The sequence below is a fragment of the Staurois parvus genome, unplaced genomic scaffold, assembly GCF_062004578.1.
Source record: "Staurois parvus isolate SC_StPar_1 unplaced genomic scaffold, SC_StPar_1.0 ptg001418l, whole genome shotgun sequence".
Taxonomy (NCBI): domain Eukaryota; kingdom Metazoa; phylum Chordata; class Amphibia; order Anura; family Ranidae; genus Staurois; species Staurois parvus.
Window position 1 is genome coordinate 2,885,001 of NW_028319214.1, and position 267,500 is coordinate 3,152,500.

General features: G+C 42.0%; 4 protein-coding genes across 4 annotated transcripts in view; 1 reads left to right on the top strand and 3 right to left on the bottom strand.

The window, feature by feature from the left end:
- Positions 1-6,538: 6,538 nt before the first annotated feature.
- CFAP251 (cilia and flagella associated protein 251) lies at positions 6,539-122,006 on the bottom strand. Its single transcript, XM_089662048.1, has 23 exons — positions 121,966-122,006; positions 116,806-117,063; positions 114,267-114,401; positions 108,129-108,416; positions 101,251-101,391; positions 99,104-99,213; positions 96,171-96,279; positions 95,422-95,502; positions 93,830-93,907; positions 90,886-90,930; positions 89,106-89,323; positions 87,189-87,383; positions 74,683-74,933; positions 64,419-64,570; positions 42,928-43,101; positions 42,489-42,673; positions 33,919-34,030; positions 30,649-30,812; positions 29,314-29,404; positions 24,719-24,862; positions 18,551-18,779; positions 14,121-14,222; positions 6,539-7,850 (listed from the first exon to the last, which is right to left on the bottom strand). The coding sequence occupies exons 2-23, from the start codon at positions 117,055-117,057 to the stop codon at positions 7,714-7,716; spliced, it is 3,393 nt and encodes a 1,130-aa protein (XP_089518174.1). The 5' UTR covers positions 117,058-117,063; positions 121,966-122,006; the 3' UTR covers positions 6,539-7,713.
- Positions 122,007-127,547: 5,541 nt separating this feature from the next.
- PSMD9 (proteasome 26S subunit, non-ATPase 9) lies at positions 127,548-158,245 on the bottom strand. The gene is made up of 6 exons (XM_089662049.1): positions 158,040-158,245; positions 151,154-151,256; positions 149,003-149,196; positions 134,318-134,419; positions 132,128-132,216; positions 127,548-127,762 (listed from the first exon to the last, which is right to left on the bottom strand). The coding sequence occupies exons 1-6, from the start codon at positions 158,154-158,156 to the stop codon at positions 127,735-127,737; spliced, it is 633 nt and encodes a 210-aa protein (XP_089518175.1). The 5' UTR covers positions 158,157-158,245; the 3' UTR covers positions 127,548-127,734.
- A 22,968-nt stretch (positions 158,246-181,213) lies between these two features.
- HPD (4-hydroxyphenylpyruvate dioxygenase) lies at positions 181,214-221,510 on the top strand. Its single transcript, XM_089662050.1, has 14 exons — positions 181,214-181,315; positions 181,405-181,431; positions 182,155-182,217; positions 184,609-184,713; positions 184,809-184,851; positions 186,260-186,342; positions 188,307-188,396; positions 196,289-196,392; positions 200,386-200,463; positions 206,213-206,375; positions 206,591-206,662; positions 206,754-206,876; positions 212,870-212,986; positions 218,457-221,510. The coding sequence occupies exons 1-14, from the start codon at positions 181,229-181,231 to the stop codon at positions 218,565-218,567; spliced, it is 1,266 nt and encodes a 421-aa protein (XP_089518176.1). The 5' UTR covers positions 181,214-181,228; the 3' UTR covers positions 218,568-221,510.
- A 2,995-nt stretch (positions 221,511-224,505) lies between these two features.
- Positions 224,506-267,500, bottom strand: part of SETD1B (SET domain containing 1B, histone lysine methyltransferase) — an 85,490-nt gene continuing 42,495 nt past the window's right edge. Inside the window, exons 7-18 of the mRNA XM_089662051.1 lie at positions 265,811-266,587; positions 260,190-260,366; positions 259,334-259,421; positions 248,960-249,180; positions 245,275-245,380; positions 243,497-243,961; positions 241,211-242,740; positions 237,925-238,091; positions 237,200-237,331; positions 235,825-235,944; positions 235,585-235,722; positions 224,506-232,173 (exon numbers count right to left, since the gene is read on the bottom strand). Coding sequence (XP_089518177.1) covers positions 232,000-232,173; positions 235,585-235,722; positions 235,825-235,944; positions 237,200-237,331; positions 237,925-238,091; positions 241,211-242,740; positions 243,497-243,961; positions 245,275-245,380; positions 248,960-249,180; positions 259,334-259,421; positions 260,190-260,366; positions 265,811-266,587 — 4,095 coding nt within the window. The 3' untranslated portion in view covers positions 224,506-231,999. The remainder of the gene's footprint in view (positions 232,174-235,584; positions 235,723-235,824; positions 235,945-237,199; positions 237,332-237,924; positions 238,092-241,210; positions 242,741-243,496; positions 243,962-245,274; positions 245,381-248,959; positions 249,181-259,333; positions 259,422-260,189; positions 260,367-265,810; positions 266,588-267,500) is intronic.

The window sequence follows — 267,500 nt, forward strand, 5'->3', positions numbered from 1 at the left end:
TATTGTGTGAGTGTATGCATGAATTCCAGTATTTTTCTTTCCACAACCACTTTTGTATTTTCTATTTATTTATTTATACTTATTTATTATTCTCCCACATTTTGTCACTTTTCACCTTATGTGTGTGTTTTTTTCTCACAGGATGGAGGGTGTGGGTCCTCGGGCCTGCCCTGAAGTCTAGAGGGAGGATGTGTGGCCTTTTGGTTCCTTCCTCCCCGGTCCCTAGGGGGTTTTCTCTTCGGGAGAACCCCCTGGCCAAGTACTGAGTGGCTGGCTTTGGCTGGCCACAAGGAACGGTGGTCCGCCAGGCCTTTTGGCTAGGTGGACCAAATGGGAACCTTGTCCCTGTCAGGAGCTTCGTGCCCTGGGGGATCAGGGTAGAGGTCCATCCCCTTTGGGGGAAGGACAAAGCACACCCCTAAGTGCACTTTTTCGTGTGGTGTTTTGCACTTGCACTTTTTTTGTGAACACTTACGGGTTTTTTCGTTATTCGCACGTTTGCGGACTAAAAAAAGTAGAAAAAAAAATATTTCTTTCCTCGCCGAGATAAATACATATATCTAGGACTTGTAAATAAAGAACCCTTGTGCTCTGTGGCTAGAGGCTGTATTGATGTGAATATGACCAAGTAGGTGAAAGTAAACCACATTAAAAAAATGCAAGGAGCAGACACATCTCCAGCAGTGGTACTGCTTGGCAAAGGCCTCCTGTGCTTTGGCACATCCAGCTCTTAATCCAAAATATGTAACTAATTTACATATTAATTCATATCTATTACTGCCATTTTTGGTGACGCTCAAAAAAATAAGTAAAAATGTTATGTTTGGTAGGCAACCCAACTCGAACATTACTGTCTTTCTATCCCACTTCGATCAGCCCCCCTCACTACTACTGCTTTCAAGCACAGGCGTGCTTCCGCCCAGCCTCTTAGACATAGCCTTTCTATGGCATATGCCATGTGGATCACTCCTTTAGAAAATGGAGTAAGAGAAAGACTTGGCTATGACCCTGTCTGTCGATCAAAGGAAATTCATTTTTATTCATTTTTTACACCAAAATTCTCCAATTCATCAAGGCTGCAGGAATTTGGCTACATGCTCCTCACTAAGTGGTGCAGGGTCTCGGAGACACTACACTTTATGTTCCCTGATGTTGAACCTTCCTATTGGAGATGCGGTATAGCCTCGGGCACTCTCTTGCATATCTTCTGGACTTGCCTACGGATACAGCCCTTTGGGCAAGATGTCTCTGCCCTGATTCAGAAACGCAAGGATCTTTCCCATGAGCTGGACCTGACCAACCGCCTATTACGCTCTCCAAGTGTAAATATCATCACTCACTGGTGAGACCTCTCCTCAACACAGCCAGGGCCTGCATCTCAGCAAAATGGAACGCTTCTCTCTTTCCACAGCGTAACAATGGATCAAGACTGTAAATGATATCATGTGCATGAAGGAAATCACAGCCTATAAGAAAACAGCAGGAAGCATGCTTTCACAAAATGCAAGAACTTCTGGGGGGCATTGGCTTCACCTCTGCTAACAATTTACAATCTCATAGCCACACATATTTCTTATAAATCTTCTGGCAGCTTTGCTGTCCGTGGTCCTGCTCTGAGAAAATTTTTCAGATTACATGTAAGTATTTCAGACCTCCTTAGGGATGTAATTCATTATACTGTAACTCTCCGTGTTATACGCTGATCACTGACTCTGGACCTATTTGGTTGATCCGGCTGTAACTCTTGTTTATTATGTCACTCTAAATAAAGAATTTTAGAAAAATATATGTTTATTTTATGTATGTTTAATCCCAATGCTCTCTTCTTTTCCCTTGAGTGGAAAGGTATTGGAAGAAGTGCTGATCAAGCTGTGTATGTACATTACAGCTTTGTCTAAAGAATGCTGGGTCTGCCTGAGTTGTGTACCATTTGTACATTTCATTGACAAGCAGCCTACAACATCTTTCCTGTTTTTGGCACCATTTGATGTGCACAAGGAGACAGTGTGTTTATTACGCAAGCCTTTGCGTGGTAAAGTGGGATTATCCAGACAACGTATCCAGTGCACTTCAGGACACAATCTGTGTTTGTGAAGACAACAACCAAACAAGTTTGCAATGTTTTCACACTAGGCATATAAATTAATGATGCATACAGTGTGGAAAAACAATTGATAAGCTGCTTAATATTTATGGCACAGCTGTGGAACTGTAAAAAAAAGAATCTTTAACCACTTCCCATCCGGCCCATGTACATAAATGGCCAGATGGGAGCAGTGCCGAAGTGGGTTGCCACTCATAAACAGCCCCTGCATTAACTGCCTGTGCGTGCTCCCTGGGAGCACGCAGCACTGTGATCAGGTGCCCGCTGTGTCCGGAGGAACACCGATCGCTCTACAGGACCTCTGTGTGAGGTCCCGATTCATGTGATCCATGATTGGCCAAACAGTGATCACATGAATAGTAGTAAGCAAGATGTCACTTCCTGACATCATTGCTTACTACTAGTGAAATCTGTGAATGATCACAGAGGTCACATGGTACAAGGCTATTCACAACAGCCTTGTACCATGTGACAAGTTGTGACCAATCACAGTTCTCACAGTATTTCTCAATGGCTGCAAAAATGCAGCCAGAGAGAAGGAGAAATTATTACTTTTACACCCTTTATGGGTGTAAAAACAGTCAGTTTAAAAAAAAAATTAAAAAAATCTTCATCACCCCCCACAAGTAGTACAGCTAGGGTGACGGTATGTTAAAAATAAATAATTGAAAAAAAATAAAATAACAATGTAAACATTTTTTAAAAATTATTTTTGGTTATAAACTAATTTGGGTTATTTTTTTTTTTACTGAAAAGATAGCTGAATATATTTTGGCCAAGATTTATGAAAAAAGATTATTTATTTGCAAAATGTTATAAGAAAACACTTTTTTTTCAAAATGTTTGGACTTTTTCATTTATAGCAAAAAAAATAAAAATTCCAGTGGTGAATAAATACCACCAAAATAAATTTTATCTGTCTCAAACAAATGGTAAAAAATTCATCTGGGTACAGTGTTGCATGACCGCGCAATTGTCATTCAAAGTGTGATAGTGCTGAAAGCTGAAAATTGGCCTGGACAGGAAGGGGGTAAAAGTGTCCGGACTTGAAGTGGTTAATACAGAATTTAACTAGAAGAAGAAGCATCCCTTCCTCCCTTTGTCGCGGTCCTTTATTATGTGGCCTTGTCCCTTTTGTTAAGGGGGACTGTTGCTTTTATTTGTTGAAAATCCTAGTTTAAGCTTTAATGGTTGAACTATTTTGTATGTAGTTATTTGTTGGTGCAGTTATAGTATTGAAACAATGGTCATAAACAAATAAATTATTACTGGTGAATTGTATTTATTATACCAATAATAAAGGGACATGGCCCTTTTAATCCACAATACTGGTCTGTTTGTATTTATTATTCATTAATGAGTATTTGTGTTCGGTCTCTGGTCCCATTAAACTTGCCCCTACATTTCTACCCTTCCTTCCTTCCTCACTTATCTGTTATGTTGGGCTAAATTCAAAATACACACTCACCCACCTGTCCAGTGGACCCAGCATTGCCCTGCAGTGATCTCATTGTTCAGCGCTTTGTGTTTGTGTTCTGCTCTCCCATCTTGGTCTTCTTCAGTTGATTGCCTCTTCTGGGTTCAGACAGCCCGGCCCCTGATGGCGCAGCAGTTAATCAATCTGCCCTAAGCCAGAATGGAGATGGGGCCACCAAAAAAAAAGGGAAAAGCCTCACAAAAATAATATTCCCATTATTGGTGGATGGTTGGAGGCATGGACCCAAATTTTATTCACATAGGGAAGTTTTCTTTTAAGATCTAGATAAAACAATTTAAAGTATAACTAAAGGCAAAACTTTTTTTTTTAGTTTTTGATAGATTGGAGATGAATTTGAACACGTCAGTTTTTATTGCTGTCTGTACCTCTAGGGAGATTCACCCTCTACATTTGTCCTGTTTACTATCATCATTGAAAGATAAATAAAATCCCCAAATTTGGGTTCATTCACAGAAAAGTAATAGAGGGCAAGTCTTCCAATGGGGACACTAGTTCTGGTGACCTGAGGGTCTCCAAGGGATTCTCTTAATTTGCAGGGATTTCCTTTCACCTCCTGTTTTGATTTTGGGACAAGAAATGAAGGGAATTCTCTGCAATAGGACACAGAGGGCAAAAAAATAACGGACGGGCTATGACCCTCCCTTATTCCAAACTGAAAAACAAATTGCCTATAGTTCTACTTTAATTATAAACACCATTTGTGGCAAGTCCTCTGGGCTGAAATTTTAAATTGTTTTTACATTTTTGAAAGTCCTACTAAAAGTTTGATACAAGGATGATAGGATGAATAAGGGTGTTTTAAAATGCATTTTTCCTTTTGCGGTATGTAAAAAGAGGTAGAATTTGTAATGGAGTAAATACTCCTGTGTATAGTAATTATATAACTGACACCTGCACACAGGTTCTATTAAAAAATTGTTTTATATATTAGGTTTAAGGCACTTTGTCAGTCTCCAACAAAACTGAACCAACAGTACCTGACATAAGAAGAGCCATTATGCTCACCTCTCTCATGGCCAGCGTCACCTATCTCCCCTACATTCTAGCAATTAAGCCTATGGAATGCTCTTTTCCATTCAACACTTCTGGGAGTGTTGGATACTTGTGTCCCCTGCAACATATTGTTTTTTTCTGACCCCTAACTCACGACATGACTCAGTCCTGAGGGACAGGGGGCTGATCACCTGCATACAGCAGCTGACACAGTCTCAGAAGTGTTGCATGCCAAAGACATTGCCAGAGGTTACCTCTCTAGGCAGGAGGGGAGGTAGGACACACAGGTTGCTGGAAAGGTAACTATAATGGTTCTTTCCTTGCAGGAGACTTATTTATTCAATTTTTTTAGAGACTGGTGGTAACCCTTTAAAAAGGTATGGTAGATTTTTACATCCAGCATGGACCAATGTAACTATACATATACCATGCCTGGTTGATGCCCCTGGAAATGCTTCTCCAGTGATCTCCACTTGCTTCCAGGCCCCATGCCGAGCAAACTGTTGGAGTATACACAGAGTTATAGACTCCTTTCCTAGACCCAGCTGACATCTCTGGTCCCATCATTGCACCTAAAATGTAACACTGGAGAGGGAGAGTAAGTCACATGCTAACCCATGCCCCAAAAAGCCTGGTGTTTTAAATCACCACTTGAAGTGGAATGGAGCAACGTAAAGGTCAGGGAAAGGTAAGAGTATGCTGCTTGGATGGATGGGGGTTAGAGTTGCGTGACCCTTTTTCTTTGTCCTGCTTTAAAAGGACAATGTATAGCCCAGGCCTTAGCTTCTAAATCAGTACCCCTAATCTGTTTGCTCATGGATGACACTGTCTCAGAGGATCCCAGAACACGTTAACCCTTCTCAGCTTATTTACTAAAAAGGGTTGTAATATGCCTTTTGTTGCAAATGCTCCTTTTCAAAAACACAAGCTTAAAATATGACATGATATGAATAGATTGAATTCAGTATGCTAAAGAAAAATAGTAATGGCACAATGTAATAGTTCAATATTCACCAGGAAATTTGCCAAGAACAAATGTACAAAATCTGGAATTGTAACTCTTATATCATGGTAACATTTGGTAACATGGCATCATTCAAGCATACAGGTATACCAAATACTTACTAGTGTTACTAGAGCTAGTAACAAAATGTGGTTTTAAAAATATTATACTGAGTTTATTTCACCAGAGTGTGATATTTTTGATAAAGGTGGTGCCTGATGGTCTTATAATGTCTTAGCAACTCCAGCAGACTTCTCTCCCATACCGCAAAAAATGGATCATCAGATCAGGTCCATCTGAAAAACTGACAAGTGGACCTGATCTGACCATTCATGTGAAAGGGACCTAAATCTCAACTCTGTTCCTTTCTACCTGGGGGTCTTGGGTGTTTCTGTCAACCATTAAATTGACATTTCATTTTCCCTCAGGTGTAAAGACCCAGGAATGGAATTTCCTGATGGAGAAAGGAATCCTTTTGGGGAATATAACTTACTAGAACTATCAAAACTATAAATAACAGTTTTGAGTTGACTAACTCTTTAAAAGTGCATCGTGTTTTTTTTATAAAATGAGGATGATCTTCCCCTTCACCCATACCTCACCTCACCCTTCTCCCTGCCCCAGTTCTATATGGTTGTGACTTTGAAAGTATCAATCACCACCAATGGCGAAAGCCACCACTATACCAGTTAGACCAACATCAACGCTATTTGATTTTTAGTCTACCTAATAAATAATATGTGGTGTTAGTTTTCATATGAATACTCTATCCAATGTCTGTTTCTTCCTGTATCTCTTCTGTACTCAATAAAATACCTGAAAAGGTAAATCAGATTGATCAGCCAGTAAAATATACCATCACTTACATTTTAGCTTTGGAGTGTTTGTATAAATCCATCTCCAGATTTAAGATTGTTCTAATTGAAACAGACATCTAAAGTGCCAGTATCTTTTTTTATTGACGTTTTCCCAGGAAAAACATAAATGAAACATTTAAACAACAACATTGTAATTCTATTCTAAAATATATCAAAAATAAAATTGCAGAATATTTAAACATAAACAAAACATTGACTAAAGAAATGTTATGCAGCGAAACCTTAGGTGAGTGGTTCTGCAAAATATTATTAGTTTTAGTCTGGCTTTACCCTAACCTGCATTTTATGGTGTGTTTCTACAACACATGGTAATGTGCTGCCATTTTATTTGAAAGGCATTCAAACACACCTTGGAAGTACTCTGCGCTGTACATGTGTTGCAACAATTCATGTGCTGTGGTGCACTGACAGCACATTCAGAATGAATGGTCTGCCATAATTGCAGCGCACATTACCACACAAAATACCTCGAGTTTATGTGTGTGCAGTAATGAAACACAATGAATCAGTGTAAGGGGGACCTTAAAGTGTTAGTTCTCCTTTACAGAACAAATATAAAGGTGAACTAACACTGGACACCCGCCCCACTGTACTTACTCCAGGGCTATTAAGTTATCTACATCCCTGAAGCTGGTCTAGTGGTCCAGGGATTTGAAATCTCCATTCTTCCCCTCTTCTCCAGGGACGAACCAGATCAATTCTGATTGGTCAGGGCCATCACAATGAATTGCTCTGGTCCATCCAAGAAGCCGCTGCACGTAAAAGAGAGGGAAGAGTGTGGATTTCACATCCCTGGACCAGCTGTAGGGACGCTGACTGTTTAGTAACCACAGAGACTAGTATGGCAGGGACTGGGGGGAGGGGAGGGTATCCAGTGTTATTTCATCTCTACATTTTTTCCTGTAAAAGTGAAATAACACCTTAAAATAAATGCCAAGACAGAATTTTTTTTTTTTTGTCTTGGATAAAGTAGGGAAATCCAACTTTTAAGACCGTCTTTGGAACGACAAGGGGAAATATTTTAATGGGCACAACGGTTCTGTTCACAACTGTTCAAGAAATAATTTAATCTCACTTTGGAGGTATTGCCTCTCATTTCCTGTTGTGTATCTCTAAACAGAAATCTCCCCCCAAAAATGCCCACAACTGACTGACGTTTAAACAATTCCCTACTTTATCTAAAATATTTTGGCACTTTAATACACGAAGGACCATCAAAAGTGGTCATCAACTGCTATCATGAGGCACCCTCTGGAATTTGAGAGTGCTCTTCATTCTTGTCAGCTGTATGGATCGGTAAACCAAGAATCTCCACAGTGAATTGATCTGCTGTAATTTCCTCTGGGATTTCATGTTCAAGCAATTCCGCTGCACCTGTAACATACAGTAATAGGAAGATGTCCAATTTAGTTCAGGTCCTTCTAAAATTTTACAAGATTTCTGAAGTCTCAGTAAATCACCACATACTCAGAAAGCTCCATATATATTCCTTAATTAGTATTATAGAATTAAAGCCCAATTGACCCATCAACTCATATTAAGCTAAATACATTCCAGGTGCATCAAAACAAAAGGTGTCCAATGTTTTACAGTTTGTTTTCTTTTTTTAAGCACTTGCATACCCTCGCACAGTAAATGTACTGCAAGTGGGCGGCAAGTGCAGCTAGACCTGTGAGTAAAATGCAGCACACATTGCACACATTAGGCACACAGTTAACTCCTTGATTGCTTCTAGATGTTAACCCGTTCCCAGCCAGTGTCATTAGTACAGTGTACAGTATTATCACTGATCACTGTGTTAGTGTCACTAGCAACAGCAGTGTCAGTTAGTGTCCCTCCCAGCCAAAGTCTGTTAGCGCTAGATTGCCCACTACACTAGCACAGTCCCACTGATCACCACCATTACTGGTCTATAGCTGTGTAAATTCCAGTACATGTACCATAGTTTGTACACACCATAACTTTCATGCAAACCAATTAATATACACTTCTTTTTTTACCAAAGACATGAAGAAGAATACATTTATGAAGACATTTTATTTATTTTTTATTGGATATGTTTTATAAACAGAAAGTAGAAAAAATATTTTTTTTGTTTATATAATAAAAAAATCCCAGTGGGATCAAACACCAACCAAAGAAAGCTCTATTTATGTGAACCAAAATTATATAAATTTCATTTGGGTACAGTGTTGCATGACCGAGCAATTGCCAGTTAGGCTACGTTCTCACTAGCTTTGTCAGCAGGTGTCAGACAGGCGTTTGGGAAGTGTTTTTAACGCTTCTCAAATGCCTATGAAAATTCTGCACGTGGCAGCACACAGTGCTGTTCACACTGAAGCGTTAGCGTTGCGGCAAAACTGATGCCTCATGTCGAGTCAGGAGAAGTTGAAGCCTCCCATTCAAGTCTATGGTGCGGCTCTTCAAACGTCTGGCAGGCATTTCGTGGTGCGGTTGCAATGCGCTTGCAGAGCGTTAATACCATTTAACTGCATTATAGGCGTTTGTGGTGCGGTTTAAACGCTTGGCAAATGCCTCAAAACCGCGCATAGGGCATTTGAGGAGCTTTAAAAACCTTTCCCAAATGCCTGTCTAACGCCTGTCAAACGCTATAGGGGCGTTTGGCAAGAGTTAGAAATAGAGTCGTGTGAATGAGCCCTAAAAGTAGCACAGTGCTGAATAGCAAAAACTGCTCTGGTCATGAAGGGGTTAAAAACCTTCAAGAGGTCAAGTGGTTAAAGTAGTTACAGCCTGAGAAGAAAAGCCTGTCTACTGCCAGTAACTGCAGAGTGAGAACTTTGTTCTTTTTAGGTAAGTAAAGGTCTTATTGCAGAGGTCAGTCAAACTGATTGGAAATTTCTGGCTGTGACTCAGCAGGGGGAGTGTTGAACTTCTGTAGAGAGATCACTCCTTCCACACAGTGAGCAAGGGTACTAGTCTGCACCATGCTGTCAGTGGACAGACTTTAGGACCAAATCTGTGGCTGATTTTTAACCTCCCTAGCGGTATGATTATTTCATATTTTTGGTGCTGAAAGCGGTACCATTATTTTGCATGGAAATATGTAGTTTTTTTTATTGTAGGCTGTAATTTTTAGGAATAACTCACTGAAATCTGTCTGAACAAGATTCTAAATCATACATTTAATTCAATAATATAATCAAACCAAAAACACTGAAATTTGAAATATAGCGCCAAGTTCGCACATCACTGAGCAAAGTCGCAAAATTGTTTTCAGTGTCTGATGATGAATTTCCCCACGAATCATTATCACTCAATTCTGCAAGTTGTTCTGATTTATTATCGCTGTTCTCTAGCTAGTCTAAAACCGCTTTTGACCTAAAGGGACACTTTTTGGACGCCATGGACTTTTCCAAGTTTCCAGGCAGAAAGAACAATCAAAATGCAGACAGGGGACAGGACAAAGCACTAGGGACAAAATGTATGTGAAATGGGTTGAAACAGCAATGTTTTACTATGTAAAATCGTTTTGAAAAAAATTACATTTTTTTAAAAGTTTCAAATTTCCCGCCGCCGGCGGCGCCTGTATGTCCGGACGTCACAGGGACCGGAACACAGGAGCCGGATGCTGGCATCAGCCGGAGGAGATGGCTGGGGACGCTGCAGGGGACACATCGCAGGAGCGAAGGACAAGGTAAGTGCTGCAGGGACTCCCTATGCAGCACCTCATGGTAAGCCCGAGTGTAGCTCGGGGTTACCGCTTTTGGTACTGACATTTTACCCCGAGCTACACTCGGGAATACCGTTAGGGAGGTTAAAGAATGTAAACTGTATTACTTTGCACACTTGTTTTGGGGCACATTGAATGAATTACTGTAGGTTGATTTAAACTAAAGTTCATTTGGGCTTTAAACGTCTATAAGTGAACTGTGACTTCTAGAAAGAATCACACATACGAACCCATCTTATATCATGGAATTTATCTTCGGTGGTCTGTTGGAGATTTCTGATGTATTCTGAATCTGATCATGGAGTTTCCTTGCCCGGCTTTCTTTCGCTCTTGGAGTGTGGGTAGGCTGCTAGTGGGAAGAATAGTAGTGCACTTCTAAAATATTCTCCTCAGGTTTTGTCTCACTAGCAACTGAACCGTAGACCTTACTTTGCTCATATTAGCTTTAGGTCAAACTTTCTATTAAGGCACCCCAGCTATCCTGTATAGAATTTCAGGGCCTCACATTTATTTTTCATTAAAGGGGACCTTCACCCTCTTCAATGACTTTAATTGTTCTCCTCTGCACTGGCACACCACCTCTTGGTCACATCTGGTACTAGAATGGCTATATATTTTTAGATTGCTCTTCCCTGTAGATTTGCTCAGATACCACACAGTTAACATTGCAATAGGATGGAATTTGTATCAGGCCTTCATTTGTGTTCATTATATTTTTTGTGTTTACCATGAAACACACTAAGACACATTATTAAAATAATGTTTATGCTGCTTTGGTATCTGAGCAAATCTACAGGGAAGAGCAATCTAAAAATATATAGCAATTCTAGTACCAGATGTGACCAAGAGGTGGTGTGCCAGTGCAGAGGAGAACAATTACAGTCATTGAAGAGGGTGAAGGTCCCCTTTAAAGAAAAATAAATGTGAGGCCCTGAAATTCTATACAGGATAGCTAGGATAATTCTTCTGTCAGTTATGGCTACAATCTTTCTTGGTCTACCTGTACTTGGCTTGGTATCAAGAGATCCCTGAACTTTCCACTTCTTAATAGGTGATTTAACAGTACTGATTGGCATATTCAAGGCTTTGGACATCTTTTTATGTCCTTTTCCATCTTTATAAAGTTCCATTACCTTGTTACGCAGGACTTCTGACAGTTCTTTTCTGATCCCCATGGCTCAGTATCTAGCCTAGTCAGTGCTTCCAAGTAAGAGCTAACAAACTCCTTGACTATTTATACACTGACACTAATTGCAATTTAAAAAGCCACAGATGTGGGACATTAACCTCTAATTGGCATTTTAACCCATGTGTGTGTCACCTTGTGTGTCTGTACCAAGGCCAAACATTCCAGGGGATGTAAACTTTTGATCGTGGCCATTTGGGTGATTTCTGTGATCATTATGATTTAAAAAGGAGCCAAACTACTATTTGATAATAAATGGCTTCATATGATCATCATCCTTCAATAAAAGAGCATTTTTTGGCATGATCAGTCATATTTTCAATATCAATGCCAAAACTTCACAACTTCTGCCAGGATATGCAAACTTTTGAGCACAACTGTATATATATGGGACTGACCATATCATTTTTCACAATAAAGCACTGCAGAAGACCATCCAACATGACCCTCAACATAATGGTACAAAATACTCTGCTTCTGAACTTAACTCAATAAACTGTAGCAAATCATTGGTTAAAGTTCACCTTTTAACAAAAAATAATAAATGCACACTTTTTTTGCAGGTAAAAAAATGTGCATTTACTATTTTTTTGTTTCTGGAGTCTGGAAAACATTGCACCAGCGATCAGCAGATAAGTTGTAGGGGGGTGCCGGGGCCACTCCCACGGTAACATGTTACACCCTGCCTGAATATGGGTATAAAATGTACCATGTTACGAAAAGTGAACTTATCCTTTAACACTGGATCTAAACTCTGACTGCATGACATCTATTTTGTTAATGCATTGTATTTAGCTGTTTGCCTGAAGTTCATCTTTAGGGCCAGTTCACACTATAGAAATGCAGTCCAGATGCATTTCTGCATGTGCGTTTTGGATGCGTTCTAGTGCGCTTTGGATGCTTTCCAGTTAATTTTTTTCCCCTTTCTTTTTCTTCAATTGAAATGGGGACATGTGCATTTCAGTGCGTTCCAGTGCATTTTTGATGTGTTTTATCACAGTCCTGTGCAGGAAAAATGTGGCCTGCTCTACTTTTTTTCTGCATCCGGAACACACTGGAACTACAAGCACTGAAGTGAACTATGACACTGACAACCATATAATCTACTTTTTGTGCGTTTTGGATGCAGAAAAAAAGCACAGTGAAATGCGTGTAGTATGAACTGGCCCTTAAAGGGAAACTTTAATATTTTGGGGTCAATTTTTTCTTTTAACTGATGTTTTAGTTGTTTTTACTATATATTCTGTTTTTACTATACACACACACACTTACAGTATGTACTTATTGTCTCTTTTAGGACCTTGCGTCATTGCTGTCTTTGACGTCTGAAGTATCAGACTGAGCCCTCTGATAAGGAATACGTAATTTGGTTATATTTGTAAATTACAACCAGAGACATGGAGGTCACTCAACCACAGGCTTTTTGCAACACACTGCCAAGTAATCTCTGGAGAATACATGAAAATAAGACAAAAGCTCCACTCACTCTACAAATTCTGAATAATAATATTCAATATTCCAGATTTACCTAACAAAAGATATTTTTTCCTGGCCATATTTAATGTATAAAAAAATATGTACAAAATAGCTACACATTCCCGTAAAATTATAAAGATAGATCTGTAAGCTCAAAAAGCTAAAAGAGAATCCCAGGGTGGAATGCTGTGCCTTATGGTGTGGATCATGTTGGAGAGCACATATTAAAAAAAACACCAAAGAAAACTAGTAATCAAGCTACTATTGCTATCCAGGAAATACAGCAAATGTGCTGAAGTCAGAAAGTCATTATACCTTCAATTCATGACTGCCTCTCTTCATTTGAGTCAATGCTATATACAGTACCTGCCCTCTGTAATAACTACAGAAGGCAGTACTGGGAATCTGGAAACACTGGCTGTGCATTTTCAAAGGTGAACACTTGGAGCCATTCAGAAAATAAAGATGCAGTTAACCGCAGGATGTTGAGAGAATTACAGTTGACTACACATTATACGGTTGATTTACTAAAACTGGAGAGTGCAAAATCTGGTGCAGCTCTGCACAGAAAGCAACAGCTTCCAGATTTTTTTTTTGTCAAAGTTTAATTGAACAAGCTGAAGTTAGGAGCTGATTGGATACCATGCACTGCTGTACCAGATTTTGCATTCTCCAGTTTTAGGAAGTCAACCCTAATGAATCCTAGAATAGAACCCCACAATATGTATACTGTATTTCCTTTTAAAAGTGAAACTATCATTCCAAATAACAAAAGCAATCATCCAAGAAACCCAGTGATTCCATGAAATATTATATACAGCCTTCAATTTGTGCTTTGACTTGGCACTCTGGCACACTTGATGCCATTTAAAACTATAACACAAGTGCATCAGTACTCAACAGATGAGCTCACTTTAAATTGGAGTAAGATGGAATAAAAGCTGAAGGATCTATATCAGGGGCGGACTGACCATTTGGGAACTCGGGCACTGCCCGAGGGCCCGGGGTCAGTAGGGGGCCTCATGAGATGCCCCTGGTACCTTTCATAGGCTTTTTTTGGGTGTGGTTTGAGTGTGGGTGAGTACACAGGGGCCCCATGATCCCCTATTGCCTGGGGGCCCCATGAGTTGTCAGTCTGCCCCTGATCTATATACTTTGCGTTGGGGACTCAAGGGGCTCCTTGATTGCTCAGAAAACTTTGCTGCACGTAATGAGTAGTGTTCCTTTGTTTAACCTTTTTAACCTAGCAGGTAAGTTTTAAAATTATAAAATGTTTAATTTTGTTACAAACCTGTAGAATTATAGATGCCCAACTCTGAACTTCCACCTTCAGGATTTAATCCCAACAAGGTTGTAAGATATTCTGCAAGCTCTTCTTCTGTCATATGCTCACCTGCGTGCAACATGTTCACATCAGAGTGATTTAGGTGAAAATGATAAAACTCAATTACTTACATCAGCCTTTCTCAACAGTTTCAGCAGGTTTAAGCCCTGCTTGTGACAGTTTACAATCTAATACGTATGTCATGGACATTGATGGTCAGTTGGAAGAATGTCCCTTATATTCGTGGTCAGTGGGAAGAATGCCTCCCTTAAAGTGGTGGTCAGAATTATACACAGTTAAAAAGATCACTGGTGTCTTGCTGCTGGTTCGGCCAAGTGGCAGTAGACCCAAAACTATGTAGACACCATCAGAAAAAAAGACAGACAATCAACCACAGCTCAAGGAATTCCTAGCAACCTGTGGAGGAACTGTATGGTTCCAAGGAACCCTGAGAATGGCTGACTTACATGAAAAGTGTGCTTTACAATCAGCTGTTATTTAAATATATTCAGGGGAATCAGGGAACATTAAGCTACTACCTCTGCCCTTTTTTTCTAACTTGTGTTATATTAAGATAAAGAATGAAACTAAATTATTATTACAGTGTGAAATATTGAAATATTGAAGTATTGAAGAACCTATAGCCCCAATAACAACTGAAATGTTATAACCAATACAGCACAAAATTCTAGAATTCATGTAAATAACAGAGGCAGAAACTCTAAAGCACAGAAAAACTACAGGTCTTCCATCGGTTTATAAAAGGTTTTTTACCTTAATGCATTCTATGCATTAGGAACAATGAGGGTCTTAGGGACAACACAGTTTATAAATAGTATGTCCCTATTATTTATTTTTTAGTATATCTAGAAAGAAAAAAATCCAATAAACAAACATCCGATGGCCACACATCCAGTAAAATCATCTTTATTTCTTCTTATAGCATCTTCCATAAACCGGACAAGGATACAGGACTCCATCTAACACGTTTCAAGCTCCACTAGCACTTTGTCATAGCTCATAATGTATATATGTGGTGAAATAAACGGTGTATATGTTGAAGCCTAAAAAGGGACATATGACTTTTAAGAAAAGAGTCAGCTTTTCTGATCCAGAGAATGACCTTTTGGATGACACCTTGGCAGTGACAGCTTCTGATTCATCACCTGATCCTAGTGGCTGTTCTAATATTGAAAATTGCCCCTCTGTTTCACTGCATTTAAAAGGTAAGTCCCACAAACAGAACAGAAAGAAACAGCAGGGTATACCAAAACAAGGAGGGGAGGCAAGAAACATAAATACAAATGGAAGCATTCGTTACCAGCTTCAGGGTCAGACAGAGAAATTACTCATAGGGTTCCTTCACACGAACGTTCCTGCCAAGCCCATAATATTTTGAATTGGTCTTGTAGGAGGTTGTCTAACGATGAGATCTCTCTTCTTTCAAAGGGTTTGCATTTTTGTCCTAACAGGCATTTTAATTTATTTGAAACTATTTTGGATGTCAAGAAATTTGTTCGTACATTGACCCTTAAGAAATATTTTTATAATGAATCTAGTGAGGTTGGGATGGAAACATCATAGTGTTGATTCCCAGAGTCTCATCTTCAGTGAATTGTGTGCAGTGTAATCTTGAAGATCTGGCCTCAGTCTGGTCCAACACCTGCTGATCATTTTAGTACCACCACTATACCTTTCAGGCTTAGATCTGATTTGTATCCAATTTCTTCCAGAGGTAAGGATATGGACCAGTTTCAGAGACTGGTTGAGAAAGATCTTACACGTCTAGCCTTGAAGGTTTCTAGTTTGGATCATGATTTTTTTGACAATCTTTCAGTGGAGGAGAGATTGGCTTTGAAAACACTTAGAGATGATCCCAACATCCATATTAGAAACTCCGACAAAGGAGGTCTTATAGTGGTGTTGGATGTGGCTGTATATAAGGAGGAGGCTTTGTGTCAGCTGTCAGATGTACGTACTCATATGAGACTCAAGAGCAATCCTACAGCTTCTTTTACACAGGATTTGAAATCTTTGATTTCAAGGGCAATAAGAGCTGGTATCTTTTCACAGGATAAAGGTGAGATGTTGATTCCGCAAGCACCTGTGATGCCTGTGTTTCACCACTTGCCCAAGGGTTAAATCCCCTGAAGGGCAGACCTATAGTTGCAGGCATAGGTTCTCAGCCTGTGGGTGGATCATCAGCTGCAACCACTAGTGATCAAATTACCCAGCTATCTTAGAGATAGTAAGCAGCTACTAGCGAGGTTACAGGATTTTGAATGGCAATCTGACTATGTATGGGTCACGTGCGATGTTACCAGCCTGTATTCTTCCACTCCTCATAGTCTGGGTTTACAGGCTGTTTCTAATAAGGAGCTATGACTAAATGCTAGTGGAGCATGAAATGTGTTAGCTGGAGTCCTGTATCCCTGTCATGTTTGTGGAATATGCTATAAGAAAAAATAAAGGTGATTTTACTGGATGTGCAGACATGAGATGTATGTTTGTATATTGGAGTGTTCTGCAGACAGGGCCAGCACCTGGGATTTAGTGTATGTATGGTAGCGGAAGAGGGAAACGCCCTTGAGCAGTGTATTTTGTTCTTTAAAATGAAGAAAAAATGGGAAAAGAGATGGAAAAAGGAAAGAAGGATGGAGGACAGTTTGAGTACTTCTGAGATATCAGGGAGACCAAACTATATCAACATAACAAAGAAGAAGAGTGGACTGGTACATTTTGTATCTTAAGGCTTAAAAGATAAGTTCACCTGGTGGTCATGCCCAAGACTGTTTCGTTTTTGGTCTCGTGTGTTTGGCCTCCTTTTCACTTTGTTCCATCTCTCTATACGCCGGGATGCTCAGTATGCTTTGCTTCATTGCCCCATACCGGGCCTCTTGGCTCACCAGCAGACGTTGGCTTCCTATCTGTTTTTATCGGCCACTAGAACAATTGCTCAGGCCTGGAAGAGCCCGTTTGTCCCTCTTCAGGGGGTGCGGGATCGTATGACCACTATGATGCTCAACGAACAGATGTCGAGTATCCGCAACGACTCCCAACGTAAATTTTTGAAAATATGGGAGCCGTGGTTGCAATATGCCTTTCCTTCACTCCCCCGGCTAGCCTGGGGATGTAATGGCGTTTGGTATTGGCGCTCTTGGACCCCTGCTCTTTGCCCTCTTTTTTTTTTTTTTTCCTCTCTTCCTTTTTCTCTCTCTCTCTGTTTTTGGTGTGACTGGACAGCTGCATTTAGTTGTTATAGTCAGTTACATTAATGTTTTGTAACTTATGTGCCATTGATAGCCCCTGCGTGGGTGTACCTTTTGCCCTGTTGGCGTTAGAGCACTGTTTTTCCTTTTTTTTATTTTGCTTTTTTTTTTTATCCGTGCAATTGATAGCCCCTGCGTGGGCGTGTTTTATTGCCTCTGTTTTATACGGTTTAAAAAATTAATAAAAACCATTGAAATAGAAAAGATAAGTTCACCTTTGAGAACATGTTACAAGTTCCACCCTTTTTAAGGGTGGAACATGTAAAATGTTCCTATAGCCATAGCTGCACCCACCGCGCCCCCTCCCTCTGACAGATAGTACGGGGAGAAGTTTGCCTGTACTGTGAGATTTGAAAACAGCGTAGCCATGCGGGGCTCTGCCCACACGACTGCATCACTCATTCACAGTGTTCTGTGAATGACTGCCTACAAGTCCCAACAGCCTTAGGGGCTGTTGGCTTGTAGTTTTCAATGAACTATTACAGCGCTGTGGAGCACCGTGGTAGTTCAATGAAGCTTCCTGTCAGTATATCTGCTTGCTCGTACACCCCGGGGCAAGCAGATATTCTAACAGGTCTGAAGGAGACCCGCATTGCATCAGTGATCTACTGATCGCTGGGGCAATGCTTTACAGGCTTCTTTGGACACAAATAATAAATGCACATTTTTTTCCCTGCAAAAATGTGCGTTTATTATTTTTGTCCAAAAGGTGAACTTATCCTTTCATTTTTAATTTTGACTGAAAGTAATCTTTAACACCTGAAGCCAGGTAACTTCAAGAGATAAATTCTTCTGTCGGAACAGTGAACACAATGATGACGAAGTGAAGCAGGCTGTCCTAGGATGGTTCAGGCGTACTGACAAATCTTCCTATGCTGATGCCTTCGAGGCATTAGATAAACACTGGGATAAGTGTATAAATGGAGCAGGGGAGTATGTCAAGAAATAAATGCAGTTTCCACTCTTTGAAATTTGTTCATTTATTATATAAACTCAAAAGTCCCAGTTCGACTTGAACGCCCTCATATAAATACATTTCAAAAATCATTTTTCCCATCAGTATTTTGCATTGTATTGTAGGAAGATATAACCTTGTTAATAATACATTTTAGTGTTCTGGTTACTCACCTCTTGTCTGCAGAAGTTGCAGTAAATCTCCTCTGTTTACAGCCAGTTCCCCTTTCTCGTTAGTGAAACCAAGAACTTGAAATGCCTGTTGTAGCTCATTTAAGCATAATCCAAATGCAGGTCTGTGATTTATGTAGAGCTTTACGAAGTCCCCAAGGTCTATGTGGTTAACTTGTTTTCCAGTGTTTACATACTCACTAAATTTTATTTCATTTAGTATATTTTCTACCTAAACACAGAAGATGACAAAATATTATATTTTGCTATAATGTGTTTGTTCTTACATTTCAGTGTTTTTAAAGATAAGCAGTCAGCATGTATTTTTTACGAAGGTCTCTCTTGGCTTAAAACAACAACAAAGGCAGAATAGTGTGTAAATATTAACTCATCTTCTTATTAATAATATAATAAATGGAAACCATAAAATCCTTAAAAAATATCTCATTCCACTGCTGCTTCTGATGCTTCTGCTTCTCATATTTGACCTCAGCTGGAAATTCTTTGCATGCTCAGAGGCAGCAGATGCATATGAAGGGGATGAGATCATTGGAGTAATTTAGCACCAAGTAAACAGGATGGTTTTGCAAAGTTTAGTGACATTTTGGTGGGTCTGTTGCCATTACATTCCACCCATAATAAAATGAGTCTTTACTGTATTGTCTGACTCTTTGTTGGTCCACTGCTATTGCAGTACCAGTGAGAGTACTTTTATTGCATAAAAGGGGTTGAATCGGGCTCCTTCATGGTACTAAATGGAAGTGTTCTACTAAGATGGGGTTTTTACATTCAATTGGGCACCCTTTTAGGTTGTCTAAGAATTGAGTTTATTATGGGATGCTTCCTGCCCACTGTTCTTTGCCTATCTGTCCCTTGCTGTCCTTACTGAAGGTGAATTAACAGATGTTTCTAAGATCAAACTACAGCAAGTCAATAAAACCTATAAACTGTGGTAGAAACAATTTATACAACAGTAGTGCCTACATTTTATTTTTAGATACTTATCTAGCGCCCTCAATTTATGCAGCACTTTACATATATAAACTGTACATTCACATCAATCCCTAACCCTCAAGGGGTGTACAATATAAGATCCATAACTCATATTAGTACATACACATACTAGGACCAATTTAGACAGGAGTGAATTAACCTACCAGCATGGTTTTGGAGTGTGGGAGGAAATCGGAGTACCCAGAGGAAACGCATGCAGGCACAGGGAGAACATGCAGGCAGGTGGTGCTATGGTTGGGATTCAAACTAATGACCCTACTACTGCCAGGTGGAAGTGCTAACCATTTACTTGATTCTAAACTTGGTCACGTGGTGAGCTAATTCAGTTGTCTCTAGGAGTGGTGAGCTAGCATATATAGAAAAAAAGAGCAAATAGCTTTTACATAAAAATGGGAAATGGCACTGCTGATAATGTACAGTTGTGTTCAAAATAATAGCAGTGTGTTGAAAAAAGTGAAAAAAGCTCAAAATCCTTCTAATAGCTTTTATTTCCATACACACAAATGCATTGGGAACACTACACATTCTATTCCAAATAAAAATATGAAGAAAAATATACAAAATTTATGTTGTTCCTCTAAAAGAATTGAAGAAAAGTGAATATTAGACTGTTCAAAAAAAAAAAAGCAGTGTTTGTATTGTTCTTTACAAACTCAAACATTCACTATATAAACTGAAAAATGTTTGAAGATATTGCTTTCCTTTGAATCACTTAATGAATATTTTGTTGTATAAGCACTGTTTCTGAGAACTGCTGTACATCTGTGTTGCATGGAGTCAACCAACTTCTGGCACCTGTGAACAGGTATTCCAGCCCAGGATGATTGGACTACATTCCACAGTTCTTCTCTATTTCTTGGTTTTGCCTCAGAAACTGCATTTTTGATGTCACCCCACAAGTTTTCTATTGGATTAAGATCCGGGGATTGGGCTGGCCACTCCAGAACGTCAATCTTGTTGGTCTGGAACCAAGATGTTGCACGTTTACTGGTGTGTTTGGAGTCATTGTCTTGTTGGAACACCCATTTCAAGGGCGTTTCCTCTTCAGCATAAGGCAGCATGACCTCTTCAAGTATTCTGATGTATTCAAACTGATCCATGATCCCTGGTATGCGATAAATAGGCCCAACACCGTAGTATGAAAAACATCCCCATATCATGATGCTTGTGCAACCATGCTTCACTGTCTTCACAGTGTACTGTGGCTTGAATTCAGTGTTTGGGGGTCGTCTGACAAACTGTCTCCGGCCACTAGACCCAAAAAGAACAATCTTACTTTCATCCGTATACAAAATGTTGCGCCATTTCTCTTTAGGACAGTCAGTGTGCTCTTTGGCAAATTGTAACCTCTTCAGCACGTCTTTTTTTCAACAGTGGGACTTTGCGGGGGCTTCTTGCAGATAGCTTGGCTTCACATAGGCGTCTTCTAATTGTAACAGTACTCACAGGTAACTTTAGACCTTCTTTGATCTCCCTGGAGCTGATTGTTGGCTGAGTCCTTGCCATTTTGGCTATTCTATCCATTCGAATGGTAGTTTTTCGCTTTCTTCCAGGTTTTGGTTGCCATTTTAAAGCATTTGCGATCATAGCTGAGCAACCTATCATTTTCTGCACTTATTTATATGTTTTCCCCTCTCCAATCAACTTTTTAATCAAGGTACGCTGTTCTTCTGAACAATGTCTGGAACGACCCATTTTCCTCAGAGAGAAATGCACTGTAACTAGCATGTACAACATTTGCTGCCTTCCTTCCTTAAATAAGGGCAATAATTGCCACCGGTTTTTCAAAGAATGAATGACCTCACTAATAGAATTCCACACTGCTATTATTTTGAACATGCCCCTTTCAATTAGTGATTAAATTACACAGAATCAGCAGCATGCATGTCATGACTGTTGGGTCTGTTCGATTTCTATTACTCTACTACACCTGCTAGTAAATTATTTGCCATGTAGAAATATAATTTCTACCAAAAACAGTGATTGATCAGGTTAGTGATGTCTGACTGCTATTATTTTGAACACAACTGTACATGGTCAAGGTATGTCATATTTATTGTTCTTCCTTTACTACTTGGAAGTGAAACAAGATAAGAATAACACCATGAAACATGCACCTTCAAAACCGTCAGCAGTGGCAGCTTCTGTGTTTCTATGCTGAAAGGTTTCCTTTACATACAGTGAAGGAAATAAGTATTTGACCTCCTGCTGATGAATGTTTGAATGTTTGCCCACTCACAAAGCATTGATCCATCTAAAAATCGAATGGTAGGTGTATTGTAACACTGAGAGACAGAATAGCAACAAAAAATTCAAAAGAAATGCATGTCTAACAAATGATGCACTGATTTGCATTTTCATGAGGGAAATAAGTATTTGATCCCCTTCACAAAACATGACTTAGTACTTGGTGGCAAATCCCTTGCTGACAATCACAGAGGTCAGACGTTTCCTGTAGTTGGACACCAGGTTTGCACACATCTCAGGAGGGATTTTGACCCACTCCTCTTGGCAGATCCTCTCCAAGTCATTAAGGTTTGGCGGCTGAGGTTTGGCAACTCAAACTTTCAGCTCCCTCCACAGATTTTCATTCAGATTAAGGTCTGGAGATTGGCTAGGCCACTCCAGGACCTTAATGTGCTTCTTCTTGAGCCACTCCTTTGTTGCCTTGGCCGTGTGTTTTGGGTCATTGTCATGCTGGAACACCCATCCACGACCCATTTTCAATGCCCTGGCTGAGGGAAGAAGATTCTCACCCAAGATTTGACGGTACATTGCCCCGTCCATCATCCCTTTGATGCAGTGCAGTTGTCCTTTCCCTTTAGCAGAAAAACAAACCCAAAGCAGAATGTTTCCACCACCATGTTTGACAGTTGGGATGGTGTTCTTGGGGTCAGCATTCCTCCTCCTCCAAACATGGCGAGTTGGGTTGATGCCAAAGAGCTCGATTTTGGTCTCATCTGACCACAACACTTTCAACCAGTCCTCCCCTGCATCATTCAGATGTTCAGTGGCAAACTTCAGATGGGCCTGGATATGTGCTTTCTTGAGCAGAGGGACCTTGCGGGTACTGCGGGATTTCAATCCTTGTCAATGTAGTGTGTTACCAATTGTTTTCTTGGTGACTGTGGTCCCAGCTGCCTGGAGATCATTCACAAGATCCTCACGTGGAGTTCTGGGATGATTCCTCACTGTTCTCATGATCACTTACACTCCACGAGGTGAGATCTTGCATGGTGCACCAGACCTAAGGAAACTGACAGTTGTTTTGTGTTTCTTCCATTTGTGAATGATTGCACCAACTGTTGTCACCTTCTCACCAAGCTGCTTGGTGATAGTTTGGTAGCCCAGTCCAGCCTTGTGTAGGTCTACAATCTTGTCCCTGACATCCTTGGACAGCTCTTTGGTCTTTGCCATGGTGAAGAGTTTGGAATCTGATTGTTTGATTGCTCCTGTGGACAGGTATCTTTTATACAGGTAACACAATGACATTAGCATTAGTCTCCCTTTAAGAGACTGCTTCTAATCTCAGCTTGTTACTATTTCCCTCATGAACATGCAAATTAGTGCATCATTTGTTAGGCATGCATTTCTTTTGAATTTTTTGTTGCTATTCTGCCTCTCCGTGTTACAATACACCTACCATTCAAATTTTAGACTGATCATTTCTTTGTGAGTGAGAAAACATTCAAAATCAGCAGGGGATCAAATATTATTTCCTTCACTGTACCTGAAGTCTCACGAATGTTGCAACACACCAGTGGTATGTCCAGGGGCGGACTGACCATTTGGAAACTCGGGCACTGCCCAAGGGCCCGGGGTCAGTAGGCGGCCCCATGAGATGCCCCTGGTACCTTTTTCATAGGCTTTTTTGATTTTGGGCAAGGACACAGGGGCCCCATGATCCCCTATTGCCCGGGGGCCCCATGAGTTGTCAGTCCGCCCCTGGATATTTCATAACGGCCATCTACCAGAGCCTTCAAGTCAGTCCAGTTTTGTGAGCCTTAGGAACCTTGAAACCCAGGGCAATCTCATGTGCAAACTAAGTTTTTCTAAAACTGAACTGATATGCAGGTACCTGTAGATAACTGTTATAGAATTACACTGACAATTTTTTATCACATACAATTGCATAGATTCATGCTTATGGGAAGTGCATAATACAGCAGGTGTTTTATACTGAGCAACTGCTAAAAAGCTGCTGTAAGAATCATCAAAGGTAGATAAGAAGCATATAAGGCCTCATGTACACTGTAGGCGTAAAGATGTTTTTCTCCTACCAGAGTTAAGCAGTGTTTTTAGGGAAGGTTAAAAATAAGTTTTTATTTTCTACCTGTAAACTCCCTTGCCACTAAATTCCTGAAAACACCTATAGTGTGTATGGACACATAGGCTATCATGGAGGGGAGTTAACAGGCAGAGAAAAGTAAAAGCTGAAACACCTGTAGGAGCAGTTTCTTTGAGCTGCAATGTGCACGAGGCCAAAGTCCTCATGCACACGGGACGTTTTGATAACACTGCTAACGTTAGCTGTGTAAAGTCACAATAAAAACATTCGTTTTTTAGCATTTTTGCATTAGCGTTTAGCGGGAATTTTCCCGCGTTTGCGGTTTTTAGCATTTTTTAGCGGGTTTTTTTGGTCAAAAAGAATCAAAAAATGCCGGTTTCTGGCATTTTACTGCGTTTTGCCATGACTTTCAGCTTTAGAGCATTTTTACAGCTGAAAAACTCCTCTAGAAACCCACTAGTCCTGTTTTTTTTTTTCCAGCCCGAAAACGTCCCAGCCAAAAAACGTTGATTACAGTCTATGTGTGCATGGGCACATAGGATAACATGCTGGGGGGTTTACTAGCTGTAGAAAAAAATGTCAAGAGCCAAAAACAGCAGCTGTATAAAACATCAAGCGTGCATGAGGACTAGAGCTCCCATATCTACCTTAGATTGTACGCCCCTTGAGGGTTAGGGACCGATGTGAATGTACAATATATATGTAAAGTGCTGCGTAAATTGACGGTGCTATAGAAGTACCTGAAATAAATATCAATGGCTGAGGACCACTGATTTAAAATATTTATTTTTCTTATTTAGTAATAATTTAAATCCATTCATTATTTACAAATTCTATAGTTCCAAGCTTTATACACACATTTTAAATACCTCTTGTTCTGTTGGATAATATCCCAGTGCTCGCATGATGAAAGGAACTTCTTTCAAGGGAATATCTGTTGAAACTTGTCTGGTCTCCATTGTATCAATACCCTGGTTACGCATTTGAGCATAGTAAAAGTAATCTTCCAGCTCCTACACAAAACACAAGCAAATGTGAACAAGTACTACAATCATCCATTTATTTATCAATTGTGATGCTGTCCTATTGAATACAATCTCTTTAAAGAGTTAGTATGCAAAAAAAACATCAATAACGCATTACAGGGAACTCAGTACATTAATATGCAGCCCTCTGTTTAGTAAAAGAATGGTTACCTTTCAAGATGCGTTATCTATTGCCCTTACATGTATGGCTGGGCAACCACAAACAGTCACTCTTACATTTAGGCCAGAGAATCTCCCATCTGACAGCTGAATGGGGCTGGAGATACAGTACTGTGCAGGATGTTGTCACATACATGACAGCATAGACATGCCCCATAAGAGATAATATTACTGCTATACCTCTGTAAGGTAGCTCTGAGCTGGCCCTAATTACCTCCAATTTCCTAATCTGAGAACTGGTGCTAATTATTTAAAGAATATGTAAACCCAGTATTTAATATTCTTGATATGTGCCTGCTGTACCATATACTTGTATGAAAAGGTATTCTGTTCTCTATGTATTGCTTTCTTTATGTGAAATACCTGGTGTTCCTGCCAGTCCCTCTGTTTTCCTATTACAAACTGACCACACTAGGCAGGAGAGCACACTGTGTTCAGTTCTCTAGGTATGCCAGGAACTCAGTTTGCTCCCCTCTAATGATCAGACTTGTCCTAATACCCCCTTCCCCTACACACACACCCCTGCACAGCCATTCACTGGGCATTGGCAGATAATATAACCTCAGGTTCCATGTCTTATTAAATTTAGTTTGGGTATTATTAAGGGAACATGAGAGTTTATCATTAATCATGATCCAATTCAGTTTCTGTTTGACATATTGGAAGACCGCAACTGACCGCTTTCAGTTCAGTGCAATCGCAATTGTAGTTGCAAGAAATGTGTAGGAGACCAATCGTTTCCAATGTTTAGGAAGCTCAATCCCCTCAATATCTAACTTTTAAAGAGGGCAACTTAAGGTATCCTAGGTATGTTCACCCCATCACCTAACGGATCAGGTTTACCAGTCCAATCCAAAACCTATCCACCTTAGGGCACTGCCACCAAACATGAAACATAGTGCCTGCCTGACTGTAAAGAAGACCTTGTGGTGACACTCCAAACTGGGAAGAAAAAAAAGAGTAACCCCGCCAGTATGTGGAGAGATGAGCAGCATCCCAAAGTGCTTCCAGTAGCTCCAATGCAATGAGGGGATGGACACCGCTCAAACCAACCCAAAGATGGTTTGGACAGTCGCTTCGGCCACGCCCTCTGACGTGTTTAGCAAACCCCACCAGGGCTTGGTCACAGAGGTGGGCGGGGCATGTAACCAAACCCCCAGTGGGTGGGCAAAATGTGTCAGAGTGCATGGCTGGAGTGGATTCTGAGGCCATCTTGCACACATCAGACTCTTTGGATTATTTAGAACGGTGCCCGTCTTATATAGTGCCTACCTGGCCATATTGTTGGAAACAGGACAAAGACACTTGTGGGCACATCTTGGCTACCCTTATTGGGGACCATGTATACCATCTAAGTAAAGATTTTAAATTTGATTCAACTAGGGTTGTATTAATGGATATTTTGGATAAATTATTGGCTATATAAAAAATTCAGAAAGATCTAATGTCTTATTAACCGGTTCCCGCCCGGCCTATGGCCGAATGGCAGTCAGCAAAAACCCTTGTCCCTCTGGGTAGACGCTAATATGGCGTCCTTTCAGGCATGCGCAGTTTGCATGCCAGCAGAGCCGCGCAGCGGCGCGATCTGTCACCAGCCGTGTACCTCAGACACGGCCGATGACAGATCTGTGTACCGGCCCCGTTGCCAGTACCACGTGACCTGCTGTGACCAATCACAGCAGGTCACATGACAGTTGTATACAATGGATAGCTTCCTATCATGCCATCCATTGTATACAAGTGTGGCTAGCTGTGAATGGTCACAGCAATCACATGCACAAGCTGGGCCAATCACAGCCCAGCGGTGTCATGTGATTACCTGTGGCCAATTCACAGTTAAGAAAAAAAAAAATCCTGAATGAATTGATTTCATTCAGGTAAATGCTTGCTTATAGCAAAGTAATACTTTGCTATAAGCAAATTGTGTAAAAAAAAAAATATAGCTCACTTCCCCAAAGTAGTACAATGTTACAATGGTCATAGTGAAATCTGAAAAAAAATCTTAAAAAAGGAAAAAATGTAATAAAAAATAATACAAAAATAAAAAAAAATGTAAAAAAATTATCAATTTTTTTTTTTCCTACTGTCACCAGTCAGTGTCCCTGATCACCGCCATGCCAGTTATATGATGATGCTGTACTGCACTGGTGACAGTATGTAAAAAAAAAAATAGTGAAAATCATTTTTTTTATTTCTTCATTTCCGAAAAATTATGACAAAAAAATTTCAACTTCAATAAACTCGCCATGCCTCTTATGAAGTACGTTGGACTGTCTACTTTGCAAAAAGGGGTCATTTGGGGGATATCTGTACTGTTCTGACATTCTTGGACCTCAAGAAATTTGATTGGCTGTCAGAACTTCAGGATTGATCAATATTCAGATATACCATAATTTATGAACTCTATAATTTTCCTACAGACTAAATAATAAATACTAATTTGGGGTTTTTTTCACCAAAGACATGAAGCAGAATACATTTTGGCCTAAATTTAGGAAGAACAATTATTTATTTGCAAACTTTTATAACAGAAACAAAGAAAAATGTGGGTTTTTTTCCAAAATGTTTGGTCTTTTTTTGTTAATTTAGCAAAAAATATAAACCCCAGTGGTGATTAAATACCACCAAAAGAAAGCTCTAGTTGTGTGAAGAAAAAAATTAAATTTTAGTTTGGGTACAATGTTGTATGACCGCACAATTGTCATTCAAAGTGCGACAGCGCTGAAACCTGAAAATTGGCCTGGGCAGGAAGGGGGTAAATGTGCCCGGTATGGAAGTGGTTAAGATCACACTCCCATAGTTCTATAAAAGGAAGTTTATGGGTTGCGCTCCATTAAAAGATTATAAAGTATAGGAATACGGCCCTTTGTGAAATCTCTAGCTTTACAAGAAGTCCTCATGCACACGGGGTGTTTTGATAACGCTGGTAACGGTAGCTGTGTAAAGTCACGTTAAAAACATGAGTTTTTCAGCTTTTTTTTAGTGTTTTTGCATTAGCGTTTAGAAGTGTTTTCCCATGTTTTTCCGTGTTTGCGGTTTTAAGCGTTTCTTTTACCAGAAAAACATTTTTTTGGGGTAAAAAAAACATCCAAAGACGCCGGTTTTACCACATTTTTCAGCATTAGAATGTTTTTACAGCTAAATAACTCCTCTAGAAACCCACTAGTTCTGGGGGGTTTTTTTTCCAGCCAAAAAACGTTGATTACAGTCTATGTGTGCATGGACACATAGGATAACATGCTGGGGGGCTTACTGGCTGTAGAAAAAAACGTAAAAAGCCAAAAACAGCCGCTGTAAAAACGTCCACTGTGCATGAGGACGAAAGATCAAGCGGTGTTAGTGAAAATGGGTGAGGGGCATGTTTCATTGTTTCAACTTAGCTCCAAGGTAAGAAATGATTTGGTGGTATATAAACACTTCAGAAGAAGCAATTGCAGGTCCAGACTTCAGATGTCATTTCCAAACAGAAAGTCTCCAATCCTTAGGAGGCCTTTATTTTCCCAACATTTAAATAAGTGAGACTGTAGTCCAGGAGGAAAGTCAGGATTATTTAATAAGGGGCCAGAACTAAATAAAATGGACCTCTACCCAGATATAACAATTATTGTATATATGCCAAGTGCAAGTTAGTATAGCATATATTTGGCAGAAAATCACAAACAGATGCTGACAGATATCATACAAGTCTCATTTATTATATATATAAAAAAGAAAAAACACATAAACTATATATAACTACACCCACTAAAGCAAGAGATGTCATGTCTAAGGACTAAATGAAGTATCTCTACTCTATCACTGTATATCTACCGTGCACCGTATTGTTATATAGCCATATCATTCAAACTGATGAGAGCTCTCAAGAAAGATAGGAACAGCAAGATAAAGAAAGATGTGGCCACAAAAGGGGATAGTAGCATGCTTGATACTCAATCCTCATAGAGTCCACCTCTAATATTTAGTGTTGACACAGGAAACAACGAACTAATGTCACAGATCTGATGGTGTATTGTAGACAGAAAATAGACTGGATAAACCTCAGTGTTCCTCACACTCTGAGCTCCAGATACACACATATATATTGGGAATCAAGATCTTTTTTAAAAATAAGGTTCCTTATGGCCTTTACTGTAGCTAAAGGACTGCTCTCTAAGTTATTTATCATTTTGTAAAAAAAAAAAAAGAACTAATAATAAATGAATGGAAACAAACAAACAATGTCGTAGAGAATTACATGTTTCATATGACTAAATATTAACCTTGAATAATGCTCCATCTCTTCCCCCAGGCAGCATCCCATAGAAAGGTATTAAGTCATTACCCCCAAGGGAAGCAACAGCCTCCAAAGACCTGTAACAAAACAGAAATGTAATATATACAGATTAGTGTTACAATAAATAAATAACAAACAAAAAGATATTTTTATTCAAAGTTTTTGTTTTGTTTTGTTTTTAGAGTAAAAATATAATATTATTAATACACAGTACAGTCATGTGACCTATCCCAACAACAAATAGTCTGGCACTCTATAAATGTCTATGGCACCACCACCTAATGAAGAGCAAAACCAGACACTCCTAACAAGCAGCTGCCATATGATGACTTTAATGACTTTCCCTAGCTTTGTTTATACCTGCTTGATAGTATAGCTTGTAAGCTAGTAAAACTTGAAATTCTCCTCTGTATCCTTAGAGGTATCATCTCCTCCTATATCTCTGGTGTTCTAGGTGAGCATAAAACTATAAATTAATTTTCTTTTACCCACAGTACCACCTGCTGGAGAAAGTTGGCATTTCAACACAACCATGAAATACAGTGATTCCATATAGAAATCACTGTGCTTTTATAGTCAGACTTCAATCCTGAAGCATACTGCTAAATTGCCAAACTCTGTCTATGTTACTATGAGGGTGGCATGGAATTAGGGAATTTTTTAATCCCTTGATATTATTGCAAGTCTCTCTGCTACCACCTACATCTCAATATAAAGTATTATCCTACCTAGAATTTATAACAGAATAAACTCTCCAGCGCCCCAGGGATCAAATGCCAAAGGAAAACCAAGGGAACCAGGACCAAAATCGCCTATGGATAGCCTTTTGGAGATGCTGCCCTCCTTAGATAGGGAAATCAACAACTGAAAAAAGAGCAAACAGGTTGACCAGTTGACCAGCTGTGAGGAAAGGGACTCGTCCCCAAAACACGTCAGCTAGCCGACCACACTGACAGTTGGACACCCCGCCATTGCTATGGCCATCTCTACCGTTCTACTGAGCTTTACATTTATGCCATGTTTGTATGTTTTCAGCCCTTTTTACTTTTACTAAACCTTGGATAATGCACTAACGGTGTGCGCCTCCTGTTTGCTCTTTTTACCTAGAATTTATACTTTACTTATCAGGATTGTGGTTTTCAAATTACACCATAGCAGAGAGTCTATTCACCTTTTCACTGCTATGCTTCTATTCATTTTGATGGTATTATTTATATAAATAATATCCTGCCCATATATGTTTATTTTTAATCATTTTAAACATGGTAAATGACTAACATACAGTATGTTATATTTTATGAGGAATGCATTTTGTACTTACTGAAAGTTTGTTTTCCACATAAAAACTGTGTAATCATTTCCTCCAGCAGTAAACACATATTGCCCATCAGGTGAGCAGACAACATTGGCTACCCCATTGGGATGGCAAATGAGAGCCACAGACTTGTGTGGGTTTCCATCAATAGGTAGGATGTGAAGTCCGACCTAGATTAAATAGACATTGGTCTTACAGGAATTTGTTGTTATTAAACACATTTTATTAATAACAATATGTCTATTTCCACTTTATATGCTAATTTGTACCGTAATAGGACAATGCAGAGGCCAAACGTTATACTCGTAATGCACAGTAGATGAACTCTCAACCACTGTCGTAAGTATAGGAACTTGAATTAATGATGCTACGACTAGGGCCTGACAGCCGAAGCATGTCAGGGTCCTTGCACAGCCTATGACCACACAGCCAATAAAGTCCTTCACATTTGGATGTTACAAAGCTGCTGCCTTGATGTTATATTTGAGGGTTATATAAATGTGGAGTCACTGAAGCCTGGTCACAGTTGAGCGATGCTACTTTACTTTTTGTAACTTTTTTTCTGGTTTAAAGAAAAGACTAATCTAAAGTTATCTGTAGATAAGCTGAAGTCTCCCTAAAGTGGATGTGGAGATATTGTTTGTGATGCAGGGACCTGCCATTGCTTCCCAAGTCAGGTGCCCTATGGACAGATCTAACATTCTGTGGGTGTGGTCAAGACCTTCTTCTGAACTTGTCGGTCACAACAGGGATGGAAGGATCAGCCAAGTTTTGAAATGTTTTTTTCCAAATGTAAAAAAAAAATCTTATTATATAATATCATAAATACTGCAAGCATTATAAGCACTTATTACCTCCTAGGGTAGCTAAAAATAACCCAATTTTTGCCCAAGCACAACTCTGGAACACTTCTTTGGGCAAGAATTTCAATTTCAAGCCCTATGGAAAACTGGCTGTGTGACATCAATTTACACTTTTACCTACTTTTCTTGAAGTGGGTGTAGGAATGCACCAAGAGTAAAAAGCAGCATTTGTATCCAAAACATCTTAGATCACATTTGCATACATGATCCATAATGTACCAAATCTGGTAGAATAATGATGAAATATGGTATTTTCACATCAAACCAGTACTGATGCAAGGTAAGCACATAATTTGAGAATTTTGATTAAATACATCATTTAATTTGCATAATGTATAGTGAACAGAGCTAAAGCAGCTCTCAGGGGTTCATGTGTACCCTACAGTGCCTTGAAAAAGTATTCATACCCCTTGACATTTTTCCACATTTTGTCATGTTACAACCAAAAATGTAAATGTATTTTATTGGGATTTTATGTGATAGACCAACACAAAGTGGCACATAATTGTAAAGTGGAAGGAAATTGATAAATGGTTTTCAAAAGTTTTTACAATATGGCTTGCATGTATTCAGTCTCCTTTACTCTGATACACCTAACCAAAATCTAGTGGAACTAATTGCCTTCAGAAGTCACCTAATTAGTAAACCGAGTCCACCTGTATGTAATTTAATCTCAGTATATATACAGCTGTTCTGTGAAGCACTCAGAGGTTTGTTAGAGAATATTAGTGAACAAACAGCATCATGATGGCCAAGGATCACACCAGACAGGTCAGGGATAAAGTTGTGGAGAAGTTTAAAGTAGGGTTAGGTTATAAAACAATATCCTAAGTTTTGAACATCTCATGGAGCACTATTCAAGCCATCATCCGAAAATGGAAAGAGTATGGCACAACTGCAAACCTACCAAGACATGGCCGTCCACCTAAACTGACAGGCCGGGCAAGGAGAGTATCAATCAGAGAAGCAGCCAGGAGGCCAATGATAACTCTGCAGGAACTGCAGAGATCCACAGCTCAGGTGGGAGAATCTGTCAACAGGACAACTATTAGTCGTGCACTCCACAAATCTGGCCTTTATGGAAGAGTGACAAGAAGAAAGCCATTGTTGAAAGAAAGCCATAAGAAGTCTTGTTTGCAGTTTGCAAGAAGTCATGTGGAGGACACAGCAAACATGTGGAAGAAGGTGATCTAATCAGATGACATTGAACTTTTTGGCCTAAAAGCAAAACACTATCTGTGGCGGACAAAAAACACTGCACATCACTTTGAACACACCATACCCACCATGAACCATGGTGGCAGCAACATGTTGTGGGGATGCTTTTCTTCAGCAGGGACAGGAGCTGGTCAGAGTTGATGGGAAGATGGATGGAGCCAAGAAAAGGGCAATCTTAGAAGAAACCTGTTAGAGTCTGCAAAAGAGTTGAGACTGGGGCACAGGTTCACCTTCCAGCAGGACAAGGACCCTAAACATACAGCCAGAGCTACAATGGAATGGTTTAGATCAAAGCATATTCATGTGTTAGAATGGCCCAGTCAAAATCCAGACCTAAATCCTATTGTGAATCTGTGGCAAGACTTGAAAATTGCTGTTCACAGACGCTCCTCATCCAATCTGACAGAGCTTGAGCTAAATTGCAAAGAAGAACGGGCAAAAATTTCACTCTCTAGCTGTGCAAAGCTGGTAGAGACATCCCCAAAAAGACTTGCAGCTGTAATTGCAGCAAAAGGAGGCTCTAAAAAATATTGATACCAGGGGACTGAATACAAATGCACGCCACACTTTTCACATATTTGTAAAACTTTTTAAAACCATTTATCACTTTCCTTCCGCTTCACAATTAAATGCCACTTTGTCTTGGTCTATCACATAAAATCCCAATAAATTACATTTACGTTTTTGATTGTAACATGACAAAATGTGGAAAATTTCCAGGGGTATGAATACTTTCTCAAGGCACTGTACTCTCACATAGACCTGCACCTCTGGCAACTGCTTGGATGTAAAAGGATCTAGTCTGTAGACTGGATATCACATACTGTAAATGGTTTCTTGTGTTTCTTTCTACCCCTCCACTTTATTATGCTGACAGCATAGCTTCAAGCAACAAGAATGGGATGGAAAGATGGCAATGTAGTATAATATGAGGAACATGAAACCTGTGGACCTGGAAACATCCAGCCTTATTTGCGCCTCCTCAAACACATTTATTTAAATCCATCAGTACATCTTTATGACAGAAATAGAACTATAATGTGTAGATATAGTATTTTCTCATCCACCACACAACACTATTTATCAGGCAATCACTAGATAAATGTATAACTAAAACAGAACATGCAACTCCTTATTAATGTATGGTTTGTGAGCATAATCAATAAACTATCATAATTAGAGAAGGAAAACATACCTTATCATCTGTGATATATGCCATATATCCTTTACTTGCATATTGATCATTTGAAGGGAACAATTCCATTTTCCTTACAGGAGATCCAAATGTTGGACCCAAGAGGGTCTTTCTAACATAGGGAAACAAATGAACATATATATAATCTAGGTACAATATCTGATACATCTTAGCCAAGCATTCACTCCTGCCTGCTATGCTATGAAACAAGTCTAGTGCACCCCCGAAGCAGCAGATAGCAAATTTGGTCCTGTTTCCCCCATATAGCGGTCACAGCCAGCATTTTCTTCACTTTTCTACTGGCTCACAAAACAGTACAGGGGTTCTATTTAAAATTTTTAATGGGAACAATGAATTGAGAAGGTAGCATGAGACACCCCCAGACTGAAAAACTGAATAAACTGAGGACTCCTCAACTTCTCAGAATGGTTGACTGCACTGCACACACTGCTTGCTGAACTACAGAAACTGCTAAATGTCGCACAGGATCTCTTAAACCGTATGTGACCTGTACACCTTTCAAATTTAAAAAGCTACACACAGTCACTTTTCCTCCAGCACTGAGGGTCAACTACAGCCACAAGATCATCGGTTGCCTCCACTGGGCTCTTCCTAGTGAGGAAGTTGTAGACTTACACCACAATAGGACAGCTGGACTCTTTTCCACCAACTTCCTCCTGGCTCTATCCTGTGAGCTTCTCCAGACACAGCTTGATCCCTGGACTTGAATATGCGAATAGGCCCTAGAGCTAAATCTAGCTGGGACCTCAATGTCTTCCCCAGGGATTGGTTGGAGTCCCATAAACATTCAGGCTGCCCTCAATGTCTTTCCTCCCACTATGTCTCTAGAATCCTTTAGAACAGGGGTCTCCAAACTTTCTAAACAAAGGGCCAGTTTAGTGTCCTTCAGACTTTACGGGGGCCAGACTGTGGTCAATGGGAGTAAGTGGGAGCAAACAATGCCCCATTGTTGGTGTCAGTGGGAGGAATAATCCCCTCTGGTTGGTGTCACTGGGAGGAATAGTGCCCCATTATTGGTTTCATTGGGAAGACTTGTGTCCCATCATTGGTGTCAGTGGAAGAAATAGTGCCCCATCGTTGGTATCAATGGGAAGAATTGTGCCTCATCATTGGTGTTATTGGTAGAAATTGTGCCTCATTGTTGTAATCATTCAGAATAATTGTGTCCATTTGCTGGGGTCAGTGGATGAAATAGTGCCCCAAGCAGGGACATATGTACCACGAAGCAAACAAGGTGTTTGCCTTGGGTGGCATTTTTCAGGGGGGCAGCGCAGCCCCCCAGGCCAGTGGCATATCATCTATTGATGCAGGGTGTTCATCGGCCTTCGACATACACTGCACCCATGGATGATACTGTCAGGCGCTACAGTTGTCGCGGGATAAAGTGTCCCCGTATACAGTGTCCCCTCTGCTGGCCACAACCCCTTCCACACCAGCCCTTTCCCCTCCCATGCTGTCCCTTCCCCCTTAGATTAGTCGGAGTCTCTTCCTGGCAACCTGCTGTTCCCCACCCCAGGGCAGCTGCATGGTGATTCTGAATAGTGTGTCCTGGAGCCAAGGTGTCCTGGCCTGAGCCAGGCTACCCCTCCCCCCATCTCTAATACTTTCCCAGGGTGTCTCAGCTGCTGCAGAATTACTTGGAGGGGGGGATGGTGGGTCTGCTGGGTATTGTAGTGCAGGGCAGTGATCGGCAGCTGTGGAGTTCCTACACCCCAAATACTCCCCTTCTTCCTCCCTACCTCTCCACCCTAAACAATAACCCCCCCCAACCTCTACACCCTAAACAATAACTCCCCTCCCCACCTCTCCACCCTAAACAATAATCCCCCTCTCCACCCTAAACAATAACCCCCTCCCCGCCTCTCCACCCTAAACAATATCCACCTATCCCAACCACTCCACTCTAAACAATAACCCCCTCCTCTGAAGAGGTGGGGCTCTAATAGGAAGAGATGGAGACTAAAGAGGATGGGGTGGAGTTTACAGATGAAGGAGTGGATCTTAAACAGGAAAGGGTGGGACAAATTTACATGGGGGCACCTGATTTTAGTTTTGCCTAGGGCATCACAAAACCAAAATACACCACTGGCCCCAAGGGCTGGATAAAAGAAAGCAAAGGGACACATCTGGCCCCAAGGTCGCAGTTTGGAGACCACTGTCCTAGAAGAGAGGGGGAAGAAACAGCAGCAGCCTGTGAAGCACTGAGCAGCCCTAACCAGTCAATCCCCACTCCTCTTATTACAGGGGAGCAAAACTAAATTTTCCTAGCAGCCTTCTCTGTACTAGAAGAGTGCTACATAAGCTAATCAATCATACTGTTATACCACTACAATTTAAATGGCTTGCTTCAAAAATACACTGTATCCACCAAGATCAGATTCTCATCACTGAAACCTGTAGGCATGTAGTTTTGCCACCCTAAGTAATACCCTCCGCTAAGGTCACCTAGTTTACAAAGGGCATTGACTTGACTTCTTTGTCCTAACCTGGCTTAGGATATTGTGATAATGTGTAAATAACTTTATATGTAATGTGTATGCTTTCTGAGGATGGAAAAAACTGACCAGTAATTATACAGGGAAAAGCCACTTCTTTGCCTTTGCCACCTATAGGCACTTAACTAACTATTGGTACATCTGGCCGTTCATCCACCACTACTTCTGGCCAGCTCAGTAAATTGCTTTAAAAAAGGCCTGGATTCTTTCTTAGATACACAGAATATAACTGGATACTAACTTTTATAGGTAAAGTTGATCCAGGGAATATCCGATTGCCTCTCGGGGATCAGGAAGGAATTTTTTTCCCAGCAGGAGCAAATTGGATCATGCTCTGCTGGGTTTTTTTTTTGCCTTCTTCTGGATCAACTGTAGATGTAGGATTATAACTTTTCTTTTTTTAATGGTTGAACTGGATGGACTTTTGTCTTTTTTCAGCCAGACCAACTATGGAACTACTATAAACATGCTATGAAATGCCCCTTTTTATTAATAATCCATCAAAATCACATTGGCAAAAGTCAATTTAGAAATCTGACACAAAAACTAATTAAAAAGCACACACTGGGATTACACCTCATCCACTGTGATACAAATTCAAACACTACAAAGCTGATACATCACATTCTTACATTTAAATTTAGTTACATTTGTTAAATGTAGCATGTCTAAATGTTAGTATCACTTGAAACAACCAGTGTGATATGTCACATAGTAATACTACAAACAAGTTGACAATATGTTACCTGAACCAATCCACCCAGATTAATTTCTCAATTGTGAAATTGGAACGGACAATCATAGTAAATAAGTATTCATTTACTATGATCATCAGCTACATCTAGAGGCCATAATGCGGTATTTTCTGGTTTTCACTATTCTTACAAATGAAGGACATCCAACTTGAAGAGAAAATAGCCTAGTAATATTCGATTTTGCTGGTTTTCAACAGAACAAATGTACATGCAGTTTGCAGGATAAACATCTTTGCAAATGTATTATAAATAACAGTGTAATCAAAGGCATATTGCAAAAGGAGTTTTGAAATACTCATTTGTGAGGCATCCATGTGTTAATCTAATGATTTAATTGAATGTGCTGTGCAGCTCACTGAGTTTCACAAATAATTTCTGTACCTGTCCATTTAACTAGTATCTAATTAGCATTCAGCACCAGAAGCACTGGTGGCAGAATTCCTTCTAAACATTTATATATAACAAGGAGAATTGTTTTCTATAATAAGTACTCTGTCTGTATTAAACATTCCACAAATATGAAAAGATCTGGGCAGAATGTTTGTATGCACTGCATTACTCATCCTCCTACACACTTCCAAGTGCCACATCAAAGAGCAGCCAAATATCAAACACTTTATTTCTTAGGAGAAAGCATATAATACGTCTTCATTTATTTACAATGGGCGTATGATTAAAATTCACACTTCACACGAATCAACAGAACATATGTCAGTATTGCTTAGCTTCATTGTTATTTTTAGGAAAAATTTACCGGTATATCTTTCTTGCCATGAATGAAAAAATTGTGCTCTAGATGTCTCCTCCTATGAGAACCAGAAGTTCACTTGCCTCTTTCAACCATAAGCATTGTGGGTGTTTCTCCAATTAGAGACTGCAGTGAGTCAATTGTTCATTCAGTCAGTGAGAGCCCATCTGCTAGGTTTGCAGTGGTATAACAGGATCAGCAATTCACAATTACTGTAAAGCACTACTGAACCAATAAAATAGATCCTGCATATGTTTTGAGCAAATATAACGGCCCTATGTGAATATAGATTTACAATCTACTATATACTGAACACACTGAGCAGATCACATGCATCAGGCTAAAGCAAGCCATAGATGATGCATTTTTTTTGGGTGCAGGAAACAAAATCACTCAATTCCCCCATCAACACAGGGATTATTCCCACAGCACTTTTGTGCTCTGCTGGCAGGGAGCCTTCCCTGTCGGCAGAACACAATCATTAAGGGCCAGTTCATACTACATGCGTTTCATTTGCTTTTTTTCTGCATCCAAAATGCACAGAAGGTAGGTTGTATGGTTGTCAATGTCATAGTTCACATCAGTGTTTGCAGTTCCAGTGCGTTCTGGATGCAGAAAAAAAAGTAGAACATGCTGCATCTTTCCAGCACAGAAGTAGTGTTTAGAGGAAGTTGCTTCCCCTACAAGTGGAGGATGAATTTAATGCTTGATAAGTGGGCCATAAAGGTCTTGGTGATGTTTTTTTACTTTTTTTTTCTGCTTCTTACCTGCCCAGTTAGTAAAGCCATACAGGCTGTTATTATTCAGTAGAAAGCATATATCTGATTTAGGGAGATGTGTCCTGTTCTTGTTTTTGTTTATGTTTCCAGTTTATTGAATACTGTATGTATTTATTTATTTTTTGTATTTTTGTATAAAATGAAAGCTGGTTGCAAGATTTTATTTCAATAAAATATTTCCAGCACAGAAGTAGTGGTACACGGTAAAACACATAAAAAATGCACTGGAATGCACCAAAATGCACTGGAACACGCATATTCCTATTTAAATTGAAGAAAAGAGTCCATCTAGACTGTGTTTCTATAGTGTGAACCGACCCTAAATAATCCCATTCAAAAAAAATCCGACATGGTGGTAGTATTGATGTCAATCAATGGATTGACCTCAGTAAGACCAGACTGCCCATAGGTGAATCAAATCTTGACCAGTTGAGCCGGCTGAGATTATTATTATTATAGGTACTTATATAGCGCCCTCAATATATGCAGTGCTTTACATATATATTGTACATTCACATCAGTCCCTAACCCTCAAGGGGTGTAAAAACTATGGTCCCTAACTTACATTCATACATACACATACTAGGGACAATTTAGACAGGACCCAATTAACCTACCTTCATGTCTTTGGAGTGTGGGAGGAAACCGGAGTGCCCGGAGGCTATCAGCCTGCTCAAATTTCCTGTACAGCAGTACTCAGTATGGCAGAGGGAGGGGCAATACTTGGGGCCAATCAGGTGTCCTGAATTTACATGTTCCAGCAAGGAATATACTTACAAGAGGAAAGGGCAAAGGATGCCCTGAATACTCTGTTGCTGCTCGTTCAATGTCGAGTCAAAGGCTGGGGGACAAGACGATACCTAGATGTGTCACTTAAAGCGGTATTAAAGTATAACTTAAGACAAAACTTTTTTTTTTAGTTTTGGATAGAGTAGAGATGATTAGAAAAACTATTAGGTTTTTATTGCAGTCTGTGACCCCATTAGGGAGATTCACTCCCTCTATTTGTCCTGTTACCATAATCATTGAAAGTGAAAGTAAAGAACATCCCAAATTTTGAGTTGTCCCCAGAAAAGTAATAGAGGGGAAATTTTCCAATGGGGACACTAGTTCTAGTGACCTGGAGGTTCCCAAGGATTTCCCCTCATTTGGGGGCATCATCTCTCACTTCCTGGCTATGGGACAGGAAGTGAAGGTAAATCTTCCCAATGGGACACAGACAGCAAAAAGTAAACTGTCAGGGGTTATAACCCTCCCTTACCCTATCCAAAATGAGAAAAATGTTTTGCGTATAGTTCTACTTTAAACCCAAAAGCAAACATTTATTATATTGCAGCTTTAGTGCAATTAGATTTCTTTTTTAGGTCTTCTTTCTTTTATTTTCATCTGGTGATTGAGCCATTATGTCAGTTTTTCAACAGAAACAAGCTGTCAACAGAACAAGTGGTCTTGCAGATACAGCAGTTAGAGGATGGTACAAACTGTTTCTTCATCAGTTTTTATTTATTTATGTAAAACCTTTTCCCCTAAAAGAAACAAACTGTTTGCTAAAACTGCCTAAAAAGTGTTAATGGAGTTTGGCTTCAATTTGTTAGTGTGTCTAAACCTGCTAGTATACCTATCACTCCCCTCCCCCTAGAATGACAATGCTGCTTTCCAAGGGTATCTCTGTTCCTTCATTCAGAGTGGGGGTAGTCGTATACAGGAAGTGTGTTACTGGTCAGATCACAAGGTAAAAAAAAAAAAAAGAAAATGAATGCACCCACCACATCTAATGATCGGTAAACTGGCATATACAGTACATATTACATTTTTGGTTTTGGGTTTAATATCACTTTAACTGCAAAAAAAAGCTTGGTCACCATGCTAGCTTTGGTATCTGGCAGGGCTATATAGATCTTAAGACTGGTAGGACAGAAATGCAAATCTTTTGACAGGCAAACAGTTCCCATATGTGTATGCCAACTGTTCATTTAGCTATTTGATTGAAGTTTAACTTTAATCTGTTCCAGGTGAAAATCATATGATGTCCTTCCAGGCCACACTGCAGCACAATCTGTCACCGGTGGACACAGAGGATGGCTAATCCATACACTGGCTGCTGCAGGTACATGTGACCAATCACAGCAGATCACAATAGATGGCTTTCATTCATGCCATCCATTGTGTACTATGATTTTGATCTCTGTGATTAGTGACAGTGATCACATGGTACAGACACTGCCAACCACAGCCCATCTGTACCATGTGATTAGCTGTGGCCAATCACAGCTAGCAACAATAGTAAACACTAAATGAATCAATTTCATTCAGTAAAAATGGTTGCTTGTAACAGTGAAATTCACAGGTATAAGCCATAATAATGTGTAAAAAAAAAAAAAAAACAATCCTGATCACTTCCCCAGAGCAGCACAATGTTAACAATATATTGCTCTGGTCACAGTGTGTTAAAAAAATCATAAAAAAGCAACAAAAAAGAATATGTATATAAAAGCTTTGTTTACATTGACGGCGCTATGTAAGTACCTGTAAAAAAAATAAAGAAAACATTTAAAAATTGAAAAAATAATTAAATGTTATTTGTTTTTTTTTAACATACTGTCACCAGTCAGTGTCTCTGATCACTGCCACACCAGTTATATGATGATGCTACACTGCACTGGTGAAAAAAATGTGAAAGGAAAATATTTTTGCAATCTCTTCATCTTCCAAAACATTGTGACAAAAAATTACAACTTCAAAAAACTTGCAATGACTCTTACTAAATACCTTGAACTGTCTACTTTCCAAAAAGGGGTCATTTGGAGGATATTAGTACTGACCTGGAGTTTTCGGGCCTTAAGAAATTAGTTAGACAGTCAGACAGTCAGTACATCAGGATTGATATATACTGTGTGTATATATATATATATATATATATATATATATATATATATATATATATATATATATATATCATAGTTTGTGGACTCTATAACTGTCCTACAGAGTAAATGATAAACACTGATTTGGGTTATTTTCACCAAAGAAATGTAGCAGAATACATTTTTGGCCTAAATATATGAAGAAAATAAATTTTTTTTTTTCACAATTTTTTCGGTCTTTTTTCATTTATTTAGCCAAAAATAAAAAAAACCCAGTGGTGATTAAATACCACCAAAGGAAAGCTTTATTTGTGTGAAAAAAATGTAATATGGGTACAGTGTTGCATGACCACGCAATTGTTGTTCACAGTGCTGAAAGCGGTCCACTGGCCTGGGTAGGAAGGGGGTGAAAGTGCCTGGTACTGAAGTAGTTAAATATAGAGATGTGAAGATTAGCTACTAGAGTTATCTCTGCCTTCACTCAAATTTAAAGGAGAAGTACAGAGAATCTAGTCGATCACAGGAGTGCAGTTCGTTCTGCATTTCTGTGACCCGATTTCAGCCGACAGCAGGCTGAAGGATTTTTTATTTGGCACTCTCTTTGACCTGTTACATTTAGGTATTGTATTCTGACAGTCAGAACCTGTGGCTATCAGAATACCTGAACTGTGTGTGCATTTGATGATTTTCCATCTGGCTCTCTTGATTTTCAGAACAAATTGTGTTGGAAATGGAGGGTGCTGAGAAGATCATCCATGGCTGGAATTTTGCTATGTGTATGGCCATTGCAGAATAAATACAACTGACTCCAAACACCTAAGAAGTATTTTGGTTTTCTTTAGCCATAATGAAGGGAACATGTAGAAGATATGCATTTTGATTTTTCTATATATAGTGCTTCTACTCACCTGCACATTTTGGTAGTTGTGTTGTAAAGTTTCATTTTATACTGATCATCGGCAACAAGAATAAAGTTTTCTTTTGTTAAAGGAGGGTACCATAGTAAACACTGTGGAATCGCACTCTGGTCAATGCGGTCACTACTTTCAATGACTAGATTGTCTTTACTGCTCTTGATAAGATTATACTCCACCTATTGGAAAGAAAACCATCATAGTATCAGTAACAAGCAGTTTGGGAAACATTAAAAAAACAGGACAGCTTGAAAACCTGTCCTTCTCTGCATGCTAGAAACAACTTGTTGCTAAATTGTGCAACTGTGAATAAAAAGAAATTAAATTTTCATTTCAGAAAAAAACACACATTAAGACAAATGTTCAGCAATAGTTGGGTTTATATATATGCATCACTGTACTCTACCTAGCAGTACATAGAATTAATACCAACCAACATCCGATCCTTTCCAAGAGATACAAGTCTGGGTTCATTGCTATCCAGGTGAATGCCAAACATTATACTCTGTATTGGTCCATAGTGACTTCGATTCCTGGCAAGGTATTCCCAAGATGTATATCCATTTTGTTTAGTCACTTGAAACACTGTCATTGTGAACTCTGCATCCTGAAACAAGAGAACACATTTCCTTTATGAGATACATGTATGAACTACAGAATGTATGAGACTCTGTTGTTAAATAGAAGTGATGGCTGGTATTAATGATTTCATTTTACTATTATCACTAAACTGCTGGAGGAATCTTAAAATGGAGCTAAACTCTGTGATACTTCTCCTTCAATGGTCTGACATCCCTAGCCAGCATTTTCTACCTGGCTTCTTCTTGGTGACCGGCAGCTGCCATCTTCTTTGGCCAGCATAGGATGACATGACTCCAGCACATGCACGGGAGGACAGCCATCCCAGCACAAAGGCTCTGTGCCAGTATGCAAACTGAGCTGTGCTGGTGCAGCTCAGTGTACCTTCCAAAGAAGAACGTGAGTAGGCAGGTAGGTTTGCATGTCTCTTCTGAAGTACAGAGCCCGTTTGCTCATAGGACTTTAATTCTGCTTTAAAGTGGAAGTAAACTTTGTTTTTTAAAAAATTGCTGACAGACAGGATACTTATGACAGAAGAGACCCTATCGGTCTCTTCTGTCATAAATGCTTCCTCCTGCCTGTCAGTCATCATGTACACTGAGCCGTGCATGCGCAGGTATGTGAACATTCACGACCCCGATATGTGCCGCTTCGATGTGACTCCACTGAGCATGATCCGGCCAATCAAGCAGCTGAAGGCACGAAACCCAAGATCCGCCTGATTGTTTACAGCACAGCATTAGAAGGCTCGGTTTGACAGGTAAGTCTCTCATAATGTGCTGATATACATTATAGCATAACCCACCTGGGCTCCCCCCAAAAAAGAAATTACTGCGGACTTTACTAGCGCTTAAGATGTCAGATTTAAATAATATCCTGTTTGTCTACCACCAAAATTCCTAAACAGGCAGCTTCCCTACTGAGGAACTAGAAATGATAACTAGGCCTATCATTAATATTCACTCTAGGGACAAAATGTAAAATCATATATTCACATTGTACAGGTGTACCTCGGTTTACAAACGCCTCGGTTAACATAATTTTCGGTTTACAAATTAAAATTCATTGAAAATAATGCCTTGGTTTATGTATTTTTTTGAAATACGAAGTGTATGATGGTGACGATTTTTAAATGCAATTACTGGCTTTTTTTTTCCTTCACTATAGCTCACAGAATTAGCTGTCACTTTCCCCGGAGTTAAAGGAAGCTTTGTTTCTTTTAAGACACTAAAAGGAAACATTTTTTCTTTTAACATGGGGAAATAAACTAAAAGGAAACTTTCTTTCTTTTAGCTGGGGGGGAAAGTAACAGCTGAATCTCTGATCAATAGTGAAGAAAAAAAAAAAAGCGGTAATTACATTTAAAAACTGGCACCATAATAAATAAACGGCGTGGGGTCCCCCCTCCCATCCATACCAGACCCTTATCCGAGTATGCAGCTCGGCAGGTCAGGAAAGGGGGGGGGATGAGCAAGAGGCCCACCCTCCTGAAGCATGCCAGACCACATGCCCTCAACATGGGGGGGTGCTTTGGGGCAGGGGGGCTACCCCACAAAGCACCTTGTCCCCATGTTGATGGGGACAAGGGCCTCTTCCCCACAGCCCTGGCCGGTGGTTGTGGAGGTCTGCGAGCAGGGAGCTTATCGGAATCTGGAAGCCCCCTTTAACAAAAGTGAAGTGTGAAAAAAGACACCACACGGTCTTTAACAAGTCCTTTATTAAAAGAAAAAACTAAAAGAATGTCCCCCACAGCAGATCCAATGTCAATCACGATGCCCGCCGCCACCGACCCAAAAAAAAAGAATTTTAAAAAAAGGTTCCACTTCCGATGATGACTCCCGCCGTCTACCTGCTCTGGTGGTTTGACAGTTCTTAAATAGGTAAGGGGCAGAGCCACCCGGGGACATCACATATGTGACTCCACCCCAGGTGACATCAAGGGCGGGGTAACTCGCACAGGTTTTAATTTTTTATTGGATATGTTTTATAGCAGAAAGTAGAAAATATTTTTCTCAAATTTTCTTTTTTTGTTTACATAAAAAAATAACAAAACACTGTGGTGATCAAATACCAAATAGAGAAAGCTCTATTTGTGTGAAAAATAAATCATATAAATGTCATCTGCATACAGTGTTGCATGACCATGCAATTGCCAGTTAAAGTAGCACAGTACCGAATAGCAAAAAATGGCCTGGTCATGAAGGGGGTAAAACCTTCCTGAGCTCAAGTGGTGAATCTGAACAATCTTGAAGTTTATAAACATCCCAGCACACGTCCCTAAATTCTGTGACATTTATTCACTATGCCCTGTGAGTAGGCACTGCTGTGTCACACATTTCACAGAGCCTGCCTTCTGAACTACAGAGGTGCTGAGAGGAGCAGTTTCAGGAGTCAGTACAGGAATCACTGCTTGCAGATGGTGAGGTACCATGGGATACTTAGTGGAAATGGAAAGTAAAGAGCAGAGGAAAAGCTGGAAAGTATGCAGGGAATCCAGATAGTTGTGGAAATAGATAGCCAGCAGATAAATAGCAATCACAACATGAAAGGAGATTATTCAAGTAAGCTTATATTGGACTGTCAAATAGAACTATTGTTTGTATTGTTATTACAACGCTGATGTTATACAATAAAAGTGTTTGCTGTGACCATAGAAATCCTTTATTGAATGAGGAGTGAGCATTCAGCATCACATTACATTATTACCGCGAGAAAAATGCTTGCCCTTTCTGTTCCTGTTCTCCTTGATGTGATCAAAAGCCTAGAGCAGTTTCTTAACCTTCTTTCAGTCAAGGCACCCTTTCAAATTCTGCACAATCTTGAGGCACCCTTTAAAATTCTGCACAATCTTGAGGCACCCTTTAAAATTCTGCACAATCTTGAGTCACCCTTTAAAATTCTGTACAATCTTGAGGCACCCTTTAAAATTCTGCACAATCTTGAGGCACCCTTTAAAATTCTGCACAATCTTGAGGCACCCTTTAAAATTCTGCACAATCTTGAGGCACCCTTTAAAATTCTGCACAATCTTGAGGCACCCTTTAAAATTCTGCACAATCTTGAGGCACCCTTTAAAATTCTGCACAATCTTGTGGCACCCATTACAAAATGTAAAAAACTAAACTAATAGTTTTACAGAACACAGCAACATCTACACACGTCGGACACCCAACTTCAGAAGTGATTTATTCTTCCAAAGCAAACACACCTTTGCACAATGGTACTGACTAGTATTCCATTGTTTCTTTTCTCCCTCTCACTCAGCTAATGTGACCCCAGTGCTGACACAGAGGGGCAGGGGAGCGGCAAACAAGGATGGTGTGTAGGGGCCCAATGTCCTCCATGTCAACTGATGACATCATTGGTATTTTATGTTGTCGGTGACTAGAAAGTTGTAATGGTGCACAATGAAAACCTGTGACTTTGTGTAACTAACAGGCAGGCTTGATCCACCTGCTGGCTTGTATACAATTTGTGGGCAATTTATAGGCATTTTGCCAAGGTACCCCTGAAGATACGTGAAGGCACCCTGGTTGAAAAAGGATACTGAGAGCCTTGTGGTTTTTCTGGAGACTGCAGAGAGTGTATTGTTTCAATCTGACTACATCTAGCAGCCCAGCAGTGCGATTAGAAAATCAGCAAGGCACAATCACTGTGCATGGCTACAAAGCAGAGAGCAAAGTCTGCTTATGTAATAATGAGCAAAACTATACATAGGTTTTCAGCAGAAAAGTAAAAAAGTGAGTCCTACAATGCATACTAGCATTTTTTTTAACCTAAAAAAAACGCTGGTAATAGCGTAGTGCTTTAGCAGCATTTAGAAGCATTTAAGAGCGTTTGGGAGCATTAACAATTTATTAGCGTTTTTACAGTACATGTAGGAAAAAAAGCTGTTAGGAGCATTTTAGTAGCATTTAGTAGTGTTTAGCCGCATTTAACACATTCTGTTGGAAAAACGCTCCAGAAAAACTCAACAAAAACATTTTTTTCTGCTCCTAGACACTGAAGCTCAAAAAACGGTAATAGCCTAAAATAGTGGCCATGAACACATAGTATAACACTATTTAGCTTCTAAGTGCAGAAAAAAATGCTGATAACATCTTCTAGGAGCTTACAAAAAATGCTAGTGTGCATGGAGCCTAAAGGATAAAAAAAAACAAAACATCATTGCATCAACCACACTGAATTGGATCAATCTCCAGATATAAAATGCCAAAATAGTATGAATCAATGCTTGCTCGAAGCAAAAGTAGCTTTCAGTTGTATCCACCTGTGGACTACCTATATAACAATGTATCTAACATCCATCACATGAATGTGTATCCACAGTAGCTGTCACTGCTGTAAGTGTATCTACTCATATATGCTGTTTTTCCTATTCATACGTATGCCCAGTACTCTGCTCCAGTTGGTGGGGTTTCAGCTGTGTTGCTCACCTGCAGTTTACAACAGATACAAAAACCCAGCCATGAAGTAGCGTTCAGAATGTAGATGATCAGAGGGAGAGTGTGATGTCTTCACCTGTCAGGGCTCCAGGCGGTGGCACAGTGACAGGGGTGCGGTACTGTTGGAAAAGCCGCAGACAATTTAAAAGCTGCTGTGCTTGGTGAAGTCACGCTGTGCCTCAGTGTTACTTCTGATGCATTTCGATAGAAGCCTCTATCTTTGTCAAGGTATGCTCAGGGCATTGCTTTTCATGTATTTCTCCCACTGTTAACCCCGGTTTTGCTGGTTTATTTCATATCCTTATAGCTTCATTACTAATCAGTCTCTTAGTTGCCCTGTTAAAACTTGTGATTCAATAGCAGTTATATAAAAATTCAGTGTCTTATAAATAAAATAAAAACACTTTATTGTCTTCTTAAAACTCTGAAACTAATAAATACAAATTTAAAAATTATACCCATAATTCTCAATTAAAGGCAAACAATTCAATATCATGAACTGTCAAACTCCATATGTACTTTTATTCAGCCCGTGACATTTTTCATATGAAATTACCTCCTCACCAGTCATGTTTTATCCATTATATCCCTGAAAGAGGCTCTTACAAAGATATCCCTTGTAATGTGCAGCCAGACTCATCCACCTTACCAACAGCTCCACTTCTGCCACCCCCCTCTGTCATTCCCTCCACTGGCTTCCGATTGCCCAACGCATTAAATTCAAACTACTAACACTGACATACAAAGCCATTCATAACGCTGCCCCAAACTACCTCACCGACCTGATACCCAAATACCACCCTACCCGTACTCTTCGCTCCTCACAAGACCTCCTACTTTCTAGCTCCCTGGTCTCCTCCTCCCACGTCCGACTGCAGGACTTCTCCAGGACTTCCCCCATCCTCTGGAACTCACTACCCCAATCCATCAGACTGTCACCTACCCTCCTCACCTTTAGGCGCACCCTGAAAACCCATCTCTTCAGGGAAGCCTACCCCACCCTCACTTAATAGCTGATCTACTCCACTCCTCCTACCACTCCATCCCCCCCAGCCACTTCCTCCGGTACCACTATCCCCTCCCTCCTAGATTGTAAGCTCGAGAGAGCAGGGCCCTCGAACCCCTCGTGTATTGTTTTGTTACTGTATTGTCTCATTTTCTGTCCCCCACTATAATGTACAGCGCTGAGCAAACCTTTTGGCGCTATATAAATACTGTATAATAATAATAATAATGTTTAGGGAATGGATGTTAATGTATTTCTTTGTCCTTCTGTTGCCAGAATGTTATCCTCCCTCAATAGATTCCAATGTCAAAAAATTATTGTTTTTACAGTAAGGCAGACCACGGGTTGCAGGAAGAAAAAATTGCTCAATTCCTCCATCAACACAGTCAGTGACAGTGTTAAAGGGGAAATCCCCTTCCATGGTGCTACCGTGTTCTCCTGGCAAGGCGGGGGGGGGGGGGGGGGGGGCATGGAAAGCCGTCCCTGCCAGGAGAACACAGTGATTATTGCTAGCAGCTACAGTCACTGGCAATAATCACAGGTACTAATCCAACATGCTGGCTGTACCCAAGTTGATCGATGGATCGATTTGGGTACAATCAGCCTGCTTATACATGGTTCAAATCTTGACCAGTCCCTGCTGAACCGGCCGAGATTCGAAAAATCTATGGCTGGCATTGCAGGCGACAACAACTAATATTGAGGATCTTACTATTGCAGCCCACTTGTTTCTAAAGGTCCTGGTCAAAATTTGATTTTTTTTTAAATTCTTTTATTTATGTTAGCAAAGCTTCGAGAATACAAACAATCATTGCAATATCAAAGGCATAACAAAGTGTCAAGTATTACAGCCATCACACCTTAAATAAGTGTCAAATATACAGGATAAACAAGGCAAAACCAGCATTATATAATAAGTGCGTTTCCTATACCACTTTGTATAGATTGTAAGAGATGCAATCAGAAAAAGTGTCTGCAAAGCCCAGGTGAGCATGAAAAACATTAATTCTGACAAAACTACACAGAAATAACGATAAACAGTTGCCAGGTGCCCACCAACAATACAAAACTACAGAGTCTCCTCATTTTTCATAGCAAAAGACAGAAGAGTGAAAGAAAGGAAGGTAGCGTAAAGGTGTTAAAAGAGGGGGAAAAAAGGGGGGGAGAGGGACTTCCAATAAAGAAGTGGAATGGAACAAGCCAGTCAGTCACCCTCCCACAAAGTGAGCCCGCAAAGTTGCAAAGGACCTAGCGGGCAAATGTGGAGGCCTCTCCCCGGCGCCAGAAGGAGAGGACTCTTCCTAGGCCACTTCCTGCAAGTGGGCATCTGTACACATGAAATAACTCCAGGGTCTCCATTTGTCCTGACACTGTTCCTCCGTATTATGCAGAGTTGCAGTTAATTCTTCCATGTGATGGATATCCTCAATTTTAGCATACCACAGGACTCTGGTTGATGGTTGAACTTGTCTCCATAAGGCAGGAATACATGCCTTTGCTGCATTGAGTAATTACACTGTTAGGGTTTTCTTATATTTCCGGAAGAGCCTCTCGGTTAAGTGCAATAAACATGCGGCCAATTATCTTTCAAATAAACAGAGGTAAAATGTTTAATGGTGGATGTCCCCTCTTCCCAAAAAGGGGTGATAGCAGGACATGACCAAAAGTTATGGAATATAGTGCCCACATCTGCACTACATCGTCAACAGACATCTGGGACCACCCTATTCATTTTGTGAAGAACGTACTGTACTCTGTACTACCTAGAGAGAATTTTGTACCCCATTTCCTGGTATTGATTGACAATGGAGGCTTTGTGAGCTAACAAGAGGATTTTTTTCTACCTGTGGAGGCGTCAGGTGTAGATCTAAGTCAGCCTCCAGGTAACTATATAATAAGGATAATGTGTGTCTCGAGGGTTCCCCATTACTGCACAACTCTTCAAAGGGAGTAAGGGTACGAGGTGAGTAGCGCGCTTTTTGAAACATCTGCAAAAATGTTTCAGCTGGAAAGAACTTAAGTCGGTAAGAGGTGAGTCTGAGAGCCAGGAAAGCCCAGAAAGAGAGGGGAGTTTGCCTGGTGGCCAGACGTCCACCAGCCGGGATTTCTCCTGTTGTGCCAGTCTCTGTAGGTGTCTGCTGGTCAGGCCAGGGGTATAATTGGGGTTCCTAGCGATTGGAGTCATTAGTGAGGTTTGTGGCACAAGGACGTCATCTGAAAGACCGACCTCACTACCTCTAGGGTGGCCCCAATCAGGGGGTAGGTCCACATGTCTTTAGGAAATTAAGCAGCAATCCAAGGTGATGACAAAAGGGGAATGGAGGTGTCCTCAATCTCCATTGCTACCCATTGTTTGAGATCCGCATTGCAGTGTAAATCCACAACCCTCAAAAGGTGTACATCTCTATATTATCCGAGGACAGTGGGAAAGCCAATGCCCCCTCTCGCCTTGGGCAGAGAGAGAAGCTTCAGGCTTATCCTCGGAGATTTATGAAACCATACCAAGTCCCTGAATAGGGAACATAGTTTCTGGAAAAAAACGATGTTAATACAAACAAGCATGGCTTCTAAAATATAGAGGATCTGCAGAAGCACCATCATTTTCAAGGCATTGCATCCCCTAACCAAGATAAAGCCAGGGAATGTCAATTTTGAAGGTCAATCTGCAGACCGCAAAGTCATGCTAGCAGGTTTGCCGAATATAAAGAAGCAAGATCAGGAGTGACGTTTAAGCCCAGATATCATATGGATTTGTCCGCTCACTGAAAGGTGAAGGAGGAGCAAAGGCTACGGGCCTCGGAATCTGCAATTGTTACATTCAACTGTGTACCTCCCTGCCAAACATTTTGGAAGCATTGGTGTATATTGGGAGCTGTCCTACTTCAAGATCAATCTCACTAAATCAGCCACTGATTTAGTGAGATTGATCTTGAAGTAGGACAACTTCCCATATACACCAATGCTGTCAGGGCTCCCAGGTGTGACCAGAGGTGTGTGACTGACGCAGGGAAACGCAGACCTCAGATATGTTATAAACAATATAATTTATTAACACTAACAATACAAACATAAACGCAGTGCAATACTAAAACATAATACAGTGCAACCAAACCAAACCAAACCAACCACCCACAGATAACAGTACATACAAGCAAGCGTCGTCAGGCAGGCCGGGTCAATATCAATAGGGCAGGTAGGTACAGGGGGAGCAAGCGGAGATTGGTCGGGGTCACAGGCCAGGTTCAGCAGGTAGCAAGCAGCGTAGTACAGAGGGTAAGGCAGAGGGATGGTCAGGGTCACAAGCCAGGGATCAGAACAGGTAGCAAGCAGCGTAGTACAGAGGGTCAGGCAGAGGGATGGTCAGGGTCACAAGCCAGGGATCAGAACAGGTAGCGGGCAGCGTAGTACAGAGGGTCAGGCAGAGGGATGGTCAGACAAGCCAGGGATCAGAGCAGGGTCAGCAGAGAATCAGACAGGAACAGAGAGCAGGAACAGGATACAGGGCCCAAGAGAAACACAACACCAAGGCAGAGTCTGCAAGTCTGGCCATCCCTTAAATACCCCAGCATAATCAGTTCCAGGTGTTAGCTGGCTGCAAAGTTGAGTCTCTGATTGCTGGGAGCACCCGCTGGCCAGCCCTGGTACTGCAGATCAAAAGGCAGGTGAGTCCCACCATTGCTGGCTAGTCCATTCCTGACAGTACCCCCCCCTCAAGGAGCGGCCTCAGGACGCTCCAAACAGTCCTAGCTGGGCAAAATGTTCCACCGCCCGGGTCTGGTAACTGGCGGGATATCAAAGACTGGCACACCGGGCAGGACTCCGGGCAGCGGCACACCGGGCAGGGGCACACCGGGCAGAGGCACATTGGGCAAAGGCACACCGGGCAGAGGCACATCGGGCAGGACTCCGGGCAGAGGCACATCGGGCTGGACTCCGGGCAGAGGCACATCGGGCTGGACTCCGGGCAGAGGCACATCGGGCTGGACTCCGGGCAGAGGCACATCGGGCTGGACTCCGGGCAGAGGCACATCGGGCTGGACTCCGGGCAGAGGCACATCGGGCTGGACTCCGGGCAGAGGCACATCGGGCAGGACTCCGGGCAGAGGCACATCGGGCAGGACTCCGGGCAGAGGCACATCGGGCAGGACTCCGGGCAGAGGCACATCGGATTACCAGGCGAAGCAGCAGGCAGCGGGCCACCAGGCGGAGCAGCAGGCACCGGGCCCCCGGGCGGGGCAGCAGGCACCGGGCCCCCGGGCGGGGCAGCAGGCACCGGGCCCCCGGGCGGAGCAGCAGGCAGCGGGCCCCCGGGCGGAGCAGCAGGCAGCGGGCCCCCGGGCGGAGCAGCAGGCAGCGGGCCCCCGGGCGGAGCAGCAGGCAGCGGGCCCCCGGGCGGGGCGACAGGCAGCGGGCCCCCGGGCGGGGCGACAGGCAGCGGGCCCCCGGGCGGGGCGACAGGCACCGGGCCCCCGGGCGGGGCGACAGGCACCGGGGCGACAGGCATCGGGCCCCCAGGCGGGGCGACAGGCATCGGGCCCCCAGGCGGGGCGACAGGCATCGGGCCCCCAGGCGGGGCGACAGGCATCGGGCCCCCAGGCGGAGCGGCGGGTGCCGGACCCCCAGATGGAGCGACAGGTCTCGGGCCCTCAGGCGGAGCGGCGGGCGCCGGACCCCCAGATGGAGCGACAGGTCTCGGGCCCTCAGGCGGAGCGGCGGGCGCCGGACCCCCAGATGGAGCGACAGGTCTCGGGCCCTCAGGCGGAGCAACAGGTCTCGGGCCCCCAGGCGAAGCGGCGGGCACCGAGTCACCAGGCACGACAGTGGGCACCGAGTCGTCTGGCAAGACTACGGGCACCGAGTCAACTGGCGGAACAGCGGGCATCGAGTCAACTGGCGGAACTGCGGGCACCGAGTCGTCTGGCAAGACTGCGGGCATCGAGTCAACTGGCGGAACTGCGGGCACCGAGTCGTCTGGCAAGACTGCGGGCACCGAGTCGTCTGGCAAGACTGCGGGCATCGAGTCGTCTGGCAAGACTGCGGGCATCGAGTCGTCTGGCAAGACTGCGGGCATCGAGTCGTCTGGCAAGACTGCGGGCACCGAGTCGTCTGGCAAGACTGCGGGCACCGAGTCGTCTGGCAAGACTGCGGGCACCGAGTCAACTGTCGGAACAGCGGGCATCGAGTCAACTGGCGGAACTGCGGGCACCGAGTCGTCTGGCAAGACTGCGGGCACCGAGTCGTCTGGCAAGACTGCAGGCACCGAGTCGTCTGGCAAGACTGCGGGCACCGAGTCGTCTGGCAAGACTGCGGGCACCGAGTCGTCTGGCAAGACTGCGGGCACCGAGTCAACTGGCGGGACTGCGGGCATCGAGTCAACTGGCGGGACTGCAGGCATCGAGTCAACTGGCGGGACTGCGGGCAGCGAGTCGTCTGGCAAGACTGCGGGCACCGAGTCGTCTGGCAAGACTGCGGGCACCGAGTCGTCTGGCAAGACTGCGGGCACCGAGTCGTCTGGCAAGACTGCGGGCACCGAGTCGTCTGGCAAGACTGCGGGCATCGAGTCGTCTGGCAAGACTGCGGGCACCGAGTCGTCTGGCAAGACTGCGGGCACCGAGTCGTCTGGCAAGACTGCGGGCACCGAGTCGACTGGCGGAACAGCGGGCACCGAGTCGTCTGGCAAGACAGTGGGCTCCGAGTCAACAGGCACGACAGTGGGCACCGGGTCATCAGGTATCGGATTGTCTGGCTCGACAGCGGGCATCGGGTCACCAGGTATGACAGCGGGCACTGGGTCACCAGGCATCAGGTCATTTGGCTTGCCAGCGGGCACCGCGTCATCTGGCAAGGCAGTGGGCACCGGGTCACCAGGTATGACAGCGGGCTCTGAGTCAATTGGCACGACAGCGGGCACTGGATCAGGTACCGGATCATCTGGATCAACAGCGGGCATCGAGTCAACTGGCCTAATAGGATCGTCGGGCTGGATCAGTTCATCATGCTGAGTAGCGGCATCAGGCTGAATGCAGGCATCAGGCTGAGTAGAGGCTTCAGGCTGAGTAGAGGCTTCAGGCTGAGTAGAGGATTCAGGCTGAGTAGAGGATTCAGGCTGAGTAGAGGATTCAGGCTGAGTAGAGGATTCAGGCTGAGTAGAGGCATCAGGCTGAGTAGAGGCATCAGGCTGAGTAGAGGCATCAGGCTGAAGAGAGGCATCAGGCTGAAGAGAGGCATCAGGCTGAAGAGAGGCATCAGGCTGAAGAGAGGCATCCGGCTGAAGAGAGGCATCCGGCTGAAGAGAGGCATCCGGCTGAAGAGAGGCTTCAGGCTGAAGAGAGGCTTCAGGCTGAAGAGAGGCTTCAGGCTGAGGAGAGGCATCAGGCTGAGGAGAGGCATCAGGCTGAGGAGAGGCATCAGGCTGAGTAGAGGCCTCAGGCTGAGTAGAGGCTTCAGGCTGAGTACAGGCTTCAGGCTGAGTACAGGCATCAGGCTGAGTAGAGGCTTCAGGCTGAGTAGAGGCTTCAGGCTGAGTCACGGAAAACAGGTTCACCGGTTTGGATACTGGCAGGATGGTATTGGTTGGAAAGAATTTTCGCTTTTTTCTGGTTTTAACTACTGGAGCACTGCAAGTAAACGCAGGTCTGCAAACGAATGGAGCAGCTGAAGACAGAGAAGAACTGGAGGATGGAACAGGAGAGGGAGCAGTTGCTACAGAGGGCTTTTTTACAGGGTTAAAGGCAGGATAGGTGCAGCGAGTGGGAACAGGGTACTGACATGCGGTAGATAGCCAAGTATACTGGGCTGTAACTGGAGGAGCTGGTGGGAATACAGGAGTAGAGTTAGAAGCAGGACTGGGTTTTTGTAAGCTGACTGAGGCTGGGTGCAACAAGTCTGTCCATGTCTGCAGTATGGGTTGAACAAAGCTGAGCTTACACAAAGCCTGTCTGGTCAATGACTGCACTGCGTTTATACAATCTCTTAGTGTCTGTGGTGAACATGTGGAATAACGCTCCAGAAAGTAACCCACATCATCCTCTAATAACCACACCAGGGACTCTACCTGGTCTGCACTAAATGGTGGCAAAAATTCATCCCTGCATGCGGGGGAACCAGATGAAACCAACTCAGCACAAACCTCAATCAAAGGCTGCACCTCAGAGAACTCTGTGCCCTGATCTACTAGAACATGAGCGATCCGTATACATTCTAGTAGTTGATCCCGGGGATACTCCTTCAGAGTTTGATAAGCATACTCCCTGTCATCAAACACTAGCAGATATAAATACACAACCTCATCCAGATCCATCCTTCCCAGCAACAAGCCAAGATGGCCTCCCTGTGCAGCCACTTCTGGTCAGGAATGGCCTTGGTGTAATGTCAGGGCTCCCAGGTGTGACCAGAGGTGTGTGACTGACGCAGGGAAACGCAGACCTCAGATATGTTATAAACAATATAATTTATTAACACTAACAATACAAACATAAACGCAGTGCAATACTAAAACATAATACAGTGCAACCAAACCAAACCAACCACCCACAGATAACAGTACATACAAGCAAGCGTCGTCAGGCAGGCCGGGTCAATATCAATAGGGCAGGTAGGTACAGGGGGAGCAAGCGGAGATTGGTCGGGGTCACAGGCCAGGTTCAGCAGGTAGCAAGCAGCGTAGTACAGAGGGTAAGGCAGAGGGATGGTCAGGGTCACAAGCCAGGGATCAGAACAGGTAGCAAGCAGCGTAGTACAGAGGGTCAGGCAGAGGGATGGTCAGGGTCACAAGCCAGGGATCAGAACAGGTAGCGGGCAGCGTAGTACAGAGGGTCAGGCAGAGGGATGGTCAGACAAGCCAGGGATCAGAGCAGGGTCAGCAGAGAATCAGACAGGAACAGAGAGCAGGAACAGGATACAGGGCCCAAGAGAAACACAACACCAAGGCAGAGTCTGCAAGTCTGGCCATCCCTTAAATACCCCAGCATAATCAGTTCCAGGTGTTAGCTGGCTGCAAAGTTGAGTCTCTGATTGCTGGGAGCACCCGCTGGCCAGCCCTGGTACTGCAGATCAAAAGGCAGGTGAGTCCCACCATTGCTGGCTAGTCCATTCCTGACAAATGCCTCCAAGATGTTTGGCAGGGAGGTACACGGACTGGAGACAAAAAAGATCAGGTCGTCCACATAGGCTACAATTTTATGATGTCCTGATGTCTTCTGTGTGCCTGCAATATTAACGTCTGGCCAGACAGCGCAGAGTAGGGGCTCCAATGTCAAGATAAATTTGAGCAGCAAGAGGGGGACTGTTTTGTACCGTTTCCTATATTAAAAAAGTCAGAGCGCCATTCATTTACCTGCACTACTGTCAAATGGGCTTGAGGCTTTCATGAAGACTAGGAAAAAGAGATTCCGATGAAGAGCGTTTATGAAGAAGCTCGAAGGGGCGCACTTGGGAGATAAGTTCATCTATTCTCTGCATCTGGTCTCGCTTCTTTTGAGCTCCCCTTTGGATCAACAGCACCTGTGCAACACATTTGTGGGCTTCCCACTCCATCGCAGGATTCAAGGTGAAACAACGTTTTCCAAGGAGTTGTCAGATAGCAGTTAATTCTAGTCAGATGTTGGGGTCCTGCAATAAGGACTAATTAGGTATCCATATCGGAGGTCTGCTAGGGACTGTTTCGCAGGCAAGAATCAAGTGAGTTGGCACATTACCAGAAAAAGAGATAATATGGATTTGAGCGAAAGTCACTAAGGGTAAGTCTTTATGTTGAATGAGAAAGAAATTGATCCTAGAGTACGTATTATTATCTAGAACCCCAGGCCGTAACTACAGCACGGCACAGACCCCCTGGGAGGAGAATAATAAACATACTCACCACAGAGGGGATGTGCAGCTCGGCAACCCCCCGGCAACTATACAGGAATGCACCAGAGTCCATGTATATAACAAAAGAGCGTAAACATCAAAACTTATACATTAACATGGTGAAGTGGGCAGAATAAGGCCAGTGGTCCAGCTGTACACAGGGGAGGCATACCAACAACGACCCCGTAGGAGCATGCAGGCTCTGTGTCCCCCGTAAACAGCTGATGACTGCACCTGAAAATGAGAAGTATCCTAGAGATACCAGCTGAACAGTGGACCAACGGGGTCATCCTCTCAATGTCCTGTCAGGTTGAACAGTTTAAGTAGTATAGCTAGAAACAACATTCCCCTAAATGAGGATAAGAGATGGTTACATTAGTCCAACCTTGGTATTCTTGCGGGACTAGTCATGGTTCCAGAAATCGTGGAACGTCAAATGGTGCCGGACACGCTGAGGGCTCGGTAATGTGGGGCAAGAGTTCCTGAAAGTAGTCGGCAGATCCAGCCAGTCCAGTACAGGAACCTTCTGGGCCTCCAGGAAAGCAGAAAGCTCCAGGAGCTGTTCTGGCCAGCGCAATGTGAAAGAGTCATTACCCTTAACCTCCCTAGCGGTCTGATTATGTCCATATTTCAGTGCTCAAAGCGGTAAATTTTTTTGCATGGAAATATGTATTTTTTTTATTGTAGGCCTGTAATTTTTAGGAATAACTCACTGAAATCTGTCCAAACAAGAGTCTAGTAAACATCCCGGGTAGGATAAAACTTGAAACACGAAATCATAAATTATAATTTAATAAATAATCATAAAAAAATAATAATATAATAATAATAATAAATTGAATTCAATAATATAATCAAACCAAAAACACTGAAATTTGAAAAATAGCACCAAGTTCGCACATCGCTGAGCAAAGTCGCAAAATTGTTTTCAGTGTCTGATGACGAATTTCCCCACGAGTCATTATAACTCAATTCTGCAAGTGGTTCTGATTTACTATCTCTGTTCTCTAGCTGGTCTAAAACCGCTTTTGACCTAAAGGGACGCTTTTTGGACGCCATGGACGTTTCTCAGTTTCCAGGCAGAAAGAACAGTAAAAATGCAGGCAGGGCACAGGACAAAGCACTAGGGACAAAATGTATGTGAAATGCTTTGATACAGTAATGTTTTACTATGTGATTTTAGTGAATGTCACTTTTTGTCATTTTCAAATTTCCCGCCGTTCGCAGGGGACAGAACCCAGATGACAGATGCCGGCATCTGCCGGATTACATTGCCGGGGACACTGCAGGAGGGACAGCGCGGGAGCGCAGGACAAGGTAAGTGATCGAGGGATCGCGGAGCAGCGCCGCATGGTAAGCCCGAGTGTAGCTCGGGGTTACCACTTGTGGTACTAAAACTTTACCCCGAGCTACACTCGGGAATACCGCCAGGGAGGTTAAGAACTGCGAGGTGAAACAGATGTCCACACCGATAGGTAGCCCTGGAATTCCACAAAATCTCCAGTAGTGGTCGGAGGGCACCTCTCATCCAGAGGGTGAGACGGGAGAGATCCAGAAAGAGGTGGACTGTCACTCCATCCAAGTCCACTGGGCCTCTGGTCCAGGCTCATCTCATGATCTCTTCTTCAATGGTGTAAAAATGGACTCTGTCAAGAACATCACATGGGTATGGGCATCGGGTACTCTGTACTCTGTGTACCTGGTCCAGCTCTGTAGGAGGTTTGTCTAGGAGTCGGTTAAAGGCAGTGACCATGGCCCTTAGATCACCCCCCCTTCCCCCCGGTGTTGCCCTCCGGGATACCCCGTAGGCAAATGTTGTTCCTGTGGTTTCTGTTTTCACAGTCATCTATCAGCAACTGCAACATAGTAACAGGAGTGTGAGTCCTCCAAGGAGGCCACTCTGGTCTCTAACTCATGGGAGGCTGTTTCGGTGAGGCCTGAGAGGTCGCCGAGGCTGCGGAGTAGTCTGGCCCATGGATCTCCGGAGACAGGATCGGGGAGCCCTGGTGTTGAGAGGGATACAGGTGTGCCGAAGGGATGGCCTGTTGCGTCTTGTCCCCTTTCCTCTGTGCCGCGAGGCAGCGGGATGGGGGCAGGAGTGGAAGAATTGTGCAGGAAATAGGCTGAAGTGTTGGTTCCGCTCTGAGCTGCTGGTGTCCCAGGAGCCCTGTCTCTTTCAGACATGTGAAGTGGTGGAGGTCTGCAGGCTGCAATAGGTTCTCTCCCTGGTCTTAGCACAGAGCTCCCAAACTCGTGTCTTTACAGTGCCATTGCCTAGCCGCGACCCTCAAAATTTGATTTGACAAGGAAAATGTCAAGGTCTGGGAAGTCTCTCCTGGCATATGACATAAACTGCAGGTTGTAATCATTCTTGTTGGCATGTTCAATAAATACATCTAGTTCTTCCTTAGACCCTCTCCAGAGGAAGATAATATAATCTATAAGTCTTTTCCACAGAACTAGGTTTGTACCTAATACCGAAAGGACAGTTAGGGGGAGGAATGTGTGAAAAGGTATGTTCAGTATGCCCTCAGCACAACTTGACAAAGGTAGAGGCTTCTATCAATACAACAGAAGTAACACTGAAATTTCTGGATGAAGCAACATATAGGCACAGAATGACATCACAAAAAAATGGCAGTTGACTAGTGCAAAACCCCCTGGGAAGTGGTTAATCAAATCCTATGCAAAGTAATATATTACTACAAATATAAATGCGATATTGTATTTATTCGATCACTTAGATCATGAAAAAGGTTGACATTGACAGAGTGAACATGTTGCAATCACATTAAAATCAAAGAATTAAAATAAAGAATCGTTCGACGTCTTCAAAAATGGCTGTATAGGCAAAAAATGACCAATATGACGCAATGGAGTTTCCTTTTTGTATTCATCAGTGAAGTTCCATATATAGTAGCATAGTGGAATAATTTCCTTCTTTAAATGTTCCTTCATGAACACCACAGTAAAAATGAATGGACTCTTAGGAATTGAATAATGGATAATGATGAATACAAAGGAGACAGGGGATAATAATCTTGACATCAGCCTAATAGGATGCACATATTCAGATTAATTGAGTATACAGTATATCTCTCTTTACCTTCTCAATGACTGTGCCATACTGTGTGCATAGTGGGTATACACCTTCATGGATAGCCAACATAGGTGGAAATGTATCCACAGTAAGAAGTGACTCTAAACGTGAATAAATATTAAATAATGAGAAGTAAATACCAATGGTGCTATAGTGCCATGAGATAAGTTAATGGGAATTACCATGAGGAAGTTCAAAAAACAATTTTTCACTGCAGATGTGAAAAAACATTGGTGTATTGGTAATTCACATTAACTTATCTCATGGTACTATAGCACCATTGGTATTTACTTCTCATTATTTAATATTTATTCACGTTTAGAGTCACTTCTTACTGTGGATACATTTCCACCTATGTTGGCTATCCATGAAGGTGTATACCCACTATGCACACAGTATGGCACAGTCATTGAGAAGGTAAAGAGAGATATACTGTATACTCAATTAATCTGAATATGTGCATCCTATTAGGCTGATGTCAAGATTATTATCCCCTGTCTCCTTTGTATTCATCATTATCCATTATTCAATTCCTAGGAGCCCATTCATTTTACTGTGGTGTTCATGAAGGAACATTTAAAGAAGGAAATGATTCCACTAGGCTACTATATATGGAACTTCACTGATGAATACAAAAAGGAAACTCCATTGCCTCATATTGGTCATTTTGTGCCTATACAGTCGTTTTTGAAGACGTCGAACGGTTCTTTATTTTAATTCTTTGATTTTAATGTGATTGCAACATGTTCATTCTGTCAATGTCAACCTTTTCATGATCTAAGTCGGGTGTCGGCAACCCGCGGCTCCAGAGCCGCATGCGGCTCTTTTTCACCTTTGCTGCGGCTCCGGAGCACACTGCCCACCAGGTGACAGGCAATAGGGTTGCCGTAGCTCAGTGGTCGGCAAGCCGCGGCTCTTTTAACCTCCCTGGCGGTTTTCCCGAGTGTAGCTCGTGGTAGAATTTCTATACCACGAGCTACAGTCAGGCTTACCATGCGGCGCTGCTCTGGGGGTCCCTGCAGCACTTACCTTGTCCTTCGTTCCCGCGATGTGTCCCCTGCAGCGTCCCCGGCCATCTCCTCCGGCCGATGCCGGCATCCGGCTTCTGTGTTCCGGTCCCCGTGACGTCGGGACGTACGGGCGCCGCCGGCGGCGGGAAATTTAAAAAATGTCTTTTGTTTGTTTTTTTTCAATTTTCAATAGTAAAACATTGCTGTTTCATCCCATTTCACATACATATTGTCCCTAGTGCTTTGTCCGGCGCCCTGCCTGCATTTTGTCTGTTCTTTCTGCCTGGAAACTTAGAAAAGTCCATGGCGTCCAAAAAGCGTCCCTTTAGGTCAAAAGCGGTTTTAGACCGGCTAGAGAACAGCGATAGTAAATCAGAACCACTTGCAGAATTGAGTGATAATGATTTGTGGGGAAATTTTCCTAAAAATTACAGCCTACAATAAAAAACTATTTCCATGCGAAAAAATGGTACCGCTTTCAGCACAAAAAATCGGAAGGAATCATACCGCCAGGGAGGTTAATGCAGCTCTTCTGTGTGCCGGGCGCCCGCTCCCCTCCCTCCTCTCGGGCGGCCGCCCCAAAAGTCAGGACTCTGCAGCTAGCCTAGCAATGGGCAAACTACGGCCCGGCGGACCTTATAATCCGGCCCGCGGAGCGTGGCAAACATTGGCTGTCAGGATGTAGGCGGGGCAGCGTGACGAACTCCTCTCCTCTCACAGTCCGCCCTGAAGACCAGAACTGCGCGGGAACACGGCGAGAGGAACGCGCGGAGTACAGGTAAGTGAATTGACACAATATGGGAATGAATTACTATAGGGGGGATGAATTACTATAGGGGGGATGAATTACTATAGGGGGGATGAATTACTATATGGGGGATGAATTACTATATGGGGGATGAATTACTATAGGGGGGATGAATTACTATGGGGGATGAATTACTATATGGGGGATGAATTACTATAGGGGATGAATTACTATAGGGGGGATGAATTACTATAGGGGGGATGAATTACTATGGGGGATGAATTACTATATGGGGGATGTATTTTCAGTTTTAAAAATGTGGCTCTCAAAATAAATTTTAATCGTGGTTTTGGCGAGATTTGGCTCAGTTGAAAAAAAAGGTTGCCCACCACTGACCTAAGGCTATGATTGTGATTATGATGATACACTGTGGCCCTGATTAACCCTTTGCTTACTGGGCCCTTAAACCCCCTTCATGACCAGAGCGCTTTTTGCAATATATGCAGTGTCGGATTTGTTTTAAATGTTGCAATGGTTTTGCGGCTCCCAGTCTTTTTTTCCCTCTCGGAAACGGGTCCAAGTGGCTCTTTATGTCTTAAAGGTTGCAGACCCCTGATCTAAGTGATCAAATAAATACAATATTGCATTTATATTTGTAGTAATATATTACTCCGCATAGGATTTGATTAACCACTTGCCAGGCGATTTTGCACTAGTCAACTGCCATTTTTTTGCGTGTTCTAGTATTTTTAGGTTTATAATCCACACTTTTATACAAGTATTTTTAGGTTTATAATCCACACTTTATACAAGTGAGTCGGAGATACTATTAAGATACGATTATCGTACCAGTTTGGATGGCACTTTTTCTTTTCTGACTGAATGACATCACCTAACAGAGCGGCTTTTAAATTGTCTGTGGCTTCTCCAATGATACTGCACCTCTGTCACTGTGACACTATTCGAAACCCTGACAGGTGAAGACTCTGTACTCCCCCTCTGATAGACTACCATATTACTACTATTTCATGGCTGGAATTTATTTCCTGTCTCCCTGAAGCAGAGCAGTTGTAAACTGAGGGTGAGCAGCAAAGCTGAAACTCCACCAGCTGGCGCAGTGTATCGGGCATATGTATGAATGAGATCAGCATATGTGAGTGGAAACATTCTTTGATGTAATTGGAAACAACAGTAGCATATACGGTATGCTTATAGCAGTGACAGCTACTGTGGATATACTTTGATGTGGTGGATGTTGGATACATTGTTATATACAGTAAGTAGTCTACAGGTGAATATAACTGGAGAGCTACTTTTGCTTTATGCAAGCACTGACTGACTCTATAGTGGCAGGTTTGTAATAGATTGACAAGATTATTTAGAAGATGAGCTCTTCTGTATCTAATAATCATGTTGTCTATTTCTATTATTGCTGTTGAGTTATTATAGTACAGTAAACAGTCACATGACCACACTATTCCATTATTCCTTCTCCTGATTATGCATTGCACGGATCCATTAGAAAACAATTTATATATAAAAAGGACATACACATTTCATCAACCAGTGCAAGAAAATGAAAATATAATTACAACTTCAGTAATGTACAAACATTTTGAATCCTAATACATTTTTAAAAAGCCTGTCAATCAGCTTCAATATCTTTCCTCCATTAAACCCCCATTAAAGTGCTTCCAAAGGCAATTTTAAGTAAAATAAAAAATAGGTTATACTTACCTGTTCTGTGTAACAATATTGCACACAGTGGACCCTTAGCTCTTCTTTGGTGGTCCCCTACCGTCAAACTCCCCTCCTTCCTAGGCTTTCCCCCCATAGCAAGTAGTGTGGTATGGGGCCACCCATGAGGACACACTCCCAAGCTGGCCTGTGTATGTCTATAGACACTCATAGCACAGCACAGCCCCCCACTCCCAATCCCTCCTCACAGGATTTGACTGACAGCAGCAAGTATGGAGCCTGTGGTGTTCCATGGAATGTTTTAGGATTGGAGGAGAGCCTTTGCCATGTCACATAGCTGGACTTTTCACTTCCTGCTCCACCTAGCAATTTTTTCTATTCATTGAAATAAATAGAGCCTTGCTTCCTTCAGGAGTCCTTTCGTGACAGGTTTCCATTACCATACTTTCTACATATGAAGGTAAAAATGCAGCTTTATTGATACTTACTGCTGTAGCAAGATAGTGTGAATCATGAGAGAAACAGATATGAGTTATTGATCCTCTGGCATACTTGAAAGGTTCTTCAGTTCCATCTTCCAGAGTCACAGCATCCAGTATATGTACGGTTCCATCTGTAAAGCCAGCTGCTAAATAGAACCCTGTAATTTCAAAACAAGAAAAGTCAAGACCAAAGACCCTGTACATGCTGTCTGGGATAACATATGATACATTACGTTTTCATAAAAATTAAATAAAGGCAACTGTACTCTTCATAGTAACCTACAACCACACCAGTACCCTGAATCAGCATACATCATCTGAATGCCAACCAATTCTCTTCTGCCCAACAGGAGCATACCCATGTACACGGATAATACTTAAGCAGACAAGTGTATGCAGTAAGAACCAGCCTCAACCTATTTGGTTTAACAGCTACTCCACCCTTTGGAAACAGTCATATAGGGGTGGTTGCTATCACCTGGGAAATATTTTTTTCATCTGTATCAACCCTTCTCCCTAATCATTGTGCTATGCCTTTAATACACTGTTCAAAAAAATTAAAGGAACATTTTGAAAACACATCAGATCTCAATGGGGAAAAACATCATGCTGAATACCTATACTGATATGGACTGGGTAATAGTGTTAGGAACGTAAGGATGCCCCATCATTTGATGGAAATGAAAATGATCAACCTACAGAGGACTGAATTCAAAGACACCCTGAAAATCAAAGTGAAAAAATGATGCAGTAGGCTAGTCCATTTTGCTGAAATTTCAGTGCAGCAACTCAAAATAGTATTCAGTAGTTTGTATGGCCCCCACGGGCTTGTATGCATGCCTGACAATGTCGGGGCAAGCTCCTAATGAGATGACAGATGGTGTTCTGGGGTATTTCCTCCCAGATCTGGACCAGGGCATCACTGAGCTCCTGGGCAGTCTGAGGTGCGACCTGGTGGTGTTGGATGGACCGAAACATGATATCCCTGAGGTGTTCTATTGGATTTAGGTCAGGCGAGCGTGGGGACCATTCAATGGTATCAATTCCTTCATCTTCCAGGAACTGCCTGCATGCTCTCACCACATAAGACTGGGCATCGTTGTGCTCCAGGAAGAACCCAGGACTCACTGCACCAGTGTAGGGTCTGACAATGAGTCCAAGGATTACATCCTGATACCTAATGGCAGTCAGGGTGCCATTTTCTAGCTTGTAGAGGTCTGTACATCCCTCCATGGATATGCCTCCCCAGACCATCACTGACCCACCACCAAAACGTTTATGCTGAATGATGTTAAAGGCAGCATAACATTCTCCACGGCTTCTCCAGACCATTTCACGTCTATCACATGATCTCAGGGTAAACCTGCTCTCATCTGTGAAAAGCACAGGGCGCCTGTCAGGGATCCCGGGTCCTCGGCGGCGCGCGCATGCGCAGACCGCCGATCCGTCCCAGCCGGCGAGCGCAGAGTCCTCGGCGATCGCGGCGGCCGCGCATGCACAGTAGCGATCACGGCTGCACCAATGGGAGAGCAGGGCGCTCTATTTAAAGCTGCCCTGTGCATCTCCAAGTTGCCGCAAGGTCTTGTTCCTGTCCTGTAAGTACGCTTCCTTGTTGCCAAACTCTGCCTGTTCTGTGTATGCTGACCTTCTCCTGCTCTGACCCCGGCTCGTCCCTGACCATCCTTCTGCCCGACCCTCTGTACCGCGCTGCCCGCTACCTGCTGAACCTGGCTTGTGACCCCGACCATTCTCCGCTTACTCCCCCTGTACCACGCTGCCCGCAGAATACCGACCCGGCTAGTCTGACCTCGCCTACTCCTGATAGTTGCCCATCCATCCCGCTCGGATCGGGATCTGTCATCCCATCCATCCCGCTCGGATCGGGATCTGTCATCCCATCCATCCCGCTCGGATCGGGATCTGTCGTCCCCTTCACAGCAGGCTCAACCCGGGCACATACCCTCAGCGGGACCCCTCTGCCGCCGCCGGGGGTGCCCAGGGACGCGACCTGGTTTCAGTCTTGCACCAAGTCCATCCCCACCATCAGGGGCCCTGGTGAAAAGGCAGCCTGGGACTTAGACTCCGCATCCTGGGAAACCCCGTTCCGTGGACCACTAGAGATCCCGTTGGGCGGAGCCTGAGAGTACCTTGCGGCCATGACTGAGCCTGGAAGGGGAACTTCCCCTCTGGACGACATCTGCCAACAGATGGAGACCCTTACACTGGGAATTAGGGGCCTACAGGAAGGTTATACGGTATTGGACAGACACATGCAGACCTTAGCTACCTCTACCAGGGGGTCTGGGGAACCCATTAGGGAGACTCCGGGGTTGTTACCCGCACCAGAACCCCGTGTCCCCACACCGGAACGTTTTTCCGGAGACCGAAGTAGATTCAGGGCCTTTCGTAACTCCTGTCAGCTATACTTTGACCTCCAGCCTCAGACCTTTTCCTCCGAATCGGTGAGGGTAGGGTTCATTATTTCCCTACTACAGGGGGGACCCCAAGACTGGGCCCACCGGCTCCGAGAGAAGCGAGACCCACTGTTGCAGTCAGTGACGGTATTTTTTGAGGCTATGGCCCTCTTGTATGATGACTCGCTGCGCACCGCAACGGCCGAGAGGGCCCTATATACACTCAGGCAGGGTCATCGGACAGTGGGGGACTATGCCGCCGAATTCAGGCGTTGGCATAGTGACTGCCAATGGAACGAGGCGGCTCTGCACCACCAGTTCCGCGTAGGGTTAGCTGAATCCCTGAAGGACGAATTGGCCCGAATAGACATACCTAGCACTTTGGAGGCCTTGATAGCTTTGACTATTCGAATTGACCGCCGGTTGCGGGAGCGCAGGCAGGAAAGATGCAACCAAGGACAAGGATCAACTGGAACACCCCCTCAGGCCTCAACCCAGTTACAGCCGGCAAGCCAGAATCAGGATGTCATGGATACACCCGAGACCGGGCCATCGGGAAGGATCCGGCCGACACTTACGCCTGAGGAACGCCAGAGGCGTCTTACCAACCATCTCTGCCTCTACTGTGGGGGAGCACGCCATGTGGTACGTACCTGTCCAGCCAAGAGGGGTAAGTGTTCCGCTGTTTTCTCTACAGTCACTTCTAACAGTGTGGGCAACACTAGTTATCTAGCGGTACCTGTGTCACTTCAGCTGCCGGGGAGAACAGTGGTGACCACGGCTATTGTGGATTCTGGGGCGTGTAGTTGCTTCATAGATTTAGACTTTGCAGTTCAGCAACAAATTCCCCTACAAACCAAGGAGGTGGGATTGAATATTTTTCTAGCAGATGGATCACGTATTAAGTCAGGGGTGGTGGACCACGAGACCCCACCTATCCGTACTACCGTATCGACCCATCATGAAGAACTCCTTCGGTTGGACGCCATAGCACCCCCACTATTTCCAATTATTTTGGGGCTCCCGTGGTTACGAGCCCATAATCCCCAGGTGGACTGGAAGGCAGGTTCTATGCAGTTCCTCTCCCCATACTGCCAGCAGCATTGCCTCCCTAAGATCTCCCCGATTCCACCGACTTTGTTGTGTCTAGAGACAGATGCGGAGCTGGCGCAAGTCATTCCGTCAGTCTACCATAGTTTTCTGGATGTGTTTAGCAAGCGGGGGGCGGACACTCTCCCCCCACACCGAGCTTATGACTGCCCAATTGATCTCCTCCCAGGGTCGGAAATCCCATTTGGGCGGATATTCCCCTTATCCGAGCGGGAGTTAGGGGTACTAAAAGAATATATAGATGAAAACCTCCATAAGGGGTTTATTAGACCCTCCACGTCACCAGCCGGGGCGGGCATTTTCTTTGTGGAGAAAAAGGACAAGTCCCTCCGGCCCTGCGTAGATTACCGGGACTTGAATAAGGTCACAGTAAAGAACCGTTACCCGCTACCACTAGTCCCCGAGCTGTTTCAGAGGCTGAAGTCAGCATCTGTCTTCACTAAACTAGACTTGAGAGGTGCCTATAATTTAGTTCGTATCAGAGAGGGGGACGAGTGGAAGACAGCATTCCGTACCAGATTCGGACACTTTGAATATTTGGTTATGCCCTTCGGCCTATGCAACGCCCCTGCCACCTTCCAACATTTCATAAACGATGTGTTCAGGGACTACCTAGATATCTTCGTCATTGTATACCTGGATGATATCCTTGTCTTTTCCCCAACCTTGGAGGACCATAGAGGTCACGTAAGGCGCGTGTTAGAACGGCTCCGCCAACACAGCTTATATGCCAAGGCAGACAAGTGCTGCTTTGAACAGAGTAGCATTTCGTTTCTGGGTCTAACCATCTCTCCCACGGGAATAGCCATGGATCCCCAAAAGGTTTCGGCCATTTTAGATTGGCCAGCCCCCACCGATAAGAAAGCGGTCCAACGCTTCATCGACTTCGCGAACTTCTACAGAAAGTTCATTAAGAACTTTTCGGGCCTAGTGTCCCCTATCACCCAGCTGACCAGGCAGGGGGTTCGCTTCCAATGGACACCTGAGGCACAGAGGGCTTTCGAAGCCTTAAAGGAATTGTTTACGGCAGCTCCTATTCTGAGCCACCCTGATTCGTCCTTGCCATATATCTTGGAGGTGGACGCATCCGAGAATGCGGTCGGGGCGATCCTGTCCCAGAGGAAGGGCATCAAAGAACTCATGCACCCAGTGGCTTTCTTCTCCAGGAAACTAACTCCTGCGGAAAGGAATTATGATATCGGGGATCGGGAGCTCTTGGCGATTAAGGTGGCACTAGAGGAATGGAGATACTTGTTACAAGGGGCGGTACACCCAATATTGATTTTTACGGATCATAAGAACCTAGAATATCTGAGGACAGCTAAACGTCTGAGGCCACGTCAAGCCAGGTGGGCGCTGTTCTTTTCACGGTTCTTTTTCCATATAACCTATAGGCCAGGGTCTAAGAACACAAAACCAGATGCGCTCTCCCGCATGTTTGGGGATCCCGAAGAGAATCCCAAGCCAGACACTATCCTGTCCCCAGGAAATTTCTTAGTTCTCCAATCGGAGCTCCATTCTCAGCTGCAGACCGCGTCCGTAGGAATGCAAGGTCCACCTGGTGTCCCCTTACTAAATAGGGAAGGACTCTTTTGGAAGGAGGATCAGATTGTGGTCCCTGAGGAGGCCCGTACATTGGTATTAGGATACTGCCACGATCACCCACTGGCTGGGCACTTTGGGGTACGTAAGACATTGGAGCTGCTGCAGCGTACTTTCTGGTGGCCTAATATGGCCAGGGAGTGCGAAACCTACATAAAGACCTGTCCCGTTTGTCAGAGAAACAAACCCACTAGGAATAAAGCTTGGGGTCTCTTGCGCCCATTACCCATACCCGACAGGCCATGGACCATGATTTCCATTGACTTTATCGTGGAACTTCCACCCTCTCAGGACCACACAGCAATCTTCGTGATTGTAGACCGCCTGTCCAAGATGGCCCATTTTGTACCTCTAAAGGACACACCTACAGCCCTTGAGACAGCACGTGTGTTTATTAAGGAAGTGGTAAGACTCCACGGAATTCCCAGGGACATTGTATCTGTCAGAGGGGTTCAGTTTACGTCCAGGTTCTGGAAAGCTCTATGTGAAACCCTGGGAATTAAGTTATCGTTCTCTTCAGCTTATCACCCACAGACCAATGGCCAGACGGAGCGTACAAACCAGACCCTAGAGCAGTACCTCAGGTGCTATACCACCTTCCTCCAAAATGACTGGGTTACTCTCCTGCCGCTTGCGGAATTCGCATATAATAATGCAAGTCACTCTGCTACTAGACAGTCCCCGTTTTTCGCAAACTATGGGTTCCACCCTGTATTCCTGCCAGATCTAATCCCGGAGGTCGCAGTCCCAGCCACGCAGGATATGTTGACCTTTCTGTCAACCAATAGCAAGGTATTGCAGGAAGCAATGGCAAAGGCCCAGGATGACAATAAGAGGGCGTTTGATAGGAAAAGAAGAGGGGAATTGAGTTTGCGGCCAGAGGACCAGGTTTGGTTGTCCACCGCAAATTTAAAAATGTCCTGCCCTTCGAAGAAATTGGCTCCCAAGTTCTTGGGGCCTTTCCGGGTCAAACGTAAGATCAACGAGGTGGCATATGAACTGGCACTGCCCGAGTCTATGAAGGTTCATCCGGTCTTCCATGTGTCCCTGTTGAAACCAGCAACTCCAGACCCCTTCCCGGATCGAAGGTCTAAGCCACCGGAGGCAGTAGACGTGGATGGGGAGGAGGAATTTGAAGTTGAAGCTATCTTAGATTGCAGGAGGAGGGGAGGCCAAACTCAGTTTCTGGTTAAATGGAAAGGATATGGGGCGGAGGAAAATTCATGGGAGCCGTCCCAAAATGTGCACGCCCCAAGGCTTGTGCGGGAATTTTTTCGGAACCGGCCGTTGAGTAGAGGTTGGTTGGGCATCCAGAGGTTGCCCGTAGGGGGGGGGGCAATGTCAGGGATCCCGGGTCCTCGGCGGCGCGCGCATGCGCAGACCGCCGATCCGTCCCAGCCGGCGAGCGCAGAGTCCTCGGCGATCGCGGCGGCCGCGCATGCACAGTAGCGATCGCGGCCGCACCGATGGGAGAGCAGGGCGCTCTATTTAAAGCTGCCCTGTGCATCTCCAAGTTGCCGCAAGGTCTTGTTCCTGTCCTGTAAGTTTGCTTCCTTGTTGCCAAACTCTGCCTGTTCTGTGTATGCTGACCTTCTCCTGCTCTGACCCCGGCTCGTCCCTGACCATCCTTCTGCCCGACCCTCTGTACCGCGCTGCCCGCTACCTGCTGAACCTGGCTTGTGACCCCGACCATTCTCCGCTTACTCCCCCTGTACCACGCTGCCCGCAGAATACCGACCCGGCTAGTCTGACCTCGCCTACTCCTGATAGTTGCCCATCCATCCCGCTCGGATCGGGATCTGTCATCCCATCCATCCCGCTCGGATTGGGATCTGTCATCCCATCCATCCCGCTCGGATCGGGATCTGTCGTCCCCTTCACAGCAGGCTCAACCCGGGCACATACCTTCAGCGGGACCCCTCTGCCGCCGCCGGGGGTGCCCAGGGACGCGACCTGGTTTCAGTCTTGCACCAAGTCCATCCCCACCATCAGGGGCCCTGGTGAAAAGGCAGACTGGGACTTAGACTCCGCGTCCTGGGAAACCCCGTGCCGTGGACCACTAGAGATCCCGTTGGGCGGAGCCTGACAGCGCCAGTGGCGGACCTGACAATTCTGGTGTTCAATGGCGAATGCCAATCGAGCTCTATGGTGCCGGGCAGTGAGCACAGGGCCCACTAGAGAACATCAGGTCCTCAGGCCACCCTCATGAAGTCTGTTTCTAACTGTTTGGTCAGAGACATTCATACCAGTGGCCTGCTGGAGGTCATTCTGTAGGGCTCTGGCAGTGCTCATTCTGTTCCTCCTTGCACAAAGAAGCAGATACCGGTCCTGCTGATGGGTTAAGGACCTTCTATGGCCCTGTCCAGCTCTCCTAGAGTAACTGCCTGTCTCCTGGAATCTCCTCCATGATCTTGGGAGACACAGCAAACCTTCTGGCAATGGCACGTATTGATGTGCCATCCTGAAGGAGTTGGACTGCCTGTGCAACCTCTGTAGGGTCCAGGTATTGCCTCATGCTACTGGTAGTAACACTGACCCTAGCCAAATGCAAAACTAGTGAAAAACAGTCAGAAAACATGAGTAGGGAAAAAAATGTCAGTGGCCTCCACCTGTAAAACTATTCCTGTTTTGGGGGTCGTCTCATTTTTGCCCATGTAGTGCACCTGTTGTTAATTTCATTAATACCAAAGCAGCCAAAACTGATTAACAACCCCCTCTGCTACTTCACTGACCGGATCAATATCCCAGCAGTTTAATTGGCTTAATTTTTTGAGCAGTATATTATTTCTCTGCAGCCAGCATTTTTGAGATATCAGACTTTAACCAAGTCAACTCTTGCACCTGTATACCCCTTATAGACCAGGATAGTTTTTAAATTTCTTCTATAGACCTGTTTATTTGGTAATAACTGTAATATTATTTAAATCAAAGGTGAAGTCTTTTCTTTAGAAAAGTACAGGTAAGTTTTTCTTTTATGACAGAAAAGACTGTGCATGTATCTTCCTATCACCACTTTTATTTCTGTAAGTGTACACTGAGCTGCACATACACAGCTCAGTGTACAGTCTCAGCACAATTCTGTGCTGTGACAAAATAACTCCTGTGCACATGCATGGAACCAAGGAACAAAAGGTATACCGCTCAGGCAAACAATCCAGATCAATCCACGACAGGTGCAGGCTCTGGCCCCAGGTTATGATTAAGCACGAGATCGTGTGAAACGCGTTAGGAAGTCCTGTATTTATGTCCTGGTGTTCTGTGTGTCCTATGGACCAATAAATACACACTATATTCATCTATCCTCTGGTGTGCGGCTGACCCTTCTTCCCGTCACATGCATGGAAGTTATGTCATTCAGACCCAGCCAGTTAAGAGGATTAAAGTGTTACTAAACCCACAACAGTATATGCAGTAAAGCATGCTTGCTATACTCACTGTGGAACCTAAGGGGTTAATCCTCTGCATTGTGTAAAAAGGCTGTTTGATCCTGTCTTCTCTGATCCTCCCCTTCTTCTACTGTCTCCAATTCATCTGCTGATAGAACAGTCTTGGGGGCAAGCTACACATGCTCAGTTTGGTGTGTATTGCTAGAGAGTTTGATTTTCTTTCTTGGGAAAGTGCATGTGATCAGCACAGGGCCAATCAGCTCTGTCCAGTCAGAGGGTCAGGAGTTCTGCAGCCTCATAGTACAATCAGGGAGAATGAAAACTTCTCCTACAAGCTTTATCTAGTGCTCTGCTGGACACTGACAGAAGTCACAAGACTGCTCTAACCGCTCATGAGAAAAGGTATTTAGCAGTTTATATTTACTAAAATAACTGCATTTCCATGTTCTGTGTACTGTGGGAGACCAAGATACAGTGAATGCAGAGTCCTGGGTTTAGTAACACTTTAAGATTCAGAACCCGTGAGATGACCAGCAAAAGATGGAAGTGCTGTCAACAGATGGGAGTGCTGACATTGCAGCTCTGGAGATGATCTTTTTCATTTATTTTCTTATAGACAACACAACAAAGAAACAGTCAAAAGCAAGATCACTGACACAAAAGAATAAGTTATACAATTCTTCTGATGAGGGACATAACAAATGCACTGAAGTATTGACAAGGAGAGAAACGGAGTACATAAACACAATACATAAAAGGATGGAATGAAACCTTATACATTGCGTAAATAGCAAACAAGTAATGACCAATGAGCTAGTAGGCGAAGGCCAAAGATAATCACAAAAATCGCATACAGAGGGTAGGAAAAGCTGAGCACGGAGCCTCACTGGAGATGATCTAATTCTGCCATAGTTTGCAAATATGTTGTGCACATTATGGCAAACACCTTCTGGGGGCCAAAATTTTTAATTTACTCTGGTGGTTTAAGATAATTATGTAATACATATAACAGACAGATCACATAGTCAGATTTTAGTTTTATGGCACCATTTATGATACTATCCCAACGAAGGTTTTAAATGTAGGTACTGAGGGTATGTCTATTGAACTAATTTTTCCTTTCTGTGCCTCAGTGTCAACTTTAGGGCATCATTCACATAAACATTACCCAAGCAACCTAAATACAACTGGATCATGCAACAATCCTGCTGTTTTATACTCTATTTTTACCATTTGGCAAGTAGATGTTATCTATGGATGTTGATTGTCACCCTTATCAAATATCATGGTCTAAAGCCTTGTAAACACGATTAGAAAATCGTACAAAAGATACTGCTTTCAAAGTGATCGTACGATAATCTGATTGTTAGTCCACAGCTTTTACCTGCAATTTTTTGAAGGGACAAGCAAGAAAATGTTTTTTGCACGATACCAGATCGTATGATTTTCATTTAATTAGTACAGTTTTCATCTGAAAATACAATATAAATACAATACATTACATCACTTCCGAATGTTTATTCTGTCGAACGAGAATTTTTGTAACATTAGTAACCTCATCACTTTCAATATGAGACTAGCATGCAAACAAAAAACAAAAAAAAAAAACGGACCATCATTCGTCCGATATTCTCATCATGTGTACGGATCTTTAAACCTAGGCTTAAAAGAACTATATAATTAGAAAACCTGCCAATATATTTTTCTGGATTTCAGCTATATATAAGAGAGAGGGTAAAAATGGACGAGAGAGCTCACCTTTAGGGTCATATGACAGGCATTGTAAAGATTTGTCTTTGTCAAAAATTCTGCTGATGAAACAGTCTTGGTCTTTGTAGTCCCAGACTTTCAAGATTCCATTGTAACTTCCAATGGCAATTTGTGTCTTGCCAGGATGACACGTAAGCGCATGGACAGCTTCACTGGGCTCTTGTAACGCCATTTTCAGAATTGTACCATCTGTAATCATATGCAGCACCTGACCATCTGATGTGGATGCAATAAAATTGCTGAAAGATAAAATAGACATGCTTAATATGAACAGAAACATTGAAACAGAAGAGTGAAAGCAAGAAAAAGACCAAGTGGTCCATAGAGACTGCCCCATTTTTTTCTGTTAACTCTTTTGTCCAAATATAGATTTATGTTTGTTCTAAACAAGTTTGAATCCACTTACTGTTGACTGACTCACTACCTCTGATGGAAGTCTATTCCAAGGATATTTGGTAAATTCTCCTGAGCTGCTATGCCTATAAAAAACACACACAGCTGCTAACATCCAATCCTCCCCTTAAAATGGACAAAAATATTGTAATATAAAAGTGATGTAGCGCTATACGTAAAACTGTTACCTTTAGTGCAAGTTGTTATAGTAATACAAGATATTATAGTAATACAAGATAACACCCAAATCTATTCACGTGACATTTGTAAGTAGTGCAATCCATGTCAAATTAGAATATTCAAGTGATAATTCCAAGATAAAGTGGCACACAGTGATTCCCTATACAGGGAAAAAACACAAGTTACGCCACACCCCTCGCCCCCCTGACGAAGCTACGAGGGGCGTGGTGTAATGCGTAGAAGCGACGTGGTGACGCACTTCCGGTCCAGCGCCATCTTGCTACTCCAGAGTGCTTTCAGTACACCCTAGAGAGGTGATACACACTGCGAACTGTCTTTCCTGCAAATTGTGAGTCTGTACTTGGCGGCTTTATCTATATTAAACCTGTTATGCAGTTTTACACTATGGAGAATCTTTTTGTTTCTGTTGCATGAACTCAATACCACAAGTTTATAAGGGTATATACAGTACCGTCTGTCTATGAGAAACAACTGAAGGTGGAGTTAAGGCTACTGAGATTGGTGGAGCTATCTGTATCCTGAAAGGAGTGTGCAGGATCCTGGGTGATTCATAAGGCGTTGTGGCCCCTGTTGGTCGCAGGGGGAAGGTGAGCGGGCATGCCTGCCATTTAGGATATCTCTCACCACCTGCATCAACACAAGAGCATGTTTTAGAAGAATTATGTGTGCCATTTATATGTGAAATCACTGGTTGCTGTGGACATTAGCTATAATATCGCCTATTATGGTGTTTTTTTTCCTTGTATAGAGAATCACTGTGTGCCACTTTATCTTGGAACTATCACTTGAATATTCTAATTTGACATGGATTGCACTAATTACTTATAAATGTCACTTGAATAGATTTGGGTGTTATCTTGTATCACTAAAATATCTTGTATTACTATAACAACTTGCACTAAAGGTAACAGTTTTACGTATAGCGCTATTCCAAGGATAAATTACCCTAAAATAATACTTTCTAAGATTCGTATTGAAGTTTCCTCCTGCTAGTTTGATGTTATGTCCTCGTGTTAATGATCTTGGCTTCATATTGAAAATACCCCCCTTCTTAACCTTATCTGACCCCATGATATATTTAAAGGTTTCAATCATGTCTCCCCTCTACCTTCTTTCCTCCAGACCAGGGGTCTTCAAACTTTCTAAACAAAGGGCCAGTTTACTGTCCTTCAGACTTTAGAAGGGCCAGATTGTGGCCAGTAGGAGTAGAACATGTCCTGGCATTGGTAACAATGCCCAATTATTGGTATTCATGAGAGGAATAGTACTCTATTATTAGTGACAGTGGGAGGAATAGTGCCCCACTGTTGGTGTCAGTGGCAGGAATTATACCCCATTTTGGTGTCAATGGGAGGAATAGTGCCCCAAGGGCCAGATAAAGGCAAGCAAAAGGCCACATTCATTTGGAGACTACTGCTCCAGACTGTCATAGTAAGTTCCTGAAGCCACTCTTGATATGTTTTATCCCCCGGACCTTTCAACATTTTTGTTACCCATCTCTGGACAAATCCTATAATATCAATATCTTTTTGTAACTTAGGTCTCCAGAACTGGGCACAGTATTCTAACTGTGGTTTAAGGTTCCTTTCACACTGCCGGACTTGTGCGATTGCTGGATTTTTGCAGGTTATGCAATCAGCAGCAGGCCAAATGTCTGATTGCATCCAGGCTAGGACATCTGTCCCTATCCGCAGCTAACTGCTCTTCCCAGGTGAACAGCAGAGTCCACTGTCAGCCTGCCATTATTTTAAATGGGCTGCTGCTGATTACATAACCTGGTCATTCCAGCAGCAAGAATCCACAGATTCTTGGCGCAGGAATCCGTAGGCCACACCAATCCATGTGAAAGGGGCCTAACTAAAGATAAAGATACAGGGGAATCAGGACCTCCATTCCCCTATATAAATAAAACAAAAGGTATAGCGCTTCTGGCATAAACACTGTGTCTAATAACATATGCCACCATGAGTTTTTTTAATTTACCAATTTCAATAAAAAGTCTCTTAAAATAACAGTAAACCTTAATTTTTTTAATTTAAATAACAAACATGTTATACTTACTTGCTCTGTGCAATAGTTTTGCACAGAGCAGCCCATTCCTCTTCTTCTGGAGTCCCCCGCTGGCACTCCTTTTCGGTGCGTGCCCCCATGGAAAGTAACTTTCCATGGGGACAACCATGTGGGCTCGTTCCTGAGCCACCCTGTCTGTATATATTGACACAGAGTGGGTGGTTTGGCCCCAACCCGTTTCCTTATCACAGCATTTGATTGACAGTAGTGGAAGCCAACGGCTCCCTTTGTTATCAATCTTCCCAGCGAAGAGTTTGCCAGCGGCAAGAGCCGCTGCTCTTTAACACATCGCTGGATTGGATTTGGCTAAGGTAAGAATAAGGAGGGGGGACTGGGGGCCACCTGCAGCACCAAAGATTTTTTCCCTTAGTGTATAGAATGCATTCTATGCATTCATCTATCTTTTTCCATTCTTCAGGAACGACCTCTTTTAGAGCCTGGATGCTGGATGGAGAGTGATGCTTAACATGTCTCTTCAGAATTCCCCATAGATGTGCGACTGGGTTCAGTTTAGGAGACATACTTGGCCACTGAATCACTTTCACCCTGTTATTCTACAGAAATGCAACAGTGGCCTTAGATGTGTGTTTTGGATCATTGTCATGTTGGAAAAGTCCATGAAGACCAAGGGCACGGAGTGATGGTAGCATCTTCTCTTTCAATATAGAGCAGTACATCTGTGAATGCATGATATCATCAATGAAATGCAGCTACCTGACACCAGCAGCACTCATGCAGCCCCACAGATGGACACTGCTACCACCATGTTTCACTGTAGGAATCATGCACTTTTCCTTAAGCTAATTACCTTTGTGATGCCATACAGTTTTGAAGCCATCAGTTCCAAAAACATTTATCTTGGGCTCATCACTCCAGAGTACAGAGTCCCAGTATTATTATTATTATACAGGATTTATATAGTGCTAACAGTTTGCGCAGCGCTTTACAAAATGAAGGTAGACATTACAGTTACAATACAATTTGGTACAAGAGGAAACAAGTAGTCTTCTTTTTCAGCATGGGCCATGGCATATTCTAGGCAGGCTTTTTTGTGCATGGGCTTTAGGAGGGGATTCCTTCATGGATGACACCCATGCATGCCATTCCTCTGCTGTGAATGCCGTATTGTGTCACGGGAAACAATCAACCCAATTTAGGCTTTCTACTTCTTTAGCTAACTGCAGTGAACTTGCATGGTGATTTTCTTCAACCCTTCTCATCAGAAGACGCTCCTGTTGAGGTGTTAACTTTCCTGGACAGCCTGGACGTCTCTGTGAGATGGTTCCATCTTTGTTACATTTTTGTATTACTTTTGCAAAAGTATTCTGATTGATAAGTAATGCTTTGCTGATCCTCTTGTAGCCTTCACCTTTCTTGTGTAAAGAAATTATTTTCTTTTATAGGCCTTGTGACATTTCTCTTCCATGTGGTGCCATTGCTGACAGCATGAAATGGGAAGGGGTTTCTTTATTATATAATGCCCTTTTATAATCAACTGTCTTCTAGACACCTGTTTAATGAATTAGACTCATCTGTAGTTGAATTCTTGTTAATTAGGATGTTGTTGTCTAAAATTTGCTCCGAAGACTTTCATTAGGGTGTATTCATTTTTGCAACATGGTCTTGAATGAATTTGTTAGAAAAAATACTTTTTTATGTGTGCAAATTAACAAATCTTATTTGCAATCAATGGCCTGCATTTGTGGAGTATTTTGTAGTATAGTGTCCCATAGAAAATGTTGATTATGAAAAAAAAATAAAGGTTTTCTGACAAATCTGTTGGGGTTTACTCATTTATGCTGAGCACTGTATACAGGGAGGAACAGAAATATTTGAACACCCTGCGATTTTGCAAGTTCTCCCACTTAGAAATCATTCAGGGGTCTGATATTCACATTGTAGGTGCATTCCCACTCTGAGAAACAGAATTTAAAAAAAAAATCAGGAAATCACATTGTATGATTTTTAAAGAATTTGTTTGTCTTGCACTGCTGAACATAAGTATTTGAACACCTAAGAAACAGCAAGAATTCTGACTCTCAAAGACCTGTTACTGTGCATTTAAAATGTCCACCTCTACTCCACTCATTAATCTAACTTAGTAGCACCTGTCCACCCCACAGTCAGTCAGACGCCAACTACTACCATGGCAAGACCAAAGAGCTGTCAAAAGACACCAGAGACAAAATTGTGGACCTCCACAAGGCTGGAAAGGGTACGGGGCAATTGCCAAGCAGCTTGGTGTAAATAGATCAACTGTTGGAGCAATTGTTAGAAAATGGAAGAGGCTAAAGACAACTGTCAGTCTCCCTCGGACTGGGGCTCCATGCAAGATTTCACCTCGTGGGGTATCACTGATAAGAAAGGTGAGGAATCATCCCAGAACTACAAGGGAGGAGCTGGTCAATGACATGAAGAGAGCTGGGACCACAGTTTCAATGGTCACTGTCGGTAGAACAATGCGCCGTCATGGTTTCAAATCATGTATTGCACGGAAGGTTCCCCTGCTCAAGTCATCACATGTCCAGGCCTGTCTGAAGTTTGCCAATGACCATCTGGATGATCCAGAGGAGGCATGGAAGAAAGTCATGTGGTCAGATGAAACCAAAGTAGAACTTTTTGGTCTAAACTTCACTCGTCGTGTTTGGAGGAAAAAGAAGGATAAGTTGCATCCCAAGAACACCATCCCTACTGTGAAGCATGGGGGTAGTAACATCATACTTTGGGGGTGCTTTTCTGCAAAGGGGACAGGACGACTGCACTGTATTAAGGAGAGGGCCATTTATTGTGAGATTTTGAGCAACAACCTCCTTCCCTTAGTCAGAGCATTGAAGATGGGTCGTGGCTGGGTCTTCCAACATGACAACGACCTGAAGCACACAGCCAGGATAACCAAGGAGTGGCTCCTTAAGAAGCATATCAAGGTTCTGGAGTGGCCTAGCCAGTCTCCAGATCTAAATCCAATAGAACATCTTTGGAGGGAGCTGAAACTCCGTGTTGCTCAGCAACAGCCCTGAAACCTGACAGATCTAGAGGAGATCTGTGTGGAGGAGTGGGCCAAAATCCCTGTTGCAGTGTGTGCAAACCTGGTCAAGAACTACAGGAAACGTTTGACCTCTGTAATTGCAAACAAAGGCTTCTGTACCAAATATTAACACTAATTTTCTCAGGTGTTCAAATACTTATGTTCAGCAGTGCAAGACAAATTAATTCTTTAAAAATCATGCAATGTGATTTTCTGAATTTGTTTTTTAAATTCTGTCTCTCAGATTGGGAATGCACCAACAATGTGAATTTCAGACCCCTCCATGATTTCTAAGTAGGAGAACTTGCAAAATCGCAGGGTGTTCAAATACTTCTGTTCCTCACTGTATATCTCCTTTAACTGCTGGTGACCCCTCTAGTGATGCATCCTAGAATTCTATTCGCTTCTGACCACATTGTTTGCTCATACTGCAGTCATCTGAAATAAGTATTTTCAAATCTTTTTAATCTGTACTGCTGGCCAACACTGTATCCCCAATATTTTACCCTCTCAAGTGCATTTTTTCCCCTAGGTGCATTATCTTACATCTAGAGACATTGAACTGCAGATTACAATCTTCCAGCAGTGCCAAATCATGTCCATGTTCCAGACATCTCCAAGGATATCAACTCTATTGCACACCTTTGTGTCATCAACAAAAAGACAATCTTTTAGTTTTAATACTTACATATACATTAAATAAAACAGGACCTGGTACAGAGCCTTATTGCCTGGTCATTGGTTAGGAATGAACCCCATTTATGACCACACTCTGGTATCTATCCTTTAGCTAACTGTATATCTGAGGGTTACGTTCTAACTTGTACAGTTAGAATCTGTTAGAAGTTAAAGTGGTATTAAATCCAAAACAAAAAATGTACCAATCATTAGATGTAATGGCTGCATTAGTTTTCTTTTTTTAGGATGCCCCCCTCCTTTTCACCTGGAGAACTGGCCAGTAACACACCTCCTATATTAGAGTGCATCCACTATGGATGAACAACAGAGACACCATTGGTCAGCAGCATTGTCAGTTTGGGTGAAGTGTAGTGTTAGATGGGGTCTCACTCCATCGCCTCATCCCAATTCAGATCTCAGGCGCTACGTTTCATGGGATGGCACGCTGGAATGGAAGGCATCCCCTCCAGAAGACGGGAAAAAAAATAGAGAGAAAGTAATATAGATGGAGATAAGGAAAAAAATGAAAGCCAAGAAACAATCCGTTCTCTAATAAAGGTGGCGATAGCATTAGACATTTACCAAAAGATAGGAAATCCATGGATCTCAAACCTTTTTAAACTATTTCATTTTGTCATTAAGAAATGCATAGACTCTTTCATTTATCATGATCCAAAATAGCTTTGACCATATCAAGCGGAATAATAGCCGACTTCCGGGATCATGCAATGGTATTTTGTGCCACTATAAATATAAAAGAAATCAACATCCTCACATGTCTAGGCATCTCTAGCATATGATAACCCAATAGAGCTTGTTGTGGAGATTTTTAATACAGGTGCATCTCGATAAATTAGCATATCATTACAAAGTTAATTTATTTCAGTAATTAAATTCAAAAACCAAAACTCATATATTATATAGATTCATTACACACCGAGTGATATATTTCAAGCATTTTTTTCTTTTAATTTTGATGATTATAGCTTACAGCTAGTAAAGCCCAAATTTCAGTATCTCAGAAAATTAGAATATTACACAAGACCAATTATAAAAAAAGGATTTTTAATATACAAATGTTGGCTTACTGAAAAGTATTAGTTGTAATCAATAGCGGCCCACATATAATTCAAATTCCAAACACACAAAATGTCCAACAAATGCAGGCTATAGACGGTTCGTTTATCGGCCGAATTTTCGCCTGAAAGAATAATCGGCCGATATTCGCACCGTTAGTGGGACAATGTCATCGACCGCTGTTCCTCTTCGTTTTTTTTATCGGTCATGCCGGAAAATTTACGAAAAACGGCCGATTTTTGTAAGCATTGGTGGCAACAGAACGACTGATTTTTTGTTTTTCGGCTGATAAACGAACCGTCTATGGCCTGCAAAAAAGTCCCAAAAATTCTCAAGGTTTTTCCCATATATACAGGTGATTTCTTTGTATTGTCCACCAATTCCCAGTTTTCCTCAAACTGATTTCTCCTCTTCCACTCTTCAAAGAAATAGATAAACTACACATAGTGCATTATCCTTAAAATATAACGCAAATACTGGTGATGTGCTCACATCAAAGTGTTAAAAACTTGTGCTCTCAGTGATCATGTGTTCATCCAGTGACTGTAATTCCTACCCTTACCCTGGGTAGGTAGATAACTTGCTTAATAAGCTCAAGTGATTACAGGATCCTTCATATACTGTGAATCAGTGTCACGTCACACACCACAGGGTAATTAACACCAGGTAACATTCTATAGAGGGAAGATAGTGGTATTTGGACGTCTTCCTGAGTCAACAATAGGGTCTTCCTGGAGGATATGTGGTTGCAGGAACTGGGCCCTGGTCGCATATCGCAGTTGAAGATACTGAAAGAACATCTTCAGTAGGAAATGGAATTTCTGGGAAAGCTGAGAGAATGGTAATAGCACCCCAGAGTGCATAACATCAGCCAGGGTTCTAACACCATATCTCGCCCAAAGGTGTGGGTTGGGGATCGGATGGAATGAAAATGAGGGAGTGCAGGATTCCCCCAAAGTGGTTGTGCTGGAGAGATATGGTCAGGTTGAAGAAATCGTCATTTAGCCGAAGCCCATATTCGTAAACTAGCCTGCGTGGGTTCAGGGATAGTGTCTTAAGCCCTACGTTCCCGATAAGGAATATTATGGAGATCTGTTAGAGATCTCAGACAGGCTGTTTCCAAGCAGACAGCATTATTGGACCTAAATATCCCAAACCACCAATAAAACGACACCAGCATCGCCACTCAATAGTAAGTTTGAAAGTTTGGGAGGGCCAAACCCCCCATATCAGCCGAAAGTTGCAGGGTGGATTTCGCAAGGCGGGATAGGGCACTCTTCCAGTGGAAGGGGGTCACACAGGAATCTATCTCCTTAAAGAAAGACACAGGGATCCAAATTGGGCAGTTTTGAAAGAGAAAATTGAACTTAGGCAGGATCCTTTTTCACAATATTCTAATTTTCTGAGATACTGAATTTTGGGTTTTTACTAGCTATAAGCCATAATCATCAAAATCAAAGAAAAAAATGCCTGAAATATATCACCCTGTGTGTAATGAATCTATATAATATATAAGTTTCACTTTTGAATTGAATTACTGAAATAAATTAACTTTTTGCTAATATTTCTAATTTATTAAGATGCACCTGTAGATGAAATGATAGATACCACACCAGACATCGTAAAGTGTGCCCTCCTGACCGCAACCTCGGAAGCATAATGTAATAATTATAATAAAGTATTTTATAGTTAGATTCGATGATAAACGTATTTATATAAGATTTTGAAGTGCAGATTGATATCTTGTACCATTTATCCTGTTCCATTTCCAAGTTTAAGCCACTTTCAATAATTGTTGGGATTACCCAGACACACATCTGCAACCCTGAAAAGCCATTAATACACCACCATTTAAATACTAAAGGGGTGAGAACCATTAAAAACTGTGGGTTAAGAAATAAGGAAGCTGGGGGAGTGTGAGCGAATTTGAGTTTATGTGAGACACACAATCTGTCCCACAAGCTCAGTGAGAAGGATAAAGTACGGCATAATATTGGAGGCCAATTCATATCTGCTATTAATTGCTTACAGGTAGGGGGATAGTTTTTTTCATAGATAGTTGACAGGGAAGAGGTTAGGCAGATACCCAAATAGGGCAGAGAACCAGATTGCCAAATAAAATAAAAGTTTCTCTACATGGCTTGAATGGTCTGTTTGTCTAGAGAAAAATGTAAGGCCTGAGATTTCGCATGGTTCACCTTCAGTTCTGACATAGGATGGGAGATAAGGGACATCCCTGCCTAGTGCTTCCATGTATGTGCAAGGTTTGGGATCTATATCTTTTTAATGACAAGGAAGCTAAGAGGTTCTCATACAACATCTTTATTGTCAAAAGAAAGTGAAGGCCAAAACCATATCTCTGTAAAAGTGTAAAATAGATAGTTCCATGATAAGGTATCAAACGCCTTTTGCAGGTCCAAGGATAAGAGCATACATTGTCTCATACCACTATTGTCCCAGTTAGCATGAATGGCAAAGGTGATCTTGATAATATGCCGAGTTTGGTCTGAAACCTGCCTTTGTGGAACAAAGCCCACCTGAATGTATTGGGCAAGGAAGGAGCTGAGTCTGCTAGCTAAACTTTTGGTCTTTATATTTAGATCCGCATTGTGCAAATTACTGCCCTATTTAATTAAGCAATCTCCAAGATCTTTTCCTTGCTGTGAGAGAATATGTAGTATATAGGCAATTTTTTCTATGGGGTAATTCTTCCCTTTGTATGCTATAAAAAATTTTGCATAGATGGGGGCCAACAGTTCAGAATTTTTCCTTTAGTAGAGACAGGAAAATCCATGAGATCTCTATGTTCCCCCTAAAGGCGGGGCAAGGGAAGGTCCACTTATTTGTGTGGAAATATAATGGGTAATGGGTGTGGCATATAGTCTAGATAAAAATTGAAAGAAACAATTCTCAAATGAGTTGCGGATTTTGAATAGGAAATCATTACTGAGACGTAATTTGGGGAGGGCCAGGTTATAGCATAGTGGGTTCAATTTCCTTTCCAGAAGTGTGCTAGGTTTGTCTACTCAAGTGTAACACTTATGCCTGGACCAACAGAGGTATTTATTCACCTTCATAGTAAGGCTAGTGTTAAGAGTGGTGTGGGCCATTGCAATCTGGTTTCGTAGGTCTTTGTTTGCATCCCTTTTCTATCTCTCGTAAAATTCACCAACTCTCTCTCCTTTCCTTTTTCTAGTGGCCTCCCTGTTATGTTTAACTACCGATGCCTGTTGAATAAGTTTGCTCCCTAATCGTGACCTTGTGGGCTGCCCAATTGGTAGCAGGAGACATGAAGAAAGAGAAGGGCCTGGGCCCCAGGAAACCCTGAGATCATGTACTAAACCGGCTAGCAAAGTTCAGCAAAGTGTCCATGGTCGAGCAAGCCAGAGTGCCCCCAACTGTTCCTCAAAAAAGAGCTGGAAGAAAGAAATTCTGAAGGACAGCCCCTTATTCAAGTGTCAGGCGGAGCACTTCTAGGAGTGGATTTCTTTTGCTGCTGCCACAGCGGAGACAGCCAATTAGAGTCCATCTGAGTAGACTGTCAGTGAGCTGAATCTTTTTGGATGATGCCAAAACTTAAAAGGATCTCTTCACCTTCCTGTATGGTGGAAAAGAAAAGTAGCTTGTGTGAAGAGCAGCCTGAATGAAAGTGCTCACTAATATTTTGATTCTTCAGCTGCATGAGTAGATGTTTCAAAGATCTCTTCTGTATTGTAGGAGGTGCAAGGTCTGCAAATAATTGAACAATGTGGCTCATTAAGGTGATATCGGGCCTGGATCTAGCAACTGCTATGAGTTTTTCCTTAAATTTGTAGAAAAGAGGTTTGATGATAACGTCTCTCGATAAGCCACCAGATCTGGGGGCCATCGGCACTTGGTGGACCCTATTTACCTCTAAGTGATGCGGTGAGATGTCCGGTATGAGATCTTCATCAGGGGATGCACAGTATCTTTTACTGTATATAGTTCTGGAAGACCTCCTATGCTAACATTATATCATCTCTATCAGGTTTCCAAATCTTGGATTTTAGCGTTAGCTTGGTCAAGTTGAGACTGCAGATCGATGATAACATTAGAGTTCTGATTAACTCTCGAGATCATACTATTTTGTATTCTATAGCATCCAGCCTCTCTCCTATGGATTGCAGATCATGTTTCACTTCTATGGTATTAATCTTGCAGGCTTTTGAAAGTTCCTGTTTTATAAGTGCTGAGAATCTGGCTATTAAAACAGCATCTCCACTGTATGTTGGCTGCTGGGGTGGCACAGAGCCTTGTATGGAGCTGGATTGTCTGATGGCTACTTCAGCCATGGTTCGATATATGGAGGAAGCAGAAAAGAATTCAAAGCCCAGAGTCTCTCTAGGGAAGATGGATCTGTGTATGCCGATCCTCTGCTTTGCAGGGCTGGGCCACCACTCCATAAGGGTTATAAATGTGGACTGCTGTGTGTTCCTTCTCCCTGCTGCTGCGCCATCTTGAGACACTGTTGTTGAGGAGGAAGCGCTGAGCAGGTCTGTCGAGCAGAGCTTGCAGCCTTCTTCTTCGGGAAGCCCACTGCCCGCTTCTGTGTTGTAATCTGCACCTCTGCCCACCGCTGGTGAGCTGCTCTCTTTAAGCAGCTCCTTAGCCAGGGGAAAACCAACTCCTGCCAATCAATTTTCAAGCAATAAAGAGAGCTCTGCAAATTGTATGTGTACTGATCCAGAGTGGTTGTGTCAAAATAGCCAAGTACATCTATGAAGTGGTCAGATTCAAGAGAGACACCAAAGATAGTGTTTAGTGTAGGGATCACATCATTCCAATAACTAAACAATTTCAAACATTGGACTGTGTTTAACCAGCAGCTGAAGTTTTTACTGTGCAAATTTGCCATATGTACTCTTACAGCAGAAGAGATAAGCTTTGATTCATACAGCCATGTATGGGAGAGAGACTGCTGAAGAAGGCTGAGGCTGAGGAAGGAAATTTCTGTGCCATCACATTGAGAGAACTGAACAACCTAGGATATAATCAACCCCTTCAGTATAAACAAGGCATACAGACTTACCTTACCGCAAACTGATCACCCGTAATAGAGCAATCTTCAGGATATTTTGTCTTGTCACTCGCTGGTAAAGGGGAGCTTTTTGAGAAAGAAATGGACTGGATTGGCGTCAGATTAAGATGGCTGTAACAGTTTAGAAGATGTAGTTGTTGGTCATAAAATTTCACATGTCCACGAGAACCACCAGTGACATAATATCTGAAAAAAGAAACTTCATAATATCAATGTGTGCTGCAGAGGAATTTAAGGGGAATAAGAACATTCACAATAAATGGGAAGAGTACTGCAGAAAGCACTGATCCCAGTCATGATTCTTATTAGCTCCGACTGAGCTTTCTGGTGCAGGAAATGTTTTCAAAGATATTGATGTCAGCAAAGGTACAACTGTTGCTTATGGGGCACTAAGTAGCAGGAAGTGGCAAAGAAAAGACGTAATATGGAGAGTTGGACTAAAATGCCCCATGCCAAGATGGCCTCCTGGAATAAACAAAAAAAGAATGATGCATAACTGTGATAGGGGTTGACAAGGGCCCACCTGTAGTTTATATACAACTTTAAATAATAGCTAGGCCTGTATTATAGCGCTCAGAATGGCATCTTCTTATCACCAAAATACTGTGTTGTATGGCAGGCATAATGCAAGAATCGGTATGCAAAATGCTAACATTGCACACGATATTATTACTATTATCATTATTATTATTAATCATAATAAATGACCTACGACTTGATGTGAGTGCGCAAGGAAGCAAGGTTTTGCCGCAGTTGTTTTATTTCTACTTAAAGTGGAGCTCCACCCAAAAGGGGAAGTTCCGCTTTAAGGACTGGTCCCCTGCTCCCTGTTAATGATTGGCACCTTTGGGGAGCAGGTACCACGAAATTGACAGGTACCCACTCCCACTTCTGTTTGCAATTACCTAGGCGATCGAAAGCGGAAGTCCCCCCCCCATAGTCTTCTGGGACACGTGACAGGTCCCAGAAGACTATGGACCATTCACAAAGCGCAGCACTGCTCACGCATGCGCAGTGAGCACCCGGTTGTGAAGCCGCAACCTGTCACAGCCAAGTGCCCACACTGAAAATGCCAGCACTGGGAACACAGGGCGGCCGGTGAAACTGACTGTGGGGAGGACACCATGGGATCGAGGGACAGGTAAGTGTCCATTTTTTAAAAGTCAGCAGCTACAGTTTTTATTTTTTCTTTATTTTCACTGTAACTCTGCTTTAACTGTGTTATTAAGTGAGCCAGAGTATGCCCAATTGGCTCTGTTTTGTACTTTTATACACGATAAAAGTTAATAAAAAAGAAGTTTGGAAAAAAAAATGACCTATAGCACACAACCACAGATAAACAGTAGGACCAAACTGATGATCTCATCTGTCACTCTGTTCTCTATCATGCTCCTTTCACTGCAGTACATATAATTGGCTCATTGTGCTGCTTTTTCTTACCCCAGTCTGAGCTCTGCTGTACATGGGACTGCAACGACAAGTAAAATTAGTTACTTACACTGCTTGCTTTTAAAAATACATTTAATGCTGCATTAGTCTTGCCTTGGGGTTTGGGTTTCAATTTTGTGATCAATTGCTGTGCTGTTAATACATAGCACGAGGGAGCTTTGACTCTAAAATCTGACTACACTTAAACCTTTTTGTTTCATTTTGAGCCTTTTCTGCAAATCTATATTTTTTTTCTTAAAAAAAAACCTTTATTGGAAAAGCTGATCTTGATAAGCTGCTGTACCTTACATTGCATTATTGTTCTGGGTGCTAAATTAATAAACATACTTTATTGTGTAGTTACTTTTGTGGGAGGTATATATTTAGTTTGCATACCAAAATATATCTCATTGGAATTACCACTTAAAATGTTAACTGTTTTTGGCCTTCTTAATTACAATGTCTGGTTGTTGTCATTACCTGTCATGGGTAGTGAGCACAGTAATTGCATCTTTCTGCAGATGCATCAGCTTTAATGCTTTCTTATTATGTGGCTTTATGAAAGCTCTTTCTCTGATCGAAGGGGGATTGATGGTCTCCCAGACAACCAATTTTCCTGCAGATGTAGCTGTCAAGGCTCTTACATTAACAGAATGGAAAACCGATTGGCTAAAGGTTCCCACAACTTTGTTAAAGGTCTGCAAAAAAAATAACACAATAATAGAGAAATTGAATTAATTATTAATAAAGATACTGTGATCAGGTTAAATACTTGGAGGTAAGGAATTTCGCTTATACTGCATATACTGCATACTATCTCATTTCAGTGGGTTGATATATTGAGACTAATTTACAGAAGAAAATCTCAATAATGAACTACTATGAGTATACAAGTAAGGAAAACTGAAATAAAAGGTTTTCATGTGACTATAAACATTTACTGGTAGCAGTAGTTGAGCAGATTATTCCAAGTAAAGGACTTTTATAGCCAAGTAACTAGAGGTGTTCATACACTGTAAAGCTAGCCATAAACTGAGAGAATGTCAGCTGACTCCTGATGAACCAGATGAATCAGGGCCGGTTCTAGACTATTTTGCACTCCAGGCAAGCCCAGCTACTTGCACCCACCTCAGACAGTGGTGGTGGGGGGATGGGGGAGCCATAGGTTGGTCGGTTTGTGTGTAGGGGGAGGGCAGTAGGTTGGTCGGTATACCTGTTGGTTCCTCGCTCAGGGTCATAAGGATGTTGGGATTGGTAGAGGAAGTTGTTGTTTTGGTTTTTAAGGTGACAGCGGTCCCCTCTCCTCTCTGTGCATGCGTTTTGATCTCTTGGAAGAGAAGAGGCAGGAACACAATGTTCAGGCCGCCATATTTATTTTTGGAAGGACTGGCCAATTGATTAGTTAATGAGTGGAAGGAGTCCAAGTCTATGAAGGGATAGTTGGTTCTCTGCCCCTTTTCCTGTCATCGCACAATCCTAATTATACAACAACGGAGAGCCAATCCCTGATCCGTCACTCCTCCAAAATCTTTGGTCATGTGATTTCAAGTCCAGTGCTCTCTTGACTCCTCCCACCTTACATTCTACCATGCCCCTCCCGGTTCATCCAACCTATAGAATGATGTGATGATTATCAGTGTTTGGAGGAGTTTTGTTATCGAGGGAGCTGTTCGGAGTGGTGGGAGGAGCTTTTCTGGGGGGAGGAGAGATGGGTGTGTACAAAGTAGAGTACAGATGATTGGAGTCTGGCCTTATTATTCATCTCTCCTCTATGGACTCCTTTAGGTTTCCATCACACCTGAGCTCACCTCTCCAACCAGTAAAGTTACACTCCCTGCTTATTAGAGAGTTCTGGCTCTGACTTATCAGGGGACATGTCAAACCTTGGCAGAGAGACCACTGCTTGCACACAGAGAGCATGGGTTTTTTATACTGCATGCTGGCAGGGATAGGCATTTCTACTCAGGTTGTAGCTGCTTTCTAAAGAAAACACATTGCAAGACATTTATCACTCCTCTCTTTGTTTTTGCACCTGGAAAGTATTTAGGAGACTTAACTTGAACATTCAGTTGGGCTTTAACAACTGAAGTGTGCAAAGATAGTAGCAGATATTGCTGGGGGGGGGGGGGGGGGGGTTATATATAGAGTAAATAATTTGCTGTGCAATGCAAGTTCACAAAACTGGTCACCTGTGTGAGCAGAACCAAACGTATTTTGTTGCTGCACTGTTCTGTGCATAAAGTTAAGAAAATGTACTTACGCTATTATTCAGCAGAGGAGCTGCATATTCCAGAGTAGAGTTATCCTGTGCGTGGGAAAAATGAAGTAGAATAACAATGATTTTAAAGTGCATGTTTTGTTTCATGATCAGTTAAAGGAAAAATTAAAGTGTTACTAAACCCACAACAGTGAAATCAGTCTGTATATGCAGTAAAGCATGCTTGTTATACTCACTGCGTAACCTAAGGGGTTAATCCTCTGCATTGTGTAAAAAGGCTGTTTGAGCCTGACTTCTTTGATCCTCCCCTTCTTCCAGTGTCTCCCTCTTATCTCCTGATAAGACATATGGTGTGGAGTCACTCTGCACATGCTCAGTTTGGTGTGTATTGCTAGAGAGGGTTTTTTTTTTTTTTGTTCTTAAGAGAGTGCATGTGATCAGCACAGGGCAGGGCCAATCAGCACTGTCCAGACAGAGGGCAGGGGTTCTTTATCCTCCTAGAGCAAAATGAAAATGCCTCCTACAATCTTTAACCAGTGCATGGCTTGACACTGATAGAAGTCACAAGACTGTTCTAACTGCTGATGAGAAAATATATTTAGCAGTTTATATTTACTAAAATAATTGCACTTCAATGTCCTGTGTACTGTGGGAGACCAGATATAGTGAATGCAGGGTCCTGGGTGTAGTAACACTTTAAGGTTCCTGGCACACATTGTATATGTAAATGGGTAATTTAGGTGGATAGGAGCCTAAAGTTAAAAACCAAAATAGGTCAGTCATCCCCTTTAAAAACAGAAAAAATTAAGCTCTGTTGAATCAGACTTTTATTAAATATAAAAAACACAAACTGGAAGACAAGTGTTGTGTGCCTTTAGTGACACTGATCTTACTGTCTGCAGCATAACTTACTTAGTCTGCACATATAGGAAATTCTGCTCAAAGTTTACGTCTGCTAAATAGAAATGCAGTAATTGGACAGGGGTGTTTTACCAATACTAACCTTATTTGTGGACCATAATTGGATATCCAGCGGTGCTAAGGTTCTAGGTCACGGACCTTAACCAGATCACAAGTTATATGATCCATAATTTGCCGAATCTCATTATTACTAAAAATAGGTTTGTAGTTATTCTAATATCCCTTCGGATCTCCCTGTTTGTTTAAAGCAAATCTAAATTTTGACTTTAAGGTCTATGTAAACATGCTGGCATAGGAATTGATGCCAATGAGGTGCACAGCTCAAGCATATCTGAGAGTTAATATCAGATGAAAAATCAGCAGTTGACTTTAGAAATTCTGTGAATACCTCCTGAAGACATAGTGTGGCCAGGTGGCACAATCACGAAAGGGTATGCATATACATGGAGCATTGGGGTTTTATATGACCATTTTGTACTGGGACCCTCTACCATTTCTGCTTGCCATTGAACAGGAGATATATGCAGAAAATAAGTGCTGTAAAATGGTGCATAAATTAATATAAATAAATTAATATTGTAATGTATGCTAACCTCCCTGGCAGTATGATTATTTCAGATTTTTGGTGCTGAAAGCGGTACCATTATTTTGCATGGAAATATGTATTTTTTTTATTGTAGGCTGTAATTTTTAGGAATAACTCACTGAAATCTGTCCGAACAAGAGTCTAGTAAACATCCCGGGTATGATAAAACTTGAAACACAAAATCATAAATTATAATTTAATAAATAATCATAAAAAATAATAATATAATAATAAATTTAATTCAATAATATAATCAAACCAAAAACACTGAAATTTGAAATATAGCGCCAAGTTTGCACATTGCTGAGCAAAGTCGCAGAATCGTTTTCAGTGTCTGATGACGAATTTCCCCACGAATCATTATCACTCAATTCTGCAAGTGGTTCTGATTTACTATCACTGTTCTCTAGCTGGTCTAAAACCGCTTTTGACCTAAAGGGACGCTTTTTGGACGCCATGGACTTGTCTAAGTTTCCAGGCAGAAAGAACAATCAAAATGCAGGCAGGGCACAGGACAAAGCACTTGGGACAAAATGTATGTGAAATGCTATGAAACAGCAATGTTTTACTATGTAATATTCGTTTACAAAAAAATGACATTTTTTTAAATTTTTAAATTTGCCGCCGGGCGTACGTCCCGACGTCACAGGGACCGGAACACGGATGCTGACATCAGCCGGAGGAGATGGCCGGGGACGCTGCAAGGGACACATCGCGGGAGAGAATGACAAGGTAAGCGCTGCAGGGACTCCCTGAGCAACGCCGCATGGTAAGCCCAAGTGTAGGTCGGGGTTACCGCTCTTGGTACTGAAATTTTACCCCGAGCTACACTTGGAATACCGCCAGGGAGGTTAAAGGATAAGTTCACCATTGGAAACATGTTACATGTTCTCAGGGTGGAACATGTAACATGTTTCCGATCCTGCAGCCACCGGCCAAATCCCCCCCTAACTTGATAGCAGTACGGAAAGAGGCTCCCTGTACTAGCTGTCACTTTTTAAAAATAGCTAAGCCGTGCGGGGCTTCACCTACATGGCCGCGTCATTTATTCATATTGTTCTGTGAATGAATGCACTACAAGTTCCGTTATCGGCTTGTAGTTCTCAATGAACTACCATGGCGCTGTGAGCGCCGTGGTAGTTCCTTGAGTCTTCCTGTCAGAAGTATTGGCTTGCATGTACAGGATGTATGAGCAAGCAGATACACTGACAGTCTGCAGAAGACCTGCATGGCATCAGTAATCTGCTGATCGCTGGTGCAATGCTTTTTAGGCTCCTACTACAAAAAATAAAAAATGCACATTTTTTTTTTACATGCAAAAAAAATTTGCATTTATTATTTTTTGTAGAAAGGTGAACTTATCCTTTAATATAGTAATGTTCTTTTTGCAAGATACATATCAATCATTGCAGTGTGACACTATTGAAAAAAAGTAAATGACAAAGACAAATATGTGGTAGTTTTAGATGTGCTACTTACCCATGAGTAAAATATCACTTGTGTATCACTGTTCGTAATTATTTGTGTGTGATCTTGAGGATTAAATATAATATATTTCTGAAATGTGAACAGATATTGACAACGTATAAAAATTTGGACAGACCTACATTACTGACCTCAGGAAAGTAAAGTTGAAAGCTGTAATATTGCTGACTATAATCCCCCCTTTCCTTATATACTTTAGCTATCTCACAAGTAATGCAATGGCAAAGACCTATTATTGTGCATGTGATCATCTATAACCATTTATATGTCTGCAGTGCATGCTGAGTTAGTCAGCAAATGTATATCTCTGTACCTAAGTAATAGCAATCTCATACAGAAATGTAAAATGTTAATACAAATAAAGTGATAGCTATTAGTTGGGTCTCTTCATGTTTTACAATTTATTAATCTAATTCATTTACTGCATATAGTGCCCACAAATTGTATAAAACTTTACAGAGTGTACCGGTCAATCACATTAATCTCCACCCCCAAAGAACGTTGCACCATAGGTGAGAACCCTGGTTTAAGGTGGAGGTAAACTCTTGCATATACTCAGTAAAGTACCTAGCCTCAGGTGATGCACAGAAATAAAACATATCCACCTATATAAGTTGTACCTGCTTATCTGCAGTATTTTGTTATCTACAGCTGTTCAAAGTCCAGAATTTTTACAGCTTATCTGAGCTTCAGAAGGGAGCTCTGAGAGCTGATTGGAGGGAAGATACACCCCCCACACACACACACACATACACACACACACTTTCACACAGCACATAGGAAGCTGGGGCTGTCAATCACAGGCTGTGTGCTGGGGCTCCCTCCCCTGTCACCTTTTTACCTCTTGGTTTCAGAAACATTTCTCAGAATTGACTCATGCAGATAGCAGAGGAATGAGGCAGTATAAAGAAATGCCACTTAGTCCTCATGCACACTGGATATTTTTACAGTTGCTGTTTTTAGCTTTTGGAGTTTTTTTCTACAGCCAGTAAACTCTCCAGCATGTTATCCTATGTGTCCATTCACCCCTAGGCTTTAATCAGCGTTCATCAGCAGGGGTGTTTTTGGCTGGAAAAAACACAGAACTAGTGGGTTTCTATAGGAGTTTTTTTTAGCTATAAAAACGCTTGAATGCTGAAAAACGTGGAAAAATGTGGCAAACCAGCGTTTTGGGGCATTTTTTTTTAACAAAAATATAATTTTTATGTGCAAAAAAAAAGGCAAACATGGAACAACGTGGAAAAACGTGGCTCAATGGTAATGCAAAAATGCTAAAAACTAGAGAAAAACAGTCCACCTGTAAAACCATTCCTGTTTTGGGGGTCGTCTCATTGTTGCCCATGTAGTGCACCTGTTAATTTTTTAACACCAAAGCAGCTTAAACTGATTAACAACCCCCTCTGCTACTTAACTAACAAGATCAATATCCCAGGAGTTTAACTGACTTGATGCTATACTATGATTAAAAAGTGTTTCTTTAATTTTTTTGAGCAGTGCACTTTAACACTTAACATTTTCTGTAGGGTTACTGGGACAATGTAGACCAGATCTAAGTCAGCAGCATACATAGCAATTTATGTTGTTACCTGAAGTCCAAATTCTCCTTTAAGCTCAGCAGCACAGACTGGTGTTTCAGACCCTGTGGTCCAGTCCCAAATACAGACTTTCTGCGGGAAAGAATATTAGGATAAAATATAATCTACATCATTAAAGGGAATCTGTCACAAAGTACCTGTATGAAAAGCATGAGATGGAAGAGGCACAGAGAGGATACTCATTGTAAAATTATGCTTAACCCACACTGAGCAAAACAGCTGCTGGGGGCAATGAAAATGTTGTGTAGGCTATGCGTTTTCAAAGTCAAACTGACACAGGGCTATAGACTCCCAATGTGACACCACTGAAGTTTAGTGCTGTCACATGGAGTAAATGATATACTCATTCATATTCAGAATCACCTGAAGAGAGCAGAGGGGGCAAAGGAAAGGTAATTGCTGGGCAGGGGTGGGCAATTAAGGTGAATCTGTCACATACAAAGAAAAGGTCAATATAAGGTAGCACAGTGCATGACTTTTTGCATGATCCTAATAAGGGCAATGGGATCATCATAATACGCAGCATTTATAACCTATATTAAATAAAAAAAGATGAACACCCAATGAACCCAAGTAAGTGTAGGGAATAGTACCCAAGAACAATCTAGAAAGCAAAAGTGAATAAATAACGGGACCTCTTTAACAATGAATGGTTTGATTGGTTATTTTGAGTGTTTTTTTTTTTTAAATAATAAAATGCTCTGTGCATGAAAAACTGATGATGAAAAACCAACAATTACCTGAACTGTTTCTCCTCCAATAGTAGCCAGGTACTTAGCATTCTGAGACATAGCTATGGCAACTACTCCCCCTTCTGGATGACTCTGGAATATCGTATGAACAGGAACGCTAAAGGACACAAGATAGAAATGATGATAATAATAATGAAATTTAAGGCTCAATTTACTAAACTATAGAGATCATTATTGGCAATAACGTCCATTATTTTAAACAACGAGAGTCAACAAGAGCTGCAACTAAAAGTCACATGGCTGAAAATAATCATTATTGCAAACACACGTTATAACTTTGTGAATAAAGTCTTTTAGTTCACAAGCGTGTCATACCCAATTTTTATGTATCAAGTATATTAAATAGAAGTAAGACAAAGAAACCTGGTGATGAATAGCAGAACAGGATGAATTTTAATTCAACAAACTGGATATAGAATAAAATGCTTTTGTTTGCTGAAAAGGGTTAAAATTGGTATCACATCACTGGTCTGAGTCACGTTTCAGCATCTTACTATATCTTTGAGGCTCCAGCTGTGAATGTTCTGCAGATTAGTTCCTACTTATCATACCTACCACATTTGTTGAATTAGAACCTTTTTTTCCTGTATGATTTGGATTTGTTTTACATGACAGATTGCAGTAATAAACAAGAGATCCTATTCAGGTCAAGGTAGGTTACATCCAAGACTTCTGGTGTTGAGGCCTTTACTATGGAACCCTCAAGCAAGTGGGTGTTCAGCCCAACTATACCTGAAATAAATAACCTAAAGTGATCTGAAATACTGCTTCTTGATGGATTGACCACTTAATGGTATGCATGTTAAAAAACAAACATATGATCTAGTGAATAGTATAGCAGTGTATATAGTAGTCCAATAGTGTATGCTGTTACAGGATGCAATTACAGGAATCATTTGGCTTACTGGGGAGGACAACCTAACTTAGTCCTTGGATTACATGATAGGGACATTTGATGGTGTCACTGTACATTAGGCTAATCTCTGTACATCATTCTGTTTTAAGGGCAGACATCTAGTGACCCCGGTTGTGTGGTAAGTAGTAAATTCTACAACAAGGTGTATAGACAGCCAGATCTCAATCAGTGTTAGCAGAAGTAGTTTGGGAGCTTTCGGTGCCTGTTTATAACTGTACCAATGGCATGGCATAGCAGTTCAACCACTAAACCTAATGGAGGCTGTACAGGCAGGGACGTATTTACCACAAGGCAAACAAGGCACTTGCCTAGGGCGGCATTTTTCAGGGGGGCAGTACCTTCCCCCAGAAGAAGGGATGAAAGAAGGGACACGCACACCATGGGAACCAGATGGGATCCGAGAGAGGTTGCGGGCTGCTTGATGGTGTATGTAGAGCCTGGCTCACGTTCCCGGGGATGTCCAGAGCTGTGAAGATGAGTGTCTCTCTATTGCCGCTTGGGGTGGGGGGGGGGGTAGTAGAAGGCTCTCCCGGGTGGGGGGCAGGAGTGTTGTTGGTCAATGTCAGGCTCTCTCCGCGGGAGGGGGAAGGGGGGGTTGTGTTGGTCGGTGTCCGTGGGGGCAGACAATTTTTGTGTTGCCTAGGGCAGCACAAAACCTAAATACACCACTGAGTACAGGAAAAACAAGCATTGTATCACTGTATGTTTTACAGACCAACAAAATTTGCCAAATATACATACATTTCCCAATATCAAACAGTCCCCAAAGTTTAATCATTTTAGTGCAAATGGTATAGTGGGTATGCTTTGGTAACATACAAAATATATACTATTGCTCTGTGGAAGGCATGAAAGAATATTTTGAATATTAATTGCCTGTAACCTTCATTTATTGGAACCAGATAATTTATGGTCTAAATCAATATTCATCTTAGCAATACACTATATGTCTCATGAAACAGTAATGCCCCTGGTAAACAGTGAGAGTCTGCTTTGTTAATATTGGTTTGTTCCAGAATATGGTAATGTCTGATGTGAGAAGGTAATGGATATGGTTTATCACAGTTATAAGCTGCTAACTTCAAAGCTAACAATACAATAAGTTGATTTATTAAAAAAGAACTCCAGGATGCAAATGTTTTCCTAAACTGTCCCCTTGAAGCCCCACTGCAATTTCAGAAGAATATCAGCCGTCGCTGTCCAAGAACAAGTAATGTATTGAGATCCACATAACTCCTACAGGTACTGAGATATAGCACTACAACACAATCCAGCATTCCTGTGTGTAAACTGTATCCTCTTCCACCCCCACAATTTAAACTGCCCATACGTACCAATTCAGATATTATTATTATATTATTATTATTACAGTTCGTTCAGTGCTGTACATTACAAAGGGAGACAGAATATACGACAGTACAATAAGAATACAATGCGATACACGAGGGGTTCGAGGGCCCTGCTCCTTTGAGCTTTCAATCTAGGAATAGTCTATCTACATATTAGATGTTGCTATGCATAAAGCAATTTTCAACCAGCAGCACTAACTGAAGAATTTTTGCTAACAGAGATGCTGAGGATGCTCAAGTTTTCGTAACTTTTTTGTTTTTCCTGGAGACAATCATGAGCCAAGGGAAATCCTTTTTACATATTTAGGATTTGAGCAGATTTCATTGGCTATGGAAAACTGCACTTGCATGTATTTACAGCACGATCTTGCAAATGTATACTGAATGCTGGGCTGAATCTGGAGTTCTTCTTTAAGGATATCCACAAACCATATAATAGTACTAAAGTAAAAATACCAGATTTAAGATTTGTCACATACTTTCTTTCAAATCAAAAGAAGAATCCCACTTGGTCTCTGTTTTTGATCATGCAACTGCATTTATGTGAAATAGTCTTGTCCCAGTAACAAGTGATGCCAGAGAATATGCTGATACTTCACGATCAAACCACGTTGGAGGTTATAATATTAATGATTTCAGCATATTGCTGACCTTACCAAGAAAATGAATCCCATACAATGATAAGACTCTCTGGTCCATGGTCAGCTGTAGCAACCCATCTTCCGTCTTCACTCACACACATGCAGGAAATGCAACTACAGTGCCCCTGTAGGAGTATAGTGATGTTATTAAATCACTAGTAATACTAGACGCTCATTCAGAAAATCTGTAAAATCTGGAGAAGCATGTTAAATACAACTCTCAGGCTAGGAAGTATAGCTAGAGAGCTGATTTACATACACTCAAGCATTTCAGTTTGGAGGTGTGGGTACCACAGGGGTGAGGCTATGAGACATGACTGGTTGGCATTCTCTCACATATGTTTATCAATGCATTACTTGATTGCCTATGAAATTTCACAGCCCTTCAGAGGTCAATATAAGTTTTACATATATGACGTAACAACCCTATCCATCTTTAACTGTATCAAAACCTAAGAATAAAAATGTAATATATTAAAGCTTACTCGTCCCCAGGGGCGGACTGACAACTTATGGGGCCCCCGGGCAATAGGGGATCATGGGGCCCCTGTGTCCTTGCCCAAACTCAAAAAAGCCTATGAAAAAGGTACCAGGGGCATCTCATGGGGCCCCCTACTGACCCCCGGGCCCTTGGGCAGTGCCCGAGTTTCCAAATGGTCAGTCCACCCCTGCTCGTCCCTAGATATGGTGGCTGCATTCGTTTTCTTTTCTCAGACTCTTTTTCCATTATTTTCACTTGGCGATTTATACTTCCTGTCCTATGAACACTCACTCACTGTACTGTATGTATGGGGAAGGAATATTGTCACCCTAGGCTGTTCTGATCTGGAATACAGACTACAAGCTCCTTCCTCTCTCCTAATCTCCGTAACATAGGTGGAAGTTGTTCTGGCAGAACTGGGAAAGCTGATAATATAGTTTGAGATCTCAGGTCAGTACACAGAAAGTTACAAGCACATTGGATTTATAGCAGGATCAACAAGTATTTTACTTAAGTGTTACTAAACCCACAACAGTAAAATCAGTCTGTGTATGCAGTAAAGCATGCTTGTTATACTCACTGTGGAACCTAAGGAACTAATCCTCTGTATTGTGCAAAAAGGCCGTTCGATCCTGACTTCTCTGTTCCTCCACTTGTTCAAATGTTTAGATCCAATCTCCTAATAAGACAGACTGAATCGTAGTCGTTCTGCACATGCTCAGTTTAGTGTGTATTGCTATAGAGTTTTTTTTTCTTTGGAGAGTGCATGTGATCAGCACAGGGCCAATCAACACTGTCCAGACAGAGGTTAGGGGTTTTGCTTCCTCCTAGAGCAGAAAGAAAACTCATCCCACAAGCTTTAACATGTGCTCTGCTAAACACTGACAGAAGTCACAAGACTGCTCAAACTGCTGATGAGAAAAGGTATTTAGCAGTTTATATTTACTAAAAGAATTGCACTTCCATGTTCTGTGTACTGTGGGAGACCAGATATAGTGAATGCAGGGTCCTGGGTTTAGTAACACTTTAGTCTAAAGAAATAAAATGAATGCAGCCACCGCATCAACTGGACTGTTAAACTACAATATATGACACTTTTGCTTTTGGGTTTGGGTATATCTTTTTAATACTACTTGTTGGTAAAATACTATTTAAAGAAGATGTTATATTCCTGATATGTGCCTGCTGTACCATGTGCTTGTATGAAAAAGTATCCTGTTCTCTTTGTATTGCTTCCTTTGTGTGAAATCCCTGGTTTTCCTGCTAGTCCCTCTGCTTTTCTATTAAAAAACTAACCACACTAAGCAGGAGAACACACTGTGGTTAGTTCTCTAGCTGTGCTTAGGAACTCAGCTTGCTGCCCTCCAATAATCAGACTTATGCTGACACCCCCCCTCCCTTCCCTGAACAGCAATTCACTGGGAAGCTCAGTGTACTACTGTTTCTCCCCCTCCAGCTATTATGCAGCTGAGGGTATGTGGTCTCTTATAAAAAAAAAAGGGGGGGGAGTGTTTTTTTATATTTATACACAAATGTTTTATATTTATTTTAAACTGAATGGGTTGTTTCATAAGGTGAGGGTTCACAGCCACTTTAAATGAAAGGTTGAAGAAAAGGGTTCTATTTTGTACACAACAATGCAACATACCACATAAATGTAACTGATATATCCAATCCTTACCTGTAGGTGGCGCTGGTGGTTATGCGTCAAATCGTGAATGACAGCTGTGTGAGCACACACATAGAGAAGCACTTGATGCTCTTTATCTTCAAGATTATAAACTGGGATATTATTGTTCATACCAAATGACCATACTAAGTTCTGCACAAAGAAAACACATTTTATTCTTATTATGTGATCTATGCAAATAAGCAAGTAACAAATTGGTTGGATGGTGACCCATAAAATAAAATGAGTATGCCCAGGGGCGGACTGACAACTCATGGGGCCCCCGGGCAATAGGGAATCACGGGGCCCCTGTGTCCTCGCCCACACCCAAAAAAGCCTATGAAAGGTACCAGGGTCATCTCATGGGGCCCCTTACTGACCCCGGGCCCTCAGGCAGTGCCCGAGTTTCCGAATGGTCAGTCCGCCCCTGAGTATGCCTAAAGCTGACACATACGTGTTTGCAGCTGCTGGGGGTTAAATTTTAAATTGGCTTTCAACTTCTATAGACACAGAATAGTGGTCAGGCATTTAGGTACAATTCAATCACCCAGCTGCTCCTGTGATACCCAGTGCAAACATATTTATTATTTTTTTATTTCAGGTGTTTATATAGCGCCATCAATTTATGCAGCACTTTTACATATATATTGTGCATTAACATCAGTCCCTAACCCTCGAGGGGCGTACAATCTAAGGTCCTTAACTCACATTCATACAAACACATACTAGGGACAATTTAGACAGGATCCAATTCACCTACCAGCATGTCTTTGGAGTGTGGGAGGAAACCGGAGTACCCGGAGGAAACCCACTCAGGCACAGGGAGAACATACAAACTCCAGGCAAGTGGTGCTGTGGTTGGGACATGAATGTTCAGCTAGACTGAATCAGTCAACTCTTTGCTCATGTATGTGAGCTGCTTTAGTTACCAGGTCTGCTTCAGAAGTTATAAGGGTGTAACATTTTCCCTGTCCTGTTAATTTTATATTACATACAACATGAGTAAAGGCTGTCATATATCGTCTGAATTCAAGCTGTAGGTGCCTCTGTTGTTTAATCAACTTTTGTTAGCTTGGGTGGGGAAGTGTTGGCTGAACACTCGCTGTATCCAATCAGATGTAGCCACTGTTCAGGGATTCTGAGAGCCACTGGAGCCAGCTGTCAAAACCCAACAACCAGCAGGGAATATTCCTTCATCCGTGCTGTCTAACCACTTGCCCTCCTGAAGATTTACCTCCCTTCCTGACAAGGCCATTTTTTGCAATACGGCGCTGTGTTACTTTGACAATTGCGCAATCATGCAAAGCTGCACCCAAATTAAATTTACGTCCTTTTTTAGTAGTAACTTATAGTAGGGAGTCTATTTCACATTTTCACAGTTTTCACTGTGAAGAAACCTTTCCGTGTTTGGAGATTACATTTCTTTTCCTCCAGAAATAAAGAGTGCCGCCTTGTCCTCTGTGATGACCTCAGGGTGAATAGCTCTACACCGAGTTCACTATATGAACCATTGATGTACAGTTGTGTCCAAAATTATTCAACCCCCAATGCTGTAAAGGGGTTTAGGGACTATAGTGTACATTTGGAATTGTATTCAGAATCAAATCCTACAAGGACGTTGTAACTACCCAAATGCAACTAAAATGACATCAATTGTTTATGTAATACAGTAGTAAATGGTTCTTATGTGGTTTCTTCATTGCCACAATTATTCAACCCCTTAAAGACTACCACTCTGAAGAACAGAGGTTCATACAGGTGCTTTCCATCAGGTATTGAAAACACCTGTGGATGTCACCGAGCAGCAATCAAGCATAATAAGCACCAATTAGGCAGCTTTAAAATGACTGTGATACTCAGCTCCTTCTAGACATTTACTGGTGTGGTTACAAACATGGTGAAGGCAAGAGAATGGTCCAGGAAGACAAGAGAAGAGGTGATTTCTCTTCACAGGAAGGGCAATGGCTATAAGAAGATTGCAAAGATGTTAAACATACCAAGAGACACCTTAGGAAGCATCATTCGCAAATTCAAGGCAAAGGGCACTGTTGAAACGCTACCTGGTCGTGGCAGAAAGAAGATGCTGACTTCGACTGCTGTGCGCTACCTGAAGCGTAGAGTGGAGAGAAGTCCCCGTGTGACTGCTGAGGAACTGAGAAAAGATTTGTCAGATGTGGGTACAGAAGTTTCAGCCCAGACAATAAGACGCACACTGCGTAATGAAGGCCTCCGTGCCAGAACTCCCAGGCGTACCCCCTTGCTGTCTCCAAAGAATAAGAAGAGTCGACTGCAGTATGCCAAAAGCCATGTGGACAAACCACAAAAGTTGTGGGATAGTGTTCTGTGGACTGATGAAACAAAATTAGAACTGTTTGGGCCCATGGATCAACGCTATGTTTGGAGGAGGAAGAACAAGGCCTATGATGAAAAGAACACCTTGCCTACTGTGAAGCATGGTGGAGGGTCAATCATGCTTTGGGGCTGTTTTGCTTCTGCAGGTACAGGGAAGCTTCAGCGTGTGCAAGGTACCATGAATTCTCTTCAGTACCAGGAGATATTGGATGGAAACGTGATGCAGTCCGTCACACACCTGAGGCTTGGGAGACGTTGGACCTTTCAACAGGACAATGATCCCAAGCATACCTCCAAGTCCACTAGAGCATGGTTGCAGAGGAAAGGCTGGAACATTTTGGAGTGGCCATCGCAGTCACCAGACTTAAATCCGATTGAGAACCTCTGGTGGGACTTAAAGAAAGCAGTTGCAGTGCGCAAGCCTAAGAATGTGACTGAACTGGAGGCCTTTGCCCATGAAGAATGGGCGAAGATACCCGTAGATCGCTGCAAGACACTTGTGTCAAGCTATGCTTCACGTTTAAAAGCTGTTATAACTGTAAAAGGATGCTGTACTAAGTACTAAGATTGAATGTCACTTGGGGGTTGAATAAAACTGATAATGCTGTGAGCACAGAAAAGACATTTGTGGTTATTTCATTATAACTGTTATGTTATATTTGTCTGACCTACAAGTGCCTCTTTAATGTAAATGTAAGCAAGATGACTGAATGATCAAAAGCAATGTCAAACTGGCCAAAACACTCAATTTCAGTGGGGGTTGAATAATTTTGGACACAACTGTATTTATACATGTTGATCATATCCCCCCTTAATCTCCTCTTCTCAAGAGAGAATACATTCAGTTCCTCTAATCTTTCCTCATAGCTGAGCTCCTCCATGCCTCTTATCAGTTTAGTTGCCCTTCTCTGTACTTTCTCTAGTTCCCCAATGTTCTTTTTGTGAATTGGTGCCCAAAACTGAACTGCATATTCCAGATGAGGTGTTACTAATGATTTGTACCGGGGTAATATGATATCTCTCTCTGGAGTCTAAACCTGTTTTAATACAAGAGAGGATTTTGCTCGCATTAGAAACCGCAGCTTGGCATTGCATCCCATTATTAAGCTTGTGATCTACCAGAACTCCCAGATCCTTCTCCACCATTGATTCCCCCAGTTGTACCCCCCCAGTATGTATGATGCATGCATATTCTTAGCCTCCAAGTGCATAACCTTACATTTATCAACATCAAACCTCATTTGCCACATAGTTGCCCAATTAAACAATGAATTGAGGTTGGCTTGTAAGTTGAAGACATCCTGTAAGGACGTAATTCCACTGCACAGCTTGGTTTCATATGCAAAGACTGAAATGGGATTTATAATCGCAGACCCTATATTGTTTATAAATATATTAAAAAGTAAGGGTCCCAACACTGAACCTTGGGGTACACCACTGACAACCCTAGACCATTCAGAGTATGAATCATTAACCATTACTCTCTGAATACGATCTTTTAGCCAGTTTTCTATCCATTTACATACGGATTTTTACAAACCTGCAGACTTTACCTTACACATTAGCCCTGTGTGGGGAACTGTGCCAAATGCTTTTGCAAAATACAAGTATACCACATCCACTGCCACCCCTCTGTCCAAGGTTTTGCTCACCTCCTCATAAAAAGAAATCAGATTGGTTTGACTTTCATGTATCCATGCTGTCTGTTGCTTAAAATATTTTTTTCCAGCAAGAACTCATCTATGTGGTCTTTTATTAAACTCTCCAGTATCTTCCCAAACATAGAAGTTAAACTAACAGGTCTATAATTACTTGGTAAAGATTTTGACCCCTTTTTAAATATTGGCACCACATTGGCCTTACGCCAATCCAGTGGTACTATGCCAGTCATTAAAGAGTCCCTAAAATGAGAAACAATGGCTTTGAAATGTCAGAGCTCAATTCTTTAAGGACCTGTGGGTGTATGCCATCTGGTCCAGGTGCTTTATTCACCATTATTCTGTCTAAATATTTTTGGATCATATCAATTGTGAGCCAATGTGGATTATCTGGAGCTGTGTCAATACCATACCCATTATGGACAAGAGCTCCCCATGCTCCTTTGTATGCACAGAGCTGAAGAAGGTATTTAATAAATTTTCCTTCTCTTTGTCCCCAGTCACCCACTCTAGATTATTTTATAAAGGGCCTACATGCTCGGACCGGACCTTTTTACTATTAATATATTTGAAGAATTTGTTGGGGTTGGTCCTGCTATCTTTTGCAATCTGTTGTTCTTCAAATATAAGCAGATTATAACCAATGGGGTACAACCATCATGGAGGTATAATGGTTCAAACTATTAAGGATTCCATACAATCCAATGCCAATGTATCATACAAGCATGATATTCCTCAGATTCTTTGATTCCTAGTGAATGTGGGTCAAATAAAGCTTAATCCTAAAACAACTACTGTGTCTTCTCTTTCATTTATTCTCTATCACAATATGAAATTGAACGTAAAGATGGCCTTCATTAAATAGTCATGGACTGCTTAGCAACCAGCAACAGATAGTGCTGTCATGTCTGTAACCTGTAATTTAATTCCTTTAGGATCGAGTGCTTCCACTTGGATAGAAAAAGTGAACCTAGAGATTGAACTCTTCATAAGATGTCATTGATTGTACAACACTAGGCAAACAAATAAATGTTTGGCAGCTCCCAAAGGTTGGCTTCTTGTTCACCAGACCATCCCTGCCTCAAGCTTTCCTTCTGTTGCTGGTTGCTAAGCAGTCCATGACTATTTAATGAAGGTCGTCTTTAAGGACAATTTCATATGTCAACTGGTGGACGCCCCAACTAGAAATAATGAACTGCTGGACCTACTACTCACAAACAACACAGAACAGATTGCAGATGTGGACGTAAGGGATAATTTGGAAAACGGTGTTCACAAGGTAAATTGTGATAGAGAATAAATGAAAGAGAAGACACAGTAGTTGTTTTGGGATTAAGCTTTATTTGACGCACATTCACTAGGAGTCAAATAATCTGAGGAATATCATGCTTGTATGATACATAAGCATTGGAATGTATGGAATCCTTAATAGTTTGAACCATTATACCTCCATGATGGTTGTACCCCATTGGTTATAATCTGCTTATATTTGGAGAATTATTCTTTGAAGCCTGTTTTGCCAACCACGAAAGTGGGAGGCAACAACTATTGGTGAGTGCACATCCGTGTGGGGGACACTTTGAGGCACCTGGTTATTATTAGACAGCACGTGTGGATTCCAAAGAAGGAGGAACAATTTCTGTGGATTAATATACATAATTTTTGTATTCACAGTAATTAACTGATATCATTTTATTGATTTATTCACATTTTATTGTGTTGTACTCACTATATCACCCCATCACTATTAATTTAGAGCCACTATAACACTTTCTGTTTTATTCACTCATTTATTATGGTTTATTTAAAGTGGCAGCTGTTTTTTGATTAATATATATATTTGTTGAATATATTTGATACACTAAGCGCAATTTAGTAGGTGTTGATAAGTATCACATACATGTTTATTTAACACACTTATCTAATAAATCTGTCATTCGTTTTCAATTTTTGCGGCCTTTATTTCCCTTTTGCATATTCTGTTATATTCTTTATAATGTTTAAACGATGATAGCATTCCTTCATTTTTATATTTAATAAAAGCTCTTTTCTTATTATCTATAGCTTTTTTAACTTTAGCGATAAGCCACATAGGTTTGATTTTTAGCCTTTTAAACTTTTTGCCTATGGGAATATATTTTGCAGTGTGTTCACATACAGTCTTTTTGAAGAATTCCCATTTCTGTGTTGTGTTCATTGATGCCAATATTCCCTCCCAGTCTAAGTCTTAGAGAGCAGCTCTCAGCCTTGGAAAATTAGCTCTCTTAAAATTGAGCGTTTTTATTTTTCTTGCTGTTTACAGCTAACAATAAATGAAATCATGTTATGGTCACTGCTACCCAGATGTTCTTTTATATGGACAGTCGTAATAAGCTCTGCATGATTTGAGGTTACCAGGTCCATCAGAGCATCATTCATAGTTTGGGCCTCTATGAACTGTACCACAAATCTGTCTTGTAGTAGGTTTAAAAATGTTTGCCCTTTAACTGTTTCTGCAGTACCATTACTCCAGTCAATTTCTGGGTAGTTAAAATCCCCCATTATTATCATTGTCCCAGCCCTTGCAATCTGTACCAGGAGCTGAGTATCCACCTCCTCATTAACACTGGGAGACCTGTAACAAACTCAAATGATTACCTTTGTAGTTTGCACCCCCATGTGCAATTCCACCCATAATGCTTCAGCCTCATCACACTCTCCATCAACTAGGTCCTCTTTTACACTCGCTCTGAGATCACTTCTCACATAGAGATAGACACCACCACCTTTCCTATTTACCCTGTCTCTCCGAAACAGAACATAGCCAGGAATATTAAGTAATATTTACTTTTTGTATGGTATGTGTTTCACTCTGTATACTGTAACCCTGATAATACTCACAAGAGGCTTATCTGTTGGAGGTGTGTTCTCCTTTTCAAACGCAGTCCTAGGGGTTGCAGTGTAAATTATTGAGTCTTCGTCTATTGGAGTTTCTTCCTTTGAATCAGTCTTTTCATTTATGTCCTCAGGAACTGGGTCTCCTGTGTTACTAGTATCTGCTGTCTGACTTTCAACAACATACACTTGTGAGATTTCTTTATGGACAACAATATCTGACTGCTGTGGAAGATTTATATCCTCCAATTCATTGCTGTCATTTTTCAAAGGCTCTTCATCTGTAACATTCTCCTAGTAACAGAGTAAAACAACAAATGATTTAAAAAAAATACAAAGCATGTTCATTGCTGCAGTTTTAAAAGATTTGTATTTGTTTTTAGTGAGTACTTTTTACTCACTTTCTTCACCCCATTACAGGCTGTAAAATCCCTGGCCAGAACAAATTAACCCACACAGAACACTTGAAACCACTATTGTCTACAGTCATATTCCAGCACTGAGACATTCTTGCTGCCCTGGAAGGGATACAATATGATGAAATTCACAACTTAACATTCCCCTCCCCCCTTCCCATTTGATGCCTAGGCGGCATACCATCTCCTCCATCTTTTATAGGCTAACTTGGACAGAGACTCACTCAGCACACCCACTATCTCATTTGAGGACTTATGCTAAGGTACTCTCCCGGCCTCCCACCTATTGTCTTACCTATACAAACTCTTCACCACTATTGGGTCACCTGCCTTTATATACACATGAACTTTAATGGCATTGCAGTCTTAGTCAGTAGGGTTTAAGAGTTGGCCCACTCTTTGCAGCTATAACAGCTTCCACTCTTCTGGGAAGGCTGTCCACAAGGTTTAGGAGTGTGCCTATGGGAATGTTTGACCATTCTTCCAGAAGCAAATTTGTGAGGTCAAACACTGATGTCAGACGAGAAGGCCTGGCTTGCAATCTCTGCTCTAATTCACCCCAAAGGTGTTCTATCAGGTTGAGGTCAGGACTCTGTGCAGGCTAGTCAAGGTCTTTGTGGACCTTGCTTTGTGCACTGGTGCTCAGTCATGTTGGAACAGGTTGGGGCCATCCCCAAACAGTTCCCACAAAGTTGGGAGCATGAAATTGTCCAAAATGTCTTGGTATGCTGACATCTTAAAAGTTCCTTTCATTAGAACTAAGGGGCCAAGCACAACCCCTGGAAAATGACCCCACACCACAAACCCCCCTCCACCAAACATTACACTTGGTACAATGCAGTCAGGTAAGTACCGTTCTCTAAACTCAATCATGTCCATCGGATTGCCAGACAGAGAAGAATGATTTGTAACTTCAGAGAACACATCTCTACTCCTCTAGAGTCCAATGGTGACCAGCTTTACACCATGGCATCTGAAGCTTTGCATCACACTCAGTGATGCAAGGCTTGGATGCAGCTGCTCGGCCATAGAAACCCATTCAACTCTCTGCGCACTGTTGTTGTGCTAATTTGAAGGCCACACAAAGTATGGCCTTCAAATTAGCTATTGACTCTGCAGACAGTTGGCGACTTCTAAGCACTGTGCGCTTCAGTGTGCGCTAACCCCACTCTGCCTTTTTTACGTGGCCTACCACTTCATAGCTGAGTTTCTGTTCTCAGTTGCTTCCATTTTGTTATAATACCACTAACATCTGACCATGGAATATTTAGTAGCAAGGACATTTCATGGATGGACTTATTGCACAGGTGGCAATCTGTCACGGTATCACGCTTGAATTCACTGAGCCCCTGAGAGCGACCCATTCTTTCACAAATGTTTGTAGAAGCAGTCTGCATGCTTGTGTGCTTGATTTTATACACCTGTGGCTATGGAGGTGATTGGAGCATCTGAATCCAATGATTTGGAGCAGTGTCCCAATACTTTTGGCAATATAGTGTATATGTATCCCCTTACATAAGTAAGTGGGAAGCAGATTTACAAATTTTGCTCAATGAACCACCAATTGACAGTGAAATCTATTTGGTCCATAAATCCTCTACAGTGAACCAGATCCAAAAACAAGTCTTAAAAATTTGTCTTGCTGGTATCGGATTCCAACTTTACTCTATACATAATATACAAACACCCCTTCTACCTGCTGCCATAGCCAAACTGAGCAAGGTACACTGGTACACTTCTTCACATCTTCTGGAATTGTACTCTAGATTGGTCTTTCTGGGCAGAGGTCAGAACACTAATCTTGTGCCTCACTTCAGTGGATCAGGGCAGAATCCATGTCAGGATTTGACTTGAACCTACAATCTCTGCAGGAATTGGCTATGGCTTTTCACAGTCTGCCATCTGGGATGCTGGACATCTCTCTACCTGATTCTTTGGATAAACTTGCTTTGTGTCTTGTTTCTGGTGAACCTTGAACCCTTTGCTCCTCTCATGAACTTCTAGATTTAAGCCATGTCTATACACTTCCTGTTTCCTAGATTATTGTGCACTCTCCAGCCGATATCATGCTCCATGCGTATCTGCTACTGACCTTATTTATTGACCATTGGCTTGTTCATTGACTACGCTTCTCTCTGATCCCATCCAGCTACTACTCATTACTGACCCTTGGCAGATGAAACAGATAAGGTACAAGCACTATGCTATTGAATTCCGTACTCTGGCAGTAGAGGTTGGTTGGAACAATGAGGCTCTTGTGGCCACTTTTTCCCATGGCCTCTCTGACAACATTAAGGATGAGATTGGAGCTCGAGATATACTTAAGAATCTTGAGGAGTTGATCTCGTTTGCCATTCTCATTGATACCAGGCTCCAAGAAAGACCTTCCTTTAAGGAGCACTTGCAGAAGCCTTCTGTACGTTTGGCTCCGAACTTTGCAATCCCACCCATGCCTCCCTCACCTCCCATGCCTCCTGGACCTGAGTCCTCCAGTGAAGTAGAGCCCATGCAGCTGGGCTTCACACATCTCTCTGCAAAGGGAGGGCCTTTAGGAGAAGGCAGAGATTTTGCTTCACTGTGACCAAGCAGGTTACTTATTGAAGCCTTGTCCAACCTGTCTGGGAAATACTTGCAATTGAGTCCCTGTTGGGGACAGACCTTAGGTGGCATTTTTTTTGTCCTCAGCTATCTTTAAAGATAAGCCTCTAGTTCCAGTTACCCTTGCCTGGTCATAGTTTTCCATCGATACCCAGGCACTAATCTATTCTGGGGCTGCAATCTTCTTATAGCCCAGGCCATCTTTATTTAGAGAAACAATTCTTTTTTTTCAGATCCTCAGAGAGTTCTTTGCCATGAGGTGCCATGTTGAACTTCCAGTGATCAGTATGAGAGAGTGAGAGCAATAACACCAAATTTAACACACCTTCTCCCCATTCACCCCTGAGACCTTGTAACACTAACGAGTCACATGACATCGGGGAGGGAAAATGGCTAATTGGGCCCAATTTGGACATTTTCACTTAGGGGTGTACTCACTTTTGTTGTCAGCGGTTTAGACATTAATGGCTGTGTGTTGAGTTATTTTGAGGGGACAGCAAATTTACACTGTTATACAAGCTGTACACTCACTACTTTACATTGTGTCATTTCTTCAGTGTTGTCACATGAAAAGATAGAATAAAATATTTACAAAAATGTGAGAGGTGTACTCACTTCTGGGATATACTGTATATTTAACAATGTAGTATATTAATGTTTATAAAGCTGCATTACATTGTGACATTGATATTTGCCTTGAGTTCAACGTTAAGGCTGAATTCACACTATGTGCAGTGACCAGCGTTTTACTGCATTGTAAAATGCAAGCTCTCTTTTACCTGTACCATTCATATGAATGCATGTCTATGTACTTCCTTGTTACAGTCTAACCTGCCAATGTTCAATATTGGAACTGTCCAATGTGCCTTTTCTATTTTTCCCCATCTTGCTCTTCCTTTAGTTTTGTTATACAGTAAAGTGGAATTCCATGCTTATTGCTAACTATGCTTAAAGTAGTTGGAAAGCCTAAACATTTCTTAGCTTAATGAATTGTAAGGTAAAAAATGTTTCGGTTAAATTATCACCCCCCTTACCTGAGCCCTCACTCGATCCAGCGCAGTGCCCGTCTCCAGTATTTGGTTGAGAGAGCAGCGGGAGCCATCGATTCTTGCTGCTGTCAGTCAAATTCTGTGATGAGGAAGCCGGGGGCACGGGGATGAGCCTCGCTGTTTGTGTCAGTGGATACAGACAGCGGGGCTCGGGATCTAGCATGCCAAGAAGAGGAGCCAGGAGTGCAGGGGTGAGACCTGAAAACAAAAGGTTTGAGGCCATCCTGTGCAATTCCACTGCACAGAGCAGGTGAGTATAAACCTGTATGTTATTGAAAGAAAATTACATTTTAGACTTTACAATCACTTTAAGCCTGCTCCCACCCCCCTTCAAAATCTTATTCTAACTACCCTGTGAAAGATAGCTGCTAATACCTACCTATTCTGAGAGTGTTATGATTTGGTCACATAATCTCTCCAGCTGCTGGCTTCAGGGGAGAGGAGAGAGCGCCAACAATTGCTGAAATGCCTGGACAGTAAAGTCACCCTTAGGCTTACAGTGGGGCATCAATTTTTGGCTGTCCCTCCTCTCCCCTGAAGCTGCCAGTGGGAGCCAATCACGTGACTGGAGTACCATGAGAATAGGTAGTACAGTATAAACATGTTCCTTTTACAAGGTAGATAGAATAGCATTTAGAAGATGTGGGAGCAGGATTAAGCTTAGTTAGCGATTGCCTGGAATCATTTTAATGGTTCTGTTTATATTTTTATATTTATATATGCTTCACATAATATAGCAGATAAAGAGATAAATACTGTATACTTTTTTGAGTTAAAATTCATGCGGTATTTATCTCAAAAATAGTCAGTTCATTAAACAAAATGCGTTATTTACCGAATGCGTTAAATATTTATGTTTTGCGATATTTATCACTTAAATTTAGAGCTATTTTTGGAATTTCATAGTAATTTTTTTTCACACTATCTTCACCAGAGGAATATAGTTCTGTAAATAAAGAAATATGAAACTGAAAACATTCTTGAGTATTTCATTCACAGAACAATCTCCCCCAGGTGAAATGTTACAATTTATTTTCATTCCTGAGCTCAGAGCAGAACATTTCCATACTAATACATTGTATACTTTTAATTTACTGGCCAGTGCAGAGTTCCCCTCATTGTTGTTTTGTACATTGCTAAAATACTGGCCACCTACTGGGAGGTGATAAATAACAAATGCTTGTGTTCTTCAGTGAATTGACTTTAACCCTACGTTCACATCTGTGAGGGGTGGTGCAGCTGTGGATCAACATGAAAATCCGTGCAGCCGCACCACTCGCACAGAGAAATGTGGACCTGCGGGCGGGTGCCATTAGTTCTAATGGCACGCCGCCCGCACTGGAAAATGCAACCGTACTGGGAACCGAGGTTCCCATGCGGGCTGTGCTTTCACAAGAAGTTCAGGGACTTCTTCCCTGCGTGTCACGGGCATGGAAGTCCATTCAAATAAATGGGCTCTCGTGCCCGTGCAAAACGCGGCCCACATGGCTGCATATATGTGAATCAGGGGTAATAATCATGAAATCTTTTTATCATTTTACTTTGATGAATTGACTCTTTCGAGTCAATTTGCGATATTTCAGAAAAATTAGTCACGTGACCTACATACTGCATGCTGAATCCTTTAGTGAACCGAGCCCAATATCCAATATATTCACTAGAATGGTCCATAGTAATCCCCACATGGGATCCCTTCTATCTCTGGTGGGTTTCTTGTAGAAAGAGAGAGATAGAAACCTAAAAGGTGATATAACAAGATTCTGAGTAGCTATGACGTGAGAATTGGGAAATCTGTGGTTATAATGTGCTATGAGAATTCTAATGAAGCATTCTTTAGCTGGAATGAAAGCTGGCACAGAGAAATGCTATATGTTTGCCATTTGGAAACCGAGTCATTTGTAAAATGCCACTTTAAGATCAGGGACTTGAATATGCTGTTTGGCAAGGCCACAAGGATCATAGAATTGCAGATCTTTACACAGGCAGATAATAAAATTGTTGACTTACATGTAATTTGCCTGGCTGGTGTTCTGCTTTAAGACATTATTACTGTGCTGCAAAACAAAAAATAATAACTTTACCTGTACATGTGTAGGATCAGTCTGCTTTTCTTCGATATCATGGTTTAATGGTGACACCCTTCCATCAAGCACCTGTTCTTCTGTGTCTGTCTCATAGAGAGTGTCTGGCATACTGTCCCTTGCACTATTTGATTCCTAGTTGCAAATAAATATCATAAGGTTTAATATTGTGTAACAAAATTGGTTATAGAACATTTAGATCTTGTTCATACTAGATGCATGTATTTTCAAAAATTGTAAGATGTTTTTATAAAGAAAACTTAAAGGCCCCTGTATGCCAATTTAACAAGTATGACATCTAGATATTATGTGATGCATAAGCCACATAAAGTAGGCAAAAAACTACCTTTACTTCCTCTGAATGAGCCAAATCCTCCATTTATGCCTCACATGCTCCCTTTCCCAGGCACTGCAGCTCACAGTGGGAGGGTTTCAGCTGTACAATCATTGCTGCCAATTCAGAAAGCAGTGGGCAGGACAATGTGTGGTTTGGTACTGATTGACAGGCTGATTGACTTAGCAGTGACAAAGCTGATATCTCTGCTCCCTGCAACAGTTTGCCATTCAGCTCTGAATTCAGGAGCAGTGCAGCATTGTTGCCACATCATTACCGGAAGCTGCATTAGGTGGACGTCACTGGCAGGAACAGCAAATATTTGTGGGACTTTGCACTCGGACTAAGCGAAAACTGTGCAGGTGCATTTATAAAGCTCTGATGATTAAGTGCTGCAGCACTTAATTTATAGGGAAGTCATAATTCTATTTTAAATATATTTTGCAAAAACGGGTAACAGCCACTCAGTCATTTTACAATTAGCAAAATAAAGGTGCATGGCTGTGACGTTCTGAGTTTGCTGTATTTTGGTACAGAAACACAAAAAGGCTCTTCTTCAGGGAAACTAAACTTCTTGTGTGTTTCCTCCATGAAAGATTACTATACAACAGGGGTCTCCAAACTTTCCAAGCAAAGGGCCAGTTTAATGTCCTACAGGCTTTAGGGGGGAAGACCGTGGTCAGTGGGAGTAGAAAATGACCTGGTATCAGTGCCCCATCAATTGGTTTTAATAGAAGAAATTGTGCCCCATTGTTGGTATCAATGGGAAGTATAGTACCCCATTGATGGTGTCAGTAAGTGGAATGGTACACCATCATTGGTGTCAGTTGGTGGAATAGTGCCCCATGGGAAAGATGAAGGCAAGCAATAGGCCAAATCTGGCCCCTGGGCCACTGCTATACATTATATATGACCCAGTTTTGGAGCTCACGTGAATTATTGTTGGGCTAAATTGTACTTTTACTTTACAATGGTTTGGACATTTTTTTATTTAGACATAACATATTTTATATTCTTTTTTGCTATATGTATACAAATTTTGTTTTGCAAAATGAATGTACACAGACATTGCTTTTCTACATTTGACATGAGTTTGAAAACAGCTCGGTTAATTCAATGCTGTACAATTCCAAGACTGCATTTCACTTGCTTTACATTGCAATTCTTCAGACACAGATGTCCTTTTCTGATGCATTTGAATTGCATAAAAAGCAACTCAAATGCAGCCTTTGCCAGTATTTTGCTTTTGAAAGCATGCTTTTGACCTGCGTTTGAAAAGCAGAAGGCAGAGTTTGACAACACCTGTCTACACAAGCCCTTATCATGTTTTTTTTTAGTTTTGGCCACAAGAATGAAACTATGTATCAACCCTTGCAACCTTTCATTTATTTTTGGGAAGCAGATTATAATTACCTTAGTTTTTCTGGCTGCAAACATTGAGTGATGGGGGGAATTTGTATTGTAGATGATTTTTTTGGGGAAAAAATGTCATCGTAACAAAAATGCAGAATATAGGACTTTAGCCAAACACACCCAGACGATATAGAAATCTACAGGATGATGCACCTATTATAAAAATTATTATTTTAAAGAGGTAGTAAACCCAAAACCTAAAATGTAATATATTGCAGTTGACCAATAATTTGATGTGGTGGCTGCATTAGTTTTCTTTTTGAAGGCTTTTTCCCCTCTGTTTTCACCTGGTGATCTGGCTAGTAATACACTTAGTAGTATTAGAGTACCTACACTCTGTATGAAGAAGCAACATATACACCTTTGGAGAGCAGCATTGGCAGTCTTTGTAGATGGAAGTGTTAGATGTACCAGAAGATTTAAATACTGCAACAAATTGAAGCCACGCTCCAACTAACATTTTTTAAGTAGATAAAGCAACTATTTTTTTCCTTTTGGGATAAAGCTTTACATAAATAAAAACTGATCATTGTAAGCAACCCTGTCAGTGTAAAATAGTTTGTCTCAACCCTCTAACTGCTACATCTACATGATTTCTTTCATGGTGCAAAACAACAGACTTGCTGGCAGGATCACCAGGTGAAAATAAAAGAAAGAAAACTACTGTAGCGACCGCATCTAAGAACTGGTAAGCTGCATCACAATAAATGCTTGTTTTTAGGTTTAACACTGCTTTAATTAAAATTCCATTTGCAATGCACAAAAATGGTAATTAACTCTCCATGCTCTTACATTTATAAGTACTTCTTCATCAGTGGGACTACGGGGGCTTTGATTGTGTGGCACATGGTCATTGTCTTGCTCCACCTCATCTTCACTTGCAGTCTCAGGGTGGTCCTCTAGGGAGGGATGGCTGGGTGGAAGCATTGTGTGCTCTTCATTGTTTTCAGCAGCATTGGATTCACTGACTTCCATAGGGATATCTTGGCCAACAGCTTCATAGAGTAATGTGTCTTCTTGAGATTCGGGATTCACTTCAGACATTTTACACTGGAGTAAGCAACACCAGAATAGTCAGAATTAAATGATTGTCACACATATACTGTATATATAAAGTATCTCGCTCTCGCTCTCTCTCTCTATATATATAGGTGAGCTCCCAGCACAAAGACCGCGGTGTCACTGAGAGCCCTGGGTCCCGTTCTAATAATCGGAACCCGGGACTCCTGATTCTGGGTCACATGATCGCTGTGACAGCCTCTGATTGGCTATCACAGTGATCAGTCACTGTGCAGCCCGGCCCCCTTGTTTTTTCTCTCTCTATGAATGGAGAAGAGAGATACAATGTATCTCTCTAACTCCTGGCATAGAGAGGAAAAAAATGTTTGTAAAAAAATAAAAGATAAAAAAATATTAAAAAATAAAGAAAAATACCTAGATCAAGGTTTGATCTAGTTCAGTGCCACGGTTAGTGTTTGGATCAAGGTCAGGGTCAAGGTCAAAGGTCAGGGTTTGAAAGAAATTGGTATTAGTGTCAGTTAGTGTTAATGTCAGTGTCAGTGTGTTTTAGGTAAAAAAAAAAAAATGACAAAAACAAAATGCGCATTATTGTTTCTGGGCTGCACTATGGGTACAAACAACAAATAACATACACATATATGGTATCACTGCGATCATCAAGAGCTGGAGAATTTATTTTGGGGTGTTCTTTGGTGGTAGGTTATGGTCATAACAAGAAACAGCTAAATAAAAAAAAAAAAAAGATTTTTTTTTTTACTATTTTGGGCCAGTTTTCCTTTGATAATAAAAAAAAAATCAGGAGCTATCCATTACCATTTACCACCCAATGAAAGCCCAATTTGTCCTGAAACAAAATCAGGGTATAACCCACCTGGATGTACAAAGTAGTTGTGATGATATGGACGGTTTTACTAACACATGTCAACGTTGCAGAGTTGTGCTTAGGCATTTAGATTTGTTTTACCCTTAGGCGTGAAGGGGTTAATCGGCAAGTACAAGTACCGATACTTTCGGTCAAGTACTCGCCAATACCGAGTACTGATACTTTGCAGTGCGAGTTGCGTTAATGCACGCAAATTGCACCGCAGAGAATAGCATGCGATTTGAACAGGAATGCGAATCCTGTCCAAATCACATGCGGTTTCCCCACTGCTCTTGGTGAACCCAGGTTTGTCATAGCCCGAGTTCACACAGGAGCGGTGCGGGAAACCTTCCTGTAGGCATCCCACGCTGAGTGTCAGTGGTAGGAGAGGGGAGAAAGCGAAGATTTGAAATCCCCGCCGCTTTTATTCCTCTCCTTGCAGCGATGACAGTTTAGGCTAAACAGCATCTGAGTGGTCAGCAGCTTTCTCTCCTCTCCTACCACTGACAGTTAGTGTGGGAGGTTTCCCCGCACCGCTCCTGTGTGAACTCGGGCTATGACAAAAAATAATAAAACGGTGAACACTAAATAAATAAAAGCAGCTAGCACCTGAGACAGTGACAATGAGGCTCCATGCACACCGGGAGTTTTAATAACGCTGGTAACATTAGCTGTGTAAAGTCACATTAAAAACATGAGGTTTTCAGAGTTTTTGCATTAGCGTTTAGCCACTTTTTTAGCATTTTTTAGTAAAAAAAAGTCCAAAAACGCTGGTTTGACATGATTTACCACGTTTTTCAGCATCAGAGCATTTTTACAGCTAAAAAACTCCTCTAGAAACCCACTAGTTCTGGGGGGTTTTTCCAGCCAAAAAATGTTCATTACAGTGTATGTGTGCATGGACACATAGGATAACATGCTGGGGTGTTTACTAGCTGTAGAAAAAAACATCAAAAGCCAAAAACAGCCGCTGTAAAAATGTCCCGTGTGCATGAGGACTAAATCTCAATGAACAAATATATACAAAGAGTGCAGCGCAAAACAAATACAATGAATATGTCACAAGTATAAATGACAATATTATTATTATTATACAGTATTTATATAGCGCCAAAAGGTTTGCTCAGCGCTGTACATTATAGTGGGGGACAGTACATGAGACAGTACAGTAACAAAACAAAACACGAGGGGTTCGAGGGCCCTGCTCTTTCGAGCTTACAATCTAGGAGGGAGGGGATAGTGGCACAGGAGGAAATGGCTGTGGGGGATGGAGTGGTAGGAGGAGTGGAGGAGATCGGCAGTTAGGTGAGGGTGGGGTAGGCTTCCCTGAAGAGATGGGTTTTCAGGGTGCGCCTAAAGGTGAGGAGGGTAGGTGACAGTCTGATGGATTGGGATAGTGAGTTCCAGAGGATGAGGGAAGTCCTGGAGAAGTCCTGAAGTTGGGCGTGGGAGGTGGAGACCAGGGAGCTAGAAAGTAGGAGGTCTTGTGAGCGAAGATTACGGGTAGGGTAGTATTTGGGTAGCAGGTCAGTGAGGTAGTTTGGGGCAGCGTTATGAATGGCTTTGTATGTCAGAGTTAGTGTTTGAATTTGATGCATTGGGCAATCGAGAGCCAGTGGAGGGAATGATATGATATATATCAGTGCAAACAATGCAATATCGCATAAAAAAGTCCTTCCAAAGTGTATCGGTGAAAAAGTAATTTGATATTACTAATCACAACAAAGTATCCAGTTCCATATAGTGCTCTGGGGTCCAAAGTGATCCACCACCACAATATACTCACCAGAAGGCTACTTATTAGGTAGCAATTGTAACAGAAGAATTAGGCAATCATTCTCCAATGTCCACTAGTCGGGTAGCCTCCTAGGGGAAAAAGCTCACCACACGGAGCCCAAAGATACTGGATATAGTAGGGGTGCACTGAAATTTCGGTGGCAGAAAAATTTCAGCTGAAAACACCCCTGAAAAAAAGCACCGATACAGGTGTCGAAAAAACTCCACTCCTCGCTGCCACCCGCTTGGTAGTTCTCAGCCTTACCTAAGAAACCATCAATCCCGGCGCTGGGCATGGAGATGAGTGAAGGAAACATGGCCGCCACTCATCTCTAGGCCCTTGGAGGACCGAAGTGAAGTCACTTCCGGTTCTGGCCATTTTTTTTTTGAAAGCACTAGATCAATGCTTTTTTTTTATCCAATGCTTTACATTGCAGAGGAGAGATGTGGGGTCTTATTGACCCCTCATCTCTCCATAAAGAAGACCTGTCACTAATTATTTCTATCACAAGGGAAGCATGCATTTCTTGTGATATGAATAAAAGTGATTACATTTTTTTTTAAAGGGACAGTACGAAAAAAAAAATTACATAAATTTAAAAACAAAAGTTTAAAGTGCCCCGTCCCTCCGTGCTCGCAAATAGTGGTGAACGCAAATGTAGGCCATGCACACGTATGTAAGTGGTGCTCAAACCACACACGTGAGGTATCGCCACGAACATCAGAGCAAGAGCAATAATTATTGCACTAGACCTCCTCTGTAACTTTCCACTGCTAACCTGTAGAAATGTTTAAAGCATCACCCATGGATATTTTTAAGTACCGCAGTTTCACGCCATTCCATGAGTGTGCACAATTTTAAAGCGCGATATGTTGGGTATCTATTTACTCGTCGTAACATCCTCTTTCATATTTTACAAAAAAATTGGGGTATATATTGTTTTTTTTTGCTTTTTTTATTCAAAGTGTATTTTTTCCTAAAAAAATATATAAATTTTTAAAAAACTAAGCATTTCTGTTTTCAGTTTTCGGCCAAGTGCATTTAGAATTTTCGGTTTCAGCACCAGAATTTTCATTTCAGAGTACCACTAGGATATAGTGTAGAATTTATTTACATTTACATCCATAAAATCATTCCATGTGGAAAGAGCTAGACAACACAGACATGCAGCATACCAAGATGGCTGACGTTCCAAAGCATGGAACCGGCAATGTGACGTCAGCACGTAGGCTCCACCCAATGAGTATCGGGCTATGACAAGCCTGGGTTCACGCAGCAGCAGTGGGGAAACCGCAATAGATTTGAACAGGAATCACATTCTCGTGCTAATCTTTGCGGTGCAATTTGCATCCATTAACGCAAATCGCACTGAAAGTATCGGTCATTGGTAGTATTTTCATGAGTACTCATAAAAATACTCAGTACTGGGGCATCCCTACAATGCACTATCATGTGCTGTGTTGATGAAATTGCAATTTGTGCTCAATTGCGGTGCGTTAGATAGACCATTCCAATAAAACGTCCATCTTAATGTAATGCGTCAACACAAAAGCATTAAACGCACCACAATACCATTCCATTGGGCTACCTTCACACTGATGCGCAGTAAAAACGCATAGGCATTCTTACCAGCGTTTGTGGTGCATTTTTTACAGGATGTGTGACTCAAAATCCGCACCAAAAAATGCATCGCGGGTGTGTTTTTGCTGTGTTTTCCATGGATTTCAATTGGGAGATGCATTTTTGGTGCACTTTTTTTTACTGCACCAAACCTGTACCAAAAATGCAGCCAGCGGGATTTAAAAAAAACGCCCCAGACCTGCAACAGATCAATGTGAAAAGTTCCATAGGAATACATGGCCCAGTGGTTTTCTTCCACAGAAAAAGTGATCGGTGTGAAAGCAACATTGGAGGTACTTGGAGGGATCTACTAAATCTGGAGCAGACGGAACCCGGAGCAGCTGTGCATGGTTGTAACCAATCAGCTTCTAGCTTCAGCTTGTTCAGTTAAGCGTTGAAAATGAAAGACAGACGCTGATTGGTTGTCATACACGGCTACTTCAGTTTTAATAAATACCCCTCACTGTGTTATCTGTAGTTTTTACAGGCAGCCTCCAACTCTTCATAAAACAAGCCATCCTATTGGTTCCCTGTAACGTCCTATGATGGATAACTATTTCCCCGCACATTAGTCCTTACACTAATGTGATATGAAGAAGCCCCGATAGTGTGCCATCTATATATCAGGACACCCCGCTCCATTATGCCGCATTAATCAATACATGATACTCACAGATGCCCGTCTCTCAGCTCAGCAGCCTGCCGACACGTTGCTTAGCAACTAAACTGTAAACCTTGCAGCGTTCCTATGGTGAATGCCGCAAACAAGCATCGCGCTTTACGGCTACTGGATTCCTGGTTAGTGAGCCTGCGCCTGGTGTAGTGTGGACCCACGTGTGGAGGAGTGTGGAGTGATAGACGGGTTCCTGGAGCTGGTGTGGAATATTCACACTCCTCGTTGAATAATCAATGATAGATCCGACTATTATTGTCACAAATGTGTCCCACTGAATCTTTTTATATAAAATGAAAAGGAGTAGCAGACAATATTAGGTGCAGATAGGACGTGCGTTAACGCTCCACAGGAGGATTCCTGCTTTTCTTCTAGTGCCTGTTCACACCTGGGCGCCAGGTTGGTTGAACCGCATCACCCAAAAAAGCTTCTTATGCAGGTCATAGTTCATTTATCGGACGATTTTTGTGTCTGAAAAACGAAACATCGGTCGTTCTGTTGCCACCAATGATTTTGAAAGTCAGCCATTTTTCAAAAATTTTCCAGCATGACCGATAAAAGAAATGAGAAACCGCAAAAATCGGCCGATGCCATTGCCCCACTAACTGCGAAAATCAGCCAATTATTCTTTTGGACGAAAAATTGGCCAATAAACGAACAGTCTATGGCAGGGGTCTCCAAACTATGGCCCTCCAGGTGTTGAGGAACTGCAAGTCCCATGAGGCCTTGCAAGACTCTGACAGCCACAGGCAAGACTCCCAGAGGCATGATGGGACTTGTAGTACTTCAACAGCTGGAGGGCCATAGTTTGGAGACCCCTGGTCTATGGCCTGCATTAGAGCTGCTCATTTTGGTCCCTCCAGACTTCAAAGGGAGTGTCAAATAAACACACATTTTTCATGCAATTTCTTGCTTCTCATCAGCTTTCCACTAGCTAAAACAAAGCTCAAGTCAGAAAAACGCACGTCAAAACGCTTGGAGAAGCTCCAGTGTGAACCTAGGCTGCTATTAGGGTCATCATATACGTTACAATTTGACCATACACTCTTCGTACACTTTAGATTTACCAAATACAGTGGATACAAAAAGTCTACACACCCCTGTTAAAATGTCAGGTTTCTGTGATGTGACCTATAAACTGTACAACTCAGTTGAACAACAAACTGAAATCTTTTAGGTGGAGGGAAGTAAAAATAAAAAAACTAAAATAATTGCAATTAAAATGGTTGCATAAGTATGCACACCTTTAAACTGATACTCTGTTGAAGCACCTTTTGTTTTGATTCCAGCACTGTCTTTTTGGGTATGAGTCTATCAGCATGGCACATCTTGACTTGGCAATATTTGTCCACTCTTCCTTGCAAAAACTCCAAATCTGTCAGATTGTGAGGGCATCTCCTGTGCACAGCCCTCTTCAGATCACCCCACAGATTTTCAATCAGATTCAGGTCTGGGCTCTGGCTGGGCCATTCCAAAGCTCTCATCTTCTTCTGGTGAAGCCATTCCTTTGTTGATTTGAGATAATGGTTCCCACAGCTGCTTTCCTATCAGTTTCTTCTATTATAAATGCTTCCCCTGCTGGTCAGCTGTCATGTATACCAAGTCATGTATATGCAGCTCAGCGCATGCTTGTGGCAGCCAATCTGTGCCATGGTGATGCGATTCCCAAGTGTGCACAGAAGTGATGTCATCATGACCCGACCAAGCGGCCAAAGAGACAGCGCTCATTATGCTTTACAAAACAATTCATTCAATAAAGAAAATAAAACACTTGATAAAACGTTTGTCAGCTCTTATCCAATGATTCAGCTCCCATTTTTTGCTTTGTTACTGGACTGCTTTCAGATGCTATTTATTGTTATGTACAGTATATTTGATCTGTATTTTTAAGAAAAGATATCTGTGAACAAAGTCTTATTACTGTATAGAACCCCACGGAGCCTGCTGCTTGGGGAACTTTTACAGATTGCAGGAGACTGAAGCACACAGAATGTAGTGCAACCCTGCATAGTAACCAATCAGCTTCCAGGTTCTATTGTCAAAGCCTAATTGAACAAGCTGAAGTTAGAAGCTGATTGGCTACCATGCACAGCTGCACCAGATTCTGTGTGCATCAACTTTAGTAAATCTCCCCCATTGTTTTATATGCTCAGAATTCCTTTTCAATAAGGTGACCGCACACATTACAATCTCATTGTACAATCTCCTTTAGATCTACCTAGAGCTATATAGTGCAAGGGCCAGCTTGATTGGATGGCAATTAAATTGTTTAGATAGGCCCCCACATTATACATGGTTTTGGCACACAGTACAGAGATTGTACAATGTAATTGTAAGGTGTATGGCCATCTTTATTCTGCAACGCTTTCTCTATGGCATCTATGTGCAGTATTGGCAGCTCCCACTACATGCAGCTTCTATGCAATTAGTAGGTTACAATCTGCAAATGTCAGATTTAAATGCTCCACTCTGGGGTACCTTAACCAAAATGACCAGTTCTTCATATGGCTTCTCTCTTTACAACTAAGATCCCTTCTTGTATACAAACTTATAATTCAGCCATAAAATCGAAATATTGGTCCCTGTGATGTCATCAGCACCTGTTTTTTTCCTTTATATTTCACCAGGCTATGTGGGTGGGCAGAAACTGATGGCACTGCATGTCATTTTCCCCCTTCTCCCTCACTGCACAGTACACCACACATCCCAACATGCATGGGGATGTAGTTTCCTGTGGAGTAATGTTTATGGGTGGTGTCGGGATTACAAGTGGGCACGCCTGAGCAAGAGTGGTAGAGCTGGGCGAGGATGTGGCATGACAGACATGAAGTCATAAATACCTGTAGAAAATCCCTGAAGGATCCTTGCCAAACACACATCAATGTGAAGTCAAACAGGTCCAGAGTCTGACCACATTGCCCAGTGCACGCCATAATCTAACAAAGCAGGTCAGACACCCCCCCTCTCACTTAGCTGTTTGTGTGACAAAGTTTGTCCTTCCTCCAGATTTGTCATCATTATCTTTACTTAGTGAGTCACTGACCCAGAATACACAAATGAATTAGAAGTGCCGCAATAATGGATACATAAATGATTGTTCCAAGCACATCATTTACACAATGTGGTAGCCCTCTGAAGAGCATTCCACAGTATATCACTTTTCAGAGGGTGTTTGGCAGGTAGTGAGGAGGAGTTACGCATTGTGTCACTTCCTCACTGCCTGGTTTACCCTTTAAAAGCCCATGCCATAACAGTTTGCTTTGCACATGGTTGTGGGGTAGTTGTTTTGTTCGCTTGAAAGGGTCACGATTGGGAGGCGGTACTGTGACAAAGCATCACGGCAGCAGCATGTATATTCTCATACTCTCGTATTGCCACCTTTGCAGCTTAGAAGAGGAAGTAAAACCACAGCCCAACCACCTGTTTTTACCACCCCCAATCACAAGTGTAAAGTAAGCCTTACCAAGTCATGAATAAGACCTCCCTGGACTCCAACGACCCGAACAACCTCAGACCCATCTCCCTGCTCCCATTCTCATCCAAACTCCTCGAGCGCTTAGTCTACAATTGCCTAAGCTCTCACCTCAACGACAACAACTTCCTCGATCCCCTACAGTCTGGCTTCCGTTCCCTACACTCCACCGAAACTGCCTTACTCAAACTCTCCAACGACCTGCTAACCGCCAAAGCTAATGGCCACTATTCAGTACTCCTACTCCTCGACCTCTCCGCTGCCTTCGACACAGTCGACCACCCCCTCCTCCTCAAAAATCTACACTCCCTCAGGCCTCAGAGATTCTGCTCTCTCCTGGCTCTCATCCTACCTATCACAACGCTCCTTCAGAATTACCTATAACGCTACCACCTCCCCCTCGCTCCCCATCTCTGTTGGGGTCCCTCCAAGCTCTGTCCTCGGGCCCCTGAGTTAAAGGAAGCTTTGTTTCTTTTAAGCAACTAAAAGGAAACATTGCTTCTTTTAACTTGGGGAAATAAACTAAAAGGAAACATTCTTTTAGCTGGGGGAAAGACAGCTGAATCTTTGAGCTATAGTGAAGAAAAAAAAAAAAGAAAAAAAGCGGTAATTACATTTAAAACACCATAATCAATAAAAAAACCGACAGGGGTCCCCCCTCCCATCCATACCAAGCCCTTTGGGTCTGGTATGGATTTTGAGGGGAACTCCCATGCCAAAACTAAAAAAAAAAAAAAAAAAAATGGCGTGGGGGTCCCCCCCAGAATCCATACCAGACCCTCATCCAAGCATGCAGTCTGGCAGGTCGGGAAAGAGGGGGGTTTGGGGGGGGTCGAAAGAGAGCCCCCCCTTCCTCCTGAACCATACTAGGCCACATGTCCTCAACATGGGGGGTGCTTTGGGGCAGGGGGGGCTGCCCCCCTCCCCAAAGCACCTTGTCCCCATGTTGATCCGATAAACCCCCTGCCGCAGACCCCCACAACCACCAGCCAGGGTTGTAGGGAAGAGGCCTTTTTCCCATGAACATGGGGACAAGGTGCTTTGGGGGGGGCGGGGGCCCCTGCCCCAAAGCACCCCTCCATGTTGAGGGCATGTGGCCTAGTATGGAGGAAGGACCTGCCGGGCTGCATGCTCGGATAAGGGTCTGGTATGGATTTTGGGGGGGGGACCCCCACGCCATTTTTTTTTTTAAATTTTGGTGTGGGAGTTCCCCTCAAAATCCATACCAGACCCAAAGGGCTTGGTATGGATGGGAGGGGGGACCCCACGCTGTTTTTTTATTAATTTTTTTAATTGCCGGCAATTCTTTTACATTCAGCTGTCAGTGGAAAACCTTGCTGACAGCTGAAACATTAACACATGGTTGTCATTACTAAAATGCCGCATGACTTGATAAAATAACTCATGCGGTATTTTAGTAGCGTTTACTTTTTTCTGACCTCAGGAATGGATTATTTGGTTTTCAGTGCATTACTATGGGAAACAGCGTTTCGGTTTACGAATTTTTCGCTGTAAGAAAAATCCCACAGAACGAATTAAATTTCGTAAACCAAGGTATGCCTGTATCTGGTCTCCCCCAGTACACACAACATGGAAATTATTTAGTAAATATAAACTGCTAAATACCTTTTCTCATCAACAGTTAGGGCAGTCTTGTGACTTCAGCAGAGCACTGGTTACAGCTTGTAGGAGGAGTTTTTTTTCTGCTCTAGAAGGAAGTGAAAGTCCTGACCCTGTGTCTGGACAGTGCTGATTGGCCCTGTGCTGATCACATGCGCTCTCCCAAGAAAAAAAAACCCTCTCACAATACACACCAAACTGAGCATGTGCACGTGACTACGGATTCAATATGTATCAGGTGGTCATTTCAGCAAGAGGAGGGGCAGAGAAGACAGGATCAAACAGCCTTTTTACACAATGCAGGGGATTAACCCTTTAGGTTCCACAGTGAGTATAACAAGCATGCTTTACTGTATATACAGGCTGATTTTACTGCTGTGGGTTTAGTAACACTTTAAGCCTTTAATTCCTACCAAACACACTGACAGAAGTACAGGGTTGCCTAAAAGGTAATCAGCTCTATAAAAATAAGTGCACTTTACAAATATAATAAAGAAGTAACATTTTATTCATCAACTAGACCAAAAAATAAACACATACAAGTGAACTCCAAATCCAGGGGCTACGCCTTTCTTCACATCAGTCCAACTTCCACTCTCTAAGAACTTCCAAAATTGTCTTCGCTTGTAAAACCTAACTTGTAGTCCAAACACTTAAAGTAGGAACACCTTTTCAGATTATCTTTTTATTGGAATGATGTTGCACCTGTCAAAACAAAGACATCAGGTTTACAATACCATTAAATGATGCAGTTTTATTAGTTATTCACTTCAAGAGTAGACACTTTCACCCCTTTCCAGTCCAGGCCAATTTTAAGCTTTTCAGTGCTATCACACTTTGAATGACAATTGCGCGATCATGCAACACTGTACCCATATTACATTTTTAGCATTTTTTTGAGACAGAGCTTTTATTTTGGTGGTATTTATTCACCACTGGGATTTTAATTTTTTTGCTATATAAATGAAAGACCAAACATTTTGAAAAAAAAAAGTGTTTTTCTTATACAATTTTGCAAATAATTTTTCCTTCATAAATCTTGGCCAAAATGTATTCCTCTATCTTTTTAGTAAAAAAAAAAAAATAGCCCAAATTAGTTTATAACCAAACATAATTTAAAAAACTTTTTTTTTACTATTTTAAATTGTTATTTATGTGGTTTTTTTTTACACATACTGTCATCCTAGAAGTACAGTGTCACCATAGTGACACTGTACTACTTATGGGGGTGATGAAGATTTTTTTCTTCTTTTTTTTTTTACACTTATTGCTTTTACACCCATAAAGGCTGTAAAAGCAATAATCTCTCCTCCTCTCTGGCTGCATTCCTGCAGCCATTGAAAAATACTGTGCAAGCTATGATTGGTCACAGCTTGTCACATGGTACAAGGCTGTTGTGATCATTCACTGATTTCACAAGTAGTAAGCAATGATGTCAGGAAGTGACATCTTGTTTACTACTATTCATGTGATCACTGATTGGCCAATCAGTGATCACATGAATCGGGACCTCACACAGCGATCCCGTACAGCGATCTGGGAGCATGCACAGGCAATGGATGCGGGGGGATGTTTAGAAACGTACACCCTCATCAGCAGTGCTCCTTTCTGGCCATTTATTGGCAATGGGCCGGACGGGAAGAGGTTAAAGACTAAAAACACTTATATAGTATTTATACACAGTTAAGCAGGTTACTAAATATTGTACAACTGTAAAAGACAAGACCTGGAGCAGCATTAATGCCAGTTTACTGCCAGCTGCTTACAGCTCCGGGCAGGAATCCAATTCCGTCTAATCATCCCTGCCTGCCCCTAACATGCTCTTGGTATACAGGCATGCAGGGTCTTTAATGTGCTTACTTTTAATGATAAATCACAAGTGATTGTAAGCTCTTATGAGCAGGCCCCCTCTAGTATTTTAATGTATTGTAACTGTAATGTCTCCCTTTAGGTTGTAAACTGTTGCACAAAATGTTGGCGCTATATAAATCCCAAATAGTAACAACAATGATAATAATAATAATAATGTTCATACTACTGTTAGGTTGGAGTGAAAAGTTGGCTGGTTGTAAATAGTCAATGTGCATAGAAAACCCTCAGCGCAATAAATATCCTACAAAATAAATTGTGCGGCTAGCATATAATGTGTTCCCACATGTAAACCATGAATCAGACATTCATTTCAGCACTCTTATGTGCACGTCTAGGGTCATTTATGTGTATGTGTTAAGAAGACATTGGGTGTAGCACATATTTATTGTCACATATAGATTTCTGTTTTCACTATTCCTTTATGCCCTTTTGTCTTATGAGCACCTTTGAGTTTATATTGCTGCGCTGCATTTTTTTAATCTGATTTATGATTGTAAATAGGTCACTTTTTTCTGCCACTCCATTTTGTTCTTCTATATTCTTGTGTTTCTGCGTGCTCAAAATCAACAAAATATTCTTGGAGAATCACATAATAGGTTTCTATTATAAGCTGGCAGTCATTGGGTTGAATGAGAAAAAAAAAAAAACTAAACTAATTCCCCCATCCACACACTCGATGGGGGAATCCTCCCCGCACGCTATTGTATTCTGACCGATTCTGTCAGATCAGCTCACCGAGCAGCCTTTATCCTACACAGGGTGGTTAAACAAAAGTCAACTGACTTATGTGCAACTGCAGTGGCCACACGTGGATTGAAATTCAGCCAATCCCTATTGAACCAGCCTAATTTTCAATCCATTTATGACCAACTTTAGTGACCATCTGGTGAAAAAAAGAAAACAAAAAATAAATGTAACCATCCAATCTAAGCGCTGGTAAGTTGAGATATAATAACATTTTCTCTTCTTGGGTTCAGATACACATTAAGATTTCTACAGACCACCCCTTATCCCATCCTAAAGTTAAATTTGGTGTACATTTTTACCAATTTTGTAATTATGCACAATTTTTAAACACAGATATACGTTATTGTTGGATATAAGCTAAGCATAGTTACGCTACAGCTCATGGTCATCATTAATTACAGTAATGACATTTACTAATTTACTACTGCCCAATGTGCTATGCACAGAACAGGTAAGAAATTCTGTATATAGCTGCATCTATGGCATGGTATTCCCTATGTCTTTTTTCTGAATAAAGTTTATTGTTTCCTCATTGAAGTGAAGCAGCAAAGCACATGTGGACTGTGCACTGTTTGTTCTGTAGAGAAAAGACAGCCCACATGTGCTTTGCTGCTTCACTGCAACAGGAAACTTTATTTAGAGAAAAGACACAGAAAATACTATACCATAGAGCAGTGGTTCTCAACCTGTGGGTCGCGACCCCTTTGGGGTCGAACGACCCTTTCACAGGGGTCCCCTAAGACCATCAGAAAACACATATTTCCGATGTGTAAAGAGCAGCTACTGTGTAGAAAGCAGCTGCTGTGTTGAAAGCAGCTACTCTGTTAAAAGCAGCTACTGTGTTGATGCAGCAGTATTGGAGGTAAAACGACACTCATGAATTATAATTACTGGGTAAATAATTTTATGGTTGGGGGTCACCACAACATGAGGAACTGTATTAAAGGGTCACGGCATTAGGAAGGTTGAGAACCACTGCCATATAGAGTCAGCTACAAACATAAACATTGCCATCTACTAGTTGAAGAATATATCTCTACTGAATACTGATGAAGTTGTTGCACAAAATACATGAACACTGTATTCCAACAGAACAAGATATGTCAGCCATGGAAAAACATTTTTATGACCTCACTGTCTCTTATACTGGCTGAGCCAGACAGTGGCTTAAGCAGCTGTCAGTAAGAGAAACAGTGGAAACTGAAACCTGTTGTTTGGCTATTATGTGCAAGACCCATTTTTTTCTCCGCTCTACTCTTTATACTATGAGCTTTTCTTTTATACTGCCAGTATGTATGTTGCTTCACCTGTAGAATTCCTCTTTTTGGGGAACTGGAATCACAGACACCACAGGATTACATATCATAATATCTATTTCTATATTCATGTTAGTTTTTTTTTCCCCCATATGCCAAGAAACAGATCTCTTTATTGTTTTTAACCACTTTCCGTCCAGCCCATGTACATAAACAGCCGGATGGGAGCAGTGCAGGAGCGGGTGGCCATTTTTACGCGTCCTCTCGTATTCCCTGCCTGTGCGCACTTCCTGGGATCGCGTGGCAACACAATCCGGTGCCCGCTGTGTCCAGAAGACACAGCAGAACACCGATCGCTCTACGGGACCTCGGTGTGAGGTCCCGATTCATGTGATCACGGATTGGCTAATCTGTGATCACATGAATAGTAGTAAGCAAGATGTCACTTCCTGACATCATTGCTTACTACTTGTGAAATCTGTGAATGATCACAGAGGTCACATGGTACGAGACTATTCACAACAGCCTTGTACCATGTGACAAGCTGTGACCAATCACAGCTCTCACAGTATTTCACAATGGCTGCAGGAATGCAGCCAGAGAGAAGGAGAAATTATTGCTTTTACAGTCTTTATGGGTGTAAAAGCAATCAGTGTAAAAAAAAAAATCTTCATCACCCCCCACAAGTAGTACAGTGTCACTATGGTGACACTGTACTGCTAGGGTGACAGTATGTTAAAAAAAAAACACAAAAACAAATAATATTATTAAAATACATTTTTGAAAAATTATAATTTTTGGTTATAAACTAATTTGGGTTATTTTTTTTTTTACTAAAGATAGCTGAATACATTTTGGCCAAGATTTATGAAGAAAGATAATTTATTTGCAATATTTTATAAAAAAAAACAACTTTTTTTTCAAAATGTTTGGAATTTTTCATTTATATAACAGAAAAATAAAAATCCCAGTGGTGAATAAATACCACCAAAATAAAGTTTTATGTGTCTCAAAAAATGCTAAACAATTCATATGGGTACAGTGTTGCATGACTGCGCAATTGTCATTCAAAGTGTGAAGTGGTTAAAGGGGCATGCAAAAAAAAATTAATTTTATATTTGAAAGTCACAAAAGCATTGGATGTAGCTTGTTTGATCAACACCCTATAAGAGTGAACGGTTTTGCCAAAACATACCCTAAAAGTCCTTTTCCACTCCATCGCTGTGGGGTTAATCCTAAATGAACAGACTTTCCATCCCTGATAACGGTCACACTTAAGGGTCTCTGTAATACAACATTCAAGGTAATAATGAACGCATGGCATGTTTATTCAAAACCATTTTCAAGTTGTAAATTGCATCATCTTTTTAATACTGGACAATCACAGTTACAATTAAAATGAATGGCACTGTGGCCTCAATGTGGTGGTCCATCTATGCAGGCTGAATGCTTCTATGCTTTTTGTTTTTCAGTAGAGCCTCTAGCCTGCATGTGATCACTATGTCATAGCTTGATGTGGGAAAGGATGCCGCTCTAACCGCATGTGGAATTTTGTATGAAGGTGGCCTCAGCCGTTGCTCCGGCCACGTCCTCTGATGTATTTTGCCCCGCCCACCGGGGCTTGGCCACAGAGACTCCGCTGTGGGCAGGGCGAAATGCGTCAGTGTACGTGGCTGGAGCGACAGCTTCATACAAGATTCCACATGTGGTTACAGCAGTGTCCTTTCCCACATCACGCTTGCTAGACTAGATACTATTGTGGACACTGCTCCCCCTTCATACCAGTGAGGTGATCATTTAACTCCAGCATGGAACAGCGTCATCACGTTACACAGATCGGCTTACTACTATGTCATAGCTGACACACTCTAACTACTTCCTTTTGGTCAGTGGGGACCTGACAAAGGGGTTGTTTTACTAAAACTGGAGCACTCAAAATATGGTGCACCTATGCATGGTAACCAATCAGCTTCTAAGTTCAGCTTGTTCAATTACACTTTAACAATAAAACCTGGAAGATGATTGGTTTCTATGCAGAGCTGCACCAGATATGGCACTCTCCAATTTATGGTAAGTCAACACCAAAATATCAGCTACTGGCTCTCAAGAGAACGGGGGAATTTATTAATGCATCCTAGAGTATCATACTAGGGAACTTTAATAGACTGCAGGTGGGAAGGAGTTACCCAATATGAACAAGACATTTAATGAAACCTTTACTGAAAGAAATATCAGTGCAAAACTTGCTGACCTCTCTTTTTTTAAATGCTACTTACCGTGATATTCCAATGGATATAATGCTTTCTGACCTAAAACATGTATGCAGATAAGGAGTTCTGACTTTAGACAGCCTTCAATGGTTACATGCTTGATCTTAGTAAGGGACTGAGAGAATACTGAAACCAGAAAACTAGAATTTCAGAAGGAAGTTAGCACTGACAGCCTTAATATTTCTCTAAATTCAGGTTTCCTTTTTTTGGCTAATTCCACTCCACACTTCATTCATCCCTATGAACAAATGTGGAGCTTAGCTAAAGTGTTGGCTTTAAGTGGAATTCTACAATAAAGGCAATGGCTTAATACACACAAATCCACCCAATACTAAACATTCTATATTGAGATCTATTATTTTTAAAAGTTTTGTCATAGATGCTTAGAATTTTTTTTACAGCCATGCACTTATTTAAAAGGACTTCAGGCTTCTGTAATCGTAATGTTTACATGTTTCTTTGCCCTCCAATTTTCTCTGATTCTTGTGTTATGTGAGCTGGACCAAAAATAAAATATCAGATCTCACATTTTCCTATTTGTTGTGCTTCTTTTTTCAGAATGCAGTGATCTGCACGGAGCATGATTACCAATTACAATTAGGTGATGGTGATACCAACAGCCATTCTGTTCCAATGACTACCTCCACCGTCACCCAGAAAAGCAAAGACATTTGAAAAAAGTGAGCAGGGTCAGGTGAAAAAAAAGCTGCCCATACACAAAGCAAATTTTGGCTGGTTCCTGATAAACCACCCATATTTTGCTCCATGGTTGGTCTTTTCGGCACCCCTGCCTGACATCTTTCCAGTGACAATCAAGGGAGCCATGTGGAAAATTGTCAGCCGAACTGCATCTGCATCCAAACATATGCAGGCACAGTTGGGGTATTTTGAACACAATAGCCGCAGCGGGAGATTTGTCCATCCGCCCTGTGTAGAGAAGATGGAGGAATCTTAATTTTTTTTTCCTTCAGACTACGAAAATCGCTCTGTATGACCAGCTTATATAGTAAATAAACAAATGTACACCTGGGCTTTAATTTCTGGTTTAAGAAAAAAAAAAACAAAACTATTGATTTTGCTACAAGTAATGTGTGAGGTTTAACGTGTGCACTTACCCCCTCGCTGTGCTGAACTACAGTGGCAATATTCTGTAAATTCTGGAAGTTTTTTGAGTTTACTGAGCCAAATGCAATAATTTCATCTCCAACCTGCAGTCCCTTTGGAAAAAAATAAAAAAACAATTATGAGGCCAACATTCAAATCAGAATGTCTTAGAACAAGTTTTCAGTAGACTTATTAACAAAGTGCAGACACCAAAATACATAAGAAAATCCTAAGCAACCAAACAAAAGTCATAATTCATTAGAGTGACTACATTATACTTATAAAAATAGGATTTTTATACTTACCATAAAATCCTTTTATTTTGAGGCTTCATCAGCGCTCCTGCAGGCAACTGAAACTACAAGTCCATATTTTAGTTTATTCAGCCCCTCATAGCTGCACAGTTTTTAAAAGTGACAGCTGAGAGGGGGGGGTTAAATCAGGAGTAGAGGGGGCAGGAGCTGGAACATTAGAAATTCTGAAGGGTCCTCTGCACACTGGTATATACCCTTTCAAGCAGACTTTGCAATAAATGGCTGGCCAACTGCGTCAAAGTAATCCCTCTATGGCCAGTCCTACTCTGCTCTGCCTACGCAAATGCTACTGTGGACACAATGCCAACATAGGGGAAAAGACAAAGTGGGGGAGAGCTACCAGGTTCAGGTCTGGCTACTGACCCACAATGCAACAAAAAAGAGATCCCTGTGCTCAAATCCCAACAGCTAGTGCATGCATTTATACATCAGGTGCTAAAGGGGTGCAACCACATATTAACACTAGAAATTCTGTTGGCATTGTGTCCAAAGTAGCATTTGCGTAGGCAGAGCAGAGTAGGACTGGCCATAGAGGGATTACTTTGACGCAGTTGGCCAGCTTAAACATGTATTGCAATATGTGTGAACTAAATATCCCTATTTATTGCAAAGTCTGCTTGAAAGGGTATATACCAGTGTGCAGAGGGTCCTACAGAATTTCTAGTGTTAATATGTGGTTGCACCCCTTTAGCACCTGATGGATAAATGCATGCACTAGCTGTTGGGATTTGAGCACAGGTATATCTTGTTTGTTAGGAGCTGGAACATACCAGTTCCACCTTAAATACGGGTGGAGCATGTAACATGTTTCAAAAGGTGAACTTGGCTTTTAAAAAGTCTGAAGAACCTTATGCATTAAGCTGGCATTAGATGAGGCCTGAACATCCAACTGGTAAACGTCAAGAATGTTTGGACAAAACATGTGAATAGAAGATGGGGTTGCAACCTTGCAAAACTGAGAAAACAGTAGGCTGATGCTGAAGAGCCCAAGAGGAGGTTACAGATCTGATGGAATGTGCCTTGACACAATAGGTTGGCTCTCGATCCTTAAGACTATAGGTTGAATGGTCTTTCTGAGCAAATGTTAATTAGTGGAATGAGAAGCTGGTTCACCCTTACAGGGACCATCAGAAATGACGAGAGACTCAGAATTTCTGAAAGAAGCAGTAACTGTGGAGGTAATCTCTCACAGCCTGAACTACATGCAGGCAATGACATGAGATCCCCTTCTGATAAACTGGTCTGGACATAGTGGTCAGAATACCACATCCACCTGAGCTAGTCTGGAGCCATTAGGATTACAGGAATGCCCTCCATCTCAATCCTGCAAAGCAGATGACAAAGGAGTTTCAAGGAAGGAAAGGTGTAGGTTAAGGTGCACCAATCCCACTGAGCAAAAAGAGCATCTACTACTTCCGCCAAAGGATCCCTGTACTTAGAGACTAACCTGTCCAGTTAGTTGCTGAACTTGGAGGTCTGGAAGGCCACAATTGGTGCCTACCCACCTGTGAAACAGGTCCTGCCTGAAAATTGTCCAGACCTGGGAAGTAAATGACAGAAAAGACTAGAGTAGAAAGTTCTGGGCAGAACTTGATGTACCTCTTGGACAAAACTTCTGCCACTCCCCTAATGGTTGATATACGCCACTCCTGTTGTGTTGTCCAACACATCCAGATCCAACCGTAATGTATAGTTTTGCAGGGACAATTAAATTGCCCGAAATTCAAGAATGTTGATCAGGAGGTGAGATTATTCTGACGACCATGTCCCCTGCACTGGGAAGATGTCCAGGACTCCCTCCCAGCCTGACAGGCTGATATCCCTCTTGACAATCTTCCAGGGGGCCATAGGTCAGGACTTTCCTGATGCCAGATTAGGATTTCTCAGTCACCAAAGCCAGGGACAACCTGGTCCTCAGTCTGTTCTAGAATTGAACTGAACTGTCTCATGATGGCAGATTTTTCAGTAGCACAGGTCTGGTGTGGAACTGGGCAATTAGGACTCCCTCGAAGGAGGCTCCCATCAACCCCAGGACTCTTATGCCAAAGCAAAGAGTTTCTCCAGGGGAATAAAAACTCTGGCTTGAGCTATGTCAAGAACTAGGCCCAGATATTCAATGCAATGAGCTGGTTCCAGTGGGGATTTGTGAAGGCTCAGGACCCAGCCAAACATCTGTACTGTCTGCACTACATTGTCACCAGAACTTACGCCAACTGTTCTCTCAGCAGGAGATTGTACAGATATTCCACACCGGGAATGCTCTGAGATCGCAGTAAGGCTAGCACAGGGTCCAGCACCTTGGTGAATACCCAAGGTGCAGAAAATAGGCCTAATTGCTGTACCTCAAACTTGAATTGGAAAGGCCCCACAGCAAAGGAATATATGATGTGCTGAAAAAAAGTAGGTCTTTCATGTATGTGTCCTTCATGTCCACAGAGGCCAGAAAGTCTACCTATTGAATGCAGGTTATGACAGGTTGGAGCAGAACCCCTGCAACAGTTCTGTCAGAAGCACTCAGGAGGTGTGCTACTGGCCGCACTGGAACTGTTAGTAGAAAGTGTGAGCTGGGGTACAGCACAACTGGCCCATCAGTGTCTAGAATCAGACAGTAGGGTAAGGCAGCTGAAGGTGACCAGGTCACTGTAGATATTCAGTAGGAACAGTCTTGGGAGCAGGAAGATACTTCATCAACGCTAAATGAGGAAAGCGAGAGTGATAATCAGTCCACAGACATCTGCTTTTCTGATTTGGATGACGGTATATGAAAAGGGGTGCTGCAAAATTGTACAAAATTTGACATGTAATCTATATGGTAGCAATACTGTAATGCTTGGTGTGAATGGGAAAAATTATTTTATAAAAATGTTCCTCGTATGCTGGTACATATTAGTACCAGCTGGAATATTGATCTTTTTTAGCATCAGTAAGAAAAAAAAAAAAAAAAAAAATTGGAAAGTTCATGAAGCATTAAGACCCACATTTTTATTTCTATTTTGAGTGCTGCTGCTACTATGTTATGTTTTGCTGGTGGTGAGTCTTTGTGCTTTGTATAAGTGTTGGCTTATTATCAACACCAAAAATGAAGTTTGAATTCAAAGTGTGTAGTACAGCAGCGGGATGCAGTAAAACTACACCGTTGTTCATTTTATGAGAAGCAGATGTATTTGTAATGCAGATTCCCTTTTTTGGAAAACAAGGCTTCCATCAAACCAGCCTAATCTGAAACATGTGGAAATACTTTGAAACAGATAAAAGATACCACGTATGAAAATTCCCTCCGTTTCCTGGCACAATAAGACAGTGAAAACCAGAATTGTGCATTTTCTGTGCGGTACAATTAGTGCAACTAGTCTAATTCTGGGACCTGCGCAAGTCCATACTTACCACCAACAATAGCTACCATACCCCTTTCTCCCTGACATCCAGCTCCCTCTTCCCTGCTGTCTGGTCCACTAAACATTATAGTGCCAGGCTGCCCACACCTATGCACTAATCCCACACATACTTGAAGAGGATGCTGCTCCTGCAATACAGGAGAGTTTCATTCAAGTCTATGCCAATCCCTTCCACTACCTTTCCACTCATGACAGAAATACGCTCTGTAATCTTAGTTGAACAAGTTAATTTACTTTGTGATATTTCCACTTTCAGATCACATGCTGGAGTGCCAACTTATCTGTAAGGGATGAGCCTGATTATCAATGAGGAGGATGTGCTGCATGACATATTCCCTTTCCATTATACTCCAATGGAGGGCCCTTCTCTCATGCTTGTGCATCTTCTCAGAAAGAATGTTTAGCTTTGAACAGAGATTGCACCTGTGGGAAATGTTGGCTGGATGAAGAAATTCCCGTGTGCAATGACAAGCTGGGGTCACATTCAATGCACTAGATCCAAATAAGCAAGAAAATACATGTGCTTTATGGATCAAGGCACAACCACTAAGCTCCAGAACATGATTTCTTCATACATCTGCACATACAGAATCTTGTTTGACTCCTTTTAACAGAAACAGTGTAACTTTTCTTAAAAATTTAACTAAAACTTTTTTTTTAGTTTTAGCGAGAATATGGAAGGGTTAAAACCCCTCTCAGGTTTTTACTGCTATCTTTGTACAAGTTGGAGAGACTCACCATCTCCCTTTGTCATTGTGACAGAAAGTAAATCGGAAATCCAGAATGTCACAGCTATCGCTGAACAGGAATGAAGGGGAAAAGTGACAATAGTCCAAAACGGGGATTCCCTCACTTTTGACACATTTCCTCTCATTTCCTGCTGTTTTCTCTGAGACGGGATGTAAGTGAGGGGAAATGTACATTGAACAAAGACAGAAAAGAAAACCTGCATTAAAAGCATCACCAAACCCAGGCTATGAAAAATTCTCATTACATATTATACAACAGAGTGTGCATGCTCACAAAGCCACTAAAGCATTCAGTTTGTGAGTGAAATATCTACTTGCCTACTGGACCTATTCTGACACTAATCACATACGTGTAAATATCACCACATAACAATACTGCAGGTACTTAGAGGATTAAAAAAATTATAATACAGTGGCATGATATATATGATTTATGTGAATGAATTATGGAAATCAATACTTCTCTTTTTAGTATCACTTTAAAAGTCAATATAGGCAACATATGTGCGTGTATATCATTTCATAAGGTATAACCATAAAATTCCTAAAGAATCCCTACAGGCCTATATATCAGTCATCCCAAAAGAGGGCAAGGTCCCTAAGCTCTGTCAAAGCTACAATATCTCCCCATTTCACTGCTAAATGTGGATTTAAAATTTTTCATAAAAATGTTCTCAAGACTACTCCCCTATATCACCAATTTAATACACCCAGATCACTTAGGATTTGCCCTAGAAAGGGAAGCGAGGTATAGCACCCAAGTCCTAAATGCCAATCACTATGTCCAAATGAAACATATCCCATAAGTTCTCCTGTCTATAGATACTGAAAAAGCATTTGACAGGGTATATTAAGCTATCATGAGTCTAAAGTGATGGGTATAGGGCTCACCAACATTTTAAGAGACCAAATCGTAAGTCATTTTCCATTTAAATGGTCAATCTCTCATGTATGCTAGCTAGGGTTCAACATACCTGTTATTCTTCGAGTTTAACTTCAGTCTCCTGGCTAGGACAGTCAAACAGGACTGAAAATTCTAGAACAGGTAAGCATTTACCTAGTTCAGCCAGAATAGTATCATTAAGATGAAAGTATCTGCATGATTATTGTACCTCCTCCAAGCCCTTCCAGTGAAGCTTCCACTAAGATTTACCGTATATACTCGAGTATAAGCCGACCCGAATATAAGCCGAGGTACCTAATTTTACCACAAAAAACTGGGAAAAACTATTGACTCGAGTATAAGCCGAGGGTGGGAACACCAGTGGGAAGAATCGTGCCTCATCATTGGTGTCAGTGGGAGGAATATTGCCCCATCATTGGTATCAGTGGGAGGAATAGTGCTCCATTATTGGTATCAGTGGGAGGAATGGTGCCCCATCATTGGTGTCAGTGGGAGGAATAGTGCCCCATCATTGGTGTCAGTGGGAGGAATAGCGCCCCATCATTGGTGTCAGTGGGAGGAATAGCGCCCCATCATTGGTGTCAGTGGGAGGAATAGTGCCCCATCATTGGTATCAGTGGCAGGAATAGTGCCCCATCATTAGTATCAGTGGGGGGAATAGCGCCCCATTATTGGTCAGTGGAATAGTGCCCCATCTTTGGTGTCAGTGGGAAGAATAGTGTCCCATCATTGGTGTCAGTGGGAGGAATAGTATCCCATCATTGGTGTCAGTGGGGGGGGTGGAGGAATAGTGCCCCATCGTTGGGGTCAGTGGGGGGGAGGAAAAGTGCCCCATCGTTGGTGTCAGTGGGGGGGAGGAATAGTATCCCATGATTGGTGTCAGTTGGGGGTGGAATAGTGCTCCATGATTGGTGTCAGTGGGGGGTGGAATAGTGCCCCATCATTGGTGTCAGTGGGGGGGGGGGGGGGGGGGGAGGAATAGTGCCCAATCGTTGGTGTCAGTGGGAGGAATAATGCCCCATCATTGGTATCAGTGACACCAATGATGGGGCACTATTCCTCCCACTGACACTTGCTGACCCCTGTTCCAGTATGGTGCTGCTGCAGCCAGCATATGTGGTTGCAGCAGCACCTAAGCACGGCACACTTACCTGCATCTCCTTCACTCAACTTTTGCGGGGCCGCTCAGCTCCGCCTCCTCGCCGGTGATTGGCCGCCTGTGTGCCTTTCCTGAGCTACAGTTCTGGCGGCCAATCACCAGTGAGAAGGCAGAGCCGAGCAGCCGCGCGAACATCCAGTGGACGAACCGAATGAAGGAGCAGCCGCGCTTCCTGGACCGGATCGTCGTGGGACCGGAGCCAGGTAAGAGACAGCAGCTCCCTGCCCACCCCTGTACTTAGTGTCCCTTCTGTTGGAAGGGGGGGGGGAGCCATCTGCAGACGTTGACTCGAGTATAAGCCGAGGGGGCCGTTTTTCAGCACAAAAAATGTGCTGAAAAACTCAGCTTATACTTGAGTATATACGGTATGTGAGATCTGAGAAGCAGATTTCTGAAATACACTTAAGCCAGAAAATCAGCTAGACCAAAGAGATCAATCCTAATTCTGCTCAAGATAAAAAAAAAAAGAAGAAGAAAAGGCATAGGCTTCCTTAAACTAGTCAAATACCACAAAGCAACCCACCTTACCAGACTGGTAAGAATTTGTGCATACAATACAATTTAAAACAGTAGTAAAGTCTTATTCTTTACTTGTACCTAAATATCTTCTAAACTTTCGCTAGTGTGATGTCACCGTCGTATGTGTAGCAGCTCTGCATTCAGGGCACATTGAGTATGCCATCAATGCAGAGAGTGCTGTACCATGATCATGACTCCTATCCACATTCACAGGAGTGACGTCATCAAGGCCCAGACATTTGAATGGCTGGAGAGTGTAAATCTGGAAGGAAGACTAAATGAAGATGGAAGCGTAGGCAGTGGTAAAAGCATGTTGCTGGAAGGCTCTTTATAAAAGGTACGTTTGTCATAATGTGCTAGTATGTGGTGCGAATGGTATGGGCCTGCATGGGGGGACCATTACTACCCCTTTAAAGTCAAAGTCAATCTGGAACAAGCCTTCATCAGAGAACCTCGGCTATTAGTCAAAACCTGCTGGTAGGCACTACCAAGATAACTAAGACCATATCCTGGATCATACCCCTCTCCTCCTCAAAAGCATCCCCATGACAGTACAACAATCAGAGATCCTACCCCCTTTGAACAATCATGCCTAGCTCAGACACCCAGTATAACATAACCTATCCTATCTTTATCATACACTAGTAGAAGGAACAAGCTCCCATTCTTACAGAGATGGAAAAAGACTTAAATACTATGTTTACCCAAACCCAAAAAGAACGCATACTTCTTTTTGCCAATAAGGCCTCAATTGCTAATTGTATATCCAGTATATATTTATAATAAGGTCCTTACGAGGTGGTACAGAATTCCCACTAAACCCCATCTAAATGTTCCACAAACCAATAATCAATGCTGAAGGTGTCTTGAGGCTGGAGGCACTTAAATTTTGGGAAGGTACGTAACTTTTGGGATTGTCCACAGCTTCAGAAATTCTAGGACCTGGTAGAACAATTGGTACCTTCACAGGCGTGTCTCTACACAGAAACCTAGCAGCATACGCATTGCATGATACCCCTTTATCCATTTAAAAAAATATAAAAATTCATTGCTAAAACACTTATTAAATGCTGCTAAAGCCTGCACTGAGAGTATGGCAAATTTAGACCCCATGGTCTCTTTAGAAAACGTATCGAAACTTTATTTGTTAAATATATTTTTAATAAAATCTTGATGAGCAGGTTGCCATTCACAATAGTTTGAGGAATACTTTAAAATATGTCTTCTCTCTTTTGTTGTATTGGCTGTATATTTTTTTAAATTTAAATTAAAAATGTTAAAAATGGGTCCAGGTCTACTGCACTATTAGATGGAAAGGCTAAATCCATTTACAGGTAGCTAGATTTCACTATTTTTTTTTATAATGCACCCGATTTACTTTTGCAAAGTTATCTGCAAAACAACCAGAAAGAAAAAAAGCAGACAGTATGGTTAGTTGGTTATTTTGTCCAGAGCCATCAATAACTGTCAAAGTAAATTAGTCTTAGCTGGAAGCGTGACTCTGCATTATACAGAAGGCTGTGCCTCTTACCACCCCTCAGCAGATGTCACAGGGAAAAAAATGTCAATGAAGTCCAGATGTGAAATGCTTATCACATAGAACTGCCTTATACTGGTTTTTCAATCTGTTTTTTCTGAAACTACTTATCAGAGAGAGGCTTGATGCGTCCTACTACACCTGAACAGGACTGCTAAACTCTCATGCATTGCTCACTTACTTCATTATCTAAATGTATTCATATCAACAAGAAGTTCTAAATCATTCATTAATTATCCTCAGCACAAAATAAACAACCTTGTTGAGAAAAAAAAGACTGTAAATCAGTAAAATTCAGTATAAAGATTTAAAGTGATTGTAAAAGTTTGTTTTTTAAATAAAATAACAAACGTCATACCTACCTGCTCTGAGCAATGATTTTGCACAGAGCAGCCCCGATTCTCCTCTTTTCGATTCTCCTACCAGTGCTCCTGGCTTACCCCCCTGCCGAGTGCCCCCACATGAAGCTGCTTGCTTTGGAGGCACCCATGCTCGCTCTGGAGCCCTGCTGTGTGTGTCAATAAGTTTCACAGAGCATGGCTCGGACACGGTCCCTCCTCACTGGCTATGATTGACAGCAGCAGGCGCACTCCCGAGCTGGGCTGTAAGCATCCATAGACAGACTCTCTGTGGCTTGGCCCCACCCCCACTCAGGATTTGATTGACAGCAGCAAGAGCCAATGACTCCAGCTGCTATTTCTCAGCTAATGAGAAGCGAAAGAGCCTCGGTTCTTGTGTACATTGCTGGATCAGGATCAGTCTCAGTTAAGTATTTAGGGGGACTGTGGGGGGAAAGCTGCATGTAAAAGGTTTTTTTATCTTACTGCATAGAATGTAGTAAGGTAAATAACCTTCTGCCTTTACAACCACTTTCAAGTGGTTATAAAACCAAAACATTTTTACCTTCGTGCATTCCCTGCATTAAGGTGAAAAAAAAAAATGTCCCGCTACTTGTATCATCCCCTCACCTTCCTAAATACTTACCTGTCCTGATGCAGTGTTGTGCCTGTCTGCAGCAGCACTGGTCTGTGTTCCTCTCCTCATAGGGCACAGAGGCAGCAGCAGGATCCATTGGCTCCTGCTGCTGTCAATCAAATCCTGAGCGGGGATGGGGCCAAGCCACGCTGTGTGTCTATGGAAGCCCACAACGTGGCTTGAGAACGTGCCCGCACTTCTGCTCCCGGAGCAAACTGTGGTTTGCTTAGGGGGCTGACAGCAGTGGTGGGGGTCCGCAGAAGAGGAGATTCGAGATTGCACAGAGACCTAAATATATCAGGTTTATTATTTTAATTAAAAAGAGCTGTCATTTTATCTTACTGCACCAGACAACATTCAGGATCTGTATGGGCTGTTGGCCTGGAAATCTTTAGCTGCTAATTGTTTTCTCTGCACTTTACATGTAACCTCATAAGAGCAAACCTCTGTATGCAGGGCATTGGAGGTGATCATCTCTGCATCGGGTCCACCAGCCCTCGTATATGTTTCTTCTTAAGCATTAGTGGAAGTGATTCAATATATTTTATTTTACAATGCTGCTTGATTTCTGGTGAAGAAGCATGTACAATAAAATGTAATCACTGCAGTTCACACTATGTGCAGTGACTGATGATTTTCTGCACCTTATCAACTCCAGTCACGATATGAGCATATAGAAAATAATTGTTTTCTGTGTACCCTTTTCACGCCACAATCCTTCTGCCATGTGTGGTGCAGTGACATGCAGACATGCCGTATTTTCCACAGTGCACTGGAGGTTACTGTACCACGCTGCTGTGCAGAGGACCAAATGAAGTGTACACTTAAAACAGTTACATAGTTAGTCTGGCTGAAAAAAGACAAAAGTTCATCCAGTTCAACCAAAAAAAAAAAAAAAGTTATAATCCTATACCCACAGTTGATCTAGAGCAGTGGTTCTCAACCTTTCTAATGCCGCGACCCCTTAATACAGTTCCTCATGTTGTGGTGACCCCCAACCATAAAATTATTTTCGTTGCTACTTCATAACTGTAATTTTGCAGTGGGAGGAATAGTGCCTCATCATTGGTGTCAGTGGGAGGAATAGTGCCCCATCATTGGTATCAGTGGGAGGAATAGTGCCACATCATTGGTGTCAGTGGGAGGAATAGTGTCCCATCATTGATATCAGTGGGAGGAATAGTGCCCCATCACTGATGTCAATGGGAGGAATAGTGCCCCATCATTGGTATCAGTGGTAGGAATAGTGCCCCCATCATTGGTGTCAGTGGTAGGAATAGTGCCCCATCATTGGTGTCCGTGGTAGGAATAGTGCCCCATCATTGGTGTCAGTGGGAGGAATAGTGCCCCATCGTTGGTGTCAGTGGGGGGAGGAATAGTGCCCCATCGTTGGTGTCAATGGGAGGAATAGTGCCCCATCATAGGTGTCAGTGGGGGGAATAGTGCCCCATCATTGGTGTCAGTGGGGGGAATAGTGCCCCATCATTGGTGTCAGTGGGGGGAATAGTGCCCCATCATTGGTGTCAGTGGGGGGAATAGTGCCCCATCATTGGTGTCAGTGGGGGGAATAGTGCCCCATCACTGGTGTCAGTGGGAGGAATAGTGCCCCATCACTGGTGTCAGTGGGAGGAATAGTGCCCCATCACTGGTGTCAGTGGGAGGAATAGTGTCCCATCACTGGTGTCAGTGGGAGGAATAGTGCCCCATCACTGGTGTCAGTGGGAGGAATAGTGCCCCATCACTGGTGTCAGTGGGAGGAATACTGCCCCATCACTGGTGTCAGTGGGAGGAATACTGCCCCATCACTGGTGTCAGTGGGAGGAATAGTGCCCCATCATTGGTGTCAGTGGGGGGAATACGGCCCCATTATTGGTGTCAGTGGGAGGAATAGTGCCCCATCATTGGTGTCAGTGGGAGGAATAGTGCCCCATCATTGGTATCAGTGGGAGGAATAGTGCCCCCATCATTGGTGTCAGTGGGAGGAATAGTGCCCCATCGTTGGCATCAGGGGGAGCAATAGTGCCCAACATTGGTGTCAGTGGGAGGAATAGTGCCCCATCGTTGATATCAGAGGGAAGTATAGTGCCCCATCGTTGGTGTCAGTGGGAGGAATAGTGCCCCATCGTTGGTGTCAGTGGGAGGAATAGTGCCCCATCCTTGGTGTCAGTGGGAGGAATAGTGCCCCATCGTTGGTGTCAGTGGGAGGAATAGTGCCCCATCGTTGGTGTCAGTGGGAGGAATAGTGCCCCATCGTTGGTGTCAGTGGGAGGAATAGTGCCCCATCGTTGGTGTCAGTGGGAGGAATAGTGCCCCATCGTTGGTGTCAGTGGGGGGAGGAATAGTGCCCCATCGTTGGTGTCAGTGGGGGGAGGAATAGTGCCCCATCGTTGGTGTCAGTGGGGGGAGGAATAGTGCCCCATCGTTGGTGTCAGTGGGGGGAGGAATAGTGCCCCATCGTTGGTGTCAATGGGAGGAATAGTGCCCCATCGTTGGTGTCAGTGGGGGGAGGAATAGTGCCCCATCGTTGGTGTCAATGGGAGGAATAGTGCCCCATCGTTGGTGTCAGTGGGGGGAATAGTGCCCCATCGTTGGTGTCAGTGGGGGGAATAGTGCCCCATCGTTGGTGTCAGTGGGGGGAATAGTGCCCCAGCATTGGTGTCAGTGGGCGGAATAGTGCCCCATCACTGGTGTCAGTGGGAGGAATAGTGCCCCATCACTGGTGTCAGTGGGAGGAATAGTGTCCCATCACTGGTGTCACTGGGAGGAAAAGTGCCCCATCATTGGTGTCAGTGGGAGGAATAGTGCCCCATCACTGGTGTCAGTGGGAGGAATAGTGCCCCATCATTGGTGTCAGTGGGGGGAATACGGCCCCATTATTGGTGTCAGTGGGAGGAATAGTGCCCCATCATTGGTGTCAGTGGGAGAAATAGTGCCCCATCGTTGGTGTCAGTGGGAGGAATAGTGCCCCATCGTTGGTGTCAGTGGGAGGAATAGTGCCCCATCGTTGGTGTCAGTGGGGGGAGGAATAGTGCCCCATCATTGGTAATAGTGACACCAATGATTGGGCACTATTCCTCCCACTGACACCAATGATACTTACCTTGCTGACCCCTGCTCCAGCCTGGGCTCGCTCGCTCCCTCCCTCTCCCAAGGTACAAACACTTACCGGTCAGATGGCTTCCTTCTCCGGCCGCTTTCCTCCTCTTCACTCGCTCGTGCTTCGCGGTGCCGCTCGGCTCCTCCTTTCCAAGCTCCACCTCCTCGCCGGTGATTGGCCGCCTGTGTGCCTCTCTTGAGCTACAGTTCCGGCGGCCAATCACCGACGAGGAAGGATTGATCCCGGGGGTGTGTCCAGATGACAGGGACGGCATGTCATCCCGCCCACACCTGCAGACGGATCAAGGAGCGGTGTCTCGGTTCCTAAGGCCATCGGAAATATGTGTTTTCCGATGGTCTTAGGCGACCCCTGGGAAAGTGTCGTTCGACCCCCAAAGGGGTCGCGACCCCCAGGTTGAGAACCGCTGATCTAGAGGAAGGCAAAAAAATGCGAAGAATGATACAATTTGCTCCCGCAGGGAATAAATTCCTTCCAGATCCCCCAAGAGGCAATCAGATATTCCCTGGATCAACGTTACCTATAAATGTTAGTATCCAGTTATATTCTGTGTATCTAAGAAAGAATCCAGGCCTTTTTTAACCACTTGCCTACTGGGTACTTATACCCCCTTCCTTACCAGGCCAATTTCCAACTTTCAGCGCTGTTGCACTTTGAATGACAATTGCGCGGTCATGCAACATTATACCCACATAACATTTTTGTCATTTTTTTCTCACAAATAGAGCTTTCTTTTGGTGGCATTTACTTGCTGCTGGGCATTTTACTTTTTGCGCTATAAACAAAAAAAGAGCCAAAAAAAAAACAGGTTTCTTTGTTTCTATTATAAAATTTTGCAAACAGGTAATTTTTTGCCTTCACTGATGTGCATTGATGGGCAACACTAAGGAGGTGGCACGGATAGGCGGCACTGATGGGTACTGATAGTCGGCACTGACAAGCGGCACTGCTGGACACTAACTGGCGGCACTGCTGGGCACACGTGGGCGGCACTACTGGGCGGCACTGCTAGGCACCGATCATTAGTGCCCTGATGATCGGTGCCGATCCCTGCCCTGACAACTGCCGATGCTCGGCAGTATTTTCCCCATGCTCTGACAGCGTGAGGAAAGGGCAGCCGAGAACCGGCAATTGCATTTCCCAGTGATCAGTGTTTCATTGGACACGGCTGATCATGTGGTAAAAGGCTGCTGTGATTGGCCTTTTACCACATCACATGATCAGCTGTGTCCTTAGGACACAGCAATCACGGAGATCGCCGGGGGTGCGCAGGAGAGCACGTTCTGGGAGGACTTCATATGACGGCCTCCCAGAACTGGCCAGCCGCAGTTCAGCCGTCAATTGGCTACCTGCAGTCGGCAACTGCTTAACCCATTCCCGCCGGCGCCTCCCGGCCCTTTAAGAGTTTCGGAAGGCGGGAGGCGTAACGGGCGGGGCGTGGTTTAGGGATCATGTGACCGCCGTGACGCGTCGTCACATGATCGGGAAAGGACCCGATCGAAAGAGCAGACCGGGACCTTTCCATGAGTACCGGACATGCGTGCTGGGAGTGCGCAGGGCGTGCGCTCTCAGCACATATGTTTTTTCTTACATGAACGCAAATGTACGGCTGCTCGGCGTTTAAGCCTAGACGCCGAGAGGCCGCACATTTGTGTGTGGCTGGCGTACAGGGGTTAAAGCAATCCACTGAGCTGGCCAGAACCAACTCTTGAGGGAGTCTATTCCACATTTTCACAGCTCTTACTGTGAAGAAACCTTTCCGTGTTTGGAGATTACATTTAATTTCCTCCAAACATAAAGGAAATAAAGTAAACAATGTGATGCACTAAAACAGCGCATCCCACCATCCAGTAGACTTCTGTCATGTGTGGTGCAGTAAATGCCAAACTGAAAGCAACCAGCATGCTAAAATGGAATGTTTGAGTGCAGCCTGTGTGATCTAGCCCCTACACCAAAAAGAACTTCTGAGAACCAAAGAGGAATAAAAGTTGAGCAAAACAATTCTAACTAATAAGTATGGTAAACTTACAGACATGCTAGCTGGAGATCCTGGGCTGACCGCGTCGACTCTAGCAAAGGGCACAGGAAGATCGAGGTTATGTTGTAGAGCTTCAGCCTGCGCCTCGGCTTCGTCTTTCAGTCTCTTTTCTTTGTCCCGTGCATGTAAGTTGTGCAAGGCCTCTTCAATGTCTTTCATGATGGCTTTATGATCATTTTGTAAACCTTATAACAAAAATGAGCAATTCTGTTTTTGCTTTGTTTCCAAAATCAAGAAACATTTACATTGTTACTTTATTAGACACACAAAGCCTAGAGTGCCAGTCCAACTAAAGCACATTTCCCTGACAGCTCCAGGTCCCATGGAACTCAGTAGGAAAGGAAAATTACAGTAAGTATGGCTGCTTTCACACACCGATTCGTTTTCCTTCCGCCTCTGCGCTAAAAAGAAATTGAAGACCATGTATTCCTATGGAACTCTTTAAACTGATCTGTTGTGGATCCGATGCGTTTTTAAAAATCCTGCTTGCTGCATTTTTGGTGCGTTAAAAAACAAAAAAGCAAAATTGCAACCTCCACTGCACCTCCCTATTGAAATCAATAAAAACAAATTAGGTAAAAACACATTAAAATTTCATGTCCTGTAAAAAAAAAAAAAAAAAAAAAAAACTTGCAGTAAAAACGCACATGCGTTTTTGCCGATTTCAGTGCGAGAGTAACTTATCTTTCAATTTTCCATTTTTTCTTCTTCCAGATTACTCATGCAGATAAACATTTTCTATAAGTGTGATTTGAACAAATCATACAGGTGTGGAACAACAGAAAAAAAAAGCCTTTGTGTGACCAATTCTAAGTGACATGATGTCAGCATTATTTTGCAATGATAAGCCAACTAGAGCTGTGTTGGCTTTGGGTAGGCTAGGCAATGTCAACTGTGATTTCAGGTGCATTGTGTAAAGGAGCAGAGTCTGGGGTGTGTACTTACCCTTTAAAGTAGGGTAGTCACAGACAACTAAATTGGCATTAGACATGTGTGGTTTGTTTCATTCCGAATTGAAATTCAGACAAATTTTCCAGTATTTGGAGATTCTAATGTATTTCCGAGTTATAATAGCAACGAATCCAAATTAACAAAGCAAAATTCAAATCGAATTTGAATACAAAAAGAATAGAATAGAACATAAAAGAATAGATTAGAATAAAAACAGAATAGAAAATAAAAGAATAGAAAACAAAAGAACAGATTAGATTAGAAAAGAATGGAATAGAAAAGACTAAAATAGAATATAAAAAAACAACAGAATAGAATAGGAAAAATATAACTGTTTTTTGAAATTCGAATTTCAAATAGAATAAATTAGATATTGAATAGAATAGATTAGAATAAAATAGAAAACAATAAAGTACAATAAATTGAGTAAATCAGGTAGAAAAGAATAGAAAAAAACAATATAAAAGAATAAAATAGAAAGTATATAACTTCAAAATTAAAATTTAGAATAGAATAAATTTAAAATCAAATAGAATAGAAAACAATAGGATAGAATACATTGAGTAGAAAAAAATAGAATTGAATAGAAAAAACTCCAATAGAATAGAATAAAATAGAAAGTATATAACTGTATTCCAAAATTCAAATTTTGAATAGAATAGAATAAAATAGAAGGAATAGAACAGTCTTATGACATTTGAATTTCCAATAAAATAGATTAGAAGATAGAAAGAAATAGAATATAACTTTTGAGGTTCAAATGGAATAAATTCAATTTTGAATAGTATAAATTAGAATAGAAATGAATAGGATAGAAAAAAATAGAAAGTAAAATAGAAAGTATTTAACTGTCTTCCGAAATTCAAATGGAATAAATTTAAATTTGAATAGAGAAAAAAAAAATAGAATAGAATAAAATAGATAGCTGCTTGCTGTGGGGGCACCCAACAGGAGGGCCCCCAGGAAGAGCAGGATCCAGGCTGCTCTGTGCAAAACCACTGCACACAGCAGGTAAGTATAGGATGTTTGTTATTTTTTCTTTAAAAAACCCAAACCTTTAGAATCAATTTTAGGTGAAATCTTCAGGGAAGCCTATCCCACCCTCTCGAATAAACCTACAAAAATAATCCCAACAGAGTACTAGCAGAACAGGGAAAGACCATCAATGCTGAACATCAATAAACCACTCACAGACAATGTTATGCCGAGCTGTCCGAATTTGGTAGAGGTCTACATCTGCCCTCGGGTAACCATCAATGTCCACCAGCGGTCCATCCATTCCAATATTCTTTTGCTGTGAATGAAGTATTAGCACATAACTCCAACGTATAGCACAAGGTAAGTCGGCATCATAGATATCAGAATATTTGTAGTGAGCACATGGGTTGTCTGAGCCCATTCCGCATAATTCCCGGGGTATTTCCTCTGCCCAGGTGCAGTGTACAGCATGTCATTGGCATGAACGGTGTGTGCCTCTGTACTCATGTATTTGACGGTGTGGTCATAAGCAGGAGTACAATAAACGAGTATGCAAAAAAAAATTTCTATATTCTGCATACGCTCAATCCACTGTTGATCGCTTTTCAGAGGGTGGTATACATTACCGCCAGTGTAAAGGTTCACAAATCACGCTCTCAGAAAAAAGCACAACAAACTTACTAGCCAATGGAGTTGAGCACTGTCTTGGTTGAAGCAGAGGTTCTCCCTTCAGCCCCTTCTCCTGTGTCTCCAACTTTCCTAGAGGCCTGGTGCGTGCAGACAGGCCGCAAGATCACCAGGAAACTGTCACTGTACCAGGGGAAACCATAAATAGCTGAGGTATTCCCTGCAAGTATGCATGCTTCTTGTGTATGTGTGGCTGTGGATGAGGGGGTACCGCCGGTCCTCCTGTACGGGGCCCAGACAGCTGGGTGAATCTGATGCGGGCAGGGAGGGTGATCGGCACAGTGGGGGCCAATTACTGGAACCGATCCCCTGTATGGTTCTCTCTGCAGCAGCTGAAAGCTGGCTTCTTCTCCTCTCCCTCCTGCTGGCGTTCAGCTGTTGCAGGGAGAGACATACAGGAATCGGTTCCAGTAATTGCCTCCCCGCCGCACCCTTCACCCTCCCTGTGCACCATATGTTTACCCCTGCTGCCTTGGCCCCCTGTGTGCTCCCACCTCCCTGTAGTGCTGCCATATCCCCTCCTCTCCTTCCCACTGGGAGCTACAAAAACACAATAGGATCCTTCAGATATGGAGAGTAAGGGGAAGGGTCTGGTAAATACATCACATTTCCCAGGCCACTCCTTTTCTGAATGAACACAATGAGTAATCAGTACTGATCATTCACTGTGTTCATTCATAACTGTGTTTTCTTTGGGGGAGCCCTGTCAGGGTGGCTATATGAGGCCCTGTGGTTCCTAACAGCAGTCCTGGCTCTAGGTTGGGGAATACTTTGGTGGCTTATGATGGGCCAGGTAGGGGGCGACAGCTTCCTGGCAGACTTGGACTAGGATCTGAACATGCCTGGACTCACCATTTCTCTTTGCTTAGACTCACCACACATGTTACAATCTGATTGTACAGTTTTTTTTTTTACAGATCTACCAACAACTAGGTAATGAAAAGGCCTGCCTGATTGGATAGATTAGGGAGGTCCTTATATTACACAGCTTGGTAAATTGTACAAAGATTGGAAGGTCAGATTGTAATGTGTATGGTAACCCTACGGGCTAGTTTACACTAGTGCTGCTCTCTGAATGCGGATCACTCTTCAAAAAAGCACCAGGCGGTGAGGAGGGCCTGTGCTACCTTCTTACTGCCTGCTGTGACCCCTTAAACCCTGCATGGCACATGGTTACGTTCAGCTGGTGGTACTGCCTGTTGGATGCGACAGCAGAGATAATGTTTGGCATGCTGCAGTGCAAACCATCACAGTTGTGGTATATGAACACACCCCTCTAGTTGTAAGTACACGCTCCCCCTCTTGTTGTACGTACACACCCCCCCTCTTGTTGAACCTAAACCCCCCCCCCTTGTTGAACCTACACCCCCCCCCTTGTTGAACCTACACGCCCCCCCTCTTGTTGAACGTACACGTCCCCCCCCCGCTGAACGTACACGCCCCCCCTCTTGTTGAACCTACACCCCCCCTTGTTGAACCTACATGCCCCCCCTCTTGTTGAACCTACACGTCCCCCCTCGTTGATCCTACACGCCCCCCTTCGTTGATCCTACACCCCCCCTCTTGTTGTATTACACCCCCCCTCTTGTTGTATTACACCCCCCCTCTTGTTGTACGTACACGCCCCCCCCTCTTGTTGTACTAACACGGCCCCCCCTCTTGTTGTACTAACACGGCCCCCCCTCTTGTTGTACTAACACGGCCCCCCCTCTTGTTGTACTAACACGGCCCCCCCTCTTGTTGTACTAACACGGCCCCCCCTCTTGTTGTACTAACACGGCCCCCCCTCTTGTTGTACGTACACGCCTCTCTGGTTGTCTACAGGAGGAGTGGTTGGGGGGAGCAGTAAAACCAAGGTTCAACTTTCTGGTGTTATTGTCTCATTATCCCTTAAGTCGGCCATAGATGGATCAAAATTCGTCTGGTTCACCAGGAACCAGCCAAACTATGATCTATCTATGGGCAGGCTGGTTGTACAGAAGTTGATCAATTTCAGTACGACCAGCCTGTCGGCTTTTTTTTTCTTGCGATCACTGCTGGTGACTATAGCTGCCAGCAGTGATCATTGTATTCTGCCGGTGGGAATACCTCCCGTCGGAAAAACACAATAACACTGTAGGATGGATTCCCCCATCAACACCGACTGTGTTGATGCGAGAATCAAGTAATTTTCTTTCCTTCAACTTGTGGTCGAAGAAAAAGAAAATTGCATAATGTATGCCTAGTCTTAAGCTATGTACACACGATAGGAAAATCAGATGAACGATCATCTAGATTTCCTCGATGTTTCACAACATGTCAAACCCAGCGATGGTACTAATTGTACAAAAATTTTGAATGACAAAGGCTTTATATTTTGTTTGATGTAGAAATGTTGCAGCGTAGATTACTGTTGTTTATTATCTGATCATGTGCAGTCTTTCATATCCAAGTTTTCTCATAAGAAAACCGTACACAATACATGAAAATCATTAGTTCTGTTTACGTACAAGAATAATTTGGGAGTTTGTCCCTTTGGGTATTATCATTTGGAAAGTCTGAATCGGATGTCGGAAGTTGTGTACACACCATCAATCGAATGGTCATTCCTCGTATGGAATTTTTCCTCTAATTCTCTCATAGTGTGTACCCCACTTTCGGCTAAGTTTAGATGTGTAGCTGGGGGATTGTTAACCACATGCCCTCCAGAGGATTTACCCCCCCCTTCCTGACCAGGCCATTACGGTGCTGCGCTACTTTAACTGACAATTGTGCGGTCATGCAATGCTGCACTCAAATGAAATTTACGTCCTTCTTTTCCCACAAATAGAGCTTTCTTTCGGTGGTATTTGATCGCCTGTGTGGTGGTTTTTTTTTGCGCTATAGAAAAAAAAAAAAAAACAGTATTTTTTACTTTTTGCTATCAAACATGTCCAATAAAAATTTTTTAAAAAAATCTAATTTTGTCATAAATTTAGGCCAAAATGTATTTTGCTACATGTCTTTACTTAAAAAAAATCCCAATACGTGTATATTATTTGGTTTACGTGAAAGTTATAACGTTTACAAATGGCAGTATATATACTGGGATTTGTTGGGGTTGTTTTTACTAGTAATGGCGGCGATCAGCAACTTACTGCTGGACTGTGGCGGGCATTCTGACACTGGGGGTAACTGACTTGGTGTCACTGACATCCCCAGTGACACCAATACAGTGATCAGTGCAAAAACAAAACCACTGACATTGTACTAATGGCACTGGGGAGGAAGGGGTTAACATGTGGGGCAATCAAAGGGTTAACTGTGTGCTATTTCACAGTATGGGGTGTGTGGTTTCCACTGTAAGTACACTGCTTTGTATGGCTGTGCTATGCAGAGCCATACAAAGCAGTGTGCAGGAGCTGACAGCGGAGAGATCTGTGTTGTTTATAGACAGGTCTATCCCCCGTTGGAGATACTCGGCAATCATCGGGTGCTGACGAGGAATCAACTGCCGGGACCCGGTGATTGACAATCGAGGCTGCGAATGGCGGCGCTAGTAGGGTGTGTGCCCCCTGCCTGGAACTGCAAAATAGCATATATGTGATTTAGCGCACCCGTACCGCTCTGTAGCACTATTTCTGCTATAGGGCGGCGCAGAAGCAGTTAAAGGATAAGTAGAGTACACTGACAGACCTAGGACCGATCGGAGCACTGTGATCGGACGATACGCAGAGTACACCGACAGACCTAGGACCGATCGGAGCACTGTGATCCGACGATACGCAGAGTACACCGACAGACCTAGGACCGATCGGAGCACTGTGATCGGACGATACGCAGAGTACACCAACAGACCTAGGACCGATCAGAGCACCGCGATCGGACGATATGCAGAGTACACCGACAGACCTAGGACCGATCGGAGCACCGCGATCGGACGATACGCACAGTACACCGACAGACCTAGTACACCGACAGACCTAGGACCGATCGGAGCACTGTGATCGGACGATACGCAGAGTACACCGACAGACCTAGGACGGATCGGAGCACCGCGATCGGACGATACGCAGAGTACACCAACAGATCTAGGACCGATCAGAGCACCGCGATCGGACGATACGCACAGTACACCGACAGACCTAGGATCGATCGGAGGATACGCAGAGTACACCGACAGACCTAGGACCGATCGGAGCACCGCGATCGGACGATACGCAGAGTACACCGACAGACCTAGGACCGATCGGACCACCGCGATCGGACGATACGCAGAGTACACCGACAGACCTAGGATCGATCGGAGGATACGCAGAGTACACCGACAGACCTAGGACCGATCGGAGCACCGCGATCGGACGATACGCAGAGTACACCGACAGACCTAGGACCGATCGGACCACCGCGATCGGACGATACGCAGAGTACACCGACAGACCTAGGACCGATCGGAGCACCGCGATCGGACGATACGCACAGTACACCGACAGACCTAGGACCGATCGGAGCACCGCGATCGGACGATACGCACAGTACACCGACAGACCTAGGACCGATCAGAGCACCGCGATCAGACGATACGCAGAGTACACCAACAGACCTAGGATCGATCGGAGGATACCCAGAGTACACTGACAGACCTAGGACCAATCGGAGCACCGCGATCGGACGATACGCACAGTACACCGACAGACCTAGGACCGATAGGAGGATACGCAGAGTACACCGACAGACCTAGGACCGATCGGAGCACCGCGATCGGACGATACGCACAGTACACGGACAGACCTAGGACCGATCAGAGCACCGCGATCGGACGATACGCAGAGTACACCGACAGACCGAGGACCGATCGGAGCACCGCGATCGGACGATACGCACGGTACACCGACAGACCTAGGACCGATCAGAGCACCGCGATCAGACGATACGCAGAGTACACCAACAGACCTAGGATCGATCGGAGGATACGCAGAGTACACCGACAGACCTAGGACCGATCGGAGCACCGCGATCGGACGATACGCACAGTACACCGACAGACCTAGGACCGATCGGACGATACGCACAGTACACCGACAGACCTAGGACCGATCGGAGCACCGCGATCGGACGATACGCACAGTACACCGACAGACCTAGGATCGATCGGAGCACCGCGATCGGACGATACGCAGAGTACACCGACAGACCTAGGACCGATCGGAGCACCGCAATCGGACGATACGCAGAGTACACCGACAGACCTAGGACCGATCGGAGCACCGCGATCGGACGATACGCAGAGTACACCGACAGACCTAGGATTGATCGGAGGATACGCAGAGTACACCGACAGACCTAGGACCGATCGGACGATACGCAGAGTACACCGACAGACCTAGGACCAATCGGACGATACGCAGAGTACACCGACAGACCTAGGACCAATCGGACGATACGCAGAGTACACCGACAGACCTAGGACCGATTGGAGCACCGCGATCGGACGATACGCAGAGTACACAGACAGACCTAGGACCGATCGGAGCACCGCGATCGGACGATACGCACAGTACACGGACAGACCTAGGACCGATCGGAGCACCGCGATCGGACGATACGCAGAGTACACCGACAGACCTAGGACCGATCGGAGCACCGCGATCGGACGATACGCACAGTACACCGACAGACCTAGGACCGATCGGAGCACCGCGATCGGACGATACGCACAGTACACCGACAGACCTAGGACCGATCGGAGCACCGCGATCGGACGATACGCACAGTACACCGACAGACCTAGGACCGATCGGGGCACCGCGATCGGACGATACGCACAGTACACCGACAGACCTAGGACCGATCGGAGCACCGCGATCGGACGATACGCACAGTACACCGACAGACCTAGGACCGATCGGAGCACCGCGATCGGACGATACGCACAGTACACCGACAGACCTAGGACCGATCGGGGCACCGCGATCGGACGATACGCACAGTACACCGACAGACCTAGGACCGATCGGAGCACCGCGATCGGACGATACGCACAGTACACCGACAGACCTAGGACCGATCGGAGCACCGCGATCGGACGATACGTAGAGTACACCGACAGACCTAGGACCGATCGGAGCACCGCGATCGGACGATACGCACAGTACACCGACAGACCTAGGACCGATCGGAGCACCGCGATCGGACGATACGCACAGTACACCGACAGACCTAGGACCGATCGGGGCACCGCGATCGGACGATACGCACAGTACACCGACAGACCTAGGACCGATCGGAGCACCGCGATCGGACGATACGCACAGTACACCGACAGACCTAGGACCGATCGGAGCACCGCGATCGGACGATACGTAGAGTACACCGACAGACCTAGGACCGATCGGAGCACCGCGATCGGACGATACGCACAGTACACTGACAGCAATGACACAGCAGGACTCACATCCTCCAGGACCTCATAGAACGCCTTTATCTCAGCTTCCAGCTCGTCCTTCTTAGCGATCATCTGCTGTACATCCTGCATGGTGGCCGTAGATGGACCCCCACCGGACCCCGACATCTCCCCACTGCAAGTCCCGGAGCAGGAACCTCATCTACAGGACAACTGCAACCGGGAGAGGGGGAGGGGACTCCGACTACGGCGGCCGCACTCAGCCAAACGTCCCCGCCCACAGGCAGAGCCAGAGGACTCCCATTGTAACCTCTTCACGTCCGGACAATATTATAATTCCTCCCATCCATGATGACTCTTCTTATAATACAGGATTTGTACAGCGCCGACAGTTCGTATCTGTAGAAAATCACTTCCCTCCCCTAACATGATATACATTCTAAAGGCAGAGGACTAGAATGAAAGAGAGGCGATTGCAATTTGGGTTTTTTTATGTCACGTGATATTTACACAGCCATTTATCAGCACAAGTTACTCCGAACCCCAAAACATTAAGGGCCAGTTCACACACGTTTTCTGGTGTGTTTTTGATGCGTTTTATGCATTCTAGTTAATTTTTTCCCCCTCTCTTTTTCTTCAATTGAAATAGGTACGTGTGTTCCACTGCGTTTTTGGTGCGTCCCCATGCATTCCAGTGCACGTTCGATGCGTTTTACCGCATTTCAATACAGTCCTGTGCAGAAAAAAATGCAGCCTGTTCTACCTTTTTTTTCTGCAACCGGAACGCACTGGAACTGCAAGCACTGATGTGAGCTATGACACTGACAACCATATAACCTACTGTCTGTGCGTTTTGGATGCAGAAAAAAAACAACTGAAACACGTAGTGTGAACTGGCCCAAAGTCTTTTCTGAAAGCGGAGGTCCTGAAGAATAAAAATTAAAACAAAAATAAACAGAAAAAAACTTTGACCTGGACAGGAAGTGGTTAAAATGAGAGTGACATGTTGATCTGCATGTTGGCGTCAATTTTTTTTATTATGCACTTGAAGACCAAGCATTTCCTGGGACGTTTTGTTTGCAAGTTTAAATCTGTAGTTTTTGATAGAAAATTATTTAAATTATTTATAACCCCCAAACATATATATATATATATATATATATATATATATATATATATATATATAATTATTTATTTTTTTTTAGCAAAGACCTTAGAGAATGAAATGGTGGTTGTTGCAATTATTTATGTCACATGGTATTTGCACAGTGGTTTGTTCAAATGCAATTTTTTTGGAAAAAATACACTTTAGCAATTTAAGACGAAAAAATAAAATATACCCCAATTTTTTTTCTGTTTCAATCTTTATTACATTTTCAATAACAGTAGAACAGTACAGGATTACCAATGTATGTATCAAAGTCAATTTTATACATCAGGGGACTCCAGACTTTTCAAACAAAGGGTCAGTTTACTGTCCTTCAGACTTTAGAGGGGCCAGACTGTGACCAGTGGGGGTAGAAAATGTCCCAGGCCCGGCATCAGTGAGAATAAACATTGCGTCAGGATTGGTGGTCAGTTACATAGTGCCTATCTTCAGTAGGAGGAGGAATAGTGTCCCATCATTGGTATTGCTGGGAAGAATAGTTCCCTATCATTGGTATTGCTGGGAGGAATAGTTCCCCATCATTGGTATTGCTGGGAGGAATAGTTCCCCATCATTGGTATTACTGAGAGGAATAGTGCCCCATCATTGGTATTACTGGGAGGAATAGTACCCCATCATTAGTATTACTGAGAGGAATAGTGCCCCATCATTGGTATTCCTGGGAGGAATAGTGCCCCATCATTAGTATTAGTGAGAGGAATAGTGCCCCATAATTGGTATTACTGGGAGGAATAGTGCCCCATCATTGGTGTCAGTGGGATGAATAGTGCCCCATCATTGGTATTACTGGGAGGAATAGTACCCCATCATTGGTATTACTGGGAGGAATAGTGCCCCATCATTGGTATTACTGGGAGGAATAGTGCCCCATCATTGGTATTAGTGAGAGGAATAGTGCCCCATCATTGGTATTACTGGGAGGAATAGTGCCCCATCATTGGTGTCAGTGGGATGAATAGTGCCCCATCATTGGTATTGCTGGGAGGAATAGTGCCCCATCATTGGTATTGCTGGGAGGAATAGTGCCCAATCAATGGTATTACTGGGAGGAATAGGGCCCCATAATTGGTATTACTGGGAGGAATAGTGTCCCATCATTGGTATTACTGGGAGGAATAGTGCCCTATCATTGGTGTCAGTGGGATGAATAGTGCCCCATCATTGGTATTACTGGGAGGAACAGTGCCTCATCATTGGTATTACTGGGAGGAATAGTGTCCCATCTTTGGTATGACTGGGAGGAATAGTGCCCCATCATTGGTATTAGTGGGAGGAATAGTGCCCCATCATTGGTATTACTGGGAGGAATAGCGCCCCATCATTGGTATTACTGGGAGGAATAGCGCCCCATCATTGGTATTACTGGGAGGAATAGCGCCCCATCATTGGTATTGCTGGGAGGAATAGTGCCCCATCATTGGTATTACTGGGAGGAATAGTGCCCCATCATTGGTATTGCTGGGAGAAATAGTGGAAGGAACAGTGCCCCATCATTGGTATTACTGGGAGGAATAGTGCCCCATCATTAGTATTGCTGGGAGGAATAGTGCCCCATTATTGGTATTACTAGGAGGAATAGTGGAAGGAATAGTGCCCCATCATTGGTATTACTGGGAGGAATAGTGCCCCATCATTAGTATTGCTGGGGGAATAGTGGGAGGAAATGTGCCCCATCATTAGTATTGCTGGGGGAATAGTGGGAGGAAATGTACCCCATCATTAGTATTGCTGGGAGGAATAGTGCCCCATCATTGGTATTGCTGGGAGGAATAGTGCCCAATCATTGGTATTACTGGGAGGAATGGTGCCCCTTCATTGGTATTGCTGGGAGGAATAGTGCCCCATCATTGGTATTACTGGGGGAATAGTGGGAGGAATAGTGCCTTATCATTGGTATTGCTCTGGGAATAGTGGGAGGAATTGTGCCCCATCATTGGTATCACTGGGAGGAATACTGCCCCATCATTGGTATTGCTGGGAGGAATAGTGCCCTATCATTGGTATTGCTGGGGGGATTGTGGGAGGAATAGTGCCCTATCATTGGTATTGCTGGGGGGATTGTGGGAGGAATAGTGCCCCATCATTGGTATTAGTGGGAGGAATAGTCCCCCATCATTGGTTTCAGTGGAAGGAATTATGCTCCATTGTTGGTGTGAGTGGGAGAAATAGTGCTTCACATCTGTGGAAGAATTACTGCCTTCGGCCACAGTTTGGAGACCACCAGTCTATATAATCAAGATTTATACAAAGGCAACAATAATAAGAGGACATCAAAAATGAGACTCATGAGGGTAAAAAAGAGTGTTCAATCAAGACTATTTTTTTGTTGTTAAAACTGAAAGAGGATGTTACAGCGAGTAAATAGATACCTAACATGTCATGCTGTAAAATTGCACACGCTTGTAGAATGGTGACGAACTATGGCACTTAAATATCTCCATAGACGATGCTTTCAAATATTTTACAGGTTATCTATTTAGAGTTGCAGAGGAGGTCTAGCACTAGAATTATTGCTCTTGCTCTAATGTTTATGGCAATACCTAACATGTGTGCTGCGACCACCATTTACATATGTGTGAGCACTTTACGTATGCGTTTGCTTCTGCACATGAGCACAGAGGGATGGGAGCACTCTAAAAAAAAAAGAATTTTTATTTATTTTATTTTAATTTTTACACTGTTCCTTTATTTTTTTTATCACTTTTATTCCTATTACAAGGAATGCAAACATCCCTTGTAATAGAAATATGCATGACAGGTCCCGTTAAGGTCCCTCATAACAACCCCAAATCTCTCCTTTACCTTTAAAAGCATAATACATTTTTTTTTTAACTTTTGCTTTAAAAAAGAAAAAAAAATTGTTTTTATCCGCCACTGACTTTAAGTGACGTCATGATGTCACTCCATCATGATAGAGGCAATCAGAGACCATAGAGTCTCTCATTGTCTCCATCTTCAGCCGGCTGCACTGTGCCGGTTTTAACAGTAAGCCTGCTAAACACTGGCGAGCAGCGGGAGCGTCCCCTCCTGCCACCAGTGGCTGCTAGGACAGCTAAAAAAAATACCAGGTTGTTGATTTCTTCAACCATAACCCTGGTAAACCACTGACCTATTGCAGTCTTCAAGTGGATAAGTCACACAATATTTCCACAGCAGTTTGCCAAATGCAAATTTTCAGGGAAAGATACAATAAAATCGAATTTTAGGGCACACAAACACTGTAATACCCATTTTTTGGTAAAATATAAAAGATGGTGTTGCGTTCAATAAATAGATATCCATAATGTCAAATTTTAAAAATGTGTGCCTGTGAAATGGCAACAAACTACATTGTCCAAAAATGTTCATATGTCACAGTTTAAGGCCAGGTTCACACTATTGCGGGCTGTGTGTCCCGTGTGGCCCGCATTTGCCCAGGCACGGCTACCCATTCATTTGAATGGACTGCTGTACCCGCGTTTCACGCAAGGAAAAAGGTGCATGCACCTTTTCCAAAACGCATCCACCGGCAAATTACTTGTTTTTTTTTAATCTTTAGAGTTTATAATCTAAACTGTTTCTTTTAATTATTTTTATTCTTTTTATTAAAATTTGTTTGTTGCCAAGATTACTTTTAGGCCTCATTTACACATACATTGAAATGTAAACGCCATTTAATGCACCTATTGCGTTTTTGATGCATCTGATGTATTTTTAATGTGTTTGCATCATTTTAAATAACGCTTTCCAGACGCCTCTTCTGTGTTCATCTCAGCTAACACTTTCTAAACTCATCTCAAACATGCTGTAAATGCCATAGGGGCGTTTGTGATGCGTTTGTGATGCGTTTGCAGCGTATTTACATTGAATTAAATGGAAGTGTTTGGGGAGCATTAAAGCAAGCCACATGACAGATCAAATTTGGCAGATCACAAAGCAAAGCAAATGCAGCCATGTGGACAACACTGGTTACTTCAATGCACATCATTTTGACAGGCAATTGTGGGGCTTCAAAAATGCCAATGAAACACTTGCTTTAAACGCTAATGTAAATTTAGCCTTGCTGAACAGCTTATTGGCAGATGTAAAAAAAAATAATACCAAGCTCATGGCTGCAGTCGACAGGATGTATATGTATGTACTGCAATGAGCAAGTGGTTAAAGGGGGAGATTACTTCAGTTTGTGCCAGTATCATCCTGAATAATGATAAAATACATTTAATAATAATGATATGTGGACAATTTATTTTAGAGAAGGAAAGGGGGAGGAATAAGCAATACAGGGATGATTTTAAAGCATAATTGGGTGGCACAGTGGCTAAATGGTTAGCACTTCTGCCTGGCAGTACTAGGGTTGCTGGTTAAAATCCCAGCCATGGCTCCACCTGCCTGGAGTTTACATGTTCTCCCTGTGCCTTCATGGGTTTTCTCCGGGTACTCTGGTTTCCTCCCACACTCCAAAGTCATGCTGGTAGGTTCATTGGATCCTGTCTAAATTGTCTCTAGTATGTGTATGTATGAATGTAAGTTAGGGACCTTTGATTGTATGCCCCTTGAGGGTTAGGGACTGATGTCAATGTACAATATATATGTGTAAATTGATGGTGCTATATAAGTATCTGAAATAAATAAAAAATAATAATTCACCTGTATCTGATCACCACTAACTGAAAACCCTCTTTGGTTAATGTTTAAAAAGGGCAGATGATTCATGTAGCATTTACTTTCTGGAATCCATCTACCCTTAGCTCAGGCATGTAGACAGGAGGATGTGCTTAAAGCAGAGCTCCACCCAAAAGGGGAAGTTACGTTTTAGGTTTTTGACCCCCGCTCCCCATTAAGGATTGACACTTTTGGGGAGCGGAGGGGAGTGGGTACTCGAATTTGACAGGTACCAGCTCCCACTTCCGCTGCGATCGCCTAGGCAATTGGAAGTGGAAGTTGTCCGCCCCCCTTTCTCCATAGTCTTTTGGGACATGTGACAGGTCCCAGAAGACTACGGGGTCACTCAGAATGAGCTGCATTTCTCACGCATGCGCAGTGGGCACACGGCTGTGAAGCCGCAAGCTGTCACAGCCGGGTGCCCACACTGAAAATGCCGGCGCCGGGGAGTGAAGACGGCTGGTGAAAACAGCCGTGGTGAGGACACCGCTGGACTGAGGGACAGGTAAGTGTCTGTATTCTAAAAGTCAGTAGCTACAGTAGCTAGCTGCTGCCTTTTTTGTCAGCTAGAACTCTGCTTTAAACTAGATTCTCCTCCTCTCCTGCAGATGAAGGAAAAAATACCCATGAAGACTCCTGGGATGCATGACATCATTTTGGCCTAAGCCAGAAACCAGGAAGCAACTGAAGAAATGTAAAATCTGGTTCTGTGATCTGGCAGTGGACTGTGGCGGTGGCGTCATCACGTCCACAGCAGAGGTATCCTTATGCTGCTAGCCTTAGTAAATGGATAGGAATGTATATTTTATTTACTTGTTTTAATCTTTTTTTTCTACATTTCTTCAGTTGCATCTTAATTTCAGGCCTAGGCTAAAATAATATCATATATCCCAAGAGTCTTTATGGGCAATTCTTATCAGAGGGAGCAGAGGGCATCCCCAAAATTCTCAAGAGAAGCAAAGGCAAAGTGGGTGGAGAATTCTGAAGAACCTGAGGTGGATCTTAATTTTCCACTTCTAAGGGAGATAAGAAGGCTTCCTCAGAGGATGAAAGAACAGGATAATGTGTATGCATTCATCCAGTCCTACTCAGTGGAAGCTTAGAAATTACACTTTCGCCAAGTCTGGGCAAAAAACATCAAAGATGCATGGTTCCTGCAGACAGTAAGTCAGGGTCACAGCCATCTTTTTTGCAAATCCCAAAACAATCCTTATGTGCACAAATATTCCTTAACAGCAGGACAAGAAGCAGTCTGTCACAGTACAAATGCAAACAATTCTCTTCCAAGAGAATAGACGCTGATAGTTGTGCAGGCATTGGGTGCAGGATGCCATCTCAGCTCATACTTTTTCTCTCACTCAAGATCATTAGAGCAGTTTCTTATGTGATTTCTATGGTCAGATGAGTTCAATGGCACATCCATCCATTTCAACAATTGTTCTTACTACCTAAATTGTTCATCTTACTAGTTGGAAAGGGGAACATCAGGAGGACTTTGCATCTCTCCAGAATGCCATGGTGTTGGAATTTATTTCAAGATGTCCCAGTGCTTAACGGCACTTTGGTCAGCTTGCAAAGGTCACACGTTTCTTCTTCTGCCTTTGATTCACAAGCTCCTCAGCACGTTAGAATCACCAAACAAGTGATAGTAGTCTACAATTCTGGCTCAGACAATGGCGGTGCCCTATCTACCAGCTCAGTATGCAGGATCTGTTCCAAGCCACAGAGACTTGACTTTCTGTTTCAAGGCACATAATCATCTGTGGCAGGTCAGAAAAGTCTGATGGCCTGGCTTTTGAGAGAAGCAGGCACAGGAGAGGGACTGCTCAGAGGCAGTACTAATGCCTTATAAAAGCCAGGAAACTGGGGTGATTTTCCAAATTGGGCTTGATATAGAACTGAATCTAGAGGTCCAAGTCTCCACCAAGACATTATGGACAACAATCATACTGCTTATGTAGTTTGTAGTGCTGTTGAAATCGTCCTCTTTCTGAGGCTGGGTTTCTACGTCAATCAGGAACAGGGAAAACCTACTTTTACTATATCAGAGGACTTCCAACTTTATCCTCTCGATGTGGACAGAGTTCTGAAAGCCCACCCTTAAGCTAATGCAGAGTCAAGTGAGGCAAATGGCTGGTCAGGATGCCTAGGTGGAGAAAGAGGGGTCTGAGTCTTCCCTGGGAACACTTTCACTCAGATAATGGTGGCAATCAAAACAATCTGTGTGGCAGCAACTTTGTCATCAGCAAACGCCATCCTATCTTACTACTGTGTAGATGTAGCTTAACTGTTGTATGGAAAAAAGTATTGTCTGCTGCTTCAAAAAAAGATTAAAGTTGTTATGGCCCACCCAGTCCGTGTTAATTCCGATGTGCGTGATGCCATGGAGAAGTCGGGAAAACGGAAAATTTATAATCACTATTTATAATTTTGCTTTTCTGAAGTATGTCCATGGCATCACATGAACTCCCCTGGAGTAGGAGTATCTAGTTACAGAAAGCCCTGCTAGGGTGGGATATATATTGATAGATGAACGTTCTGGAGGGTTGAGCATGAAAACTTGGAACAAGAAGCCAGCATGTTATCGCTATGTTTGGTGTAAACTCTTTCATTATGATTGTAAAGGCCTATGGGAATGCAAAACTGACAAGAAGGTCAAAGGCTCCTTTCAGTGAATTCTGAATGGCTCATATTGATGCCTCCTTTGACCCCACTGACCTAAACAACCTTAGACCCATCTCCCTGCTACCATTCACTTCCAAGCTCCTTGAGCGCCTGGCCTACAATCGCCTAAGCGCCCACCTCACTGATAACAACCTCCTTGATCCACTACAGTCTGGCTTCCGTCCCCTACACTCCACCGAAACCGCCCTACTTAAAATCACCAACAACCTGCTAACCGCCAAAGCTAATGGCCAATACTCTGTCCTCCTGCTCCTTGACCTCTCCGCGGCCTTTGACACAGTCGACCACCCTCTCCTCCTTACTAAACTGCACTCCCTTGGCATCAGGGACGCTGCTCTCTCCTGGTTCTCCTCTTACCTATCCCAACGCTCCTTCAGCGTCACCTATAACACTGCCACCTCCCCCTCTCTCCCCCTCTCTGTCGGAGTCCCCCAAGGCTCTGTCCTCGGACCCCTCCTCTTCTCCATCTACACCTCCTCCCTTGGTAAACTAATACACTCCCACGGCTTCAATTACCACCTCTATGCCAACAACATACAAATGTACCTCTCCACCCCCCACCTCAACCCCTCACTCTCCGCCTGCATCGCCCACCTCCTGAACGACATATCCAGACTGGATGTCGCTCCATTTCCTCAAATTAAACCTGTCCAAAACTGAGCTCCTGGTCTTACCCCCAGCCCGCGCCCCCCCCATCCTCTCCATCACTACTAACAACGCCACCATCACTCCCACCCCACATAAAGAAGTCCTGGGTGTCACCCTGGACTCAAACCTTTCCTTCCAACTTCACGTCCAATTACTATCAAGGTCATGCAGGCTCCACCTCCACAACATCTCCAAGATACGTACATTCCTCACCCCAGACACTACTAAACAACTCGTACACTCCCTCATCATCTCACGCCTGGACTACTGCAACTCCCTTCTCACTGGCCTACCCAAACAAACGCTATCCCCACCACAGTCAATCCTGAACTCAGCGGCTAGACTCATCCACCTCACCAACCACTCCACATCCGCCTCCCCCCTCTGCCAATCCCTTCACTGGCTCCAAATGCCCAGCGCATCAAACTGCTAACTCTGACCTACAAAGCCATTCACAACACCGCCCCAAACTACCTAACTGACCTGATAACCAAATACCACTCTACCCTTGCCCTTCGCTCCTCACAGGACGTCCTACTCTCTAGCCCCCTGGTCTCCTCCTCCCATGCCCGATTGCAGGACTTCTCCAGGACTTCCCCCATGCTCTGGAACTCCCTACTCCAATCCATCAGACAGTCACCTACCCTCCTCACCTTCAGGCGCACCCTGAAAACCCACCTCTTCAGGGAAGCCTACCCCACCCTCACCTAACAACTGACCTCCTCCACTCCTCCTACCACTCCATCCCCTACAGCCATTTCCTCCTGTACCCCTTTTCCCTCCCTCCTAGATTCTAAGCTCGAAAGAGCAGGGCCCTCGAACCCCTCATGTATTGTATTGTTACTGTCTTGTCTCATGTTCTGTCCCCCTTGCTATTGTACAGCACAAACCCTTTGGCACTATATAAATACTGTATAATAATAATACTAATTGACACAAGCCCATATCCCTGTGGACACTAGTTCACCTTTGCTCTGCTAGCAATGGCTGTAAAGGGACATACAGTATACATATCCTGAATCTGCTTTTATGTAGAGTGCTTGCCTGAACCCTATAAATATGGATGTCACACTGATGTAAAGTTAATATTTAAACCTATTATTTGGGGGGGTTTTGTTTCAAAATGATACAAACAGTACACAGACCTCCAGATATTGGAGTTTTTTATTGGTTAAAATTGAAGAAAGGGCTTATATACAATGCATGGACACGTTTTGTCGATGCAGCTTAATCAAATAAAGTGTTCAAATGAAGTATTTTAGCAGGATGTACAATAACTGTGTTATTGATGCATAACAAGGGGTCCTATAGATGAAAGTACATGCCAGATAATTAATTTGTTTTGAAAGATCTATCTCTGACCTTCGTTCCTAAATCAGAACCATATGATGTTTGCAATGTGTCTGTAGGCAACCGTGGACTTTTATTGCATAAAATGTAACAAATTTAGATGATATGCAATAGCTGTTTTAATTTTCTCCTTTGTTATAGAAATATGATGGCTGCCACTTTCCCAAAAACAAATTTTCTCTCCTTTAAAAAAAGAACGATTCGTAAATACTTCACTTGTATATGAGGCTACACTAACTAGAAAGCCACATCCCACTTTACTGTCCAATGGGAGGTGTAGTGCTGATAACGCCCCTCAATGGGGTCATTGGAAACCAGATGTACGTGCAGATCACTCACCTTCCTCGGCATCCTCTAGTTTTCTGGAGCTCGTACAGTTTATTTTAAGTGGCCCTTTTCCAATAGCTTGCAGGTGTTCAGATTCTTTTACTGCCATCACTAACAGCAGAAAGAGAAAAAAACTGTTCTGCAGTAGCTATCAGTCCAAAACACATTTGAATGGAACTTAAAAGTGGAACTATCGGTAAAATAAAAAAAGACATATATGGCGCAGTCTGTCAATAGCATAAATACAGCAGTTTCTGTTTTTGGAACATGGTTTTATTGCCTGCTAATCCTGCCAAAATAGCCATTATTTTTCCACTTCCTTTAACAGGCCAAGTTGTCTAACAAAAGTGACAGGGATTGGGATAAACCATATATTACTGATGGGGTGTTTCAACTTATTTTTAGAATTCTTTGATTTGAATTTTCACAGGAGAGCAGCGATGATAAGAGCAAGGTATGTATATGCACAGTCCATCAATATATCAGAACATACATGTAGAAAGGATGTCATAGCAGGGGAATTTCTTCCATGTATATCACTCTGGAAATTGATTATTGATTCACATTGCATGTCTTTGTGAGTCTTACTAGTATAACAGACATCCATATGGCTTTCCAGTCCTTCATTTCAAAACAGGGGTTCAAGAAAAGAACCAGGAACCTGAAATAGGGAAAGGAGGAGATGATTGATAGGGTACTGTTAGAAATCAGCCTACCTGACAGGCCCACCACCCCGGGTACATCCAGGGCTACTGTTAGAAATCAGCCTACCTGACAGGCCCCCCACCCCGGGTACATCCAGGGCTACTGTTAGAAATCAGCCTACCTGACAGGCCCGCCACCCCGGGTACATCCAGGGCTACTGTTAGAAATCAGCCTACCTGAAAGGCCCACCACCCCGGGTACATCCAGGGCTACTGTTAGAAATCAGCCTACCTGACAGGCCCCCCACCCCGGGTACATCCAGGGCTACTGTTAGAAATCAGCCTACCTGACAGGCCCCCCATCCCGGGTACATCCAGGGCTACTGTTAGAAATCAGACTACCTGACAGGCCCCCCACCCCGGGTACATCCAGGGCTACTGTTAGAAATCAGCCTACCTGACGGGGCCCCCCGGGTACATTCAGGGCTACTGTTAGAAATCAGCCTACCTGACGGGGCCCCCTCCGCCCGGGTACATTCAGGGCTACTGTTAGAAATCAGCCTACCTGATGGGGCCCTTCCCGGGTACTTCCAGGGCTACTGTTAGAAATCAGCCTACCTGACAGGGCCCCCCTGGGTACTTCCAGGGCTACTGTTAGAAATCAGCCTACCTGACGAGGCCCCCACCGAAAATATCAAAATTATATTTTATCACTAAAACTGCACTAAATTCACTATTAGCGGACACAAACTTAACATATTTTACATAGGTGCTGTGTCCTGTCCAGTATGAACCAGACTTTTTTTTAATGTGGCTGGAAGTGTATGCAGGCAGCCTATGTTATGCTATGGGGTCTTAACTTGACAGGTTCGTGGATGCAGGCGTATGGCCCCCGAACACTGACAGTGTGCATTTGGGGCCACACACCTACACACATATCAAATTAGGAACTGCAGTTGTGTTCATAGAGCTGCTGCATCCTCTTAGAGTAACAGGAGACTCAAGCTGCACAAACAAACCGGTCATTCACACTGTATGTGCCAGAGAACCCATGTGAATGAGACCTTAATTTTTTTTATTTTGAAAAACAATTTTTAATGATTATTTTTAAATTTTTTTAAATTTTTTAAATTATTTTTTAAATTTTTTTTTTACAGGGCTGTTACATAGTTAGTCTGGCTGAAAAAAGACAAAAGTCCATCCAGTTCAACCATAAAAAAAAAAAAAAGTTATAATCCTCTACCCACAGTTGATCATGAGGAAGACAAAAAAAAACAGCAAAGCATGATTTTGCTCCTGCTGGGAAAAAAATTTGTTCCTGATCCCCCAATAAGCAATTGGATATTCCCTGGATCAACTTTACCTATAAATGTTGGGGGGCTTGGGTGAAATATCAGGGGTTTAAACAGACCACTGACATCTTACCTTTGAGACAGAGGAAGGAATTGAGGACACCGGTTCTTCAATTCTTTCTTTGCAGCCTCAGCTGCACTTAAAATTAATGAACAGTGTTAGGGATCCGGGTATGACCAGAAATGTGTGGGAACACAGGTGTAGTCAGGGCTGGAGAGGTGGAATGGTCAGGCAGGCCGTTTGGTACTGTTAAGCACCGCCTGGCGGCGTCTCTAGCAGCCCACAGCACGGGGTTCCTCAGGGCGCGGGGTCTAAGTCCCAATCTGCTTATTCACCAGGGCCCCTGATGGTGGGGATGGACTTGGAGCAGACTGAGACCAGGTCGCGACCCCTGAGTACGTCCGGAAATGGTAGAGAGCGTCGTCAGAGGTGTGCGGGAAAAGGAGCCTGACGTGAAGAGGCTGGCAGACCTGGTAACAGGGACAGATCCGTGCGGGATGGATGAATCGTCTGGGTAGCGTAAGGCGTAGCCAGGCAGCCCAGCTCAGCAACGTGCGGGCAGCAAGGTACTGGAGGAGCAGGCAGAGAATGGTCAGGGTCACAAGCCGGGTTCAGTAACTCATGGGCAGCGCGGTACACAGGATCAGGCAGAAGGATGGTCACGCAAGCCAGGGGCTAAACAGGAAACAGTCAGCAGGGACAGGAACAATGCAGAGGTCAGCAACAGAAGATTCACAGGATACCAGGTACAGGGGCTCATGGGAAACAAACACCAAGGCACTGATTGCAGGCCTGGTCCTGCTTAAATAGACCTCCTGCAATCAGCCTCAGGTGATGGCTTGATTGCAGGAGTGAGACCCTGGCTGCTGAAAGCACCCTCTGGTAGGAGCTGGTACTGCAGCCCACAGAGCAAGTGAGCCACAGCACCACCAGTGGTGAGTCCATTCCTGACAAACAGGGAACAGAGGCTCCTGTTCATTCATAAACTGAAGCATACTAAACGCAGTTTACTATGCTTCCGTTCTGAATGAACACAGTGAGACTTCACTCACTGTGTTCACTCACTAAAAGGAAGGGGCCGGTAAAGGACATATTTATCGGCCCCTTCCACCGCTCTCAATTCTGAACATCCCTGTGTGTACCTGCAGCAGCTGGCAGCGCTGCTGGTGGGGGCTGGGGCACACAGGAATAAAAAATCAAATGTGGGCACAGGGAGGGGGATCGTTGTGGCAGGGGGGCCCAATTACAGAATGATGCCATCTATGTCTCCCCCAGCAGCAGCTGAAAGTCGGTGGGAGGGAGAGGGGGAGAAACTGGCTTTGAGCTACTACAGAGAGATATACAGGGCATCGTTCTGTAATTGGGCCCCCCTGCCAACCGATCCCCCTCCCTGTGCCCACATCTGATTTTGCCTGCTGTGTGCCCCCCCCCCAGCCCGTGCCCGCACATTGCGAGTTTCTTTCTCCTACCGGCTGCTGCAGGCACAGGTCCTGGTCTGTTTTTCATGAAATAATTTTTTACTGTGTTTTTTTTCTACCTTCTTGTTACATTTTCAGTGAGCTCTTGATCCTCTCCATTTCACTCTCACTTCTGTTTGTTTGAAATGAGCAGTGCAGGTTAGTTGGTTAGTTGCGGTCATGTGAAGCTCAATTTCAATGTTTTCAGGCATTCCTATCGAGGTCTAGAGGGGTTAAAAACTGCATCCAAAGTAGCTCATGTAGGTTTTAAAGCTTCAGGCTTTGAGCTAGAAGAGTCTGAGCGCTCTTTGTAATATATATGGGATTTGGGATGTTAAGCATTTTGGAGTTTTGAGCTTCCAGTTACAAAACAGTCAGGTGTGAATGGGGCCTAAAGAATATATGCTTGAATAAATGTATTTTATAACCGGAGCTTACTGTCACTTCCAGTCCCTCAGACTGAACCTTGTGCAGTTTATTATACATTCATATTACTGGGAGATTTTGAAGAAACCCTCCTCATCCCAATTAACAAATGGGCACAATTTTGCTATTGTGATATAAAGGTAAAATATAGAAAGTATGTTCCCAACATCATCAGTAAAAACAATCAAATTGTATATTTATATATCAAGATGTTGATGAAGCTTCACTACACAAGCAGGTTTTGTAATCATCACACTGCTGTTTTCTGGCGGTTTTGCGTTGGCATTTGTAGAGACAGTTTTTTTTTCTCTTGCCTGCAGGCTCTCCTGTGGATCTGATGTTTTCTCTGGATTGTCTTCTCCTAGACCACAGGTGCCCACCAACTGTTGCCAAACTACAAGTCCCATGATGCGTTGCAAGATCAACAGTTACAAGCATGACTCCCAAAGGCAGAGGCATGATGGGACTTGTAGTTTCGCAACAGCTGGAGGGCCGCCAGTTTGACCCCCCTGTCCTAGACTATATTTCTTCTCTACTCCATCTGATAGCAGTGAGATATGTATTATGAATGTATTTTTTCTACTGATTCTATACATAGCACACAGGACTGGGTGGATATAAAAAATATTGGGGCGTGGGTAGTGAGAGGGTAGATATTGCCCTCCTAACGCATGATCATCATTTAGTGTCCTTATGCATTATAGATGTAATAGTGATCATTCCTTTGGGCACAGTGAGAGATCCATTGAGACCTTACTTTTTGGACATTTATTGATATCTTGAAGAATTGTGGTAGTCACAAATATAAAGAAAACTATTTGTTTTCAAACATTGAAAGTGAAGATACGGGCTTATGAGCTCTGTCAGGTGTTTATTGCCATTCTCTAACCTAGCTGGAGATGTCCTAGTGACCATTGTCACTGGGAACAAAAGTGAGAGAATAAAGAAAAAATCTTTCAATGGGGACATACGTTCCATTGACAATAGCTTAGAGTGAACGAAAACGATATGGTCCTATGTCAAATTATGCCTACCCGCGTACCAGGAATCACTGGGCTAAAGACATCAATTTTATTCAACCCAATTAAAATGGCAAATTGTGTGAGAAACTGCATAACCCAAGGATCCTTGGCTTTATGTTACCGAGTGGTTGTACACCCTTACATATACCCAGTGAAGTAACTCGCCTTGGGTTATACACAGAGATGGAAAAAAAAAAACCCTCCTACATAAGTTGTACCTGTTTATCTGCAGTATTCTATTCTACATCCATTCAAAGTGCTGAAGTTATAAAGCTTGTTTGAGAGTTCAGAAAAAAGCGAATGGAGAGTTAAAATTACTCTCTACAGAGCTCAGTGAGGAGAGTTCTGAGAGCTGATTGGAGGGAAGGAACACGCCCCCTGTCATACAGCCCAAAGGAACAGAGCTAAGGGTGTCAGTCTGCTGGAGGTCCCTCCCCTGTCACGATTTTTCTCTTGGTGTCAGGAAAACATGTCAGAAGAGATTCATGCAGATAGCAGAGGAATGAAGCAGCAGACAGAAATTACACTTAGTGGTCTTAATGGAGACAAGTACACACTATAGAACAGTGTTCCTCACCCTGGGGTGCCTTGAGGTTTCTTAAGCGGTGCCTTGGCAAAATATCTAAAAATTGCCCAAAACTTTTGTACAAGCCAGCGGGTGGAACAAGCCTGCCTTTTAGTTACACAAAGCCATGGGTTTTCATTGTGCACCTTTACGACCTTCTAGCCGCTGCTGTCCTGACAGCCAATTACATCATCAGTTGATAAGGAGGATGTCAGGTGCCTGCACAGCATCTTAGTTTGACCCTCCCCTGCCCCTCTCCATCAGTGCTGGGGTCACATTAGCTCAGTGATGGAGAAAAACTGAAAGAGAAGAGAAAAAATGGAATACTAGTCAGTACCAGTGTGCAGAAGTGCATTTGCTTTGGAAGAATAAATCACCTCTAATGTTGGGTGTCCTACATGTGTGGATGTTGCTGCGTTATATGAAACTATTAGAATAGTTTTTCACATTTTAGAATGGGATGCCTCAAGACTGTCCATAATTTTAAAGGGTGCCTCGGGACTGTCCATAATTTTAAAGGGTGCCTTGACTGAAAAAAGGTTGAAAACACTGCTGTAGAGGGATATGCTTTATTCATATTTTATGTTTGAGGTTTACAATCACTTTAAGTTGGACTTTCCCCTTACTTTTGAGAGAATTCATTACTGTTAGTAGGTCTACAGGACAAGAGGTGAAGGAAATTATCTTAATAACACACAAAAGACACCAGCACTATAGAGACATTAATATTTGGAAACATTTATATTTATTATTTTTTTAACCACATTATTTGAATTAGTCAGAATTAAGTTATATATATGCAAAGATTTGGGAGGGCAGCGCTGTGAATTTGGATCACATCACTGGAGGTTATAGAACCTGTACAACAGCGGCAGCCATTTGTCACATTGACATCCAATTTGTGTGTATATATATATATATATATATATATATATATATATATGTTTGCAATTTACATTTTTGATTTATGTATTTGGTCACGGTTGGGTAACATTGCACGGGTTAGCAGTAATTTGGATAATTATACAAATTGCCCAGTTGTAATGTCACCTAGTGTTTACGTAAATATGTTACACCTTTTGCTGGCTTGGGATTGACCATTTATCATTGTCTTCCAGATGTCAGCAGTGTGCAGCATACATAAAAAACTTATGAGCACACAGCAAGTATGTCCACCAACAGGCAATTTCTCTCTAGAGACCATTTACACAATTTTACTGTAAGAGCAAGTAGCACACAACAGAGGCAGGCTATGATTCCAACTCAGATATGTGTGGGTGACATGTTACTCCTACGTAAAGCACAATTAAACACCAAGTCGCAGTAAAATCATGGTAAAATGTGTAACAGGCATTTGAGTGCCATTCATTCTTAATGACACTGTAAATCATGGCAAGACATGCCTTTAAAATTCATGCAAAGCTCTTCATCAAAAAAGCAGCAGGAACTTCTTTTGGATGACAAACGTGCATAGTACAGCCCATTGAAGAGAATAGTCAGCCATAGGCGAGACTCAGCAAAACGTACATACAGGTGAAACTCAAAAAATTAGAATATTGTGCAAAAGTTCATTTATTTCAGTAATGCAACTTAAAAGGTGAAACTAATATATGAGATAGACTCATTACATGCAAAGCAAGATAGTTCAAGCTGTGATTTGTCATAATTGTGATGATTATGGCTTACAGCTCATGAAAACCCCAAATCCACAATCTCAGAAAATGAGAATATTGTGAAAAGGTACAATATTCTATGCTCAAAGTGTCCCACTCTAATCAGATAATTAAGCCATAACACCTGCAAAGGGTTCCTGAGCCTTTAAATGATCTCTCAGTCTGGTTCAGTAGGAATCACAATCATGGGAAAGACTGCTGACCTGACAGTTGTGCAGAAAACCATCATTGACACTCTCCATAAGGAGGGAAAGCCTCAAAAGGGAATTGCAAAAGAAGTTGGATGTTCCCAAAGTGCTGTATCAAAAAACATTAATAGAAAGTTATGTGGAAGGGAAAAAAGTGGAAGAAAAAGGTGCACAAGCAGCAGGGATGACCGCAGTCTGGAGAGGATTGTCAGGAAAAGGCCATTCAAAAGTGTTGGGGACTTTCACAAGGAGTGGACTGAGGCTGGAGTCAGTGCATCAAGAGCCACCACACACAGATCCTGGACATGGGCTTCCTCTTGTCAAGCGCTCCTGAACAACAAACAACGTCAGAAGCGTCTTACCTGGGCTAAAGAAAAACAGACCTGGTCTGTTGCTCAGTGGTCCAAAGTCCTCTTTTCTGATGAGAGCAACTTTTGCATCTCATTTGGAAACCAAGGACCCAGAGTATGGAGGAAGAATGGAGAGGCACACACTGCAAGATGCTTGAAGTCCAGTGTGAAGTTTCCACAGTCTATGTTGATTTGGTGTCATCTGCTGGTGTTCATTAAGTCCAGGGTCAACGCAGCCATCTACCAGGAGATTTTGGAGCACTTCATGCTTCCTTCCGCAGACAAGCTTTATGGGGATGCTGACTTCATTTTTCAGCAGGACTTGGCACCTGCCCACACTGCCAAAAGCACCAACACCTGGTTCAATAACCATGGGATTACTGTGCTTGATTGGCCAGCAAACTCGCCTGACCTGAGCCCCATAGAGAATCTATGGGGCATTGCCAAGAGAAAGATAAGAGACATGAGACTGAACAATGCAGAAGAGCATAAGACCGCTATTGAAGCATCCTGGTCTTCCTTAACACCTCAGCAGTGCCACAGGCTGATAGCTTCCATGCCACGCCGCATTGAGGCAGTAATTGCTGCAAAAGGGGCCCAAACCAAGTACTGAGTACATATGCATGCTTATACTTTTCAGAGGTCCGATATTGTTCTATGTACAATCCTTGTTTTATTGATTGCATGTAATATTCTAATTTTCTGAGATTGTGGATTTGGGGTTTTCATGAGCTGTAAGCCATAATCATCACAATTATGACAAATCACAACTTAAACTATCTTGCTTTGCATGTAATGAGTCTATCTCATATATTAGTTTCACCTTTTAAGTTGCATTACTGAAATAAATGAACTTTTGCACAATATTCTAATTTTTCGAGTTTTACCTGTAAATTGAGGTAAAAAAATTGCTGGTTCCTGCTATGTGAGATGTCAGAGGCAGGGGCGGACTGACCATTTGGAACCTCGGGCACTGCCCGAGGGCCCGGGGTCAGTAGGGGGCCCCATGAGATGCCCCTGGTACCTTTTTCATAGGCTTTTTTGAGTTTGGGCAAGGACATGGGGGCCCCATGATCCCATATTGCCCAGGGGTCCCATGAGTTGTCCCACTGGTCAGAGGGGTATGTCTGCTAGTGCCCTCCCCCACGCTGACAATGCCGCTGTCCAAAGGTGTTCCCATTGCTCCTCCATCCAAAGTAGAGACACCATAAGACATGAAGTGTGTTACTGGCTGTATCATCATGTAAAAATAAAGGAAAAAAACACAGCCTGAAAAAAGTACGCAGCCATCACTTTTATTGGTAAACTACAATATATTACATTTTTGTTTTTGGGGTTTAATACCGCCTTGATATAAACTCACTATTTCAAGTACAACTGTAATTAGCATTTGTGTGACTAGACAGTTATTTTGTGTATAAAATCATCAGCTCAACCATCTGTTTAACCAACTCTAGTCTAGGCCATTTTTAAATAAATCCCAGTGCAGTCTTGGTATTTGTGATTTGTAAATGTCCATGTATTCTTCCCAGGTACGTGTTCCACAGGTATGTGTGCAAATTCAAAATATTTCCTCTTGTGGGTAGCCCCTGTTTCTCAGCATTCTTCACCAGGTATCTGAGGGGATCATTCTTCTATGTGGCTCCACAGTAAATTAAATCAATATTTTCATAGAAATAAAAGCAAGAACAACTGTTGCATTTACTGGGTTGGACCTTGTTTTTCACCTCTAAAACCTAGGTGTGTCTTATGGTCAGGTGCTTCTTATGGAGCAAAAAATACGGTAATCACCACTTATTTTCTTTTTTTTTCTATATAAACAAAAAATTACTGAAGATTTTGAAAAAAAAAAACATGTTTTTTTTTAGTTTCTGTTATAAAATGTTGCAAACAAATAATCTTTCTATATAAATGTAAGCAAAAATGTATTCTGCTGCATTTCTTTGGTAAAAATAACCCAAATCAGTGTTTATTATTTAGTGTGTGTAAAAGTTATAGACTCTACAAACTATGGTATATAAATTTGCCAAATACAGATCAAGCCAGTAGAAAAATTACTGCTGGCTAGTCGGCAAATGAAGTTTGGGGGAAACTTGTACAAGGGAGCACAGGAAATTTAGAAATTTAGAACTTTGGACATCAAATAGTAAAAATTTAAGAAAGCAGCACCTTACAAAGCTTGGCAGAGATCTGCAACAAGCAAGAATCCGAAGATGATTTTTTTGAGTGGAAAACAAGAGGAAAAAGGAAGAGGGTAAATAAATGAAGACATAGATAAATTATTTGGAAGAAGACTAAGTTAACCTTTCGTAACATATTATACCAATATTCAGGGTGTAACACGTAACATGTTATGATTGTACCGTCCCCACACCCCACACCCCCCCATCCCCGTTGTGACAGCTAGTAGGGGATCTTCTCCTCCCCTCTACCTGTCACATTTTAAAAAAATATGGCCGTGTGGGGCTCCGCCCACCCGGCCGCGTCATTCATTCACGGTATTCTGTGAATGGGAACAGCTGTTGTTTTCAATGAACTACCATGGCACTGCACAGCACTGCGGTAGTTCACTGAGCCTTCCTGTCAGTAAGTATCTACTTATCCAATTGTGATGTACGAGCTAGCAGATATACTGACAGGTCAGGGGGAGACCTGCATGGCACCAGCAATCTACTGATCACTGGTGCAATGCTTTAGAGCAGGGGTGTCAAACTGGGGCCCTCCAGTTGTTGCAAAACTACAAGTCCCATCATGCCTCTGTCTTTGGGAGTCATGCTGGTAACTGTCAATCTTGCAATGCTTCATGGGACTTGTAGTTTGGCAACAGCTGGAGGGCCGCCAGTTTGATACCCATGCTTTAGAGGCTCCAGAAACAAAAAAAAATAATAAACACACATTTTATTACCTGCAAAAAAATTTACATTTTTTTGTTAAAAGGTGAAGATCTAAGCACACAGCTAAATACACAGATAAAAACATGTGAGAGAGCTGTTTTACCTGCCAAAGGATTTATATTTCTACCATCCAGTTCTGAATTTTTTACAGCTCTTCCACACAGCACAGCCCTGTCTGGCAGGACAGTACATTTCTATGCTGAAAGTAAAGTAGAACTATAGCCTACCTATGATCCTGCCAGTGAAGTTCACCTAATCCAGCTTCCTGTGATGGTGTGGCAACAATGCTGAATTCAGAGCAGAGTTGCCACTCTCATGTAGTCTGTGCCTGCTTGCACTACATTGAGATGACAAAAATCTTGCACTGTCATTGCTGATTCTCAAGCATGTAGCTTGTCAATTAGCACCTGGCCACAACTAGTTCTGCCCACTGATTTCTGGATTGGAAGCCCAGCCTCTGTTGATGAAGTCCTCCAAGAGTAATGCAGGCCATACATGGGTTGAATTCTGTACAAATTTTTTGTAGAAAATTGGATGAATTTGCATAGACATACCATCAAGGAAAATAAAGAAGATGACTTTTGCACACCTGTAGGACACCATTACGCACAACCAGACCATACAATGGAAGACCTTAATATTTTAGTTCTTAAAGGAAATTTCAAAACTATTCAGGAAAGGAAAACTTTTGAACTAAGAATGGTAATTCTATTTGACACAAGAGATAACGGCCTGAATTTGGACATGGGATTCCCCAATCATTATCAAACAATTTTACGACCCCCCCTCTGTAAGTGTTGCCCCCCCCCCCCCAAGGCTTTGCTTTTGCTGTGTCTTATCTCTAGTCTAATCCTAGTCTTATTGCTGTGTACATTTGTTTGTGTGTGTCTCTTTTTGTTTTTATTTTTATTTTTTTTGCTCCCCCTTTCAACATTTCTTCTAACATTCTGCTAAAACTTTGTGAAATAGTACTGCCTGGACCCTGAAGAAGGGGACATACCCTGAAAGCTTGTCCTCAAAATTGTATGTTAGTGCAAATAAAAAAAGTATCATGTCAGTACTCAATTGTTTCTGTCGAAAGTGCACTAATACGGATACAATCACCTGTAGAAAATTGGAAATTTTGTGCATTTTGTAATCCGAAGGTGCCACCATTGATTTCAAAATTTGACCAACCAAGCCTTTAATTTCACCTCATCTTGCTACAGAAAAGAATTTTTGTGGCCAAGAATTTTCTTTTCTTCCCAGGTTGCAGCTCATGTTCATTTCGTTTTTGATTACATTTCTCGCACGATTCTCCCACCATTGATTAGAAATTAATTTGTTTTTCAAAACATTTCCGACATGCCCGATCACTCAAATTTGATGGTTGCTTGAAAATCAGCTGTTGCTGTGGCCCACTAATGGTGTGAAATTCGAACAAAAATTCTTAGAAAAGATTTTCGAAAGAAAATTCTTTCGGAATTTGACCCGTGTATGGCTGGCTTAAGACAATTAAGGGCGACTCCAACTAATAGTGCCAAATGGAATAAAGTTGTGCAGGCAGCTTGGGCTCCTAAAAAAGTATTAGAAAACAAATAATAAAGTTGGGAAAAAGTAGTGGAGGCATAAACTGAAAGAAATTGATGTTCCTGTGTATATAATAAAATACCAATATCTAGGAATGCACATGCAAAGAACCTCCAGGTGGATATCATTATACTATACTATGTGCACTGTGTGTTTGATCTGTGTGCTGTTATTTGTACTCTTTGAAAGTTGAATGAAATTGTGCAACTGAGACATTATCTGCAGGAATAATGTTTTCTCGTATTACACAGAACAAGGAGGAGCACAAGAGGGATGTCCCATGTCTGGAGTCCTATATGAGATGTGTCCAGCATCACAACCCACATATATCAGATCTCTTCACCGATCACACACGCTTCTCACTATGGTAAGCTTCCACATTTTACACTTACACAAGTAGACTAATTAGAAAGTGTTTGTCATCACATCTTGTGAATATTTTTTTTCTTTTTGCAGACATCATATACAGAAAAAGGAGAAAAGGTACAAGGGCACAATTATACTTTATGATGAATTGATTGACTATACATACAGTTATTACAGACTGGAAAGAGTAGCGAACAAATATGATATATATATATATATATATATATATATAACATTTTATAAAAATGTTTTAATCTCATATCTACTCTATATAAAATTTGACTTTATTTTTTTAATTTCATATCTACTCTTTCCAATTTGTGATTAGGTGTTGTTTTGTGTATTTTTTCACTTTCATTTATAAAAGTGATTTAACATTTATTTTTGCACCTTTACTGCATGTTTTGTGTTTGTTAGTTTAACTACTATACTATATTAGCTACTTTTGGTATAGCTACTGAATCATCTCTGTACACCTGTTACTTATGATATATTAGGAGAAAAATATGTTCATTTAAGATGATTGGAACTTTGCTACTGATGAAATGCAGTTTGTTTTATTGGATTAAATAAAAGTCTACTCCTATTTAAAATATGGAATTGAATGGGGAGGTGAGCACCATGATTGGACTCCTATTTATAATAACTTCAGAATCAGGAACGTACACAGATAATCTGAATGGAATTCACCTGAGCTCATGAGTCATTTACAATGTACCATTTTGGCTGCAACTTTTTAGTTGTTGTTTGCAAATTAATCTCTGGATGTTTTATAAAGGGGATCATGCCTTGATAGTTTGTTTCTGTATGATGCTAATGATAATGTGCTTCTGTGCCTAGCATGAACATGGAAGATTCCTCAGATTTCATTCCATAACACTGTGGGTGAGCAATGCAAAACAGGTAATCCAGTTCTGTGTTCTGTCTGTAGATAAAAGACGTCTTTGCTATGCATGCGGCATCATTTTATTGGCTGCTTCTGATTGGTTAGTGGAGGGGAGGGTCTGATGTTCCTGACAATCTGTTCTCAATTATGGCATTTGCCACATCTGGTGCTTCAGTAGGAACACATTTTGATCACACTCTGGAAGATCCTGGGATGTGTCACATAGGTTTCTTAAGGCCACGATGGCAATGTGAAAATAGTGACCTGCTTTTTTTGACATTTAATTACATTCCAGCTAAGTCATAGGGGGTTCTTCACTAAAACTGCATGGTGCAAAATCTGGTGCAACTCTCTACAGAAACCAATCAGCTTCCAGGTTTTATTGTCAAAGCTTAATAGAACAAGCTGAGGTTAGAAGCTGATTGGCTCCCATGCACAGCTGTAGTTGTCCAGTTTTAGTAAATCTACCCCATAGCCTCTGCATTCTGCGATCGCTGTTATCATTTACACTCTTCAAGGGTTTAAAGCGGAACCTAAACCATCAATTTAAAAGAGTTACATTCAAGGCACGACAGAAATAACTGGAAAGCCATCAAATGCCTGGTGTTATAAAGCTGCAAAGGAGAGTGTTATTTCCACTTTAACCACTTGCCCTCCAGAGGATTTACCTGCCTTCCTGACCAGGCCATTTTGTTTGCGATTTCTGCATTACTTTAACTGACAATTGCGCGGTCATGCAACATTGTACGTAAATTAAATTTATGTCCTTTTTTCCCACAAATTATTATTATTATTATTATACAGGATTTATATAGCGCCAACAGCTTGCTCAGCATTTTACAATATAACGGGAGACAATACAGCAACAGTACAGTTCAATACAAGAGGGATAGGAGGGCCCTGCTCCTCGGAGCTTACAATCTAGGAGGGATAAAGCTTTATTTCGGTGGTATTTAATTTTTTGCGCTAAAAACAAATAAGACCGACAATTTTGAAAAAAAAAACCAATATTTTTGACTTTTTACTATAAAACATATCCAGGGAAAAGTTTTTTAAAATTCTAATTTTGTCATAAATTTAGGCCAAATGTATTCTGCTATGTGTCTTTACTAAAAAAAAAAATCCCAGTATGTGTAAATTAATTGCTTTACGTGAAAGTTATAGTGCCTACAAATGGCAGTATATATACTGGAATTTTTATTTCTTTATATTAGTAATGGCAGCAATCAATGACTTACAGCAGGACTGCAGTGGGCATTCTAACACTGGGTGGGAACGGACTAACTGCAACTGACATCCCAATGACACCAATACAGTTATCAGTGCTAATAAAAAGCACTGACACTGTACTAATGACACTGGGCAGGAAGGGGTTAACATCTGGGGAGATCAAAGGGTTAACTGTGTGCTGTTTTACTATGTGTGCTTTGTGTGTTTCACTTGGGAAACATGCTGCTGTGTATTTCTCTGCTGGGAAACATGCTGCTGTGTATTTCTCTGCTGAGAAAATACACAGCAGAGAAATACACAGCAGCATGTTACTGCTGGCAGGAGAGAGACCTGTGTTGTTTACTCCAGGCTCCTTTGAACAAAAATAATAAATGCACATTTTTTTTACCTGCAAAAAAATTTGCATTTATTATTTTTGTCCAAAAGGGGAATTTATAATTTAAATAAATACATTACACATCACATATATAACACTTTACATTCCCTCAGCCTGTAAAGAAGTAATATTGTAATTTGGTATTTCTGATTTCTGACTCTAGCGAAGTGTAAATTTTAATGACAATTTTAGGGCCTGTGTTGGTGGTATAAGTTTGACATCAGACTAAGATACGTCTGATTTCAGATTATTCATAATTCATTGTCAGGTACATCCAACCTGCATTCACCTGTTTCTGACCTGCATTTCACCTGCTCAACACGTTTGGCATTCCCATAGATTTCTATGGACATGAAAGCCCACCAAAGCAAACAAAAGCCCTTCCAAACATACCCTAGGAAAGAACGATTAATGTTGATCTTAGCAACCAATCAAATTGTACCTATCATGCATTTGCTCTGTGAAATGTGTGACACAGCAGTGCCTACTCACAGAGCATAGTGAATTCATGCCATGCAAGTCACGGAAGTAAATGTGTGGGGATCTTCACAAAGTTTACAAACTTTGAGATTGTTCAGAATAGTAGGAGTAGGCTAGAAATAATTGAAATATAATGTGGAAATGAATACATGATTTTAGATAGAGACCATAGATACACTTTAAATATACAACTGCCATTTCTCATAATAGTATGTGTCAGTTACTTTGCCTTGTACATATACATTATGTCCACAAGTTTTAATATTGCTTAGCAGGTCCTCGTCCAGTGTGCTTAATAGCTTTACTTGTGTCTTTACCACAGGCTGCCTCATTTTATTGCAATAAAATGGGGTTTGAGCCCCTGGCCTACAAGGGCCTAGAGACCGGGAGTAGGGAGCTGGTTTATCACGTTGCCAAACAAGACAAGGTACACGGCTCAGTGCATTGCCCATGCCAGCATTATTCATACTGTATTGATCATGTAGCTAAAACCATTTCATGAACCTTTATGTTTTTCTATAGGTCATATTTGTGTTTGTTTCACCTCTTACTCCTGGAAATAAAGGTAAATGTGTAATTTATTTTTATTACATAGTGTTTTTTTTCCTACATTACATACTTGTATGTCTGTATAAACAAACAAGATTTCAAAGACAATAGGGCACAGGTGTCGAACACAAGGCCCGCGAGCTGAATCAGGCCCTCCTGGTCATTCCATGTGGCCCTTGCACCTCTCCTGCAGGTCCCCCTTTGTCTCTGCCCCCACCTTCTCTCAGCAGTCGGCAGTAGAGAGGAGAATAGAACTCATTTGCCAAATCCTGCACCTCTCACTGCAGCTGCAGCACCCCTCATCTCTGCCTCCCCTTGTCTCAGCATTCAGCAGACTCTGGTAACTGACACTGCTCCTCCTCTGGTCCTCCTCCAGACCCTGCACTTTCTACTTTCCATCTCTACCCCCAAAGGGGGTGCACGGTGATGTTAGGGAGGGTGGGGGATTCTTGACATTTGTAATGGGGGGTGGGGTGCTCTGGACATCTAGTCTTACAGATACAAACGGCCCTTTGAGGGCAACCATAATGCTGATACGGCCCGCGATGAAATGGAGTCTGACGCCCCTGCAATAAGGTAACTGGTAGATACTGTATATACCTTAATACATGAGTCTTGATCATCAGAACTATGATTAGGCATAGGAGAAATATTCTGTGATCCTTTTCTTTTTTTTTTAATTGTTTTAGGCCTAGGACAAGTATTTTTTTAACTTGTTTTTGTTGTAATTATCCAAAATAAGTAAATTTTATGCCAGAATCAATGACAATTGTCCAGAAAAAGGTCAGATTTTGGAAAGGTTCAACCGCTGAACTTTTTCCCCCAACAAGAACATATACATGAATCATCATATCTTACCTCCTGGTCACATTGGGTGCGATTTGCCATGCGATTTGCATGCCAGGCGACTTGCAAATCATATGCCAAGTCGCATCTTATTGTCCACTATTAGAGCAGTCATATCTGTGCAGTTCTGACTTGGTCTTTGTATTGGATTTGCATCTGTAATTGGTAAGCGGTATCTTACCACATCTGAATATGCGGTAGGATATCGCATAGCATTTTTTTAGAAAAACGTTTAAATTCACTAAAACACACTACTAAAATACCGCATGAGTTTTTTTATCAAGTCCTTATCCGAGCAATGATAAAAATTTCATATGGGTACAATGTTGCATGACCGCACAATTGTCATTCAAAGTGCGACAGCACTGAAAGCTGAAATTTTTCTGTGCAGGGAGGGGGTAAAAGTGCCTGGTATTGAAGTGGTTAAATGTAACTCAACTTAGGTTATAACTGCAGGACCAGCATAATGCTTAGATCTATCCATATTCTTTTCAGTATGTACTGTATTTCTAGAAGTGATAGAAGTATTCATGATCCTACCTACTAATTAGTCAGCATTATTTTTTTTATTACTATAGAGTTTGGAGAACATTTGCAAAAGCACGGTGATGGCGTGAAAGATGTATCATTTGAAGTTGAAGATTGTGACTTTCTTGTTCAGGTGACAAAAGTGTATATTTACTTGATAGTTATTTTGCACTACACAAAGCTACAAAATGATTCTGTAGAAGATACACATACAACAGGATACAACAGTAACCACTCACACCTGTGAGACTGCATTACAAGGGTGATATTATCAGGGATGATGAAAATATCTGTCGTGATCACTGAAGAGCAGTTCTTGCAGTGTGCAAAAACTGCAGAGAAGGAGAAAGTGAAATACTTATCTGGGCAGGAAGTGCATGCATTGCAGTGCATTGGAAAAGGGGACATGACAACTCAGAGTGTCTCCTCCCACACTTGCTACTAGAATATATTCCATATGTACACTATATTGCCAAAAGTATTGGGACTCCTTCCTTTACATGCACATGAACTAATGGCATCCCAGTCTTAGTCCGTAGGGTAGAATATTGAGTTGTCCCACCCTTTGCAGCTATAACAGCTTCAGGTCTTCTGGGAAGGCTGTCCACAAGATTTAGGAGTGTGCAGGGGTGGACTGAAAATTTGGAAACTCGGGCGCTGCCCGAGGGCCCGGGGTCAGTAGGGGGCCCCATGAGATGCTCCTGGTACCTTTTTCATAGTCTTTTTTTGAGTTTGAGCAAGGACACAGGGGCCCCATGATCCCCTATTGCCCAGGGGTCCCATGAGTTGTCAGTCCGCCCCTGGAAGTGTGTCTATGGGAATGTTTGACCATTCTTCCAGAAGGTCATTTGTGAGGTCAGGCACTGATGTCGGATGAGAAGGCCTGGCTCGCAGTCTCCACCTAATTCAGCCCAAAGGTGTTCTACACGGTTGAGGTCAGGACTCTGTGCAGGCCAGTCAAGTTCCTCCACCCCAAACTTGCTCATCCATGTCTTTATGTACCTTGCTTTGTGCACTGGTGGACAGTCATGTTGGAACAGGAAGGGACCATCCCCAAACTGTTCCCACAAAGTTGGAAGCATGAAATTGCCCAAAATGTCTTGGTATGTTGATGCCTTCAGAGTTACCTTTACTGGAACTAAGGAGCCAAGCCCAACCCCTGAAAAACAACCCCACACCATAATCCCTCTCCACCAAACTTTACACTTGGCACAATGCAGTCAGGCAAGTACCATTTTCCTGGCAACCGCCAAACCCAGACATGTCCATCAGATTGCCAGACAGAGAAGTGTGATTCGTCGCTCCAGAGAACACGTCTCCATTGCTCTAGAGTCCAGTGGCGGCGTGCTTTACACCACAGTATCCGACGCTTTGCATTGCACTTGGTGATGTAAGGCTTGGATGCAGTTGCTCGGCTATGGAAACCCATTCCATGAAGCTCTCTATGCACTGTTGTTGTGCTAATCTGAAGGTCACATGAAGTTTGGAGGTTTTTAGCTATTGACTCTGCAGACAGTTGGTGACTTCTAAGCACTGTGCGGTTCAGCATGCACTGACCCCCGCTCTGTCATTTTACGTGGCCTACCACTTGGTGGCTGAGTTGCTGTTGTTCCCAGTTGCTTCCACTTTGTTATAATACCACCAACAGTTGACCGTGGAATATTTAGTAGCAAGGAAATGTCACAGATCAACTTATTGCACAGGCAACAACCTATGATGGTACCACACTTGAATTCACTGAGCTCCTGAAAGGGACCCATTCTTTCACAAATGTTTGTAGAAGCAGTCTGCATGCCTAGGTGCTTGATTTTATACACCTGTGGGCATGAAGGTGATTGAAACACCTGAATCCAATGATTTGGAGGGGTGTCTCAATACTTTTGGCAATACAGTGTATTTTGTGGGGCTCTGCGCTAGACAGTTGTGCCTGGAGTTGAGTTTTAAGAAGAATGTAGGTTGTTTGCAAGCCTGAAAAAAAAACACAAGGGCATGAGAGGCACTTTTGTGGAATGTCACTGTCACCAGTTTTCTGGAGTTTTTTGAATGTCTCATCATCATGTGTGATGGGGTTAACTGAACCATCTTAATTTTTAACAGAAAGCCAGAGAAAGGGGAGCCGTGATAGTAAAGGAGCCGTGGGTTGAGGAAGACAAGTATGGAAGAGTGAAATTTGCTGTCATTCAGACGGTATTACACATATTTTTTGTTACTGATTCTTAAAAGTAAACAGTGTAATGAATGCGTCTCAGATAACCCAAGTAATCGCAATATATCTATTTACTTCATTTTGCATGTTTTACTAATAAATATGAATCAGAACTGTGCACAGAGCTAATTCTGAGGTTAACGTGACACTAGACTCTGGTTAAAAAAATCTTTTCAAGTATGTCTTCTTAATTAAAAAAAAAGTTCCTTCTATTCCTTCTATTGCCCTCAGCCTCCCCAAAAACCTCCAAATTCTCCTTCTTTTTTTTTTTTTTTGTTGCTGCTGTGATCCAACTTCCTATTAGGTGGTTACATTCCTTCACCATGGTCACACTGTACTGTAGATACTGGAATTGTTTTTTTATACTAATAATGGCGGCGATCAGCGACTTATAGCGGGACTGCAGCGGGCATTCTGACACTGGGGGAAACTGACTTGTTGTCACTGAAATCCCCAGTGACACCAATATACCAGCACTGCAGTATCATTTGGTGATGTGGCGAGTCCCATAAGTGCAGTACAAGCTGGTGCGGTGGCAAGCACAAGTATTGTCCCACAACCACCAAGAATTCGCACACAGGCCTGTAAAGTCTCTAGTATCCTTCAGGATGTGCTTGCAAATCCCGATTGGCAGCCCACAAATTCTGCAGCACCCGTACTTCCCCCATTCATTGCCCAACCCGAATTCAGATGGAAACAGAAAATGTTAACTACTCCCCTTGATTTTTTGGAGCTGTTTTTTTTACGGAAAATCTGTATGCATTGATTGTGGATCAAAGCAATTTATATGCACAACAATTTATCACCGACAACCCAAATTCAAACATTGCCAGATCATTCGCATGAAAACCCATTACGGTTTCCGAATTTAAATTTTTTTCCGGTCTAACCCTCAACATGGGCATTACTATAAAAAAATTAATTGCGGTTGTACTGATCCACAGACCCGATTCATCATATCCCGTGTTTTCTGCTGCCATTGCCAGGTATAGACAAGAGAGTATAATGTGTTTTATGCATTTCAATGACAATACACTCTGTCGTCCTTGGGGTGACCCTGAATTTGACCGTGTCCACAAAATTCGGGCGTTCGTAAATCACCTTAACCAAAAATTTGCAGATGTCTATACTCCCCAGCAAAAAATTTGTGTTGATGAGTCCCTCATTAACTTTTTTTCTCCGCCTTGCATTCAAACAATTTCTCCCCAGCAAGCATGCCAGATATGGGGTCAAAATGTATAAGACCTGTGAGAGGGCAAGAGGCTATACATATAATTTTCGGATTTACAAGGGAAAAGATAGTCACGTGGAGCCCCCCCAGATGCCCAGACTACATGGGGAGTAGTGGAAAGATAGTTTTGGACTTGGTGTCATCCTTGTTCCATATGGGGTACCATTTGTACGTGGACAATTTTTATTCAAGCGTGCCACTATTTAGACATTTGTACAATCTTGGAATTGGCGCGTTTGGCACCGTGAGACCTAATGTGTGCCCAATATTAGAAGTGGGTGGATGCAGGGCGGTATATTCTAATGGTGGGCATATCACACACTTTTTCTGGCAGAGATTTCTTCTCTTTTTTTCATTTAGCCCACAGGCTGCATACAAAAAAAAGAAAATAGCATATATATCCAACAAGGACCAGCGACGTACTGGTACATCATTGGACTTTGAATGGCTATACCAGGATGATGCCTACATTTGCAGGCATTATCCTGGTATCGTTTTTTTCAGCCGGCCATCCGCTTTCATGTAAAAGTAATCTTAGTGGCTAATTCACTGCAGAATTTCTTTTACAAGCAGTTGGATTTGATGCCCCCCCCCTCCTCCGCTGCCTTAAACAGCCTTCCTGGGCAGTCCCGTGCCATCAGGGGAACCTGAGAATGCAGCTGGTGTTTCTGCCAGCTGACCATTATTATTATTATTATACAGGATTTATATAGCACCAACAGTTTGCTCAGCGCTTTACAATATAACGGGAGACAATACAGCAACAATACAGTTCAATACAAGAGGGAAAGGAGGGCCCTGCTCCTTGGAGCTTACAATCTAGGAGGGAGGGGCTAGTGGTACAAAAGGTAGTAACTGTGGGGGATGGACTGGTTGGAAGAGTAGAAGATTCCATTATTAGCTGAGGGCAGGATAGGCTTCCCTGAAGATATAGGTTTTCAGAGATCGCCTGAAAGTGAGCAGAGTAGGCGATAGTCTGATAAATTGGGATAGAGAGTTCCAGAGGATGGGGGAAGCTCTGGAAAAGTCCTGGAGACGAGCATGGGAGGAGGAGACAAGGGAGCTAGAGAGCAGGAGGTCTTGCGAGGAGCGGAGAGTACAGTTTGGGTGATATTTAGAGACAAGATCGGTGATGTAATTTGGGGCAGACTTATAAATGGCTTTATACGTTATTGTTAATGTTTTAATTTTATCCGTTGGGCAATGGGAAGCCAGTGGAGGGATTGGCAGAGAGGGGTGGCAGATACAGAACGGTTAGTAAGGTGGATGAGTCTGGCAGCAGCATTCATGAAAGACTGAAGAAGGGATAGCCTGCGATGAGGTAGGCCAATGAGGAGGGAGCAGGGGCGGACTGACAACTCATGGGGCCCCAGGGCAATAAGGGATCATGGGCCCCTGTGTCCTTGCCCAAACTCGGCAATAGTCAAGGCGAGATATAACAAGGGAGTGAATAAGTTGCTTGGTGGTTTCCGAGGTTGGAGATGTTGTGTAGATGAAGTCTACAAGATTTGGACAGTGATTGGATGGGGGGGTGAAAGGACATATGGGAGTCTAGGAGTACACCTAGTACCCTGGCATGAGGGGAGGGACTGATGATTGTGTTATTGTCAAGGTCCTACCTTTCTTCAGAGCTTGTGCATCTCCATGCTGGCATCCATCTTGGATTTCTGCAAGCATGGTGGGAACCTTTATGCCTTCAGGCTTCTGCGGCTCCTCCTCAGAAGGGTGTGGTTGAGCACATTTAAACCTCCTGTCTGCAAGTGCTCGCTGCACTCGTGTCCTGTATGTTTCCTTGTTGCAAGCTCTTGTGTTGTTCCTGTTGCTCTCCTGGTAACCGACTCGGCTTGGACAAGACTATTCTTTGCGTTAACCCTTTACCTGACCTCCCGTTGCTGAACCCGGCCCGTGACCTGAGTATTCTTTGCCTACCGTCGAGTACTGTCTGCTCTGTTGTTATTGACCCGGCCTGTCTGACTACTCTACTCGTTTTCCCATCTAGCTCCCACGAGCTGTACGCCATTGGTGGCAGTCGTCACCGCAGCTGGGGTCACTCGGGGGGCCGCGACCTGGTCTCAGGCTGCGTCAAGTCCATCCCCACCATCAGGGGCCCTGGTGAAGGGTAGCCTGGGGCTTAGACTCCGCGCCCTGAGGGATTCTGGTCTGTGGGTAGTGGCTGTCGTCAGTCGCGGCATGACCGTGCATAGGCCTGCCTGCCCATTCCAGCGCTCCTGCCCTGACAGTTATTGATCTTGATGGAGAAGTCAGGGGAGGGGGCATGAGCTGGGGGGGAATACTAAAAGCTCAGTTTTGCCAAGATTGAGTTTGAGGAAGTGGAGTGACATCCATGCCGATATGTTGCTTAGTAGGTTAGTAATGCTAGAGGAGACTGAAGGGGTGAGGGGTAGAAAGATAGATTTGTGTGTCATCAGCATAGAGAAGCCCATAGAGCTGATTAGGGCTCGGTTGGTGCCAATCATCTCTATAGTCTAAGAAATCGAAAGCTACGAGCATTTCATCACTTCAGTTTCACAGGATATAAACAGCGCCATTTGTAAATTGGGAAAGCATTTGATCACACCAATCTTGGTGAGATTAGATAATGTAAGGGCAGAGGAGAGATCTAGAGTCTGATAGACCCCAGATTTCTGAAAAAATAATATATGACAATGCCCATTGAAGTTATAGGGGATATTTGCATTCCCTGTGATAGCATTTAAAGTGAATACAAAAAAAAAAAAAAATGAAAGGGACAGTGTTCCACCGAGCATGTGAGGTATCGCCGTGAACGTCAGATCAAGGGCAGTAATTTTAGCACTAGACCTCCTCTGTAAATGTAAAATGGTAGTTTGTAAAGGCTTTTTAAAGTGTTGCCTATGGATATTAAAAATGTATGCAGTTTGTCGCCCACGGGGTATGCGCAGTTTTAAAGCATGTCATGTTTGCTATCTATTTACTCGGCATACCATCATCTTTTATATTTTACCAAATAATTGGCCAATATGTTGTGTTTTTGTGCATTAAAAGTAAAAAAAGTGTATCTTTTTTCAAAAAAATTGTGTTTGAAAAATTGCTGCGTGAGTACTATGTGACATACAAAATTGCAGCATCCACCATTTTATTCACTAGGGTGTCTGTTTTAAAAATATATAATGTTTTGGGATTCAAAGTAATTTCCTAGCAAAAAATACAGATTTTTTTTCTTGTGAACAAAAAGTGGCAGAAAAGGCTTGGTCTTCAGGTGGTTAGAAGGGTGAGTGATGTGTGGACTAAACTTCTAACGCTGGTCATAAAATGCACCCACCCCCCAAAATGATCCCTTTTTGGAAAGTAGACACCCCTAACTATTTGCTGAGAGGCATGTTGAGTCAATAGAAGAATTTATTTTATTACCAAAAGTTTTTGGAAAATGACAAAAAAAATGTATATATAATTTGTTTTACACAAAATTGTCACTTAAATGATTTATTTTTTACACGAAATTGTCACTTAAATGAATTTTTGCTCACACATGCCATGGATATATGTGGAATCACACCAAAAAATACATTCTGCTACTTCTCCCGAGTATGGGGGTACCACATAGACTTTTTGTCAGTCTAACCAAGTACAGGACCCCAAAATCCAATATACACCTTCGGGCTTTTAAAGGGCTTTATTTCCTCATTACACTTCCTGACTACCTATCACATCTTCGGAGGCCCTGAAATGCCAGGATAGCACCAAACTCCTCTAAATGACCCGTTTTTGGAAAGTAGACACCCCAAGGAATTTGCAGATCTCGTCTGTTGCCACAAGTTTTTGGAAAATGAAGAAAGAAAGCAAAAACATATTTTTTTCTTTTTTTATATTTCAGAAGCTTGTGAGAAAAAAAATTAGATATGAAAAATAATCACCATGCCTCTTTTTAAATTCCTTGGGGTGTCTACTTTTGAAAAAGGGGTCATTTGGGGGGCTTGGTGCTATCCTGGCCTATAACTGTGATAGGTAGTGAGGAAATTAAATAATGAAGTTACGCACCTTCAGGCTTTCAAAGTGGTCATTGGATTTCAGGCTCCTGTATTGCATATCAGGTTCCCAAAAGTCTCACACATGTGGTATCCCCATACACGGTAGAAGTAGCAGAATGTGTTTTGGGGTGTAATTCCACATATACCCATGGCTTGTGTGAGAAATATATAATTTAAATGACAACTTTGTGTAAGTTTTTTATCATTTTCCAAAAACTTGTGGAAAAAAAATAAATCTTCCATGGACTCAATATGCCTCTCAGCAGATAGCTAAGGGTGTCTACTTTCCGAAAAGGGGTCATTTGGGGGTGTTTGTACTGTCCTGGTATTTTAGCACCTCAAGAAATGTGATAGGCAGTCAGAAAGTAAAAGCTGTGTAAATTCCATTAGCTATACCATAGTTTGTAGATGCTATAACTTTCACACAAAGCAATAAATATACACTTATTGGGATTTTTTTTACCAAAAAACATGTAGCAGAACACAATTTGGCCTAAATTTATGACAAAATTTAAATTTCTTGGGATATTTTTTATGACAGAATTGAGAAAATATTGATGTTTTTTTAAATTTTTTTTTCTCAAAAATATTTTGTTTATAGCACCAAAAATAAAAAGCACACAGGTGATCAACGACCACTGAAAGAAAGCTCTATTTGTGTGAAAAAAGGACATAAATTTTATTTATGTACCGTATTGCATGACCGTGCAATTGTCAGTTAAACTAGTGCAGCGTTGTATAGCAAAAAAAATGGCGTAAATTGCAGTATCTATACCATAGTTTGTAGACGCTATAACTTTCACACAAAGCAATCAATATACACTTACTGGGATTTTTTTACCAAAAACATGTAGCAGAATAAACTTTGGCCTAAATTTATAACTAACTTTGAGTTTACAATATATTTTTTATTGCCAAAAGTAAAAAATATCGTTTTTCTTCAAAATTTTCGGGTTTTTTTCCTTATAGCGTGAAAAATAAAAAGCGCACAGGTGATCAAATACCACCAAAAGAAAACTTTATTTGTGTGAAAAAAAGGGCTTAAAGTTAGTTTGGGTGCAGTATTGCATGAACGTGCAATTATCAGTTGAAATAGTGCAGCGCCGAATAGCAAAAAGAGGCCTGGTCATTAAGGGGGGTAAATGCTCTGGAGGGCAAGTGGTTAAAGTTATAGACCTATTCCTGAAGTTGCCAGGGTGGGCATCCCCCACTGCTTCCATTTTATACTCCCAATGACAAGCTGATCTCAGTTAAGTATATTTTCTAAGCATCTTCCCCACTGTTCCAACCCACCAGGATAGCCTGATTCAGATTTTCTTTGAACTGTCAGGTATGGATGATCCAGAATGTCTACGCAATAGTAAGGAGAGAACGTTTTCTGAAACTTTGTAGGACAATTTCTACTAAATGTGTTTCATTTCATAACTAATCAATTTGTGGATGAAAACTTGATTTGTAGAGATTCGGATGTATACAAATCTCCAAATAGACAAAGTATGGAATGTCAACAAATCCAAAAAAAACATAACAAAATTAAAAAATGTATTTGTTTCATTTGGATGACGTCACTTGATGCGATAGTAGTTCACTCCCACTGGGAAATAAATTAAATTTTCAAATTTGTTTGATAATTTGGATAACGAATGGATCTGAATTTTGAAATCTGGTTGTACTGCCTGTGGAGTGCCTGATAGGGTTTAATGCTTGTGCAATAAAGTAAATTTGAGATGTAAATTGAATTTGTAATTGTTACAGCCAGTCAGTTCAGTTCCACAGTCTAATGCAATTCATAGGTTTGAAAAATTTGGGGCCGCCAAATTTTGCATTATTTATTCTGTTGCGAAATGTCAAATCCTTTTGAATATATCGAGTGGTTCCGATATACCGAAAACGAATATATAGGGATCTTCCAGAAAAAAATGGCAACATTTTTTGAATACACCCAGACCAACAATCTTACGAAACGAATGCCGAATATAATGAAATGAATTCCAATAATGAATAGCTTCAGCATGATGAATATGACAAAACTAAATTCTTCAATTAACGAATGCATACACAATGAAACAATACAAACATTTACAGCGTGCAGATGTCTACCAGATGAGTAATATGTAAAGAGCCAGTGCTACATTTTTTTAAGTATATGTCAGTCCCGATGATTGACTTTCTTGACCTGTCAAATATACTGTTGAAGGTGTTTTTGTATGTCTGTTTATATATGCAAAAAAAATACCTGTGGATCTGACCTAAAACTCAATGAGTTGTTACCTTAATCTTTAAACAGTTTTAGCCCTACCTGAGCTCTTACTGTGAATTATTGAACACTGCTTCCCTATGTTGAAATGAGGGGAGGTGTTCTGTAGCCCTGTGTGCTCAGTCATGTCATTTTTAAATTTGTTTGTGCTTTTTTGCAGTAATAGGTTGCTTTCATCTTCTCATACACAATATGCAGGTTCCTGCTGCAGTATGACTGGCGTGCCTGTCAGTGTTGATATCAAAATATCCAAAATCATGAATGGGCCGCTTCTAAATGAAATTGTTCCTGTAACAATATTGTGTCTGTTTATCACAAATCGGTGGCAAAGGAATGCATTATCAGTTATGATGTGTGATTTCTTCTCTCTTCATCCAGTATGGAGACACAACACACACACTAGTAGAGAACCTTGACTATAAAGGCATCTTCTTACCTGGATTTCATCCTCCTCTCTTCCTTGATCCTCTGCTGCTCAAACTGTAAGTAGCACTGTGGATGTAAGAGTAATGTAGATGCAAAAAGTAGAGCTTTTGCATGAAGAAAGCATTGTGATTACAACACATTGGGTGTAGCTATCTGCTAGAATGCTGCAAAACAAAGCCTGGTACACATGATGGGAATTTCGGATGAATGATCGTCTATTTTTTTTTTTACATGCTAGTCTTATATCCAAAACAAATAGGTAACTAAAGTTATGAAAATTCTCGTAAGACAGAATACAACTCCCACGTTGATGTATTGAATTGTATTGTATTCTTTCTTTTTTGAGCATGTGAGGTCTTGGTCACTTGATTTTATACAGATGAATACTGTACTGATTAAACGAATATAACTTGTTCTCTTATAGTACAAGAAAAATGTTTGTGCTTGCCCCTTCAGATAATTTAGCATGAACTGTCGTGATCGGCTCTCGGAAGCTGTGTACTAATGATCAGGTTATCAGGTGAAAGCAGTATTTGTCGCACAATTTTCTCATCACGTGTACTGGGCGTTACACTTTTGTTTGCATGTGTAATAGTAATGGGATGCAAGAGATAAGTGGAAACAATTAACAAGGAGAAACCCATAACTGAAACCTTTGGGCATTGATACTTACTGAAACTCAAACTGTCAGTACAGCACCAGGGGCGGACTGACAACTCATGGGGACTCCGGGCAATAGGAAATCATGGGGCCCCTGTGTCCTTTCCCACACTCAAACCACACCCAAAAAACCATATGAAAGGTACCAGGGGCATCTCATGGGGCCCCTACTGACCCCGGGCCCTCGGGCAGTGCCTGAGTGCCTAAATGGTCAGTCCGCCCCTGTACAGTACATGTGGCTGCATGCACCATAGAGGGACCTAATATCCCTGTAAGCCAGGCTGCTCTGATAGGGAATCATTGACCAAATTCTATGAATGTTGACTAGTAAAACTAACAGCTTCTTCAAAAAAACTATGCAATGCGGTTATTTTACTAAAGGCAAATAGACTGTGCAAGTGCAGTTGCTCTCATTTCCCTTAGTAAATGTAAATGTGGTAAAGCTTCCTTTGTAAAGAATACTCAATCAGGTGCAAGCAAAAAACATTTTTGCTTGCACATGATTGAATGATGGACATCAGCAGAGCTTTACCACAATTACTAAGCTCTTTCGAAAATGAGCGCAACTGCACATGCAGAGTCTATTTGGTTTTGTTAAATCCACCCCACTGGGTGGTACATCCATCCCACGGTCTGCTCTTCCCTGCTCACTAATGAGTTTCCATTTCTCATTTATTTTACATTGTTAAGGTTAGCAGTGAGAGCATGACACCAAGAAGTATAAGAAGCCATTGGGTCATTCTACTATCAGTTTATGGGTGGATAGGACATTTAAGCAATAGCTATACTTCCCCTTTATATATGCATTTTTTTTTTTAAATCTTTTTTTTATTTTAAACATATAAAAACCATACAGACAACAGACGCCCACGCAGAAGCCCAACAAAGTGTACATAAAACAACAACAGTGCAAAACAACCCTACGGAGAGAAACAAAAAAAAGGGAGGAGGGGGGAGAGGGGGAAATTAGGGACCACACATACTAGTCAAGGCCTAATCATGTATAGACAATATAACAGGACCATAGCATATAGAAGGGAACCCAGCTCATAACAGAAAAGACAAAGCACCTGGGTGACTATCAATCAATCAATCAATCATTCAATCAATTCCCCACATCAGCTGCCGCGGTGGCAGTAGATACATCATCAAGCAAGCATGACCAAATTTTATAAAGCCCAGGGTAAAATTTTAAATTGAATTAATTTTTCTCTGGCAGAAACTAGTGGAGAAAAGGGATAATCCCAAACCTCGGACCGATCTTCATCATCTAAATTAAGAATATTCGTCCTCCACTTCAAATGTAAAGATACCAATTCAGGGCTGGCCGCCACAAGAGGATATCTAAAAAGAATGTGGCGCTACTCATAAATCCCCAAAACATACAAGTGAATAATTGATAACCTAAAGTGCCACACTAGAATAACCTCTATATTAAATAAATAAACATAAAATCATGCAATGTGACACGTGAATCAATGTAATAAATCTGCTGTGAAAGTGAAAAATAATCAAGTGGTCATAGTGATACTACAATACCTCTATACATATAACATAAAGGAATGTACATAGAACCAGTGTATTAAAATGAAAACCAATCATATATTAGTATCTAAGTAATACCAAATCAAATACAGGATAATATGCCAAAAAATATATATAAATCTCAATTATATGAACATCACATAGGTGCAATATAAACAAATAAATAAATAGATGAAACATATGTGATAACACGTGCAAGTACAGTGCAAGTACCAAACTGATTCGATCAAACTATCAAAGTTTGATCTGTGCTCAAAAAAGTCCAATAAGTGGGTGACACCACTACTGCAACTCCAACACACGTACCAATAAAGTGAAGTAACTCCTGGTGCAGAAAATCCAACCAACGGCTAGATTAGCGTGGTGGCCATCTTGGTGCACCCTTGATTTCTCTATACCCATGCAGAGTACACCCAAAGCATGGGGTTTTGAAGTTGCTAGTAACAGAGGACGGATGTGAGTAACTTTTTATGTATTTTTTGGATCTTCATGAAATAAACCTACTACACTATAGGAGATTGTGTTTGTTTTTACTGGCACATACCCATACTCCATAAGAGGAGCCACTGCTTGAATGCTGACCCCCTGAGAGGGAGATCTGTGTGCGGGGAGAGCGGACCAGTGGAGACCAGTGTGTGCTGGAAGGATCTGAGGGTTTGATCCCACTATACGCTTTGACCCTCATGGGTCGAAGTCTTGAGGTGAGAGGCTAATCTAGCCGTTGGTTGGATTTTCTGCACCAGGAGTTACTTCACTTTATTGGCACGTGTGTTGGAGTTGCAGTAGTGGTGTCACCCACTTATTGGACTTTTTTGAGCACAGATCAAACTTTGATAGTTTGATTGAATCAGTGTGGTACTTGCACTGTACTTGCACGTGTTATCACATATGTTTCATCTATTTATTTATTTGTTTATATTTATATTGCACCTATGTGATGTTCATATAATTGAGATTTATATATATTTTTTATTTTTTGGCATATTATCCTGTATTTGATTTGGTATTACTTAGATACTAATATATGATTGGTTTTCATTTTAATACACTGGTTCTATGTACATTCCTTTATGTTATATGTATAGAGGTATTGTAGTATCACTATGACCACTTGATTATTTTTCACTTTCACAGCAGATTTATTACATTGATTCACGTGTCACATGGCATGATTTTATGTTTATTTATTTAATATAGAGGTTATTCTAGTGTGGCACTTTAGGTTATCAATTATTCACTTGTATGTTTTTGGGATTTATGAGTAGCGCCACATTCTTTTTAGATATCGATTTAGTTCAGATCATGGGTATATGATTTAATGTTGGCAGCTTCTCTTTTTAGTTTAGTTTTTTACTTAGTATAGTAGTGCAGGAGGTTCACACCAGGGCGGACTGACCATTTGGAAACTCGGGCACTGCCCGAGGGCCCGGGGTCAGTAGGGGGCCCCATGAGATGCCCCTGGTACCTTTTTCATAGGCTTTTTTTGAGTTTGGGCAAGGACACAGGGGCCCCATGATCCCCTATTGCCCGGGGGCCCTATGAGTTGTCAGTCCGCCCCTGGTTCACACCAATATTGATAGCCACAAGAGGATATCTGTATAGTACCGAAAGGGGTTTTTGCATGCGTGTTACATGAAGGACAGACTCCAACTCAGAATAGGAAAGGGAAAGTAGTCAAACAGGGAACATACCACTAAAGGCATGGGAGACCTGAAAGTATCTGAAGTAGGAATGCAAGGGCAAATTGAATTATATACATTATTTTTAACTCAGTCTATGTTGATACTTTTTATATGGGTCATTTGTACCTTGATACATGTTGATGCTCTTTTTTAATTTTATAGGCCAAGTTGCAAACTTCATTTTATTGACCATGTTGTGGGAAATCAACCAGATGATGAAATGGTTCCAGTTGCAGATTGGTAAATATCCTGTTGAAACCAATCAGTTTTGTTGCAGTTCACTTGAACAATGGTGATACATTAGTATTTGTGTGTGATTTGAATGCAGCCTTCATGTGAAGTATTTGTGGACATTTTTAATATTTTGTTTTATTTCTGAAATGTTTCATATAGCAGTATGTGGCCACTAGAGGGCAGATTTCATACATATATTCATTTATTTTATTAATTGATATTTTGATGACAAAACCAGTGCTTTGGAGTAGGGGTATCCAAACTTTCTAAATAAAGGGCTAGTTTACTATCCTTTTAGTATTTTGGGGGCTTGACTGTGCTTAGTGCGAGCAGTAAATGACTCTGCATAGAAACAAATTGGCTTCCAGGTTTTATTGTTAAAGCACAATTGAAGAAGCTGAAGTTAGAAGCCGATTGGATACCATGCACAGCTGCACCAGATTCTGTGTGCTCCAGTTTTAGTAAATCTCCCCTATAGTGTCTGTGATCAGTAAGAGGAGGAACAGTGCCCCATCACTGATATTAGTAGGAGGAATAGCTCCCCTTCTTTGATGTCAGTGGAAGGAATAGTGCCCCTTTGGTGTCAGTGAGAGGAATAGTGGTGCATCATTGGTTTTAGCAGTAGGAATAGTGTCCCATCACCGCAGAAATAGTGCCCCATCATTGGTGTCATTTTGAGGAATAGTGCCCAATTGCTAGTATTAGTGGGAGGAATAGTAGATAATAATAGAATTGGTGACAGTGGGCGGAATAGTGTTCAGTCATTTATATCCATAAGAGGAATTATGCCCCATTGTTGGTGTCAGTGGAAGGAACAGTGCCCCATTGTTGATGTCCTTGGGTAGAATAGTCCCCCATTGTTGGTGTCAGTGGAACTAATTGTGTCTTATCCTTGGTGTCAGTGGGAGGCATAGTGGCTCATATCAGTGGGAAGAATAGTGCCTTGCAGGATGGATAAAGACAAGCAAAGGGCCACATCTGGGCTGCGGGCTGCAGTTTAGAGAGTATACTCCTGCCCCTGTCTCTTCCATGTTTATATAGACACAAACACAGGAGTCAGTTTTGGGTGGAATCCAAGTCATTTACCAGTATGGTTTTGGTTTTATGATAGGGTTCCTATGTAATTACAGGTACAACATGCATACTCTATGCTAAGATTGTCCCAGGTGGGAACTGAACCCATTAACTTGCAAAGTAAAATTGTTAACCACACCACTTATGAACCTTATTTTATATTTTTATGACTAAGTTCAAGAATCCCAATATATTCTCTTTAACTTCTGGTGCTCTTGATTAGATTTTTAAATAGAAGTGCACAGGGCTGGGGGAAACCATTGTAGCAAGTCCCAGGTTTTCTGTGATGACTCTACTTTAATCTAGTTTAATCAGAGGAAAATGATGGTGAAGCAGCATAGCCAGATCTAGGGAAGTGCTGGGGTATGCTGCGAATTTAGTTGTGCCCCCCCATGGACAGTAACCAATACACTGGGCTCCCCATCCATGCACTCCTGGCTGGCACAAATGGGAGTAGACAGCGGTGTGAATTACCAAAGTGAAAGATCTGTTAGGAGAAATTACAATGGCAGAGGTAGGGTGGGGGATTAGGGGGCAAGGATTTGTGCTGAGAGGGGGGGATTTGGACTGGGAGGAGGGGAATTTTTGCATTTTTTGCTTGGGGAGAATTTTGCCTTACAGTAGAAAATTTATGCTTGGGGGTTGAGGGTGCTGATCAGTGCAGATTTTTTTGTTTTGTTTTTTTTTAGGGGGAGGGACTTATGCTGTGACATGATGCTCACACATGGGGGGTTGGGTCGCAGTTTGTCATCTTTTCCTTGGGTGGGCACTCCCCACACTACACCCAGGGCACTCCACAGATCTTCTCACATAGCACATACACTATATTGTCAGGCACTGATGTCGGACAAGAAGGCCTGGCTCGTAGTCTCCACTCTAATTCATCCCAAAGGTGTTCTATTGGGTTGAGGTCAGGACTCTGAGCAGGCCAGTCAAGTTCCTCCACCCCAAACGCGCTTATCCATGAGTTCTCTTCACTGGAACTAAAGGGCCAAGTCCAACCCCAAAAAAACACTAAACTTTACACTTGGCACAATGCAGTCAGGCAAGAGTGATTTGCCACTCCAGAGAACACGCCTCTACTGCTCTAGAGTCCAGTGGCGGCGTGCTTTACACCACTGCATCCAACACTTTGCATTGCACTTGGTGATTTAAGGCTTGGATGCAGCTGCTCGGCCATGGAAACCTATTCCATGAAGCTCTCTATGCACTGTTGTGCCAATCTGAAGGCCACACAAAGTTTGGAGGTATTTAGCTGTTGACTCTGCAGACAGTTGGCAACTTCTGTGCACTGTGTGCTTCATGCACTGACCCCGCTATCTCATTTTACGTGGCCTACCACTTAGTGGCTGAGTTGCTGTTGTTCCCAGTTGCTTCCACATTGTTATAATACCACTAACAGTTGATCGTGGAATATTTGGTAGCAGGGAAGTTTCACGGATGGACTTATTGCACAGGTGGCAACCTATCACGGTACCTCGCTTGAATTCACAGAGAGCGACCCATTCTTTCACAAATGTTTGTAGAAGCAGTCTACATGCCTAGGTGCTTGATTTTTACACCTGTGGCCATGGAGGTGATTGGAACACCTGAATCCAATGATTTGGAGGGGTGTCCCATTACATTTGGCAATATAGTGTAGCTAAGATTGGATTCCTTTGCAAATACAGCCTCAATCTGCACAGTGTGTACCAGCCTGCTATGTCACAGTTCTGACCTGTGAAACTCCCAGATTAGAATGGCAGCTGCAGTAGACAGCTACACACTGGTCTGGATCAAGGCTGTGTCTGTAAGGGAATCCAATCTCAGCTATGAGCTGTGTGGAGAGGAAGCAATCTTTTGAGTGCCCAGGCTGTGTGCAGTGCAGGAATGGAAGGAGGAACTCCTGCCAGCAGTGATCCTATCCTCTTCTCTGCTGACCACTGTTCTTTAGACTAACCCCCTGTACCCTGCCCTGGTGCCCCCTGTCTTCTGCCCTGATAACGCTTCTCCTCCACCCTGCTGAACCCTGTCCTTTGCCTTGCTGACCCCTATTCCTCTGTCCCACTAACTCTTGTACACTCCCCTGCTGACCTCCCATCCTCTGCCCTACTAACTCTTGTACTCTCCCCTGCTGATCTCTCATCCTCTGCCCTGCTGCTCCCTGTACACTGTCCCCCTGACATTTGTTTACTGCACCCCTACATCTCATTCCCCTAAGGAGCTTGCATAGTACACAAGCATGTACAGTGCTCAGCATAAATAAGTACACTCCTTTTGAAAAGTAAGATTTTAATCAATATCTCAATGAACACAAGAACAATTTTCCAAATATTTGACAAAACTGAGTTTTATAGAACATTTGTTTAGCTCATTACATGAAAGTAAGGTTCATAATATAACTTAAATTACAAAATCTTCAGTTTTGCTCCAACAAAAACTACTACATCTGGTATTTTGTATGACCTCCATGGTTTGTAAGGACAGCATGAAGTCTTCTAGGCATGGAATGAACAAGTTGGTGATATATTGCAACATCTTTTTCCATTCTTCAAGACTGACCTCTTTTAGAGCCTGGATGCTGGATGGAGAGTGATGCTCAACTTGGCTCTTCAGAATTCCCCATAGGTGTTCGATTGGATTCAGATCAGGAGACATACTTGGCCACTGAATCACTTTCTTCCTGTTCTTCCTCACACATGAAACAGTTTCCTCAGATGTGTACTTTGGATCATTGTCATACTGGAAAAGTACACTATGACCAAGGGCATGGAATGATGGTAGCATCTTCTCTTTCAATATAGAGCAGTACATCTGTGAATTCATGATACCATCAATGAAATGCAGCTCCCTACACCAGCAGCACTCATGCAGCCCCACAGAAGCACGCTACCACCATGTTTCACTGTAGGCACTATGCATTTTTATTTATACGCCTCACATTTGCGACGCTATATAGTTTTTAAGTCTACAGTTCCAAAAACATTTATCTTGGTCTGATCCCTCCAGAGTAGAGTCCCAGTAGTCGTCTTCTTTTTCAGCATGGGCCCTGGCAAATTCTAGGCAGGTTTTTTTGTGCATGGGCTTTAGGAGAGGCTTCCTTTGTGGACTGGACCCATGCATGCCATTCCACTACAGTGTACACTGTATTGTGTTATTGGAAACAATCATCCCAGTTTGGCTTTCTACTTCTTTAACTAACTGCAGTGAACTTGCATGGAGATTTTGTTCATCCCTTCTCATCAGATGACGCTCCTGTCAAGGTGTTAACTTCCATGGACTGCCTGGTCGTCTCTGTGAGATGGTTGCAGTTCCATCTTTGTTAAATTTTTGTATCACTTTTTCTACAGTATTCTGACTGATAAGTAAAGCTTTGCTTATCTTCTCATAGCCTTCACCATTCTTGTGTAAAGAAATTATTTTCTTTCACAGGCCTTGTGACATTTCTCTGTCATATGGTGCCATTGCTGACAGCATGAAATGGGAAGGGATTTTCTTTGTTACGTAATGCTCTTTAAAAAACATCTGTCTTCTGGACACATGTTTAATGAATAGACTCACCAGCAGTTGAATTCTTGTTAATTAGCATTTTTTTTTGTCTAAAATCTAGCTTTGATTGGGGAGTGTTCATTTTTGCAACATGGTCTTGAATTAATTTGTTAGGAAAAATACTTTTTTGTGTGTGCAAATTAACAAATCTTATTTGCAATCAATGGGCCGCATTTGTGGGAGTATTTTGTAGTATAGTGTCCCCTAGAAAATGTTGATTCTGAAATGAAAGTAAAGGTTTTCTGAGAAATCTGTTGGAGTGTACTCATTTATGCTGAGCACTGTAATTAGAAGTGAACCCCCACAGACAAGCATTGAAGAATGCTGAATCAGGCTGCAAATAATTATATAAAGCACAGATTATAGGTAACTTGAATTAATGGTATGGCTTAGCAAAGTTGCAGAGCTTCCCAGATAGCATTAACTACTATTCAATCCAGTAAGTAAAGTGAAAGTCCAGGTTAAAGCGGAGTTCCACTCACACTGTAAAAAAATAAAAGCCAGCAGCTACAAAAACTGTAGCTGCTGACTTTTAAAAAACAGCCACTCACCTGTCCCACGATCCCACGGTGTCCTCCCCACAGCCCGTTTCAGCAGCAGCCTGGTGTTCCAGACACCGGCATTTTCAGTGTGGGAGCCCGGCTGTGGCAGCTTGTGGTTTACAGCTGGGTGCCCACTGAGCATACGCGAGAAGCGCTGCACTTTCTGAATGGCCTCGTAGTCTTTTGGGACCTGCCACTTGTCCCAGAAGACTACGGGGAGGGAGAACAACTTCTGCTTTCGATCGCCTAGGCAATCACAGCAGAAATGGGAGCGGGTACCTGTCAATTTCCTCCGCTCCCCAAAGGTGCCAATCCTTAATGAGGAGCAGTGGACCAGTCTTTAAAGCGAAACTTCCCCTTTTGGGTTGAGCTCTGCTTTAAGGACAACCTCCTCTAACCCTTAAACTATGTACATTACAGGGACAGGTACTTCTGATGTTGAAAGCGCTCCTTATCGACCTTTGTCCTAGACAGCCCAATTCCTATTGAAGTACAACTTTGGGTCGTAGAACCGTGCTTGGGTGTGGACTTTAAATGGCCATCTTTACCTCCTATTTCGAAAATGCTGAGAAGAATTGATTCCATGAAAATATCCATATCTTTCCCTGCAGGTACCAAAAAACTTTGTTGTTTCATCGTTTCTGGTCTGTGGATGACAAACAGCTGCACACAGAGTTCAGTGCACTTCGTTCTATTGTGGTCGCAAACTATGAAGAGACGATTAAGATGCCTATAAATGAGCCTGCGTCAGGAAAGAGGAAATCTCAGATCCAGGTATATATCAAAAAAGCAAACAAGTGGAGCCCACTGCTTCAGATTTAGCCATCACCACAAATGGGTGACTCTGTAGTGGATTGGACCACCTGCAACGAAGACAGAAAGGTTAGGTAGTCCAATATGCTCATGTATGGCAAACTTTAGCTACCTGCTCAAAAGACAAGTTAGAACAATCAATAAGATGAAATCACAATTTTTTTGGTCTCCTATAGGAATATGTTGAATATTATGGCGGTCCTGGAGTTCAGCACATTGCTCTTAACACATCTGACATTATCACTGCAGTAAGTGCTCTTCTATACATGTGCCCCAAACATACATATTATATACAACTGTAATGACCAATGGCCAATAGAATGAAAATCTCTTCTACAGATCACCAACTTAAAAGAAAGAGGAATGGAATTCATGTCCGTTCCATCCTCCTATTACCAAACGCTGAGGGAACAGCTGCAGACAGCTAAAATACAAGTTAAAGAAAATATTGACATACTGGAGGTAGGTACAAAAAAAACTAATAAGTCTCTGTGTTATATTATCATACTTTTGTTTCGCCTCTTCTACTGCTTTTCCTTCTCTGATACATTTTCACACTCTTCAATCCTTATCTATGAACTTCCCAAAAATGTGTATTTGTCGATGAGCAGGTAGGATTAATGCTTCCCTAATAACTCATTTATTTGTTCAACAGTATTTTTAATTACATTTTATGTCATTGTATGACTTATATTTGTTTCATTTTACTTCAGCTCTTAGGAAGTATTCAAGGAGTGCCCAATAGACTCTTAAGATATGTCCTAGATGGAATTCCAGTATAACAAGGGTAGGAATTTTCCAGGTCACACACTGGAGAGAGGAATGATTCAGGAACTGATAAATGACACAACTTAGGCAGTCTCCAAAAACTGTAAAAAATATCACATTAGTACTGAAATTTTTGGGGCAATTTCTTCTCATTGCCTTTGCCTCCATCGAGAAGAAAAATATTGCAAATATTTTTTATTCCAGTTTTTATTGCAAAGTTATACTATACTAAGACAAATGTGTGTCAATCTCATTGTAGAAGCTCCATTACATTTACCAACAACTAAGTAGTGCAAGTGCTTACCTAACCAGTTTGTTCAATTTATGTTTAATCTCTATTTTATTATTTTTCAAGGAACAGTATATATGTCAAGGAACATATATCATAGAAATGTTATACAGATAAGTGCAGACAAGCAGATTGGAGAAATTTGGTTCCTCCTGACGGACAATAGTAAGCACTATAAAGTGTAGCAAAACTTGGTAATTTCACAGAATGTTAACTGGAAGTTAAGCACATATACAGTACAAATGCGTATTAATTTGTGAACATTCAGGGCCAATGATAAGGCAGCACAGCTCCTGTATTCATGCTGTATCAGGCTCGGGCCCCATTAGTTCAAAAGGGGGCCAAGGCACCTGTCAAACAGGAGGGCAAGCTGTACAGCCTTTTTGTTGATTCCGATGCTCTTGTGCCTCCCTCTGCAGCCCTGCCAGCTTCTTCTCTTCTCCTCTTCAACCAGCAGCTGCTGCTGGCACACAGAGGGATGTTTCAGGATGGAGAGTGGGGGAAGACGCTGGTAAATATGTCATATTTACCATCCCCTTTCTTTCCTAAATAAACACAGTGAGCAATTGGTACCTATCGCTCTTATGTCCATTTGGCACAGAAGCATAGTAAACTGTTTTTTTTTTTGCTATGCTTCAGTTTGTGAATGAACAGGAAGCCTCAGAACACTTCCCATTCATTCCCTGTCCAGTGCAACTGAGGCTGCAGAAAAAAGGACTGATGAATCTCTGTCCTCAGTCCCTTTCTCAGTCTCAAATGTGAGACATCAGGGGTCTGTTTAGACCCCTGATATTTTATATTATTATCATTATACAGGATTTATATAGCGCCAACAGTTTGTCCTGCACTTTACAAAATGAAGGTAGACATTACAGTCGCAATACAATTGGGTACAAGAGGAAACAGAGGGCCCTGCTCGTTAGAGCTTACATTCTAAGAGGAAGGGTTGAATGATACAAAAGGTAATAGTTGTGGGAAATGAGCTGGTGGAGGAAATAAAAAGCAGTTTACTAGTTAGTAACAGGATAGGCTTCTTTAAAGAGAAGGGTTTTCAGGGATCGTCTAAAGGTGGATAGATTAGAAGATAGTCTGACAGATTGGGGTAGGGAGTTCCATAGGGTGGGAGAAGCTCAGTAGAAATCCTAGAAGCAAGAAGTGACACAGGAACTAGAGAGCAGAAGGTCTTGGTAGGATCGACGAGAGCGGTTGATATTTTGAGACTAGGTTGGTGATGTAGCTGGGGGCAGAGTTGTGGATGGCTTTGTAAGTTGTTAGTATTTTGAATTTTATTAGTTGGGCGAGTGGAAGCCAGTGGAAGGATTGGCAGAGAGGGGTAGCAGACACTGAATGGTTAGTGAGGTGGATAAGTCTGGCAGCAGCACTCATGATGGACTGGAGGGGGGATAGCCAATGTAAAGATAAGCAAATGAGGAGGGAGTTGCAGTAGTCAAAAAGAGAGATAATCAGGGAGTGAATTAGAAGCTTTGTGGTATCATTGGTTAAACAGGGGCGTATTCTGGAGATGTCACGGAGATTGAGGTGGCGTGATTTTGACAGGGATTGGATGTGCGCTTGAAAGAATAGTTCAGAATCCAGGGTTACCCCTAGCACTCTAGCATGCGGGGATGGGTTGAGAGTTGTGCTATTAATCCTGACCGAGAAATCAGTGGAAGAGGCACGTAGTGGAGGAAATATTATGAGCTCAGCTTTGGATAGTTTGAGTTTTAGGAAGTGGTGTGACATCCAGGCTGATATGTCTGTTAGTAAATCAGTGATACATGAGGAAATTGATGGGGTGAGCTGAGGAGTAGAGAAATAGATTTGTGTGTCATCAGCATAGAAAAGGCATTGAAAACCATGGGAACCCAGGGAAGAAGTGTAGATTGAAAATAGGAGAGGTCCAAGGACAGAACCCTGGGGGACCCCGACAGTGAGAGGAGGAAGGAGTTGTAAGTGACACTGAAGGTGTGGTGGGATAGGTAAGATTCGAACCAACGGAGAGTACAGTCATGAAGGCAAAGTAAATAGAGTTTTTTTTTTTTTGAAAGGGGGTGGTCAACTGTGTCACAGGCAGCAGAGAGGTCCAAGAGTAAGAGTACAGAATAATGACCATTGGTTTTAGCAGTTAGTAAGTTGTTTGTGAGTTTTAGGAGAGCAGTTTCTGTGGAGTGTTGTGGGCGAAATCCAGACCGAAGGGATTGAGGTTATTCTCAATGAGGTGGCAGCTCAGCCGGTTGTAGACTAGATGTTCAAGGAGTTTGGAGACAAAAAGGAGTAAGGAGATGGGTCTTAGATTGCTAAGATTAGTGGGGTCCAGTGAGGCCTTTTTAAGTATGGGGGTGACTAGCGCATGTCTTAGAGGGTTGGGGAAAATGCCAATAGAAAGGGAGAGATTGAAGATATGAGTTAAAGAGTGAAGGATAGAGCCAGAGGGTGACCGCAGTGTTTGCGAGGGAACAGGGTCCAGGGGACAGGTGGTTAGGTGGGCTTTAGAAAAAAATTTACCAATTTCCTCTATAGTAGCTGGGTTAAACAGGGGAAGTATTGATTGTGCAGGTGGACAAGGAGTGTAAGGTGAGGGAGATATCTATACAGTGGAGATTTCATCACAAATTGTATCAATCTTATTTTTGAAGTGATTAGCGATCTCCCTGGCAGTGAGTGAGTTACTGGGTGGAGGTAATGAAGGACGAAGTAGAAAGTTAAAGGTAGAAAAAGTTTACGGGGACTGTGTAAGAGGGTGTTAATGAGAGTGATAAAATAGGTCTGTTTGGCAGGAATTGTATTTTTGAAGGGCAGATTTATCTTGGTCGAAGTCTTGCTGGGTCTTAGTCTTACGCCATAAACAAGAGCGCGGCTACGTTTTTTGAGGCATCTAGTATTGTCTGTTTTCCAGGGCTGTAGTGGTAGTGAGGGGGGGCCAATGTGTCCAGGGTGGATGACAGTGAACTGTTGTAGACAGGAGTGGTCAGGTTGGGGCAGGACAGGGCTGAGATTTTGTCATAGAGACAATCTGAGAAAAAGGAGAAGGGTTAAGATAGTGAAGGTTTCTATGGGTAACTGTTCGGTAGTTGGAAGACAAGGAGGAGGAAGCCAAGAAGAGAGTGAAGCTAATAAGGGTGTGATCAGAGAGAGGAAAAGGAAAGTTGGTGAGGTTATAAGGAGTGCATAGGTACGAGAATAAAAGGCCGAGGCAGTTACAATTAGAGCGAGTAGAAGCATGAGCCCATTGTTTTGGGTCAAAGAAGTGGTTAGGCTCAGAAGTTTAGAAGTAGCAGGAGTGTTAAGGTTAACAGGGATGTTGAAGTTATCAAGAATAATTGTGGGAATTTCAGAAGAGAGAAAGTAAAGTAGCCAGGCAGAGAAGTCATCAAGGAAGCTTGATATCGGTTCAGAAGGCTGATAGATCACAGCAATTCTTAAAGAAACTGGAGAGAATACCTGTGATGGGATAGAGAAGAATTATTCAGATGATGCAGAGCTGAAATATTCCAAAGGCACCCAACAGGGCAGTTAAAAGAAATGTAATAAAAAATAAAATTGTAAAAGAAATGTAAAAAAATTAAAATTCTAAAAAATAATAATTAAAAAAGGACTCGCTCCCATTTGCTTAGCTGTCTGAAGAGCAGTCAGAATTTGGATCGCTCTTCGGAGAGCATTTGACAGGTGGCGAGGAAGCATATTGCTGCAGGTCTTAATTTGGCAGGTGTGTAGGCGTGGGTGAGTGGGGTTGGATGCACACTGTGTTCAGGGCTGTACAACTGCTCCCACATATATGTCAAATTATGACCTGGGGCTGTGTTCATAAAACTGCTGCATCTTCATAGCGATATTGTTAAGGCGGTGGGAAGGCCCTGTCAGGTAAGCTGTACGGCGCCCCATGATTTCTAACAGCAGCACTAAATATAACAGTAATAATGAAATAAAATATGGCTTAACATATGGGAAGGAACCCCCAAGGGAGCGATACTTAAGATGTATTGAACGACGCACAAAAGCACTCTGGTTGTAGTCCCCTGAGAAAACGAAAATGAGAACAAGGAGAAAGAGAAGACAATACCTGGCAATAATGGTATAGGTAACAAAATGACATAAAAGACCCTTCTTGATGTTTCTGTATGACTTGAGCAAGAAGAGTGCATTAGGGGTAATCCTGATCTTGTTACCTACCAGTTTATGATATATCCCCAATATTTTGCCCCAGAAGTGGAGAATCAAACAGCACATACTCCAAATGTGAGTCATGGTGCCAGGGACAGATAGCATCTCCAGCAGATGTCCAAAGACCAAACAGATGGATCTATGGCATGGAGTAATGTGGGGCATCCACACCTATGGGAAAGAAGTTTAAAATTGTGCTCCTGTGCTTTAGAAGGTATGGTGGTCTTGTGTGTAAAGGTTAATATTGTTTACCAATCCATATTGTCATGAGATACTGCAAGTTCCTAATTTTATCTAGGAAGAACATGCAACAAACAAGAGTAAGATTCCTTCATCAAAATTAATACAGCACAGAGATGGGGTGTTTTGTTCAGGTAGTTTGGAGTAGTAAACTCTGTGTGTGGACTATCGATAGATTCTAGCGAAGGTATAGATCTCAGGAAATGTTGCAGATGAAAATATTTCAGCCACGTTTAGAAATATGGCAAGACAGAAGAAGCCATGCCAAAGATATCAGCATCGCTTGTGATTGGGTCTGTCCCCTTTTGTCCAGGATAGAAAGTGGGTTCGCTGCAAAGTCAGTGCAAAAGCAGTTCTGCCAAACAGAGGTGTTAAGGGGCTGGGGCTGGGCTTGGGTGAGAATAATAATCACACAAGTCCCATAGCAATCAGTAGAGGAAGGGAGTCTTTAGGAGGCCTGGATGCAGGTGGAGACCACGGTAAAGTAAGGAGACAGGGAAAATAGCATCATTCTGTAGTCCAATGTATAGTTGAATCACCTTTATACCAGTCAAGTATGTTGATTAGGGATGATGCATGAAAGTGCGATGACCTATTCGGCAGGAAACTCTGCCCTTTCTTTGGGGTAATAAAATTGTACGCCTTATCCTGGGTTTTCTGTGATTCCACATGATATTTAGTATGATCTTATGCATTTGAGAGGTGACCCTCTAAAGGTAAGGGGAAACAGGGATCATCTGGATCCAGCTTGTCCAATTTATAACCAGGCAGACAAGATCGGATACTGAAAAGTTCTTGGTAAATTTAAAGGAAATTGTACAGTCAGGCTGCAACACATGGCCTGCTTACAAGTTCAAATTTTTAGATTTTTGGATCTGCATTCTAGAGGACCCTCTTGTAGGCTCTGGAATGAATATGAACAAAGTTGTCTGTTGATGTTATTAAATAATAGCCTGTTGAGCTGTATCCATGCCATTTCTCTTAAACAATCTTTTAGGAGCTGAAAATTCTGGTGGATTATGATGAAAAAGGCTATTTGCTTCAGATTTTTACAAAGCCAGTCCAAGACAGGCCGACACTATTTCTTGAAGTCATTCAACGTAAAAACCACCAGGTATGTGTGAGAACTTTGTTAGGAACTCAGTCAGTGACGGAAGAATGCTTGTCTATTTTACTGTAAGGAGTGCAGCAATGAGGCTGACATTTAGGATTTGTACACAACACAAGTACTGGGCTTCATCCTAGGAAAGGCTTTTAAGCCTTCAACAAGCCTGAAAGCAGAGTCCAAAAGTCCCCTATCGATCAACAGCTAGGTCATCAAAGCCAGTGACTGTGCAGCAGAAAAGAATGCAGGACCTTGCGACAAAAGGCCCAGATGAAGAGTCTGCTAGGAGTCTAATTATGTCTGAGCACCATATCCTCCTGGGCCAATCTGGTGCAATGAGATTCACTGGTGTTCCTAACCTCTCTATCCTTCACAATAGGCAAAGCAGGAGTTTGACAGGGGGTGGGTGGGGAGAAGGATGAGGAAGGGGAGGCACAAATTCAGGTTGAACAGATTCCACAGGGTAACAAGGGCTTCCATCTCAAAGACCCAAGGATCCTTGGATTTGGGCACAAATCTGTCCAGCTGGTGGTTGAATCTAGACACCAGAAGTTCCACATCTGGTGTCCCCCACCAAAGATTGTTGGTGAAACACCTCCTGGTGAAGGGACCACTCCGCAGGATCCAGCGATTAGCAGCGTAGGAATTCCACTTGCCAATTTGTCACGTCTAGAATGTGCAGCATGAACAAGTTGGGAACGAGAAGTTCTTCCCAACTCAGAGTAAGCTCAGTTTCTTTGTGAGTGGCCGAACTCCTTGTTCCATCTTTATGTATTTATGTAACTGGAAGTCCCCAAAGGAGGAGGGAATGCTGAAACGCAAGCCAAATCACCCAGGATTTCCATGATCTTGAATGGCATCCAAGCTTCTTCTGACAACTCTCACCCCCAGTCTGACAGGCTGGTATTCATCTCCACAGCTAGGGTCGATTTTTTTCTCAGTTGAGAACCCATCCAAAGTTCTGCTGGACTTTTACCAGCTGTACTACATTGATTTTGAGACCATCCCCTTACTGTTCCCACAAGAGCAGCTCATCCAAATACCCCAGAATAGATACCCTGGACCTGTAGTGCACACTTTCAGCTAATTTACACACAAACACACACAGCTACACACAACCACATGCCAAGGTGAGGGGTGTGTGCAGGATCCAGTGCCAATGCAGCTTACAGGTCTTAAACAATATAAAGGTGCTAAATCTGAATTCCAGGTATTGATATTTTTGACATAGTCACATTGGAGAAGCTTAGACTAATGTATTGTATGCACGTTCCATACCTGGCCGATCTTTGCGAAAGTAGAGAATCACTGTAGGTGTATCCACTACAAGTGTGATTTTCACTGTCTACCAGTTCCTGTGTTGAGCGATTTGCCATCCTGCATAGTAACCACAAAGGGGCAGCCCACTCAGCACAGGCTCCATCAAGAGAACCCTTTGCATGCAAAGCATTCTCTGATTGTATGAGATGGAGAGGTGGGGTAGTCACATCAGGATCTCTACCTTGTCTGATCAGATAATGTCTTGTATTCATTGAGAAAAGTACAAGGCGTTCTCTGAAGCGTGCCAGTGCTGAGCTAGTGACTCCCTGTAGTTACTATGGAGTAGGGCTGCTGCTCGGCATGGGACCCAGAAGACAGTGAGGATCACTGTAGTACTGGCAGCTACTACAATGATTCTCTACCTCAACATGTATGGAATATGCATACTTACATTAGTCCAAGATGGACCAATGAAAGTATGAAAAAATATCCATACCTGGGATTCAGCTTTAAAGTTTTCTCAGATACTGTATTACACTTCTTATACGATCATTATACTTGGGTGTGTGCATGTATATGTGTGTGTGTGTGTGTGTGTGTATACACACACACACAGTATGTATATACACTATATTGCCAAAAGTATTGGGATACCTCTCTACTTCATTAGATTCAGGTGTTCTAATCACCTCCATGGCCACAGGTGTATAAAATCAAGCACCTAGGCATGCAGACTGCTTCTGCAAACATTTGTGAAAGAATGGGTCGCTCTCAGGAGCTCAGTGAATTCAATTGTGGTGCTGTGGTAGGTTGCCACCTGTGTAATAAGTCCATCTGTGAAATTTCCTCGTTACTAAATATTCCACGATCAACTGTTAGTGGTATTATAACAAAGTGGAAGCAACTGGGAACAGCAACTCAGCCATGAAGGGGTAGGTCATGCAAAGTGACACAGTGGGGGTCATTGCATGCTGTTCCCGAAGAGTGCGCAGAAGTCGCCATCTGCCTGCAGAGTCAATAGCTAAAGACCTCCAAACTTCATGTGGCCTTCAGATTAGCACAACAACAGTGTGTAGAGAACTTCATGGAATGGGTTTCTATGGCTGAGAAGCTGCATCCAAGCTTTACATCACCAAGTGCAATGCAAAGCATCAAATGCAGTGGCATAAAGCACGCCACAACTGGACTTTAGAGCAGTGGGGATGTGTTCTCTGGAATGATGGATCATGCTTCTGTCTCAAAATCCAATGGATGTGTCTGGGTATAGTGGTTGCCAGGAGAACGGTACTTACCTGACTGCATTGTGCAAAGTGTAAAGTTTGGTGGAGGGGAGATTATGGTGTTCGTTTTTTTCGGGGGTTGGGCTTTGCCCCTTAGTTGCAGTGAAGGGAACTCTTAAGGCGTCAGCATACCATTCCCATAGACACATTCCTAAACCTTGTGGACAGCCTTCCCAGAAGAGTTGAAACAGTTATACAGTGCCTTGAAAAAGTAATCATACCCCTTGAAATTTTCCACATTTTGTTATGTTACAACCAAAAATGTAAATGTATTTTATTAGGATTTTATGTGATAGACCAACACAAAGTGGCACATAATTGTGAAGTAAAAGGAAAATGATAAATGGTTTTCAAAATGTTTACACAAATATCTGAAAAGTGTGGCATGCATTCATATTCAGCCTCCTTTACTCTGTTACCCCTAACTAAAATCTAGTGGAACCAGTTGCTTTCAGAAATCACTTAATTAGTCAATAGAGTCCACCTGTGTGTAATTGTATCTCAGTATAAATGCATCTGTGAAGCTGTTCTGTGAAGCCCTCAGAGGTTTGTTAGAGAACTTTAATGAACAAACAGCATCATGAAAGCCAAGGAACACACCAGACAGGTCAGGAATAAAGTTGTGGAGAAGCTTAAAGCAGGGTTAGGTTATAAAAAAAATATCCCAAGCTTTGAACATCTCATGGAGCACTGTTCAATCCATCATCCAAAAATGGATAAAGAGTGTGGCACAACTGCAAACCTACCAAGACATGGCCGTCCACCTAAACTGACAGGGCGGGCCGGGCAAGGAGAGCATTAATCAGAGAAGCAGCCAAGAGACCCATGGTAACTCTGGAGGAGCTGCAGAGATCCACAGCTCAGGTGGGAGCATCTGTCCACAGGACAACTATTAGCCATGCACTCCACAAATCTGGCCTTTATGGAAGAGAGGCAAGAAGAAATCCATAAGAAGTCCCATTTGCAGCTTGCAAGAAGCCATGTGAGGGACATAGCAAACATGTGAAAGAAGGTCTTCTGGTCAGATGAGACCAAAATTGAACATTTTGGCCTAAAAGCAAAAAACTCTGTGGTGGAAAACTAACACTGCACATCACCCTGAACACACCATCCCCACCGTGAAACATAGTGGTGACAGCATCATGTTGTGGGGATGCTTTTCTTCAGCAGAGACAGGGAAGCTGCTCAAAGTTGATGGGAAGGTCGATGAAGCGAAATACAGGGCAATCTTGAAAGAAAACCTGTTAGAGACTGCAAAAGGCTTGAGACCGGGGCAGAGGTTCACCTTCCAGCAGGACAACGACCCTAAACATACAGCCAGGGCTATAATGGAATGGTTTAGATCAGGGGTGGGCAACCTGTGGCTCTCCAGCTGTTGTGGAACTATATTTACCATGAGGCAATGCAAAGACCAAAAGTTAGAAGCATGAATCTACAGGTCCCATGAGATATTGCAAAATTGACAGTTTCTATGACTTGCAGAGGCATGATGAAACTTGTAGTCGTGCAACAGCTGGAGAGCCGCAAGTTGCCCACTCCTGCTTTAGATCAAAGTATATTCATGTGTTAGAATGGCCCAGTCAAAGTCCAGACCTAAATCCAATTGAGAATCTGTGGCAAGACTTGAAAAATGCTGTCCACAGACATTCTCCATCCAATCTGACAGAGCTTGAGCTATTTTGCAAAGAAGAATGGGCAAAAATGTCACTCTCTAGATGTACAAAGCTGGTAGAGACATCCCCAAAAAGAATTGTAGCTGTAATTGTTAAAGGTGGTTCTACAAAGTATTGACTCGGGGGCTGAATACAAATGCACACCACACTTTCCAGATATTTAATTGTAAAAATTTGGAAAACCATTTAGCATTTTCCTTCCGCTTCACAATTATGTGCCACTTTGTGTTGGTCTATCACACTAAGGTGTCCGTTTATGAACCAGCGGTAATAGATCGCTGCTCAGTTCTCCAGCATTCTCGGAGAACACAGTTCTCCTGTGAATGCAGTTTATGAAGCAGTTCTCCGAACGAAAGGAGAACGGTCTCCAAACGCTGGAGAACGGTCTACAAACTCTGGAAAACGGCTGATTTTACTATAATCTTGTGAGATTACAGTAAAAGATCAGTTTACTAAGCAGAGGTAAATTATCTCTGCTTAGTTTGCAGTCCCTCTGATTCTCCAGCTCTGGGCTGGAGAATCTGGAGGAAGAACACAGATCTCCAGTGAAGGGCTGACATGATCTCCTGAGTGTCATAAACTGTGAATGACCAGAGAATAGCTGAGATCCGTTGAATCGCAGCTATTCTCTGTGTCATAAACGGACACCAAAATCCCAATAAAACACATTACGTTTTTTGGTTGTAACATGACAAAAAGATGGAAAATTTCAAGGGGTATGAATACGTTTTCAAGGCAATGTAGCTGTAAATAGTGTGCCAACTCAATATTGAACCCTACGGACTAAGGCTGGGATACCATTAAAGTTCATGTGCATTTAATCTCAATACTTTTGGCAATATAATGTATATATATTGTGCATACAGTCAGCTTGACCATGGAGCCCGTTCTGTTTCAACCAAAAACATAGCAATTTGGGGTACATTTGAATAGCAGCTGTGTACCAATATCATCAAATATCACTGATCACTTGTGGCCAAATATATGTTTTAAAGTCCAGGTCTACTCCCCACTGAAGAGCAAGTACTGTCTGAAAGGTGGCATGATAAAGCTGCTGCAGTGATGAAGTACTTTAACAAGAATGCCCAGGCCTTTAATTCACCATTCACAACTATTAACTCTGAATGTGCTAAAAAAGCTAATCCTACTCATTTTCCATGCCACCTTCTACCCAATACTGATTTGGGTAAAATCTGACCTCATATAGAGAATATATTGTTACAGGTAGTTACATTATTTGTACAAATTGTTTTTGTACTGTTGCAGGGCTTTGGAGCTGGCAATTTTAAATCACTATTTGAAGCTATTGAACAGGACCAAGCAGCACGAGGAAACCTCACTGTTCTTACACCAAATGGGGAGTTGGAAAGGCTATAAGAATGATATAAGTTAAGAGTTTACGGTAACACCTGCCAAATGTTTTATGATAAATATATTACAAATTATGTGGTACTTTATAATTACTTACTCTAGGTCAAAATTATATCTCCAGATTATTTTTGTAGCCCTTTTGGAACAGGATATAACCAATGTATATTTTTTCTACAGCGATTCTGTCCCTTTCCTGCATGAACAGGGTGGAGGGTATATACTCCAAGCAACCATAACATTATGACCACCCCCCTAATATTGTCCCAGTTCCAGTCATGTACCCATTACAATTTTGTCCTCATCAGTCACCAATCAACTTCAGGGACAACATGTTCACTTGCTGCCTAATATATCCCACCCACTCTCAGATGCCTTTGTAATGAGATACCTAAATGTTATTCATTTTACTTGCCAGCGGTCATAATCTTATGGCTGATCGGTGGATATGTGTGTATATAACCACATCTGTAATTTGAAAAGCTCTGTTATATTGGTCTTTAATATGACTTACTACTGCATGGGAACTTTCTTTATAGGACATGGACATATATTGGGAGTTGTAATCTCAAAGTGGTATTAAACCCAAAATAAACAATGTAACATATAACAGTTTACCAATCATTAGATGTAGTGGATGCATTACTTTTCTTAGGTGTTTTCCCCTCTGTATTCCCCTGGTGATCTGGCTGGTAACACACCTCTTGCATTAGAATGCTCCAACTCTGGATGAATGAGCATATGGGGCACATTTGGACAGCAGCATTGTCAGTCTGGAGTTACAGAAGTACTAGCAGACTTAACCACTTCCAGTCCGGACACTTTTACCCCCTTCCTGCCCAGGCCAATTTTTGACAATTGCGCAGTCATGCAACACTGTAGCCATATGAATTTTTTTACCATTTTTGAGACAGATAAAGCTTTATTTTGGTGGTATTTATTCACCACTGGGATTTTTAAAGTCCAAAAATTTTGAAAAAAGTGTTTTTCTTATAAAATTTTGCAAATAAAATGTATTCCGTTATCTTTTTAGTAATAAAAAAAAACCCCAAATAAGTTTAGAACCAAAAGTGTTAATTTTTAAACATTTTTATATTATTATGTTTTTTTTTCTTTTCTTACATACTGTCACCTTAGCAGTACAGTGTCACCATGGTGACACTGTACTACTTGAGGGGGTTATGAAGATATTTTTTTTTTTTTTACACTGATTGCTTTTACACCCATAAAGGCTATAAAAGCAATCATTTCTCCTTCTCTCTGGCAGTATCCTTGCAGCCATTGAGAACTACTGGGTGAGCTGTGATTGGTCACAGCTTGTCACATGGTACAAGGCTGTTGTGAATAGCCTTGTACCATGTGACCTCTGTGATCATTCACAGATTTCACACATAGTAAGCAATTATGTCAGAAGTGACATCTTGCTTACTACTCTGCATGTGATCACTGATTGGCCAAATCAGTAATCACATGATCGGGACCTCGTAGAGAGGTCCAGTCCGACGATCGGTGTTTCACTGTGTCTGGAGGACACAGTGGGCACCGGATTGCGGTGCTGCGCACTCCCAGGGAGCGCGCACAAGCAGGGTGCGGGGAGGCCATTTATAAGCGGCTACCCGCCCCTGCACTGCAACCGTCCAGCCATTTATATACAATGGCCAGACAGGAGGTGGTTAAATACACTAACAAATTGAAGCTGAACTCCAGCAAATACTTTATAATCAGCTACAGCAGTGTTAGATGTACTAGCAGGTTAAGGTGGACTTACTGTAACTACCAAATTAAATCTGAACTAGAGTTAACAGTTTTAAGCAGTTACACTTTCTCTTTTCTTTTTGGAATAAAGTTTTTAACATAAATAAATAACAGCTGATCATTTTAAGCACCCGTTAGTGTTAAATGGATTGTCTCATGCCTGCAAGAGAGCTTTTCTGTTGAAAAACATGTATACTGGCTGGATCACCAAAATGAAAATAGAAGAAAGCCAAAAAAAAGAGAAAACTTATGCAGCCATTACGTCTAAGAATTAGTAAGCTGCAATATAATAAATGTTTTATTTTGGGTTTAATAGTGCTTTAAATAGCATTTATAGTAAGGTTATGCTATTACAGTATGTTAAGACAACATAAAAGGCTCAATTACATTACAAGTAACATACATAATATTGGCCCTGATGATCATCCTTTTTAACCCTTTGACTGCTATTCTCAGCTCTTGTTGAAAATTACAACCAGTATGACACAATTGGTACAGCTTAGTATATAGAGCTTATTGTTTGCTGTAATCTAGGTATGCAACCTATTAGTCTGGTTATTTAAAGGTGTCCTATGGTAAAGGTTTGTGGTGCCCCAATTCAGATGAAATATTTAAAAAGAAAAAAAAAAGTACAAAAATGATAAAGAAAATACTGAGTTGGATTTATAGAAACAGTTACACTGACATTAGGATTACAGCATAAAATGGTTGCTCGTCTGTCTTATAGATATTCAATAGAGCCTTTTCATAGGTTAATGCAACGAGTGTTCTGTGCTATGAGACACTAAAGGACAAAATCACACATAGCAAAGGTCAAAAGAAACACTCCAGTGAAAATGTACATTTCTGTAAAGTTTTTGAAAACTGATTTTGGAGTGTTTATTATTAATTCATCCAACATGGGTGCCACAATCTCGGTTTACTCTAATGGAATCCTCTGGATCAACTGATGGTATAGAATTATAACGTTTTTTGTTTTTTTTTTGTAATGGTTGAACTGGATGGACTTTTGTCTTTTTTTAGCCAGACTATGTAACTATGAATGTCCCAACTCAGCTCACCTTGACAGCTAACTTTGTGTTTTGTCAAGGCTGATGAGAGAGGACACCAGAACTCAATAAAATTGATCTTATGTTTTAATGCAGTTACTGTATTTCTTCATTAAAAATAATAAATGTGTTTTTACATGCAAATGAATTTGCCTTGGCATCAGCCTTTGTTGGCCTCTGACAGTAGAGCTCTGACTAGGAGAGGGAGGGGAAGCACCAGAAATCAATCCAGTGCCCCACGTGAACACGTGCAAAGTAAACATACGGTCAGTAGATGGGCAGAGAGATGACCTCTTCAATGTGCTGCTATCTGTATAAATATGAATTAGAGAAACCTGTCATCTTTCTGCCACTACTGTCTGAAAAGGCTATTTAATTCTCAAGACTAAATAGACACAGAAGATTAAATGATTTGTTATGTAAATCAACTCCCTTATATTTCAATTGTGCGCTTAGCTGCTTGACAGGAGTTCAGTTTAAATACATTTTTATTAAAATGTTATCCTGTCTGTGGCTTTAACTTATCTAGTTTATGGTGCACCTTTGTATTCATGTACACACTTTCCTTTATTGGCATATATATACAAACACTCACCGGCCACTTTATTAGGTATACCTGTTCAATAGCTTGGTAACACAAATTGCTTATCAGCCAATCATATGGCAGCAAATCAATGCATTTAGGCCTCTGGACGTGGTGAAGATGACTTGTTGAAGGACAAACCGAGCATCAGAATGGGGAAGAAAGGGGATTTAAGTGACTTTGAACGTGGTATGGTTGTTGGTACCAGACGGGCTGGTCTGAGTATTTCAAAAAACCGCTGATCTACTGGGATTTGCACACACAACCATCTCTAGAGTTTGCAGAGAATGGTCCGAAAAAGAGAAAATATCCAGTGAGCAGCAGTTGTGTGGACAAAAATGCATTGTTGATGTCAGGAGGTAAGAGAAGAATGGGCAGACTGGTTGCTGTGACATTCAGATGGTAGGGTCAGAATTTGGCGTAAACAACATGAAAGCATGGATCCATCCTGCCTTGCATCAATGGTTCAGGCCGGTGGTGGTGGTGGTGGTGTAATGGTGTGGGGGATATTTTCTTGGCACACTTTGAGCCCCTTAGTACCAATTGAGCATCGTTTAAACGCCACAACCTACCTGATATACAATATATATGTTGCAATCGTGTAATTGCTTTTTTTCAGTAATAAAGTCTACAGTTCTACAGTCTAACATTTAGCCCTCTTCTGATCTATGCATTGTGCCAACAGGTTTTAATGCATGGCAGTTTGTGTACTGGCATGGCAATTGCTTAGAATGACATCCCAATGCACAATTACAGCACTCACACACCCACTATACAGAGCACCATCATTCACATGCTGTACATAGTGGTGTGTTGTGCTTTTAGAGAGAGAGAAAAAAAAAAAAAAAAAGAAATAAAGTCTTGTGTGTTTTTTTGGGGCTGTTGCCATGTATTTTTTTTTTTTGACCCATTCAAAATGAATCATCTTCCTTAACGTAGTTAATGTGTTGAACACTACATGTTAAAGTCCATTTCTAGTCTTACCTCTCCTGCCCTCCAGTGCTCCCTCCTTGCCACTTGAAGTCCCTCCAGCAGTATTTAATTTGTATGTATATATATATATATATATATATATATATTTTTTTTATAACACCTACCATTTTCAGAGGTCTTCAGGCCAGCCATGTGATGTCACAGGGGCTTCTTTAGTCTTCATCTGACAGTGGGCAGTCGTCAATCGTGCAGAGAGTAGTGCTGCCTAGATTCCCTGCACCCACAGTCTCCAACTTCTCCACCCCCCACCTCACTCTCTGCCCGCATCGCCCACCTCCTAAACGACATATCAGACTGGATGTCGCTCCATTTCCTCAAACTTAACCTATCCAAAACTGAGCTCCTGGTCTTCCCCCCACCCCGTGCCCCCCCCATCCTCTCCATCACTACTAACAATGCCACCATCTCTCCCACCCCACACGCCAAAGTCCTGGGTGTCACCCTGGACTCCCACCTCTCCTTCCTACCCCACATCCAACTGCTATCTAGATCTTGCAGGCTCCACCTCCGCAACATCTCCAAGATACGCACATTCCTCACCCCAGACACCACCAAACAACTCGTACACTCCCTCATCATCTCACGCCTGGACTATTGCAGTTCCCTTCTTACTGGCCTACCCAAACGAACGCTATCCCCACTCCAGTCGATCCTAAACTCAGCGGCCAGACTCATCCACCTCACCAACCGCTCCACATCTGCCTCCCCCCTCTGCCAATCCCTTCATTGGCTCCTGATTGCCCAACGCATCAAGTTCAAGCTGCTAATCCTGACCTACAAGGCCATTCACAATGCTGCCCTGAACTACATAACTGACCTGATACTACCCTACCCGTGCCCTCTGCTCCTCACAGGACCTCCTGCTCTCTAGCTCCCTGGCCTCCTCCTCCCACGCCCGATTGCAGGACTTCTCCAGGACTTCCCCCATCCTCTGGAACTCCCTACCCCAATTCATCAGACTGTCACCTACCCTCCTCACCTTCAGGCGCATCATGAAAACCCTCCTCTTCAGGGAAGCCTACCCCAACCTCACCTAACACCCGACCTCACCTAACAACTAACCTCCTCCACTCCTCCCACCACTCCATCCCCCACAGCCATCTCCTCCTGTGCCACCTTCCCCTCCCTCCTAGATTGTAAGCTCGAAAGAGCAGGGCCCTCGAACCCTCGTGTAGTGTATAGTTACTGTTTTGTCTCATGTTCTGTCCCCCTTGCTACTGTACAGCGCTGAGCATACCCTTTGGCGCTATATAAATACTGTATAATAATAATAATAATCTAGTTTCGAAAAAAGTACTGCAAGAGACCGCTCTGGCAGATGAAAATTGCAACCTGAGCTTTTTTATTTTTTTTTTTTGTCCCACTTACTCTTCATAAACTTTTATCCCTAATAAAATGTTGAAAAATACATAGATAGAGAGATTTTGCTGATAGGTTGTTAGAGATCTATCCTGCAAGACAGTAGTCCAAATAATGCTGCAATTTGTGTACAGAACAGCATGGTAATTGCTTACACACAAATGTTTCATCGAAACACACAGCTGAAAGAATACGCAATGACAACAAATTTTCTGTAAGAAAAGTGAGTATATTTATGGTTTGCTTTATAAAAGTTACTATAATACAATGGTACAGAGTATTGAATTCACAAAAAATATGAACAGATATATACAGGCAAGACACACCCACAAAAAAAAACACTTTCTTCAAAACAAGGTACATATCCAAGGCAGTTTTATGCACAAAAAAACCCTAAATGTAGAAGTCCTTTAAAAAATAATTATATAGAACCCGCAAAATCTCTTTGGCAGAGATTCCAAAACAAAAGCTAAATGATGCTAATGAAAAAATAAGATCTTTTATTGCAAAACCTGTCACTTGGCTTCTGGTTGGTTTTTTAAATTTTTTGTCTTTGTTTTTTTTTTTTTTTTTAGACTTTTGTGAATTAAAAATATCCTTATATACAAAATAATCCCACAAAACTTTCAGCAGTGTGCCATTAGATTTTTTTTTTTAAACAACCCCTTTAAAATATTCCTTATAGTGTTTTATTTTTTAACAAATACTACAATGGCAATTTTTATCTGACAAATGAAACAAAAATATAAATGCAGTTATTGAATAATCCAGTTGTGACTCGCTGCAATAGCCTTTGCAAATATTTTGCATGTGTTCCTGGCCATCTAACAATGAAGCCAAGCTGGTTTAACACTCTTGCAGTTAGAAAATCGTTGCACTGCTTCTAGAAGCAAGAGCATTAAATATGCTTTACTACAATACAGATGTTCTATCTGGTAATAAATACAAGGTTTACGATTATATTGCAGGGGGTCCTCCACTTTCTTCCATTTAAATTTGTTAATGCATCTAAATTACACAGAACATGACAAAAATATTATACAGAATGTACATATTATAAAGCTTGACACAAGCTAAAATTTGCTACTTTTTCACTCCAATATACAATGCCACATCACTTTTGGTTCATTTTCAATATGCCAAAAGTTGCCTGGTTGAGCTAAAAGGAAAAATGCCAGTTCCTAGATATGAAACACACAATCTACCTTGGCAGGTTCACTTTTGAACACATTGAATAGAAACCATTAGATCTTCAACTGTAACTTAAACTCAAAATTATAATATTCACTTCAGTTATTTATACACTTTTTCAGACGCAAAAAATATGTCGGCAAAGAGAAACCAAATCCATCTTGTTTCTACAAGAAACAAATGCTTAGAGACTGAAGTGAGTCTTTGTACACAAGATGCAAAATTCTGGGTACATGAAAAACTCCTCATTTATAGAGATATATATATTTATATATATATACAGTATATAGCTATACATATATACACACGCACACATATACAATTTCATTTTTTTTTTCACAAATGCACAGATAGACCACTGCATGAAAGAAAATTATAAACCATTCTTCTGTTGAGTTTTGATTGATTTTTTCCAATTATTATAAGAATAGTTATTAGAATAAACTGCAATCTTAAACAGGGCTGGAACTGAAAAAAAACCCCAAAACATTATATAAAAAGGCTGCTAATGGAGAAAAATAGGATTACTGGGGCTGCGCATTTATCAAAAAAAAAAAAAAAAAAAAAAAAAAAAAAGGAATGCTAGCTTATATACACTTGAAACAAACAGCTGTACGTTTCTTAATTTACAATTCAGTACGGTATAAACCAAGCATTCACATTCAACTATCAAAGCTCAAAGTGTGATGGGGTCTTGTGACTAAGCCCAAGTCCAACATTTTTCTTAACCACATCAGGCATTGTTTGATAAGGAGAGAAATAGGGGAAAGAAGAAAAAAAACTGTAACAGACTTTACCAACATAACCTTGGAAAAAAGGTTATTCTCTTATTCTACCATGCTGTTGATGGCCAATGCGATTTTCTAACAGGTTGAGGAGTGTCAATGTCTGGGCACATACTAATTGGCCTTACTTATCAAAGTGTCTGAAGGAAGAATTCTTCCTTTTTAGACAGATAATAAATAAGATTATAAGAGAGAACAGAACATATTACATTCTGTCAACAAGTATAATAATAATAAAAAAAAAAAGTTACTCTAGAACTACACTGGATACTTCACCACTATCTTAAAGTGTTCCATTCTTAAAATATTATTTCAAGAAATTCTATAGGGTTTTGTCCTGACATCATTTATAGAGAGGTACATCCACAAGGGTGTTATTAGTGTTCAGTTCATGTACAGCTTAAAGATGTATTATTTAAACAAACCTACATGTTCATTACACGCCGTTTAAACCCCATTGTTCCATTATTCAGATGCATTTGTTCTTAACTTACAAAGGAGATGTGGGTTTTTAAGGGTTAGTTTATGCTAGTGTTGCAATCTGAAAAAAAATCCACATTCGGATCGCTTTTCAGAGAGCACCTGACAGGCTTTTTTAATCCCTCATATCCCTCTTGCACACAGTTGGTGAATGTGACAGTAGGGATAATTGTTGCTGCAGAGTGATGCAAAGCATCAGGGCCACAGTATCTATTCTCCCCCCTCCTCTGCATCTGCAGCATAAAGGTGGGCAGTTGAAGGAGCAGTAAAAATGCAGCTCAGCTGTGTTTTTACTGCCCCCCAAAACACAAGTGTAAACAAGGACTTAATGCAATATTTACCCTTAGAAAATCTATGCTGACAGCCTGCCCAATCATCTAAAAAAGGAAGCATTTTTACTGTCTGCCTCCATGAGCTAGCAAGTATTCACTGTAGGTTTGTCTGACACTGTACTGAGAATAGCAGCGAGTGCTGGTCAAAGTCAGGCTGTGTTTCCATATCATAGCCATCGTGGTAAGAGAAGTAGATCAAATTTAAGGGTTATAAAGAATAAGTAGGTGAGGAAATAGAACATCTGAGAAAACTCTCAAAGCAGGTACAGAAGGTATACTGGGGAAATTCAGGTATTTATTGTACAGCTCTTCATGCACGATTATGCTTTGGAAGACACAAAAGTCACTAGAAGCTGAATCCTGACTTTTAACAGTGGAGGGCAGTATGTAAGGGAAGAAAGCTCAACTAGTACAAAAGTGGTTTAAAGTACTGTAAACCTTTATGCAAAGTGGAGCTGCTCCTGTGCCTATTTCAAGCCCATAGTTATTTATAAAGGTAACACAAATATAAATCAAAAAGTTTTGCACTTGTATTTAAACTAGAAATAAAATGTTATTCCGAATGGGTTGGTGCTTTGCTACAAGCAAGCAGAGGTGTAATTTAATGTAACGTTACAGCAGACAGTTTATGGACTCTTGCAAGTCTGAAATGACAGCATTAATCACAGAGAATATGCAGCCTGGAATTTCTAAAAATGATAAGTTGTGGAAATATCTAAAACATACAAACTTTAAATCTCTTCTTTATCTTGTGTGTATAACAAGTTGTGCTTTAGGTTGAGTGGCCTGTTAAGGAAACACTTTTTATTTGTATCACCTGTAATGTTGAATGCTGAAACTCTACAGTAGAATAAATGTTCATTTACTATAAATATGAGAACATGCTGTGTTGTGCTCTACGCTGGCAAACAGACTACTGGGATGTAGCCCTACAGAAATGCATATTCAGTCTGGTAACAATGATATAAATTTCACTAAATGGGCTTCCCCTTTATAAGATAATGTAAGCGTGATATTTGAACTGTTCTTTCCCAGACATAAACAATGTGCCCTTATAGAAAACATCCACTGGCAAAAGCTAGAATTCAAGGCTTGGTGTGATGGATGCAAGATTAAAATATCTGGGTCATACAAGATCACTTTGATGCAGCTGTTAGTAAATATGAATACAAAACATATAATGCTCCATTCACTTCAACAAACATACATGGAAAAAAAAAAATCCTTCTTTTAGTGTATAGAGAATCATAAGCATCCTTACATAAAGATCCATGTAATGTCCACCATACTGACCATAGAATTCATTTAAGTGAAGAAAGCAACCTAACCATGTCTAAGATGGGATGCCGTACTTTCAAGGGTTTAATGTCTGTGCTAAAGTGGTTTTTGCACTCCAGGAAAATGGAGTGAGAACTGTCTGCTGGAGAATATTTTGGGCGGGTATTTGTAGTTTACTGTATATAAAAAAAAAAAAATAAAAAAAACTTGCCAAATAAGATTTTCATTGAAAAGGTTCTATCAAGCTGTTGATTTCTCTTTTCTTCTATATAGCTGAGATTAACTGTTAACAGAATCAGACTGCTTCAGTGGTGTGAAAACAAAAAAACAAAAATGTCAATTCCCTGAAACCCGATTGGATATTTGAAATTAAAGTAGAACTATAGAACATTTTTCTTTATTTTGGATAGAGCAAGGGAGGGTTATAACTCCTGTCAGAATTTTTTTTGACATCTGTGTACAACTGCTGAGATTTCCCTTCGCTTCCTGTGCCATAGCCAAACAGGAAGTGAGAGGAAATCCCTGCAAAGTAAGAGAATTCTTTGGGGACCCCCAGGTCACTAGAACTAGTGTCCCCATTGGAAGATTTCCCCTCTATTACTTTTCTGGGGACAACCCAAAAAGTGGGATTTTCTTTTCCTTTTAATGATAATGGCAAACAGGACAAAAAGAGGGGGTGAATCTCCTTAATGGGACACTGACCACAAAAAAACTGACAAGCGTTCTAATCCTTATGCACTCTATCCAAAACTAAAAAAGAAAAAAAAAACATTTTTCCATTAGTTATGCTTTAAATTAGGCTAGCATGAAAAGGACACATTTCGTAAATCAGCCCTACTGTGTCTCTAAACAAATGCCAGCCCTTATCAGACAGTCCTCCTTCTCCATACTACTTTGTGACTAGTTGTTTCAGGAGTCACAAGTGAAAGGAGGTAATTTTTTTTTTCCAACTGAACTATCAAAAAAGAATTTACACTGTTCAAAAGAGGCAACTGAGCAGTAATCAATAAAAATCTGCACCCAACTAAAGGAACTGATTTCCAGGCAGAAGGAAAGCACACTTGAAGTTCACAAGAGCCCTTGATTGACAAATGACAGTACTTGGACACTAAACAACAAGATTAATTTTGTCACTGGACAGTAGAAAACAAAAATGAATAAACTGTAATCAAATTATAAGAATAAGAGTTGTAATAATATTAAAGATATATGTAAGCTGGAAGATCAGTCTGGCTTTAGCTCCACATTGAAATTCCTTTTTTCCTAGGCAGATAAACACTGATCAAGCCACCCAGTTACTATGCAAACCCCAAAATCAACACACTCCATTCCTATAACAGAACAGTTTCACAGAAGTTATTTCAGTTGCTTGAATTCTCGTCTAGTCCATTCCGTATGGATCTTGCATTTATTTAATACTGGCAGCAGTGTATAGTTAAAATAAATACATTAAAAGTTCTGCCACGTAAGAAGGCAGCCACTGCCTACTAGACATTCATTAGAAAGCTACAAGACAGCATTGTTCTTGTAAAGCCTGATGTGCCCTAGCGACAAAACCAATAAACTCAGGGAAGTTATAATGCAGCCTAATATACGAACAGCAATAGCACATACACAAGCAGATGCAGCTTGATGCCTAGTACTCCTACCATGTTGAAAAGCACATGCATGACAACCCCCTTCACATCTATGGTGTACGCAGACTGATGTGCACATACAACATGACTGAATTGTAGTGCATTACAGTAGAAACAGTTGGCTCACTGCTACGTCCCTGTGTCTGCTGTAATGTGGTGTGCGTACATGTATGCACCAGTGTACATCAGGCTGGTCTGCAAAAATGCATCTATTAGTCTGTGTGCATGAGCCTTAACCCCACTATATACAGGCAAAACAAATCTACATCAAGATGAATGCATGATATGACATAATAGGCTCTAATGTACAAGAACATTAGTACCAAGCCTTTTATTAAAATTATTATAAAAAACTATTTCTGAGAATCTGAAGTGCAACAGTATCTATAGTTTAAACAAACAGTATGAAGGCAGTTGAATTCTGCTGATTATGTGTTCATATATATGGGTATTTCAACAGATCCTATACCAACATATATTGACTAAGGACTTCAGTTTGTGAAATGTGTATGTATTTATCCATGTTATTCATTTTTAGACTACTGTGAAAGTGCACAGCTGTCCAATTAGGGAGGGGAAGAGCCCATTTACCAGCCCTGAACCATGGATAAACTGCAGACCAGAATGATTTATTTATTTTAGCTGCTTGTTCCTTGGTCAATGCACTCCTGAAATACCCTTATATATGAAGATTAACTGCGAGAATGTGTTAGAAAACCGCACATTCCATAGACAGAACAATGATTAAATAAATAGGCTGTGCTGTAAAAGAAGAGGATGCAGAGATAATAATGGTCTTTGCTGAATCAGAATAGGCATTAGTGATAACACACACACAAGGATGACAGGATTTCTCCTAGAAGTGGGGACTGTTCTAAAATTTTCAGGACCAGTGCAAGCTGGCAGCAAGCAGTGTACACCCAGGTACAGCTAGACACCCATTAAAGTCTAGAATATTGATGGCATTAGGCTGTGCCTTATGCATGCTATTCATCTCTATGATGAACAACTATAAAACCTGTGTTATGGGTCAACAATGAAGGGATGTACAAAACACGGATGCACTTTGGTGCAGACTGTGTACAGTAAAATGTGCTGCAGCACTGCAGGAGCAAACCCATCAAATACTTTAAAACCCAAAAAATAAACATCCTCACTAAGAGCAGATACCACAGGATTTGTGATATTACCATGGTTAATCAAGCCTGACCCCTGGTACAGACCTTGCCCGATGCCACCTCCCTTTCCAACTAGAGTGCTTCTTTTGCCAGTAAGGGCATTTTAATTGCACAGGCAGTTAGTAGGATTTAGTCCTTAAGTCAGGCCCTTGTAACAAAAGTAAGTTTTAGAAAATAATATTTTCTGGCTTATAAGGGTAATAGCATCCTTTGGTATTTGCTCTTATGCAAGACTTTTACCTTTCAAAATATCTGACATTTTAAATTAATAGTGCTGAGGAATTTAGGGAGCATCAAGGAGCAGCTTAACACCCACATTTAGGGGACTTACAGTAAACAGCAAAATGTCATCTAGCAAAAGTTTAACTTCAGATAATAAGAAAATAAAATCCCTTCTAGTAAAGCCAAAAGGTAACATCAGTCTTCCATTGGATACCATTACAGCATCTCCTCTTCATATTAATGACGATCACCTGATAAGAAAACTAGCAGCATTTATGACAAATAAAAAAAAGGTACCGTATTAGCTCCAAAAAGAAACAAGGTTGGCTTAGAAAATGCTTTCTACTGGTTAAGTCAACTTATTTTCTTTGAAGGAGATGGAAAAGAAAAATAAACACCAGGATTCATACAATCAGAAGCAAAGTCTTAATGTACATGTGCTCTTGTTGCTCATAAGCCCAAGAGAAGTGCGAAACCATTAATTTTTTTCTTTTATAACTTTTTCTGTTTTTTTCTTTTTTTTTTTTTGGCAAAAGTGCAACTTACACCTATATCTTGCTGTCCACTATAGCTGAAAGGTGCAAAGAAAAGATGGTTGATTAATTCAGCGTCCCTCTGCAGTTCTCTGCTCCACAAAGACAAGGGATCTTAACGTCCTCTATTGGGAACTTATAATCGTATGTAATCTCTTCATTCACATTGATATACTGTTTGGAGTAAATGACGATCTTCTTTTGGGACTCCACAGTGATGACCTTTGCGTAGCAATTGGGCTGCAAAAGTGACGGAATGAAAAATTAACACATTGTAATCCCATGAGGTACATTAGACTGATAATGTCACATGTGAGGTTTTCCCCCATTGGTCACTGAATTTCTACTTCAATAAAGAATTCCTACATTAAAGTTACTGAGAATCTATAAATCACATGAGCACAGACTGAACACCAGTATAAGCTGGCCATACATGTGCAGATTTTCACACGAGAATATTCATAAAAAAAGTCGTACGAAAATCCTTTGAACATTCAATGAATGGATGAATATCGTTCAGAATTACATTCATTTTAAAATCGAATGTTAAAAGCAGAACTCAATATTTGAACAATAAAAAAAAATTTATTTGATCAAGAAAAGTTTTCCTTCCTGCCCCTTCGAATTTTCCCATCACTGCTGTTGAAAATCAACATCGATTTGACCCCACTAATGATTAGAAAATCAAAATAATATTCTTGAAATGAAAATTCTCGAACGAAAATCTATACGTGTATGGCCAGCTTAACTCTCACCATGATGGAAACAGATGGCTACCTATATTCAGTCAATGACATCATGGCTCAAAATATAATGCCTCTATTATATTCAGGGTCAGGGACAGTTCCTTTAACGAAAGCAGCAGGTAAATAAAATGCTGTGAAGGAGGTAATTATTGAAGTTAGATGTGGTCATTGGTTCCTCTATTAATCATCCTACTACTAGGCTATGGGCATAGGTTGGAACTACTGCTAGCAGCAGACTAGGTCAGTAACCCCTACACCTGCTGCATTTCACAAGGATGTAAGCTCATGGTTGCTTCAGTGACCAAGACCTTACACCCAAGTGGTGCCTGACACTTTGCTTTCACTTGAACGGATGTGATCAGTGGTTAAGAAGCCACCAATCGCATCTACAAAACCTGTAAATGTGGCAGCTCTAGTACGTAGCTATATGGATATGACCAACAGCTTTGTCTCTCTCCAGCCTGTGTCCCCTTTCTTTTGCTTTACATCTTGTTCTCCAAACTATTTTGTACCTCCAAATTCTGTATCGGACTGCTGTGCCTTGTTCTGTGAATGCGATTTGGCAGCTGATCACATTTACAGCATCTCCACCTGGCTGTGAAACCTTCTACCCAAGAAAGTGGTGGCAGTCATAGGAGTAACATTTTAGGGATGGCAAGTGGGGAGATCAGTGAACATGCCATTCATGTTCATGAATCTCCTTTAGATTACTTAAGCTCGGCTCAGTAATGAACATTTCCAGTTTAGTACTGTATCCACGCAGTAGCAGAAGCATCCCTATCCCTGTTCCCCTCCTGCTGCTTTCTCTGGCTCGTAACAGCAGAATTACCAGCGGTAAAAACGTAGACTGGGACTGTAGACAGCAAAGACACAGAAGAAATTCAACTACTAACAATTTGTATGTAATTGTTCAAATTCATAAGAAGATCAAAGGTGTTGCCTTTCATCTGCATACAATGTCAATTAAAGCACCCTTACATGGTATGTGCATTGTGGATGTAAGATTTACCACATGTTACTGCAACACACAAGTGTGAATGGGCCCTTAGGTGCGTATTTTAGCATAATGATAATTAGGGGAAGCAGTAAGGTCCCCTTTACATATATCCAGTGCATTGCAGTAAGTCACATGTAGTCCATGAAGGGCAAAGTTCCAATGTCACTCTAAAGAAACATCTTATTAACCCCTAATACTTATCTCTCCAGTGATCCTCCGCTTCCTACCCAGTGAATACAGGGTAGCATGTGGTGGTGTGTTTAGCAGCCAATCACTTGGACTGAGTACTGTCACATGATGGCAGGTATGATGTCACTGCTGCCTCTAACAAATACAGGCACAAAGTATTTTAAGAAATTAGCAGCAGGGTATTGCTGGAAAGTTATCAGGGGGTGGGGTGGCCTTTTCACATATGCTGTAATTTTGCCCCGAATGGGCTAAGTGACAGTGTCTCATTAATGTGCATTGTGTTCAGGCAGCCCTTTCATTTAAAACTGGGTGCAAGCACATCAAAACAAATGGGCAACCTTTTTTTTCCCAACACAGCGTACCACAAAAAACAGATGGTTACCATCTGTGCATTGTTACGCACTGAAGCACATATGCATTGAGGTGTGCTAGCAAAGTGCATTCGGGTGCCATTCATAATGGATGGCACTAAAATTCGCCTAAATGCGGATCATGCATTACAAGACATGAATGTGAAGACAGCCTTAAACTTTTTAGTGCAAGTCACCTATTTACAGTTTTGCTTTACTTCTTTGTTTGAAGTTATGTTATGTGTGTACTAATAAGGACAAACAAACATTTGTGCTTGTAAAGGGCAAAGGTTTTTTACCTTCATGCATTCTATGCATGAAGGTGAAAAAACCTTCAGGGTGCAGCTCCCCCTCAGCCCCCAATACTTACCTGAGCCAGATCACGATCACGATTCAGCACTATGCACGAGAGTTCCTGCTACTGTCAATCACAGCCAGTGAGGAGGGAGCTGGGTCGAGCTGCGCTCTGTATGTCCTATGGGCATAAAAGGCTGGCTCGGGAGCAAACATGCACAAGTGCCCCCTGCCCAAGCACCTTGCTCTGGAGGCCAGGAGAACCAGCAAGGGGGCTTGAAAAGAGGAGGATTGGGGCTCCTGTGTGCAAAACCATTGCACAGAGCAAGTAAGTATGACATGTTTGTTATTTAACCACATATAGTTGACTGCCCATCACTCTTGGAGGAACAAGTTCTTGTCTAAGGGCAACATGCATTATATCAGGGGTGACCAAACTATGGCCCTCCAGCCGCTGAAATACTACAAGTCCCATCATGCCTCTGGGTGTCTTGCCTGTGGATGTCAGAGTCTTGCAAGGCCTCATGGGACTTACAGTTTCTCAACACCTGGAGGGCCATAGTTTGGACACCCCTGCATTATATGCATGAAATGTCATTGCATCTCAGAATCTCACTGTAGTGTTGCTTGAAGCTCGAAAAACTACATGACCTTCTTTTGAGCTGCAAAGTGTTTTTGGCCCCAACAAAAATGAGCGAAAACCCCCTTGTCATAAGTTTTTATTCCCTAGTAACTAGCTTTCCATTGGCTAAAAATATATTTTTTAAATTAGTGTAACCTTTCAGAGCAATGACATTCTCCAGTTACACACTAAACTAATGTAGTTTTTTTTCAGGTCCCAGTGTCACTTCCCCCTTTTAAACTGAAAACTATCCCATAAATATATTTATGGTATGTTGTCAAGACCCTTTTATGTAAAGCTACATGTCATTTAAATTTGATAACCCTTTAGGTTAGGTAGAACCAATCAGCTAGAGAATAAATACAACTCAATATAAACAGTTCTCTAGTTTCCAAGTTCTAAGTTTCTGTCTAGTTTGAAGTCTGACTAGTTAAAATATAATTGATAACTCACATTACAACTGTGATTAATAAACCGAGCAAAATTCCCACACTTTGTGGCATCGATAATGGTGTCATGGTCCACCCTGAACATATAACTGCTCCCAATCCCTTCATCTTCATATCGTTTCTCCCGCATGTCTGCAATGACCTAAAAAAGAAAAAGAAAGTAAAATTGTGTTGTATAGATAACAATGCAAACCTAGACCAGTCAATTGCTATCAAAAACATCCTACAGGTAAATAAAGCTTACCTGCCGAATGTTTTGTCCCACATATTCAATAACCATCTCATCTGCTGCAATTGGCTCCATTGCAAAAAGGCCCCAGTCGTGAATATGGCTCTTGCAGAAACGCAATTTCTTCTTGCGGAACTGAAAATACAATTTGTTGTTTTATTACATATGTTCATAGTGGTCAGTCGTTAGTTCAGTTAAATACACAGCTACCAAAATCGAGAATTCTACAGCTAAACATCTTTTCAGGCAACATCCTTCAAGTCTTGGTAAGGTTTAGAAAACCTGTTAGATTTTTATTGCCTGCATTCCCATAAGTGAAATTTGTTCTCCACCTCCAGTTTCAGTTCTTGTGACATTGTTATAGGAACTGGGATAGAGGGAAAATATCTTAAAGCGGAGCTCCACCCAAAAGGGGGAAGTTCCGCTTTCAGCCTTTGTCCCTCGCTCCCCATTAAGGATTGGCACCTTTGGGGAGCGGGTACCCAAATTTGACAGGTATCCACTCCCACTTCCGCTGCAATCGCCTAGGCGATCGGAAGCGGAAGTTGTCCTCCCCCCTCCCTCCCCGTAGTTTTCTGGGACACGTGATAGGTCCCAGAAGACTACGGGGTCATTCACAAAGCGCAGCATTTCTCCCGCATGCGCAGTGGACACCCGGCTGTGAAGCCGCAAGCAGTCACAGCCGGGTGCCCACACTGAAGATGCCGGCGCCAGGGAGAGAAGACGGCAAGTGAAACCAGCGGTGGTGAGGACACCACGGGACCGAGGGGCAGGTAAATGGCTGTATTTTAAAAGTCAGCAGCTACAGTTTTTGTAGCTGCTGACTTTTTTTTTCTCAGGTGGAACTCCACTTTAAGCTGGGAAATTAACAAAACCACTCCCTCTAGTGGAGGATCTAGAACCTCTGCCAGTTTTTTGTGATCAGAAGGGGACAGATAGAAAGGGGTAATAAGCCAAATGGGGTTCACACACCATAATAAAAACCCAACAGAAGTCTTCCCCACTCTGCAGTTGGGTACAGTGGTGCTTCTTCTTGTACTGTAATTCACTGAATAAGATTGTCACTAGACACTTTTAAGCCCTTCTAGTCCATAACTTTACATGACTGTCATATTTCCACACAGGCATAAGCAGTTATTTTTAGTTGTTTCATATAAAGTAACTTTATTTTAGTTGTATTAGGCCTGCACATTATATAGGAATACAACTGCATTAATTGCATTATGGACATTAAAAAATGATCAAACTTTTACAACCGCAGAAGAGAACCAAGACTGAAGATATGAACAAAATATTTCTTTAAGCAGAATAAGGAAAACACTATTCAACTGGAAAGTAAGAGTCTAAGAGGAAGTAGTAAAACATTTGAAATAACAAAGGGTCACCATACCTTCAACTGATTAAATTTGAGCAGATCACTATCACAGCTTCCAGTAAAGGAAGAAAGTAGTCGACGTTGTTCCGATCTCCTTTCAGAACCTGCTCTGGTAGAGGTGTGAGGCTGAGCAGGAATACTCTTCCCCTAGGTAGTAAAACAGAGCTGTCACTGACAAGGATGCAGATAGCTAACTTGCAGAATGAGCCAACATGAAAAGATTAGAGGTGCATGTTTACTACACATCTCTGTTACATGTTACAAAGTTCATTCAATCAGGATATCGGCAAGAAAAATATACAAGCACCAAATACATGTCAAAAATCTGTTTCTAAGGCCAAGGTACCTATTCAGCGTTTACTCAGACTTTCTTATCTGAATGCATGTGCTGTGTTTGAGACTCCAATTTTGAAACCAAATACAGTCAGACTAGTATTTTCAAAATACCATCAGGAATGGCAGCCTCACTACAATTACAGGTAAGGCACTGACAGAATGGAATGGGTCCGAAAAAAATATAATCCTTACAAAAAACACTCACTGAGTACCTACAACTTTTTCATCACCAAACTGGTTGTAATCCTTTCTATAAATCACTCACGTGTAAGACTGCTCTGGAAAATAACGTTTCATAAATATGAATGGTAATTTATACAACCAGTTCTCAGCTTTTTCCTATGGGTAGCGATTTAGTATGTAAAGCGTTTCTATTGCTATAAATAGCAACAAGTATCACCTACCTGGGTATCATTCAGAGGCTCTTCAGCCAATGAGCGATTATTAATGAGGTATTTAAGTTTGTCTTTCTTATCAATTTTATAATAGCCCTCACTACGAGCACAGCCTGTAAGATGTTCTCGTAGTCCATCATCCCGTTTCTTCTTTTTGGGGGAAAAAACACTGGTTGGTGAGGAAATGTTAAGGAAGAAGCACAGAAAAATGTTTCAAATAAAAAAAAATAAAAATTACACCAGCCCACATATAACATTCCAGAAATATTACGCACATTTTCACCTCCTGTACATAAACTATGTCTCTCCTCCTGTACAGAACCACACGTATATAAACTATATATTCTGCATATACAATAAATTAGTGTTGTGAACAGCAACCAATCCACTTCATGCTACAATATTCATACCCCTTGAAATTTTCCACATTTTGTCATGTTACAAACGTAAATGTATTTTATTGGGATTTTATAGACCAACACAAAGTGGCACATAATTGTGACGTGCAAGGAAAATAATACATAGTTTTCAAAATTTTTTACAAATAAATATCTGAAAACTGTGGCATGCATTTGTATTCAGGACACTCGGATACCCCTAACTAAAATCCAGAGGAACCAATTGCCTTCAGAAGTCACCCAATTAGTAAATAGAGTCCACCTGTGTGTAATTTAATCTCAGTATAACTACAGCTGTTCTGTGAAGCCTTCTGAGGTTTCTTAGAGAACATTATTTATTTATTTCAGGTACTTATATAGCACCGTCTATTTACGCAGCGCTTTACATACATTTATTGTACATTCACATCAGTCCCTAACCCTCAAGGGGTGTACAATCTAAAGTCCCTAACTCACATTCATACACATACTAGGGACAATTTAGACAGGAGCCAATTAACCTACCAGCATGTCTTTGGAGTGTGGGAGAAAACCGGAGTACCTGGAGGAAACCCACACAGTCACAGGGAGAACATTAGTGAACAAACAGCATCATGAAAGCCAAGGAACACACTAGACAGGTCAGGGATAAAGTTGTGGAGAAGTTTAAAGCAGAGTTAGATTATAAAAAATACCCCAAGCTTTGAACATCTCACGGAGCACTGCTCAGTCCATCATCCGAAAATGTAAAGTATGGCACAACTGCAAACCTACCAAGACAAGGCCGTCCACCTAAACTGCCAGGCCGGGCAAGGAGAGCATTAATCAGAGAAGCAGCAAAGAATCCCATGGTAAATCTGGAGGAGCTGCAGAGATTCACAGCTCAGGTGGGAGAATCTGTCCACAGGATTCTTTGTGCACTTCACAAATCTGGCCTTTATGGAAGAGTGGCAAGAAGAGAGCCATAAGAAGTCCCATTTGCAGTTTGCAAGAAGCCATGTGGGGGACACAGCAAACGTGGAAGAAGGTGCTCTGGTCACATGAGACCAAAATTGAACTTTTTTGGACTAAAAGCAAAACGCTATCACTGCACATCACCCTGAACACACCATCCCCACCGTGAAACATGGTGGTGGCAGCATCATGTTGTGGGGATGCGTTTCTTCAGCAGGGACAGGGAAGCTGGTCAGAGTTGATGGGAAGGTGGATGGAGCCAAATATAGGGCAATCTTAGAAGAAAACCTGTTAAAGTTTGCAAAAGACTTGGGTCTGGGACGGAGGTTCACCTTCCAGCAGGACATCGACCCTAAACATACAGCCAAAGATACAATGGAATGGTTTAGATCAAAGCATATTGATCTAAATGGCCCAGTCAAAAACCAGACCTCAATCCAATTGAGAATCTGTGACAAAAATTGCTATTCACAGACGCTCTCCATCCAATCTGAGCTTGAGCTATTTTGCAAAGAAGAATGGGCAAAAATGTAACTCTCTAGATGTGCAAAGCTGGCAGAGACATCCCCAAAAAAGACTTACAGCTGTAATTGCAGCCAAAAGGTGGTTCTACAAAGTAATGACTCAGAAGGGTGGAATACAAATGCACACCACACTTTTCAGATATATATTTGTAAACATTTTCAAAACCATTTATCATTTTCCTTCCACTTCACAATTATGTGCCACTTTGTGTTGGTCTATCACATAAAATCCCAATAAAATACATTTAAGTTTTTGGTTGTAACATGACAAAATGTGGAAAATTTCAAGGGGTATGAATACTTTTTCAAGGCACTGTATATTCATTTCCACATTGTATTTAAATTATTTCTAGTCTACTCCTATTAATCTGAACAATTTTGTTTGAAAACTTACATTTTGAACACTTCCACACATTTACTTCATTGAATTCTGTGACACAAATTCACTAAACAGTACCCTGTGATCTGCTGTGTCATAAATGTCACAAAGCCTTCTGTCTGAACCAGAGGTGCTGAGTAGAGGTGTTTCAGGAGGCAAAGTCAATACAGGAATCACAGCTTGCAGGCGGCAAGGTACCATGTGATATGTAGTCTGTACTGCAGCGTTTGTGCTGGGAAAGGGGGGCTTATGCTAAGGGGGAAGTTAGGGGAGATCTGCACTGTGGGGGATATAGGCTTGGGAATGGGGGATGAAATCTAGTGGGAAGAGGGAATAATTTTGGTTGTATTCTATAAAGAGGCTGCGAATTCCACACTCCTGTCCCCTGTACTATAGACATTTAGGGAAATTTGTCAAAATTGGAACAACCAGAAACTGAAGCAGCTATGCACAGTAACCAATCAGCTTCTTGCTTACATAATCGGCTTCTGGCTTTCATTTTCGAAGCTTAACTGAACAAGCTGAAAATAGAAGCAGATTTGCCATGCACATCTGCATAGTACACGGGAAGTAGGCTGTTTTTTTATTTCTTAAAACCTATGCCAATTTAACTATGCCACTCCCACTATTACATGTATCCCTAAGCTGGGGTAGATATCAAAATGCTGGGGTGATGCTGCTTTACAAAATCTCTTTTTGCGGTTGTCTCACCCAGACAAGCAGTGGGTAGGCTTGAAGAGGTTATTGTTAGAAATTAAAGCTAAGCTGTAATTTCCACAAAGCACCCTTTAACATACATTGTCATGCATAACATTTTTGAAACACCCAATTTTAACTGACTTGAAAGACAAAAAATAGTTCAAAATGCAGTATACAGGACTTTTTTGAAATGCAACATTAGAAGAGAATACATTTTACTTGTCCATTAAAATGCAAGAAAATGCATGACAACCAGCCCTGAAGAAAACTCTTCTTTAGGGTAATAAAAGGCAATCGTACCTTTTAATGTTCCATCTCATTATTACAGACTAATATACAGTAATTGTTGAAAAAAAGGATATGAGGATGGTAGACCCAAAGAGTGTCATTAAGCCAGTCCATGCCATTGTCCTGTTGTAGCAGCCTATCATAAGTGATGCACATGTATTTGACATCCTCCTCATCTATTCCTCCATTCCATATATCATACAGAATGGTCATCTCCTCAAACTCCGAGCGAGGCTTGAAGAGAGATCGGGGTGGAGAAAATTCAGGCGAAGGAATAGCAGATATCTCATCAAATCTTTTCTTAAGCCTCCAGTTGGGTTTTTTCAATTTGCTATAGTCTTCTCCTTCTCTTCTCTCCTCCTTCCATTGGTTCTCAAGTTCCTTTAATGGGACTTTCTGATTTATGGCTTCATAAACTGGAATATTAGGGTGCTCCTCGTTCCTGAAGTCTAATGGAACAGCTGCTGGATCTTTAATTCCACAGACTTCATTAGCTTGATCAAATACACCTTTACCTAGGGCAATTTCTGTTAATGCAGCCAGAGGAAGGGTTTCGGAGCTTTTGTCAACACTATCTTCTATTGATAGTGCAGAAGGAGGTGGCCTTTTAGACCTCCCAGATTTCCTTTTACTCGTAGGAGGAAGTGTGGGTGAGGGTGCAGATTCCTCAATGGAAGGCAACATTTTAGAGAGCTCACATTCACTCTCTTCACTTAATAGTTTATCTTCTGAAAGGTATGTTGGAGTTTCAGATGATTCCAGATCATCAACAGTTAAACTAATGTCCTTCTGAAGGTCCCCTCTTGGGGGACTAGCCAATGGGATGGGTGAAGGAACGCTATTCATGATTATGGAAGCACTGGCTGGTTCTTTAAATGACTTTTCACCAGGCTCATCAACTGAGGGATTCTTGTTTGAGGGGTGGCAGGGAAACATAGCATTAGATTCAGGGAAAGTTGGGGTAAAGTTAAAGTCTCTTCCAGGAGTCCTTGGAATGCCACTATTAATTATGCCCGGGGACTGAGAAAGGTAGGAAAATGGGCTTCCAGGAATGTGGGGAGAAGTTAGGGTCAGACTATTACCTGTGAGAGGTGCATCACTACCAGGCGTGGCAGGAACAGTATCAGTGCTCTGTGACTTCCCAAGGTGTGACTTAACAGAGAATTCTCTGCCTGGAGTTCGTGGCAACTCTTCCTCAGACAGCATTTTTATGACTGCTAAATGCCCACAGTTCTTTTCATGATGGACTGCTGGCTCTTCATCTTTGTGGGGGAGTAAGGGAAGTGCAGTAAGAGCTACTTTGGGAACAGCTGGCAGAGGAACCTCAGCATCCAAATGAACAGCTGCGTCTCGTCCTGGCGTGCGAGGACAGAGTACCTCTTCCTCTGAAGCAAAGGGAGGTAATTTAGCTGCTATTTGTCGAGTATCTGAAGGCATCTCCTCAGGTTTAACAACGAAGCTGGATTCACCAAAAGCTCCAGTAGGTGTTGCAGGACGAATAGCCACATTCTCCTGAGCCTGTTCATTTGGGATATCTAGGACTGGCTCTAGGCGGAGTTCTACATACACTTCAGAAGGATCTTCAATAGCTAAATCTGTAATAGCTAAAATAAAAAAATAAATATAAAATGTTGTCATGATGCAAAGTGCAAATCTTACAAAACACCTTTTGAGCAGATGAAAGGGACCTTAATAAAAATCTTGTTAAAGGTTTTAGGGCTGAACTCCAGGCACAAATACTTTAAATTGAAATATATCCTTTAATAGACATAAAGAATATAAATTCACCATAGGCATTAACAAATTATTTTTCTTTAAAAATGTAGCAATGACATCATTACTGTGCAGCACAAAGCCTGTGCAGAGCATAGATGTGTTGGTGGGAACCTACAGGTCCTCCCACAACATGCTACCTGTAAAAAAAAAAAAAGAAACAATTTCCTACAGGTGAGTGGAAACCCTGCACAAGGAGATAGAGAATTAGTGGCTGTTTATTACAAGGAGACCCAGCACAGAAGAAATGAGCAAGGGTTGTTTCATGCTGAATTACTGCACAGATTTGGATAAAATACACAAAGGCCAACTAAAGTCAAAACTGCTCCTGGCTCTTATATTTAGATAATATAAGTTTTGCCTGGAATACAATTTTAGAAACTAAACAAAAGAAAGAGCAAATGAACAAACCTTTTGATATGAGCTATAGTGTTTGCTATCAAAGTACTGACCTACCAGTCCTGCTTAATACAATTTGTCTAGCTGTACAACCTCCAAGTTGTCACAACTGAAATAAATGTTAAAGATTTCCATACTCCATGGCTGAATGATACAAACACACAAACACACACTTTTATAAGTGGCACCTTGGTTTGATGGTGATGGGGCTTTCTCAATATCCTTCTCTGTGTCATCTTCCACTGGTTTCTCTGGTAGCACTTCTTCCACAATATCCTGTTCCAATACATTTTTGGAATCAACAGTTGCTGTATCCAGGTGTCTATCAACCAAAGCTGATACTTCTTCCACTGTTGATGGTGTTAAGTCTTCAACAACTTCTCCTTCTTCAGCTCTTTGCTCTTCTTCAGCTGAGGCCTTGGCTGGACTACTCTGAATGGACATGCCATCATCTCGGTCAATTTCTGCATCTTCCTCATGTTCCACATCTACTTCCTCATCTTGATCTTCCTCAAAATGTAATTCTTCCTCCTCAGAGTCGTCCTCCTCTTCATCTTCTTCAGATTCAGAACTAGATTCATACTCTGAGGACTCTTCACTTTCATCTGAAGAATCTGCCTCAACTTTAGAGGAAGTCACACTGGTGGCATCTTCTAGAAAAAGTAAATCAATGGTTACAGAATTTTTCTAAATGGGCACAGGAAAACATGGTTTAATTTTTTTTTAATCCTAGAAGTTAACAGGTTGTCCAGAAAACCTCTTTCCACTTACACACGTTAGTTGTAATATTAAATGCAACACTTTTTTACCTCCATTTCTATAAATACATAGTGGGAAATGCAAAAAGGGACAGGTTTCTAAAGCACTATTTAAATATACAGAAATGCTTCATATATCATTTTCCAGTTCCTTGGCTAATTGAGGAATTGCACTACTGCACCAAATTAAAAAAAAATCAACCCACACACATTGCTTCACAAAGCAAGTAACGTGCAGTAAGAGCCAATTTTGGGAACAGCTGATAGAGGGGCAACAGAATCCAAATGCCAGCATATAATCCTCCTGTTAGCAGAAGTATAACCCAAGAGTTAGCCTGCATTCACACCCGAGCAGAGTATATTACTGGTGATATTGAAGCATTTTTTCAGGTGTTTTACAGGCGTTTTTGCATGTGTATCAAGAGTTTTTTCCTGGGCTGTGCAAAGGGAGAAGAGAAGTTCTATAGGAGGAGACAAGTTCATTAAGGCCTAAAAACCAGGCAAAAAAGCAAAAAAACACATCTATGGGACAAAAAATACCTGAATATGCTAAAAAAACAGCTCATTTACTTTTTGGGAGCCTATGGTGTAGAGAGAATAAGCGTGAACAGGAATGATTAAAAAAATAGTATTCTGCATAGTCAGGTGTAGTCAAGCACAGGGAAACAAGCAGAAAAATGCTCAAGTGTGGATAAGGGCTTAATTTTTCTCAATGTAAGAGAAAATATTTTTGTTTCAGGCTCATTTCATTGGAAGTAACAAGGACACTACATTTCTAACAAAATCAGCAGGTATTTTCTGTACTTATCAAAAAAGTTCTTAACTTGAAAAATGCAGGATTAAAAAAATGAATAAACGAATGCAGTCACCACATCTAAGAACTGCTAACCTGCAATATAATATTTTTGCAAAACCCAAAACTTGTATATTATCTGGCACCGGAGAGAACTTAACCTATGTGTTGATACTTCCACATACTTGAGTAGGCTGAATGTGGGGAGGGGTGATACTGGAATCTACAATGGTGTCACCCTCCTGCCAGGGGTATGTGAAACAGAGTTAAACAGTTAGCATTTTGTTTTTACATTGCATTGAGTTTTTTTTTTTCTGTAACGGTATAACCTATAGGTCTTACATGCACCTCTAATGTAATTATAGAACCATGTTAAATAAACACGTAAAAGAAAAAAAAATACTCCTGCAAATACCATCATCTGAATCTTGATCATCCTCCTCCTTCCCACTGGTCTCCTCATCATCTGACTCCGATGATGACGATGATGACTGATCATCATCTTCAATAAAAGGCTGTTCCTGTAAATAAAGAGGAATACAAAATATATATTGTAATAATTATTGTTATGTGTGTAGAAATCACAATGTAGGTTTGAAGATTTGTTTATTAACCCTTTAACTATATTACCCTTTCAACCCCTTCCGGGGACCATTAAAGCTTGCATGCCAAGGCTGTTTCCGCATGCATTGGCATGAAACATCTCTGACAATTTTTGCCTAACCAAATAAGCTTCAATGTGTTCTTTAAAGACATTTAAAACATTTGTCACACAGTTTTAATACCCAACTTATATTATTTTTACTAAATGACAACTGGACAAATATCAGAAAAGATACACTATTACTTTGTTTAAATCCCTCCCCCTCTACTATTTTTCTAATTTCATACAAAATTTGGTGGCTTGACAAGATTGTCACAGCTTGTGTACAGCAGCTTTTCCGTGGTCCTCGATGTGCAATTACTGTATGGTAATAAACTTATATTTGTGCTTTCATTGTACCCAAACACATGCTGTGATATTTGTAAACTTGTCTAACTGCTTGCTCAATGTGTGTGGTCTACTCGGACACCTACAGTGCTGAGAAAATGTATTTGCCCCTTCCTAAATTTTTTTTTGCATATTTGTAACACTTAAAAGATTCAGATCATCAAACAAATTTTAATATTACACAAAGATAACCCGAGTAAATACAAAATGCAGTTTTTAATTGACGATTTCATTTGCTAAGGGAAAAAAAGCTGTCCAAACCTGCCTGGCCCTATGTGAAAAAGCAATTGCCCCCTAAACTCCCTATTGCATAAGCCAAGTGCACTTGATCTTGAGGTCACAAACTGATGGACGGATTTTCTCCTTCAGGATTTTCTGGTAGAGCGCAGAATTCATGGATCCATCAATTATGGCAAGTTGTCCAGATCCTGAAGCTGCAAAGCATCCCCAGACCATAACACTACCACCATCATGTTTTACTGTTGGTATGATGTATTTTTTATGAAACGCTGTGTTAGTCTTACGCCCGATGTCAGGGGATGCACACCTTCCAAAAAGTTAAACTTTTGTCTCATCAGTCCACAGAATATTTGCCCAAAAGTCTTGGGTATAATCAAGATAATTTTTGGCAAATGTGAGATGAACCTTTGTTTTCTTTTTGGTCAGCAGTGGCTTTCGTCTTGGAACTCTCCCATGGATGCCATTTTTGCCCAATCACTTTCTTATTCTTGAATCATGAACACTGACCTTAACTGAGGCCTATAGTTCTTTAGATGTTGTTCTGAGTTCTTTTATGACCTCCTGGATGAGTCATTGTTGTGGTCTTGGAGTAATTTTGGTAGGCCTGCCACTTCTGGGAAGGTTCACCACTGTTCTAAGATTTCTCCATTTGTGGGTAATAGCTCTCACTGTGGTTCACTGGAGCCCCAAAGCCTTAGAAATGGCTTTGTAACCCTTTCAAGACTGATACATGTCAATTATTTTGTTTCTCATCTGTTCTTGCATTTCCATCAATTGCGCCATGATGTGTTGCTTTTTTAAATCATTTAGCTTGCTTCACTTTGTCAGGCAGCTTCTATTTAAGTGATTTCTTGATTCAGCAGGTCTGGCAATAACCAGGCCTGGGTGTGGCAAGTGAAATTTAGCTCAGCTTTCCAAAAAATGTGGTTAATCACAGCTCATACATGATTTAGCAAGGGGGGCAATTACTTTTTCACAGCTTTTTTCCCCTTAATAAATTATATCATCATTTTGTATTTACTCAGGTTAAATTTGTGTAATATTAAAAATTGTTTGATGATCTGAATCATTTAAGTGTGACAAATCTGCAAAAAAAAAAAAAATATCAGGAAGGGGGCAAATACTTTTCCACAGCACTGTATATTAATAGTTACTTATATTGTGAGACCTGTATGAAACTTCTCTGTAAACCCATTCAATTCTTTAACTGCCTCCCGCCCGCCATATAAGGAAATGATGGACGAGTGGCAGTTCTCTCGTTCTGGGAGGATGTCATATGACGTCCTCCCACTCTAACTGCGCGGCAATCGGTGGTGTGCTGTGTCCTTGGGACACAGCGGATCACCGATCAGCAGAAAGAGCTGATGACATCGGCTCTGTCATGTGATCAGCTGTGTCCAATTACAGCTGATCGCATGTACATAAGGAAATGCCGGTTATCGGCATTCTTCGCCTCACGAGCTGTCATGCTGACAGATCGTGAGGAGAGCCGGTTATCGGCATTCCTCAGAGGGAACATGTACACTGATCATCAGGGCACTGTTCAGTGCCCTGATGATCACTGTAGCCCCATCAATGCCACCTGTCAGTTCCCATCAGTGCCACCTGCCAGTGCCCAATGCCACATATCAGTGCCCATTAATGCCACATATCAATGCCTACCAGTGCACATCAATGCCACATATCAGTGCCCATCTGAGCTGCCTTTCAGTGCCAACTATCAGTGCTGTCAATCAGTGCCACCTATCCATGCCAGTCAGTGCCACCTATCAGTGCTGCATCAGTGAAAGAGAAAAATCACTTATTTACAACATTTTATAACAGAAACTAAGAAAAAACTTTTTATTATTTAAAATTTTTCAGTTGTTTTCTTTAGTAAAAAATAAAAAACCCAGAGGTGATTAAATACCACCAAAAGAAAGCTCTGTCTCAAAAAATGCTAAAAATTTCATATGGGTACAATGTTGCATGACCGCACAATTGCCATTCAAAGTGCAACAGTGCTGAAAGCTGAAAATTGGTCTGGGCAGGAAGGAGGTATAAGTGCCCAGTTGGCAAGTGGTTAAATAAAAATATAAAAAAAAATTATTACAGGGATCCCAAATAGGTGTGATACATATGTCAGTGCGGTTTGGTAGGACTATGTTACTATCTAAAAGTGACTGTATCAACTTACAAGAAATAATTTAAGGCCCATGACTTCATAGTTAGCCAAAAATTACAGCCCTAAAATTATTCTACTAAAACTGGCATGTGGAGGGATGTGTAACGCGTGTGTGTTTTCAGGTGTAAGGTGGGGAAGTTATTCTTTCTATTTGCTGTCAAATGAGGCAAGTAAGACCCACTTTGTAATAGTAGTGACAGGTACTATTAAATTAGATATTAGAAGTCTATTAAACACCCGATAGTTCCCCCTGCTGCTAGTGCAAATAGATCAAGGACAGGGAGCCCAGATCTCTGTGTACACTCAACAGCTCTGTACAGCTGCCTGGATCACTTCTAAAGTAATTAAAACATGGGTATGATAAAAAAAATGCACAGCAAAGGCTTTGTTTTCATCCTTCCACTGCCCCACTGTAACACAGCTATGGCAGTGCAAAGGTTAATCATGCCAATGAATGCCCCAGATGGCCAGAAGGTGTGAAGAGGAAATAAAGGTACCCAGAAACCTATGCAAATGAGCAACTGATGCTTGGCTTGACTGGCCCACTCAATGAGCTTGAATACAGAATTCTGGGTATCAGAAAATCCTACAAAAGGTGGTTATAAATAAATGATTGAAATCAGAAGCACATGATAGCATAGGACAATTGACCTAGTAGTAATGTACAGTAATACATCTTGTAATTGTATAATACAGGCAACTTACTTTACTGGACAGATCTAAAACTGAGTTGCTATCTTGCTCTTCATCTTTCTCAGACAAAGCATCTTCCTTATAAGAAGTCTCCTGTTCACCGTCGCTTTCTGCTTCTTCTTCACCCTCACTGGTCAGAGGTCTTGCTGGTTTTCTGTGGATATTAACAGGGTCTGCATCTTTTTTGGCTGGATCTGAGGGCGTACCCAGAGCATCTCTGTCACGTTCACACTCTGCAATATTCAAACCAAATTCATATTGTTATTTTCCTTCCATAGAACCTCTTAGTGCAGTAAGCACTTCATTTGTATAAGCAGTCACTCTCTGGATACTGCCATCAAGTTTCCTCATAAAGTTGACAACTAAATGATCTAAAACGCTGAAAATGCCTGATTACTACTGTATCATTGGACGTACTGACCTTGTTAAAAACTATTCTTCTTCCTCAAACCCTTTATATTCTTAGGCATGCTCTGATCTATTTGCTCATTAAATATTTTGTGCTTTAGATTCCCTACTTAAACCTTTAATCTCTGGCTCCAGCCGACAAACCTAACTGGTCCACTCTAAAACATTCTAAAGATTTGGCAGGCTTCAATTTAAACCACTTGGCTTCGCGGACATCTTATATTTTTCCACTGGGGCACTGTTCCCTGGCTTAAGCACCTTATGGCCCCTGACAGCACTACCCAACCCCTTGACCGTGTTGCTATTAATAATTGTGGGTTTAAAAGGTTAAACAGACCTGCAGGCTTCCAACCTTATGTTGACTCCGTGTCTCAAGCTACGGGACATAGCTACTGTATGTCCAAACAAGGTATTATGGGAGTCAGTAGTCACTTTCCATTTTAACAGAACCAATCTTTGTCTGAGATTTCTATGGTTCCACATCCTGACCTTTGGTTTAGACATGTTAACATTTTCAGTTCAGATCTTTACTGCTGGGCAACTTAAATCCTTTTCGGATCTAAAACAGCAGTAGTAGGGTCATTGGTTCGAATCCCAATGACGGTACCACCTGCCTGAAGTTTGCATGTTCTCCCTGTGCCTGCGTGGGTTTCCTCTGGGTATTCCGGTTTCCTCCAACACTCCAAAGACATGCTGGTAGGTTAATTGGATCTTGACTAAAAATTGGCCCTAGTATGTATGAATGTATTTTAGGGACTTTAGATTGTACGTCCCTTGAGGGATAGGGACTGATGTGAATGTACAATATATATGTAAAGAGCTGCGTAAATGGACAGCGCTATACAAGTACCTGTAATAATAATAAAAAATAAAACAGAAATTTAATTTGCTGGATTCTATGCTTTTTCAATACCTCCAGTTTAGACATGCTGCCACTAGGCAATTTGGATCTATGTTACTGGTGCTTACAGATAATTATTTGGCTGACACTATGGTTAGAGCTTCTCTCACGCAAATAATTCCAGCATTCTACGCAGCCTTACAGGACCAAACTGCACAAAATCAAACTTATGTTAGAACAATTCTGGGGGAGGCTAATTTGGATCCTATTTATGATGAGACCTTGGAAGAGGTTCTAACCAGCCACCAGATTAGTCTCTCTGGAAAAAAAAAAAAACGTTGCGATAATCTCACCCATTTATTTATATTTTATCATACTGATTTGATGCCGATTCGGTTAGGAAAGTATAAACCATCATATATCCCATTATGTCCTAAATGTCAAGGATCCCCTGGTTACTTTTCTACTTGCTCTGGTCCTGCCCAAAAATACAGACTTAACAAAAGCAAATAATAACCTTTCTGCATGATATAATTGGTTCCCTGGCACAAGTAGACCCTCGGCTATGTCTGCTGGGTTCTCCTAAACCTTTAGAATTAAATATTTATTTGTGCACCTTTTTGTATAAGGTATGGGGTGTCTATCTTACACCTTCAGAAAAGCAGAGATTAATAAAATACTACTGTATAAGAAACTGAGCAAACCCTGTGGCCATAGACCAAACACATTTCAGAAAATGTGGAGTATGTAGCAAGTGCAATCTTCTACTTGCTGTCCAATAGACGTAGCTCCTACTTGGATTTGAACAGTGGATCTCCTGTGTTTAGGTCCGATATACTCAGGTTGCAGTGCCATATACATGGTGGTGATCTGGTATGTCTGAGGTTACTACCCCCATTCCCTATATTTGAAACAACACACAGCACTTTTGGTTTAAGTTTTCATAGTTTCTCAACCGACTAACTATAATTATATGGGCTTTGATATATTATTTTGCACTGATTCCTGTGAACAGCCTGTGATTAGGTCTCTCATTTCATTTGTCTTCAGTAATTTGATAACTTGCCATTTGTCTGTGTATGCTATATTGCAGATACCTTGGGGTTTGTTTACTGAAGCTGGTTCATTCAGAAACATGTGCACTTCTGAATAGAAGCCAATCAGCTTCCAGGTTTTATTGCTAAAGCTTAATTGAACATGCTGAGGTTAGAAGCCAATTGGCTACCATGCACAGCTGCAACAGATTCTGAGTGAACCAGCTTTAGTAAATAAACCTCCTTGTGTTATCTATTCCTTTAAAATAATATGTACAACATAGGTGCATGTCTTTGTCAGCATTGATGTCTATTTCTATACTAATAACTCTTTTGGATTAAAAAAATATCTAAAATCCTAGCTCTAAATAATAAAATCACAATTTAAAGCAGAACTTTGCCTTACAAGGGAAACTCTGCTGATCCTCCTCCTCTTTCAGTTTTGGCATTTTACTTTTATTGAGGGGGGGTCTGGGGTGCGGCGGGTACCTATTTCTGGCAGTGACCCGGTCCCAATTCTGCTGGAATCGGCTATTCCAGTGAAAGTTCTCTCCCCCACCCTCAACCTTCTAGGACACATCACAGGTCCTAGGAGGGTGTGTGGGATCATTCAAAGAGCGCAGCACGGCTCGTTTATGCAGAGTGGGAAGCGAGTCGCAGTGGGAAGGAGTCACAGACAGCTTCCCACAGTTAACATGGAAGTGCAGGGGGCTCAACGACCAGCAAAGAACCAGCCCAGGTAAGGACAGCTCTGGATCCCTGGACAGGGAAGTTTCTCTCTATTAAAAGTTGGCAGCTACAGTATTTGAAGCTGCTGACTTTAAATTAATATTTAAAAAAAAATGTAAGGCTTTTAAAAAACTCCTAAAAATGTGTTTGTTTTTTTTATTTAATACTACGAAGCGTGCACATCCCTGTTGCTGTATTGCAGTAAAATCACAACTCACTTAAAAAAAAAATATATAGATTTTAAATATATATATAAAATATATATATCAGCAGATCATAACAACAAAGAGCAAGGTTGTACAACAAAACCGATATAAACCAATAAAGATTGTACTCTCCATTTTCTCCCTCTTTCCCTATCTGCCCTTCTTCTTTACCTATCCCTCCTCCTCTCCCCCTTCCCCACCTCAACCATCCCCCCCCCCAGGCTTCCTTTTCTTGCAAATTATTTCAGGTGGAGTTACTTTAAAATTCTCAGTAAAAATTATGGGGTTTGGGTTGTACCTATCGGGATTCCCGTCACTGTAAACAATTTTCTGCCCTGTACTTGTATGCTCTCTACTGGCTTGGATGGTCCAATTGACAAGGGTTTAATATGACTTTCTAATGTACACACTTCTACCAGTTGTCTTCTCCCATTATTATGTTTTATTTTATTGAAACTTTCAATAGATATGTTATGGGGGGAAAAAAATAGGATTTGTTGCATTGTAAGCTGAAAATTATTTTCTGAATTGTTTTATAAATTGCATGTCATCAGAAACTTCTACGTTCCTTTGATTTAAAATGTAAAAGCGTGAAGAACTATTTTTTTTCATGAGAAGAGAGATTATTTTTAACAATGGAAGCTAAGCAAAGCTTTCCAATGACATCTTCAATTTAAAGATTTGCAGACTATACAGGTAGAAAAAATAATTTAAGTGCTGTCAATACACTGCTTCTTCCCAAGAGGACATGAAAAACACTAACTGGAATGGGGGTGCTGTTGGGCAGCCAACCAAGATGGCTGCATATTGATACGGCTCTTCTCTGTACAGGTATGCGTTCAGCATTAACATCTACAATAGCTCCTAATTCTTTCTTACATTACTCAGATTTGTTTTTTGGCACCCAAATATGATCCTGCGGAGTCTCAGACCTTCTATCTCACACCTCAGGGACATGTGGTGACAAATTAATAACACCAGCAGGCGCATCTATGCTACCAGCTAAAATGCCCCATCACTGCACTTGCTGGTTGGACCTGTGGTCCCTTACAGAATCGCAACACTTTTCCAGCACTTATTGACTTTTGGCACAACACCATCAGGCTCTAGGAAACGCGGAGGACAGCCACCATAGCATCAACAAAACCTGGGGACACAGGTCCAGATATGTGGCTTGTTCTCCCCTGAGGTGCCCCAGTTGCCCTATTGCATAGACTGTGCCTGCTGAACCTTAACTCAGCAACAACCACTGAACTTACGAGGACTCTCCTTCCTCACTCCCGCTACTTTCCTGGGGTTACAGGACAATATAAAATATTTTTTTCTAAAGCTTCTTCAAGACTTTATCCTATACTTATACCAACTGGTAGCATGATCCCTCTGCCTGGCCCTAGAGATAACTGCAGTACAGCTATGATTAAAGGAAGGACACCTATCGGACTAGGGACTCATACGCTCACTTAGACCGTAACAGCCTTCAGCAGTATAAAATAAAGCCCTAGGAGGCATACTAGCAGCAGCTGTCATATTAAAGTGTTACTAAATCGACAACAGTAAAATCAGTCTGTATATGCAGTAAAGCATGCTTGTTACACTCACTGTGGAACCTAAGGGGTTAATCCCCTGCATTGTGTAAAAAGGCCATTTGATCCTTTCTTCTCTGCCCCTCCTCTTGTTCAAATGTCCATGCTGATAAGACAGACTGAACCTGTAGCCCTTCTGCACATGCTCAGTTTAGTGTTTATTGCTAAAGAGGTGTTTTTTTTCTTTGGAGAGTGCATGTGATCAGCACAGGGCCAATCAGCACTGTCCAGACAGGTCAGGAGTTTTGCATCCTCCTAGAGCAGAAAGAAAACTCCTCCTACAAGCTTTAACTAGTGCTCAGATGAAGTCTCAAGACTGCTCTAACTGCTGATGAGAAAAGGTATTTAGCAGTTTATATTTACTAAAATAATTGCATTTCCATCTTCTGTGTACTGTGGGGGACCAGATATAGTGAATGCAGGGTCCTGGGTTTAGTAACACTTTAATGTCTACTTCGCCTGAGGTACCAGACTGCAAACACAGTCTGCTCCCTTCTGGGCAGATTGGACAGCCAGATAAACCAGACCGCATAGCTATGTCTGTCACCAGAGAAGTCTCCTACCCAATTTTTGCTATTGTCTGAAGTACATTGGACTCGATAAAGGCACATTTCCTCTGTCTGTCTTACCAGAAACCATATTGGGCAGCCTTTGGCCACCAGAACCTAAAAGGCAATACCCAGCCAAACATACTGGGGACTCTTCTGTAGAACTTTCATTACTGATCTTGGCACTACAGACCTAACGTAATGCTCTATTTTTCTGTTCCCTGGAACTTCAGGAATTATTCACAACTCTTAACGATTGCCTCATCATCTCGTCTAACCCTTTTGACAACTCTGACATAGCCATCATTATTACAGGGATATCTACAACACTGGATTTGAAACACAATCTCTTATTTCTCCTGTGTTGTCTTGAGCATAGTCACACTACTAATCTTAGCCACAGCCTCACCCTCAACAAATGAAACACATTTCATACTTCTCTGAGGGACCTCGATTACTGCTGGCGACATACCTTCTTCACTACACAGGGACTTGCTTGCTTGAGGCTTTTAAAGCCTTTATGCGTTGTCCTCAGTGTTCCAATGTGTCTCGCCCTTGCAATATAATCCTCAAGTGTGAAAACCTTTGAATTCTGTCAGCAAACAAGCAGCACATCCCTAACCAAGTGGGACATCAATATTGTTCATTAAACTCTGCAACATATTTCGCTACTTGACATCTCCGATAGCCGTGTCTGCTTTTTACCGTAAGATACATATCCCATTAACACGTTTCTACATACAAGCCCCAAGCTCGAATTCCTCTTTAATCAATCCTCAAACCTCCCCAACCCGTGGGGTGAACCATTTTCTTTTTAATCTTCATTACTACTTGTATTCAAAACATTTAAAACAGCTTCTATATATTAGTTCAACCTCACAGCACAAGGAATCATGAGAAAAAAACTCAGCCACAGCTCCTCCGAAAATGAGCAAAAGGACAACTGACAAATGTCTTTAGGTGAAAGCTATTATCTCACAACCCTCAACTGAGCAACACCAACATCAGAAACGGATAACCAACTTTGCCAAATCTTCAAGTGATAGCATACTTGCAGCACAGTTGAATGATCCATTGGGGTGACCTGTTGAGATTCCACTCTTCCAGAAACGTTTAAAGCAGTTGTAAGGGATATTTTTTTATTAAAATAACAAACATGTTATACTTACCTGCTCTGTGCAATAGTATTGCACAGAGCAGTCCCAAACCTCCTCTTCTGGGGTCCCCAATTGCTCCCGAGCCAGGCAGTGTGCGTTTACAGACTCATACAATGCAGCTTGTCCTCACCCCCGCTCCCTCCTCTATAGGATATGTTTGACAGCACCAGGAGTCAATGGGTCCCGCTGCTATCAGTGCAGCCTGTGAAGAGAGGATCACAGACAAACGCAGCTGGAGACAGGCACAGTACTAGATTGAGACAAGTATAAAGGGTGGCAAGGGGGTGATACAACAAGTGAGACTTTTTTACCTTAATGCAAGGAATGCAATAAGTTAAAAAATGCCTAGTCTTTAGAGCCACTTTAAACTTCTTCTTCAAAAAAAGAAGAACTTAATGTATCCACGGAGAAGCTTACTTTCCTACTAACATGTGTGATAAGAGACTTGAGAGCCCGAATCGATGACTTGAAGCATAAATTGGATGATGCAATCCCTGTCAATGACAGCCATTAACACTCTCACTATCAACCTCTCAACTGCCATGTCCAAACTAGAGGATCTGGAAAACTGCAGCATATGAGGAAACTACAGAATCTGTTGTCTTCCAGAATTCACAGAACACCTCAACTCTACTGTCACTGCTCTACTACAGGAACTCATTCTGAACGCTCTGGTGCAACGTTTGGAATTTGACCATATCCATAGAGCCCTAGGCCCTAAGAGGTCAGAAGGTCCTCTACATGACAATATAGTAAAACCTACTTTCTACAAGACCAAAGAGGCCATTATGCAAGCGGTCTGGTCTAAGAGAGATTTGACCTTCCAATCTCACAAATACCAGATTTTCACTGACCTGCCCTGCAGAGGCAAAAAAAAAGAGCTCAAAAACTGTACATAAAAATCCAACAGAACCACAGAATTTAGAATTGATAGGGTTTTTCCTCTTAAGCTGTCTTTCTTATACAGTAACCATACTCGTTCTCTTCACCAGAGGAAGCCTGTGAGGTCCTTGAATGCTTGAAACTTGCCACAGCGTTCAATACTAATTCACAAAACTCCCATTCTTCTCTACACAATTCACCACCATATTTAATTCCCTTCTAGGAACCTCTACCCCAGAGACAAAATCGCACTGTGAAGACAACACGCTTTGATCCACGACCCAGTATCCCAGCAGGAGACTGACCTCTCCTCTCCAAACTTTCCTCCATTTACCTGTTCTCCCAAGATCCTCAGTATTTTAGAGATCCTGTTTTGCGGTTGGAAACTATTTGTTATTTTTGTTAACTTTTGAGTTAAAAGTTTTTTACACCACATAGAATGATTTAGTAATTGTTCTACCTTCAGCTTTGATCTACCTATCCCCCTCCCTGCTTTTTTTCCCCTTACATCCTCGGAATCACTGCCCTAATGTTTATTTTGGGGACTGTGACCATCCTTTGTAGCCACCATGGCAAAATACTTGATTTCCTCTTCAGATATGACTAACTATATAGTTTGCATTCATAGAGATTCTTGGCAATATCACTGTAGATACCTTTTACTCCCTTGCCTCTGGTCATCATGGGTTAATGACGGTCTTCTTTTGTTTACAATATATCTGTTCTTTAAATATACATTTTAGCTATTAGCAAAGTTATATGCGTATATTGCCTTTATTACAAGGCATATGGCATACTCGTCTTTATCATATCCTTTTTCCTAATCCCATTTCTTCCCTGCCCCCCTCCCCTCATTTTCCCATATTCCTAACTTCCCCTTACCCCCTCCATTCCCCCTTCCCTTCACCTCTCAGGTCTACATGCAACCAACCGCACACCCAGACAGTACTGGTGATCCTCACACTATGGTTCTGTCTCAAATGCACCACTGCTATTTGCCTTGGCAATTTGTTGTTGGTTGCTTTTTAAAGAATTTTGCTCTTATTTTTATGTTTCTTCTGCCTTTTTTTTCTTGCCAACCCGTTACTTCATTTGATCTCTACATAAGGAAGACCCAGGGCCTTTAAGTGTAGCGTCCTTTTTTCTAACCCCCATGATGGTTTCATCAAAGTTCACCATTACTTAACACAACGTACAGGGTTTTAACTCCGTCTGTAAATGCATGTCCATTGTGAATTTTTACACTTCATGCCATGCTAACATTATGTGCCTGTAAGAAACTCTACCTCCTCCCAACCCAAATACCTCCATGGGAATTACCCACAAATGTTCAGCTGTAGTTTCAGGCAAAAAAAAAAAAACCCCTTCACCAGCTCTCTTGCAAAATAGCTGAAATGCTACTTGCTCTTACAAGGGACAGTTTGACAACTTTTATGAGATGGTACATGGTCCTACCTAGATTAGCACATCTCAACCCATCCCTTACCAATGTAAGCTTTTGTGGCTGCACTTTCTCAGGAGATGTCTTAGACATCTGGTGGACATGTCCCATGCTCATGAGGTTTGGACGAAAGACCTTAAACTTTTCCAAACCCTCTTCAATTGTCCCTTTCCAAGAGACTCTCTTTGTTCACCTTAAACCCCCAGCCCTCACCAAAACTCAACTGAAATTAGCAGCATATTTTATACTAATGGCAAAGCACATCATAGCATAAGCCTGGATAACACAAATGACTTGCTTTACAGAAGTCCATTGGAGCATCGATGCGTTATTTATTATCTGAAAAATCATGAGTACCCTTCCAGGCACTCATAAGAAGTTCCTCACGGTATGGTCTCCTTGGATACAAAACACTCACCCTTCAATGCCTTTGGTAAGCTATTCTGGCCTGCAGGAGGAGAACCCCAAGTTTCTCCATCAACTTTTGATGTCACCTTCCTCTTATCTTCCTCCATCTGCACCCCCACACTTTCCCAAGATCCTGCTCTTGGTCCTTACCTTGATCTGGTTTCTCACCTTTTCTTTTCCGCCAAGCTAACTCATTCACCGCTACATTTCTACTCTTTTCGCTCTTGTATACTCTTACCAGGGGGGCTCTTCAGCTCTTTTCTTTTACTCCTTCTTACAACAGACTATGCCTCCTATATGGATCATTATCTTCTCCAAACTTGCATATAGCTGAATGCACTAATACATCCAAGATGTTGCTAACATACCTTCAATCTATTTTCCTGTATATCTGAAAGTTTCTACAATGTTCAAATAAGGCACCATGTTACAGATTATCACAGCTTTTGCAGTCACAGTGTACTGTTCATATATGTACTCTCCTACATAGAAATGTCTGACACTCTAATAAAAATTTACCTAAAGTAGAAAAACACACTAATTGGAAAATTTAAACTGGCATTAAACCCAAAACAAAATATTGAATATGTCTATTGCAGCTTACCAATCAGATGTGGTCGCTGCACCAGTTTTCCTTTTTTTGGGAGGGGGGCTTTTTCCCTTTGCTTTCACCTGGTGATCTGGCCAGTAACACTCCTACTGTATTACAGTGCTCAGAGTCTGGGGCCTTTTGACAGCAACATGGTTAGTCTGAGGGGAGGGGAGTGTCAGTTGAACTAGCAGATTTAAATACAGTAATAAATTAAAGCCAAAATCCAACTAATACTTTATAAGCAGTTACAGCAAACATTTTTTCCTTTTGGAATAAAGGTTTTACATAAATACATGAGAGCCAATTATTGCTAACTGGCTAATTCCTGACATTGTCAAATGGTTTACTGATCTCTGTAGCAGATACATTCTGCTGGAGAGTTTGTACTTTTGAAAAACAACAGACTTACTGGCTGGATTACCAGGTGAAAATAGATGAAAGTCTAAAAAAGAAAATAAATGCAGCCATCACATCTAAAAAAAAATGGTAATCTGCAACAGAATAAATATTTGCTTTAACCCTGTGCCAACTGTGCACATTTTGATGTATTCACAGACCTTCATCTTCCTCATCTACTGAAGGTGACGGACGAATTCTCTTCTGTTCTCCCCCAAGTGCAGCTTCAGGAGGTTCTTTCCTCTTCACCTTTATAAGTTAAACAAATAGTTTACTTACGACTTTTTACAGATCCTTAGGGACATCAAAAACTATTGTAGTGTTAATTCAAGTTATTCTGAACGCACCTTCGAAGTAGAATTTGGCTAATCCAGACCCGACTAGCCATATAATATAAAGGAAAAGACACTAACAGGTCATATATTTAATTGTATTTTATGTCTGGTAAAGATTTTCTTTTTTCAGAACAGTCTACATGTAATTTCAGTGTGCAAATGCTTCAATTTCTCTTCAACAAGATGTCAATATCACCAAAGACCATTTCATATTTACACAAAACTGTCTTTAAATTATCAGTCTCTACAAAAAGAAAAAGTGCTAATGAGACTAAAATGCATTAAAAGAGGTATTATACTTGTCCAATGGTCTGTGTCTTCTACCTCTGCTTCCTTTAATGCCACTGTTGCAGTCTCCGTAAGGCTCTGATATTCAACACTTGCAGGAGTGGGGATACCTGTGTCCCCTGCCACATGCTGTGGTTTCTTCCTCCAACTTCTATATCACTACAGAACACATGCATTTGACACTCCAGGAAGTGTCTACTACTGAAGAGTTTTAGAGAAGCCTCTATAAATCGGACTATCCATAGTATAAAATCATATTTTTTGACAATGCAGACATGTATAAATGATGACTCTGTATTATGCATTTTATTGGCAATGTACAATGTATTACATTACGATACACTATACACTCAAAAAGGCACAGTTCTAAACAATAATGAAATTAAATATTTACCTTAAATGAAGGGAGTCTGATTGTACCACGCAGACCAAAGCCAAATCCTCCTATTCCATCAAACCCCAGACCTTCCCCCTTGTTCCAGCTTTCTGGCAGACATAATGGTATTTTTTCCTTTGCCTTTGGTTTCTCTTCATCTTTGTTATCCCCAGATTTTACAGGGGTCAGAGACTGCTATTAGTGATGACAAAACAGAAGATTAAATAAGCATTACTTGACTCTATTACATAATTTTCATGGATACACACAAACTATTCTTAGGATTAAAATACATGTACAGTAAAACTGGATTTTTTACTTGCCAGGAAAATCTTTCTTGGCGTTCGGTACAAGACAAGATTTTAGTCCTAACCATGGGTTATATGCTGTTACTGTCAAGCACCTGGACACTGGCAAACAATTGCAAGGGTATGCCCAATATAACCCCCCCAACTCCTAGCTAGCTTCAGCTTTGTAGAAAGCAATAGTCAAACCAATTAACAGTCTAAAATCCTATTTTCCTGGTCGTATAGTAGAGGACACAGAATCTTAGTCTTAATTGTGAGACATCCAAAAGCAGTCAAACCGAGGGTGGGCAACACAACTGAAAATGCTAATAAATGGATAAAGAATAGGCTCAACAGAACTCAGAGCAGTTTGCAACACCTTATGTCCGAAAAAGGAATGAGAGAAGCCTAAACAACCATCTTGTAATATTTAACAGATGTGTCAACAGAATTTCAGGTGGCAGCCTTGCAAATCTAAGAAACAGCTACCTGATGCTGAAAAGCAGATAAAGCTCTAATCAATCTGGTGATGTACACCTTGAACAGGAGGGGAGGAACGCTAACCTTTAGACCACAGGCTTGAATAATGACTTGCCTAATCCACCTAGCAATAGTGAAGCAAGAAGCAGGGAGACCCCTGCAGGAACCTTCCGGAAGGACAAACAAGGAAATGAATTTTGAGGCTGTAGCTGAGAGATAGACTGTCATCACGCATACCACATTGAGAAAGTGGAGAGAAACTTCCTTAGGTTCTTTAACAGCAGGATAGGAGGAGGGAAGGGCAATGTTGTAGTTGAGATAGGAGAAAACCATTTTAGGGAGAAAAGAGGCTTTAGGCCTCAAGGCAACCTTTTTCTTGTGTAATACCAGGAAAGGGTATAGACAACATAAGGCCGCCAACTCAAAAATCCTTCACACCGGGGTAAGGTCATACAAAGAAATGTGTAACAGTTCGAAGGACAGCCTCTGAAGGGCAAAAAGAACCCAGCAAGGGTCATACAAGAAACATGCACAACACCCTGCACAGAGTCCTTAACCCCTTAACGCCTCCTGGGCAATAAAACCTATCATAGAATGAGTCCAGAGATGGGTAACAAAAATAGTGAAAGGTCTGGGGGGTATAACATATCAACTTCAGGAACTTAACATGTACAGACTGGAGGACAGAAGGGAAAGGGGAGACACAATTAAAACCTTTAAATACATCAAGGGGTGAATAAGGTTCAAGAGGGCAGGATTTTCAGCACAAAATCAAAATTAAGAACACTGACCTTAAACTAACTGAAGGAAAGTACAAAACTAATCTCAGAAAGTACTATTTGACTGAAAGAGTAGTTGATGCTTGGAAAAAACTTCCAGCAGAGGTAGTGAGCCAGTCAACAGTAAATAGCTTAAAACATGCTTGGGACAAGCAGAGATCTATACTCCGACAAAAAAAATTAACACCCCCCCCCAAAAAAAAGGAGAAACCAAACAAAACCAAAAAAAAAAAAAAAAACGGAAAAAATGGGCAGACTCAATGGACCACTTGATCTTTTACTGCCGTCACTTCTCTATGTTTCTATGTAAAGGGATGCTGGTAGGCAGATAGGCTTCTGTATCACATGACAGGATCTCAAAGCAGTCAGATGATTGGGAGCCCACCCTTCTGGCTCCCGATCAGAAGCCTTGATCGAATGAGGTTGGAGCTCTCAGCAAGCAAGCTTCATGCTACCATGGACACATGTGTGGCAGCTGGGTGTTAAAGTCCATCTTTCTGGCTACCAAATATATGCCTCGCAGGGATAGCAAGAAGTTAACGAAGCAATGAGTGGCCAACAGTCTCTGAAACACAACAGTTAGGGTAGAGATTTTCCCTCTGACTGATCCAATAGGCCCTTTTCCTCAAGACATGGGCTTCAACAGCCCTGCTAGAAGCAGGATGATAGACTGGCCCTTAGGACAGAAGGTCTGGTCTAGATGATCCACAATCGACCACAGAGAGTCTGCCAGGAATCTGAGTAACTAAAACGTCCTCCTGGACCAGTCTGTTGCAATGAGAATCACCAGAATGCCCTCCCATTCAATTGTGTGGATCAGATGAGACAGAAGCTCTAGAGATGGAAAGGTGTACAGCGTCTAGTTTGGTGATGAACCTGGATGCCACTAGATCCATATCCAGTGCCCCAATGTTTGGCAAAGGCTTGTAACACCAACTAATAAACCTGAGAAAGACCAGCATGCCTGGGATATGCAGTACTTCCCAAGTGAGAATCAAGCTTGCTTCTCTTTGAGTGGTGCAACTTTTGGTGCTTTTTTTGATGTAGCTCACTGCCATGGCATTGTATGACTGAATTATTGTCAGGTAACATCACAGCTGAGAGGTCCAGAGTTGAAGTGACAGAAGAATTGTCCTGCACTGAGAGGGCATTTATGACTCCTATCCAACCCATTAGACTGGCATCTGTAATGAGAACTTTCCATATCTTTTGGAGAAAAGGTTTACCCTACTCAAGCAGTGGACTGGAAATCTACCAGGTCAGACCCAGGGGACTTAATCTGTTTGTCCCACGCTTACAGAATGTTGAGTTGCAAACATCTGGATTGAATCTGGGCATACAGCACTAACTTAAAGGAGGCTACCATGCAACCCAAGGCCCTCAGGCAGGAATTAATCCAGAGCTGATCATGGAGCCGAAAGGCCTAGGCACATGAGCAGGGGGATAGAAGTGTGCCCCAGGGCAGGAAGATCCTGGACAGGGCTGTATTCAATGTCAGACCCAGATACTCTAATAGGTGAGTAGGTTCCTGTGATGACCTCCAAAAGGTTGAATCTAATTAGAGTCAGTATTGTGTGCTAGACATTGACAGAGGATTAAGGAGGACTGGTCCTTTAACAAGAGATTGTCCAGGTATTCCACAACATGTTTCCCCTGGAACCAAAGCGAGCCAAGACTGAAGTAAAAAGCTTAGATGAGGATCCAGGACAGTGCCATGGACAGTCCAAAAGGAAAGGGTGACAATGAGGATAGAATTGGTGAGGAGGAAAGATGGTTTTCAGATCCAGAAGGAGCCAAATGCCTCGGTTTGCCTTGGGAACAGTGAACAAGCTCAAATAGAAATCCTGTGACCATTCCAATTTAAGGACTAGAGTAATAATCTAATAGAGGAGCTGCTTAATAGCAGAAAGAAGATCTTTGCAGGTGAAGGAGGAAATTTTGGGAGCATGAACAGGAAGAATGAAACTCCAGTTTGCAGTTCATGGAAAACATTCTATGGTACCCAAGCGTCTAAGACTTATTGGGACCAGAAGGCCAAAAAGCCTGACAGACGCCCCATCCACATCTGAAAGTAGAGGTGCGCCTTCATTGGGAAGGGAGCTTGGATTCACTTTTGCCTGACTTGGAGGTTCAGGTTTTCCGACAACAAAGTGATACAGGCTTAGACTTACAGCCTGAGAGGGACAAAAGGAACTTTTCCTAGTCTCAGAAGTTGAAAGCCTATCTGCAGGAATACAAGCACTGCTTTTATGGGGAAGAAAGTATACTCCCCCTTCCCCCATCATTTCCTTGATGTACTTCTACGGAAAAAGAATACAGGTGTTCCCACTAAAGCCATCCCCCAAGAGCTTATTTCACACGGACCAGCATTTGAGACAAAGAATCCTTTGCATATGGACAGAAAGGAAGTTCATCCTGGAGATTTGGTGAAGCAACTCCACCAAACCATTCACACAAAAGCATAAGTCCATGGGTAAAAGATCCAGACCACCATAAATGCAACCATAGACTGCATGACAGAGCCCGCCAAAGAAAAGAAGGCCTTAGAGAAGTCTTCTTACCTCTCCAGCTAGTCCTTGAACACAATTTTCCTCCACATGAATCGTTAAAGTCTTGTTAAGGCAAGAAATGGGTGGGTAACAGAGACTGTCCAATTCTGCAGGAAGTCCTTCTTGGTAGGATATTGCTGAGCACAATGCTTAGGAATGGCAAAGAGTTTTTCAGGATGAGGTCAGTTTCAGTACAAGCTGGGATATAAAAGTGAGTGCACTGGGAAGGTCTTAGCAGATTTGGGTGATTTTAGAGGGACCCATGCTGTAGGCTTTAGAGTCAGCAGACTTAGGTTGCTCTAACATTAAACAAGAGTGTACTGCATTGATAATGGTTGCAATCTTATTCTTAAGCTTTGATAAGATCTTAGTAGAAGGCATCTCATCCTGCTTTGATTCCTCAGAAGTGTGTGTGTTGGGTGGAGGAGGGGATAACCCTTCTTGTCAATCTCTTGCTCAGGCCAAGCATCAGCCACAAGATCAAAAGTCAGAGACCCATATATGAGGAGAAATGGAAGGGACTTGTTTGTGACTTCTGTGACCTATGCCATCTATTAGGACAGAGATCCTACCCATAAAATCAGAAATGGTGGCAGAAAACTCCACTCTAGATAGGAAGGAAGAAGAGTAAGCGGCCAAGGGGCTAGAGGAGGTTTAAGGGATGGCAGGGAATCAGACTGGAGCAATTGTCAGAATAAATGATACTGGAGCTCTTTGTAGAGAGACTATCACCCCATCTCCCCCGGAAGTGAGACCTGTAGCTGAGACAGAGCACACCAAGAGGAAGGGAAAGGGTGTGTACATATGCAGTGGAGCCACAGGAATCAAGGTAGCAAAGGTGCAGTAGTGTAGTAGTGGCCTGATATGACAGACTTGCGGTAAAAGGAGCCAAAAATGCCACCAGTTGTAAAGAAGTCACTCGAAGGCTGCAACACATTTAAAAGTGCCTTATCCCACGCTCCACTATAGCCACCCAGCTTTCAGAGCACCAGCCCAGTGGGACCAGATAAGACACAAGTCCTAGGCAACTCACCTTGTTAGGTCCCAATATGGCTTCGCCTTTCAGCTCAGCATGATGTGTCAATATGAGTGCCCACACAGGATTCAGTTTCCAAAGTGACTTTACAGGTTGGACGCATCTTCTTCCAGACAGGGTCTGGGTATGGTCCCCCAAGGATAAGCCTAGGAGTCAACTGATCCAGAGAGCTGCTGTAAAGAGCTGCAATGGTTATGTTGCAGCTAGAAAGTTGATTGAGAATATAAAACTTCACATAAATGAGGTAAGCTTCTCTTAATAGACAAAATACATCCATCACCTAGGGACATTAGCAAAAATCTGAGACTTGCTGAAAGTATGAGACGTTAAATAGGGGATGCCCCTGCAGATTTTTTTGCCAGCATCCAATCACCTGAAGGTAGCTGCATGTAACCCATGAATAAGATGACTAAGATCATGTGTCCTGTACAATTAATTAACAGAGCCCAACAATATTTAGGATATTTTCAGCACCCTTTCAAAAATCATATATACTTTAAATACCTACCTTTGCTTGATGCTCCTTTTTATCCCACCACTCATCAAATGCCCGGAATGCCACCACTTCAACCATTTTTCGGTTCAAATCTCTTTTCATGATGGCTTTAAGTTCTTTAACAATGACTTGCAGCACTCCATCCACTGTGGCCTTGTGTGGATCCTCCTTTTTGTGTTCATAGCCTGGTGGTGGCACAGAAGGGTCAAACTTTGGGTAAGGTGGCCAAGGTTGACCTCGTGAAAGGTAGGAGGACATGGCAAAAGGGCGATATGGATGCTGGTTACCAAACTGCATGGAATTCCCCATGAAATGGTGGTAAGGGTAAAGGTTTTGTCCTTGCATCATGCGGCTGAGCATTTGAGTCTGCATTTGAAAGGACATAGACATTCCTCCCCACTGATTACCCAGAGCACTCATCATGTCACCTTGCATCATAGGGAACATTCCTTGATGGTATGGCGGTGGAGGGTGCAACATATGTGGTGGGGGTACTCCGGGTGGAGCGGGTAATGGTGGAGGGGGTACTGTAACTGAAGGATGAGTTGGTGGAGGAGGTGGGGGGAGAGGTGGTGGCATGGGGAATCCAGGCTGTGGGGGAGGAGGAGGGGGTGGTGGGGGTAGTGGAGGATAACCAGGAGGTAGGATAGATATGACAGAGGTCATAACGCCAGAACTAGTGACAGCTGAATTCACAACAATGGATTTGGCACATTCTTCACTTGTGATAGGAGAGGTGTTCATTTCATCATCTGAAATCTCCATGTCCTCTCCTGAAGAGGGATGACCCTGTATAAAAACAAAGAGATCACTATGAGTAAACAGTTTTCTAGAAATTCAAATTAAAATGACATTAAAAAATGTATATAAATAAGAATACAGATCTGTTAATAACAAAATGAATACTCCAGTAAATTTTAGCACAAATAAATAAAAAATACAAATTTTACAATGACTAAAAATTCTATTTATTACACAACTGGAAATCTTAGCATAATACACTGCATGGTGATGCACACATGGCCATTCAGCAAAAGGCTGTTCTGTCTTACATATAGATAGGTAAGATAAGTAGAATTTACAAATCAGTATATGATCTTATAGTCATTAGTCCACAAGTGATTTTTAAACCTGTGCAACACTCTTACATTTATTAAATCGCGCTCCCCCAGCATGTGTCTTTGTATACTTTACCTTATCCCTCCCACTTGGAAGTGAACATCCCCCAAGGGGAATATAGGGGCTGCCACTGCTGCTGACCTGATGTAAACAAGCTAGCTGACTGGTTGTTAAGTTGATTACCTGATTTTATTATTTCTTGACCTAGAACAAGCATGTCAATTCAAAAGTCCCAATCTGTTTTCTTGTTCTTCTAGGTTAGTGACTCAAAGTAATGAAGCAAGAGGGTTAGCAAAACTGCCAGGCGACTAGCATTTGTAGAATGCGAAGCCAGCAGTGAGACTTCATTTTTCTCAGAGGAAAAGATTCCTTAAGTGCTCACAATTTACATAATAAACACACATTAACATGCAGGGCGAATATGAATTTGGTTGACAGATTTGCACAGTATTCCTTAAGGGAAGAAAAGTCATCTTCCACAAGATTCCAGAACAGTGAAGTGGAAATGCACCTACAGTTTTCAGAGCAGGTGCAAAGCTGAAAATAAGAAACAGAAATTGATTACATCACCTAGTATTCATTC

Coding starts and splice junctions, on each gene's coding strand:
- CFAP251 (XM_089662048.1), bottom strand. CDS start 117,057: ATGTCTGAAGTGAATCCCGAATCTCAAGAAGACACATTACTCTATGAA. Junction 95,503..96,170: donor TTGGAGGAGAAACAGTTCAG/GTAATTGTTGGT, acceptor TCTTTCCCGCAG/AAAGTCTGTATTTGGGACTG. Junction 18,780..24,718: donor ATTATCCAACAGAACAAGAG/GTATTTAAAATG, acceptor TTCTGTGTTTAG/GTAGAAAATATACTAAATGA.
- PSMD9 (XM_089662049.1), bottom strand. CDS start 158,156: ATGTCGGGGTCCGGTGGGGGTCCATCTACGGCCACCATGCAGGATGTA. Junction 134,420..149,002: donor GATCTCCAGCTAGCATGTCT/GTAAGTTTACCA, acceptor TTTTTTCCAAAG/GGACTGCAGGTTGGAGATGA. Junction 127,763..132,127: donor AGTGGAAAAGGACTTTTAGG/GTATGTTTTGGC, acceptor TTGTTTTGACAG/GTGCAACATCATTCCAATAA.
- HPD (XM_089662050.1), top strand. CDS start 181,229: ATGTCTGGAGTCCTATATGAGATGTGTCCAGCATCACAACCCACATAT. Junction 188,397..196,288: donor AATTTGCTGTCATTCAGACG/GTATTACACATA, acceptor CTCTTCATCCAG/TATGGAGACACAACACACAC. Junction 196,393..200,385: donor GATCCTCTGCTGCTCAAACT/GTAAGTAGCACT, acceptor TTAATTTTATAG/GCCAAGTTGCAAACTTCATT.